Raw genomic sequence first — 288358 nt, forward strand, 5'->3', positions numbered from 1 at the left:
GCTTCTCAAACACAGTGCTGTCCTCCCTCACGATGTCAGTACAACGCGGGCGATTCTGGGTACTCGTGGTAGTTAGGTTCCACAAAGTCTCCATGGACACTGAATTAGAGAACATGGGACCATTCCCAAGGGGAAACGCAGGGTGAGGGTCTTGTGTCTCAGGTCACATTTGTCAACCAATCAATACATCACATTATATAACTATGTTATAAGAAATATACAGATATATATATATATATATATATATATATATATATATATAGTATTAGAGAGAGAGAGAGAGAGAGAGCAGGGAGAGAGAGAGGAAATCTTAAGCAGGCTCCTCTTGGCTCCTTCCCACAACCCTGGGATCGTGACCTGAGCAGAAACCAAGAGTTGGACGCTCGACCAACCGAGCCACCCAGGCGCCCCTTTATGTCTTTCTTAGAGACACTGGATTTGACATTGATTGATTCGCTAAGTTTGGACTCATGGCCAGCTGCTCTGTAACTCATACCTGAACGAAGCTTCCCTAACACAGGCGTTTTCTCCCGAAGGCGCACGGCACCTTGCACATGGAGAACCCCTACGCCCAGCTTCAGCACCTTCTCTCTGAGCCATTTCGTAAACGGCGGCACTACCAAGAATAACACAGAAGCGTTAATAACACAAAAGGCTTCGCACAACACAGACCCCTGGTTGACACAGGAAGGCGGAGGGCGGGTCACCCCAGCGGGAAATGACCACACCGAGCACCTCAAGTGTGTCATTGGGCTACACGCATGTGCGTTCGGAGTGGTCAGGAAAGCGCCAGGAGCGTTGATTTGGGGACTACAGATGGGTTTTAGAAAGTAGGTGGTTTGCACACGTGAGATCAAAGCAGGAAACTGGGACGACACAGAGAAAACTATTCACCCGGAATCCCGCCGCTCGGAATGCTGATGCATGTCCTTCCAGAACGTTCCCTGTATTTGCAAGAGACCACTGTGTGCTGAGCAAGGGGCGCATTTCTGAATCCCACCCATAGTTGAAAGCTTTATAATTCACGACTGACTTGCCCAGGGGAGTAAGTGCTGGATGGGGGTGATTCTAGGCCCTCTGCACACAGCACAGCGGTGAACCTGTGGTCACAACTCCGGAACGTCTTCCATTGTTGCCCGCGGTCCGTGCTGGGTGTCTGTGGACTTTTTTAATTTTTTAATTTTTTGACAATTTGTATGAGGTCAAAGGTGGTAAAGAGAAATGATTCCCTGGACACTTGTTAAACGCAAGAAGATTTTTTTCAAGACTATTGCAACGGGGGAGGGAGACAGAGCTTAGCTCGTAATGCACCAGGACACGTGGGGACTCACAGCCGACAGGGAGGTAGGAAGTAGATGGAACGTTCCTCAGAGCACGTTGGCATGGTGTCCAGGGTGGGGGAAGAAGATATGGAGGGTGGAGCCTTCCTTGATGAGCTGGCTAGCAGGATTCCTCGCTAAACCTGGGCTCAGCAAGCCGAAGTGAGCACGAACGAAGACGCCCACAGAGGCCTGATGAAAGTTCGCGCCAGGAGGGCATCTTAGCAGAGGTGAGTCAGTCTGAGGGTGCCTTTCCATTCCTTGGTGCTCTCTCCACGGTGCTCCCCGCTGCGTGAGCGGCCCAATGGATGTCGTCGGAAGTTTCCAGCTCCCTTCGAGACGGATTGTTAGAACAAACCCTCATCTGTGTTACCATTTGGGGATATATTTTTCACCTTAGTGAACGAGTGGCAGCGACTGCGATATAAAGTAAGGTTCCAAGTTCTAGCAAGAGTGAATGCGAACAAACCACAGCGATCGCCCAAAGTCCCAGCGCACCTTTGCATTTCATAAGCTCAGGGCCAGGGAAGGTTCTGCTCATCATCCAGAATATCGTGGCCAGACTTTCCAATGGCTCTGAGTGCAAAGCCACAAAGCTTCATCTTCCGGTTTATCATTCCCTGGCCCTGCAGGCTTTGAACTTCATTTTTCGTTGGGAGCCGCTGATTATCTCAAATTCTGCACAGAGAATAAAACTTGGTTTTTACCCCGGATCAAAGGAGTTCAGGTTGACATGATTTGAATTCAGCTAAAACTGTATGGATTTGAAGACCTTTCTGCCAGCTTGCTTTCTCACTGAGCAATTATAAGCGCATGCCCCATGTGGATACATGTTTTTCTACCATGTGATTTCTCAGGCTTGTATCGTAGTTCACAGCTTGTCTGTGCTACATTCACAACGCACTTCCACCGTGAACATTTGGGTCGCTCCCATTTTCCCCTGACTTAGGAGAAAGAGTTGGGGCAACCCATTGGCCAACATGGCAGGATTGAGAGCCAAAGGCCTCTGACTCAGGTGTCATTGGCTGCACTACCTGGTGGAAAGTGCCACAGTGGCAAATGTCACCTAAAAAAAAAAAATAGTGACAGTAACAGCACTACCTCAAAGGACTGTTTTTCAACAGTTTATTCATTTTGAGGAGAGAGAGAGAGACAGAGCATGAGCATGGGAGGGGCAGAGAGAGAGGGAGACACAGGATCCGAATCAGGCTCCGGGCTCCGAGCTGTGAGCACAGAGCCCGACGCGGGCCTCAAACTCATGGACCGGTTCATGGAGCTGAAGTCAGACACGTAACCGACTGAGCCGTCCAGGTGCCCCTGTTCATTTCATCGTAAAAGCTCTACTATAATTGGCTCGGCCTCAGGTCGGTGATACATTTTGCAGACATTCTCTTCATTTTTTGTCTGGCCTAATTTTGCTGGTAATTTTCTTCTGACCTATGAGGTTTTCACTTTTTAGGTAATCAAATCTCAGTATCTTTGCCTTTATGATTCGTCCTGGGCGAATGACTACGAAAAACGCCTTGCGAAGTAAATGTTCGGGGCACTTGCACTGCTGAGGGGAGGCACGTGCACAAGCTGGAGACCCAGCACGGGCACCTGGGAAGGATGGGGAAAGATGCTTTGGTTCTCGGAGAATCGGCTGCTCCTTTCCAGTGGGAACGAAATGGCACAGACGGACGGCCAACAGGAGATGCCTCAGGAAAAACAGACACACACACCCTGACTCGCCCCCAAAAGAAATTGTCCCCTTCCACCCATAAGATGAGACCCAGTCGCTATTTTCCAGTCGTTTTGCCACTTACTTGCCAATTGTGTCCCCCTGAGATCTCTCCAGAAGGCTCTTAGTGCAAAGCCACAGAGAATCTTGTGCTCGTTTTGAAGCGGTTTGATATTTCATGTCCCCAAGCCGGGCAAATATTGGCTGGGAGGTGTAGACAATGACAGAGTTTGTGTCTCATGTCTTTCCCGGCCCTCGGAAGCTCTTCCGTGGACATAAGCCGATCACAGGGCTGGCCGGCTGCCTCCGTCCCTGCTGTGCTACGTGCGGACAAACCCGGCCTGTCCCTGAACTTCTGGCTCCCCAGCCCCTGGGTCAGTGCCCAGCTCTGGCCCCACACACTCAGGAAGGTATGAGCCCCCCTACCCCCCCTCATGCCTCCTGCCTGAGCCAGGGGTTGCTTGGTTTTGTGATTTCTCATTCCCCTGACATCCGCTGCTAACTGGGGCTTCTCCACGCACAGTCCTCAGCTGTTGATTTTTTGCTTTCTCAGGACCAATCACTGACCCAGGGCCAGTGACCTGGCCTCAAATGCTTGCTGAGTGAGGAATGAATGAGGGAATACATGAGCAGATGATTGGAAAATCTTCTGGCCCTCTAAACATTTGGGTTTTGAAATATGGTATATGGTACCCTACTCTCTACCTTTAAGACAGCTCTAACCACGAGCCCATGACCACGTATCTGCCACAAGAGACAATTGCTCAGGAACAACGGGCCCCTCCCCCGAGAAACCCTGACCCACCCCCACCTGTGTCCCTAATATCCAGGTCATGCCTAGCCTCTGGCCCTCCAGCCTCAATAACGACTCTATTTCCCCAGACTAGACCCTGAATTTTCGCCTTGGACTTCAGCTTCCCTCTCCTCTGGTCCCAGCGGCCCCCGCAGACCACGGATCAGCCTTGGCCATGGTGGTTTGGCCAGAACCCAAGCCAGGCCCCAGGCGGTGTCTCACAGGTACGGGGTAAGGTGGCAGGGCACCTGTGGGACCGCAGTGATGATGCACTTGAACTGACAGGACCAACCAAGTCCGCAGTTGGGGTGCCGGGGGGCGCTGTCCCTCTGGGAGGGCTGGAGACGGGCTGGGACAAGGTGCTCTGTGTCTGTCCGTGGTCCTACTTGCTGGTGCTCCCAAGCCATGGTCTTTTCAAACCCCGGGGGGCTGGGCACTCAGTCAACCTTTCCTGACCTTCCAGGAAACTTGATACAATGAAGGGTTTAGTTTTTTTTTATACTATTCTAGGGAAAACGAACCATAATTATGATGAAAAACAAAGAAACAAACAAACAAACCCTTCTGCCTCCGGGCCCATGAGGTCTTGTCTCTTTCCCCCCAAGTACATCAGTATCAATGTGGGCACAAAAGTAATTGGGCAGATTTTCCCGAGTCACCTGGTTCCTTGACGAACGTTTTCTCTGTGGGCACAAGAGCATACATCCAGCCAACATGAGGAATGCTTCTAGCCGAGAGCATGAGGAAGTTTCTAGCAATGAGAGCCTTCCAGCAATAAGGGCGACTAGGTCTCAGTTAGCCTTAGAAGAGACCCCGTACGTGCCTCTGTAACTCTTAGGACTCTAGTTAACAAGCCACATGGGAGCTTTACGTCCTTTAAATTAGTGTCTTCTTCAGGGACTATGCAGCAGATGAAGCATCCCAACAAGCCCCCGAGGGGCCCCGAGGTCACCTCTTCTGTCACAGAGATGCCGCGGTATCTCCTTGCCCTTCCCGAGGCTCCCTCTCAGCCCGGCGCAAAGGAGCCGGGTGAAAATGCCCACCTCGGAGCGCCCCTGGGAGATACACGCCCCATACGGAGTTGGCGCTCAGGTAAAACTTTTTATTAAAAAAATAGGGGTTTGGGTGGGGGCTCGCCCGGTTGGCTCAGTCCATGAAGCATCTGCCTCTTGCTTTCGATTTAGGTCACGATCTCGTGGTTCACGGGATCGAGCCCCGCGTCAGGCTCCGTGCTCAGAGCCGCCCTAATTTTGCAGGTGGGAAATGTGAAAGGTCAGGGCTCAGGGGTGTCAGGGCCCTTCCCAGATGTGAAACTAGTGGTGGCAAAGCTCAGGCACAAAGCCGTGTCCTTCCAAGCACTCCATCCTTCACGCCAAAGCACCCTTCCCGGCGGTTCCAGGAATGAAGTCCGGTACTCCCTATTACACACACACACCTCTGTCTTCCACACGTGCAGTTACTTCCATGTAAATTGGGGTGTCCTTGTTGAAAGAGGGACTCGCACTGGTTTAATTGTTTTTAACATTTATTTTTGAGAGAGAGAGAGAGAGAGAGCACAAGCAGGGGAGGGACAGAGCGAGAGGGAGACACAGAATCCGCAGCAGGCTCCAGGCTCCGAGCTGTCAGCACAGAGCCCGACGCGGGGCTCGAACCCACGAACCGTGAGATCGTGACCTGAGCTGAAGTCGGACGCTCAACCAGGTGCCCGGGACTCTCCCTGGTTTAGAGAATGGTCAGCATCTATATTAGCTCACAGGTACCAAGCACCGTGGGAAGCTCTTAGCGTCTATTCTCTTCTTAATCTTCTCAATAACCTCGTTGGGACCATGACTATGCCTGGAGCACATGGCCAGGCCTTGGCACCGAGAGCCAGGGACACAGCTGGGCCCTGCACTCTGACCTGGTCCCTGATGAACGTAGTGGATTCGGACACAGGCTCGGCCCGTCCCCCACAGCCCTGGCCAGAGTAGGGCTTGACAAACCCAGAAACACGTGGGACTAAAATTCAGGAAACCCGTCTCCTCTCTCTGAGCTCCCGGTAAAGATTTCCCAGAGGCCGTAGGGATCAAGGCAGCTCGCACGGGGCCTCCCCGGCTTAGCTGGTGGTCATGACACGACACACACTCGACGCAGCTCTCTGCTGGAGGCTGACCCTCCCCCCGCACCCGCATCTTCAGTTTATTGGATGGCAGTGATCCTGAGAATTCTAAGCAGGCTGCATAATCATTAATCTGGCAAGGGCCCTGAGCTGGTGGGCAGGGGGCTTTCTACCAGGTCAGTGCTGATGCCCAGGAAGCCTCCTCCTCCTATCTGGCCAGCACGGCCCGCCTTAGAGACTTGCCCTGCTACACTGTGCAGAATCGGGTTTTTCAACTTGCAATTCTACGGGGCTGTGCCCTTCCTCCCTAGCAGCCGTGGGCAGGAGAAAGAACGTGCATCTGGGATCAGAGTAGACGGGCTTGAGTCCTGGTTCTGCTGTAAAGAGGCTGCACCACTGACACCAAATTCCTGGTCTCTCTGCACCTGCTCCCTCCCCTGTCAACTGGGCAGGGCCGCGGGACGCTGCGGGCAGTCTCTAAGGCTGTCTGCGTCTGCCATCTGTTGCCACTGATGGTGGGAAATCAGCACGTGAGAAAGGAGTCCCGGCCCGTTCGGAATACCTGGTGGTGACAGAACCCCAGCGCAGCGTGGGAGAAACGGGAGGAAATCCCCACCCGGGACAGATCCAGCTTCGGGGACGGCCTCCCTCTTTGGACGGGAAAGAGGAGGGAACTTTGAGTGGCTTCTCGATCATGCGCTGGCTAAAGAACACCTGTCCAAGTGTTTTCCTGGCCTGCCAGTTCTGTACGGATAGCAGCCATGTGTGCCACGATTTCACTTTTAGTCCCGTGGTCAGACACTGCTGCGTCCACCTACACCTGTGCAAACGTATCGCGACGTAATAAACAGCCAACTGAGAAATCGAATACCCTACGCGACTTCAGAGGGAAAAAACATGTTGGCCACAAACCTGTTGATATTATTACGGTGTCCTGACCTCAGATAATTCGTATAGTTGTCATCAAGGTACGTGTATTATTTGGTCATAATACAAAAAGAAAAAAAAAAGTGCACACTCTCCTCTTAGTAACACCTGCCGGGCAGGGCTCACGGTGTCCCTGAACACCGTCCCACCTCCCACGTGGTCTGTCCCTTGTCTGCGTGAAGGTGGCATTGCCGTGAAAAATGGCATGTCGCTTCCTTTTCCTACTGAATTTGTCCCCCAGAGATGTCAATCCCCGAATGGAAATCAGGAGGTGTAACGCATTCAGTTCTTTTGCACATTGTCCATTTCTTTCCGGAAGACCCAGGATGACACAGAAACGTCACCCACCCGCCATCAGCCTTGGCAAGCACGAACACCCATCTCTGCTAGCTTTTCTCATTTGTTCACGTCTGTTTCTGCTTCCAACTTTTTGTTTTTTTTTTTTAATTTAAATCCAAGTTAGTTAATATATAATGTCATTACATAATGTCATAATGATTTTAGGGGTAGAACCTGGTCATTCATCACTTACATACAACGCCCAGCGCTCATCCCGACAAGTGCCCTCCTTAATGCCCATCCCCCACTTAGCCCATGCCCCCACCTCCCCTCCAGCAGCCCCCCCGCATTTGTTCTTTTTAAGAGTCTCTTATGGTTTGTCTCCTTCTCTCTTTAATCTTATTTTTCCATCCCTTCCCCTGTGTTCATCTGTTGTGCTTCTTAAATCCCACATCTGAGTAAAATCATATGATCTCTGTCTTTTCCCTGACTTATTTCACTTAGCATAATACCCTCTGTGTTTGCTATTAAACGGCTTTATGCAAGAAAGAGCCAGTGAGTCCAACTTTAATTACCTCCCCTCGTTTTCCATTTTATTTCAGTGCAATTCCAGAAGAAACTCTTCCTTAAGGGAAAGCGCCTCTCCTCCCCCTTAAAATTCTCACCCCCTTTTCCTCTTACTCTCTTGCAGCCACATTAGCAGTTCACAAAAGGCCATAGCCATCTGCCCTTTCCATGGACCTGAGACTATTCAGTGCCATTCTAGCTGGTCGCTTCTTTTCATTACAGCGGTCACATCCCGTGGCCACATCACATATTGATTTATCATCTATTCCAAATATATGACACCTGCCACTGTGAGTCGATTCAGTATGTTTTGGTACACTGTTTGGGAAGCCTCCATTCCCCGCCCCCCCCCCCCCCACACACAAATCAGTTCAGTGGTAAATCCTGAGTCCTGAATTCACTGTGAACTCCCCATTACTCCTGGGGGGTGGCCTCTGGCCTGTCCCCGGTGTTGCTAAGAAACCTGTGTTTGAGGTTACCCCGAGTTCAAAGCCCAGAAAATGTTTCCCCTCAGTTGCCACATCCTATGTTCCGAGAAACCAGATGAATCTCTGTTGTCTAAGTTCTGCTCAATTTGTCATATGCCTTATGTCATTTAGCAATGTCGATGATCCTGCCCAGAGTGTTACTGCTGCCATGTGACCAAGGCTCAGGGGGGCTGGTGCCCCTGATCACGGCCATACAACCCATCACGGGAGCAGCGGGTGCTGGCGTTTCTGATGCTGAAGCCAGCCTCCTCCCCTGACCTCTGTGGCCGGGTGGCCATAGGCTCCTGCACGGCCCCCTCCCTGTGCCCACCCAGAGGGGGCTCTGGGCCAGGCTGGAGAGGCAGCGCCTGCCCCCCCCCCCCAGAGTGTGGTCTGGGTGCTCCCCGTTCACCACGTGTGATAGACGGTGTCTGACCTGAGCCCCCAGCTGGGCTCAGCCCAGCTGAGACAGAAACGGGCAGAGGCTGTAACAGATCTGCGGTCCCCCGTGCCCCCGAGCAAATGCTGAGACAGTCACTACACACGGGGCACCGGCGTGAACACTGAAACTCTGTGCTCTCAATCCTCACGATGGCTTTGCAAAGTAGCAAGACTATCCCTGCTCTGGAAAGGAGGAAGAGGGCTCAGGGAAGCCCACACGGCTCACAGGTAGTTTTACTCGTGGGTGTGGGCACTCAGAAGCCCCGACCGGTCCCTCCGACGACCCCCTCGTGGCCCGAGCATCCCCGTCCAGAAATGCGGATGAGCACCTTGAAAATTTCAGGACCTCTCTCCTCAAATATCCACAGAGTCGTGGGGCGCCTGGGGGGCTCAGTCGGTTAAGCGTCTGACTTCAGCTCAGGTCATGATCTCACGGTTTGTGGGTTCAAGCCCTGCGCTGGGCTCCGTGCCCGTGCTGACAGCTCAGAGTCTGCCTGGTTCTCTCTCTCTCTCTCTCTCTCTCTCTCTCTCTCTCTCTCCCCCTCCTTCCCTCTCTGCCCCTCCCCTACTTGTGCTTTCTCTCTCTGAAAATAAATAAATAAACTTAAATAAATAAGATATCCACAGACTCTTAATTTTCCTGGAGTCTTTCCCCAAACTCGCCACCAGATGCAAACGGAGTTTCCAAACGTCATAGGGGAAAACCTTCAGAAGGATCAACACCTTGAAGAGGGGGAAACATAAATAACCACCCCCACCCGTTTATTTGAATTTGTAGGGGGTTGGCAGGATCTTGGTTTTTTGGTTTTTGTGGGGGTTTTTTTTGTAATTATTATCATCAAACTGGCTGCTGCCCAAGGCACACCCACCACGTGCCCAGAAGAGAGGGAGTGGCCACAGTCAAGGACACGATTTTTTCTCGTTCAGAACCGTCCTCCTCAGCTTGCCTCCATGTTAACTGTCCCAGATGTCACCTGTCTTTGCCCGGGGGCCTCACGGGCCACCCTCGGGCAGAAAGAGCCTATGTCTCGCTGGCACCCCGGAAACCCACAGAGACCAGCTTTGATGTCCCCACGGGACCTTAGCCTTCGTTCTCTTCCGGAGGCAAGATCCTGCTGATATGAATGAGAAGCCAAGCACAAGCACCCAGGGCTTGAAGCCTTTAAGAGAGGAATAGGATTTGGGGGGGGGGGACTCATATCCTTTGCTCGGATGTCCCTCGGAAACCGGAGAAAATAATACATCCCAGGCAGGGGCATTCCCACCTGCAGTTGGCGTGCTGATTAATTCTATAGCTCTCATTATTGACCACCTACTGTATTCCCCGGGGGCCGCTGACAAACATCAGAGCCGGTGTTTATAAGCATTTTGAGGGAGGACTGTTAGCGGTCCTTGGCACTGAGGGCAGGAGCCTGGGGGTAGGGAGGACGTGTTTTGCCCGCCATGCAGACGGGGTCCTCCTTCCCCACCCCCCCCCCCCCACCCCAGCCTCCGTGGGCACCACATACACCACGAACCAGCCCGGAAACTCATTTCCACTCACTTTGTTACGGCTCAGAGAACACCGGCTAAAAAAACCATCCGAAGTTTCTGTCTCTTTACCTGACCTGTTGCTCGGAGTAACACGAAAAGGCAGGTGACTTAGGTTGGCACCCATTTCAATAAAAAGTCCCTATGGTGTGCCCCACCGGCCCACCGCCCGATGCCAAGCCGTCCCGGCCAGAGGAAATCAACCAGGCTGGAATGAACAAGCCAAGTCCAGCCCCCTACCCCCACCCCACCCCAGGGTCACAGCCATCCAGGAGCTGGAATTCTCCAGGGGCTCTGGTGACCCCAGGCTATAAGGACAAAGAGCAGTACTCACAGGCAGCCTTCTCTCTCCTCTCCTCCGTGACAGTTAAAAGGCACAGAGGATGCAATCACCATTTATATAGACAGTGTCCGCCTCCCAAAGCCAATCAGAGCGGCTTGCTCTGCCTATTTACCCGGCAGCAACATCTTGCAACCTCTCCCACCCTCCTGCTCTCCACCCCAGACTTGAGGGCTGGGTGGGGGCGGCCCAGGGCCAAAGGACACAGCGGAACCTTGCAGGGGCCAGCGGCAAGAGGCCACAGGGAAAGGGCTCTATGTTCCCAGTGCTCTGTGTTCAATCCGGACTCCTGCACACCCTCAAGGCAACCCCCTGGGAAACTGCAGGCTCCCTGGCTCTTTCTCGGGGCGAGGAAGGACCCAGGGTAGGCAAGATGAGTCAGGAGGATGCCTTCAGGCCAGCCCTGGGCCATCAGTTTAGTCCAGATCAGAGAGAAGCTGGGGAGGTGAGGATTTGTGCCAGGTTCCTGGGATTCAAAACCCTGTTCTCTCTCATTCTCTCTCTGTATTTTTTTTTTAAATTTTTTTAATGTTTATTTACTTTTGAGAGAGACGGAGCGTGAGCCAGGGAGAGGCAGAGAGAGAGGGAGACACAGAATCAGAAGCAGGCTCCAGGCTCCGAGCTGTCAGCACAGAGTCCGACGCAGGGCTCGAACTCACCGACCTTGAGATCATAACCTGAGCCGAAGTCGGACCCTTAACCGACTGAGCCACCCAGACACCCCAAGATATATTTTCTAATGCTTTGTCATGGTGTAGAGTAACGCACTTGGCTTTTTTAAAAAAAAAATTGAGGTATAATTGACATCCCAAAGTATGATCCTTTCAGGTGTACCATGTAGCGATGGGACATTTGCAGCCATTGTGAAATGACCACCAGGGATGAGTCTAGTTACAGGTGTCGCACACCAAGTTGCTACAATGCGACCGACTGTGAGCCCCCATGCGGTGAGTTACATCCCAATGCGCAGCTCAGAGTTTGCATTTCCGGACCCCCTTCGTCCATGCTCCCTCCTCCAGCACCCCCTCCCTTCTGGAAATGCCAGTCTGTTCTCTGTATCTATGAGTCTGTGTTCTGTTTGGCTTGGTTTCCAGATTCCACATATTAATGAGATCATGTGGTTATTTATCTTTCTCTGTGTGGCTTATTTCACTTAGCATAACGCTGCAAGGTCCATCCACGCTGTTACAAGAGGCAAGAGTTCTCGGGCTCCCTTTCTTCTCCGCCCCCTCAGGCAGGCTGGTCAGTGAAACACGAGGGACAGGGTTCGTTTCTCTATCGCGGTGTGCGCAGAGCCCTGGGAACCTTGGAAAGGGGCCTGGCAGAGCTCACTCAGATCAGGAGGGGCAGGCAGGACTGTCTGCTCCTACGACACACGTGTGCATGCACATGCGTCCACCGCACACATATACATGCACATACATGCAGCTCACGGTCAGGGGCAGAGGCCTTGGAGCCTGCGGCAGGAGGGCAGCGGGGCTGTGGGGGGCTGGCGAGGAGCTCCCCACCCTCCTTTGGTGGCTGGGTGAGGACAGGAGGCTGTTCATCCCCCGGCACTGAGATGTGCTCCTGCAGACAAGAGGCAGGCGGGACCAGGTGCTCTGCGGGCAGAGAGAGCGGCAAGCTGGACAAAGCTGGCCGGGCCCACGGCAGGTGGCTTCACACACAGGGGTTCCAGCAAGGGGCCTGGGGTCTGGAGACCCAGCAAGGGGTCTAGAGAGGGCCACTCCCAGTACTCTGCTTGGTAAACCCTGGTTGAAGACAGGAGGCGATGCAGAGAGGATACAGGTATGGTGAGGGGCTGACCCCAGCACGGACCTCTGGTCAAGGGGGTGTGAGAATCGAGTGAAATCTTCCATTCCATAAAGAGTCACCCTCATAACACCTAGCACTTATAAAGGCTTCGTTACAGGGATTTCTACAGAAAATCATTCAGTCCCTCTCAACTACTTTACAAGGTAGACATTCTCATCGCCATTGCATGGATGGAGAAGCTGAGGCCCAGAGAGGTTAGGCCATGAGGCAGGGTCACACAGCAAGCATCTTCCTTGCCAGCGGGCCAGCCTGCCCTCATGCTGGACACGGCAAACCTACTTGCTGGGAGGCAGACAGTGAAAGAATAGACAGAGGGAGAAATCCATAGTTGTCAATGGTGACCAGCGCTGCAAAGCTCGAGAAGAGGGCACAGCCCAGACAGGAGGCTGGAAGCCGGGGACCCAGCCAACGTTTGCAGAGAAAGCAGTCGCCAGAAGGTTTAAGGCAGGGCCCTGGCATGCCTAATCTAAGTGTTTCAAAACATCGTTGCCCACGGGGTACACTGGGCTTGCACCTGTCTCCACCGCCTGTGAGGTATTATCGGCGGCCAGCTTCTTCGCCCATCCACAGTGATCGTGGCGAGACAGGACTTACAGTAGGAACCGGAAGACAGGAGAAAATCTAACAAAACCTAACAAAAGACGTGCAAAACCGGATGAAGAAACTTATAAAAATCGACAGGAGCCATTACAGTAGATCTAAATAGATGGGAACTGATGTCTGTTCACGCATAGAAACATCCACTTTCCTCAAAACGATTCGCAGATTCGATGCCATCAGAATCGAAATCCCAACACAGATATTTGACGACAAAATATAAATGCAAGGGGCGCCTGGGTGGCTCAGTCGGGTAAGCGTCCGACTTCAGCTCAGGTCATGGTCTTGCAGTTCGTGGGTTCGAGCCCCGTGTCGGGCTCTGCGCTGACAGCTCGGAGCCTAGAGCCTGCTTTGGATTCTATGTCTCTCTCTCTCTCTCAATAATAAATAAACATCAGAAAATTTTAAAAAGTATATAAATGCAAAAGCAAAGGTCTAAGAACGGCCAGCATACTGTCGAGAAAGAAGGACATTACAGTCTTGCTCTACACTTATGACTGAGGAAGCTGGAAAAATGTCATGGTTTTGATTGCAAAGGCAGACACCTGACCAATTAAACAGAATAGACAGCCTGGAAAAAAAAATCCCGGAAAGATATGGAGAATTGACAAACGTAGAATTGTAGATTGATAGAGAGAGAACACATTATGAAACGGTGCCGGGCAACTGGTCAACTACTTGGAAGAAATGAAATTAAACCTGCTCCTCAACCCATATACAAAAAATAGGTTTCTGACAGATTAAAGCCTTCACTGTGAACGGCAAAATTTTTAGGACAACAGAAATATATATTTATGGCCTTGGAGGGGAACGATTTCATAAATGATTCACTTAGCCAGCTAACCATAAAAGATCATCAAGTGTCACTACATTACTGTTGAGAAAATCTATTCTGCAAACTGTACAAATTAGAAAGAGGAGGGAGGCATTTAAGATGCAAATTGCTAATTACGGGTTAGGCTTCATAAAATTAAGAAGACATTTCAATAAAAGAAAGACAACTCAATAGAAATACAAGCACATATCTGCAATGGAAAGGAAATGTCTCCTAAATATGTAGAAAGATGATCTTTCTTGTTAGTGAGAAAAGAAGGTAACTGTTTATTGGTATAGAGTTGCAATTGATTTTGTATGTTTCATCCTTTTTCCGGCCACCTAACGACATTCTCTTAAAAGTTGTAATAATATGGGGCGCCTGGGTGGCTCAGTCGGTTAAGCGTCCGACTTCAGCTCAGGTCACGATCTCGCGGTCCGTGAGTTCGAGCCCCACGCCGGGCTCTGGGCTGATGGCTCAGAACCTGGAGCCTGCTTCCCATTCTGTGTCTCCCTCTCTCTCTCTGTCCCTCCCCCATTCATATTCTGTCTCTCTCTGTCTCAAAAATAAATAAACGTTAAAAAAATTTTTAAAAGTTGTAATAATTTGTCTGTTAATTCAAGGTGGATTTCATTGCGAAGGACCATATCACCTGTGAACTGTGATAATGTTCTTTCGAGTCCTTTTTCTTATTTATTTTTCTTGCCTGATTACACTGTCTAGGACTGTGCTCTCCAGTGTCATAGGCACAAGCCGCACCTGCCTAAGGAAGGGCCCCTTGAAACACAGCCAGTGCCACTGAGAAAACGAATGTTTCATTTTATGTAATCATTTACATTCAAATCTCAAAACCGAAGCAGTGTAAAAATGTTCCCTGTTACACGATTTGAATGTAGGACTACATTTCACTTTGTTGTGTTACATAAAATCTTTCATTCTACTGCAGTACATGTAGATTTTTTTTTTAATTTTTTTTTTTTTGGATTTTTAAAAAATTTTAAATGTGACTACTGGAAAACTTAAAATTTCAGGTTCTATATGTGCCTGGCCCTATTTCCTAGATGTCCCTCTGTGACACTGTTGAATAGAAGCAGTTGTGGTGAATGTCCTCACCTTGTTGGCTTTAAAAAGAATGCTTCTAACATTTCACTAAATGACAGGGTTTTATTGGAAATTCATTATTAGGAGGTTTCTTCTATTCCTACTTTTATTATAATTGATGTTCAATTGTATCAAAATAGTTTCTGCATCTAAAGAGAAACTCACATGGTTTTCCTCCTCTAAATTGTTAATATGATAAATGTCATTAACAAGTTTTCTAATTTTCAAACATCCATTTATTCTTGGGATAAAACTACAGCGAGTTAACTGCATGAATTTGTACCTTCTTTCTCACGAATAACACTGTAATTTTTCCTGCTAACGTGGGTTTTCTCTGGTTTTAGGGTCAGATTCTGTGGTCGCACAGATTGGGGATAATCCCTTCTTTTTTTAAATTCTCTGAAGCAGTTTGTATAGTTCTGAAATTCGGCATTATCCAATCACTTACAGTGTGACAAGTCACATGTAAACATTATTTGCCCCTCCTCCTACGTTTGAGGAAATATTTTTAACAAATCAGTTTGTTTATCATTTGGGATCATTCAGTAAGATTTCTATTTCCCCTTCGTGCTATGTCAGCAAATTTTTAAATTTCAGGACAAGGGTTTGTCTGTTTTAATAATACACGCGTTACCATTTTGCTTGGTTGAATCTACAATGATGTCCCCTTTCCTTACAATTTTATTTATTTATTTATTTATTTATTTATTTCCCTCCCTTTTCTTCGTTGGTTAAGGTTGGCAGAGTTGCTTTTAGTTTATTAGTCTTAAAAAAAAAAATTGCGGCTTTGTTGGTCTGTCCTAATCTACCTTTATTTTCTTTTTCGTTGATTTTTCCTCTTAAGCTGAATTATTGCCTGCGTTCAACTTATCTTCATTCTGTTGTGATGTTTCTACCGCCTTTAGCTGAGTGATTGGCTCGATTTCTGTCCTTTTTCAACATCCAATATCAGCATTTAAAACTAGATGCTTTTGGGGCACCGGGCTGGCTTAGTTGGTTAGGTGTCCTACTCTTGGTTTCAGCTCAGGCCACGATTACAGGGTTTGTGGGATCCCTTTCCGTGTCGGACTCGGCACTGACAGCTCAGAGCCTGCTTGGGATTCTCTCTCTCCTTCTCTCTCTGCCCCTCCCCTGCTCCCTTTCTCTCTCTCTCTCTCTCTCCCTCTCTCTCTTCCCGTGGCCTGCTCACGTGTCAGCGCTCTCTCTCTCAAAATAAATAAATAAACGTAAAAGAACTCCAGACATGTATAGCAATTTTTACTTTTTTTTTTTTAATATAAATTGAATTGAATTGAACTGAACTGAATTGACTTGAATTGACATGAATGGAATGGAATTGAACGGAAGAGAACTGAACTGGGGAGAGGACACGCTGGTTTGATAGCGATTCTGTGACAGGCGTTCAGACTTAAGTCTGCTACCGATACATCCTCAATTTTTGTAACGTTTCAGGTGCACTTGAGAAGAAAGCATTTTCTAACTATCCGGCGCGGGGCTCTAGTATGTCCAATAAACCAAGATGGTTACTTGTTGAGATTTTCCAAATCTCTACTAATATTTTTGTTGCCTTGATGAGCCTTTCAGTTTCCTCTCATTACTAATGGTGTGTTAGAATTTTCCATTATGATGGTGAATTTGTTGATCTGTCCTCACACTTGTGCCAAGATTTGCTTATTATACTTCAGGTATACTTGCATTCTTCCATCAGGTTTATATAGTAGCAAACTACATAAATAGGTTACTTGTTGATGACCTGGTTCAGCGTGGACACACGTCGTTCTTTGTCAGTCTCACCTACCGTCGGTGTTTTCGAGCCCGTCCCCTGCCACCAGAGGCCGGGGTGCAGCAAAACTCAGGGATGGCATCCCGTGCAGATGGCGATGTCTCTTCACACGCCATTTAGTGACTTTTAGAAGCCTGGAAGTTATGATTTACATTTTGAGGAGCTCCCACACGTTCCTCGTTTCAAAATCCAGTCGGTGAGGACAGCCAGAGTGAAAGTTCTAGGGTGCCCCCCTGTCCCAGACTTCCGCGCACATGAGCCCTAAGAGCAACTACAAGGTTGACCCCTGGAAGGACCTCCCCCAGCAACAAGAGCACCACCTCTCACCTCCTGGGCCCAACACACTGGATCGCTAGGCTGACCGAGAACAGGGCAGAGCGTCAGCCCGGGTTCAGCCTGCTCTGCTAAGAGACACTCAGGAGTGGGAGCGCCGGGTCCCCCAAGGCCGTGCATGAGGAGACCTGTCTAGACAATGCCTCCTGTGCCCTCACACCACCTTGGAAGCCCAGAGCCTTCCGCCCTGTGCCCAGTCCTGCACTTGCCACTTTCCAGCTGTGCCTTGACACTCCCCATCTCCACCCTTCCCATCCCCCTCTGGCCAACGGTCCTGAATCTCCGGTCCTGTCCCTCCAGACCCCCCCTCCCTGCTCTCCAAGGGCTCCTGTGACTACTCTAGTGCTTGGGACATGGTAAGTGCTTTGAAAATGCGACATTTTCCCAGAATGGCGGGGGGGGCCAGGTGCCGGGCTGTGCCATAACAACATCTAAGTGCTGATTCATGCTCACAGGCTAGGAGGTCTTGCCTGACCGTCCTCACCTCTCCCGACATGGTTTCGCACGTGTCTAACGAGGATACGATTAAAGACGAAGGTTAACCGCAGCACATGCTAAACTCTCAGAAGCATTAACTCAGGCCCGATGGAGAAGAACTATCTTCTCAAGGATGGTATCTTCTTATAATGATTTTTTAGTGTGTATTTTTATTTATTTTTGAGAGAGAGAGAGAGAGAGAGGGCTCGTGTAAGCGGGGGAAGGGGCAAGGAGAGAGACAATCCCAACCAGACTCTCTAATCATAACTGGACTCAGGGCTCGATCCCATGGCCGTGAGATCATGACCTGAGCAGAAATCAAGAACTGGACGCTCGACCGACTGAGCCACCCAGGCGCCCCTATGGGATTTATTTTAAAAAATTTTTAAATATAATTCAATGTCAAATTGGTTTCCATACAACACCCAGTGCATTATGGGATTTAATCATCCCAGTTGCCTAACAAGGCAGGTACTATTAAAATCCCCATTGTAGAGACGAAGAAACAGAGGCTCAACAGAGGCTCAGGGGAACGAGGGGCCCCAAAGCACATGGGAAGCAGGGGGTAAGGACAGGACGTTGCCCACATCTGTCCTGCTTTGGCTCCCGAGTGACAGGCAGGAAATCATCCCCGGCACCTCCCTCGTCACACAGGAGCCGCACAAGTGACCGTGCACGTGTGAGCACCTCCTGTCAGCCCCCGTGTCACCGACAGCCCCACGAGACGCCAGCCTAAAAGCATTGGACCAACAGTGACTTCCAGTCCTCAGGGGAGTTAACCTCAGGCAAGCGGTCAGCACCTGGGGACCAAGAGTCAAGGTACAGATGTCGCCGTTTCCAACAATAATAATCCAGTGAAGTATGAAGCCAGGGACTTACTTGCTGAGAATCCTACTTCCTTCTGGGCTTATTCTTCATGAGACCTGCTGGCTCTGGGACAGATCACTCCGTGTAGCTTGAAATCCACATGGTTCCCTGTCCTTGCTTGTTCAGCCTGCTGTGCTGGTTAAACATTAATTCCTGCTGGTGATAAAGGTCACAGAAGTCTTGAGAAACCTCCAGGGAGGGCTCCCTTCCCCTACAGCCCTGAACAGCTTGGATCCCTCTCACCACCGACTTAGCCCAGTCGCCAGATCCCTCCATTATCCCCAACAGCCCCAGTTTCAAGGTTTCGCCTCATCAGGTCGTCCCGTAAGGTCCAGCCTTGCAGCACGGGAAGCCTTCTCGGATGCCCCCACACGGAGCCTGCAAGCCCTAGCTCTTCCTTCTCCAACCGCTGAAACGATGGTGACGATGCAGAGGAGAATAATGCCGCGGCCGAGATTGTGGCGGACGTACAGAAAAACCCCAGGCAAGAGGATTTTCTTGGGACAGAGAGCAGGGCTGAGAGGAGGCACGGAAAACATGCAGAGAAGGTCCACAAGGAGTGTGGGGGCTGACCCTGGTGGCCACCCCGCAGGTGCTCTGGGCTCAGGGCTCCGGCGGGTACAAAGGGCTGAGGGGGTGTGAGGCCGCGTTTCGGGCCATTCGTCAGAGGACTGGACACACACAGGGAGGACAGGACTGTTGTGGCCCGAGCGCTTGTCACAGGCTGGAGAAGGGAAGAGGTCTCTGTGTCCCATCCCTGGCGGCAGGGTCAGCCTGGGGGGGGGGGGGCGAAGACTCAGCGTTCTGTTCGTGGTCAGCATGGGGCCTGAGGAGGCACAGCAGAGTGACACTGAGAAGATTCCAAACCGGTACAAGAGCCACTGGAGGAAAGGAAGGAGAGGGAGGGGTCACGTGGGTCCTACAGGGACGCCCACTCACTGCTTCACGTGCAGCCTGACATCAGCCGACACCGTAGAAGTAACCGTCCTTGTAGGGGAAGAGTGAGGGAAGGGCTCCCTCTGGGGAACAGCATCTGTGAAGGTGCTGAGGCTAGAAAGAGTATCTCGAGCCCTGAAAGAAGTCCCTCCCCCCGCGACGGAAGGCACTGAAGTGCCTGCGACGGAAGGCACTGAAGTGTTTCTGGAAAGTCTGACCTTAGCTTGTGTACATCTGAGTTAAGATCACTCTGGCCCTCGTGTGCAAAATGGACCAGCGGGACGAGAGTAAAACCTGTCTCTACGCTCCTGATTTGCAGGAAGGAGCAGAAACCCAAGGAACACGGTGGGAGTTCGGGTGGGCTGGGGGAGGGAAGGGAGTTGCGTGTGTGCACACATGTGCGTGTGTGCTTGTGCAAGTGTGTTCTTATGCGTGCGTGTTCACGCGTGCTTGTGCATGCGCATGCTTGTGCACGTGTACTTGTGCAAGTGTATGTGTGTGTGCGTGCGTGCATGCGTGTTCGTCCATGTGCGCGTGGACTTGTCCATGTATTCACGTGCATCTGCACGTGTGCGTGTGCATGTGTCCGTGTTCACTTGTGCATGTGTGCGTGCGTGTTCACGTGCATCTACATGTGTGCGTGCGCATGTGCACACGCACGCGTGGGTGTCAGGAGGCTGCTGGGAAGAGGACGCGTCAGGAATCAGGATGAGTTCACGGACCTGAGGCCACTGGATGGACGGTGATTCTCGTGGACTGGGAAAAAGTGCCCAGTGGGGGGCCAGCTTAGCCGACCAGAGACAGAGTTCCGCTTGGGAATTAAATTCTAGACACCACACACACACACACACACACACACACACAGAGGATTCGGTGGAGATGTCCAGGGAACTTTTCCAGGTAGGGGTCTGATGTCACAGAAGCAGTCCGGACAGGACATGAAGTTACGAGTGGACAGAGTGGTTTAAACGGTACTTGAAGCAACAAGACTGGATAAAAGCACCCAGAGAGAGAGTGCATGCACATGCACACACGTGAGGGAGAAGGGTATGCAAGTTCCCAAGTTACAGGAAGACAGAGATGTGGCAATGTCACTTTCAGCAAGCTTCTCCGCCAGGAGACAAACATAAAAGGGATTTAGGTGACAGGTGAAAAATTCTTGTTGAGCAGGGATCAGCCCAGAATTTTGGTCGGATGACCTCAGGGCACCTCCTTCCCCACCGGTGCCTACCTGCCAACACACGACCCTGGGGTTTATTTTGTGCCTTCCTGCTGGCCGACCTGACCAACCAGCCGGCCATCGTCTCGGACAAATCTGCCATGATGATCACTCTGTGACCTGAAGACTCCTTGGGCACAGACCCCGCCCCATTCTTGATTTTTGTTTAACCACACAAGCAATTTCACTTGGTAGTCCCTGGGGACAGAACGTCTGTGATCTGTTCTGGATACATGGCTATGACTCACCCCTATTCTCCAACATCTCCTCCGGGGGGTCCCCCAGCACCACCCCCCCCACTGCCTCTAGGGCTACAGAAGCCGGCCTTATGGGAGGTGGGCTGCAGAGATCTACTCATCTTGCACCCACCCAGGACACACTTTGGTCTGTAAGCCTCCCTCTTAGACCATTTCTGGTCATACTGGACCGGATGGCCTTTTCCCTCGGTCTCAAGGCTCCTTCGGCTTAAGGAAATCGTTCTGCATATGATTTTCTTTCATGGGACACCGTCCCTTCCCTTGATCACTATCTCTCTTCAGATGTGTGTCTTAGCCAGGTGGCAGAACCTTCTACATCCTAAGGACATTCTACTGATCTCCGTACACAGGGCACATCAGTTCTCCGTACAGAAGTCATCTGACGATGCTCCCCAATGTGGCATACGTCCCTCGAGGAAACGAGAGCAAAAATGAACACTTTCGTCCATAATCCTACTGCAGACAGAGCGCTGATGTCAACATGGGGAGTCGACGTTAGCCTTCGAGTTTTCAGTGTCTGCAAATGTGTTAACCGGACGGCGGCAAAACCGCGTATGCTTTTTGCAACCTGCTTTCCGCCGCTTGACAAGATACCATAACCACGTGAAACCAGTTCTCCCGACATTATTTTTGAAATCATCATCTCCTCTCATCTTGCTGTCTCTTGAGCTTGTTGTTCTGAATCGTCCATTCATTTACATGGTGGTGCCTCACTATGTAAACGTTCTCGCTTAATAAAGAATTGGGATAATTCGAAGGACAAGAGTTCCCTTATCAGTTTTCCATAAAAAAAAAAAATTCCGTGCTTTCACATATTTCTGGTCATGATCTCACGAATCGTGGGTTCTGCAGCAGACTTTGTGCTGACAGAGCAAAGACTACTTGGGATTAGCTTTCTCTCCGTCTGTCTCTGTCTCTCTCTCTCTCTCTCTCTCTCTCTCTCCCTCTCCTGCCTGCTCTCTCTCTCAAAATAAATTTTAAAAACTTACACTAAGAAACATCACGGTGAGATGCGGGTTGGAAGAATACTAACACCTAATGTTGTGGAGAACTGGCCCCCGGGAATGGAAGTCATCCTGTCCAGACTAACTTCGATCCTGTCTCATGTGAGTCTGGAGTCCCTCCAGCACCAGTTTATTTTGTGGGTGACCGTATAGAACCCCGGGAAGGGCAAAGGAGGTCAGTACAGGGCCCGTTTTCACACCGGTCACCAGTGTGCACAGCTCGAGCTGAAATGTGCCTTTGGGACTCCAGAAGCCGGTACAGGACATTCCCCTGGTGGGGGGGGATCGTTCCCCCTGAACACCCCTCACATCTGCAGAGCCAGCACTGGTGACCGGGGACAACCCATGGCAGAGTCACGGGCGTCGGCAGCTGTGTGCTCAGAGGTACTAAGTCGTGGACGGCATCTGGCATCATCCCTCCACGAAGTCTTGTATTTACGTGTCTGCTTTGGAGGTGTGTTCACAGGAGGATGTAAATCTCAGGTAGTTGTCGTTCTGCCACCCAAACTCACGCATTTCAAGAGAACGCGTTTTCAACTTCACGCCGCAGCTTGGAGTTCAGGAGCCCGTTCAGGCGAGGCAGCCCTCTCCCAGCGAGTAGCAAGTCGCGTGTCCACTGTGACGTTCGCTACAGAGTGACAGTGTCCTTGAAGTGAGCGCACAGGTGTGCATTGACATCGAGAAGCACCTTTAACAAGACACCTGACTTGGTAAAAGAAAACACGCATCCGAAGAAAGGTGTCTGTCAAAGGAAAGCTTGCCTGGCAAGGGAGCACAAAGTAACCAGTCAGAATGTGTGTTGGCAGAGGACCCACCTACGGGGGGTGGGGTGGGGAACGGGTGCCCTGACCCTGCAGCTGGAGGGCCTGGACCAGTGGCTCATGAGTCACCATCGTTGTCAAGAGCTGCATATGGCGGGGGTACTGGCTCCAGAGATCATCCCGCCAGGATCGCGGGCTGATTCTATCCCAGTGAGAACCTTGTACTACTCAGTTGAGTTCAGGCACACTTGTCCAAGGCCGCCACGATGCCCACAAGCTTTCAGCTGCTGCTTCCAGACGGAACCGGGCACGCACGTCCACTTGGGCAGCTCTGTGACATTTCTGCGACGCACAGCTTCCTGCCCCTCTAGCGTGAGTGGTTTGAGGCATGACCATCGAATTCTAAGCCCAGAAGTGTCTGAGCTACATGTAGAGAGCAGTTGGCCACTGCCATCTCCTGATGAGATAGGGCAGCAGACCCACGCCAGTCTCCCCAGTGGATGATCTCCTTGGGTGGCAGTTCCACATCGCCAATGTTTGGCCTTTCCAGTTAGGGTTATGGTTGTCTGGGTCCCAGGTGACCCTCTGATAGGAAGAGTTACAATGTCAGAACCAATGTTGAGTTTTCCTGGAAAAGCCACTTAGCTTAGGAGCTGGTGAGAAGATAAGTTTTGTGTTTTTTTGCAGAGCAGAGGGTTTTTTATTTATATTTCTTGAGAGAGGGAGAGAGGGAGGGAGAGAGAGAGAGAGAGAGAGAGAGAGAGAGAGAGATGCAGGGGCAGAGGGAGAGAGAATCCCAAGCAGGCTCCACACTGTGTGGAGCGCAACGCAGGGCTTGATCTCACAACCCTGAGATCATTCCCTGAGCCAAAATCAGGAGTCGGACTCTCAACCAGCTGAGCCACCCAGGCGCTCCAAAAGTGTTTTAAATGTCATTGAAGTCTAGCTTGTCAATTCTTACCTTCACGGATCTCACCTTTGTTGCCATAGCTAGGAAGTCATTACCAAATTCTATATTCATCTGGATTTTCTCCTATGCTACCTTTCAGGGGTTTTATAGTTTTGCATTTTATATTCAGGTCTGTGGTCCCCGTGAGTTAGTGCTTGGGAAGGGTGTGGGGTCTGGGTCTAGATTTGCTGTTTTGCACATGGACGTCTGCTTGTTCCATCAAGAACAGTTGAAGGGACCATCTTTGCTCCACTGTGTTGCTTTTGTTCCTTTGTCAAAGATCAGTTGATTTTATATATATATATATTTTTTTTTTAATTTTTTAAATTTTTAAATTTTTATTTATTTTTGAGAGAGAGAAAGTGTGAGCAGAGGAGGTGCAGAGAGAGAGAAACACAGAATCTGAAGCAGGCTCCAGGCTCTGAGCCGTCAGCACAGAGCCCGACACGGGGCTCGAACCCACGAACCGTGAGATCATGACCTGAGCCGAAGGCGGACGCTTCACTGACTGAGCCCCCCGGGCGCCCCTCTTGCTTCCATTTCCGTATTATTTCCAGCTGGCGAGTGACAAGGCCGTGGCCTGGGAGGGTCACCTGGCACGCCAGCGTGGGGCCCCGCGGCCCAGCGCCCTTCAGCGGCTCCGACGGCTGAGCAGACTATGTGATCCCCTCTTCCGCTTGCAAACCGACGACAGGCGCGCTAATGTGTGACGGTGGCACGCTCCTGTCTGAGCCTCCCCTGGGACGTGGACAGAGTCTGTGTGGGTGGCCCGTCTTCCAGAGGGGACGGATGACAGAGGCTCTCAGCGGGGACAACGCGAGAGTCCCCTGCCTTGCGCTTGTTCCAGCCCAGAGCCTCCTTTTACAGTTGTGTTAAATGATTACCCAAGGTCTGCTGCTACAGCATAGCAGAGGGCACAAGCCTGTTCTCTTGAAAGCCTCCAGAATCCCCCTTCCCAGTGGAAGCTGTTCCCGGTCACGTGGTGCCTGCTACCAGGCACATTCACGGAACCCACTAAACCCGAACCCCCAGGAGGGAGGCCAGGAATACCCCTGTACCCATGCCTGAAGGTACCCATTTGGGAGAGAAGGGTGACGGTAAGTTTGGCGTAGTTTGTGGCGTCTAATATTTTTTTTTTAAGTTTTTGAGAGAGAGAGAGAGAGAGAGAGAGAGAGCCAGCAGGGGAGGAGCAGAGAGAGCGGGGGAGAGAGAATCCCAAGCGGGCTCCGTGTCGTCAGCGCAGAGCCTGAGGCGGGGCTCGAACCCACAAAACCGTGAGATCGTGACCTGAGCCGAAGTCAAGAGTCAGACGCTTAACCAACTGAGCCACCCAGGCGCCCCTCGTGCAGTCTAAGCTTCTAGCAGGACTGAGACTTAAACAGCACTAACGTGGATCACCTAGGTTCAAAGTCACCCCAGGGAAAAGCCTCAGCCAGCTCAGAAATACGGTGCAGTCATATTTTGTATAATACTGAAAGAGTGCAGTAACAAAATACCAATACCACTTTACTTGGTTTGCACAAAATAAAAAACAAGGCAAGCCCCCCTCCCTCTAATGTAAAAATGTGCCAAGAATGGCCTACTTTTGGAACTGCTGGGCTGGGAGAAGCCCCACGGTGCTCCCCTCAGGACGGCCTGCCTTCGCTCACAAACAGGGACTGGTTTTGTCTGGGGAGGGACTCGTTCTGAATTCTGTAATGCCATCAAGAACGATCCCTGTTTGCAACGTGATTGCTCATGCGAAACCATCTCTCGAGAAGTCCTACACGTCCTGTTCTTGACTCCTACGGGGACAGAGGTCACCACCTCTTCAGATGAGTAGCAATGTGGTTTCTGCTTGCACCAAGGGCCCTTGTGTTCAAACACACACTTTATATTTAGGCACTAAAATTACACTCAGTCTGGGGGGATAGTCCCTGATGGAGTAACCTAGGCCATAGCAAATGAAACTCTCCCAGCGCTGGCTCACTCCAGAGTGGTACCAGGTGGTCTGGGTTAATACCAGATTGGGAAGTCCTTTACCTCCGGGGGTGTGCAATGGAGGACGGGCCAAGCAGACACCGCTAAGTTCTATACACGATACACGTGTGTGACGCGAAATTACTCCGAGTTATAACTGGAAAGCAAGGTGGGCCAGAGCCGAATGAAGGCCGTGGACAGCGTCATCCTGGTGTAGCACAAGGGAAGCTCGTGTGTCTTCCACGGGGGATGAGGCACAGGTGTGACTTCGGCGGGGGTGCCCTTAGCCTTGGGTCTGAGGCTGAGTTTTGCCGATTCAGAGCACCAACCAGACACAAGAGACTGACTCGAAAGCGGACCCTCCTTGGTCTCGTCATCCACGGCCACTTCTGTAACGTAAGTGTTTGCTATCAGTCATCCAGACCAGCGCTGCCCGCCAGAACTTTCTGCAATGATGGCGACGTTCTGTGTCCGCACGGATCATCATGGCGGCCCCTAGCCACTTGTGGCTGTTGAGCGCTTAATATGTGGCCAGGGCCACCTGGAATGGAACTTTTCATTTTATTTTTATGAATTAGAATTAAAATTTAAATAGGGGTGCGTACTTAGTGGTAGCATATTGGACTGCACACACTAGAGAACACCACGCTCTCTGTCTACCTGTGGTCACCCCCACGTTCATCCTTCACCCACGGATCTCCCAGCTGGACTCCGGGCCTCCATTTAAAAAAAAAATTTTTTTAATGTTTATTTATTTTTGAAGGAGAGAGACAGAGTGTGAACAGGGGAGGGGCGGAGAGAGAGGGAGACACAGAATCCGAAGCAGGCTCCAGGCTCCGAGCTGTCAGCACAGAGCCCGACGTGGGGCTCGAACCCACGAACCGTGAGATCACGACCTGAGCAGAAGTCGGACGCTTAACCAACTGAGCCACCCAGGTGCCCCTGAACTCTGTGCCTCCTTGAGCACTGTGTGACACAGCTCCCATAGACAATGAGGTGTGTGTGTGTGTGTGTGTGTGTGTGTGTGTGTGTGTGTGTCTGAGTATACAGTTACCATAGAGCTTTTCTTCTCTAAGAGGATTTGTCATCATTCTTATTTCAAATAACCAAATTCCCTAATTCTCCAAAATGACATTGTGGTAATTTGCCGTAGACCAACCAAGGAAAAAAAAATTCTTCTGCAAATTAATGTATCATTTTAGGACATTTCTCTGGAAGGCGTGCGGGCTCAGAGGCAGAGAGAAGAGTTAGTTGGATGATCAACTTCAGCGGCTTGTTGTCATGATCGTGGAATTCACATACGTACTACGTATTCGTTTTTGTCCTCTGGTCTCAAACACAACCCGTGTCTTCTTCCCCACACCAACTTCCTATAAATGGGAGTCCAAGAAGAACTCACCTTACTCCGAGAAGCAGCACCAATGCTCCGTGAAGAGACCCAAAGATAAAGGGAGAAAATGATAGGAAAAACATCAAACAGTAAAGAGCGCTCACTGGAAAAACACTGCCACGGGCTAGATTGAAACTGCAACCGCATATAATATAAATTTAAAAAGAAATCAAGCAATCAGATCACAGAAGCTCAAAGCAGAGATGCACGCATTCAAGGAGTATGTTCAAGGCAAGGGACACGGCTCTAAACACAAGCAGGAGAGAGGCGCCTGGGTGGCTTGGCCGGTTAAGCGTCCAACTCTTGATTTCGGCTTGGGTCTTGATCTCACAGTTTGTGGGTTCGAGCCCCCTATGGGGTCCCCACGCTGACATCGTGGAGCCTGCTTGGGATTCTCTCTCTCCCTCTGTGCTCCCCCCCTGCTCATGCTCTTTCTCTCTCTCAAAATAAACAAACGTTAAGGAGAAGCGGGAGGGCCATACACAGACTTCCTGGCGGTGGAGTCTGCATGGAGGCAGCAAGAGAAGCAACAGAAACATCCTACGTGACCTGGAGGACATGTTGGAGCCACAGTAGATAAGCCAAAGGGAAATGAGTTAAGAGGGTTTGAGAAAAAGCAAAGGTATTGGAATGCAGGTCAAGGGGACCCAACACACACATAATTGCTGTCTTTGAAAAAAGACCTGCCCTGTGCAGTGACAGGACAAAAATATACACAGATGTAATTCAGGAAACATTTCCAGAGATCAAACAAGATTTTGATGTATCTACAGAGGGAAAGCGCACACTCTCTCCTGGGGGTGGCGGATGACACTTACTGATCAATGTCAACCCCGCGCTTATTCTAGGCTTCCCAGAAAGGGTCACTAGGGTTCCCTCTGGTGCCCCATGTGTCTTGGAGTGCCCTCTGCTGGCCATGCTGAGACCTGCAGCCACGGATGTCCGTCTGTGGTCTTTGCCACCCCAGGTGAGCGGCCCCGTCGTCTACTGTGGGATGACAAAGCCTAACCCTGCAAAATGACTGAGGCTTCATGTGTTTCCTGCCCTTCTTGTTAATGTACAGCTTCCGGTATGAGATGGGGGGGGATACTGAGTTTACCATTTGAAAACCCAAAGCTGTAAGACAGTTTACTTTTGACAGTTAACAAGCTCATGTTTTGTTTTGTTTTTCTTTTAATCATTAAAATCCCTTCCTGTGGCTTTAGTCATCACTCAAAATATGTTTTATTTTTTTTTAATTTTTTTTTTTTTTAACATTTTATTTTATTTTTGAGACAGAGACAGAGCATGATCGGGGGCGGGGCAGAGAGAGAGAGGGAGACACAGAATCGGAAGCAGGCTCCAGGCTCTGAGCCATCAGCCCAGAGCCCGATGCGGGGCTCGAACTCACGGACCACAAGATCGTGACCTGAGCTGAAGTCGGCCGCTTAACCGACTGAGCCACCCAGGCGCCCCTCAAAATATGTTTTAAAAGCCAACAACAAACCCGACCCAGATCAAGTCGGCCCTTTGGCCCACCTGTTCATCTCCTGGTGGCTTACATCATCTTCTTTGGAGGGACCATGAAATCTACATCTCAGACCCCGGCCGGGTGGTTCCTCCCCTACCTTGGGCTCTGGGTGGACAGAAACAGGTTCTTCCTTGCCATGGTGCCCCCACACCCCCACTCCAGCACACTCTGGTGTCATGGCACCTAGCAGCCTGGTCCGGCCTCCCTCTCTGCCCCCCTCCACGTGCCCCCTCCCCCCACCCGTCTGATTCTCGTCTCCCGCACTATGGACACGCCCCAGCCCACAACACAGACTCCCCACACCTGATCACGCCCCAGCCCCACCGTGATCATGTCACACACACCCGTCTCGCGAGCACACCAAGATCAAATCCTTCCTACTACTCTTCCTCCCGAGACGGGCCTGCCTCATAGGGGACGAGCAGAAATCAGGGACCCGGATTCTGAAAACAAATGACAGGGGATCAAATGCCACAGCTGTGCCCCTGCTGGTGGACAAGCCTGGCCCGTGACAGTATTCCCTCACTCTCTGCCCGGGGTGGGGCGGGAGGCAGTGAGTTAGGCCTGAGTACGGGTAAGGGGTACACCCACCGGGGTCCCTCAAGTGAGGTCCTGGGGCAGCAGAGACCCGGGGCACTCGTTCCCTTGATCTTTCTACCAACTTCTTATTTGACTAGAAAACCCAGCTCTGTCCCACCGCAGCGGGAACAAAGCCACTGGATTTCTCAGAGGCAAACATCCGTGAGTCTCTTGAGGTGTCTGCAAAACCTGCGTGGAGATCAGACTACCTCCGAAGCACCCCGAGGCGTGCGATTCTGCGGTGTGGGTGCAGGGGGAAGAGGTCGCTGAGAGGATCCTGGCACCAACACGGAGGCACCTGGCCTGTGTCACCGGAGTCCAGAGTCTCTCAACAGGGCCATGCGGGCTCGTGCGTCACACATCAATTCCTTTCCAACTCGTGTTTGACCAGCGCCAAGAAGCACACTGCTGGTAGTCTGTGATTTCCAAAGGTTTTTAGGGGCTTCCCAGCTGGAGGGTTTCAAAACACAGAAACAGACACACGAGCCGTGGAAAATGAAGAACGCTACAGTAATGTTTATTTCTAATTACAAGAAACAGAACGTCAAGTCCCTTATTTGTACAAAAATACCTGAACGTTTACAATTAGGTTCACAAGCCGCAGAGCTATGTACAGAAAGGAGCAAAGCACGTGGAATAAAGGTTTTGTCCCTGAACCCTTTCTGCATTTCCTGAAAATGTTTACAGGTCAGACCACTGCTTGTGCTGTGACATCACCATCCACCTCGAGCAGGTCCCGCCCCGCAAAGGTGAGTCTCTTGGTCAAACCGTCAGGTATTAAGTGCAGAAAAGAGAGGACCAAACAGCTAGACTGAGGCACGTATTTCTTCACGGTTTAGCGAACAAAACAACATTCTAGAACTTAACGACCAAAGGGAACAGAGCTCACCCATGAACCTTGAATCCCCGAGGCATTTGGTATTTCCTTCCCAAGAAAGTCCAGGTTGCTACGTGGGGTTTTCGACTTCGGAGAGGAAAATCACAGGCAGAGAGATTAAAAAGTCAACAGGCTCTAAAATGACCCTGAGCTGTCCCGTTTACATTCATGTCATCTAAATATAAAAATAAAAGTTGAACGTCCTTCAGCCCCTGAGTGGCCGGGCCGGACGCCCACATCCTTGAGGGACCGGCTGCTTTCGGGGGGAACTCCCAGCCACCAGGCCCAGCAGTGAGACAGCTGCAGACTGGGGGGTGGGGGTCCCACCCTCCAGCACTTGACCGCGGCCAAGGAGGTCCAAAAGACTACGTCAAACCAGCGATACACAGACTGTGCATCAGAGGCCAGCTTTTGTCTTCCTTTTAAATAAAAGGCAGGTTTATAAATACAAAATGCTGTGGATGCTGTCTATCGGAGAGGGCCGTGAGAGTCTCGTCTTACTGGTCTATGTAAAGAGAAAAAAAAAAAAGGAAAAAGAAATCATAGAACTTTTTTAAGGTTCGGCTTCCAACCGGTGAAAAGAAAAATGTCGAACGGTGCGAATAAAGAGCCGATCCAAGGTGAAGGGCCCCGGAAGCTCGCCGCCAGGTAGGACTTGAGAATTACCTACTAGTCAATAGTCTGAAAGACAGAAGTGGCTACAGAAAGAATAGAACGCAGCTGAGCGCTTATGGTTCAAAACGTTTTACCACAAAGTCTGTATTTGTGTAAGTAGACGTTTCATGGAAGACGAGTAGAGTGAGACCTGTAAAGTGAAATACAGTGTTTCTAGACCCTAGAGTTCCTTCGAGGGCATCTGTGTCACTGAAGCCGGCCACACGTGTCCCACACCGTGGGCACATTCCTCCAGGGGCATGGTGCTGGGTCAGGGCCAGGCCACCTAGTGGCTGGTACCCATCCAGAGGACCAGTCACGTGTGGTGACTGATCTCAGAAAAGGGGACCATTTTCACCACACTAGTCTGTACGCCTGTCAAGGAAGACCTTTCTGCTCTGCAGAGACCGAAGGAAAGGACACGGCCACTCTCACACCTGGTGACTCTGCTAAGGGGCATGCGGAGGGACACTCCAGCCCCCTGCCCCCTGTGTGACTCAGCCCCCCAGAGGGGTAAACAGGGTGCGTTGATAAGACTCTTCAATGCCTATGACTGCTGTGAGGTACTTCTGAGCGCCAGCCGTCTGAGGGGGAGCCCCCGCGTGCACCGGCTCAAGGGGGTTTTCAGCAGAATGGAGGCTATGGAGCGAAGACCTTTAAATGCCAGGCTGCAGACATGCCCTTTCCAATGTTTCCGTCTTTATCACCATGGAAACCCCCCCGGCCACAGCGGGAAGTCAACCAAGTGCCATTTTCCTTTTAGATCCTTCAACCCCCGGAGGGACAAGAGCCAGGAAGGGACCCAGCCACGGTGGGGGGGTGGGGGGGGGGGGCGGGTGAAGAGTAAGGCAGCGATCGCCCTAGAACAGGCTGAAAGGGGGCCCCCCAGCGGCCGGCCCTGGGTGCCCGGTGTGTCCCAGGGACGCTCCCTGCGTCCAGCTACGGGGCCAGCTGCCGTGTTGTGGAACAGAGCATTTTCCAAAACAAACAAACAAACAAACAAACAACCCAGGTCTCCTGAACTGTGGAGGATAGGACACACAGGTAACAGGTGTGCAGGACATCTGTGCATAGGGGAATGATCGACAGACGTGGTTGCCTGGGTCCACAAAACGTGCCAAATGCCTACCACAGGTGACACCTTTTATTTATTTTTAAAAAAGCTCTTCAAGTATTCTGGGAGGGGCTGGGGGTGGTTTGTGACCTGGGAGCCGAATCCGCCTCCGGCAACTGCACAGGGCCGGCACCACCCTCCGGCAACAACCGGAGGTGGGGGGGCCCCCCCGCAGCCAGTTTCTGGAGCCTGCGCACTGGACGCCACACCCCCTCTGACAGAGGCCGAGTACAATATTGAAAACAAAGAAGGAGTGCAAAAAGTGATCGATACAAAAAAAAGTAAACATATCAGTTTTAATTGTCAAGATTATTCCAGGGCAAGAGTTCACTTCCAATTACTCGTCTCCGGTTCTGGTTCCGACGTGGCCCAGCCGAGACCATCGCTCCGGTTTTCTCTCCCACCTGCACCTGCTCTCCGGCGCCTCCCTGATCTCGCCGGTGCGGAGGGAGACGCTCCTGCCGGCTCCGCAGCAGCAAATCACCGTCCAGTCCAGCGACCGGTCCATCCCGGGCGGCCGGCCCCGACGGACCCACCCCCCCACCCCCCGCCCTCCCCAGGGTGCAGAACAACAGACGTGTGCTCTTCGCGACGTACATCCCCTTCCCTCGTTCCAGTGTCAGCTTCCTCCAGGCTCCGCCGAGAGTCAGTGTGAGGTCATAAGGCCACGCGGATGCAGTGGTGCCTCAGTTTGCAAGGCAGGACTCCTTTGTTGAGCTGGTAGAAGTCCACGAGCTGGATCAGGTCGGAGAACTTGGTGTTCCCGTCGTCAAGGCTGAAGTAGATCTGCCCATCATCCTCGCACTACGGGGACATGAGAACACTCACCACGTTAGCGGCCGCCCCTCGGGGAACGCGGCGGCGCGAGTGTGGGGTCACCGCAAGGCGTCGCTGTTAAGAGCAGCTGCGGAAAGCGCCTCCCCAGCCCCCCGCGTGTTTGGTGGCTATTTTTTATCAAGGTGGGGGGTGGGGGGCACTCCGCGGTCCCTCCCACAGCGAACGACTTTCCTGACGCCAGGTTGAACTCTGCGAAGGTGACATTCAAGGACTGCAGAGCTCTGGGGCGCCTGGTGGGGGGGGGGGGGGCTCGGTGGGTTAGGCTCCCGCTCTTGATTTCAGCTCAGGTCATGATCTCTCAGTTGGGGAGTTCGAGCCCCCAGTCGGGCTCTGTGCTAACCGTGCAGACCCCGCTCGGGATTCTCTCTCTCTCTCTCTCTCTCTCTCTCAATAAATAAACATTTTTTTAAAAAAAGGCTGCAAGCGCTGTCATCCTCATGGAGCAAACTGGCTTGAAATGTCTCAGTGGTAAACCCAGAACCTCTTCTTGACTCCAAAATACTGCTGGATGCACAACACACCCCGTTTTCAAGCACAGGGGCTGCAGTCTTGTTGCTCTAAGTCTCAAGCTACCCTGATAACTTCTAGAATTTGGGGTTCTTTGGGCGAACGGCATTACCCACTCTGCCTACCCGTAAGATACGTTTTCACTCGATTTTCGATCTCAGGCAAAGAGAACAAGAACGTCTGTGTCCACGACAGGAGGCAGTGGTAAACAGAACGAACCATGGACGAAGCACTTCTCCTTGGCTGACGATTCCCAGGTTTGCACAGAATGCTTTATGGACTCAGAGCCAGACCCGGTCCCTTCCTCCCACTGGGGTCCAGGGCGAGCCGCTGGCAGCCCTCGGGCTCTCCTTGTCCTTATTTGTAGAATGAAGGCATCGAAACACAGCCAGAGGCGAGGGCACCACAGGACGTGCCCGGCCGGTGGCTTGCTCAGATCCACAAAAGCTACCCAGACAGCCCAGACCTTCTCCAGCCCACATTTCCTGCCTCTGTGTGACTCCTGGGATGCCAAAATCCTAGGCTCAGGCAAGCTTCGGAAACACCAGGCTCAACAATGTGAAACAGATGCATTCGGTTATGTCGAGCCTTCTGGAACTTTCCGTGGCCGCCAGACTATGAATCCCTGACAGGAAAAGATGTCATCCCCCTCTTTCGGCAGAATATTTCCTGGGTTTGGGCCCCGCAGGAAACATTTCAGGAACGTTACTACCACCTGCAGAATCTATCACTTAATTATGCAAAACACCTAATGTCAGTTTTGCATATAGTATCCCCAACTGAATGGTGGCTTCAAGGAGGTGCAGACAGCCATCTCCCACAGAAGCGCTCAGTCATGAACTAGAATCTGAACTTTGGAACACCAAAGAGAGACAGAACTTACGCTTGAAAAATCTAACAAAAATTTTCTTTAAAAAAATGGTGCTGACTGACGTATTTGGTAATGATGTTTTCACAGCTGTTCAAAGGTAGACTCTTTTTTTGTTTCTTTTTAACGTTTATTTATTTTTGAGAGAGAGAGAGAGAGAGAGAGACGGAGAGTGAGCTGGGAGGAGCAGAAAGGGAGACACAGAATCTGAAGCAGGCTCCAGGCTCTGAACTGTCAGCACAGAGCCCGACGCAGGGCTCGAACTCACCAACCATAAATCGTGACCTGAGCCAAAGTCGGACGCTTAACCAGCTGAGCCACCGAGGTGCTCCTGTTTTCTGATCCAAGGACCGAGTGAAAGTGCAATGCAACTTCTCGTTGGGAGCCATGTGACCACGGGTCAGTGCTTGTACAACTTTCTTGGGTCACCAGGTACACACTAGCATAAATCAGACCAATCCTCAGATTCGAGTGGCGGAGTCAAACCTACCGTGAAAACCCTGTCTTGTGCCATACGTGCCCCGGCGCCAGGCTCCCCGGCTCAAGGCTCTGTCATACATCCACCCGCCACCTGACCTCGCTCTTCCCCATTGGTGCCGAGTCAGCTACAACGTGGGTGGGCCTCAGTGCAACGCCACCATTTTAAATATTATTTCTGCGGAAATGCCGTCCCCAATGTCAGACAACAGCCCTCTCCAGAGACTCTTGCAAGTATCCCTCTTGTGAGCTTGGGCCTGTCTGATGCCTAACGATCTGTAGTTTGGTTCGTTTGGAATTTGAAAATTCAGGAAGCATGGACCCAGAAAACGAACAAAAACAAGGCTTGGTGTGATGTGACCGATACTTACAGGAAGGATCTGGAAATTTTTAATTTTCTGATGATGACACAGCGTGAGCACAAAAGCCTTTGGATTGCTCTGGCTATCTCGGAGGAGAAAAAGCCTGGGAATGGAAAAAGATCAGCTGATGGTAAACTTTTAAAATGCAGACTTTTTAGACGCGTAGGTATATGTGTGCACCTGTGCATACACATATACACACACTCACACATTTCCCTGCTCCTGCTGCTAAGACAGGCTTGCAGCCACGATGCCTTAGTATCCGGGTGGCCTGCGGTGGCTGCAGGGACCTCGCATCCAGCCTGGTTTCTGAATATCACCCTGCACTGAAAGGACCCAGAGCTCCTTGGAGATGCAGTGGACTCTAGGGCCACGGCAGGGAAAGAATATGATGTAGCTGGAACATTTTGTGCCGGAAAGTAATACGTTCAAAGGGTCATGATCCAGGAGGCAGCATCAGAGGTTAAGTATCAGAAGTGACAGGTTATAACCCAGAGGATAAAACAGGAATCCGTGAGTATATACAGATATTACAAATAAACAGACGACGAAATTAACAGCGGAGAGGAGAAAGCGCTTCCTGAGAGCAGAAAGGAAGCTAACTAGGTCGGGAACGATGGGTTAGAAACCGTCTAGCAGGTTACCACCGATCAAGACGATTGTTAATGGGCGTGAACATCAGCAGATGAAAATTGGTGAAAAACAGTCTTTTCAGTCTCAAACCATCATCCCCCTAATACGTATTTATTACAAAGGGAAACACAGTGACCGTCCGTCAGAGAAACCTGGTCAATACCGTCACCACCAAGCATCCGAGGCACCTGCACCGGGAACGAGACAATCCTCCTGACTGTGCACCACCAGTGACTCGATGTCCCTTCCTGCAAAGTGGTGACCGGCTGAACCCCGAGCGACCAGACGCGTTCAAGCCAAGGGGCACTCTGCAATTCCTGGCTTCTTCCCAGACCAAGTGTCGACAAAGGACAGAAAGGCTAAAGAGACACACCGTGTAGGGAGTATTTAGAATTAAGGGTTTTTTTCTTTTCCCACAAAGGATGTAATCAGAACCACTAGGAAAAGTTGGAATAAGTGTGCATATTGGATACCAGAACCACACGGATGTTTACTTCCTAATTTTTTTTAATTTTTAAAAAAATGTTTATTTTTTAGAGAGAGACAGAGCATGAGCAGGGGACGGGGAGAGAGAGAGAGAGGGAGACACAGAATTGGAAGCAGGCTCCAGGCTCCGAGCGGTCAGCGCAGAGCCCGACGTGGGGCTAGAACTCACGAACTGAGAGATCATGACCTGAGCCGACGTCGGACGCTTAACCGACTGAGCCACCCAGACGCCCCTAGTTCCTGGTTTTTCTAACGGTACTCTGGTTATGTAATAAGACAAGTCCTTGTTCTTAGAAATTTCCTACTGGGATAAGTAGGAGACAAGGGACATCATGCTGTAACTTACTCCCAAATGGTTCAGACAAAAAAAGGAGGAGGGAGGGGAGGAGAGAGACTATGATAAACCAAACGGGCCACCGTGTAGACAGCTGGGAAATCTGAGAAAATGCATACAGGAATTCATTACGTTCCTCTGGCAACTTTTCCACGATTTGGAATTTATTTCAAGATAAAAAAAAAAAAAACACATACAAATCAGAAAAGCACAAAGAAGGACTGGTCTTTGCTTTCACATGAGCACATCTGGCAGTGGCTGCAAAGACCGTTAACGCACCTGAGAAAGGAAGAGAAAAATGTCCCAACGCCAGCATCCAAGTGACACAGACCTAAGCCTGCTTTTCAAAGGTATTAAAACCAAACTCTGAGTCACCAGTGAAGCCATCATCAGACTGAAATGTTAAGATGGAAAGCAGCTAACTAGACTGGAAAGTCCTGTATCAAAGAGGCCAAGAAGGGGAGCCTGGGGGCTTAGTCGGTTAAGTGTCTGACTCTTAATTTCGGCTCAAGGTCATGATCCCATGGTCGTGGGATCCAGCCCTGCATCGGGCTCTGTGTTCACAGTGCAGAGCCTGCTTGGGATTCTCTCTCTCTCTCTCTCTCTCTCTCTGCCCCTCTCCTGGTTGTGTTTTCTCTCTCTCAAAAATTAGTATTTTTTTAAAAAAGCAAGTAAATGTTTTATTTTACTACGGGTCTTCTCAGAGCCTTTAAAATGGGAACATTCACTGTGAGCGCCTGGGGGCTCCAGCTCAGTTTTCCAGCCTTACGGGGACCACATACCCCTGTGTTCTAGAATTTCCAGAAGGCATGTTCTTCAGAACACCGTCTGGGAGACGCCAGCCAGAGCTGCGTCCCACGACTCGAGGGGTGGGCAGGGGGGACGGTGCTAAGAATCGCAGGACCCACGTGGGGTGTGGGCGTCACACAGCACCTCGAGGGGGCCAGGGGGCCTACCCCCTCCCCTGGGCAGAACCGCACACCCGGTTCTTTGTCTACGTCAAAGATCTGCCTTCAGGGTGATTTTGTTCCAAAGAATCCATCCTTCCGGGAGAAGCCCAGGAGCTTCTAGGGCTCCAGGCTGTCTGACAGGGAAAGCTCAGTGTCTCTGTCACCTTAGTTAGCTCCCTGTCACTTCGTGGCCCCAGAGTAGCCAGGGGAATGGGCACTGTCCCACTGCCTGTGTTTGGGCTCGACCCGGGGAAATCCTGAGGCGACCCCAAAGGCTTGGGTTTTATAGGTCATGCCCAACAGCCACCTGCCGGCAGTGATTACTAACTCAGAGCCTGTGGGCTGAAAAGTGCGTGGCTTGGGAGTCCGCAAGATTCCCAGACCTGCCACGGATCAGCTCCGTGACGCCCGTCCCACAGCCCCGACGAGGAGACTGGCCGCCGGGAAAATGGACCCGTGCATGACAGCGCACGGCCCGTGGGAGCCCAAGGGGACAGCGATCGCCACCAGCAAACCCCAGACCCTGCGTAAAGACAGGCCGCGGGGAAGACTATGTGTCACGACACACGGCCGGGTCAGGAAGTCTTGAACGCAGCACAGAGAGGAACGTGGTGAGGACGAGGTACAGGGGGGAGGCCCTTAAGATGTGCTCACCAGTGCGCTTGTGGAGACCCAGGAGCTAGCAGGCTATGCCAGGGCCTGACCGTGATCTGGGTCACAGCACGGTCACAGTCACTGCACACATGGACTCATTCAGCCCCAATGGTGACCCTGTCAACGTCCTCATTTCTTTTTTTTCTTTGAGAAAGAGGAGGAGAGAATGTGAGCAGGGGAGGGGAAGAGGGAGAGAGAGAAGCCCCAGCAGGCCCCATACTGTGACGCTGGGCTCATGACCTGAGCTGACACCAAGAGGCGGACGCTCAACCGACTGAGCCACCCGGGCGCCCTGTCCTCATTTCATGATATGGAAAGTGGGACACAGAGAAGTCAGCAGGTTCCCCAGGGTCACACAGCTAGCAGAAGCCACGGACGAACCTTGGCTTCCAGGATTGACAGGGGCACTGGTCAAATCTGAGGAGGTGTATACAGATATTCCTCCGTGGCTGGCGAGCACTGCTAGGGCTCTGAACAGTGCTGCGTGAGCCCCGGGACGGGACCCCTCTCTCTGCCCTGGGGGAAGGGAAAGCTACAAAGAACTCAAATCTGGACAAAGAAGTTTCCTTCCGCCAGTGGAGGAGTGGGGTACAGACAGAGGGAGGTGGAGACAGGGGGCTGCGGAGGGGTAGGGGTGGGGAGGGTCGGGGACAGAGCCAGAGATGCTGCAGGAAATGACATGAGCCACCAGGGGTATTTTAGCAGAGGGGAAGACACAGGTAGATTTGCCCCTGGAAAGATCCTTCTCCAGGTTGTGGGGTGGGCTGCAGGCAGAGGGGAAGGGGGCAGGGAGCTCACCCTCTGCAGGAGTCTGTGGGTTGGTGGGGCATGAGAGTGCGTGCATACACCTGCCCACGCATACATACATGGACACAGGCACGTGCACACACATATACACACGTACACATTTTGTGTATCTGGGTGCACAGGAACACACGTGCATATAGACACATACATACACATGCACACACACGTGCATTCACACACACAGGTACACACACACACACACACACACATACACACACACACGACCGCACCAGGGCATATAGACACACACAAACACGCACACACATGCATTCACACATAGGTACACACACACACATGACCACACAAGGGCATATAGACGCACACAAACATATAGGTACACACACATGTGCATTCACAGACACAGGTACCCACATACACATGGCCATACAAGGGCATATAGACACACACACACATATATGCACATACACATGTGCATTCACACACACAGGTATAAACACACACACACACACACACTACCACACAAGGGCATATAGATACATACACGTACACACACATGCATTCACGTGCTGCTCCATCTACCGCGTGACAGGGAACAAGGGAGACAGAAGAGGGTATTCGAGGAACCACAAGTGCACGGCTAGCAACCCACCCGCTCCTCCCACACACAGACACGCAAGAAAGAGCCACAGTAGAAAAGCAGAGGGAGACGGTGGTATCTGAGGAGACCCGAAAGATCTAGCAACCAAAGGCAATTTGTTGGTCCCGATTTGAACCAGCTCAATGTAGAGGATTTTTTTTTTTTTTTGGCAACAATTAGGGAAGTTTGAACACAGACTGGATTTTAGATGATATTAAGGAATTCTTGTTTATTGCATTAAGGGTAACAATGATTTTGTGGCTGTGTCAAAAGACAGAGGTCTTTATTTTTTAGAGACACACTAACTACGTTTACTGGTAAAAATGTGGAATGTCTGGGATTTTAATTTTAAAATATTCTAGGAGGACCCAGGGAGGAGGAGTGGAGGAGAAACCAACAATGGTGGGAAGGGAAACAGACAAACTGAAATTAGCGAACTGATAAAACCAGCAAGGATTAAGTGGGGGCTCACTATACTCTTCTCCCTTGGGTAACTTTTTAAAATTCCCATAATTAAACTTGTAAAAAAAGAAAGGCAGGGAAACCAGAGCCATGCTGAGCAAGACTGGGGCGGGGGTGGGGGGTGCCGCGGCCGATGGGATATTAGCCCTTAAAAGTACTTGTGCACTGGGGTTTGACCTCTCGTACTCCCGGGACCCGTGACGGCTCCAGTGTGAGTGACCCCAGGATAACCCGTTGGCACACGTGCCCATCTCCCCATCCAGTAGCAACACCCGCCCCCCGCCAGCTGGCCCACGTGAGGACAGGCTCCACCAACTCGAAGCCACCAAAGTCTGTAGCTGTTTGTTCTCGGCACAATCTGGCTGATAAAATGCACACACTGAAAGGGGTGGGCAAAACTATTTTTCTTCCACTGCCACTGCTTTATTAGTGAAAAATAACTGGCTTGTGGGATGCCTGGGTGGCTCAGGCAGTCGAGCGTCTGACTCTTGGTTTCAACTCACGTCACGATCTCATGGTTCCGCGAGATCGAGTCCCGATACCGGGCTTTTGTGCTGATGGCGTAGGTCCTGCTTGGGATTCCCTCTCTCCTCTCTCTCTGCCCTTCCCCTGCTCACATGCTTTCTCTCAAAATACCTACCCCCCGCCCCCCAAAAAAATAGTAACTGGCCGTGTTCTCTGTCTGTATTTCCGCCAAGAGGCAGAACTTGGTAATGGATGGGCGGACAGGATGGGCTGCGATCCTCCCTCTGCCACACTCACTGGCTGTGCCCGGCCCGACACACACTGACCCTGAGCCACACCTCCTCTTTCACAGGAGGCTGTAAGGACTGCCCACCACCCAGATCTCTGAGAAATACGTGCTCGCACAACGAAACCTCAGCAGATGCCTGCTCCCGGACGGCGCCTCCTTACCCGTCCACCAGCCCCTGCTGCTTAATGATCCTGTGTGACTCCTCCCTGGAGATGTGGCCATGAAACCAGTGCTGTGTCCGATGAATCACTGTGGGAGGGAAGACAGAGGAGGGGAGGGTCCTGGCCCGTCCACAGAATGGCTCCCGTGAAGGCACAGCGCACTCGTGATTGGCGGGGGGCCCGATGCCCACGGCTGCACCACTCGTGGTGCCTGCGGGGCCTGGAGGCTTGGAGAAGCTCGGGGGGTGGAGGTGGGGGAATGGGAGCTTTACGAGGAAAAGTCCCAGGCCGGCATGCTGTGCTTACCCGTACTCAGGGTGGACGGCTGGAGGGGGCTTTGGCTGCTGAGGATATTCATCCGTGTACTCCGTTTCTGCAGAAGAAATGCCCGTGTTAGCACTAGGACAGTGGACGGATGCAGCCCGCCAGCCACCGAGGACACATACCTGGGGCGGGGAAGGATGACCACGGAGCAACAGCCACCTGCCACCCTCCGTGTCTGACCACCGTTGTTTTGTTTTTATGTCTTTTATTCATTTTTGAGGGAGAGAGTGGGAGTGTGGGAGGGGCAGAGGATCTGAAGCGGGCTCTGGGCTGCCAGCACAGCCCGACACAGGGCTTGAACCCACAAACTGTGAGATCATGACCTGAGCCGAAGTCGCTCAACCGACGGAGACACCCAAGCAACCCCTGACCACGGTTTTAAAAACAGACGCATCCCGGGGGATTCGGAAGGCACACGCAGTGAAATTCCTGGTAAGTTTTGGGAAAAAAAAGCCTGAGCCACTGAACTCAGGCAGGCCTGGAAACAGGGGCTCCAGAGAGTTCTCCACACGCTCTGAAGCTCAGGTTCACGGAACTTTCTGAGCCAGAGCGGTGGGTTCGTGGTTCACATGTTGTGTGTAAATCTTAGAAAGTCTGCAGTCAGGGTGATGTTCTGATTTCTGGAAGTCAGAACGTGAGCCTTCAAGGGAGGAGACCGTCCGGGCCCACGAAGCTGGTTAGTTGCCGAGCCACGATGTGCAACGTCTGTCGGCCTCATCAGGGTGGGCTCCGTGCTGCCCACACATGGCCACAGACCGCCCACCAGCAAAAGCAGCTCCGAGCGGGACCCAAGAGGTCACAGGGCTCTGCTCCTGTCCCGCGCCTCCTCCGGGAGCCAGGGGGGTGCATGGGCGCTGGGGACGCAGAGGAGACCCCACGCGCCAACTGCTTCCCCCCATCTGAGCCTCAGAGGCCGCCCTCCCCTCCCCTGACGACACCCCCAGAGAGGATCACTCTTTGGGGAGACCAGCAGGGGGTGCCACGCACGAGGGGGCCTGCCCTTACCCTCCAGGCGTGGCCTTCCTCCAGGGCTGCACTCTGGGCTTCGGCCGGGTTCTCGATCACTCTTCCTGTTTGCCCGGAAAAATCCATGGCCACGAGGGAGTTCTCAGAGACGCTGCGCTGGAAGGAAAGGGCAAGTTCCTACGACGTAGGGAAGGAGGCCTCAGCCGCACACGGGAACGCAACACTGTCCTAAAGGTGGCCAGGAAAGGGTGACGGCAATGTCCCGCCTCCCCACTCCAGGGTTTGGAAGTGGGGGGCACTCTGGAGCTAAGGACGGCTTTGGTTTCTCTTGAGGAGAAGGAGAAACGCTCCAGTCCCCTTGTGGCCTCTAATGCCGCTGGTGAGGCTGTGGGTGCCGAAGGGCTTGGACTGCGGGGTCCCTCACAGGTGACCTGCCTGGACCAGGACCATCAAGGGGTGGGAATGCCGTGGGGAGCTCAGCCCTCACCAGACACCAAGTCCTGATTCAGGGCGAGGCGCGGACCCCCCTGTGACCTACGACGTCTCCCAGGCACGGACCTGAAGGAGCTTTAAGATTGGGTTTGGAGAGGACCAAGTCGTTCCTGCACTTTGGGAAGTGGAGTATGTCCCGGGAACAAGGACGTTCACGATGATCTCTAGGTTCCCACCAGGGAAGGTTCTCGCGTAACGGTCTACAGCACCCACAGGCGCCACGGCTGAACAGGGGTGAGAGCCGGACGTTGCCGGTGACAGTCTCTGACCACTTGAACAGAGTCACCTCCCTGAATAGGCTTCAGGGGCATGCAGGATGGTGGAGGGGCGGGGGGTCGGTCCCCAGCAGTCACGCTGCTGAGAAGACAAGATCCGCCTCCCGGGCAGGGGAATGGGTAGTGTAGACCAGCTTCCCTGAGATGCATGAGCTCATTCTGGAGCGTTTCCAAGCAACCTCGCCTGAAACCATCTGGGTACAAAGCACTGTGATGCCTTCCAGAGACTCACCACTGGCGTTGAGAAGGAGGGGAGCAGGGGCTTCCTCTGTGGCGGGATCCTGTAGTTCTGGTACAGGAGCATCCCGTACTGCGGAGGAAAGGCCAGAGTCGGTCACAGGGGCCGCGTGAGCCCCACAAGCCCCGGAACGTGGCAAACCCATGGTGGCGAAGGGCAGTGCTGAGCGGTGCCCCAGCCGCCTCTGTGAGCCGACGGACACATGTGCAATGTGGCACACTGCCTGGGTCCTGCGTGACTGTCACCACCACCCGCCCCCCACCCCCCAGACGCCAGTGGCTGACTGGCTTGCTCATGTTGTTGGGCAAGGGATAAGCACGCAGTGACGATGTAATCAACTGAGAACAATGAACCCTACTGAATGCTGCTATGGGCCAAGTACGGTCCCAAAGGCTTTATGCTGCTGTCTCGTTCGAGACTCTTCTTTTTAGGGAATGTGTCCTCTGTCCCCGTCTGACAACAGATGTGAACAGGGAAGGGAAGCAAGTTGCTCAGGATCCTGGTAAAGTAAGGAAATCTGGATTCGAAGGCACACAACCTGTTCCCAACGGCGTTCTTCCCAAGCACCAGGCTCACTGCCCGACCGGCTCGCTGGGTCACGCTGCCTGTGCCCTGGCGAGAAGCAGGGTCCCCCACGCTTGCGGCCGCCCAGCCTACGCTCCAGTTCCCCGCTCCCACCACACAGACAAGGAAAAGGAGCAGGTGAGGACAAGGCTACCAAGAGGGCTGCACTTCCCTTCTGTCTCCTGCAGGGTGGGTGACGCGTTCCCAGCTCCAACCCTACAGTGTGTCCTTGGTTCCAGAATAAAAGTGCCGGATAGGGGCGCCTGGGTGGCTCAGTCGGTTAAGCCTCCGACTCTCGATTTTGGCTCCGGTCATGACCTCGCAGTGCGTGAGATCGAGCTGCGCATCAGGCTCTGCGCTAACAGTGCAGAACCCGACTGGGATTCTCTCTCCCTCCCTCTCTCTCTGCCCCTCCCCTGCTCGCACTACCTTTCTCTCTCAAAATAAACTTTAAAAAATTAAAAAAATAAAAAAATAAAAAAATAAAAATAATTGAGGAGTCTCCTCTGGCCCCCCCCCCCCAACCAAATTTTTTTTTAAATGGAGAAGACAGGCTGGCAGGACGAAGTGAAAATAGTCAGTGGTGAATTTAAGCACAAATATTAATAATCGAAATGCTATGCTTCCCAACAAACACTCTAATGAGAACATGAAGATTATCAGAGGAGAAAGACAATTACGTTATGTTTGTAACAGAGACAAGCTCTAAGCGTAAGGACCCAGAAAGGCAGCAGAGACGAGGGGAAGAGAAAAGCCGTGTGAACACTAAGCAGAAAACACTGAGGTAGCGAGAATAACGTCATATGGGTCAGATTTTGAGGCAGGAAGTCCTGATGCAGATAATAAAGCATAATAATTCGGAAGGATCAAAGAATCAATATGAAGGCGTAAATTACTCTGACATTGTCTGAGCTAATAACACGCACGCGCGTGTGCACGTGCATATGTGTTTCTCTAAACGGATATGTGTGTGCAGTGTGCATGTACATGTATGTACGTATTAGTTTTGAACCCAGTAATTACACAAACGTGACAAACAGCAACTAAGCTAGAATTTAAGAGGCAGAGTTCTAGTCTGAAACACAGTTGAGAACGTTAAGCCTTAAAATCAATGATCTAAGGATCCCTTTCAAAACAGTATAAAAAGATCATGAAATTAAGGCCAAAGAAAGAAAACGTACGTTCTCTCTCTTCAGGAGGCCCCAATACTGCTCGCGGTTCCAATAATTCGCTGGAACAACTTCTCTTTGACTTCTAGGTCTAACTAGTTTGTCTTTTTCTTATTGTTTTTTAATAATTAAAGAAAAAAAATTTTTTTTAAGAAACACATTTTTAACGTTTATTTAGTTTTGAGAGAAAGAGACAGAGTGTGAGCGGGGAAGAGGCAGAGAGAGAGACACACAGAATCCAAAGCAGGCTCCAGGCTCCAGGCTCTGAGCTGTCAGCACAGAGCCCGACGCGGGGCTCGAACTTGTGGACCGCGAGATCATGACCTGAGCCGAAGTCACCAGTCAGACGCTGAGCTGACTGAGCCACGCAGGCGCCCTGGCTCCAACTTCTCGAATGTGAAGCCTCTGTGAGAAGCTTCGAGACCCTGTCCGGACAGACGTGCGGGTGCGCCGGGCTGCCGAGACACCGGGAGGACTCGCCACGCACCTTGAGGAGCCTGCACGCCGTCATCCAGCAAGTTCTGCCCTGTTCGTCCTCGGCACACAGCAGCCGCAGCTCCTTCGTCTCGCTCCTGACTTTGTTGGGCTGAAGGAGGCAAGTGATGACCCGGTGAGCGATGACGCAGTGAGTGTGGAACGTGCCCGTGTGACGGCAGGGCTGTATGCACACGGTGGGTAGCAGCAGGAGGTGTCACCAGAGAGGGCGCCTCCGCCTAGCCCCCATCGCGCAGCTGAGGGCTCAGCCACCCTCCAACAGGGAGTCTCAGAGAACAGACACAGGACAGCAAATCTCCCAAGACAAGGCGGTGGCCGCAGGGACAAGGGAACATCCTGTTCTGTGGAGGGAAGGCTGGATTTGACAGGAGAGTCCAGATAAAAAGATGTGCGGTGGCCTCCCCGGAACACCGAGGTGGCGGCCGAGGAAGTGCCCCTGCAGGGCTCAGCCAGCGAGGGGAGAAGCCCCCGAGGGCATATCTGAGTGGCCCCACGGGCAGCCCAGAGAGAGTGGTGTCACCCCAGAGAAGGGGACTGGGGTGGACTAGCGGCCTGGGGTCAGCGGGGGGTCACCGTCACAGCTGCCACCGTGCAGGGACGGCAAGTGCACCCACGCAGAGGCAGGGCTTACCTGGCGATGGGGGCAACCGCTACAGGTGCAAGCCGGGGGGAAGGGAGGGGCACCGACCACCTGAGTTCCAATAGCCCCCCCACCCCGCTGCAGCCCTCCCGGTGCCTCCCCCGCACCTCGGGCCCTAGGACTCCTACTACTTGCGACCCCAAGAAGCTTCACCGAGTGAAGCTGCAGCTGGTATTTTAGGGAGCAACGCGCCCCCTGCTCCCTGACCTCTCCTTGGGACGGCGTGGAAATCTGGCTCAGAGGTCAGCCCGGCCGGGGGACTCCAGGCACACTCATGGCAACCGGACGTGAGCACCGGGGCTGGTGCAGGTACTACCTGTGAGCACCTGGGAAGATGCAGTAAGACGGAGGGGGACCCTGAGCACAGCACCCAGTGCACAGCGAGTGTGCGGGAAACAGTGCTACCATGACGATGACCAACATCGCCACCGCCTCACCAGGGGTGTGTGTGCATGTGCACACGTATGCTCATGCCTGCATGTGTACTTGTGTGTGCACAGTATGTGTATATGTGTGCCCATGTATTTGCATGTGCATATTGTGTATGAGTGTGCATGTGTGTTTGTATGTGCATATACAGGTGTATGTATATGCATGTGTCTGTACGTGTATTTGTGCATGCACATGTACACGTGTGTGTGCATATATCTGTATTCACGTAGGTGTGCGTGCGTGTGCATATTGTGTATGTGCATGTGTGTTTCTGTGTGCATATACAGGTGTACGTATATGTATGTGTGTGCACGTCTGTTTGTGTTTGCACATGTACACTTGTGTGTGCGTGTATCTGTATTCACGTAGGTGTGCGTGCGTGTGCATAGTACATGTGTGCACGTGTGTGCCCATGTATTTGTGTGTGCATATTGTGTATGAGTGTGCATGTGTGTTTGTGTGTGCATATGCAGGTGTATGTATATGCATGTGTGTGCACGTGTATTTGTACATGTACACGTGTGTGTGCATGTATCTGTATTCACATAGGTGTGCGTGTGTGTGCATAATGTGTATGAGTGTGCATGTGTGTTTGTGTGCGAATATACAGGTGTACGTATATGTATGTGTGCATGTGTGTTTGTGGGTGCACATGTACACTTGTGTGTGCATGTATCTGTATTCACGTAGGTGTGCATGTGTGTGCATAGTACGTGTGCACGTGTGCCCATGCATTTGTGTGTGTATATTGTGTATGAGTATGCATGTGTTTGTGTGTGCATGTGTGTATACATATATGCATGTGTGTGCATCTGTATCGATGATAGGTGTGCATGTGTGTACGCACATGTATTTGTGCATGCCTATGTACACGTGTGTGCATGTATCTGTATTCATGTAGGTGTGCATGTGTATTTGTGCGTGCATATTGTGTATGAGTGTGCATGTATGTGTGCATATGTATGTGTACATATATACACACGTGTGCATCTCTATATCGATGTAGGTGCGTGTGTGTGTGCATATCTGTGTTCATGTAGGTGTGTGCATATGTGTATGTGCATCTGAGCGTATGTGTGTACCTCTGTGTGTTCCCATAGAGGTGTGTGAGAGGTATATGTGAACATGTCCTCTCATACACAGTGTCCTCTCACACACATGTGCACAGAGGCAGGGCAGGGCTGTGGGCACACATACCATCCTGGTGACTGGAAGCTCATACGGAAAGTGTTGGCTCACTCGGTACCCTGGAGGCCACCCAAGTGATGGGCAGCGGGTCACTAAGCCACTGAGCCCATTGACTCGCATTATCCATCATAGTCCCTGATTTTCTCTGAGCCGCTAGCTACCCAAGGATTGACACACCATAAGCACAGAGGGATGGATAAATTCACTGGGAAACTCTGTTTGTTAGAAAATAAACCAAAAACCCCCACCGCCAAGGAAGGCATTTGTTGGCTAGTTCCCAAGTCTCCAGCGGGATGCCATCAGGGCGTGGCAGCCCCGGGACGGGACAGGGGTGCGGGGTGTGGGGCAGGGGGGGGTGGTGGGAGAGGCGGGCTACCTTTATGCAGAAGCCATAGTCCGTGGGGGCGCAGTACTGCTTCCTGCCGGCGATCAGGGAGAATATGCTGCTGTCCTCCAAGCCCGCCAGCAGCTGCAGGTGTCTGGGCTCCTGGGAAAAAAAGGGTGGTCAGGTTCACAGGGGAGGACGTCTCAGGCACGGCCAAGAGCGAATGTTCTCACGTGCTCCTCAACAGAGGGCAGGCTGTGCACGCTCTCAATGTGGCTCTTTCCCCTCTGCCGCTCTACAGACTGCAACCATCGTGTAAAGTAAGTGCTAAGTTAGGACCAAACCCACCTGGCCCTCGCCAAACAACCCCCCCCCCCAACTTGGGGTCCCATCAGCCCCTCCCCCTCCTGTATTAGCACGTATTGGGTTGGCGGCTGTCCTTATGGCCACCTTGGAGGCTAACTTCCAAACTATGGAAACTGAGGCAGCCTCTTCCGGGGACTCAGGCCGCTAAGGACACTCTGCTCCCAAGCCACAGAGGGGGCCGGGGCTGGCCAGCTGGGGGCGCAGCGAAGGGGCGTTGCTGTCTGTGTTGTCGCCTGGTTTCTGAGGGAGAAGAGCGGGCCAAGAGCTCGGAGTTCGCTTCACAAGTCAATACGAGCTTGGAGGGGCCTTGGGCACATTTTAAAGCGAAGCTGTGTCCACTGCGAACCCTGCTGGCCTGGTGTGACGGAGGTGGTGGTGGCTTTAAACCTCACCTTTGGGGCGCCCAGGTGGCTCAGTCAGTCAAGTGTCTGACACTTGATCTCGGCTCAGGTCACGATCTCATGGTTTGTGAGTTTGGGCCCCGCACCGGGCTCTGCTTGGGATTCTCTCTCTCTCTTTCTCTCTCTCTCTCTCTGCCCCTTGCCCTCCCTCTGTCTCTCAAAAGAAACATTTAAAAGAAACAAAAAAACCAACAACGAACTCACCTTTGACACTCCTTTAGTGGAGCAGTAGAGGCCCGATCTCCGCAAACACACGTACAACTTTCGCCACGACTTCTTCCCCAGATCCTTCACGTGCAAAAACCCCTGAATTTCAGGACAGCTACTGCAGTTGAGAAAGTTCTGTGGAAGAAGTCAGGCAATGCTGCCACAGGAGAATTCGGGCAGATGTGTCCCACTGGCCTCCCTGACATCCCGACATCCTGTCAATCGGCACAACGCTCTTTTCTGGTCCGACCAAGCGTTCTCAAAGGGCAGCTTCCCTTTCAAACACCAAAAAACCCCGCCTGACTGGCTGTGGCGGGAAACATAATTAGTATTGAAACACAATGGGAGCGAGCGGGCCTTTCTTTTCTACTTGGTGCCACCCGGAGAGCGTTGGCTGCCTTTGTGAGTGCTATATTCTCTCACCTAATACGCTGTAGATGGACACATTTTGGGGGCACGGCGGCAATAACATTCGCTTTCCTGACTTCCCCGGAAGGACTGACTGGCCGTCGGTGCAGGGGCCCCGGGGACTCCCTGCACCGGGAAGGGGCCACGGGAAGGCCAAGTTTTCTCGGAACAGACTTCAGGAGGCACAGGGGCAGTGAACAGGGACAAAAGCATGTATAACGAACAACACGCTAGCTTTCAAAGAGTTTTCTGGCAGCCCAGTCCTTTTCCACGGTGACGTGGGCTCAGCAGGTCTGTAGAGATTCCCAGGGCGGTGGCCTGACCCGGGAGCCTCGAGGAGACCGCCAGCCGCAGCTTCTCACTCCTGCCCTCCCGCTCCCACCGCTTCTAATCCGGAGGGAGCTTATCCTGTCTACGAGCGCTTGTTTCGCTTTGAGGGAGCTTGGTGGTGCACACGCTTCCCAGGGCAACATTCACGCTGGTTGCTCTGAGCGCCAGCAGGAGCCACGGCGAGCGGAGGTGACGAGCGCAGCCCCATCAAGGTCCTTAGAGCTGCTGCCACCACAGTGCGAGGGGACCTCCACCCAGACCCGCTCCGGTGAGTCTCTCCTTGCCCAGTACCTGCAACAGCTGGTTGTGACCACCGTTGGGCTGCTGGCACCAAGTAACCATCTGTTCTGGGAAGAAATTCTAAGGAAACAGGAAAACAGTCGTGGTTAGCGGCAAAGTGGGGAGAAGCTTCCTCACAGGTGCGCTAGTTCTGCAAACGTTCCTGAGGGCACGCGGACGTCTGTCTGTAGTTAAAATGATGGTCTTTCGTTAAAAAAAAAAAAAATTAAGAAAGGGGTGCCTGGGTGGCTCAGTCGGTTAAGTATCCCACTTCGGCTCAGGTCACAATCCCCGCCGTCGGGCTCTGTGCCGACAGCTCGGAGCCTGGAGCCCGCTTCAGATTCTGTGTGTCTCTCTCTCTGCCCCTCCCCCACTCACGCTGTCTCTCTCTCTCTCTCTCTCTCTCTCTCTCTCTCAAAAATAAATAAAACATTCCAAAAAATGAAATACCATAAAAAAATTTAAAACTAAAAAAATAAAAGTGAATAATGAAATTAAAATGAAATAAAAACAAAATGAAGTAAAGTAAAATAGAATAAAATAATAAAAATAAAATAAAATAAAATAAAATAAAATAAAATAAAATAAAATAAAACAAAACAAAACAAAACAAAACAAAACAAAACAAAACAAAACAAAACACAGTCCTTATTTCTCCCTTATCCCATGATGGAAGCACCTGCTTTGAAAGGTCGGACTGTTTCCTTAAATGGTGAGTTCGGGATTGTGGAGTATCCGTCATGTTCAACGTGGACTCCTGCCTCACAGCGCACACCATCGCGAAGGGCCACCACACAGTGGAACACAGTGCGCGTCATAAGACAGAGACCTCAGGGCGCCTGGGTGGCGCAGTCGGTTAAGCGTCCGACTTCAGCCAGGTCACGATCTCACGGTCCGTGAGTTCGAGCCCCGCGTCAGGCTCTGGGCTGATGGCTCGGAGCCTGGAGCCTGTTTCCGATTCTGTGTCTCCCTCTCTCTCTGCCCCTCCCCCGTTCATGCTCTGTCTCTCTCTGTCCCAAAAATAAAATAAAAAACGTTGAAAAAAAAATTAAAAAAAAAAAAAAATAAGACAGAGACCTCGGAACTCACAGAGGAACACGGCGACGCGACAAAGTCTCTTCTGGTGCATTATGCAGAATTAGTTACCAAATTTCTAACTTTCAAACAAAAAAAGCATCTAAACCACCTGAGCCAGAAACGGACGGTGGGTCTTCTGCCCGCGTCACGGCTGCTCGGCCTCGTGACTCGGGACGGGAGCACATGCTGTGGCAGGCACGGGTCTCCCGGTGCTGATACCTCACGGGACTAGTGCCCCCCGCCCTGCCCCCAATAAAAAGGAAAGAAAGATGGAGGAGACCAGCCCAGTATGCCTGGAAATGCATTCCTCCACAAACCACACGGCAGTGTTTGCTGTTTGCGGAGAGCATTGAGTTTTTATTATGCTGCGTATTTCACCGATTGGCTCCAATCTAACCATGAACTTTTGCTCTAGCTGAAAAGCGGCGTCTCGTCTCTCCCGACCCAGGGAGACTCACCCCCTTTCCCTCTGTTACCGTGGAGGAAGGCGCCGGTTCCCTCCGGCCAGTACGCAGGCATGTAGCTAGAGCACCAGAGATGAAGCGTAGGGTGTGGATTGCTCCGTGAAATAGCCACTCGGATTCCCAAACCCATCTGCTACCCCTGTAGCAGCGGCTGCTGTCAATCCCAAGCATCAGCCACAAGATTTCACGAGTCCCAGACCCCGGACCCGAAGAGAAGACACTCACCGTAGGATTTTTGAAAAACTCGTATTTTGCGTAATTCTTCCTAAATAAAAATTTGCTGTCACTTGCCAGGGTGCTCTCCACCTGGACCACCAGCTCGTGGTCTTCCAGGTATCTCTCTGCAGAGGAAAAACGTGAGACGAAACAGGCATAAGCTGGGAGCTGGCTTGACCACCAATTACGAAGTCTCATTACCGTCCTGTTCCCCTTCCCGCACTGTGAGCAAGGAAGTCCAGGACTAAATGAAGTTTAGATCTCTCTGTGGGGCACCTGGGGGGCTCAGTCGCTTACGCGTCCCACTTCGGCTCAGGTCATGATCTTGCAGTGTGGGAGTTTGAGCCCCGCATCGGGCTCGCTGCTGTCAGCACAGAGCCCGCTTCGGGTCCTCTGTCTCCCTCACTCTCTGCCCCTCCCCCGCTCGAGCTCTCCCTCTCTCTCAAAAATAAACAAACATTTAAAAAAATACTTAAATCTCTCTCTAATGCACTGCCAGGTGCACAAGAGGTCCTCAGGTAGGTACAGCGTGAGGGGTCAAGTCAGTCCTTTTATATATTTCTTCTCAAATTGGCGTCAGCGAGAGTTGAGAGAGTCAATGAAGACCCTAGTGACAACGCTGCCCTTAAGTCAGGAAATTTCAACCCTCGTAAAGAACGTGGACTATAATAACTGGGAGAAAGAACACCCAGAGACCAGGAATGGCAGGAGGGACTGGAGGAGGGTGGGGTAGGGGAGGCACAAAGCAGAAGGATAGCAATGCTTTCGATGTCATGAAGCTCGGTGGGCAGATACGACGTCGGGTAAGAGCACGCAGGAGGGGACCTACCGCCATCAGACAGTCTGTCCGAACCCACTTCCCTTGAAGGCTGAAGCCCATGCTACTGAACCACATCCCGGAGCTGATCTCAGAGACGAGATTATATTATTAGGCTGGGGAGGAAAACACATCCTACACAGCGTGCGCCCAGGTGCGTAAGCACACGCGCACGCGCACACACACACGCACTTCAGACCGCCTGACGTTGCAGCGTTATCAACCTGGAAAGGTACTTCCCTCGTGGACACTGATTCCACGTGGCGCACAGAGAACCGCACGCGGCACCGTCCTGTCCCGATGGTGGTCACCCCGGCCCCCACGTGTCTCCTAAGACAGGAAACCAACCGTACGAAACTAATGGGACATGTAACAGAGCAAATCCACGGCAGCCTTGAGGCGTGAATCGATGCCACAATGGCAGAGCACGAGATGCTACTAAATGACACCAAAGGGGTACGCGGGTCCTCCAAAGCACCCTCCTCCTTTCCCACGGTCCTGAGAAAAGTCTCCCCTTGCAGGAAGGATGAAGTCTGGAGTCAGAGCGTTTCTGAGTCAAATGTGGAAGAACCCGTCCGTGTACAGGTTCGAGCCCGTGGTAGCTGCCGGAGATGGGCCCACAGGGGCACACTCAGCCTCCACTATGACGTAACAACGCCCGGCTGGAGTGTGCAATCACAACCACTACGTGTACTTTTAAAAAAAAGGGATTGGCTCAGATTGGCATCCACTTAAAATGGATTTTTCTGGTACAAAACAAATTAGTGACTTCTGTTTAGAAGTTTGGGTGGAAAAAACCATTTCTGTAGTGACAGGGACAAAAGAAACAACCACCCCAAATCGGCTGAAGACAGGTTTACAGAATCGGAATGTTTTACCAGGTAAAATAAGGAAAGATAGAAAAGCGGGGCCGTGGCTATCTGAGGGAGGACAAGACCCATGCCGAGATCCAAAGCAAAAGCATTTTGTCTGCAGAGTCGTGAAGACGCCTGGGAGGAGCAGTGGGGAGGCAGCAGCTCTAAGGGGCACACGTGCACACACAGACACGTGGACACACACACACGCACAGGCTCCTGTCCTCCCCGACAACCTCTTTCTGCCTCCCCGCATCCCACCAGGGCAAGATCCCGGGAAAGCTGCACACAGACTGGGCTGCATCCTCGGTGGTGGGGCCCAGGGCAGCCGGGATGAGGGGAGAAGAGACCCCGTGTGCACTGAAGGGGACGTGCCTCTCTGGGTCACTCTGGTGCCACCAGCGGGGCTTGGGCACCCACAGGTGAAAACAAAGGTTTCCCTTCTCCAGCCTGCAGGGCAGGCGCCCAGAGCCCTGGGACCGCGGGGGCTAGGAAGACTGCGTGTGACCCCCTTCCCAGAGACCCAAGAGCCATCTGGCCTCCTCCGTCCGCCGCTGGATGTCCACATGCCGGTGTTCCCAGCTGTCAAAAAGCCACCGCAACAACGTCAGTTCAAACCCCTCTGCTCCAGTTCTGACTTTTACCTTGATTCTAAAAACAGGTGTTTTCAAACCACGTCACGGGATTCTATTAATCACACTGTCATCTATAAACTTCATACAATCATAATGGCCTTAAATAAAATTGGAAAGCCAAGTTTCAACAGAGCGCCCCCACAGGATTTTTTGTTTTTTTTTTTTTAATGTTTGTTTATTTTTGAGAGAGACAGAGAGTGAGTGGAAGAGGGGCAGAGAGAGAGGGAGACCCAGAATCGGAAGCAGGCTCCAGGCTCTGAGCCGTCAACACAGATCCCGACACGGGGCCCGAACCCATGAACCGTGAGAGATCATGACCTGAGCCGAAGTCGGAGGCTTAACCGACTGAGCCACCCAGGCGTCCCCACGTCAGAGGATTTTTTTGTGCAAATGGAAGAGTCCGACATTCCTCAGAGGAGATTCAAGTCTTTTTCGAACAGCTGACACTAAATCCAGCATCCACACCACCCCCCTACTCCACATGAAAAGTATTTAGAGACCAGGCAACTCAAAAAGGCAGATCCTACTACAGAAGTAAGATGTGCCTTAAGATGTGCCATGGACACGTGACTCCTTAGCAGAAGCCTGAGCCTCCCGCCCTGGCTGGTGTCACCATCCTCCTCGCTGCCCCGCTTCTGTGCCCACAGCTGGCATAGCCCACCCACCCCAGACAGCAGAGTTGCCTGGGGCTCTGCAGGACTCGGGGGGTGCAAAGTCACTAGGGAGATAACACAGAAAACAGCCCCCGATGCTGGATACGCCCCATAAGACGCCTTCCTTCTACATACGGATTTCAGTGGGGAAAGTACATCATTGTGGTACCTTCGCGATGTAACCACAAGGAGACAGAGAGGGGAAAGATGGGCCCTCGAAGGCCCTTCTGAGCACCGAGGGCTGAATATGCCTGTGGATTCTCCTTCGATACCTGTCCCCACATCCAGATGTCAGCGCCCCTGTTGCAGCTGATGCCTCCAAAGGGTGACTGCCACACCTTTCCTGCCTGGCCAGGTACAAGCACGAAGCTGTCAACAGCGCAAAGACAGAGCTCGTGCTTTTTCCTGGAGGGCTTTCACCTGACTCGCGCAACAACAGAAACCCCCAAATCCCTGAAATTCACAGAAGCGGTCTTCTCCTCCCTGTGCGTGCGTAAGGTCCAGGCTCTCCTGGTCGTATCTGTCCTGATGTCTGTGGTCACTCAGGGCCTGGGTGCGAGAGTCCCTCCCAGGGATGCGGTTTACCCGAAGTCACGTTCTTAATGCCACAGGGACGCCAAGCTGCCGTTTTGCATGCCCCAGTTCCAGTTTTATAAACTTCCTTTCAAAAATAGTTTGTGGCTCAGTTGGTTAAGCATCCGACTTCAGCTCGGGTCGTGATCTCACAGTTGGAGAGATCAAGCCCCGCATCGGTCTCTCTACTGTCAGCACGGAGCCCGCTTCAGGTCGGCCATCTGCCCCCCTCTCTGCCCCTCCCCTGCTCTAATAAATAAACACATAAAAAAATGAATGAGAAATAGTTTACTCGATAATACAGCTGCAGGCTGGCTGTTAAATCTCCCTGCATCCTTTGCATGTGATATCTGGACACCTGCAGCTCACTGGCTCAGGGCAGACGGCCTGGCGGTGCCTTCCAGAACAACTGCCCGGCACCGGCCCCCTCTAGCTGGACTTGGCCACTGTTGAGTGGCCTTGGTCAGGGACAGTGTTCGCAAGGCTGAGAGTTCTACACAAAATACCGAAGCCACAACACGTCCAACAGGCAGGACTTGCGGGGCGGATGCTAAGACATGAAGAGTTCACATGCAGGGAGGGGCTCGCTGGAGCTGGGAGTCCTGAGACACAGAACGGGCTTCCCCGAGATCACCCATCATGAAGGGCTCTGCCCCTCCACGGTGAGGGCTCCTCCCCAGGTTTTCAAACCGTTACCTTGAGTCCTAAGTGACTTCAGGAACAGACACCGGGGTGTAGGAAAGGCACTGACCTGGCTGTGGTATGAGCGTGGCTCAGAACAGCGAAATCCAGCCAGATCCCTGCTGGGTACCAGCGGGCAGCCACTGCACCTGCTACCCCCACCCCCACCCCCCAGTATGATGCCCCTGCCAACACTGGATGGCTGGCCCCGGCTCAGGGGCCACCAAGGGCCGCAGCCACATACAGGCATTTAGAAAACCACTTTTTCTAGGGGCGCCTGGGAGGCTCAGTGGGTTAAGCAGCCAACTCTCGATTTCAGCTCAGGTCATGATCTCACGGTTTGTGAGTTCGAGACCTGCATCAGGCTCTGTGCGGACGGCCCGGAGCCTGCTTGGGATTCTCTCTCCCTTCCCCCATTCTCTCTCTCAATACATGATAAGAAAAAAAAAGAAAACCACGTTTTCTTTTTAAAAAAATTTTTTTAACATTTATTTATTTTTGAGAGAGCATGAGCAGGGGAGGAGCAGAGAGAGAGGGAGACACGGAATCTGAAACAGGCTCCAGGCTCCGAGCTGTCACCACAGAGCCCGACGCGGGGCTCGAACTCACGAACCATGAAATCATAACCTGAGACAAAGTAGGACGCTCAACCAACTGAGCCACCCAGGCACCCCAGCTGCTTTTTTTAATTTTTAAAAAATATTTATTTTTGAGAGAGAGAGAGAGAGAGAGAGAGAGGGAAACAGTGGGAGAGGGGCAGAGAGAGAGCAAGGGGGACAGAGGATCCTAAGCAGGCTCTGAGCTGTCAGCACAGAGCTTGTTGGGGGGCTCGAACTCACGGACCACAAGACCATGACCTGAGCCAAAGTCGGACGCTTAGCCGACTGAGCCACCCAGGTGCCCCTACAAATCCTTTCAAATTACGAGCATTCAGACTTTGGAATGGGCTTTCAACAGTATTCATATTTGGGTCCGACTACACAGACGTGTTTTTAAAGTTAATTCCATGTGTGTGCGCGTGTGCATGTGGACATACACACTGCAGGGTTCCAAGTACTGTTTACTTTCCACGTTACTTGTGTGTCTACAGATGCTTCTGGCGGCCCTATCAGACCCCTGTGGGATCCTTGCATGGATGTCTCACACTGGAGCCTGATGACGGTGTCACCGGCTGCATCGTGTTACCAGTGAAGGCCCCTGGCGGGAGGAGGCTGCCAGAGATGACAGAGAAAGTTTCAGCTGGTGTCCAAAGTGCACTAAAGATCGGCAGAAACGGGAAAGAAGTCAGAGAGCATCCTTATGAGATGCACATTGGTGGGGCTAAAACATAGTGATGTAAAACAACGCCAACTCAAATTTACTCAGCATCATCTAGGCTTGGATTGTACAGTGTCATTTCAAAGAACACTGTTCATTTACAGGAACATTCCAGACTTAGAAGGTTAAATTTGATTTATTAGAGGTGCCTGGGTGGCTCAGTCGGTTAAGCGCCCGACTCTTGATATCGGCTCAGGTCATGATCTCACGGTTTGTGGGTTTGAGCCCCGCGCCAGGCTCCGCACTGACAGTGCAGAACCTGCTTGTGATTCTGTCTGCCCCGCGTTCTCTGCCCCTCCCCTGCTTGCGCTCTCTCTTTTTTTCTCTCTGTCTCTCTCAAAATAAACTTTAAAAAATAAAACAAGTACATTTGGCTTATTAATCTTCCAGAAAGAAAGTTTAGAGCCACGGGAAGAACTTGACGATCTGTGTCGTTTTTCTCTCCTTCAACACACGGAAGGCATACAGTTGCTGATTTAGACAAAAATTCTGGTCTGACATATGTGCCCATGATTTTTCAAGGACCGCCCTTTATCTAATAAGAGTTTAAATGGAAGTCCGAAAAGCTTCGTTACCTGCAACAGACCATCTGAGCAAGAAGTCCACCACACCCAAAACCTCAGTGAGCTCTGTACAGAGTATGTATTTCGAAATACTCCCGCGCTGTCTCCACACTACACGTGAGCGAGCCTGCCTGCACTCGGTGCAAACATTGCGAACCAGCTCAGAAATGCACTGTAACATTCCAACTTGGATCCGGCTACTTTGTGATGTGCAGAGTCCCCTGGATTCCCCTGGGTCTCCCGCGCCCACCTGTAGGCAGTCACCACCGCGGCCCCCCACTCCCGGGAGCTAGAGGAACTGCTCTCTGCACAGCAATGCCAGGAGCGTGCAGGGGGCAGGCTCCCCCAAGGCCCCCTCCCCCGATGGCTGCACTTCCCAGACCACAGGTGTGCAGCTAAAGCACAGAGAGACCGGTTTTGCTGTGTCTGAGCCCCTGGGAGAGGCTGCTTCCACCATCCCAGAGTAAGGTTCTGAAAGCATCAGGTGGGGGAGGGCTGCAAGGCAGGATGGTGGAATGTCTGGAGAAACAGATAGGCAGTGGTTGGTAAGGGCAGCACACAGACAGCTCGCCAGACCGGCAGGGGCGCAGTGGGGCAGGGGACGGCATGCAGATGGCTCAATGGACTGGCAGGGGTGCTGGGGGGGCAGGGGACCACACGCAGACAGCTCGCCATACCGGCAGGGGACGGCAGTGTGGCAGGGGACGGCACACAGACGGCTTGCAGTGGGACAAAGGACAGCACACCAACGACTTGCTGGACCAGCAGGGGTGCAGTGGGGCAGGGGACCGCACACAGACGGCTCGCTATACTGGCAGGGGTGCAGTGGGACAAGGGACGGCACACAGACGGCTCACCAGACCGGCAGGGGTGCAGTGGGGCAGAGACCGCACACAGACGGCTCGCCATACTGGCAGGGGTGCAGTGGGACAAGGGACGGCACACAGATGGCTCACCAGACCGGCAGGGGTGCAGTGGGGCAGAGACAGCATACAGACAGCTCGCCATACTGGCAGGGGTGCAGCGGGACAAGGGACGGCACACAGACGGCTCACCATACTGCCAGGGGTGCAGTGGGACAAGGAACGGCACATGCAGACGGCTCACCGGACCAGCAGGGGTGCAGTGGGGCAGAGACCACACACAGAGGGCTCGCCATACAGGCAGGGGTGCAGTGGGACAAGGGACGGCACACAGACGGCTCGCCGGACCGGCAGGGGCGCTGGGGGGACAGGAGATGGCAGACAGACAGCTCGCCGGACTGGCAGGGGCGCTGGGGGTGGGGGGGACACAGCTAGCTTCGTCTGACCGCACGGCGGGCACTCCAGGGTGCTCCCTACCTAGTCCCAGATGCGGGTGGTGCTCCACTAGTGTCCAGCTGTTGTCGTCCACACAGTGACTTCTGTAAACCAGCAGCTGGCACAGGTCTCTGGCCGTCATGTCTGCCAGAATCTCCACCACTTTGCTTGTCCCATCTTCGCTAAAGATTTTAACATCCTGCAACAGACAAAGGGGACGCTTACAGAGGAACAGCTCGGCTTTTCAAGGAGGAAAACCTGGACCAAAATAAAACAGGAAAGGTAAGAACAGCAGTGTTCCAACACATGTATAACTGTCCTTCGGAGCAGCGGGTAGCCACCCGCGACAGTGTGCCTGGAGGGCCACCTGTCAAATGCGCCCCCTGCCAAACTGGGAGGGGCAGGGCACGTGTTTGCCCCTCCCCCCAACTTTGCAGGGGGAGGGCACGTGTTCACAACAGCCCCAACTAGGAGGGGCAGGGCATGTAAGGTCACAACAGGAAATTCTTAAAATGCCAGGACACCTCACAGGAGACCCAGCAGGCGGCCAAGCCCGAGTGTTTCTCAAGCACTGGTGTTAGGGAGCATCAGCACTCATTTCAAATACTGCTGATGGTCTCAGGGTGAGACATTCCATGGGTGAACCAACTGCAAATATAAATGCAGCATCCCAAAGCCTAACTTTTGATGACGCCACCTGCTGTCCACCCGCAGCGTCTGGGGCGCAGCGGCCAACCCCCGGTCACACGTCGCCTAAGTCATATTCCTAAGGCTCAGGAAGCGTTGACAGAAATTAACGTGAAAATGCTGCAATTCAAAATCCGAAACAGAAGGGCACACAGTCGGAACCGGTCAGAAAATTCTTTGTCCCCTTCCCCCTACAAAACTGCCAGCCAGGCAGGTACTGTTCGAAGCCGCTACAAATGAATAGCTCCATGGCAAAGGGACAGTCTGGCGGAAATGCCCAGGGTCGTAAATATCCTCTGCCCCAGCTGCAGACCGGCAGGGATAGGGATCCAACCTCTGGGGAAACAGGTGATGCTTCAAAACAAAATCTTACCTCAACGGCATGAAAAAAGCAGTCGGAGGAACAAGATGGCATTTTAAATTGAGATTGTGTCCTGAAAGGGAGTTTGTCCCGGGCCGGCTGGGCCCCTCCAGGGCTGTCCCACCGATGGCTGGCCGTGCAGGGGAGCTGGGGGACTGTCTCTGGGCGGGAGGGCGGGCTCCTGCCAAGCGGCCTCCAGCTCAGTCCTCCAGGTAGTGAATCAAGCCACGCTGGGCACACCAATCAGGTCCCTGTCTGAGCCTGATGCAATCAATCGCCCCCCAACGGGCTCCCCACTTTAGTGCCGGTGAGGAGGACGCAGGACGTTCAGGCCAGTAAGCCAGAGAGAGCCCTGCTCCTGTTTTCCCATGACAGTGAGACGATATGCAGGACGCCCAGAGCCAGAGCGCGCGTGTTCCCTGAATCCCGGTCTGTCTGCCAAGTCTCAGAAATGTGAGTCCCGCCAACTCTGAGGCCCTTGCAACTTTGGAGCAGGAGCCTGCCCCTCCCCCACCCCCACCGTGGTCTCTGAATGTCAGCTCGTCCTGACAAAGTGGCTGCCACTCTCTTGCTCCTTCTCTGTCCTTTTTCCCAAGTGCAAATTCTGTCTGGCAGGACAGGACGCGTGCGTGGGGTCAAGTCCCTGTTACAAGGGGGTAAACGCAGGAGCCAGAACAGGGATTGCAAGGTCTCAAGAGGTCTGTCCCCAGCCCTCCAGAAGCTCACTCACCAGGAGGGGAGGCTGGGTCAGCCGGGAGGCGGGGCTCCCTAGGGACACCACCTTGCTTGCCACCTCTGGGCCACCCCAGAGAAATCCCCAGTGGGGAGCCAATCGGGACTGAGGGACAAGCTAGCAAGGCACACGAAGGAAATCTACTCATCTCCTTTCTGAGGTTCACATTTCACTCAACAGAAGTTACACTTCCACGGGACAAATGAAATATGCAAATACAGCTGACATGACGGAGCCCATAAAAACAACTTTTAATTTAAACAAAGAAAACATGGCTTTGTCTATAGGTCAAATTAAAAAAAAAAACACATTAACATAAACAATTTAGAAAATACAAATGGATCCATTCAATCCCCTATAAATATGCTAATTGCACTGCCCCTAAGTCCTCTAGACAAGCTCTGCAACAGCCACAACCAGCTGGGGCATAGACCTCTTTCCTCAGTGCCAGAGTTTCTCTGCAATTACCATCAACATCAGCTTCTCTAGAAAATCCCAATTATGTTCAAGTCTGTTTATCAATTTTCCTGGCTGAAAACAGGGATGGCCTTAGTTTTTAATTTTTCCAGCCCAAATGCATTTTTCTTTTCTTTTTTTAAATGTTTATTTATTTTTGAGGTGGGGGAGGGGCAGAGAGAGAGGGAGACACAGAATCTGAAGCAGGCGCCAGGCTCTGAGCTGTCAGCACAGAGCCCGACGCGGGGCTCGAACTGATGAACTGTGAGCCAAAGTCGGAGGCTTAACCACCTGAGCCTCCAGGAGCCCCCTGAATGTATTTTTCTTTAAACTCATTTGTCTTCTCTCTACTGCTCCATGGCCAACCTCCCCCTTACCCCCTTCCTCGGAGATTGATATATAGACTCAGTATTAAAAGCTAAGATGTGCTTTGTCACATGGCCAACTCCACTTTCAGAATCCCAGAGAAGGTCTGCTGGCAGGCCTGGGACAGGCAGGCCTGCGGCAGGGACAAAGAGACAGTGGTCCAGTGACAGGATCTCGAATCCCAGGTTGCCCATTCCACCCTGACAGGGCACGCCCCAGCCACCTCTCAAACACACCAGAGCCCGGGGACCACAGACAGAATAAACCCCCGAGACCGAAAGCGCAAGAATGCCACTGGACGTCCCAGCAACCTCCCACTGGGCACATGTTTGGAGCTGGGGGTGAGAGCACTTTCGGCGAATACCAAGGCACAAAGAAAAGCGTGCAACAGCCAGCCGCCTAACACCATGGCTTCTAAAGCCAGCAGCAGTTTGCTGAAGCGGCAAACACTCTCCAGTCACCACCTGGGCCGTGCTGGGGCTGCTTCTAGAAGCAAATAAGCCCTCAGTGCACAGGCCTGGGTCAAGGGCTCTGGGGAGCAGGCTGAGGCTCCCGAGATGGGTTCGAGCATCTCACACGGGGCGGGATACAGAAGTTTCTCGGGTTTCCCGGGCACAGCCTGTCCAGGTGGGCAATGCCAGGATGGGGGTGAACTTGGAGCACAGCCCCACCGTGGCCGCCTGGTTCAGCCACTTCCTGGCTCTGTGACCTCAGACAGGGTATTCACTAGCTGAGACTCACATTCCTCTCTGTGCCATGGCCACTGCTTGGAGAGTCAATCACAAGTGAAAAGCACAGTGCTCAATAAAGGATGTGAAAGCATCATTTACAACCTCCCTTGGCAAAGGGGGGTCGGGGTGCTCTGGAACCACCAGGCTGCAATCCGGCTTCATTGCTAACTAGCTGTGGAACTAACGAGCTGTGCACAGTGACTGCCCCCCCACCCGGCCTCAGTCTCCTCATCTGTGAAATGGGGATTCTCAAGTATCACGGACTTCACAGTGGACGCCTGGCTCAGGCTGACAAGAGCCCCCCTTCCTGGGAAAGGTCTCAGCCCCCTGCACCTGCCCCCCGCCCCGGGGGGGGGGGGCTGCTGACGCTGAAAACAGAGTCGCGATTGAGGCAGGCTCCGTCTAAAGGATGCAGACACCTGGGCCTTGACCCCGGCTTGTGAATCTGGCTGGAAAAGGAAACTTCATGACCAGGTAAACTGCAGGAAAAGCCAACCCCTGAATCCCCAATGTTCTCGTCTCCGCTGCAAAAGAGACTAGGTAGCTCATTGCTTTTAAAAATAAAACACTAACATGAAAGAGGGCATAATGACGTCACCAGCATGAGGCATCTTCTTTGCAGAGATAGTGGGGGCAGGAAAGCTTTGTCAGGCCACACAGCCTCTGACTCTTAGGCGCTGAATCTGGGATCAAAGCCCCGAAGAGGTAATAGAACATTCCGGTGTTCCCGGAGCCCTGCTGTCACCTTCTATATGTTCCCTGCACAGAGCGAGAGGCAAACTAAAAGGAAGGAGTCTGAGCACATGATGACATCTTCGTGGCCCCCATATGCACCCTAGGGAACCTGGCTTCTGGCCCCGGGGACCCAGCAGGTAGGCTGTGGGGGTCACCTCCCTGATGTCAATCTCGCTCACACGTCACGCACGGGGTGCACCTTGCTGGCTGACTTACAGACTCAGAGTCTCCTACTGAGTTCACAAGACCTCTTCGCTTTGGCCCAGACCACCTGGGGAAAATAGAAACTGGGGTACTTTCCGCTTTCTGCCCCCAGAACTGGCCACAGTGTGGGATGTCCCTGGAAGGTCACCCTCTTCGGGATGCATGGGCTGAGCAGAGCGGGGGTAGGGGGATGAGGGGCAAACTCTGGTACAGAAACCAAGAGACTAGAGAGAAAAGGGCTCTGAGCCAGGAGCTCAGGCCAGCTTTGCCTTCCATCAACTGACTTCTCAGCTCAAAGCCCTTCCGGGTCCAGTTTCAATGCATTTTTCAAAATGAGGACGTAAGCTGCGGTTTTCGGAAACTCCTGAAGTGTCTTGTAAATACTGGGAGGTAAACACTCATGAAGAGTCAAGTTGATGATCAGAAATGCAGAACGGCTTCCCTGCATCAAGTGAGCAGAAGCTGCTGGAGTCAGGATCTGAACTCGGGACACCTGCTCTGTTTGCTTTTGCTTGTCTGCCCACAAGATGCTTCCCAGCGCTGGAGACCTCCCTGTCAGGAGGGATCCGTGGCTCCCGAGGCGCTACGTGAAAAGGCTTTTGATTCTGGTGTGCCCGAAGCCCCCAAACTGGGCAGTGGTAGTGACTTCGGGGGGAAATTAAATGTAGTTCAGATGCGGGCAGAACCAGGGTTAGGCTGGACGAATTTTAGTGAAAACTAATGTAAATCTAACGATTTTTTCCTGTTCTGTTCTAAATTAATGGCGCTACTTTGAGATATATAAGGTATGATAACGGAAGTGGCTCTATGTAATTATATGACTCTATTCATGGTAATAATCATCCTGTTGAATTACATGGAGTCAAACTTACTTTTAAAGAAATTTTCCCTGGGGCACCGGGGAGGCTCAGTCAGTTAAGCATCCAACTCTTGGTTTCACCTCACGGTTCCTGAGTTCAAGCCCCACGTCGGGCTCTGCATTGACAGTGTGGAGCATGCTTGGGATTCTCTCCCTCTCTCTCTGCCCTCCCCTGCTCTCTCTCTCTCTCTTGCAAAATAAACAAACTTTTTAAAAAAGGAGAAAAAATTTGCCTTATAGCCTGCTGACTTCAAAGTTTCAATGAAAATATATTAAGTCCTTACCAATCCTTTCTAAAGGAGCTAAAATTCTAAAAATAACTCACAACATAGTTCTTGAAAGTCAACCACAGATTTCAGAGCCTCCCAGTGCCCCTTTCCCCCCCTCACTGGATGGCTGTCACCAGCTTAGGAAGCTGGTGACGAGATTCAAAGCACAGACGGCCTACCCACAGCCTTTAATGCCTGTTTCATACCAGACAGATCCATTTGGAAAAATCAATTTTGACTTGCCCATCTGTATTTTTTTTTTTTTTCTAGAATGGTTAGGTATAGCCTACTACTTTGACAAAGACAGTTTTATAAACTGGTATCATTTTACCCAACATCGAAATAAAAGCTATTCTAAAAAAGAGTGGGGGCGCCCAGGTGGCTCAGTCGGTGGAGTGTCCGACTCTTGGTTTCGGCTCAGATCGTGATCTCGAGGTTCGTGAGTCTGAGCCCTGCGTTGGGCTCTGTGCTGACAGCCCAGAACCTGCTTGGGATTCTGTCTCCCTCTCTCTCTCTGCCCCTCCCCAACTTGCTCTCTTCCTGTCTCAAAAAATAAATAAATACGCATAAAAACAACAACAGCTGAATCTTCCTTCAGTGGACTGAAGACAGCGAAGGAGATCCCAGCTGTATGGAGCCGAGCAAAGATGCCGTGTGGTCTCTGGGCCTCAGTGTCCCCGCACGCATGGCACAGGGTGGTGGCACCACCTAGTCTGACAGGCTATACACAAGGGCTCCTACCGGGTCCCTCCCAATCAGGAGGCCCTGTTGCTGTTGCCATGGGAACATCTGCCCACCTCTCCTCCTCCCCCTCAGGGGCTCCTGGGCCACAGACAAGGCTCTTTCATCAGTCTTGGTTCTGCCCTGCCCACCTGCTCCTCCGCTGGCCGAGGGAGCCATGGGGAAGAGAAGATTTCCGCCCCACCGGCCCTTCTTCCCGGTCAGGAAACGTCCAGCTGTGACCTCCACTCTGCAGCAATGGATTTGCTGGTGACTCTTCAGACCTTCCGTCAGCCCCACGGCAGCCCTCCTTGTCTGCAAGGCTCCCCTCTGGTTTCCAGGACCAGGAATCATGGGTGTAGATGGAATGCAAGTCCCTGCAGCCGTGACTGGTGCCCTGACCACCTGTCCCCACCGCAGCACAGAGCTGCGGGGACACAGCCGTGAGGGCCGGTTCAGTTACAACTTGAAGGGAAGAGGAGTGGAGTCCTCTCTGTCCTGCATGCAAGGACGATGCCGGTGGCTCCCGGGATGTGTGAAGCGGGGAGGGGCAGGGCCACGTAACGTGACACATACACACACGCACGGACAAACACAGACACGTTAGTTTTTTTTTTTATTATAAAAATAAGTTTTCAGGGAGCCTGGGTGGCTCAGTTGGTTAAGCGTCCAACTTACACTCGAGTCATGGTCTCACAGCTCATGAGTTCAAGCCCCGTGTCGGGCTCTGTGCTGACAACTCGGAGCCTGGAGCCTGCTTCGGGTTCTGTGTCTGTCTGTCTCCCTCTGCCCCTTCCCTGCTCGCTCCCTCGTGCTCTATCTCAAAAATAAATGAATATTAAAAAATGGTTTTTAATTAAAAAATAAGTTTTCATTGTAATGCTTGAAAATACACTTAAGGGGCAAAGGAAAAAAACTGACAACCCGTGACAGTTCCCAGATCCATTACAATTCTAGAGTATGCCCTTCTGGTATTCGTTTGCACGCATACTTATAAATAGACACACTGACACATTTAGGATCACAGGACGTAGAGTTTTGCAATCGGGCTTGTGTGGCTTCAGATTACATCATAAGTATCTCCCAGGCACGACGCTTCTTTGATGTTTTAATGCCTGCGAGGTGTTTGACCACGTGGCCGTAAGGAACACGGTGCTGTCCTGACGGCTGTCCACATGGATGGTTTCGAGGCTTGGCACATCTTTCTATGTGGTCTTAGTGTGTGCGCTTATTTTCTCAGGATAAATTGCTAGACGTCAGTCTTTATTAAAATACATCTCGGGGCGCCTGGGTGGCTCAGTCGGTTGGGCGGCTGACTTCGGCTCAGGTCATGATCTCGCGGTCCGTGAGTTCGGGCCCCGTTTTGGGCTCTGTGCTGACAGCTCAGAGCCTGGAGCCTGTTTCAGATTCTGTGTCTCCCTCTCTCTGACCCTCCCCCGTTCATGCTCTGTCTTTCTCTGTCTCAAAAATAAATAAACGTAAAAAAAACTAAAAAAAAATACATCTCTAATAACGGAAACACTTCCAACAGGGAGAGGACGGACCGCGTGTTTGGTAGAATACTAGTCCCTAAAACTGAATTTGTCAGGGAACAGAACGGGACGATGTGCAAATCCGCTTAGCTGCCCCACTTAAGAAACAGTTATCAGTGGGGCGCCTGGGTGGCTCAGTCTGTTAAGCATCTGACTCTGGCTCAGGTCATGATCTCATGGTTCATGGGTTCAAGCCCCACGTTGGGGCTCTCTGCTAACAGTGGAGAGCTTGCTTCAGACCCTCTGTCCTTCTCTCTCTGCCCCTCCCTCCCCCCCCTCCTAAAATAAACAAACACTAAAAAACAAAAAACAGTTATTTGTTATCAAGCACATTGTGCAGACTCCGCTCCCGGGATATCCGCATTTGCCCCATTGCCCACTCTTCACTCCCCAAGCTGTCTGGAAACATCAGTTAGGTACAGACTTTCTGGCTCCCCAGTGAGAACATGAACTTTAGAACCTGCCTGTCCTGGAGTCAGACCCTCTCCCCTCCTTACTGCATGACCCACCCTATCCTGACCATAAACACCCTCACTGCCAAAGCAGGGGGACGGTTGGACCGTCGCACAGGCTTATGCCGAGTAGCCTGCGGGATGATGCATAAAACTCCCCGGCGTGGCATACAACCCTCAGTAAGCCGCCTGGCTTGTCTTCTCCTTCCGGGGGCCACTGCATGCCTAAAAGATCACCCTTCGTGTGAGCCCAGGATCAAGGCCTCTGCAGTGCCGACCCGGAAAGCGTAGGCCCGGAACTTCCGCTCCAAAAACTCGCTCATGTGGTAGCTGAAATTAGTAATTAGGAATTTGTTTTGCAAAGAACCTGAAGCGCACGGGGAGGAAGGCAGGTGCCTGACAAGGGACCCCCTGCACCCAACCGGGTCCACCTGCCATGGGGGGGGTGGGGCTGGGGGTGACCTGTCCCAGGCTCTGCTGGGGCTGTGGCAGCGTGAATGTCAAGCCGGAGCCTGCAGTGTAGCCGGGGCTGGGACCCTCCATCCAGAGCTGAGCCAGGGTGGGAGCACACAGACGGCACCGTCTTTCAGGGACACCGGGACCGTGGTGTGAATGCACTTCTGATCCGATCTGGACTATTTTTAAGGATATTAAGGACTTAGGATTGATTACAGTTCTGGTAAAAAACAAACAAACAAAACCCAAATAAACAAAAAAAACACACTCATCTTTTACAGACCCAGAAGTATTATAGGATATTTACAAATAAGTGATATTTTTACATGAGATTCTTGTCCCAAACAATAGTCAGGGGGCAGTCAAGGGGGCGTGGCTGGAGCCAGATAGGTCGTGGGGGCTGGTGAGGGGCTCAGGGGGTTCATCTCACTATTCTGTCTACTCCTGCTTATGTTCTAAATCCTTCACAGCCAAAGGGCGCCGGGGGCGCTCAGTCGGTTAAGCGTCCAACTCGATTTCAGCTCAGGTCATGATCTCACAGTTCATGAGTTCAACCCCGCATCGGGCTCTGTGTGCTGACCTCGGGGAGCCTGCTTAGGTGCTCTCTTTGCCCCTCCTTCACTCATATGTGCTCACTCTCTCTCTTTAAATAAATACATAAACTTTAAAAGAATAGAATTTGTTTAAAATAATAGTAATAAAAGAATAAATTCTTCATAGACAAAAAAAAGCCTCAACATCCCTTTACCCTTGTGTTGCTAGAGGAAATAAAGCACATTATAAGGCTTTTCCTGCCTAATGTATTGTAAGAATTGACTCTCCAACTGACCATGAAATTCACTAAAGGAAGTGTTACTCCTTGGCTTCCTCAGTGGTTCCCAGTGGGGACTGGGAGGTGTAGATTTTGCACCCCCCCAGGGAACTTCTGGCAGTGTCTGAGACGCTTCGGTTGTCACAACAGGTGTGTGTGTGTATGTGCAGGTGGGCATCTGGTCGGTAGAGCCCAGAGATGCCGCTAAGCATCCCGCAAGGCCCAGGACAGGCTCTCACAACGAAGGACTGTCCAGTCCCAAATATCCATATGATTGCAGACAGAGGACGTCTTATCCTAGGAAGCAAGGAAGTACTCTGATGGGCACACGTCCAAGGAAATAGGAACCAGCCCCCATGGGGCAATGTGAGTCTGAATGAACACCCGTAATAATGACGGTGAGCCGTGGACTAAAATAATACCGCGTCCCTACTGACACACACACACGTATGTAAGAGAAGAGGAAGCACACCATCCCTAACAGCAGAACGCCAACTAATAAATGCAGAATGATGGAAAAACCGGACAAGAATCATCAACACACAACAGAACCAGTCAAGGGAAGACGGATGGAGAAAAGCAAATTAACGCGGTCTCACAATAATTTCCTTTGAAGATTACTTCCTAATTACAGAGAACGGTAACTGTGCGATGGAGAAACGTCGCAGGCGCTATCTTTGCCGAGCGATAGGGATCGACCCCAGTGTCAACTGGACAAACCAACATTGTGAGCTTCACACAACCTTATGGGGTTCCATGGAAGCTCCCCACAAGCCACGGGGGTCCTTCAAGAACTGTCGAGGACACAGAAGACATGCAAGGCAAGGCGTTAAGGTGCGTTCCGGGTGAAATGATAGAGACACAAGCGATCGCAAAGGGTGGTTCCAGACTGGACGTGAACATTCTAAAGCCAAGCGGGAAACGTGAATAGGTCTGCAGATTGGACACGCGCGCCTCGTCGATGTTAAACACGCTGGGCTAAGCTCCCTGTTCCTTGGAAAGAGACACTGAGGTCTAAAGACAGGGCTTGATGTCTACAAATTAGACTCAAATGGTTCAGAGAAGAGAATAAGTTATGTGGGTGTCCAAGTACATACACAGCTAACCCTTGAACAACACGGGTTTGAACTGCATGATTCCACTTACACGTGAATTTCTTTTGTATAAAGACAGCACAATACTGCGTATGCATTTCTCTTCCTTATGGCTTTCCCAATCACGTCTTCTTTCCTCTAGCTTAGTTGAGTGTGAGAATACAGTATATAATACATGTTCATGATAGGTTCATGTTGTCAGTAAGGCTCTGTACAAGGTTAAGTCTGGGGGAGCCAAAAGTTATACTCGGATTTTCGACTGCACGGGCGGTCAGCACCCCTAACCTGATCTGACCTGCACATGTATATGTGATATAAGTAACGTATATGTTTTTATATACGCTATGTATACGGGCAGTGAAAACAATTTAATACGTGGCAAAACATGAACAATTAGGGAATCGGGGAACAGGATCTATGAGAGTTCTTTGTATTGTGACGTACAACTTCTCTAGAGGTTTGAAATCATTTCAAAATAAAATTTAACAATAACTATGGTGTGAAAATAATGAAGGGTGACCTCCTTTTCCCCATAGCTCCCCCAGCGTCTTATCACATGGTCAACTGTCACCGAGAGAACGCAAAGTTATAAAGATGACAGAGAGCCCTTGTTTGGAGCGTCTCTGTTCCTTTTCCACTCAGCCTCTGTCTCGAGGGCTATTTAAGATCCAAAACAGGCAGGCAGTGGGTGGTTCAATCACAGCCAGGGCTGAGCACAATATCCCAAGCACGAAGGGGGCGCTCCGTCACGTCAGCCGGTGGGGACGGGCCCCAGACAGGTGTGTTTCTGCACCTGCCCAGGGAGGTCCACGTAGCAGACCACCACAGGGCCGTGTCCATGCCTGTGCCCTTTACTGGGTGGCTACACGATGCTGAGCTTGGGCATGCAGACAGGGAAGTGACTTGGCCCCTCTGTACCTATCACCTTATCCCTCTTGTATCCCCGGGTCAGAGTCACCCAGCAAAAGTGGCCTCCTGGGGCCCCTTGGGGGCACTCAGCCAGTTAAGCGTCTGACTCTCGACTTCAGCTCAGGTCATGATCTCACAGTTCATGAGATCCAGCCCCACGTCGGGCTCTGTGCTGACGGCACAGAGCCTGCTTGGGATTCTCTCTCCCTCTCTCTCTGCCCCTCCCCTGCTAATGCTCTCTCTCTAACAATAAACATTAAAAAAAGAAAAAGAAAAAGAAAACAGAGACTTTTGAGAAGCCTGGAAGGAGTCCTCAATGGCTATGAGATCATAAAGAACGGCAGCCTTCAGGCCCCCTTCTGGGTCCCAACAACCCAGCAGGCCGGAGCCACCATCCAAATGTCACAGATGGCGTTGCTGCTGAGGGCTACATTTTCAGTCAATTACAACAGCAAAACTCGCCAGCTGAGGACAGCAGACAGATTTCCGGCCTGCTGTACAGTTACGTCCGCCGGGCAAAGCTATGCCTGCTAGTTTTTGCTCACCTTGGACCACGGACCTGCAGGAAAGAAACACAAGCCAGAACGCTGGGCTCAGCCTGCCAACTCCTCTAAACCCAGGAAAACAAAAGGTTCTACAGAACACTGGCTCAGAAGGTCCAACACCAAAGAGAGTAAGCACCCCCACAGTGACCGTGCACACCTTACCCCCGCCCTGCGGTCAAGGTCTCGACTCAGGTTTCTAGGGCGGATGGAAAAGCAAATGTCCCGCGGCAAATCTCCCTAGGTGCTGTCCCTTTGCCCCCAGACATCTTCTAGAGTTTCCTGAAGCCCTAGAAACAGCCAATCAAAATGGTGGATTCCCTGGGAGGCTGCCTTCTTCACTGGGGACGGTGACCTAGCGTTGCTACTCAAGGGCCGGTGGCATGAGACACCCATTTACTCAGCACATGAATCAGGAAAGCAGCCCGGCCCTGGCACCTGAGTATTTTATTATAAGGGACAGGCAGCCCTCGGCCAATGGTTATAAAAATGAATTTTGTACGCACACACGTGCAGTCGTAAACACATCGATCTTTTGATGCGGCAACTACGCTGCTGGGAATCCACTATTTCCCTGCCCGTCTATCAGCTTTCAATCCTGTCATCTATCCGCCTATGTGTCATCTATCCACCCGTTAAGTGACCAAGGATCTATGTACAAGAATGTTCATTTCAGCCATTTATAATAAGAACGATCAAAAGGGGTTTGCTTAAAAAACTTACGGTACAAAATGTGTTGTAAGAGCACTGTGAGGCTGTGAGGGAAGGTGTGACCGTGTGCGTGGGGCCCGAGAGGAGCATACCGCCCAGCTGTGCGATCAAACTTATGATGAAAAATGTAGCCTCTACTACGTAATCTACGATTTTAAGAAATACTTTTAGGGCCTGGCCTAAACCAGCTGAAACCTCTCCAGATGTTTCAGGTTCACCTGCACGGGGCCAGGACAGGGTTCTGTCACGGCCGCTCTTTCAGCAGATACTCCTGGAGCGCCTTCTCCTGGCCGGACACCTTGGTGGTGGGGACACGGTGCCTAGGATAAAATCCCAGCCTCACGGCCCTTCACCCAAGTGGGGAGACAGATGACAAACCAGAAGCAACACCCGGGGTGTTACATGCTGGTAGGAGAGCGAGAGAGCTCAGTGGGGAAGACCAAGACAGGGGCCGCGATCCGGAGGGCGCGGTGCAGGGAAGGGAAGAGCGTCTCTCAGCAGCGGGCAGGCTCTGCTCACAGATGCACCTGTTGATGGGGTGTGAGTGACGTCACTTCTTAGGAAAAGTGCGCTGCTGGAGAACGCGAGGGGCAGAGACAGCCAAGGGCCCTCCCAACACGGTGGTCCCGAGAGAGGGGACAACGGGGCAGAGAGAGGCGGAGATGAAGGCGGGGGTCACGGAAGGCGGAGAAACAAGCAGTTTGGGAAATGAGCTCGTGCTGGTTCCACAGATGTCGTCACAGATGCACCAGCGCCTGACCGCTGGCTGTGACCAGGAGGAGGTCACAAGTGTCCTTGATAAGATTCATTTCAGGGACCCAGCGGAACCAAAAACCTGATGGGGAGGCAGAGGGGACAGAGTAGGGACACTGAGTCCCACAGCTGGCCCTGGACGGAGCAGGGGTGGTCCCCTGTGAGGTGGGCGGAGCTTACCTGGATGCAGATGGGGTGACCCAGGGACAAAGGTGAGTCTGAGGATGCAGGACAGAGAAGCAGTGATGGCAGGCAAGATGGGGTGCTGGCCGGAAATAAGGATGTTAGCCGTGAACATGGGCGCAAGTCCCCTGAGTGGCCATAAATTCAGGCAGGCTGGTGGGTCCAAAAGCAGGTGGACTGGTGAGCTGGTACCCAAGGCAAGGTTACCAGGTGTGAAGTTAGAAGAGGGAAGAAAGGCTGGGAACAGTTGTTTTCCACTTGGGAGGAGTGAGTGAATTAGGAGTGGGGAAAACGCTTGAAAGAAAAGAGGCACAGGGAGACGTGATGCCCCCGTTTCTTATTGATTCATCACAGCTTTTTACTTAGGATGATGCAAATGTAAGGACTGCAAACACTCTTTCCCAGCTTGCCAACGGCTTACTGTTTAACCTGTGATGTCGCTTTCCTTAGAGTCAAACCCATCAATCTGTACCCTGTGACGTCATCTATCGCTTTCCTGGTTAAGACGTCATTCCCTGGCCCAAGGACCAATTCATGATTCAACTATATATCTTTTTCCTACTTCTCTTAAGGCATAATTTTTTTTTTTTAAATTTTATTGACAGCTTCATCCACCTAGAATGTACTTCAGTGTGTGTGTATTAGTTTGCCAAAGCTGCTGTGTGAGAAAACACAGACTGGGCGGCTTCAACAACAGAAACCGTCTCCGAGTCTGGACGCCGGACATCCAGGATCAGGCCGTCCGCAGGACCAGTTTCTCTGAGGACTGTGATGGAGAATCCGCCTCTGTCCCGGTTTGGGGGGGATCTGCTGGCGTCTCTGGCATTTCTCGCCGCATCTCTGCCTTAACTTCACGTGGCGACCCCCCGCCCCGTGTATCTGTGTCCACCTTGGCCCCTTCTAGAAGGATGCCAGTTACCCCGGGTTGGCCGCCTCCTCCAGGAGGACCTCATCTCAAGTAAAGAGTTAAGTGACAACTCTTATTTCTGTATGGTCACATTCCAAGATACTGGGGGCTCTGGGGCTTCCGCATGGAAATGGGGGACGCACGATTCAATCCGTACTGGTGTGCAGTACGGTGGGGGCCCCTAATTCCACTCTGCCCCCAAACAGTGTTGAACTGTCCCAGCACGACGCACCAAGTCACCATGCCGCGTTTATAGTACACTACCCCCCCCCCGTGGGCACCGGGGTCTCCTCTGCGTATGCGTTCCAGAGCACAGAACTGACTGTCCGCTTTTAAATCAGAAGCATGTGGTTTTTATTTATTTTTTTAAGTTTATTTTGAGAGAGAGAGAGAGAAACAGCAGGAGCGGGAAAGGAGCAGAGAGAGAGAGCGAGTGAGCGAGAATCCCCGCAAGCAGGCTCCATGCTGTCAGCACAGACCCCCTGTGCGGGGCTGGAACTCTCAATCCGTGGGATCGTGACCTGAGCCGAAATCAGGGGTCGGACGGTTAACCAACGGAGCCACCCAGGTGCCCCCAAACCACACGGCTTTTATGACGGTAGCTTTGTAACATCAAAACCACCCTGCCGAGGGAGTAACTGGCCACCGCTCCGAGACCAAATCCACAGACGGCCTTCCGTGCTCCTACGAAATCCAACCCCTCGCCAGGGCTGGACCCACTGACACGGCCCTTGCTGCCTGAGACGCCCAGTCCTCTAACCGCTTTGTCCCCGGGTTCCGCGTGCTGTCTCTCCGCGGAAGGCCCACACTCTTCACATCCCAGGTAGTTCGGATGTCAAGTTCTGAAACAGTGAACAAACGGGCAATTCTAGCTGCACATCAGGGTTCTGGCTGACGGGGTGGCTAAGACGCTCTGAGGCTAAATGAAACACGCCACCGTTAAGAGTAAGTAGAAGGGGCGTCTGTGACAGAGGAAGAAACACGAGCTTATGAACGGCAAGTTCCAGAGACATCCTTCCAGCCCGAGGCCTGGCGCGCTGGGCAGCGGCCACCACGTTCCCACCAGAACCCTACTTCCCACGGGGGCCGGGCTGGATCCTTCTAGTCCTTAGGACGTACACAGCCCACCTACTGCAACATCTTTGGTTTGTACAGAAGCCGCTGGCCCTTTATTAGGGGAACGTCGATTACTCCACAGAGGACGGATGCAGAACTGAAAGGATGTCAGGGGACCTGCACCCCAAGACAGCTGTCCGCGACAGAGCAATGTCTCCGGGGCCACCAGAGAATACCCCGCCTCATCCGTGACCAGGAAAACCACAGGATGGGCGCCTTAGAGACCCCACAAGCCCACAGCCGGATGAGCCGGATTCGGAGACTTCTGCTGATTAACAGCCAAAACCCCCCTAAAAAGAACTCAAAATCATCATACCGCCATACTGACCCCAACTGAAACCAGCCCTTGTTCAGACTCTGTGGATTTTCCTCCCGGCATGTTCTTCCTTACCCGCCCCCTTCCCCGTGGGTGTTTCCTATTTTGGCTTCTGTGCTAGGCTTAGTGTAGGACTCAGAGTTGTATCAGCAAGGAAAGCAGCTCTCCCCAATTCTCGAAGGATCCACACGCGTTTTTCTCCCAACGATGCAATCTAGAGCTTTCCATGACCTCACACGTCCACGGCGGCTCACCAGTTATGCTCTCGGTATAGACTGGGGTCTTCGTGGAATGAGATGTTTTTCCCTCTCGTGTCATGGTCTGGATCGGCGGCCCCCCGCTGCAGCCCCCTGGCACCCCAGCCCCGGGACGTGGACAGCAGCGCGCGTTCCCAGGGGAGGTGGTTCGGGGAGAGGTGGCCACAACCGATGTAGAGCACCCACACTCCACCGCCGCCCACGAAGCTCACCCTTGACCTCGCCCCGGGAACGGTGTGCCGGGGCCAGAGGCGCACCAAGAACGCCCCCCTGCCTCCAAACACAGGTGCACTTATACCCACCTCCCGAGCCCTGCCGGGACGGCCAGCAAGCAGTGGGGAGAGAGGTCAGATGCGACATTTTCATTTAATGAGGAAAAACACCCACCCTGCACACAGCCTGGGCTCCACACAATTCCCGGTGTGTTTCCAGCCACAGGGGGGCGCTCCCGGGTCTCCGAAGCCCACAGGCTCCTCCCCAGCCTCCACCACACAGCAGTCCCCACACTTCACAGAGCCTATTACAGGGCCGGGTGACTGCACTCAAAACCTACCCGCACACATGTAAAAGATCACAGGGGGGCCTGGGTGGCTCAGTCAGTTAAACACCTGACTCATGATCTCCCAGTTCGTGAGTTTAAGCCCCGTGTCCGGCTCTGTGCGGACATCAAGGAGCCTGCTTGGGATTCTTCTCTCTGCCCCTCCCCCGCTTGCACGCACGCACTCTCGCTCTCTCTCTCTCTCAAAATAAATAGATAAACGTTAAAAAAAAACACTTAAAAGATCACAAGAGGACATCTACACGTCAGGCTCACAGGGGTACAAGCGTAATTATGGCTAGATCTTCCTCCTGGGGGTTCTGGAACCGTGAGCGGTACAGATCCGAGCGAATGCCAACCCGGCCAGCAGCATAATTACGGAGCTGACGCTGCCTGTGAGGAAACACCATCTATTTGTTCCATCCCATTTATCTGTTTGGGAGCCTCCCACGGTTGGAGGCTCCAAGACCGAAGCCTCGGGAATTTCCTTCCCTCGGATGACGTTTGTACGCATTGAGGCTGAGCACACAAGAGACCACTTGGCACGCCATGCCGACAAAATTATGGACACTCCATTTCTGTTGAAAAGAAAGAAGCAGTGTGGCTCCATCTTGGAAGTGTGGCGATGCCTGGGAAGCCGCATTTTCCCGGGGGGCTCCTGGGGCATGGGGGTCGTATTCCCTTCAAGAGTCCTCCGGGGGGCTCCTTGGTGGCTCAGTTGGTCAAGCATCCAACTCTTGGTTTTGGCTCGGGTCATGATCTCACTGTTTGTGAGTTCGAGCCCTGCGTCAGGCTCTGTGCTGACACTGTGGAGCCTGCTTGGGATTCTCTCTCGCCTTCTCTCTCTGGGTCTCTCCCACTTGCTCTAAAATTAATAAATAAACTTAAAAAAGAAAGTCTGCTTCGATCCCAGAAGCCATCTGGCGTCTACTGCATACCCGTCACAGATCGCTGGCCGGGGGACGGCCGAACCAGGGCGCACCTGCACGTCTTTGCCGGAGCCGTGCATTAAAAGGTGAGGTCGTGTTAACTATGGAGAATTAGCGTGGCATGCTCACCTCTCGTGTTTTCTACGCTGTTTGTCCTGTCGGGGAAAAGCGCACTGAAAAAAATCTGTGCACGTTAAGAGGCGTATTTGGGATTTTAAACAGGATTTCTCAGTCTTCAGCATTTGATCTTGAGAAAACTTATGGCTTACAGAAAATCTACAAAAAATGCTATAACGGTTTTCCTTCTATTCCTCATGTAGGTTCCCCAAAACTCACATTCGCTCCATTAGCTTTATCATATCTTCTTTCCCTCCTCCGTCCACCAGGGTGAGCTGCAGACAGCTGGCCCCTCTACCCCTACCTAGTTCAGCATGTAGCTTCCTAAAAACAACACTCTCGTACGTAATCATAGAACAATGATCAAAATCAGGAAATGCCATCAACATGCTACCTTTAGCTGATTTATTGACATTCAAATTCAGCCAATGTCCAACCGACGTCCTTTTCAGAAAAGGCAACAATGGTATTTCAGGGTCCGGGATCTGACTACGCAGGACCACATGCTACATTTGGTTGGCCTGTCTCTTCCGTCTGTCATCTGGACAATTTGTTTTCTGGAGTCTTCTATGACCTCCACACCTCTGATGAGTCCCGGCCGTTTCTCAGACTGTCCCTCCGCCCCGGTTCACCTCTTTGGCGCACACATGAGATGCTGTGTTCTTCTTGGGGCATCTCCTTAGGAGGCACAGGGCTCCTGGTGACGCTGGCCTGGGCCCCTGGGTTAAGGCAGCACCTGCCACATTTCTCCGCGTCCACGAGTGACCATCCTTCTCTTGCCCTTGGGAGCCTAGGACGTGGCTCCTCTTTCTCTAACTACTTGTCCTGCATCCTTTGGCTGGAGAATGGAATTTAGAAGCCAAGATCTGAGCACTGGGCTGGGTTGGATTTTTTGGGGTTTTTAAAAAAAATTTTTTTTAAGGTTTATTTATTTTTGAGAGAGAGAGAGAGACAGAGACAGAGACAGTGCAGGTGAGGGAGGGGCAGAGAGAGAGAGAGAGAGAGAGAGAGAGAGAGAGAGAGAGACACAGAATCTGAAACAGGTTCCAGGCTCTGAGCTGTCAGCACAGAGCCTAACGTGGGGCTCAAACTCACGAACCGTGAGATCATGATCTGAGCTGAAGCCGGACGCTCAACTGACTGAGCCACCCACCTGCTCCTTGATTGGTTTTTTTCTTATTAAAAATTTTTTTAATGTTTATTTTTGAAAGAGAGATAGAGCATGAGCAGGGGAGGGGCAGAGAGAGAGGGAGACACAGAATCTGAAGCAGGCTCTGGGCTGCCAGCACAGAGCCCAATGCGGGGCTCAAACTCAAACCATGAGCTCATGACCTGAGCCCAAGTCGGATGCTTAACTGACTGAGCCACCCAGGCACTCTGAATTTTATTTATTTAAGAGAGAGAGAAAGAGAGAGAGAATGCACACGAGTGGAGAAGGGGCAGAGAGAGAGGATCCCGATGTGCGGCTCAATCCCATGACTGCGAGATCATGATCTGAGCTGAAATCAAGAGTTGGTCACTCAACCAACTGAGCCCTCCAGGGACCCCAGGTTGGACTTACTTTTAAAGGAGGAAAATCAGGCTGCCAGTTGTCACAGGGACCAGGACAACTAAGGGAGAGCAAGAAATCACGAAACCCTGGCGATTTGGCTCAAACCCAGCCTGTTCTCTCCAGCCTCAGCCCCTTGGCCCCCGTCCCCATGGCCATCAGCTTCCGAGTCTGCTTGCGCACTGGCCGAGCCCACGCCACCCCCAGCATAACCCACAAAGCAGAGGGAACCTCCTGAAAGTGCAAACATGTTCTGTTTCCCTCGATCCCACACCTGCTGGAGTCTCTTTTGCATTTGGGATGAAATTGTTAGCAGATGCTAGGCCCTGACTTCCAGGCCCTTCATGAACAGCCCTCCCTCCCTCTTTCTAGAACATTCTCTGCCCTCCAAGCCAAAGAATGGCTTCTCATCCTTCAGTCCCCCTGATGGTACACTAGCTCGCAGCTTCCCTGCACGGGGAAATGTCCGAGTCACAAAAGTGACCTGCTGGTGATGCCACGCCCCTGCAGATTGGCCAGCGTTGGCTCGCAGGCCACACTGTGGGCTCCTGGGGGCAGGCCCCTGTCAATTTGGCTGCCCCAGGCCCAGCACCCACTGCCCACATACAGAAGCAGCAAAACCATGCCGAGTGGGCACAAGAAAGGAACCGAGACTGGGGGTGGGGATGTGGGACGGGCAGCACTAAGCGTCCGTATGTCTGCAAGTACGGGATTTGGAGAACGCGGTCTCGGGGCCCTGCCAGACACTGTCCCTCGGGCAATCCTCCCCAACAAGAGACCACGCTGGGGAGGCCGGTGGGCTCGGGCTGTGCTGCACAGCTCGGGAAAGCGGACCTGCGCCCCGAGGCCGAGCAGGACAGAGGTGGCCAGGTCGGGCTGGGTAAAACCAGTAAGGCAGGGCAGGACCAAGTCTTACCAGCCAACAGCAGCCAAGCACCTGGCGCGTGGAGGGCCACCCCAGCTGGGGGACAGCCGGTGTCCAGGGCCACCGTGTGCTGCCATGAGAAGCGCCCACGCCCCTCGCTCACCACAGCACAGGTGGCCACCGGGTGTGCCCATGGCTCGTGCAGGGTCAGGGCTCAGACCTTCTGACGCTCACTCTATCCTGAATATAATATTCTGCGTCTCCCTCTCTCTCTGCCCCTCCGCTGCTCATGCTCTGTCAAAAATAAATACACATTTAAAAAAAACTTTCTTTTTAACTTTTAAAAAAAAAAAAAAATAAATAATAAATAGGCCCTTGCAAACGGGTATCCCAACAGGTATACAGAGCTATAATATAAAACACTCACGACCTTAGACTAGGAATCTACCTTCTGGGAACTTCCCTAAGAAAAAGAACTCAAGAGAAAACAAAAACCACATCACCGTCACGCTGGAAAGCATTATCCATAGCACAGACAACTGGAAGAAGCCACGTGAATATCCAGGCACAGCCAAGAAAGTGTGGCCCGGTATTCGTCAGCTTCTAAGAGCGTTCTTTACTACGAGCGGGAAGAAACACGGAAAACACTTGTCGCATGTTCAACAAAAACACGTATAAAATCATATCTACCTTGACTGAAACCAGATAAGACACACACAGAGGGGCAGGCGCTGAACCAAGCTGCAGGCGGAAGGAAATAGTTGGCTTTTAATACGGCTACGATAGGATTTGCGTGGAAGGTCGCTGGTCAGAGCTGAGAGGGATTCTGAGGTTGCTGCTTCTTCCAGCACAGATGCTGATCCCACCTCCGTGGTCACGGCTGTCACTTCGTCTGTGGCCTGTCCCCACCCCTGTGGACAGGGACATCTCCTCCCATCCCCTTCCCAGCTCCTCAGGAGACAGGCTGCATGAACACACTTACCATGAGCCACAAGCAAAGAAAGTCATACGATACCCCCACCTCTACCTGCTCAGGGTGTTCCTGGTATAAACCAACCTGTAGAATCTGGGATTCTAGAAACAGGGCGAGAAACTGACACTTTGATCCGGAGAATCCGCCGCGGGATGACAATGGTGAAGCTATTTTGGGATAAGATGAAAAACCACGTTTGTCAGCAGCATTTGGGTTCCCGCTGGGGACCAGCGGAGGATGGCCCCTACAGCCTTTCCAAAGGGGCCAACATGTGTGTCCTCTTTCCCAGAGTGGCCGGGATGTGCCTTGGCGGCAGAGGGAGCAAGAGGGTGGTTCCCAGATTCTCTCTCCTGAAGGACTCCACGCAAACTTGGTTTCCTCCAGCGACACTTTGCTCGTTTGCATCGCCACCTGTCAAACTGCTTTCCCTTGTGCTCTAAGGAGCTACCCAAGAGAGGAGGAGACCCAAGAGAGGAAGCGGAGTTCTAGAAGGAACGAGAAGGCCAGACTGCAGGAGGCGTGTGCAGGGCAGGACGGTGCGCGAGGTGGCCGCGCCCGGGGTGGGGGCCTGGCTGGGAGCCGGTGGGGTGGCACTGGCTGAAAACCAGCACCCAGCCGCGGGACACAGTTTTGGGACACAGCACGAGAGCCTGGACCTCGTGTTCCAACGGCCACTGCAGAGGTCCGACACGTGCCTTTCACCTTTGTAAAGTCAGAAAACACTTTATCCTGACCTGCAGGTTACGGCCACATTTGGAGAATGCCCAGTGGGACAAGATGCCCTCGGGACTGGTTACGGGCATTCCAGAAGCACCGATGCCCAAGTTCCAAGGGCGTGACAGGCTGGATCCGCTGGACAAACACAAGCAAGGAGGAGGTGGGTGTTTATTCCCAACACGTAGGACGGGACTGTCAGGGGCAAAAGTTCATTTTCCAGCTTTACCTGTTCCCAGCAAGAGTCCCACAAGAGGAAGAATTAACAGATTCGCTGGCCAAGGAGGGTCACCTCTTGCTCTTAGATTTGGGGGAAACTCCAGGGAAAGACAGGGAGTTCACACGCTCACGTTGTGATGTTTTCTCCATCTGCCGATGCCACGGGGTATTCGATGCTATAACACAGGATCAGTTCGGGGGCTCACAGATTTAGGGAATTTATACTTTCCAAGGTACTTATAGCCCACAGAAACCTTAGCTGTGGGGATTTCACCGAGTTTCCTGACAGGACATCCCCAACACCACACGCAGCGAGACAAGTGGCCTGATCGGGTCCCTTGCTTGAATGCAGACGCGGGATGACGGGTCCCGTTAAACACTGGGAGTGATTTCAGGCTGCCTCTCCGGGGGCTCCGAGACACTCGATTCTAGTGCTACGCCCAGAGAACTCCGAAAAATGCCCTCGACAATTGGGCACCCTTTCCCAAAGTGGGTTCCGTGGGCAGCCTGTCGTGCACAAAGCGGGTCTGTGATCGGAAGCATCTGAGTAGCTCTAAGCGGCCTCCTGCCAGTGGGTTTCCTTCCCTACAGGATTTTTCAGATCCTCCCAAACCCAATGTGAAATGTGAACTTCCAGGAAGGTGACAGAATGCAATCCTCCCCCAAACAGACGTACAGGTTCTTTCCCGCAATTCCAGTAACAGGGATTCCAGAAAGCACAGGATGAGCAAAGCAGGTGCGAGGTTCTCCGTCCGCTCCGCACTGCGCAAGGGGAGGCAGAAAGCTGGGAAAGCCAGCCGCCACTCCACGACTCCGGGCTCCGACCCAGAAGGACTGACGGGGGGCCCATCCCCTGGAAGAACACGTCACAGCCTCCTGACGGGCGAGGGACACGGTCGCAGCAGCCACGGAAACTCGCAAACACAACTCAGGGCTGCTCACGGGCCCACGTTCTTCTGGTTCTTGCACAAATTCGCAAGGAAGGCGGAGCCAATCCACGGGGCCGTGACATGCTTGTTGACACGTCTCTGTCTCACTAGATGCCCCGAAGGCTCTCTGCCTCAGAGCCCACTGGAGCAGCACCTCAGCCGGGACCACCGGACAGGTGCCAAACGGGAACATCCCTGCTCCCAGGGCCTCCTGTGGTCATGGTGGCATCGTGTGCCACGGCAGAAGGAATGGGCCGTGACAGGATCTATGTGGCCCGTGGGCTCTCCTTGCTTGGTGTGGCTGAGTTCACACGTGCCCTCGGAAGGAATAAAAGGTGACGTAAACGTCCACTTTGGTTTAGTATTTCCTGTTTGTTCGGAGCGCTGCTGTGGCTCCCTGGGAAAACCATGGACTTGAAGCTCGGGCTCGCTGCTCGGACATGACCCGTCACGGCTTCTCCGTGGGACCATGACAAACACCAGGCTTTCCCAGAGTGTGAGGGGTGGCGCTGGGCTTCAGAGACCTGGGCCCGTCCCTACTGGGGCCTCTCAGCAGAAAGGGAGACGGGGCTCCCTGCGCTGCCCCCCAAGACGCCCCCAAGGGGTATCAACCATCTTTCTGTTGAGTGAAGTGTGTCGGAGAGGTAACTAGCAAAGTTCGTTACCTGGAATTTTAAAAACCAGCAGTTTATGTTCCTATAGGACGACTGGTGGCGGATGGGCAAAGAGGCAGAAATAGGGTGACGTCCCTCCATTCGAGGGAGGGGCAGGGCTCCGGTGGGGGATGGTGGTGGCAGCTATGAGGAAACAGGCAGCGAAGGCAGGAAGCCAGTCTGAGGGACAACGAGTCAACAGGGCTTTGTCTCCGCGAGCGATGGGGAAGACCTGATCCATACAGACAGACCCTCGTGTCGGTAAAGCGACTATCATTGGACAGCAGCGACTGCTCGGCCCCACTGGGGGCCCGAGCACTGTTCTCCCGGGCTCCTGTCCCAAGATGACCCTGTGGCTTCCCCAAATGTCCAAACAGCACTGGGCGGCCACCGGTCACCTGGCTCGCGATGCGTCACTGAGACCCTGGCTCCAATGTGCTCTGATCCCCGAAGGCACCAGAAAGGAGACACGGGCCCGTTTTGGAGGCGCTAAGACAAAGAGGGCTGGCGCGGCGTTGGATGAGGCTGATGAGAAGTTACTAGGCTCCAGGGTGATGCCGGCCCACCTGGGCGAATCGGATGGCGGGGCATCGCCACGCCAGCACATTCCGCGAAGTCAGCTGCACTTGGCCACGGTGGCTGCTTTTTCTGGCCAGAGACGGGCTAATGTAAGCAGCACATTCATTAAATGGTAGTTAAAGCCTTGGGAGACCCGCTTTTGATCATTAGTAATGTGCAAACCCCAATGCGAGGCAATTAATTCAGTTCCAGAAAATTAATTCTTAACAGTAAGCAGAGGGAGGAGAGCAAGTGGGAGCTAAGACAATACTCATGCCCTATCAAAAGCGGGGTTAAGTATGTGATTAATTGTGTTTGAATAACAAATGGAGAAGCCTGCTGTCCCTAAGTCACCGTGCAGCTGCACAGAAACCGTTACTGGCTGAGAGGAAGGCCATCCTAGACAGAGCCGTCCAGATGTTTCCATCGAGCTGTGAAGGCTCGCCTTAAATTCGGAAACCGAGACATTTCTAACAGCATCACTGTTCTTTTCTTAACCTGCGTTCCCGGCGTGGCTCTCCTGCCCTCCCCCCCATCCCCTCCCCCCGCCAATTCTCAGCATCTCAGTACACCTGCCTCAGGCACTCACTCATGGCTCCTGCTTCCTGCCCGTGGATCTTCCTGGTGTCCCCCGCCCCACAGCTCGACTTCACTCTGTCCGGCTGGGAAGCAGCGCGTGCCACACGCTGCCTCAGTTTCTCCCTCTGCCACGTAACAATTCGGGGCCCCTGGCGCACGGACCAGTGCGTGAACAGAGCCTTCTGGGTGCACACACAGCCACGGCTGCAGAGGAGGACACAAGTTCCTGGACACAGGACACAGGGTTGGCCTTGGCAGCTGGCCCCCCACCCCTAGACCTGCTGTTACAACAAAGTAAATGTCCTTGCAACGGCAGCCAATCACGCCCTTTGCTTCTTGAGGCCAAAGGCACCCGACGGGGCACATAAGCATGAAGTCCCTGACTTGCCGGGGCCACAGATGCCAGCGGCTGTAGGGATGCCACGTGGATGGTGTCAGAGCTGCGGGGTCTGGCGGCCTCTCCAGCGGCCTCCTCTGTCCCAGGCACGTGACAGCCCCCACCCCAGGGCCGGCTCACCAGAGGAGGGGTAGCTTCCACGAAGGAACGGAGCCTCCTGCTTGGAGAGGCCGTTCTCTCCGATGGCTGCAGTCGAGCAGAGGCTCCTGCTTACGTGGAATATGAGCTTCCTGTCTTGCTCTAACCGCGGCGCAATGAGGGCTGTTCCGGAACATGCACCGACCTGCCAATACTTCTTATTCAAAACCTTTTTAAGTAGGTTTCTTTTGTATGCTCTTTATTTTTGAGGTGGGGGGGCAGAGGAGGGGCAGAGAGAAAGAAAGAGAGAGAGAGACAGAGGATCCCAAGCAGGCTCTCTGCGTACACGAGGGGTGTGAGAATTAACTGTACGGTAACCACCATGAGACAGGCACCAGAAAACACAGACAAGGTCTTCCCGGTGGAGTCTCTCAGGACCCACATGTGGCAGCCAGTCCAGTGTCCCCCGAGGCACTGGAGGCCTCCCCCTGGTCCATCCCGGAGTGCAGAGAAGCTGTTTCTTAGGCTCTCCCGTGACCCTCTTATGGGCACACCCTTAAAGGAGTTCCATCCCTAAAGGAATCTAACGCGGCCGTCGCCACTTTACGGATTCCCTGCAGGATCTGTGTGCATTCCTGGTTCTCAGATTTTCAGTTGTCAGTTCACACAAAGCACTCATTTCCAGAGCTACTTGCTACCGGCCTCTGAGACCGAGGACCCAAGAGAAGGGCTGGGGTCTGCCCTGGGGCTGGTGGCAGGAGCCACCTCCCTACACAGCCTGGAAGGGGTGAGGGCACCTCCATTCGAGCCAGTGGCCCTGCAGGGGTGCCTGGGCAACGCGCTCTCCCGAGGAGCACGACACCCTGCATGACCTCTGGCCTCTGCGCCCAGAGAGATCGATCAGGAGACACCCACACCCACCAGTGTTGCTCAGGAACAGTCCCGAGAGACCCGCTTTCCCGGGGAAGTCACACTGACCCTGCAACTGGAGCAGGATTTTCACCTACGCAGGCCTTCTCTGCCCCACACCCTATCCTTCTGAGTCTCTCTCCAATTGGATCGGGGGTCATCAATCCAGTAAGGGGCCGGGCCTCTGGACAGCTGGGGTCAGCTGTCCCCGAGTACACAAGGCTTCCCCATGAGGGCTGGGGGATCCTCACCCAGCACCCCAGGAGGACAGCAGTGTCTGCACTAACCTCTCTCCCACGACGTTCTAGTGCAATGGAGACAGGCGGTGGCTGCGGGCTGGGGCTGAGGCTGCGGCAGGGAGCGCGAACACACCTACCAGTGTCCCTTGAAGGGAGGGGTTCACCTCTGATCACCTGGGACCTGGGCCAGGCTCCCCTCCAGCCCCTGCACCTGCAGGCTGGCTCCAGGCACATTGATGGTCACATCCTCAACTCAGATGGCCTGGCCAGGAAGACGAGCCATCTCCCATCAGGCCAAGGGCACTGTGCCTCTCTCTGGCTCCTGGGCTCTGGCTGAAGCTCAAGGAGATGCCCTTGGCCTCTGCGGGGCACAGGGCGGGCACTGCACCCTCTGTTGGACCCTCGTCACTGGCACTGAGCCAGGCACGCAGCAGGCACTCAAGAGTTGCTGTCAGATAAACGCACGCTGCACCAAGCTACGGACAGACACAAAACAGGCATGGCTCGGGGAGAAGACTGCAGTGGGTCTGATGCACTTGACTTATCAAGACACAAAGAAGGACCAATGTTCTCTCGGTCCACAGGGCACCGAGAGCAAAGAGAATGTCGTCAAAGAAGCCTGGAGACACCGTCTAGACCGTAGGATGCGATTCAGGCGTAAGGCTCAGTCTCACGGCTCATGATATTTGCTGTAACGATCACCCTTCTCCACACAACAGCCTGTCTTTTCCAAATGAGTCACCAAGCAGTTAAAAATGCCCTTGTTGATTTTTTACTGCAAAATGTCACTTTCTGGATATTGACCAAGTTTCACGACCCTCTAGGGGACAGAATGTTATCACTCAAAGATTTTCTTCGGCCTCTGCAACTCTGGTAAATGTTGGATGAGACGTTACTAAACAGCTTAATTAAGTCATTCAGATAAATTATTTGTTGTCACCAAAACGACAGAATGATGTCCTTCACAGAAGCCGTACCTTCAAACAAGATTCACTCATCTCTATAATAAACTGGAAAGACTCCACGTAAAACCACAGCCACGGGTACTAGACTCTCATGGAGTAAAGGGTTATTTCTTCCAACACGAACCACACTTCATGATTTCATTTTACCGTCCATGAACAAATACGTCCATGAACAAATACGCCTCCTTACTGGTGAAGCCATAAAGCTAAATGAAAATCACTAGACTCTGGTTTAAGATATTAACAAAGAAACCAAATGTCACTGCTTTAAAATTCACGTAACGCAATCAAACAAGCAGAAAACCTGACAAGCGGGTGTCTTAAGATGATCCCTAGAGCACGCACTAGCCTGGGAGGACCCACACAGGAGGCGCAGACGTCAGTGTCACTGGGGTTCGGAGGTGCACTGGGCTCACGGGCTCCAGATGCAGGAGACATTCCCAGTGACTCCCAACATCGGCCAGGCTGCTGACTCGACGGTGAGCAGCTCACACGGGTCAGGTCTGGGAGCAGGTGGAGGCAGGTGCGGGTATGGAGCCGGGGTGGGGCCGAGGTCACCTGTCCTGTGCTGCTTCTGTGGGCAGTGGTGCACGGCGGGCGGGTGGGCAGCGGTGGGTCCTCCGCCCCTTTATGGTGAAAGCCAGGGGGCCAACATGGGGGTGGCGGACAGCCTGTCAGGACCCCAGATCTAGGCCGGGAAGCAGAGCTGGCAGGAAGGAACAGCGACTGTCAGGGGCTGGTCCCCACACAGTGAAGTCTCATCTACACGGTTTTAAGGCTTCTGGTGGCAGAGGGGGTGGGGGTGCCAGGACGCTCACGAGAAACTCCAGGACTCTCCAGTCTCCACTGGCTCCAGCCGTGGGTTCGCACAGCACAGACTCCTCACAGCTCCCAAGAGTCTGAGACCAGGCAGGGTGGGGTTCTGCTGGGAGCCCTTTCCTGGCCCCTAGACGGCCACCTTCTCCCTACCACCTGCAGCAGACAGAAGTCGTGCACTGCTTGCTTGTCCCATAAGGGCACTGGTCCCACCGTGGGGGCCCCAGTCCACACCCTCATCTAAACCCACCTATCTCCCGAAGGCGCTCCCCTCCCCCCATGCTATCCTGGTGGGGGCAGGGCTGCAACGTGGACTGGGGGGGGGTGCCATAAACACGTAGTCCACAACATCGCCCCGACTGTGCAGACGTGGGCCGGCTCAGGCGAGGACCGGCCACAGGGAAGACACAGACCCTGACAGGGTCAGCGTGGGAGGACCTCCACGGCCTGACCAGGGGCATCTGCACCCCCAGGGATGCTGCTGAGGGTTCCCAATCCTTCCTGGCAGAGTAATGACTTCCTCTGGTTCATCACTGCCACCTACTCCATCACCTTCACCTGATGATATGACACTAAGCTCCCCGAGGGCTTTCCAGCTTCAGGGTCTGGACGCAGCAGGGCTCAAAGGTGACAGCTGAAGTTCGAGCACGGGAGGGGTCAGAAATGCCCCCAGAGTGTTGTGGCTGAAGGCTCCTCTACCCCAGGGACAGCCCCTGGCTGAATTCTCTGTGCCCTCCTCTGAGTGGAGAACCCGGCTGCCTCCCCCACCCCCGCGGGGTAACCAGCCTGCAGCTCGCATGTCTCCGGAGGAACCCCACCGGGCAGGCGACAGAACGACACCCCCAGGAGCCTGCGACCTCATCAGCGTGCCTACCGCCCCCCAGCTGTCTGTCCCGGGGTCCTGCATGCAGCCACAGGGGCTGTCCCGCCAGGCAGGGGTCTTGCGCACCAGGTGGGCGCCCCCCGCACCACGGTGGGCGGGATGCCCGTGCAGCAGACAGCACCCAGCCCACATCACAGCACTCGCTCTCCGGAGCTGGGTGCAGGGACACTGCACCTGACGCTCCTGCCCCCGAGCATCTGGCAAGGGTCGCTGGAAAAGGAAGGTGAAGGCAGGCTGCCGGGATGTTGGAAGAACAGTGTGGAACAGCGTAGCCACAGTACCTCGGGCAGGATGGGTTTCCCTTCCGCACGGCTGTTCAAACCTCTGACTCGGGGACAGGTAGAGGCTGCTTCGGACTGCCTCGCTGTCCCGAAGGGGCAATCGGCTCTCTTCTTTTCCCACGCTGGCCACGCCGTGCTCAGCCAACGAGGCGATGTGATGGGGCCTCCTGTTTATAAGGACTTCGGAAGAGCCCGGCTGGACAGGATCCAGCTGCTCCCTCTGACTTCGTGTGAAAGGAGCTGGATCACCAAGCATCCCTTCCCCTCGAGGCAAGTGGGGAGAAGGGGCCCAAACGCCTTTGACTTTGACCGTAGGCAGCGACGCCCTCACCGTCTGGGACCGAGAGGCTGTGTGTGCGGCATCTCTAGCCTTCGGGGTGACTGTGGTGTCGGTGCCCACGCCACGGGGCTCCGAGAGCGAAGGTCAGAACCTGGGGGGGGGGGGATGGGCTGCGTCCCCCTGGGCCGGTTCCAACATGAGGAGCGTGGACTTCCCACCAGTACAGCAGAGTGTGAAGCATCCTTCCCGTGTCTGCTGGGCCAGCCAGCCGGAGGGAACCGGGCGACAGAGACACAGACACCAGTGCAGACACTCTGATCCCGAGAAAAACAGCAGGCAAAATTTCCGAGTTTCCGGATTCTACTGAGAACTGGACAGCCCGTGGGGGTGGAGGCCTGCTTTCTTGCCAACCGCGGCGGGAGCCAGAAAAAATTTTCCCGGTCTTATTTTAGGACGGGTGACGCTGTAAACAAGCTGGGTGACCAATCCACAGACAGCCTGTCTAGACCCTTATTTGAAGCAGAAGGTCACCGGTGGGGCAGACGTCCCAGATGTCCTGGAGGCATGTGACGAGGAGCCGCAGCCCCGCCAGCCAGCCAGCGCTGACTCTGGGACAAGGACACTTACCTCACCTCCTGAGTGTTGATGGCGGGACCCCGCAGCCCACCCTGGAGGCACAAGGTCAGGACTCAGGAGCTGGCGAGGGAGCCTGAGACCTGAGAGGGCAGGCCTTGCGTGGTGGTGGCACGGGGTGGGTGGGTGTGCAGAGCACGGGGGGTTGGGGGGGGGAGTGGGGTGGCTATCACGCCTGAGGGCAGCAAAGGTAGGACAGTGCAGACAGAATGAAAGAGCGTGATTCTAGGAGGCAAAGAAACTTCTGGAATACACTTGGTGCAAAGAAAGATTATCAAGATCCCAGGAGACACTTGGCGTAATGGCTGAAATCAGAAGTTCTGGATCCTGACGTCAGCTCCAAGCCAGCCTCACTGCTCACACTGGGGGTTCATGCCCAGCCCCACCACACACACTGGGGTCCCGCCCAGCCCCAACAATTACAGCTGGGTTTTAGTTTCCAACTGAAAACGGAGAACATTTGTACCTGACTCTTAGGGGTGTTCTGAGGAGTAAGCGAACAAATAAACATGGAAACTACTTAGAACAACAGCTGGCATACAGGGATCACTCCGTGAACGTTAGAGGTTACTGTCATCATGATATTTACGTCCCCCCCAACACACACACACAGTATAGCCTCACTGGGTCTCCCTCCCAGGCCTGCAACCCATTGCGGCCCAGGCCATGCCAACCTGGACGGGCGGAGCCACCAGCCTGTTTCTCTGACGAGCTGACCACTGACGATGCAACGCTGGGTAAGTTATTGAAGCTTCCTCTCAGAGGACAATGGCTATATGATATCCAGCTCACGGTGCTACTTTTAAGGCAGAAACCTGTTAGTTTAAACAGGTGGCTGTCATCTCCTGGGTCAAAGTTTTTCTGCCTTGCACAGATCATATTCCAGATCAGGAATATAATACGGAAAGCCTTCAACTACGCTCAAGTTCAGGTACCTGAGGAACGCCTCACTTATCCAGAGTTCCTGGCCAGTGAAGATGATGTGGCAGGGGAATTCTTTTCAGGGAACGAAATAAAACTTGTTTTTTAGCACCAAGTTGTTTTCTTAGTCACTTTTATGAGGCTCCTTCCGAAACACGTAGATACATCTCTGACTTAACAAATGGAACTCGGGCCAATGAATCAGAAAGCTTTATAAGGCAAAAATATAGTAGCAAGAGGAAAAGAATGAAAAGATCCCACAATTACCCTACCCTCCCTTCTGAAAACAATGAGCCAGCACATCTGTCCTCATCCCACAGCCCAGTGGCCTGCCACTCGAACCCGGGACCGCACGCTCACCTGTTTTGCAGCCGCCTGGCTGGGAGGTAAGGAGCCCCTCGTCAGCAGCGGGGGGCTTCCGGGGCCGCAGAGCTCGGGGAAAGGGTTAGGGATGGCCGGCAGAGACGAGGTTCTGAACTGTTCACCCTCTTCCTGCAGGCGTCTGGGAGGAGAGACACAACCGCTCATTAAAAGCTGCCATCCCCCGACACAACCCAGCAGTCCCACGTCCGGGGGTGTCCCCAAGGAAACTAAAGATGGACTCACTCCTGTGTTCCCAGCGCGACTGGTCACATCAGTCCCCTGGGGGGTCCACCAATGCGGGAATGGATAAACAAAACATGGTCTATCCACATGAGGGGACACTACTGAGCCCGACCGAGGAAGGGAATTCTGACGCACGGTGACAACCAGGATGAACCCTGAGGACACTGTGCTGGGTGAAATCAGCCAGTCACAAAAGGGTGGATCTTGTACAATCCTACTTCTGTGAGGTACCTAGGGTCTCCAGGCCCCTAGCTAGTACAATGGAAAATGCCAGCGACTGGTGGGAGGGGAACGGGGAGTCACGGTTTCACGGGGACAGAGCGTCGCTTCTGCAGGATGAGCAAGTTCTAGAGATACAACGGAAGCATAGGCACCGTCACGAGATGGCGCACTTAAAAACGGCTGCGTGTTGGGGCGCCTGGGTGGCGCAGTCGGTTAAGCGTCCGACTTCAGCCAGGTCATGATCTCGCGGTCCGTGAGTTCGAGCCCCGCGTCAGGCTCTGGGCTGATGGCTCGGAGCCTGGAGCCTGTTTCCGATTCTGTGTCTCCCTCTCTCTCTGCCCCTCCCCTGTTCATGCTCTGTCTCTCTCTGTCCCAAAAATAGATAAAAAACGTTGAAAAAAAATTTAATAAAAACAAAACAAAAAAAAAAAAAACGGCTGTGTGCATTGTACCACAACCAAGAGTTTTGCTTTCTGTTTTTTTCCCCCATTCTCAGACTCAAAGGGTACAGATTCCCTCACCCATTAAACAGCTGGGGAGGACGTTTAATGCTCCAAGGGGCGCCTGCGGGGCTCAGTTCGCCAAGCATCCAACCTCAGCTCAGGTCATGGTCTCACGGTCTGTGAGTTCGAGCCCCGTGTCGGGATCGCTGTTGTCAGCACAGAACCCGCTTCGGATCCCCTGTCCCTGTCTGTCTGCCCCTCCCCCACTAACACTCTCTTTCTGTCTCTCTTAAAATAAATAAACTTTAAAAAACACAAAACAAAACAAAAACCACGCTCTGTGCATGACACATCCTAGACGTCTTCTCCAAGCAACTCATGGATTCTGTTCCCTGAACACTGAAGTGTGAAGACGTTCTGCGAGTAAGAGCGCTTTCACGAGAACAGCTACGTTCGATGGCCCTGAAGCCAGCACTCGTCCAGACACGTGAAAACGTGAGAAGAGGCTCCCCCGTGTCCTCGTCTGGGCTGTGGGATGAGTGCTTGGTTACACAAAAAAGGCTGTTGGCACCGAATCGGAAATAAAGGCCGCGAGCAGCCATCCTCCCCAGGACACGGAAGCCTGTCTTCCCGTCACAGCCACTGTGGAGCGAGGACCAGGCGGCCTACTTGTTGGCATTTCCTCCTAAGAACGCAAAACCCACTCGTCATACGGCAAAGCCAAACACACACAGGGTGACGAATCAGATGCAGTTATGAAACCAGAAGAATAAAGTTCAAAGTCGAAGGACAAACAGCTGCAAAGTGCCCCCTCTGTTTCCTTTCCCGGGGTCCTGCGGGGGCTTCCTGTCCACACTGCCGAGGCTTCCCCGGGAGCGGAGCCCCTGTCCTCCGGAGGGCAACACTGTCCAGACGCCCACCTGAGCGGTGGCGTGAGCCCTGCTGCCGCTCAGTATCCCTGGTCCTCCATGACATAAGCCTCGAGAAGCCCTTGTAGGCGGAGTCTTCCAAGAATTTTTTGGACTCCTTTTACAGTGCGACGAAATTAACGATCCATTCGCTTTCTTGGGAGTTTTGCCACTAGAGAACTGCAGCGATCACTTTACAGGTTCTCTGTTTACCAAGCGATCCTGATGCGGGAGGGGCCCGCCCAGCCTTTCCACGGGGACCAGGATGCACCCATCTACGGCGTGCACGCTCCTGGGGCGGGAATGGGGTCAGTGCCGGGGGGTGCCGCGGCCCCTCTGAGGCGCCCCCATAACGTCCCAGAAAGCAGATGTGCGTTGTCAGTGAATCCCACTCTTCCCACACCAGCCTCTTTCACGGTCAAGTGCCTGGCTCTCTCGCTGTCCCTTGTCCTACGGAGCAAGAGAGGAGGAGGAGAGCCCCGACGACCACTGACCGGGGACTCTCCTGAAGCACAAGGATAAAAGTCTGTTCCGAGTCATATACAAGATGCCAATGTTCTGATGCTCTAAAGCTCCCAGAAACTTCTCTGAACAGGGTTGTTCTGAAAACCTTTAAAAGCGGTGTGTTCGGGGGGCACGTGGGTGGCTCAGTCGGTTAAGCTCTGACTTCAGCTTAGGTCATGATCTCACGGTTCGTGAGTTCGAGCCCCAGTTCAGGTGAGCCTCTCTTCTCTCTGCCCCTCATGGGATTCTCTCTCTCTCTCTGCCCTTCGCTCACTTTTACCCTCTCTTTCTCTCTCAAAATGAATGAATGAATGAACGAATGAAAGCTGTGCTTTTTAGGGCAGTGTATGGTACTGTACCATTATACATTATACATTTGTCCAAACCATACAATGTCCAACACCAAGAGCGAACCCTCAGGTAAACCACGGACTTTGGCTGACGACGTGTCCACGCAGGCTTACCAACTGTGACAAAGGTACCACCTGGTGGGGAATGTGGGTAATGCAGGAGGCTGTGCATGTGTGGGCAAGGGGATACATGGGAGACATTTAGAAATTTCTCTCAATTTTGCTATGAACGTAAAACTGAGCTTTCAAAAATTCGTCTTTATTAAAAAACAAAACAAAACAAAAACAGACATCATGCTAAGTCAGCAAGGCTGGACACACAAGGGGGTCACACCCTGTAGGATTCCCTTTTGATGCAGCAGCCAGAACAGGTGAATCCGTAGCAACAGAATGCATGCAAACTGGTGGTTGCCAGGGGCTGTGGGAAGGGGTGTGGAGACACTGTTTAACGGGTATGGGTTTCCTCTTGTGCAGGGAGAACATTCCAGAACTAGGTAGAGGTGGTGGCAGCTCAATGCTGGGGAGTCTACTAAATGCGCCTGAATTGTACACTTTAATTTTTTAATGTTTGTTTATTTTTGAGAGAAGAGTACAAGTGGGGGGGGGGGAGGGGGGGGAGAGAGAGAGTGAGACAGAGAGAGAGAGAGAGAGAGAGAGAGAGAGAGAGAATCCCAAGCAGGCTCTTTGCGGTCAGCACAGAGCCCAATGCGGGGCTCGAACTCACGATCTGTGAGATCATGACCTGAGCTGAAATCAAGGGTCGGACGCTTAACCGACTGAGCCACTCAGGTGTCCCTGAATTGGACACTTGAAGTGATTAATTTTATGTGATGTGAATTTCACGTCAATACGTTATTCTTAAAAATTAAAAGGACAAGAAAAGTCCCACGTTGGCTTCCCAGCAGTGCGCAAGCATTGGCCACGGCAAAACGAGGGACACTACACGAGGCCGGAGAACGTCCCCGCTCCAGAGGCTGCGTCCCTGCCCAGTTATGGAGCGAGACGCGGAAAGGGGGCGAAGATGCAGGGATGTTGGGGGTCGGGGACGAGAACGGCCAGGCCTGGGCTCCGCCGCCTGCCTGGGCTAGAACGCGCTCCCTGCTTTCCCTGCTGTCAGCTTCCTCAGGATCAGCCGGCCCAGCTGCAGCCTCTTCCAGGAAGCCCACTTCTTCTTCCCCAGTGTCTGCTCTGCACCTGCCTCTGTCTGTGCCCCACACCCCACTCTGCGGGTCTCAGACACAGTGCCATACCCAGTGGGTTCTGAGCCGGTCAGGACCCCTCCACCTGGGTTTGCATCCGGACTCCCTACTCACCACGTGTGGGCCTGTCACGCCCCCCAGTGCCTCAGTTTCCTCACCTGGGCAATGAGGCCCATGACATCACCCGCCTCGTATGGTTGTGGTGGCCACTATATCAGCTAATAAGTGAGGACTCAAGAGAGACCATACACAGGAAGTGCTCAACATAAAGCCTCACTTACAAAAGAAATCTTTGGGTATCCCATATTGGTCAACCCATTTTTTAAACACATCCAAAAGTAAGATGCCCTGTGGCGCACGCCTGCCCCGTGTACCCCCGTGGGACCTAACACAGGCAACCCCAGGGCGTAGGGCTGAGTTCGGCCTGAACTTTAGCTCAAGGGCCCTGGGCAACGAACAGTCCCAGGTCTGCCTGTGCCATCCTCTGCCCTGACTCAGCTCTGGGCACCGTCACTGTTGGGGCTGCGACCCCGTCTTCCCAGGGGCCTCCCACCCTTCCAGGGATGGGTGACTGAGAGACCCCAGACCCCAGCCACATGGAGAAAAGTCTCCCTCCAGACTGAGCTCCACAGGGCCAAGAGAACAGGACTGATGCTCAAGAAAGCACAGGCAGGTATAAACACTGGGACGACGGAGGGGAGGAAAGGCAGGAAGCCGAGAGGTGGCCGACCGCAGGCCACAGAGCTGCTACACCCCACCCCACAGACAGCTCTGAGCTCCCCAAGACACAACAGGCTACCTTGGCAAGAGGGCTACCCAGGTGCAGAAGACCTGGGATGTCAGACCAGAAAGAGCCTCACAGAAGTTTCTGGAAGCAGAGAGGACCACTTTGCCCTATCCCCATCCCAAGGAAAGGAAGCGAGATCCCCAGGAGATGCAGTGCTGAGGAACCCCCAGCCCGAAGAACCCCAGCCTGACTGAGGCCCAAGATGGAGGGCCCCGCACAGCCTTGCACTAGAAAGTGCAGGGAGGCTGGCCTCGGTCCCTCGCCCGCTCCCATCCCTCCACTGTCACCTGAAAACCTCCAGAGCCAACAGCGACTGGGCGGCGGCCACACCGGTCCACCCACCTCCCGGGCCCCGGAGACGGGGTAGAGACACCCTCAGTGCTCTGCCCCTCCCCCTCCCAAATCCGGGTGTGACAACTCCCATCCATCCCCCTCTTCATCGGGGTCAGGACACCACCGTCTCTAGGCTGGTCCTCGAAACGGCCTCCAAATCAGCCGTGGTCTAGCCCACCACCCCGACACCAGGCTGCCAGAATTATCTGCCAGAACCGCAACCCCATCTCCTCGCTGGCCTGTTCAAATCCTTTCCCTGTCTCTCCCCTTGAAGGGCTCAGAGATGCCTTCAGGATCTGGCCCGCACCTGTCGGGATCATCTTGTGTGCAAAGCACCCCGTGGAGGCGTGACAGACACGCAAAACGCTGTACGTGTTTAACGTGAACGACTGGGTGTGTCGTAAGTACACACGCGATCTGTCGCCAGTCCGGCTTGTCATCACCCACAGCCTGCAACCGCTCCCTCTGCCTTTATCGCTACTGCGGAAGCTCTTCCCTCCTTGCACAGCAGCGCCGTCACGCGTGGGCTCCATGCCGCAAGACGTCCTAGGACTGACTCGTCTTGTAAAACCAACACTCCGGACGTTCAGTCCCGTATCTCCTGATTCCCTCCCCATGGCCCTGGCATCCAGCACTCCTACCCTCTGCGTCTAGAAGTTCGGCCACCTTAGAGGCGACACGTGAGTGCAACCGTGTGGCACCGTCCTTCTGTGACAGGCTCATTCACTTAACGTGCTGTCCACGTTGGCCATCACCGGATGGCTCGGTGAGGAAAACGCAGAACACGCAATGCCGTGTCGTGCGGCCATACAAAAAGGGAGGAAGTTTTGCCCCTCGGGACAACGAGAATCCTCTCTTCTGCTCACGAAATCTCTTCTCCCCGCCCGCCGCCCACCGACTCCCACTCACCCTTCAACACCCAAATCCGAGATCTGCCGCCTCCAAGGAAGCCCAACCCCCCACCCCGCTTCCCACGAGCCCCTCCCCCCAGCCCTGGTATTTCCAGGAATACAAATGGAATGCGTCCACGGGTCTGAGGTGGCACATGTCTGACAGCCCCAGGGGACACCACTGCCCCAGGTCCCCCCACCCCACCCCACTCTGGGCACGGGCTGCACAGAGACAAGGAACGTGTCTACGCAGCAGGGGGCGCTATCGTGTCCGTGCGACGGCCCTCCCTTGCTCTCGGAGACGAGGCCCTCCAGGCCCCGGGGCCCACCTGACAGCGAGGATGTGCACAGGCTGTGAGCGCTGCACCTGCAGTCGCGGGGACGCCTGCGGCTGGAGGGACCTTGTTCCTGAGGGTGGTGGCTGGCTGCGGGCGTGCTGGCCATTCTGGAGCAGGGGCACCGTCTCTGACTGCATGCTACAGGCCGGGTACAGACTCTCCAGGGACGCGCTCACATCGTTCACCAGGGCTTCCAGGTCTACGTCATCCTCTGGGCATTAAAGGCAAAAGCAGGGGAGAAAAAAAAAAAAACAGAACAGAACAAGACAAAACTTTAGCAGCAGTGAGGGGCCACGGCCACACGGGCATCTTAGGGCTCAGGTTCCAAAACTCACAATATTTTAAACTATTAGGTGAAGGCAGAGGAGCATAACTGAGGATATACATCCCGTAAGGAATCGTACGTGTTCCATCTACTGATGTTTGCTGACATTCCAGAAGCTACTTGGTAACTACGGTCCAGCCGCATTCCCAGCGGCTGCACACACCCTTCGGAGCACCTGCCTAGCTCACACCCCCTTTGGGGTGGACGGGCCACACGCAGTCACAGCTGCGCAGCCTCAGGTGGCCAGACCACAGGTGGACATCGAGCTCTACTTAGGCAAGTCAGGCCTTCTCCCTTCCCTGAAATTCTAGCAGTGAAAGAGAGACACAGGAACAGAACAGCACCCAGCACAGACAGCAGCCTGGGCCAGCTAAGAGCTCCAGGAGGGCCCAAGCCACGCAGACGGGCTCACGGGTGGCTGCGGATCAATCATGCACCTGCAGACCTCCAGGTGCCCTCGACTGGCCTGGGAGCCTGAGGAAGCCTGTCCTCACAGAAGGCCTGAGGCAGACGCAGAGAGAGAGAAGCACAGGGAATGCCAGACAGAAGGTCAGAAAATAGCAGAGGCACACACAGAGACTTTGATGGGAAATTCTTCGTGTCAACTTGGCTCGGTCGCCGGTATTTGGTCACACTTGATTCTAGATGTTTCCGTGCAGGTATTTTTTAGATGAGATTACCATTTAAGTCAGTAGCCTCTGAGCAAAGCAGATTGCCCTCCATAATGTGGGTGGGCCTCATCCAATCAGGTGAAGGTCCTGAAGAGAAAAAGACCATAGTCCCCCAAGGAGGGAAGAATTCTGCGTCCGGACTCGAACTGCAACTCCTCTCTGGGCCCCCAGCCTCCCGGCTGACCCCGCAGATTCTGGACGTCCAACTACACAATCGTGGGAGCCAACTCCTTAACCTGCACCCCCCTCCCCATACACGTATAAATGCACATGTTAATGGTTCTGTTTCTCTGAAGAACCCTGACTGCACACGATGAGGGGATAACCCGGCACGCCCAGAGATGTGGGAGCGCCCAGGGCGGGAGGCAGAGACAGAAACCTGGGGACACAGGCCAGGCTCCGAGCAGCCCAGCGTGACTCAGTGCACGTTCCTGATACGGCCCGGCCGTACTCCGGCCGCAAGCTCCATAAAGCATCCTGCATCCCCGGTCATCGCGGGCTGGGGCTACCGAGTTAGCTTCTCCTGTTTGTAACCCGCTGGAAACTGACAGCACAGCCCCCCTTCTCTGCGTTTTCCGCTCGGTCACTTCGAACGTGGCACGTGTGAAGGCGCTCGCCCACTGGGGCACTCCGCGAGTCCCCCTAACTCACAGGCCCACTTGGTCCCATAAGCGACACCTGCTCAGCCTGAGGGGCTGAGGGCCCAAGACAGCAACACCCTCGCCAAGCCGGGACCACAAGCTCCCCCGATAGGAAGGCCCCTGTGAACCCGCCGCCCCAGCCCACCACCTACGGGCCCCCCGCCCGCGGCACCAGGCCCGGCTTTCTGTTTCTCAGCCTCTACAACCCAACCCGGGGTCCGCGGGGGTGGGTGAGGGCAGGAGGCTGGTCATCACCCTGCCCTGCGGCAGAGCCGGGCACAGATCCATCTCATCTATTGCCTGTGCCATCACAGACGCCGTGACTGCCACCCGGTCCCACGGCTGAGGAACAGACCCCGGGGGAAGCAAGGACCTTGCCCAGGGGCACGCCGGTGCCAAGAGGCGGACCTTCGACCTGAAAACACTTCCTGCAGCTACCAGGCTGGCCTCACCAGGTGTGCGCTCATTGCATGAGCTCACGGACCTTTCTGGGATCTGCCCTCCCTGCCTGTCCAGTCCTTGTGTAAACATCTCGGGTCCCTTTGCTTCAGCTTCTCCATCTCATTAGGCAAAAGGGCACAAGAAACGGAGCAAAGCAAGACAGCGAGAAAAAAGGAAGGCACGCGGGCCAAAGGGGCAGAGAACGCGGGAACCCCGTGGTTGCAAGTGGAGGGTGGGGAGGAGAGCACTTTTGGGAAGATTTAGGTAGAAGCAGAAAGAAAGGTCACAGACATCCCCCACCGCGTTCTGTACCTTGCAGGCAATGGTGCCAGGGAGAGGGGTCTGGGGAAGGCCTGGACGGGGTGATTATACACAGCAGGCTTTAGATGGATCACACTGGGCCCTGAGCAGGATGGACACACGGACTGACGGGAGAGCATCGGATGCTTCTGAAACAGCAGGAATGCGGTTTCGCTGCTGGAACTGAGAACACCGAGAGCTGTCTGAGCAGAGAGGACACGGACCGAAATCCCGACCAGAAACTTGGGAGCGGGGCCTCGCGTCCCCAGGGCCCGTGCAGGAAGGCAGGAGACGCTGCCAGCGCTTGGCCTGTGCACGGTCAAATATTAATCCCGCGGCCAGATATCAGAAGGACAACAGGGCTGAATTAGTAATTCATGACTGCCGTGTAATCAATAAGTAATGTATCACAAAGGAGAACGCCAGAGTCAGCAGGCAGAGCTCTTGCTTAGGGTTCAGAGGGCAGGCAGCTACGTGGGAGGAGTGGGAAAATCTAGACCCCGGGAGGGAGAGGTACGCACACAGCCTTGTTCCTTCGTCCCTTGTCCGGAGGCCACATCTGTAAACTGAGGAAGCAGAACTCGGCAAGCACAAAACCAACAGACGGCTGCCTGAAGAGAGCCAGCCACTTGGGTATTTACTGAGACCTCACAGTATCCGCCTTCTCAGAAAAGGTACAAGTCACACTAGGGCTCACGAGTCCGGGGCTTCAGGAAGGTTCTAGAATGCATCCTGCACTCACATTTAGCTTCCATGTAATAGTTGCCCGATTGAGCTCTGGAACACGATTAAGCCTAGGCCGCCCTAACTCATCTTACAAACAACTCAGTATTTCTCTCTTAACGACCATTTAAGAATCAATATGGGGTGAAACACAGAGCTCACAGAAGCTATCCATCCAGCCTTCGGGAATGCCTGGGGGTGGGGGTGGGGGAGGGGAGGGGAGGGAGAGGCTGGATGCCATGGTCAGGCTGGGGGAGGGTCACCATGGGCCGCTGGGGTGTCACCTGGCTGTCAGTCACATGTGCCCCCAACCAGGAGACCCAGCAGAATACAGTGGCCACCACGGTCACTTCCGTCCCCCCTGAGGAGTCAGGCAGAAAGAGAGGCTCACTGTTAGAGTTCTTTTTTTTGTTGTTTTTTAATGTCTATTCACTATGAGAGAAAGAAAGAGAGCGAGAGCAGGCTAACAATTGGGGGAGGGGGAGAGAGAGAGAGAGAGAGAGAGAGAGAGGGAGAGAGAGAGAATGAATCCCAAGCAGGCTCCACGCAGTGAGCACAGAGCCCAACTTGGGGCTCAATCTCACAAACCGTTAAGATCCTGACCTGAGCTAAAATCAAGAGTTGGACGCTTCACTGACTGAGCCACCCCAGCGCCCCAAAACCAAACCTTTTAAAGAATCTAAAATATCCTAGCCCAGGACAAACTTTAAAATTCCTGTTGCTCAATTAGCATTTCACCTGTCCAGACAACAGACTCACTTAGGGTTCTGGGATTTTACCTACACTCTGTTAAATCTAGCGCAGGCTAACAATGGAATCTTCCAAGCAGGGGTCACAAAGTATTGATTTGAAGGAAGACACTCGCCATCATGTTCCCTGAAAACTTACTGAACTACGGTATAGGAATCCACTAAGGCATTACTGACGTGACACTCAGTTCTCGCAAAAACGCTCGGAATGGCTCACATTCTGTGAGCACGTCCCGTGTCGTGCGGGATGGCTACCCGCCTTCCCTGTCCCTGTGGTCCCTACATGAACCCACCACAGAGATCAACCACCCGCCCCGTGAAAGCCCTTCTGCAGAGAAGCAAACACATAGGGCGAGCACAAGACAGATGCTTCTGGAAATGAGTGCTAAGATTAAGTATCTATTTGGTGCAAACTTGATGCCAAAATACTTTCCATGAGACCGCACCGCCCCTGGAAGGCACATGAAGGGGAAGGTAAAACAATTTTACACACTCCATCTCACGTCACGCGGATTCAGGAGGATGTATTTACCGCACAAATACAGGTCAGACAACACGGTTGTAAATCAACTTATTAATAGACGCCTTGCTTCCGCAAATAACCCAGTCCCAAACTGGACACTGACTTTTGTCCCAAATATCTGAACAGCTCATCTGATCTCAAACCCACATGCGTGACTGGCCTCACTGCCATCAATCAGCACCCGGAGGAAGCTTTCCTTCTAAAACAGATACAAAGTCGGTGAACCAAATTTGTGTTTGGCTCACAGATAATTCGGGGCACACGTCCTCCGTAATTCAACCAGGAGGCGGCCAGGCGCTCACCAGCTGACTGTGGGCACAGAGGAGAGCGCCAGCTACAGGCGAGGCTCCGCCTTCTAGCCCCAGGAGCCTCCCTGTACGCCCTGCTGGGTCCACAGCGCCATCTAGTGGCCTCCTTCACTGGCTAGGAAACAGGACATTCATTGAATCCGCTTCACTGCATTCACTGGCACCTTAAAGAAACGCTACGTGCCCGGGGTGTTCAAGATACACGTGTATACTGTCCGTTCTTCCCGGACCCACGTGAGCACCTGTTAACATGCAATGTCTGTCTGTTTCCTCCCATCTTCGTCTAGAAGGTGGGCTGGTAAGTGAGGCAGGGCGGGGCAGGCTTGCTTAAGATGCTAAATCCCTAAAGAGTGATAGGTGATTTTAAGTAAAAGGAAGAAAAAGAAAATCAATGGTACTTGTGAGGCTGTGACAGAAGAGGAAACAGAGATCTTGGGGATCCTGGCACTGGGCTCCTGAGATCCTTATAATTTTCTAAACCATAAAAGCAATGGGGGCATCTTTTGTTCTGATGTCTGGTCTTTGTTGTTATTGTTGTTGTTGTCATCGTAGTGGTTCCTGAGATAGCCCCAGGGCTTTCATAAAGGTGAAAGGATCCTCTTTTATAAAACATCACCTTTTGTTACTCATGATGAGCCCCTTCCAACCACACCTGAGTTTATATTAATGAGGTGCTTTTTGGAAAGCCACCAGGTAACCACGGGCTGGGGGCTGGCTGCCAAGGGAGCCAATCACGATCATCACGGGGCTATAGGTTTGGAAGGGTCCAGTCCCGTTCTGTGCCCTCGGGGGGTGGGGTGGGGGGGGAGGACATAGGGGCTGGACGCTGAGCTCATCACCGGTGGCCAATGATGTAATCAATTGTGCGTATGTGGTGAAGCACCCCTATCAAAACTCCCAACCCCACAGGTTTTGGAGAGCTCCCAGGTTGGTGCACATATGGAGGAGCCTGGGGGGTAGCGTGCCCAGCACGGGAGCCCCGAACCCCTTCCCCATACCTTGCTCTACGCACCTCTTCCAACAGACTGTTCCTGAGCTGTATCCTTTATAACAAACTAGTAACCTAATTAGTAAGCCGTTTGCCTGAGTCCGGTGGACGCTCTAGTAAATGACTGAACCCAGTATGGACACACGTAGCTGGTGTCAGAGAATTGCTTGCCGGGGGGAGGGGGAAACCCACCCTTCTGGAAAGTGCCGAGTCAGAGCAGAGGTAAGGGGAAGATTTCTTCCCAGTGCTGTAGCTGAAAAATCCCGAACACATATGTAAAGGCCAAAGTTCTTACATGCTTCTATCTGGATGGGAACTAAAGGTCCAGCCTGCGAAGGCGTTTTAAACCTAAGCCATGTTCACTGGGCAAGCCGTTTTTGTTGACCTCTGAGCAATTAAAACCTTGTGCAGGTTTTAATTCTACTGAAGTCGGCATTCTACCAAAATGCCTTTGGCACACCAATGAATCTCTATCCTCACAGATTCCACTCACAGGTATTTAATTCTTTTTTGAAACATTTCTTTGAGAGAGAAAGAGCACGAGTGGGGGAGGGGTAGAAAGAGGGAGAGAGAGAATCCCAAGCAGGCTCCTTATTGTCAGCGCAGGGCCGGATGCAGGGATCGATCCCACAAACCGTGAGACCAGGACCTGAGCCGAAATCAAAAGTCAGATGCTTAACTGACTGAGCCTCCCAAATGCCCCACAAGTACTTAATTTTTAATAGGTACAGTTGGACATAAGTAAGAATAAGAAAATCAGGTATTACACTGTTAGAGTATACCTCTGTTCATATTCATGATAGTTACAGATATTCAGAAACCCTAAAAGCAGATCACCTAAACATATCTCCAAATACATACATAAATGTCATTTCTATATCGAGTCGTTTAAAAAAAATTGAATCAATACTTTATTTCGGTGGTTACTACAGGCAGGCGGGATTTGAAGCAGGAAATAAAAACCCTAGAATTACATCCAGCATATACACAGAACTACATATATATAGCTTCAGCCACACTCACGTCTCCTGACCTTTCAGCATGTACAAGAGAAACTTCGCTTTCCAGCCTTTGTGGGAAATGGTACTCTCCTCTCCACCCACCTCCCATAGACGACGACAACCACCACTGTCAGTGCCAATAAATTGAGAAAATACCTATCAACAAGCTGATTAATTCACCAGCAGGAAAAATGTGTGGGGGTGTGTTTCACTTCAACTCCACATGTACACCTCCTACACTTCCTGTTGCTGGGTTCTGGGGCAGCACTCAGCAGATATACATGGCCTCCCAAGCCCACAATGCCACTGCCAGCCCCAGAGCACGTTCAGGGGCATCCAGTGACACGAGACTGGGTCCGATCCGCTCGGACAAGGTTGAAATTGAAACAGTCCTCTCCATGTGCTGAGGCTGAACCAACGTGTTCCTTTTCATTTACAGGTGACACCTTCTCTACTTATCTTGGGGTGCCTTTCTTTCCCCTACTCCAAATGCAGGACTGTTCCCTCAGGGAGGCTGCTGGCTATTTGGTCACCTCTCTCCTTCCGTGAGAAGCTCTGGCGTTCTCTTCTGCTAATTTAGAACTGCATCCTGAGCCCTCCCAGAGCTTCCCAGAGCAAGTCACAGATGCAGGGCCCCAGCAGATAGCTCCACAGACAAGAAAACCCACGTAGATCACCGATTCCCTGCTTTCATGAAACATGTAACCTGTTTTCCTTAAAGCTGTGTGTAGATACACACATTCTGTCTAGAGAAGTGCTTTTCCTGTGCTGCCAGACTGGCAGGGAGCCCCGGTCCCATCTCCACCCTGGTCTGATGCATTCAGGCTCCTTTTGGTCCCAACTCAAGGGGAGACACCATCCAAGGTTCCCAGGATGCTGACCCGCCCAGGGCTGCCCAGATGCCCTCACCCTCCCCTTCCCTGCATGTAGCCAGGTTAACAATGGATGGAGGAAAATCAGTATTTCAGGAAGGAGCTGGTGAAATCCTATGTCCCGCATGGAAAGAGGGAGGATTCCCACAATTCCAAAACCCTGACGCCAGAAACCGCCTTGACAACCAGTCAGCGACTGAGTGACTCCCAGATTTATCAGCCCGTCCTGCCTGCACACACAGCCGGCGAGGAAGTACTCAAAAGACAGTCTAGGAGGCAAACGTGTTCAAGTTCGTGGGCTCTTTCAAAACTTGGAAGGCAGGGGCACCTGGGTGGCTCAGTTGGTTGAGTGTCCAGACTCTTGATTTCAGCTCAGGTCGTGATCTCACAGTTCATGAGTTCGAGCCCCATGTTGGGCTCTGCACTGACAGCACGGAACATTCTTGGGATTCTCTCTCTGCCCCTCCCCTTCTTATGCTCTCTTTCAAAATAAATAAATAGGGGCTCCTGGGTGGCTCAATCAGTTGAGTGACCGACTTCGGCTCAGGTCATGATCTCACAGTCCGTGGGTTCAAGTCCTACGTCGGGCTCTGTGCTGAGAGCTCGGAGCCTGGAGCCTGCTTCGGATTCTGTGTCTCTCTCCCTCTCTCTGCCCCTCCCCCGCTCATGCTCTGTCAAAAATAAGCCAACATTAAAAAAAAATTTTTTTTAACAAAATAAACAAACTTAAAAAAAAAAGCTCGAAGGAAAACACTGGAAATACACGACGCAGGTTGGTATCTGCTATTTGCACGTTCAGCCTGTCTCAGTGCAGACTCGGTTCCCTTTCCTTCCTAGTGTTCGAGGTGTGGCTTCCCGGTGAATCATCCTGCATGGTTCAGCAAAGTGAGACCCAAAGGAGTGGAAATCCAATGTGCCACACGGTGACCTGGTGGCCTCACCGGGAGCCTGACCTCTGACCTGGGTGTCCACACGCAGTGGCGATAACCACCCGTGACTGCAGTTACCAAGTACGTATCATGTGCCCCTACGCTTCACATCGCTGATGACTAATCCTCAAAATAACAACAGGGACAATAATGCCGATTTCACAGTGAGACAAATACCCTCATGTTCAGTGGGGTCAAGGTCCCACGGCTGCTGGCGCAAAAGCTCGCAGGAGAAGTCCAATCTGTTTTCTTTCAGAAAGGTCAGGGTGCTTGTTCGGACAACGGTGCCTTCGGCCAGGCCAGCCTGCCCTGATGGTCACGCTCCCGGAGGTGCTCGGGCCAAAGCCACCCTCCCCCCACGCCGCCATCCCCACTCACAGGCAGCTTTCTCCACTACCAGGGCCGAAAAAAGGATGCACACGTCACCCCTGCTGGCCAGCACAGGGGCGGGCTCCTGGGGGCCAATGTGGAATGTGGCCCACGGTGACCAGCGGGGACAGGGGTTTAGCCGTGCAGAGAAGTCAAGCGTCACGTCCGGAAGAGAGCTATTCCACCTAAGAGATGGGTGTCAGGACCTAGCCACGAGGCAAAACAAGATTCGGGAAATCCCCAGGCCCCAGAGACTCGGGGGAGACGCGGACACCCTGGGGCTGGCTTCTCGGGTGACTCATCAGGCAGCCCCAGGAAGACTGGTTTGGGAAGGTCTGGGACCAGGGTGCTCATCTCAGAAGTTGCACTTGAACACGGATCCCACTTCCTAACAAACATCGGCTTTTGGTACAGATACATATGCTTCGTCCACTCCAGTCCTGGGGACCACGTGGCAGGTAGCTGTCCCGACCCGCCAATATTCATCTTATGGTAAGGTGTCCATCTTATGATGGCTTGGGCGATGCTCAACCCTAAGTGGAGGCTGAATGGACAGAACCTGTAAGAAATAGGGTAAGCCCATGATCACTCACAGCTGTGCCCACTTCCCATGTGTCCCCGGAGTGTGGCCAGGCCTACAAGTGGCCCAGAATGGTGCCAGCAGTGACTTTCAGGGAGGGAGGCTGGGCTCTGTCTCCCCATCCGGACAAATTCCTCCTCCTTTTTTTTTTTTTTAGTTTTAAGTTTTTTTATTTTGAGAGAGAGAGACAAGAGACAGAGACAGCACACAAGCAGGGGAGGGGCAGAGAGAAAATCCCAAGCAGGCTCTGCACTGTCAGCACAGAGCCTGATGCAGAGCTCGAACCCACGAACTGTGCGATCACGACCTGAACAAGAGTGGGACGCTTAACCGACTGCGCCACCCAGGCGTCCCAACAAATTCCTCCTTCTTCCCTCCGGGGCCACGTGACAGCCCAGAGCACTGCAATACTCAGAGGGAAGGGTACGTCACAAAGTCCAGGGCAGATCCTAGAATGAAATGCAGATATTCCGGTGGCTAGACAGCACTACGACCAAAGCAAACGAGCAAAAAAAAAAAAAAAAAAGTGAAGATAATGATTAACCGCTATCACTGGACTTTGATTCCTGTGAGATTCATTTGTTTAATCTATGTGTTTTAGAGAACGGTCAAATAATTCTATCCCCCCACTCCATCTCCCCTAAAAAGGAAAGCCCCTCACTTCCCTCAGGGATTCTGCTCATTGAAATTCAAGAGCTGGAATCTGATGCTGGGTGAACACGACCCAGCTAGAGTGGAAATTTTCCTTCTTTCTTGGACTGTGTCCTGCCGTGCTGTCATGTGTTGTTGCAAGGGAGCATCTAGATGGCACCGAAGCTTCTCTCGGGTCTGCGAAGGCGGTTGTGTTCAGAACCGTGAAGCAAATACGACACAGGAAAAGAATTTTCCTCTCCGGGAAGGACCTCAGCTACACATTAGAGGAAAAAAAAAGAAGTACAGACTCAGGGGTACCGTCTCTATTTGTACTTAATAGAAGACAATTAGTTGGGGGAGAAGGGCAGAAACATGCCCACAAAACATCACTCAAAAAAAAAAAAAAAAAAAGCAAAAATTAACTGCATCTTTCTCCTTAGTGATTGACTGTGTTTCTTCTCCAGACTCTGGCACGGACCCTTACTTCTTCTGTGACATCATAAAGCAGCCACAAGCCGAGCACAAGACCTGTGCAAACAGCTGGTCACTCTGGAAGGTTCTCACTTTCCATCAATCCTAAAAATATGAGTGCAAGCACACTGGAGCTGAAGAGGGAAAATCCAGGCCAAAGTCCATCACTCGCCGAGAGCACTGTCCTCTCGGAAAGGCAAAGTGTTAAAGGCCAATCAGACAGTGGGGAGTCTTTATTATCTCATTCACCACTAACACTCTGTTTCTGTGAATCTAACTCCATAAGCGTAAAATCCATTCGTGTGGCCAATATCTTCCTTCCTCCATCAAGTACTGACTGAACACCTGATACACAAGTGACATCGTTCCAGGCCCTGGGAATACAGATGTTGGCAAAACAGACACGAGTCCCCGCCACCTGAGGATCAAGTCCCTTCCGCCGGCTTCGGCAAAGGGTGACCGCGAGAACCCTAAAGTCGCAAGGACGGAGATGAAACTTTTTCCTGCCTCTGGAAAAATAATTGCGTCCACCGGCTCGAGGGCGGAGACATCGCGAAGGAAGCAAGCCGAGATCCTGGCAGAAAGGGGCTCCCATCAACCGAGGGGAGGGAAGGAAGGAACCCCACCTGAGACGCAGCACCTTGCGAGAGAGGGTCGCGACAGGCAGGGGGCGGTCACAGCAGTACAAGGTGCGGTGTGCGTCCCCAGACAGAGGACCTTGCCTCAGCGGAGGCAGTGGCCAAACCAGGGAAGTGTCCCAGAGGCCACTCTCCTACGACCGTTATGCCCACTCTTGGCGGAAGAGAAGGGTTTTAAAACCAGATCTCTGCGTACAGGCAAGACAGTCAACTAGAGGGCATTCGGCTCTAAGAAGAGCCCGACTTCCAAGGCGTCAGGATGGGGAAAGTCATTCCAGGAGAACGTACCAGGCGATTCCAAGAAATGGCACAACTCCCAGAACTGCAACGCCCAGGAGACAGGAGCTGGCTTTCCAGGATGTGGAAGGAAACAGGGTTTAACCAGAAAGAGGGCCGTTCCAGAGGTGGCAGGCAGGGTCTCATTATCCAGATGTGTCCTCCCAGGAGCACCTGGATGGTTTCTGTTCCAGCTAACAGCTCCCTGGGGCTCACCTGGATGCATCTGAATCCAATTCTTTGGAGTCTGGCAGGGAATGAATGGAGGTCCTGAGGACTTACTATTCTTATGATAATGATTTCTCAATTAAGGGAAATTAAGCGGTGCCTTCTGATTAATGCGCCAGGACAAGGTCCCTCTGGACCCAGGTTTCAGGGCTGAGAACAGTGGAGGAGGGAGGACAGTGGGAGGCTGTGGGCTTGGTTTTTACACTCTCCATACGTATTTATGTTGCTTCATCTAATTTCTTACCTGGCACACAACAGGTGCTCAGTAAATTTTAGCTGAATACCTAAAACACTGGAGTCCCCAGCCTCCATAAATCAAGCTGTAGAATTTTCTAGAAAGTCAGCCAGGCAGCGTTCCCAAACTCCCTGGGGGCTAATGAGCCTCCAACCCTTCCTCTCCTTGGAAAAAGGCCCACCAGGCAGGTTACACACAAGCCGCCAGGTGGATACAGGCCAGATGGGCTGCTTCCAAGGAGGGCTGACGTGTATCCAGAAGGGGGGCTCTGCGGGAAGCTTACCCAACAGGCCAGACCCGGACCCCTGTGGGCCTCCCTGAGGGCGTGGGGCCTAAGGGCTCATCCCTGAGATCACAGGGCCAAGGGAAAGATGCAAATTCTGCCCCCACCCAGGAAGTGCGTGGGGCATCCAGCTCTGAACAATGTCTTTCCCTTTGAAAGCACACTCTTCCTTCACCCCAGAGCCTCAGGCTTCCCCGCTGGACTGTGGGTGCCGCTGAACCTCTCAGGAGAAGATGCTGCTCCGTACATCACACCTTGCTCCCCCCCTCCACCCCCGTTCCCCCGTGGTGTGGCCCACGGAGACACTGGAACATGAGGAGCGAGGCTTGGTGGGAAGCGGGCTCTGCACTAGGAAGGGGCTCCATTTCCAGATGGAACAAGAAGGGTACATTTCTCAAGTCAGGGGCTCTCTGCTCACATCTCCAAGGAGCAGGCACCGGGCCCCGGACAAGGCAGGACGCAGTATTCCCTTGAACAAACACTCCTTGTCTGCTGTGTCCAATGCCCTGTGTGCTGATTAAAGAGTAATTCAGAGAGAGAGTGTGCAGGCAGCGGGGGGCCAGAACGCGAACATTCACTGGGATTACTCATAAACCCTGTACCATACCCACGAGCCACAGACTATCAAGCCCATTGCACAGATGAGAAAACCAAGGCTCAGCTGGGTTACAATACCCACCGCAAAGTCACACAGCTATTCGTGGAGCCTCAGTTCCTACCCCGGTGAGGCTAAAAAATCCAACATCCTCTTTGGGTTTTTCTCCCCCCCCCCCCACCCAAAGATTAAAAAACAAAAACATGACCCCTGGTCTCAAGGAGCCTAGAAATAAATTGGAAAGACAGACACCTACTTGACCAAGTATGAAACGAAACCAGGTACGATCAGTTTTCAGGAGGAAAACACACACACACACACACACACACACACACATGCACAGACACACACACACACACACACACACACACACACACACACACGCGAGAAGATCTGAGGGCAACAACTGATTTAATTGCCCATAGCAACCGAAAGACCCAAGTGTCCGAGGCACAGAATCATCTTCCCAGACTGTTTTAAGATAAAACAAGAACAAAAAAAACAAAAACAAAACAAACAAACCACCACAAAACCAAAACCAAATGAAAGAACCAGTGGCAGCCACACAGAGAATGGGCAGGGGCACAATCAGTGGGACGTGTAAGGGAGCCAGTGTCACCCAGTGTTCCCCATGTGCTCCGAGGTGGGTAAAAACCATTTTGCCCGATGCAGACTCTGGCTGGCTGGCTCGGCGTCAGCAGCTGGGGCTCGTGACACGGAGCCCCTGAGTGGGAAGCACCCCCCGGGGCAACGGTGCCTTTAGCCATCTGACACCCAAGGAGGCCGCAGGCCGATTGGGACTGCTCTTCATGCATTCGAAATACAGCCACAGGATGGAAGGAGCAACGGCCCGTGCCCCCCACCTCCTCCAGTCCCTGCCCCCACCCCCAGGAAAGGTCAGGACTATTATTAAAGTCTCTCTTGGTCCAGAACTAAATGCAGGCCTGGCGGGTGTCAGTTACCGCTCCCTGGCACGTTCTGCGGGGGCCACTGGGCGGGCTCCCGGCTACACCGCCAGCGCCCAACTATTTAACCCACTCAGGCGTCCGTCAGCGCGTGGCAGGACCCCAGAGAGGATTAACCGGATGTTGTGTGGACAGTGCCCGCCCGCAGGGGAGAACTGGGAGTCTGGAGAGCCGACCCAGAGACAGGGGCACCTGGCAGGGGGGCATATAATATTAGCCGTGTCAACGAAAGTGAAACCGGCAACCTTGTTCAATGACTTCTGAAGGCAGCAGTATGTTCTGTCCCGAGGGACAGGTTGGGCTCACTTTTCCTTGCTGGAAATCTCTAGCCTGAGAGCTTCCTTTGGGGATAGCGTTTAAAATTCTCTAAGAAAAATAACTCATTCCAAAAAATGTTCACTTGGAAGGCTGGCTAACTGAGGTTTTAAAAACCAGAAAGTTAATTTAGGGGCCCCTGGGTGGCTCAGTTGGTTGAGCATGTGGCTCTTGATTTCAGCTCAGGTCGTGATCCCAGGGTCATGGGATCGAGCCCCACACTGGGCTCCTCGCTGAGTGTGGCACCTACTTGGAATTCTCTCTCTCTTTCAGGGGCTCCTGGGTGTGGCTCAGTCAGTTAAGCGTCCGACTTTAGCTCAGGTCATGATCTCACAGTTCATGAGTTTGAGCCCCTCATCAGGCTCACTGCTGTCAGCGCAGAGCCGGCCTGGCATCCTCTGTTGCCCTCTGTCCCTGCCCTTACCCGATTTGTGCTCTCTGTCTCTCAAAAACAAACATTAAAGGGGCGCCTGGGTGGCTCAGTCACTTAAGCGTCCAACTACGGCTCAGGCCCTGAGCTCAGGGTTTGGGAGTTTGAGCCCCACATCAGGCTCTGTGCTGACAGCTCAAAGCCTGGAACCTGCTTCGGATTCTGTGTCTCCCTCTCTCTCTCTGTCCCTCCCCACTCACACTCTGTTTCTCTCTCTCAAAAATAAATAAACATTAAAAAAAAAATTTTTAGACATTAAAAAACTAGATTCTCTCCCACTGCCCCTCTCCCTTTAAATTTTTTTTTAAAAAATAGGTTAATTTAAGTAAAGCGTAATATAGCGGAAAAGGGTATGTCAGACTTTAGGAGAGAGTGTATTCTAGTTCTCTACCTAAGGGAGATCTAAAGATACTCTTTCATCACTGATCTTAATAATGAACTATATCTAAGTTGGACCCACCACTTCCAAAAATGGGATTTACGCTTCCTTGGACGAAAAGATCCGTGTGTTCTATGAGCGATAAATTAAAAACTCACTGCTCACCGCTGTGTCCCCTGCGCCTGACGTGGCCTGGACAGGTAACAGATTTTTGTTGAATGAACGTGAGAAACAGGAAAGGTAAGGAGCTCGAGGAAGAAAAGTGAAGGCGAGGAGAACACAAGGACTTCAGGGATGAAGCCCGCTCTCAAGCGGCGAGCACCCTGACAACTAAGGAAACGTGAAACCTGAGCGTGTCGGTTCCACACGGGAACCAGGAAGGGGAGGTCGAGTCTGGGCTCGCCTGCCGCTGGGAAAGGCGGGGCCAGCGGGCGCCTCGGTGCCTCTTTGTTCTGTGCTCCCCGTGAACACCTGGACTGTTCCAAGTGCAAAGGATGAAGTGAGCACAGGTTCAGGACAGGGGAGGCGGCGGCAGGGGTCCAACCGATTTGGCTGCTTCCGAGACCAGGGGGATTCGGTCCCCACCGCTATCATCTCAGGTTGACCCACTGAAAAATCTAAGGGGGTCAGAAGGTCAGGAAGGCATGAGCGGACTGTGAAGGACGGAGGGCGGCCGGGGGGTGGCAGACACCAATGCTGCAGCCCACCTGCGGGGACACACGGGCTCCGCCAGCCATTTGAGGGTGATCTGGGTGGCTTTTCTGGCCTCTGAGCCTCGGTTTCCTCCCCTGTAAATATGGGTTAACAACAGTGCCCACCGCATAGCACAGTTAGGTCGATTCACTGGTTAACAGATTAAGAACCTGTTTTTACAACAGGAAGGTCACCTAAACATGTTAAGACACAGAGGGTAGAGGCAAGAAATCATGACCTTTCTGAAGGACCATAAGCATTACAGTCATTTATTTAGATGGATCCTGCAGAAGCAGCATTAATCACGTGGGCAAACGCAATTATTAGACGTGGCCCGAATATATTCCAAAAGGCAGAAAGATGTCATTTTGTGGGAGAAGGATTAGGGAGGATTTTCCTCCTAGCCTTTTGGCATCTCAGCCCTAATAAAAGGTGATTAGGCATGGAGGGAGAGAAAAAGAAATCAAAATTATAATCACTTTTTGGCTTCAATGTCCAAGCAGAGGCCAATGTTCATTACTATTCAGGAACGGGAATGGGAGAAAGAGAACTTTATCTTTAGGGGGCAGCACTGTTTTCCTGTGAGGAAATGACACTATGAAGAGTTACTTTTATGCGTGCATGCACGTGCGCGCGTGTGTGAAACGGGTAGAACGTCAACGATATTCTCGTGGATAACACAGTAAAAGGAGAAGTAGGGAAGAGGGCATCCAATGAACCACGACTCGAGCTTGGTCCAAAAGCTACGGTCAGCAGGAGCCACACGGTCTTCTCAGCTGACTTTCTGATTTCGTCCTTTGTCATCCCAACCCAAGCTCTCCTGTCACCTCCTAAATGGCACCACACGAAGGGAAGGTCTTCATTAACTTCTTCTCATCTCATGTGCCTGGAATTACCAGGACTTCCCACGTGGAGGGAAGGGGCAGGAACGCAGGACCTTTCTGGAAGCCACACGCATCTATGGCATGTGAGTTCAGGCATTCTTTAAATATTAACTATTAAAGGGGTGCCTGGGTGGCTCAGTCGGTTAAGCGTCCAACTTCGGCTCAGGTCACGATCTCACGGTATGCGAGTTCGAGCCCCGCGTTGGACTCTGTGCTGACCGCTCAGAGCCTGGAGCCTGTTTCAGATTTTTCAGATTCTGTGTCTCCCTCTCTCTCTGCCCCTCCCCCGTTCATGCTCTGTCTCTCTCTGTCTCAAAAATAAATAAATGTTAAAAAAAATTAAATATTAACTATTAAATACAAGGCACTATCGCAGAACCTTCAGGATCAGTCAGACATGGTTCCTACCGTCAAGAAACGCACGATCTCGGGAGAAAGGGGTAAATATGGTACATAAAGTAACGCTTGTAGGACAGCTTATATGTACAGGCACATGCTACATGTTTCCCCTAAGTTACCTCCAACCGTAAAGCTGCACGGACTTGGCTCTGATTCCGATTTTACCAGTGTGTGACTTCTCTGTCACTTCTGGGCAAGTTACCAAACATCTCTGGCTCAGTTTCCCCTATGTGGCTCCGATGACAGTGAAAACTCCGAAGACACGTGGGGACAAGCGTGAGACTCCAAGTTATCACTGTCCTATCAAACGTATTTCACAGTAATGATGTGAGATGGGTATTTGCTATTGAAGAATCTCAACCGCAAAGTGGTTACTAACTCGCCCACGGTCTCAGGGCCCTCCCCTGCCCCCCTGGAATAAACCAGACACAGGGAATAACTGGTCCAAAGCCTGGCCGCCCCCAACATCTGTGACATTTGCCGTGGCTCCCCGCAGGGGAGGAAACAAAACACAACAACAAGCTTTCTCGACCTACTTCACCTTCTCTACTGACAATCTTCTCTAATTCTGGTCTCTTCCACTCGGCAAACCGATTATCCAACGAGATACGGAAGGTCCTGAAATATGCCCACGACACATCTGCTCTCCGTACATACACGGTTATGGGAAAGGAAGCCAGCCCTCCCTCCCCCCCCCCCCCACATAGTTCTGCACGTTGAAACTGCGTGCTAACAACCATCCTTCTGGCTTACGGACAACCAAGAGAAGAAGCTACAGCCAGTAGCTGTGACAGGTTGGACAGGAGTGCAAAAGGCCGGGGTGGAAAGGCACTGCTCCTTTTAAGGAGCCGAGGGCTGGGGTCTGGGGTCTCCACGGGAGGCGCTGGGTCCCTTGATGTAGGACTCCAGGGGCCATGGGCAATGGTTTAAATACATCTTCAGAGGCTTCACCGTGATGCACACATATCCCCGTCTCCAAATGGACCGCGGTCTGGAAACGAACACGCAGGCAACTGTAGCGCCCTCCACAAGCGGAGGCGAAACATCTCCCAGCTCTTTGGGCCACCTTTGCTCAGCTGTGCTCTGGTGAGAGTGGTCGCTCAGTTCAGCGTCTGCAGTGAGCAGTGACAGCTGTCAGAAACAACTTGTTTAAAATGAGAAAAAGCCAGGGCGCCTGGGTGGCTCAGTCAGTTAAGCGTCCGACTTCAGCTCAGGCTATGATCTCACAGTCCGTGGGTTCAAGCCCCGCGTCGGGCTCTGTGCCGACAGCTTGGAGCCTGGAGCCTGCTTCAGATTCTGTGTCTCCCTCTCTCTCTGCCCCTCCCCTGCTGGCGCTCTGTTTCTCTCTCTCTCAAGTATAACAATAAACATTTAAAAAAATTAAAAATAAAATAAAATGAGAAAAAGCCAAACTTCTAAAATCCTCGGACACCTCACGTTATCAAAAGTATTGTCAAGAAAAACTTGACCCAGGGGTGCCTGGGTGGTCAGTCGGTTAAGCGTCTGACTCTTCATTTTGGCTCAGCTCACGATCTCACGGTTTGTGGGATCGAGCCCCACTCCGGGCCCTGCGCTGACAGCACGGAGCCTGCTTGGGATCGTCTCTCTCTTTCTCTCTGCTCCTCCCTCACTTGCGCTGTCTCAGTCTCTCTCAAAATAAAAAAAAAAAAAAAAAAAAAAAGAAAAGAATGAAAAAGCTTGACCACATTATTAATTGTACGCAAAGGAAGGGACAGCAGGACCCCAGCAGGTATTATTTGCTGCAGCTACAGGTGGACGTAACCCAGCACACGTTCACGGTTAGGCCAACAACATAAAGCGTGTGCTCTGTGGAACAGCCTTCAGCCATAAAAGGAATGAAACTGATGCGCCAGGATGAACCCCAAAGACCGTGCTACACGAAATAAGCCAGGCACAAAGAACAAATATCCTGTGATTCCACTTACGTGAGGTAACCAGAAACCGTAGACACACAGAGCGGAACAGAGGTTACCAAGAGCTGGGGAGAATTACTGCCTTGAGGCATGCAGAGTTTCCGCGTGGGGTGACAAAATTTTTGAGACGGACGGTGCTAATAACGGCACAACAGTGTGAAAATAATGAATGCCAGACCTGTGCACTTAAAAACAGTTAAAAGGAACAGTTTTCCTGTCCTATGTATTTGACCGCCATAAAAGGGTTATCTTTAAAAAACCAGCCAAGCACAATTCTAGCTGTTACCAAACCACCAACTTTTTTTTTTTTTAATGTTTATTCATTTTTGAGAGACAGAGAGAGACAGAAGATGAGTGGGGAAGGGGCAGAGAGAGAGGGAGACACAGAATCCGAAGCAGGCTCCAGGCTCCGAGCTGTCGGCACAGAGCCCGACCCGGCGTTCGAACTCACGAACCGTGAGATCATGACCTGAGCCGAAGTCGGACGGACGCTCAACCGACTGAGCCACCCAGGCACCCCAAGCCACCAACTTTTTAAAGGAAAATGCCTCCCTTCCCGGAGTGTGAGGGGTTTGTAGCAACTGTCACCCCAAACTAAGCTGCTTACATGAGGAGCAAGCGAACACAAGAGCGTTAAATCTTTCTGCCAGAGAAAGGGCCGGTCAAGGAAAGTCACAGAATCTTTTGTCTGGCACAGCAGGTCCCTTGCGAACGACCCGCCGAGTCGACATCCAACACATGGCGCAAACCTAAGGCCCATAATCGGAGCATCCGAGGGCGCCCTGCACAGTAAGGAGGCACCAGATGGCTGCCAATTTCTGTCATGTGGTCTCAGGGCATCTTGCTACGGGGAACCGAGCACTGACCCTGGTGTCCGCCGCAGAGGGGGGCCGGGGAGGCTCGGAGATGCCCCGCAGGGTCGGCGGCAGGTTCCCATAGGCCTGCGTCTTGTGACCCCGAGCCCGCTCCCTACAGAGGGCGCTGGACGGCTCCCCACTGTCACACCTGACCGAGAAGCGCGCGCCCTTCCATTCCCATCACAGACCTCGAGCCTCGGCCCCCTCCCTCTCCAGCTCCGTCGCTGCCACGTTCCATGTGACGTGAGTGTCCGCAGTCAGACACAGACACAGTGTGCCCTCCTGCGCACGCTTTTTTGGCCAGTTTTCCCAGTTGACTGTTTCTCCTATTGACAGGGCTTTCGCGATAAGCCGAGGATACTAACACTCCGCGCGTTAAATGCACCGCAATGATTTTTCTCCCCTGCAGGCTGACGTCGGTGAGGGTTTTAAATGCCGCTATGTCCCTACACAGATGCGTGTTTGCAATGCCCTCAAACATCAGTTTTCCTTTACGGTTGCGCTAAGCTGGACAGAGGAAATTCTTTCTCAGCCTGAGGGCATGAAGATTCTCCCTACTCTTAAGTTTTTTAAAACCGCTGTTTTCCACCTTCTGTGATTTAATTGACGGGCAACTGATGACTGAGGATATAGTATGGGGGTAGGGATCCTCCAGTCACCCTCGCCCAGCCCCGCGAGTCCTCGTGATCGGCTGTGACTTCTCTGTGCTACACTGAATGTCCATAAATGGGTAGGTCTCTTTACGGGATTGTCTGTTCTGGTCCTTGGGTCTCTACGTCTACGAATCATTCACACACTTTCCTAATTGTGAGGACTCTTAATGAAGCCTTGTTACCACCCGCCCACATTAAAGTTAGAAGCCCTCTAGGGAGACCGGCTGGCTCAGTCGGGGGAGAGTGTGACTGATAATCTCAGGGCTGTAGGTTCAAGCCCCATGTTGGGCATAGAGGTCACTTAAAAATAAATAAAATCTTCAAAATAAAAAGAAACTTAGAAGCTATCTGTCAAGTCATACCAAAACTCTGCAAAACTTGGTCACATCTGCATTAAATTTAAAGGTAAATTTGATAACGTGACACCTCTGTGAGGTAAGTCTTCTGATTTGTGATCGCGGGATAGGGCTCCAGTTATTTACGTCTTTTTTATGTGCTTCAGCAACATCACACAATGTCAAGGAATCGAGTTTAACTTATTCCTAGATACCTTCTGATTTTAGCTATTATTGTCCGTGGGATTTCTTTTTATATTACGCCTCTTGATTGTTTTCTATAGTTGCACAAGATACTGTGCCACTTTATCTGTTGATCTCACGTTGTATCTCCCCGCTTGAAGAACTCATTCATTTTTTTTTTATGTTTTATTGATTTCTGACAGAGAGAGACAGAATCCAAAGCAGGATCCAGGCTCCGAGCTGTCAGCACAGAGCCTGACACGGGGCTCGAATTCAAGAACCGTGAGATCATGACCTGAGCCGAAGTCAGACGCTTAACCGACTGTGCCACCCAGGCGCCCCAGAACTCATGCATTTTAAAAGTTCGTAAGTCTGTGCGGATTCTCTGTCTGGGTAATCTGCAAATAGGCATGGATTTCATTGCTCCGTTTCAGTGTCATTTCTGTTTGTTTAGTATTCTGTTGCACTGGCTAAGACCCCACTGACAACAGGCACTCGGGTGTGATTCCAGGTTTTCATGGACACGACTCTAATATTATTCCTGCGTGTATGACGGATGCTGTACATTTTTTGACAAATATATTATTAGAAACTGGTTATGGAGGTTTCTGAAAGTACTGGTTCAGTAAGAGTTTTGTTCTCTTATCGTTTCTTTTGCATCGCACGAGTGGAGAATTGTATATGTTCTTGTGGTCACTGGTGAGATGCCCATCTTTTCCCCTTAAATCTCTGAACGTGTTATAAAGTCTTCATCATGTAACGATGGTAAAGCACCCTTGCACAATCATAATAAACCCAACTTGGTCATAACGTTTGTTCGATGTTTACGACCGACCGCTGAATTTGACTAATGTTTTACGTGGACCTTGTGGTTGTACGGTAACGTGAAATATGCCTATATCTGGATTTCTTGGACTGTCTCCTGCAAAGCTACAAAACACTGTAAGATGAGTGGGAGAGGCTCTGGGCACTACCTCTCCAACAGCTCATACAAAGAGGGCAATTATTTGCTCCTTGAAGGTTTTGTGACACTCATCTGCAAAACCCCTGAGCCCTTTCGAGGGGATGGTACTGATTACTGACTCCATTCTTCTGAGTTATTTCTTTATTAAGATTTTGTGTTCTGCCAAGAGTCAAACTGTTTCATTTTGTTTTCCTCTTTCAACTCTTCTTTCTTATTTCTTCTGATGTCTCTACCTAAAACTTCTGAGTGCTGTCTACGCTACTCACAGAGCTATACATTAGGTCACGTCACGGAACATTCCCTGCACGCCGTGCAGGAGAAATACTCTTGATTTTCTTAGGTAACCTCTAGGTTAGTTTTTCTTTCTAATGGTGTCAGTTTGGTGTTTTTTTTTTTTTTTTTTTTTAAAGACTTTGTTTAGAGCAGTTTTAGGTTTACGACAAAATTCAGAGGAGAGTATGGAGATTTCCCATAAACCTACTGCCCCCCCACCCCCCACATGCAGAGCCTCCCCGCTGGTCAGTATCACTCACTGAAATGGTACATTTTTACCACGGACAAACCTATGCTGATACACCATAACCATCCGAAGTCCACGGCTGACCTAGGGTTCGCTCCTGGTAGTGTGCATGCCATATGGGGACCTGCACAGCCATACCCATCCTGGTAACATCATATGTCTTTATAACGTCAGCACTGTCACTGCCCTAAATCTTCTCTGCTCCACCCAGAGAAGATTTTTCCGTCACCGTCCCGGGCAACCACTGGTCTTTTTACCACCTCCGTAGTTTTTCCTTTTCCAGAATATTGCGGAATTGGAATCCTATCAGCATGTCGCCTTTTCAGGCGGGCTCCTTTCACACAGTACCGTGCGGCCCAGCCTCCTCCCTGTCTTCCCATGGCTTGATAGTTAACCTCTTCTTAGTGCTGAGGAATATTCCACTGTCTGGACGCACCAGTTTATTCATCCATCCATCTAACGGAGGACGTCTTGGTTGCTTCTGAGCTTTGGCAATGACGAAGAAGGCAGCTACATGCATCGCTGGGTTGGCTTCTGCGTGGACCTAAATCTTCAGCTGTTCTGGGTAAACACCGAGGTGCACAACTGCTGGGTCGTACGGCAAGAGCAAGCTGAGTTTTGTAAGAAACCGACTGCCCTCCAAAGCGGCTGCGCCATTTTGCATTCCCACCAGCAATGAGAGTTTCTGTTGCTCTACATCGCTGTCAGCACTGGGTGTTGCAATTTTGTCTTTGTTGCTGAGACCCTTTATCCATTTCGCCCCTATTTTCACATTTACAGGCATGAAGTCGTTTGTGGTTTTCTTATCTGAACTCTGACGCGCTCTTCACGTGGTTTTCCTGTGTGCCTTCTCCCTCCTGAGGGACTCTACTAGAGATTCACAGTTTCGCCAGATTTTGCAAAAGACTAACATTTCGCTTGGTCCCTACCCATTGATACTTTCTTCACCATTCTCGTAATTTCTGATCTTAATTTTTGTAACTACTCCTTCTACGTTCCTTAGCGTTATCCATCTTTGATGTTCCTAATTTCCGTTTCTCTTCCAAGATTAGAAATGGAGTCTCAAATACAATTTAGCAGCAACATACAACTTCCTACCTGCAAGTACACTCATTTTACATTCAATTCTAAATGACTAACTGATATTTTCATTGTGAGTTTCTCTGTAACCCAGGAGTCGGGTAACAGTGTGTATTAAAGTTTCCGCGCAGATTACACATTTTGTTTGGAACTTTTTCTGTTGACTTCTGATTTAATCACACTGGGTCAAAGAACGTGGCTTGCATGACATGGATCGCTTAAAATTTAGTGTTTTAGGGGCGCCTAAAAGCATCCAACTTTGGCTCAGGCCACGATCTCATGGTTCGTGAGTTCGAGCCCCCCATCAGGCTCTGTGCCCACAGCTCAGAGCCTAGAGCCTGCTTTGGATTCTGTGTCTCCTTTTCTCTCTGCCCCTCCCCCTCATGGGCACTCTCTCTCTCTCTCTCTCTCTCTCTCAAAAATAAATATTTTTTTAAAAATTTAAAAACTTTAGTGCAGTTTTCCATACGTGGTTAACTTGAAAAAAAATTTTTTAAGTAGGCTTCATGCCCAGTGTGGAGCCCAGCGTGGGACTTGAACTCAGAATCCTGAAGTCAAGACCTGAGCTGAGAATAAGAGTGGGATGCTTAGCCGAATGAGCCACCCAGGTGCCCCTATGTGGTCAACTTTTTAAAAAGTTACACAGATTTTAGAAGACAATCAAGAGGGGGCACCCAGATGGCTCAGGTGGTTAAGCTGCCAACTCTTAAAATTTTTTTCTTTTAGTGTTTATTCATTTTTTGAGGACAGAGAGAGACAGAGAATGAGTGGGGGAGGGAGAGAGAGAGAGGGAGACACAGAATCCGAAACAGGCTCCTGGCTCTGAACTGATAGCACAGAGCCCGACGTGGGGCTTGAACTCACAAACCACGAGGTCATGATCTAAGCTGAAGTCAGACGCTTAACCAACTGAGCCACCCAGGTGCCCCTAAGCTGCCGACTCTTGATTTTGACTCAGGTCATGATCTCACAGTTCATGAATTCAACCCCTGCAATGGGCTCTGCACTCACTGCGTGAAGCCTGCTTCAGATCCTCTGTCTCCCTCTTTCTAGCCCTCTCCCGCTCACACACTCTCTCTCAAAAATAAATAAACATTAAAAAAAATGTTTTAAAAAGAAAAGAATCAAGAGTCTATCTGTTGGATGCAGGGTTCTATGTATTTCTACCAATCGGGGCTTGTTAATACTGTTAACAGATATCCTTGGAATTACTCCTACAATCGTATTTAGTATTTTCTGCCTGACATCCTTTTTATTCTTCACATCCTGTTTTTCCTCCTTTCCTGGTGATGTCGGTTGTTTTTATTAAATACAGATTCCCTTATATCTTCTTCTGCTAGGTTACGAGTACAGATTTTACGCATATTCTTTCATTAGTTACAATCCGTGTTTTAGATGCAGCTAAGATTTTAAAATACGTACATAACTTAGTATACTTTTTCTTAACGTAGCCTCAAATCGTTTTACATTCTACTTCCCCCAACCGGGGTCTTATGATGACAGAATCACTCACGGAACAAACCTCACAAGACACACACACACACACACACACACACACGCACGCACGCGTGTGTGTGCTCCCAGGGTCTAATTATCATCCAACGTTCAGTTTAACCTTACTACTGTTCCCTACACTCCCGGCCTTTTCTTACTGAAGTACAGCTTTCAATCAATCTTTCAGGGAAGATTGCCAGTCACAAATGTGCTCAATGTTTGCCCGAAAAAGCTTTATTTTGCTCTCAGTAGATGTCGCTATCCACTTTCAGGCAGACAGCCATTTCTCCCTCGACCCTCTGAAAACACCCCGTGTTATTTTCCGGCTGTGCCCAGGTTGGTTGTCAGTCCAAACGTCGTTCACGCACTGGGAAGTCTGCATTTCTCCGCAGATCTTCTCTTTGTCCTCCGTTTTCTAGATTCTTGCTAAATGCTTTTAGATGTGGATTAACCTTCCCCTTTCCTTTGAGTTCTCTGAGCACCCTCTGGGGCGCCTGGTGGCTCGGTCGGTTAAGCGTCCGACTTCAGCTCAGGTCACGATCTCACGGTTAGTGAGTTCGAGCCCCGCGTCGGGGTCTGCGTTGACAGCTCAGGGCCTGGATCCTGCTTCGGATTCTGTGTCTCCCTCTTTCTGCCCCTCCCCAGCTCTCACCCTCTCTCTGTCTCCAAAATAAGTAAACAGTAAAATATTAAAATGCCAATAACTGTTGGTGTAACAGCTCACTTCCAACACGTGGGCTCCTCACACCCACCTGTTTCTGTCATTTCTTCCCATCGTAGCGTCACGGTGTCCGGTCCTTCATGACACTCTTCTGTCATTCACCGCCCTGAGTGTGACACACACGCTTCCCTCGAAGCCTTTGATAGACTTCTCTTCGCTGCGTATGGAAACGCGACCTGCTGACTTGGGTGGCTCACTTCTCAGTAGGAGATGGAGAATCACCCGTCCTGCGGTGCAGCCAGGCTGAGTCCTTCTGACTGTCCTGTTTTACAACCTCTGTGTGCAGAATTACTGAGGAGCGGAGGGAAAGGTGTTCAATGTCACAGATGGAGACGCGTTCATTCATTCCCTGAGATCCTGCTTCAGGTGCAGGGACGCATCAGACCCTCAGCTTCAACTATGGGCTGCGGAGCTCCGGAGCAGGAGAGGGGATCTGCTCTGTTCCACGAGGAGCCCACCCTGCCTTCGGTGCGCAGCCCTCCCTGCCACCACCCGAGCAGGCGTGACATCTACAGGATGCTTGAAAGTACACCTTGGATGTCGTCAAACCTTAAAGAAGCTTTAAGCTTCAAAAAGTTCTTTCAAGGGGCACCTGGATGGCTTAGTCGGTTGAGCAGACGCTCACGGTTTCGACTTCGGCTCAGGTCACGGTCTCACATTTTTGTGGGATCGAGCCCCATGTGGCGCTCAGTGCTGACAGCACGGAGCCTCCTTGGGACTCTCTGTCTCCCTCTCTCTCTGTCCCTCCCCCACTCTTGCTCTCTCTCTCAAAATAAACAGAGAAACGTTAAAAAGGAAAAAAAAAAGTTCTGGGGCACCTGGGTGGCTCAGTCAGTTAAGTATCTGACTTCGGCTCAGGTCACGATCTCACGGTTTGTGAGACCGAGTCCCGTGTTGGCTCTGCAAATAACAGTGTGGAGCCTGCTTGGGATTCTCTCTCTCTCTCTCTCTCTGCCCCTCGCCTGCACACGTACACACTCTCTCTCAACATAAATAATTTAAAACTAAATAAATAAGCTCCTTCTGTGTAAATTTCCTATCTAGTCAATTTTCTTGACTAAAGCGTTGACGTAGACTTGTGTATGAACATTAATACCAAAACTTAGATTATTTCACCTTAAATGAGACCACTGCTAAGCAGTGCAATGTAATAAATTAAAATTTTCCAAAGTTTCAAAGCCAACATTAACGATATTCCTCTTTCTTGTTACAAGTTTTTTAAAAGACGACCAGGAAAGTGTGCCTGACACAGAAAAGCCTGACTGTTTTATGAATCTTCTAACACTTGAGGAAACATCTCTTTGACTTCCTATGAAGCTCCCAGCTTTTATTTTTGCAACATTCCATCCTCTTTCTGCTTAAGCAATTTAAAAAACCTGATTATTCTAATTCCTCCCACCTCTAAACCCTACAATTTATTGGACTTAACTTCTGTAGGAATCCACACTGTGAGTCATGTGCCTTTTTCCTGGTCCCTCCCCCCAAACCAGACTGGGTCCCTTCTTGGGCTGCCCGCCCCATATCAAAGCATGTATCCCTAAGACCCAATTTGCTTTTAACCCCTGTCCTTTCTTTTCTACGATGATCCCATCAGAAATTAACACAAGGGGAACAGAAGAAATCACAGAAAGGTAGAGAATTACCAAGAGCACAGACACACAAAACCAGCCTAAGTGCAAATATGAAAATGCCAAAATCAGGGTGCCTGGGTGGCTCAGTCGGTTAAGCCCTCCAACTTCGGCTCAGGTCATGATTTCGCGGCTCGTGGGTTGCAATCCCACTTCGGGCTCTGGGCTAACAGCTCAGATTCTGTGTCTCCCTTGCTCTCTGCCCCTCCCCCACTTGGGCACACACTCTCTCTGAAAAGCAAATAAACATGAAAAAAGAGTGCCAAAATCCACAAGATTTCACCATGGAGGAGCCCTGGATAGGTAACATCAAGTTGCCCTTAAGTTGCATCCTTAGATAAATCTCCGTAGAACTGACTGTGAAGTTTTGCCCACTGAACAGAAAGACAGCTTTCCCCTCGCTACCGTTAATTTATATGACAAATCCTGTGAGTGTTCCAAGCACCAAAAATCACCTCTCTGCCTTCTCCAATAGCTTAAGACACATCTTGCTTCCGGACGGACGACATAAATGGAGGGAAGACACAGAGAGGCTCACAGCTCAAGGCTCTGATGGCCGGATGCTTTAGCGCAGGGTAGAGCTAGGGGACAGGGGCGTGGCGGGGCCACTGTCCCGCGCAATACTGGCTCCTTGCAAAAGGAACACCGAGTCCTTTTTTGTCCAAGTGGAAATCCTCTTTGGAGGATCGCTTTCGGTTAGCAAAGACAAGTACGGAGGTAGGTCTTTGGCAAAAGCGAACTAGCGGAAAACGGACTTTCCAAAAGCAGGGGGCACCTGTATATGAAGATCTCACAGCCACGCATTTTCTCCCCATTTTTGAATTTGTTTTCCTTAAAGGGGAGAAGAGCCAAGGCCAGAATCTTCTCGGATGAGGGGCAGGAACGATTTCTTGGCATACAGAGCCCCAGCACGTGGCAAAGTCACAGTCGGAAGGTAGGGCATCTGGGTCACCATGATTTTGTCGTTTCTTACCCTGGTGATTGGTGAGCCGGTCAGGCTGCACTGGGAAGCCAGGTCCTGCCAGGTCTCGTGGGCTGACGGGGGGTGTCTGCTCCACCTGGTCCTGCAGAAGATAGGAACACATGGGCTTCGGTCAAAAGTTCACACTTATCCACATCCACCATGGCTCGCATTGCCTTCTTCCTGTTTCTTCAATTTCTTTACCTTTCTAGTTCTCAAGGACAGTTGTTTAAAGTACACCGGATGGGGCACCTGGGTAGCTCAGTCGGTTAAGCGTCCGACTTCGGCTCAGGTCATGATCTTGTGGTTCGTGGGTTCAAGCCCTGCGTCGGGCTCTGTGCTGACAGCTTGGAGCCAGGAGCCAGGAGCCTGCTTCGGGTACTGTGTCTCCCTCCCTCCCCAGCTTGCACTCTGTCTCTCCTCTCTCTCTCTCAAAAATAAATAAACATTTTTTTAACGTAACATAACATAACATAAGGAAGTTAATCGTGAGAAGGTACCACTCTGTTTAGCAAGGGAGTCAGGACAGAAGTTACTCTCTGTTTCTGGCTTCAACTGCTTTGCCTGAAGAGCAACTCAAAAAGAATTACTGTCAACCGCTGGATTTAAGCAATGAATATAAATAATTAGCATTCCAGGGAGCACACGCATTTTCTGCAACAATTACTGGTAATCAAGCCCCAGGCGGTCTGTTATCTGGTACGGAAACATCCAGAGTCTGCCTTATAATTGGCCCCCCTCTACCAAGCGGGAGGGCTCGGTGGCATTTTTTAAGATGTCAAGATGAGGACAACAATCTTAGGCAAAAGTTACAACAGCAATATTACGACCAGCTCCACAACTCTAGCAAAATGTCTTCATGAGACTCAGAACCAAGCCAATGAAAGACGCATTAAAATACGGGCAAAGAAAACGGGTCCTTTAAGATTTACACGCTTGTAACAAAATACTAGCAGGAATTAACCTGGGGTGGAAAGAGGTCAAATTTCTCTTCCAGATTTAAGAAATTTTGACCATGCACATGTATTACCTCTGTAATTAGCTTTTAGAACTCTGTCTGCAAAACACATCGGCTCTAAGAGTAATAATATGTTGGCAAAAATAACAGCCAAATTCATCAACCTCATCCCTACCTCTGCAGAGGAACCGCAGACTGCCTCGGGTGGAATGTTCCACGTGCCTGGGCACCTGCACCAGCCACTGTGCACAGAGCCTACACTGCCAGCGGGACTCCCACTTTACAGATGAAAACACTGAGGCTCAGGAAGGTTATGTCCACCTTACTACCCCTGCTGGGAAGGGGCATCCCGGGGATTAGAACCCAGGCAGTGGGGCTTTTAGATCCCAAGTGCCTTCCCACCAAGCTGCCCAAGAAACTCATTCACATTTTGAGGAAGTTGCTTTATCACCCGAATGTTCCCCCAGCAAGTGGCTGCCTGTCCAGAGCCTGGGAGCATAGAAACGGATGGGCGATACTCTACGCCCTCCACCGTGTGCACGCTGACTGACACGTATACACGTGTGGGTGTGGTCAATGCAGCGCTGGGGGCCGCTCTCTAGAGCTGGGGAGGCAGATTCGGGGGCACTGGGGAGATAGTCCAGAAGGTTCAACCCACCGACATCTACCCCTCAGAAGGACGCGGCTCACTCCCTGGGGAGGCCCAGCCACCGTCACCCCTTCCCCCAGAAAATCTGGGCAAAACGGATCAAAGCCCCAAGGTGTGAGAGGATATTCTCACTGCTTCTCTCCCTCCAAAACAAACGGTGTTCTTTTTTTTTTTTTTTTTAAAGATGTAATACCTGCTAACTATGAAAATCTAGATGCTAAAGAAAAGCACAAAGAAAAAAATCCAAATGAGCCTCTCTCCTCTCACCCGGGGATGGATCCTATCAGTTTTCGGTCCATTCTCCCAGAGAGAAGACAAAATGCACAAACATGATACGTCTGTGCACGACGTTTGAATTACTTACGGAGAACGTGTAGGGGACATCTGGACCGCATGGGGTTACAAATGATCCCGCTAAAAAACGGATTCAGAATCAAAGGACACACGTTACTGAATTTGAGCCTATCTTTCTGAAATCTCCCATGGCAACGGAGCATCTCAATCAGCACTTCCAAGCCCTGGACCACTCCCCTAGGCGGGTGTGCAACCTGACTTTAGTCCTTCAAGTGACATTAATCCATTCCATACTGGCGAGCATACGGTTAGTTAAGAACGGGTTTCTGGGGCGCCTGGGTGGCTCAGTGGGTTGGGCGTCTGACTTCGGCTCAGGTCATGATCTCACGGTTCCTGAGTTCGACCCTTGCGTCGGGCTCTGTGCTGACAGCTCGGAGCCTGGAGCCTGCTTCGGATTCTGCGTCTCCCTCTCTCTCTGCCCCTCCCCTGCTCGTGCTCTCTTTCAAAAATAAACGAACATTAAAATAAATAAACGAGAAAGAAAGAAAGAAAGCACAAACGGAAGTTTCTGATTAGAAAAGAAGAGATGGGCTGGTCTGGAGGACACAAAGTCTGGAGACAAGAGGACACCACCAGGAGCCCCACTGAGGTGCTGAGGACGGAACTGGGCTGTTGGGGTTAGTGCACAAGGTGGGACCCCCGACCCCCAAATGCAGCAAAGCCTCCCCTTCCGGGTTCACCCCTCCCCCTCTGCTAGTGTCTGCCATTTCAGCCGGCATTTCCCCATCCAGCCGGCTCTTTGCCATCGGGATACGTATTTTTTCTTTCTTTCCCAAATTGTAAAACAAGCAGGTACGTTTTGGGGAAGCACAGAGCAGATGGAAAATAAAAATGAACCTGAATCCCACGACGGCAGGTGGGGTAAGTGATAGCTCTCCTGTGGACCCCGCACCACTACTGTGCACGGCCAGACACTGGAAATCACACGGGGTCAACGATTTGGGGTTCTGCTGCTTTCCCCTCCCCGGTTAACACTACAAGATGCTTTTTTTTTTAAATTTTCTTTTTGATGTTTATTTACTTTTTCCAGAGACAGAATGTGAGCAGGGGAGGGGCAGAGAGAGAGAAAGACACAGAATCGGAAGCAGGCTCCATAATCTGGGCTGTCAGCACAGAGCCCGACACGGGGCTCGAACCCACAAACTGTGAGATCATGACCTGAGCTGAAGTCAGACATCCAACCAACTGAGCCACCCAGGGGCCCCTATTTTATTTTTTTTAATGTCTATTTTTGAGAGAGAGAGAGAGAGAGAGGATGAGCAGGGGAGAGGCAGAGAGAGAGGGAAACAGAATCTGAAGCAGGCTCCAGGCTCTGAGCCATCAGCACAGAGCCGGACGCAGCACTCGAACCCACAAACAGTGAGATCACGACCTGAGCCAAAGTCGGACACTTAACTAAGCCACCCAGGCACCCGTACAAGATGGTATTTGAAAGCCTTGGTAAATACTGTTTTCAGATTCCAAACTACTCTAGTGAACACCTGCAGCCACTTGCAAATCTCAGCATCAAACAACAATCCAAGAAACACTTCTGTGCATAAAACTGTCCACATTTCTGATTATTTGCATCGGATCCCTGAAAACAGAACCACCGGGCCAAAGGTTTCATGCGCATTCTTGTTTTTGAATCTAGATACATTCTGTGAAACTCTTGTCTGTATCGCTTTTACCCTTCCACCCAAAACAGAGAACCGCCCACTTCATAATATCTGTGGCACGCTGACACTGGTGATTTTTCTGGAATTTTTTTCTGGCCAATGCCGGAGGTAAACCGTGGCCTCGGCCTGTGGTTTTTGGTGCAGGTCTTAAATGCCGAAGCTGACCATTTCTCATAGCTCATTAGGCCTTTCTCTTTCTTCTTCTGGACTACCCTCAGACAGGTCAGCTAGACCGAGGGCACCGGGGCTTTCCGGGCGAGCCACAGCCCACCCACCCCTCGGGAGCTGAGCCCCTTGGGGCCAGTTACCTGGAGTCTGAGTCGACTGGTTCATCTGGAAAATGCGTTAAATGACCCCCCTCCAGAAGGTTTATTGGCAGAAGGTTTGTTTACACCCTGAAGTGCAAAGCCAGGGCCCAAGGCTTGGGAGAGCACCCCCCAGGGTGGCCTGTGGATTCCTCCGTCCACTGGAAACTCTGGTTTATTCCTCAAATCCTTCCAGGATGAGCTCTTCATGTGGTAAGAAACACAGCTGACTGCTATTCGCAGCAAATGCTTTTCCCATCCTGTCTGCCGTTTTAACTATACTTTTGATTCTCACAAGTTCAGTTCAAGGTAGGCAAGTGCCCTGACCTTTTCTTTTCAGTTCACTGCTGCCAGCTTGATAACTGCCCTTGCCCTCTCTCAAGGAATCTGGAGAGCATCCATGTATGTTCTACTTGGTCCCTTTTCTGACTTGATGTACTCTGACTCATCCCTGTCTCGGACGTTTATTTTGGTGGAAAGGACGCAGTGAGACCAGATACTGGCCCCAGTTCGCTCTGCCCTTTTGCCTGAGCTGGAAGGTCACCTTCATCCCACCTTATAATCTCCACACGTGAGAGCCTCAGCCACCCAGATCTGCTGGTTCCTGAGCCCCGGCCACACTCTCTGTATCACATCTTCTGACACATTTCCAGGGACACAGGCTCATCCTCCTCTTCCTTTTACATGAATTCCTCATTTTCTTCTAGAATTGCTTCCAGGGTTTGCTTAAATTATTAAAACATCTCTTCTGGGGGTGCCTGGGTGGCTCAGTTAAGCAGCCAACTTCGGCTCAGGTCATGATTTCATGGTTCATGGGTTCGAGCCCCACATCGGGCTCTGTGCTGACAGCTCAGAGCCTGGAGCCTGCTTTGGATTTGGGGTCTCCCCCTCTCTCTGCCCCTCCCCTGCTCATGCTTTGTCTCTCTCTCTCTCTCTCTCTCTCTCTCTCTGCTCTCTCTCTCTTAAAAGTGAATTAATGTTAAAAAGAAAAAGAAAGAAAGAAAGAAAGAAAGAAAGAAAGAAAGAAAAAGAAAGAAAGAAAGAAAGAAAGAAAGAAAGAAAGAAAGAAAGAAAAGAATGGGGTGCCTGGGTGGCTCAGTAGGTTAAGCATCTGGCTCTTGGTTTTGGTTCAGGTCATGATCTCACAGTTCGTGAGTTCGAGCCCCGCGTCGCGCTCTGTGCTGACAGCTCAGAGCCTGGAGCCTGCTTCTGATGCTGTGTCTCCCTCTCTCTCTGCCCCTCCCCCACTCACACTCTGTGTCTCTCTCTCTCTCTCAAAAATAAATGTTAAATTTTTTTTTAAATTCTCTTCTATAGCATTTACTTACATATAAATGAGTAATTAGTACTCATTAGGAATACACGTGTTGGTGGTGAACCGTCTGGTGGAAATCAGACCACAGGTACGTGGGGAGAGGATAAACCAAGGGTAAGAGGGTCAGCCTTCCTACCACCCCCCTAGGCCCCACCCAGCCCGTCCCTCTGGGACACATAAGCCCCCGGGGCATCCCCTAAACCCATTCAGGCCCTAGACTAACCTGACACCACTGAGATATCTTTCTAGAATACAAGTAACTTTCCAGATTTAGCAAATAAAAATACAGGATGTCCCGTGAAACCGGCATTTCAGATAGACACCCTACCCGCTTTTTGGTGTAAGTATGTCTCAACTTACATGGGACTTCGCCTAGAAAGAAACAAAACAAAACAAAACAAAACAAGCTTTTGTAGTTTGTCTAAATTTAACTGGGCATCCTATACTTTATCTGGCAACTCTACACCTCAAGGACTGTCAAAATCCGACAGGGATGCATGACAAAGTACAGCAGTAAGAGCGAAATTTCGAAGCGTGGCTCATTTGCTCGTATATAAAACTCCCAGGTCAATAAAAACCGTCCTTCTAAAAACTGAACAGATAGACGCTTCAGTCAAGAGTCCTGTTATCCTGGGAAGCGAAAGCAGATGGAACAGTATGAGAGACGGTAGCGTTTGTAAAATACGGACAGCAGGGAGAAGCTAACCGCCCCCACCCCATGGCTCCGGAAGGTCAAGGCGCAAACGTCCCTCCGCTCTTCAAAGGCAAACAGTGGCCCCCGGCCAGGCTCAGGGTGATGAAAACCCAGCCAGGAGTAACAAGCCTGTCACTGTGCGGCTGGGTCTCCCAGGGCTCCGTTTTTCTGTTTGTCCGGGTGGGTTTCCCGTTCCAGATTAGCCAGCCTCCCCGGAGGGTCAGGGGCCGATCCTACAGAGCTTCCTCCTTGGCAGGAGGCCCGGGGCCTGGAGGGAAAGTCCAGGATTCTTCTCCGAAGGTGGCTGCTAGCAGCTACGGCTTCTTCAAACCCGAGCCCTTCGTCACTGGGCCATCTACGCCTCTGGGGAAGGTGGGAACCCGGGACAGTGAACCGAAGCCCCTTCAGTGGCCGAGCAGGTCACTTCACTGTCTGGGGCTGGACTGCCCCCCAGACCCGCGTGGCTGTAGAAACACTTTCTAGAGTTGGAAACGGACGTCCGGTGGAGCGGGGCAGACACACTGCCTCCGTGAATAGGAAGGAGAATGGCCTCCTGCAGCGTAAAGCTGTGCTGAGTGATTTTGTTCCGAGCTGGGAGGGCCGGGGGTATGAGCCTGCAAGGTCAGCCGCAGCCGGCATGCCGGTCCTGGAGCCCCCGTGGGACGTGCCGATGGGGCACGGGGAGGCGGAGGATGGGATGAGGCATGGATCGTCCAGCTGGACTGTGCTGTCTTCTAGAAAGTTCCTTCGTGAGCCATACTTCTGGGAGTTGCAGGAATGCGCCTGCCCCCCCTCCTCGCTCCTCCAGGCCTCTTGCTGGCCCCAGGCTGGCTTCTCCGGACCCCTCCAGGCCCTCCCTGAGATACTCTTCCTCTCTCATTGGGCACATGCCCGCTGCACACAGGCAGGTGCTTAACCTACCTCTCTCTGCCAATGGAGCACTGATGTTTCATTTTATCTATTTATTTTTTTCAACATTTATTCATTTTTGAGAGACAGAGATGGGGGGCGGGGGCCAGAGAGAGGGAGACACACGATCCGAAGCAGGCTCTAGGCTCTAAGTGGTCAGCACAGAGCCCGACGCAGGGCTTAAACTCACGGATGGTGAGCTCATGACCTGAGCCAAAGTCGGTCGCTTAACCGACTGAGCCACCCAGGCACCCCAAGAACCCAAGGTTTTAAAGGTTATATGTAAAGGGTGCCTCGAGCCGGGGTCTGAGCCTGGTAGGCCTGGCTGTCCATGGGGTCAGACCCCACCCCAGAGTAGCGCATGAGCCTCTCCAGGCAGAATGCAAACTCCCAGGCCCGTGGGCCCGCAAGGCCCTCATTTCAAAGGTGGGGCTGAGTCTGAGCTCCTTACCTCAGGTGGTTTGCTTACACAGAATATTCCAGGGGCCACCTTCCTGGCCTGGCTTCCCTCCAGCTCAAAGGCACAGTTCACAGCAGGCATGCCTCCCCATCCTGCTCTGCCTGGGGATTCTTCACTATCTGGAATGTTCTCCGCCTTGTCCTCCACACACACCATCCACTCATCCTCAAGGCCTGAGAAGCTGCTTCCTTCAGGCGCCTTCTCTGACAGCCCAGATGAAAATGGCCCCATACCCCTCGTCCTGCTGCACTCTTTAATTCAAAGTGGGAAGTAGGAGGGCGAGCTGACCAGCGCGTGCCCCTTGTCCCTGACAACCCCAGATCTGGGGCAGGGACGCCTCTGCCCCCCCGGGGAGGCAGTGAGGGTGAAGGCCAGGGTGGAAGGAATATCACGGAGCACTGTCACCAGGGCACGTCCCCACCTGCATGAGCCTGGCAGGACACACTTTCCGTGAGACGCATCACAGCACGGCCTGGGCACACACAGGGCCTGACTCCACACACGTCAGCTGCCCCCGCATCCTGTGACAAGCGGGGCTTCAAATAAATCAGTGCCCACGCTGGCTGCCGAACGCACAAGAGGAACACCGCTCTCGAGACAGAGACTGGGCGGTTTGAGCAGTTCCTTATCTGAATAAAAATACAGGACCAACGCACGCGTGCCTCAGAGAACACGTGAGTGTAACGGTCAGCGCGGTATCTGCCGGGTAACAAATGGGAGCGTACTGCTGAAGGCCAGACTCCGGGGTCAAATCCCAGTCTCCCACCTGTCAGTGTGAGACTTTGTGCAACTGTGTGCTTCCTTGGGTCAGACTGGCGGCTTCAAACGTTGGCTGGGGGGAATAAATTCAGGCGATGTAAACCAAGGACTTGTCCAGCAAGGAAAGGTTCCAGGTGTCCGTGAACAGCAGGCACCGACACAAATACTAAACAGCTGGGACAAGATGTCTGTAAGAGATGTCTCTGTCTCCAGTGGGTGTCAGGGCTGTGTCCTTGGCCCCACACAATGTACAATCTTTTCAAGGACCTGAATGAAGGCACAGAAGGTGCCCTTAATTACTCTAAGATAACCCAACATTAACACCACCTGGTATGGAACGAGGGGATTCGAAATGTCTTCACCCAGTGAGGATGCTCCATCAAAACCCATGAGCTGAAATCCTAATGCAGAAAGATTTCAAATGCTACAGGTACACCAGGGGCACCTGGGGGGCTCAGTCGGTTAAGCATCCCACTCTTGGCTTCTGCTCAGGTCATGATCTCACTGTTCGTGAGTTCAAGTCCTATGTCAGGCTTTTCACTGGCAGCACAGAGCCTGCTTGGGATTCTCCCTCTCTCTTTCTCTCTCTCTCTCAAAAATAAATAAATAAACTTAAAAAATAAAAATAAAAATAAATGTCACAGGGACACCAAACCCGGAAACAAACAACAATGCATGAGAACAGCGTGGGCAAGGGGAAGGGGCTGTCCAGGGAGGCCGGCCTGAAAATGCAGTGAAAGCCAAGCCAGAGGGGCTCTCCCGGCCCTCCCACACCCTGCCCTGCGCTGCCCTGGCAAATGCCACCGCTAGGGCCTTGTCCCACCAGGCGGCCCCCTCCCCACCCACTGCAGCCCACCGGCTGGTGAGGTCATGGGTCCCTGTCACATGCAACAAGCCAGTGCTTCTGAAGCTCGGTATGTGAAACACAGTCACCCTGGGTCTTGTCACTTGATACAAAACACAGGTAAAGGTGTAAGAGAAATCGGAATTCAATTCTAGAAGGGAACGCGCTCACAGTCTACTGTAAATTCCCCGCATCCAATGCCCACGGGGTCAGCTGCACACGTCACTCTATAACTTCCAGACGGACACAGTTAGGGGTGGTCAAGATTTCACACTGGGCCTCCCTCCAGCTACAGACGATCACCAATTTTCATGAAAACGGACTAATTTTTCAGTAATTACTCACCACGCCAGCCCTCCTGTGTAGTGAGAGTAATGCTTCCTATTTATATGGTACTGATGCAAGCTGCTGACTCAACCACACACATACCTGGATCTACACTCATCAGAGAAACAAAACCTCGTCTCCAAAAGAGGACACCAAGCGTGGCAGCGACAAGGCCACTATTTAGAGAACCGTCCGATTTCCATGAGAACTTCATTGCGCCCAAGCACCACAGACCTAAACAGACAGACTGCCCCATAAACACCATATTGAGACACTTCCTTCTACACAATTAGCACTAAGTGTCCTGATCCTTGACGTCATAAAGCGAAAGTAGCGGACGAATTGCCTTTCTTTCCTTTTTTTTAATGTTTATTTATACTTGAGAAAGAGACAGAGAGTGAGCAGAGGAAGGCAGAGAGAGAGAGGGAGACACAGAATCTGCGATGGGCCCCGGGCTCGGAGCTGTCAGCACAAGAGCCCGACGCAGGGCTCGAACTCACAGACTGCGAGATCACGACCTGAGCCCATGTCGGACGCTCAACCGACTGAGCCAGCCAGGCGTCCCTTTTTTATTTACTTTTTTTTAAGCAGCTTTACTGGGATAGAAGTTACACGAACATAAATGTAATCTGCGCATCTGTGTGCCATCCCACGAATGTCAGTGTAATTACAGCACTCGTATGCTTATCATCACCATCTAAATTTAGAACGCTTCCATCACCCTACAAACAAACCTTGTGCCCAGAGCCTGTCGATCCGAACGCATGGCTTCCCCCAAATTCCCTTTGCCGCCTCAATTTTCTTCCCGTCTTTTGATCTGGCATGCCCACATCAGTGAGGCAGCCCGCCTCATTGGCTAAGAACGCTGGCTCTAGGGTTTCTAGAAATCAGTAGTTGAGTAGCCTGGGGAAGACCACTAGAGCTCACCGTGTCAGGGTTTGGAACATTCAGGGTGATCGCGCATGTGAAGCGTCACGGTTAAGTTCCTAGTGGCTGTTTTCACGGACACCACGACTTATCCGGCTGTCACGGCCACCTCCCTCACCTCCATCTCCCCCGACCTCCTCCGTCGCCTCCACCTGCTCTGCCTCCAAGACCCCCGTCTTCACCTCCTTCATCACCACCTGTAGCGTGAGAACCGCGAGAAGGGCCACCTGTGCACAGCTGACGGCACGGCGAACCCGAGGTATGTAGGTGACTAGATGGCGCACGTTCAGGTCACGTGGGTCCGACTCCCTTGGAGTTTTCTCTTCCTGCAGCGGGTCCCACCGACGGCAGAGCGGCTTCTGATACCGTGTCCCCGGCAGGAGACCCCAAGTGCACAGGCAACGGGATCCCCGGGCTGTGGACTCGCTCACTCAGCCGTTTGTGAAGAGAACGGGAATAGCTTCCAGGAAGAAGTGGGCCCCACCAAGTCCCTAAACCCGCAGGGCTCACGGGCTTCTGCCCCCGACTCAGCCCTGATCCAGAACCCCGCCGGCCTCCTCGGCAGCCCCCAAAGGACAAATCCCCTCTTCCCGTGTGCGAGGCCTTCTACCAGCATCTGGGAATTTAATTCTGGACGTGCCGACCGGGGGACGCACGGAGCACAATTGAGAACTAGCTGTAAGTGGCCAGTAAGCAGGCCCAGGCTGTGCGGCAGGAAGGAGATGGGAGGTAGGTGGGCCCAGGGACAGAGGGACAGCTATCACACCGGGGGCGCGGGCCTGGAGGTCAGAGGTTGGGGCCCCCATGATTTCACAAGGGGGGGGGGCTCTGTGTCTCAGGAGCTCTAGTGAAAGGGGGGTGAGTTCCAGCCGATACAGTGACTGTGGCTCAGAGAAGAAGGCAAACGTCTCAGGGGGCATCATTCCAACTGGTAAGAAGCATGATGGCAGAAACACTCCACCGTGGCCACAGCCCCATGTTTCCTGTGCCCCTAATTCTCCCGCCCACTCTTGCTTTCGTGAAGGCTGATGGTTTTCCAAAGTCATTCACTTACCGACTTTAGAACAACAGGGGCCCCTGCCCAAACCACAGCGCTGTTATCAGCTTTTTAATGGCTATTTCAGTCACCCAAGGGGATCTCTGGGACTCTAGAGAAGGTCAGTGGGAGGAAGATGAAGGCCACGCAGGTTTTCCCAGGCTCTCTGGGAAGGGAGCACGCCCCTCCCCGGCGGGAGTCACTGGTTCCCACCCACACACGCCGTCTGCCCAGGCGCCAGGCACCCCTCCTGGTGGGGGAGCCAATGAGTCAGAGTCGATGGGCACTTGCCCAATGACCGGGTCACCCGGTGCTGCGTGGCTGCCCACATATTACTTAACACAGAAGAGCAAACGCAGGTTCTGCGTGTGATACGAAACAGGAAGGACAGGGGCGCCTGGGGGGCTCGGTCGGTTGAGCGTCTGACTTCGGCTCAGGTCATGATCTCACACTCCGTGAGTATGAGCCCCGCGTCGGGCTCTGTGCTGACAGCTCGGAGCCTGGAGCCTGCTTCCGATTCTGTGTCTCCCTCTCTCTCTGCCCCTCCCCCACTCACCCTCTGTCTCTCTCTCTCTCTCAAAAATAATAAACATTAAAAACAACAACAACAACAACAAACAGGAAGTCCTGAAGGCCTCCCTATTCATTAAAGCATCTCTGCACCAGGCCCCCGGCATGCCCTTTTGTCCTCCTCTATCCCCAACCACCCCCAGAAAGGAGGCATTACCTTGGTGGCATTACCACGGAGGCATTACCACAAGATGACTTAATGGAGGCCTGGCTGCTCACCAAGGCAGATCCCCTGAGGATACCCCGCTTTCCGCTACACATGCGGTTTGTCCTCTGGGACCCACCCCCCTCCCTTGTGAAAAGGAAAATGAACAGAGACCAAAACATCCGCACGTACTAAAATAGGGTGAATTTGCTAGGATGGTCGGCTAGGGGCACCTGAACCGTCTTCAAGGTCCACGGTGACTTAGCAGTCTGGGAAGTGAGACGATACGGAAATCACCGAGCTGCTAATTAATAAGGCTGCCAATCTCAGCCCTCACAGTGCTTCCCAGGGATCGGGCAAAACGCAACACGGGGAATGAGAACAATCCGACAGTGAAACCACAGACTTCCCAGTGGAATCAAATAGGTTCTGACTCTGCCCCAGCGAGCCCTGGCCGGCCAGGACTCCAAGTTCTGGAAGAGAGGCATCATTCCAGGTGTCCCACCTGCTGTCCCCGCCCCTCCCCTGCGCATGCACAGACTGACTGTGTGCTGAGGTTCAAGGGACCAGGCCAAGAGGCCACATAAGAGCGGAACCCCTCCTGGAGGCAAAGGGAAGGAAGTCCCCCAGCTGCATACAGACGTCAACCGAAGGACAGAGCACAGGTGCTAACAAAAGGCAGTGTGGTGCCCTAAGCCAGCACAGCTTGGACACGGAGGTGATCTGGTTCAAAGTCCTGGTGACCTGGTCGTGGCAACCATCCCTCAGCGTCTCAAGGCTTGAGATGCCTCGTCTGAAACGTGGATCACGATCCTGAGGCGTCCCTGACGGGGCGCACAAAACCCCTGCGGACAAGCGCCCCGACTTCTTTGTCTCAAAGCTTCCCGCTTGCTCTGGGCCACACCGGCCCCTGCAACATCTACACTCGAACCTCGGGCGGCGAACCCCGTGCCGCGCTGTCGCAACAATCAATGGGGTCGGCGCTATCCCCACATAGCGGGTGCACGGCCCAACCACACCGCGTGCCCCCAGTTAGCAGAAGGAGAAGAGACATCCTCTTCCTCGAACTCTTTAATGCTGAATTTCAAAACTGGAAAGGGCTTTCATTTGTCCTGGTTGACCAGGAAAAAGCCCCAGGGTTTAACATGATGTAATCCTTGGTGGCCCTTCCTCATTTCTACAGCCCTCTGGCCAAGCCTGGGGCAGAGGGCCAGGGGTGAACGGCAGCCCGGGGCCAGGAATCTGGAGGCAGGATGAGGTAAGCTGAGGCTGGCAAAGAGCTCCTGCCTGGGTCCCCACGCCGCACCTCAACCCAGTGTGACACTCTTCAGGGGGCAGATTCGAGAGCAGGGAAGGGCAGAAAGAAGCTTCCAGAAGCATGCTGAAGGGCATGGCTGTCAAGTCGGGGTGCCGCTCCCTTGAGGCATATCTCCCACGGGGCTTTGTGCAAAGCAAGTGGCCAAGAAAGAGCGAATGACCCCCAGGACCCCGGGAGCTGCTGGCGGCCACTACACGAGATGCGGTCAGCCCTTCCCTGAGGCCGGGGAGGACTGCGGGCTCCCAACCCCCGCATGGGTCACAAAAAGCTGTTCATCACATCCTCTGTGAATGAAAACCCTCGCTGTGATGTGAGCCAAATGTTTATAAATCACCCCTGTGACAAACTCTAAGCTTCCGTGCAAATAAACTCACTCTCTGCACCTGTTTCCTCATTTAGAAAGGGAGGTCTTTGGACCCCACGATCTCTATTATTTCTCTTCGGCTCCTAAGCTGGTTCTGCACACTCCCTGACAACGCGGTGAACCTAACCTAGTCCCAGAACCAGGGTTAAAACATGCCACCTGTCAAGACGGGAGTATCAGGACGGAAGGGACCCTCTCTCCTTAAATAACTAAAACACTGAAAAGAGTTTTCATGCACGTTGGACGACAGGCGGCACGGGATCATATCCCTGACAGAGACAGACAAACGAGATCAGCCCGACCAGTGCCCCACTCGCTGCCCGGAGAGCTCCCCATCCACAGCACCAGGAAGGGGGCCCCATACCACACTCGGGGTCCTTCTAGGAGACAGAACGCAGGGTTCAGGGAAGCCACGGGGACCTGCACGGGGCACCGGGCAAGGTGTCAGCTGAGTATTGGCTAGCGCACGCGTGCTAGGAAACTGTCAGGCCGGGGAAAGAACCACCAGAAAGGAGCAGCCAGAAGGGGGCGCCTGGGGGGCTCAGTCGGTTAAAGCCTTTGACTTCGGCTCAGGTCAAGATTTTGCACTTCATGGGTTCAAGCCCCGCATCAGGCTCTGCGCCGACAGCTCGGAGCCTGGAGCCTGTTTCGGATTCTGTGTCTCCCTCTGTCTCTCTGCCCCTGCCCTGCTTGTGCTTTCTCTCTCTCTCAAAAATAAACATTTAAAAAAAAAAAAAAGATATCCCCCCCCCCCCCATATTTAACTCAACACAGGGGCACCTGGGTGGCTCAGTTCAGTTGAGTGACTCTTGATTTCTGCTCAGGTCATGATCCCTGGGGTCGTTGGATCGAGCCCCATGTCAGGCTCTGTGCTGGCGCGGAGCCCGCTTAAGACTCTCTCCCCCACCCTCTGCCCCTCCCCCACTCACATGCATGCTCTCTCTCTAAAAAATAAAATAAAATGAGTAAAGTTTAAAGCAACACAAAAACAAAAAACCCAGCCCTCAGCCACGTACGGTTCACCACGTCTGACACCCAATTCAAAACCAGAAGGTGTGAAGAGAAAGATGGGCCCGTCACCATAGGAGATGTCAACCGAGAGACACAGACCGAGGAGGTCTAAGACGACACCGGACAGGAGGGACATCCAAACAGTCCAGAGAGATATGCTCTGTGTTTCCAGAGGGACAGCAACTGCCATCCTGACAGGGACCAAATCCAACCTCCAGAGCTGAACACCCCCCTCCCCAGCCCAGGATAGGACGTCCTCCTCCCCAGGGATGAGTTCTGAGGGGGGCCCGGGGTGCTCTCTCTCAACTGATGCCCGAGGGCAGTGGTCTGGGAGACCTGGGGCAGGAGAGCCCCCATGAAGACACAAGAACTGTCCAGAATGAAGCACCCGGAGGAAACGCAAGGGCAGAACTCACCCAAATCTAGCCCCATGTGGGCGGCGGGGAGGGGACGCAGGTTTGGGACCAGACAGAGCAAAGCAGGACCCGGACCCTTCCACTTCCAGCCATCTGAGCCGAGCAAGATAAGTCAACGGCAGTCTCTGGGCCTCAGGGTCCCCACAGGCAAACCTGGGTAACAGCACCCACTTCAGAGGGCCTGCTGGGGGAGATCGAGTCAGGCGAGGTACACAAAATCCTAACACAGACCCCAACGAGAAGACACCCCACTCCGTTACAGCTCAGGAGGGGTCGGGGACAGCGTGGGGAGTTGAACTCACCCCTGCATACCTGGAAAGCAGCTGCGAGTAAGAAGCCCCAGTGAGTGACAGCAAGGACGCGGGGCCGGCCAGCCTCTGTCACAGAAGGTGCGGTTCCCAGCCCTATGAGTGAAGGCCTTACGCTCAGGAGAAGACGGGGCCGAGTGTGTACGTGTGTGCGCGCACATGCATGCGTGTGGAAATACAGGCGTCACAAATTCGGAACGAGCGCGGCCACAGATAGTCTACAGATGTTGCGACAGCCCGGCCTTTTCCATAAAACGTTTCTTCCCCCAAAGGCCCCCTGCGAGGTCATGATCCCTGCACGTTATCAGATAGTCTCCAGAGAGACTATCTTCCCGTGTCAGTGGACCCGTGACAGGTTTCACGAAGCTGCTTGTTGGCACGTGTACCCGACATCTCCTTGTCTAAAGCTGGGTTCCTGGCCTGCCAGATAACCAGATCCATGTAAAATCCCAATACACGGGGGGCACCGGGGTGGCTCAGTGGGGTAAGCGTCCGACTCTTGATTTCGGCTCAGGTCATGAGTTCACGGTTCAGGGATTTGGGCCTTGTGTGAATCCAGTGTGGAGCCTGCCTGGGATTCTCTCTCTGCCCCTCCCCTACTTATGTTTTCTCTCGTGCACTCGAAAATTAATAAACATTAAAAAATAAATAAATAAATAACATAAAATAAAATAAAATAACATAAAATAAAATAACATAAAATAAAATAGAACCGATACACAGACTCCATAAGCCTGCCCCTGGCACCAGTCCTGAGGAGAGCCGTGAAAGAAAACACCGAGGTCCCGACAGCGCCATCACATGACCCTGTTCCAAACGGGCTCTAAAAGATGTTTCTGGAAACATAGCAGGTCCAGCCCAGTCCGCCCCAGCACAGACCCCTCCCACTGCCAGGCAGCCTCAGGCCCTAGGGAGCCCAGAGAGACGCAGACGCCCAGGTCACCTGCACAAATGTCACAGCCCAGCAGGCCAAGTGCCAGGCTACCAGACGGGACAGGCTCCTGCAACGGTGTTCGCCAGGTGACCACAGCGTCCGGGAAGAGGGCAGTCTGTGCCCAAAGGCTGGACACCTGGCTGGCCAGGAGGGTGATGGATGGACAGAGGGGAGGAGAGTTTGTGCAATGGGAAGGTACATAATTATATTGAAACTTCTGTATTCTGAAATGCTGGCATGCCACTGGTCCCCAGAAATACTTCAGTGACCGCCGGCCAGCCACCCCTCAGGCAGGTGCCCGAGCCAGACGAAGAGTCAGCCACAAACTCTTCCTGCTTCGCATTCCAGACTGGTTACCACATCCTGATAACTTGGCCTTCTAAATAGACTTCGACTCACTTCTCGTACGGCCACTGCAGTGTCCTAGCCTCGGGTGCCCCCGTCTTACCCCGAAGCCCTCGCTCGGACAGTAGCTCCGAGGTGATCCTGGTGTCCGGATCCCACACCGAGCAGCACAGGCCGAGGGTGGAGCGAATCCCGCGCCACCACAGGGGACAGCGTCTAGCCCAGGGATTCGTGCGTCTGCACCCTCGGATCCTCACCCCACACCTGGCATTTCCGTCTCAGAAGACCAGAGATCTAAGAACAGAGACCTCACTTTACTCCAAACGAATTTGCTCATGAGGAGGATTTCCTGCGGGTGTTAACCCCCAGGTCACTGGGAGCCTAAGACCTACCACACCCGCGCTGGCCATCAGCCAGGGAAGTCGTGAAAGCAGGAATCTCAGTACGAGAAAGCTTTTCAGAACAACGAAACGACGTCTGTGATTACCAATCGACACCTTTATCCTCCTCGAGACTAGAAAATCTTAACCAGCACGGCAGAGTTCTGGCCCTACCTGACCACAAGGCTTCGGAGAATCTGACACCTGACCACTTGGTCACCTAAGGAACAGACAAATACAGCCAATCTGCAGAGAGAGTCACCTGTTCAACAATCGTCTACCGAACACCCATTCTATGGCCAGCACATGAGCCCTTAAAGGACAGATCCTGCCCTCTCTGCCTTATATGTTACCTGGACAATACAGATAGTACACGACTATCATACCAGGCAACATACTAATTTATAATTTAAGAGGACGGCGCCATAGAAGAATACAAGGAACGCACAGAGCACGGTAAGTGGGGGGAGGAAGGTGCGACTGAAACAAAACAGGAGGGGTGGTCTCACTGAAAAGGGAGGGGGAGGAACAAGGCCCCTGCTGGCAACGGCAAGGTCCTCGGTCCAGACAGACGCGGCAGCCTGTGTAAGGCGACTTCAATGTCTTCACCTTGATCGTGACCAATCCGGACAAGTATGCCACAGGCCAGCCAGCTTCCCCGTGAAACAAACATCTGACCCAGCTTCTTCTATTCCTTTTTTTTTTTTCTTTAATCTTTATTTATTTTTGAGAGAGATACAGAGACAGAGTGCGAGCAGGGGAGGAACAGAGACAGAGGGAGACACAGAATCCGAAGCAGGCTCCAGGCTCCGAGCCGTCAGCACAGAGCCCAATGGAGGGCTCGAACTCACAAACCCCAAGTTCATGACCTGAGCCGAAGTCGGACGCTTAACCGACTGAGCCACCCAGGCGCCCCTCAGCTTCTTGCATTTCTGACCCACGTTGGGATTTTCTACCAATAACGAAAAGGTCTTGTTTTTCCTAGAAGTTTATGTTCCCTTTATGGTTTATTTTCTATTTTTTTAAGCCCCACTGCCAAGTGATCAAATTCCAGTCCCCGCATTGTAAGCGGGCTCCCACGCACCTAGAAAGAGCTGGGGGAGACTCCCTCCTGTCCCCCAGCCAGTGCCACGGCGGGGCTGAAAAGTTTCTGCGGAACCACGGCAGCCAGAGCGAGCTGCAGGCACAGGCGGGGAATCCACCTGCAGAAAATGCCACACCAGGTTTCCTAGCACTTTTCCAGAAAACCTAACCAACCCCACGCACAATGACAGCGAGTTCAGTAAGCAGAGAGGCTAAAACATCAGCCAAGTGTTTATCTTTTCCTTAAACATCAATTACAGGAAAAGTCTGCAGAGGCTGAGAATAATGCTAACCTTCAATTAACAGCAACTTTAAACACTTTTTTTTTTGGTGTCTTCCTAATTAGTAAAAAATTAGTAATCATTTTTATTTCTTTTAAGTTCATTCATTTTGAGAGAGAGACAGAGCACACCCGAGGGGGGAAGGGGCAGAGAGAGGAGGACAGAGGATCCACAGCAGGCTCCATGCTGTCAGCGCAGAGCCTGATGCAGGGCTCAATCTCACAAACCCTGGGATCAGGACCTGAGCCGAAACCAAGAGTCTAACGCTTAACCGACTGAGCCGCCCAGGTGCCCCAAAAGTTAAGAATCTTTAAAAGACTCAACCAACAGTCTGTGGCCCCTCTTTGCAGGGGAGCAGGGGAGCGGGCACTGTCTACCCCCACTTGCCAAATGAGGCACAGGGAGCAGAGGACACTTTGCCCGGGGAGGGAAAAATCCCTTGTAACAATAAAGGGATCCACGCACGCTACTAAGTATCATGCAGGAATGATTTAAACCTACCCGAAAGAACAAACACTTAAATAGGAAATTAAACAGGTTTAAAAGCTCATGTTTTCACTATTCCACATGCTGTATTAAAAAGGAAGAATTCTGGGGGCGCCTGGGTGGCTCAGTTGGTTTAAGCGTCCAACTTCCGCTCAGGTCATGATCTCGCGGTTCGTGAGTTTGAGCCCCGCGTCGGGCTCTGTGCTGACAGCTCAGAGCCTGGAGCCTGTTTCAGATTCTGCGTCTCCCTCTCTCTCTGCCCCTCCCCTGCCCACGCTCTTTCTCTCTCTCTCTCAAAAATAAATAAACGTTAAAAAAAAGAAGCTGAGGGGTGTATGGGTCCTGATATAGGACACAGAACTTCAAACACTCAAGGGCAAGATGGGGTGCTTACAAGGGAAGCAGCTGACCCGTGCGCATCACCCAGGTGCACGCCAGGCCCCTTTCCGGCTCCAAGCACCCATGACATTTCTCAAGAAGTCGTGTCCGCTGCCTCCCTGCCCAGCTGGCCCTCAGTTCACACCGCCGACCCAACAGCACACACCAGTGGGCTACACTGTGGCCTTGACGGGTACGTGACAAACACTGAGCCTTTACAGCTCAAGAGGCAGCCAACGCGAGCAAACACGTACCTTCTAAACGTGATTCCATAATGACCCAGAGGCAGAGGCTAACCAGAACGCTGATCTGGGAAGTTCAGTCTCCGCAGGATGGAGAGTCGAAAGAACACGGATTTCTGGGGGGGACTGAATCACCATGGCGAGGAGGAGGAGGAAAACAGAAGCGGGATACTGGGGTCTGGCCCTAGACAGGTGTTTCTTGGAAGGAGGCAAATTCACTGGCCTCTGTTCCACCGTGGCTCTGGACCTTGCTGGACAGGACATGAATTAAGCACCCCTGGCTCTCCATCACTCAATCAGCCTGCAGGCAGGAACCAAAGACAGTGCCCAGGAGCAGGAAGGCAGAGTGGAGAAGGACTTGGGCCCACGGCCCCACCGCGACCGTCGAGGCACACGCTGTGTGACAGGTGCACACGATAAAAACAGCACGTGGAAAGCACTCAATAAATACAGCTGTTTTTTAGAATTATTGTAGAGCTGTCATTTCCCTCAAACTATCCAGAAGAAATCGAAGACGTCAAGCCCACACCTAAGGGGATGACCTTATTTGAAAAGAAGATGCGTAGGCAAAAAATCAGCATTCAGAGTAGAACAAGCCTGTCTCTCTCTCCAATCAAAAAATATATACTTGTAGGGGCGCATGGGGGGCTCAGTCGGTTGAGCGTCCCACTTTGGCTCAGGTCACGATCTCACGGTTGGTGAGTTCAAGCCCTGCATCAGGCTCTGTGCTGTCGACACAGGGCCCACTTGCTTTGGGTCCTCTGTCTCCCTCTCTCTCTGCCCCTTACCCTCTCATTTTCTCTCTCTCTCTCTCTCTCAAAATAAATAAGAAAACTTTAAAAAACTAGGGGCGCCTGGGTGGCTCAGTTGGTTAAGCGTCCGACTCCGGCTCAGGTCATGATCTTGCAGTCGGTGAGTTTGGGCGCATGTCGGGCTCTGCACTGACAGCTCGGAGCCTCGAGCCTGCTTTGGATTCTGTGTCTCCCTCTCTCCCTGCCCCTGCCCCACTCGTGCTCGTCCCAAATATAAACAGTAAAAATTTTTTTTTAATTACAAATATAATTAGAAATTTAAAATATATATATATATATATACTTCAGAAATTTTTATTTATGTTTATTTACTTATTTATAGCATTTCACTGGTTTCCAGACATTCTCTCATTTTGACGTTTTAAAACACACACATCTTCCAGTTGATCCACATTTAAGGATCATACTTGGTCATCTTTCTCTTCATTTTGACTGGAAAGCGGTCATTAAGTTGACCCCTTATCTCAGGGCATTTTAGGATCAAAGACATAAATGCAAAATCCCAGGGTACACACTGAACGTTTCATCACAGAGGCTCCGAGAACTAAACCCAAGTTGCCCTGAAAATACCTTCCCTCGTGGGTCTCGGGCACGAACACACTCCGGTAGCTACAAAACGTTAAGAAAAACAAGCCTCCGTTACTCAGCAGAGAGTAATGGCCTCTTTGCCTTGATGCTACTGTCATCTGGAAAGGGGACGTCGTGACAGGTAACATCCAAGTCAAGTCCCTGGACGAGGGCCAGCACGCTGCCAGCGACTCGGTTTTCCCATCTTTAAAATCGGTGTCACGAAGGTCGTACCTCACAGGGCTGGTGGGCGGTTCAATGGAAGAACCCAAAACAAGTGCACCCAAGTGCTGAGTCTTTTCCCCGCGAACCCCCCCCCCCCCCCGGTATACTGCCATCTGTCAAGTCCCCAGCTCTGGGCTGTAGACCATTCACGTGACCTGTCAGGAAATGACGCGGGTCCCCACTGGTGCCCACGAAGCACACTGTTGACACAGACCCACCCGGCTGGTTTCGCACCTGTCTGTCACCCCACAGCTGGGATCTGCGCAGACAGTGCTGGCCTCCGGGGACCCCAACCCCCAGCCACGCTCCACCTGGGACCAAATTGGTCACAGCTGCTCCCAGCGTTTAAAGGAAAGGGTTTTCAATGGATCCGAAAGTTAGGAAAAGTATAAACACGCGTGCTATTTACCAACATGTCGTTGACTAAGTACAGTTCCAATAAACTAAACCAGCTCAGTGCAGTTTGCCAGATCAGAAAGCAAATGGGTTTCCAAACCAAATGCCGGTCTATTTTTTTTTTTTTTAATTTTTTTTTAACGTTTATTTATTTTTGAGACAGAGAGAGACAGAGCATGAACGGGGGAGGGGCAGAGAGAGGGAGACACAGAATCGGAAGCAAGCTCCAGGCTCTGAGCCATCAGCCCAGAGCCCGACGCGGGGCTCGAACTCACGGACCGCGAGATCGTGATCTGAGCTGAAGTCAGACGCTTAACCGACTGAGCCACCCAGGCGCCCCTATTTTTTAAGTGACTATCCTGCAATCGCTTCAAAGACTTGAAAAGACCATAATCAAATTTACACACATATCGCAAAAGCACTTAAAAATTTCATGTCTAGGGAAGAAACGTACACTCTTTTTTTTAAAGTTTATTTATTTTGAGAGAGAGAGAGAGAGGGAGAACATGAGCGTGCAAATACAAGTGGGGGAAGAGGGGGGAGAGAGAGAGAGAGAGAGTCAGTCCCAAGTGGGTTCCTCGATGTCAGCACAGAGCCCAACTCGGGGCTTCAACTCATGAACCATGAGATCAAGAACTGAGACGAAGTGAAGAGTCAGACACTTAACCAACTGAGCCACCCAGATGCCCCCAGAATCAAAACTTTAAATAATTTGCAAAACCACTTATAGGTAAGCGTCCCACCTGCTGGGACACTATCATGAAATAAAGATAAGGGATGGGACAACTTAAGGGATGTGTAAGAGCCACAGTGAGGAGAAGGTACCAGCCACAAATTTCTTGGAGAACACAGAGTCCAATAAAACGTCCTTTTGTGTAAGGTTAAAACAGAAGAAGGGGCGTCTGGGTGGCTCAGTCAGTTAAGCATCCAACTTTGGCTCGGGTTGCAATCTCAATGTTCATGAGCTCGAGCCCCAGGCGGGCCTCAGCGCTGACTGTGTGAAACCTGCTTGGGCTCAAGTGACTGATGGGATTATTGTGCTTTCTCTGCCCCTCCCCAGTTTGTGCTTTCTCTCTCTCTCTCCCTCTCTCTCTCAAAAATAAATATTTTTTTTTTTAAAAATGAAGAGGCTACAGAATCCCTCTCCGGTTAAAAAAAAAATTAAAAATAAAAAACAAGCGACGGACTTTAGGAATGGAATTCACTTCTAGGGACGGATCCCAAATCGAGACTACAGGGATGAGGTCATCCCCCGGCCCCTCCAGACACTGCCAGCAGATGGAGGGGTCTGGTGTCCCCAGATGTCCGCGGACCCAGCAGAAAATCCACAGCTGGCTGTGCTCGGCAAGCAGCAAAGCGCCATCCACGGGCTCTGAGTCTCGTCCCCGCGGCCCCAACCACGAGCGGACGAGCCAGCGGACACAGGAGGCCCCACGGGGAGCCCCCGTCCGTCCTTCAACAGGAGTTGGCAAACGTCTCCGGTGAAGGGCCAGACGCTACTCAACTCTGCTGGGGAGCCTGAGAGCGGCCACTGACGAGATGTCAACAAATGAGCGTAGCCGTGTTCCCGTAACACTTCATTTATAAAAGCAGGCAGGGGGGCAGGACTGGCCCACGGCCGTCGTCTGCCAGCTCCCGCGCCGGAAGAGAAGGTTCCGGAAGGCTCAGCGCCACGGAACTGAAATGAAGCCAGAGGAGCAACTCGCAGCAACCACCGGGGGCTGGGACAGGATGTAGGAAACGACCCAGCAGGCAGACGGTGGCGGAGAAGGAGCCACCAGCAGGCTCGGGGCTCTGACCTCCACCCCAGCAGGTGTCTCTGCGCGACAGGATCACAAGGACGCTTTCCCAGACGTCTGACTTCGAACACGAGCAACTCAGAAGTCAAGAATGACAATTACAGAAATAAAGCTAAAATACTCAGAATAAATATTTGGAAGTTCAAGCATAAGCCTGATCACCTGTATCACGTTTACACTCAAGCATTTCGGTGCCACAGTACAGCTCAACACTGTTCATGCATTTCACCTGAACCCATCACACTGCCTACTTCCAGCATTCTTCATAAGGATAATAAACGCTGCTTTTGTTTATAGTGAATAGATAAAATGCACCTTGAAATAGGTGCATAATCCCTTCCTCAAAACCCTGGGGGCTAGAAGTAGGTGGGAATTCAGAAATTTTTGGATTCGAGGGGCTCCTGGGTGGCTCAAGTGTCAGACTCTTAATTTAGACTCAGGTCTGTGCTGACAGCTCAGAGCCTGGAGTCTGCTTCAGATTCCGTGTCCCTCTCTCACTGTGCCCCTCCCTTGCTCATGCTCTGTCTCTCTCTCTCTCTCCCTCTCAAGAATAAATCAAAAACATTAAAAAAAAATTAAAAAAAAAGATTCTCCCTCTCATCTCTCTCAGCCCCTCCCCCACTCACAATCGTTCTCTCTCTCTAAAAAACTTTAAAAAAGATTTTAATGGAATGGAGAAAGATAAGGCAGGGTCCAGGGTGGCCTAAGAACGTAACCATTATGCACCTACAGTCCATAGCTCTGAACAAGTCGAATCAAATTCTCCTGTGACGTGAGAAATGACAATACTTCTCAGTTTAGAGCTTTGGGGGTTTCACTTTTTAATTATTTTTTCATGTTTATTTATTTTTTTCATGTGTATTTATTTTTGAGAGAAACAGAGACAGAGAGTGAGCGAGGGAAGGGCAGAGAGAGAGGGAGACACAGAATCTGAAACAGGTTCCAGGCTCTGAGCTGTCAGCACACAGCCCGACACGGGGCTTGAACTCACACACTGTGAGACCACGACCTAAGCCGACGTCGGACGCTTAACCAACTGAGCCACCCAGGCGCCCCGAGCTTTGGGAATTATAAAATTGCAGACCATGGGCTGCAGGCGTCTATTTATAACCCCCTCCCCCCCAGACGCCCTGTTCCTACGTGGCCAAAGTCTAACCTCCCCCACCTCCCCAGGCCAGGATTTTCCTCCCTGCATCCTTCTGCCCAGTCCTGTCTGGGCACCACCCACGGCTCTGGGCGCTTCCTCCAGGGAGGCCTCCTTGACCTCCTTTCTCCCCCACCAGCCTATTTTATCTGCCTCAGAATCATTGTCATCGTTCACAATCATCTTATCTGCCAGCTGTCCCGTGTCCACCTTCCCAACTAAGACTCATAAGCCTATGGAACTTGCCTGCCTCGTGCAAAGCCACCCACCCCCCTAGCTCAGACACTGTGTCTGGCACAGTGACCAAGGAATTAAAGGTAACTATCTTGGGCCGGGTGTCCCAGACGTGGTCACCCCCGTGCTGGGCAATTTCCATGCCCTTGCTCCAATCCCCACACGACCTGGACACCATTAACCCTTTTGGGCCAGTAGGGAAACTGAGGCACAGGAGTGTTACAAGATCCACCCCCCCACAAAGGCCACCGAACAACGACAATATCAGATTTTAAAGGAAAACTCTAAGTCTTAAAAGTGAAGCTGTTTGTTCTCTATTCCACCGGAAAGCATGATAACTGAATGCACACGCTAATTTGGGTGCTTCTGGGTCCGTAAAAAAACTCTACATCTCGGCCACTCACTGACCAAAGCCCGTTATCTAATCCGAGCCCCAGCACATAAGGAACAACTCGAGTCAGAAATCCGATAGTATGCTAAAGATCTTAAGAAATTCTTCTCCACGAAGACTTGGGAGATTCCTCTAAATTGCCATAATTGCAGATTGCTCAAGACTGGAACTCACTGTAAATCATGCCATTTTCTGAGAAATTCTGCAACAGTCATCTGATTTTCCAGGAACAGTGGATGCCAACTGCCAAGTCCAGCTGCCGCATTTTTACGAGCGGAGGACCGTGCCGTCAAATGCCACCGAAAGGCACGACTGAGCATTTCACCGAGGGGTGACAGAGTTTCACTGGGGTTGCCCCCCACACCCCCTCCACGGCTTTCTGGCTTATGCAGAACCGCCTTGGGCATCGGGGGCGGCAATGACAAACAGCTAGTGCGTCTGTGGAGAAACGCATGACCTTTCCTGGGTGCTTCTGCTGTCTCTGTGAGACCCACAGAAGACTGAAAACGGAAGGAGGGGGGCGGAGGGAGGCAAGAGGGTCTTTGTGCCATCACCCTTCCCTCCATCAGGTCCGCTCTGTAACCAGCTAGAGAGGACACCTCTCCACCAACTTTCAGACGGACTCCCTCAGGGACAGTTTTCCACGTAGCGCACTGATCTTTTCCATTTGGAAGCAATGGTGTGAAGTGCAAGGCGGCAGGCCAGATGATGGGTACAATCTGCACCCAGACAACTGGCCACAGCTAAGGGGCCATGGGAGGATTGGACCTATGACCCATGAATGCAGCATGGAGCTTTAACCAACAGGGTGAAGCCTCTTGTTTAAGTTTATTTATTTATTTGGCGGGGGGCGGGGACAGAGAAAGATGGGGGGAGGGGGAGAGAGAGGGGGAGAGAGAGCGAGAGCGAGAGCGAGAGCGAGAGCGAGAGCGAGAGCGAGAGAGAGAGAATCCCAAGTAGGCTCTGCACCGGCAGCACAGAGCCCAGTGTGGGGCTCGAACTCACAAACCGTGAGACCATGACCTCAGCCGAAATCAAGAGTCTGACCTTTAACTGACTGAGCCACCCAGGAGCCCCAAGGCCTCTTTTAGGAATAAGCAAGCAACCATGGCTTAAGCAGAACACCCTTCCCACTTCTACTAGGCGCTGGCCCTCTTTTCCAGCTTGTAACTCGTTCTGGCCTCGTCCCAAATTCAGTGGCTAAAACGAATGGTATTCCTAACATTCAGCCTTTCTTGGAAGGTTCACTTCACTTTGATACCAAAACAACAACAACAACAAAAGATCAGGGGCGCCTGGGTGGCTCAGTCAGTTAAGCGTCTGACTTCGGCTCAGGCCATGATCTCACGGTCCGTGGGTTCAAGCCCCACATCGAGCTCTGTGCTGACAGCTTGGAGCCTGGAGCCTGCTTCAGATTCTGCGTCTCCCTTTCTCCCTGCCCCTCCCCTCCTCCTACTCTGTCTCTCTCTCTCAAAAAGAAATAAACATTAAAAAAAAAATTTTTTTTTTTTTTTTTAATTAAAAAGAAAGCTCTCTGCAGCCGATGAATAAGCAAATTTTCATCACGGTCGCTAAAAAGTGACTCGACAGACCAAGGGAAGGAAACACAAGTTCAGAGAAGTGCAGAACTCTGGTCAAGGGTAGAGCATACGGAAGGGCCTCAAAATCAGGGAGCCATGCTGGAGAGCTGGAGGCCAAGAGACACAGAGAGAGAGAGAGAGAGAGAGAGAGAGAGAGAGAGAGAGAGAGAGAGGCTACAGGTGCTTGACATGCTAAAGGACCGGTAAGGATGAACCAGGCACCATCTGTCAAGTCCCAAGAACCAGGGTTCATTCCTTCAAGGGCAGCCCTCCACCCTGCAAAGTAAAAGCTCAAACAAAACCGTGGTTCAGAAGGTGGGGGCACCCGGGCGGCTCCGTCCCAGGGTTGATCCCAGGGTTGTGGGATCGAGCCTTACGTCGGGCTGACGCTCACGTCACGCTGACGCTCACGTCACTGACGGTGTGGGGCCTGTTTGGGATTCTCTCTATCCCCTCCCCCGCCCCTCCCCTGCTCATGCTCTGTCTCTCCCAAAATAAATACATCAACTTTCAAAAAAAAAAAAAAAAAGAAAGAAAACATGGTTGTGAAGATGAAGGAAATTAACAGGAAATTCACCGAGCAGCCCAGGAAGAGCCCGGGAAACCAGAGGAGCAGAAAGGAACTTGTCCTCCACAAACCCCCACCTGATGCTTCCAGGTGGAGGGAAAAAGGACCCAGTTGGGGGGGGGGGGGAGGGGGAGGCTTCCACCCCCAAAGCACAAGCTGCACCCAGGCCAGGACACCTTCCTCTCCCTGCGTGGTGCCCCAGATGCTCAGGTCTCTCTGGCTGAACATCCCCGCAGCCGCCACTCGAACGGGCCATCTGGAGGTTTGGGGCCCAGCAGACGACCACGTGGCGCCTGCTTTATCCCAAACACCTCTTCCCACACATCAGAGGCAAGACAGCGCCACAGTGACAACCCTTTGGAACCCGGAAGCCGTGGCCGAGGAGGACACGTGGTAAGATGTTCCAGAACACGCCAGTAACCCCAGTGCAGACATCCCCCCTGGTGACCCGTCGTGGTTACTGACCACACGGGTGCCAGCTCCGCCTGCTGGCATGCGACGTCCACGCTCCCCCATACCTGGTGGTACGGATGGTGCAAGAAGGAATCCGGGCAGCCGGCTAAAGCCATGGGCTCCTTCTTCAGCACCTGCAACAGAGACAGACCGTGAGAAGCAGCCAGACAGGACACCACGGTCACTGTTCGCAGCTCGTTCCAGGGCGACACATCCGAGCCGGTGGCCCCTGGACACCCTCGCGCGATCAGGCACTCAGGCGGGAGGTCTGCTCAAGGGGTCCCCGCTTTTCTTCTCACACAGAGACTGGCACCGGCTACGGAACCCTGGGAAGGCCGTCCGCATGGTCACAGGATCCATGGGGCGCGGGGGCCCTCAGAGGGGTGCGGGGGGGCGCCAGCCCCCCACGGAGGCTCCCAAGGACCGCCGGGCTCCTTTGGTCATTACAGATATTAACACCCTGAAGACCTGATCTTCCTTTGGGGAATATGGATTGAGCCTCATTCCAATCAAGCACCGAGGAAGCTGTGTGTGGTCAGGGTCTCCCGGGTACCGCCCGTGTGTATGCTAACTCTCCGGCCGCAGCCGAGATCAAACCACTGTTACGGGCATCTGACGCCCCCACTGGTGTCACACTCTCCCTGGAGGCACGGTTCTGTGACTACAATCTCTGACAATGACATTCACAGAAATGGACTTCTGAACGCACATTAAGCCTCTCCTCGCTTCTGTGTGAGCTGCAAGTAACATGAGCTGTATTCAAAAGCCCATCGTGGGGGCGCCTGGGTGGCTCAGTCAGTTAAGCACCCGACCCTTAATTTCGGCTCAGGTCACGATCTCGCAGTTCGTGGGATCGAGCCCCGCATCAGGCTCCACAGACAGCACAGAGCCTGCTTGGGATTCTCTCTCTCCCTCTCTCTCTGCTCCTCCCCAGCTCGTGTTCTCTCTCTCTCTCTCGAAATACATAAACTTAAAAAAAATTTTTTTTCTTCTTAAAAGCACATTGGCTCCTACAGTGAGATCCCAATAAGCACGAAACACAGACCCTGTCATTTTCGTTTTTAATCTGCTGCGGCACAAACCACATGCCTGATGCATACAAAGCAGACAGTGAATCTCCCTCCCCTGTGACGCAGAGGACGGGCGGGGCGGGGAGGTTAGGGGCAACCAGCAGCTTGGCCGGGACTCGGACGGGTCACCCATTTGCCTCTGAACACAAAAAAACCAAGGCCAAACTTCCATGAAGCGAGCTTCTCCGAGATCCTTCCTTCTAAAGCTCAGCGGTAATCAGAGAGCAGGGGGAGGATTCCGGGAACAGGGAGGAACCAGGGACAATGTCTTCTCATGTGGAAATCATCGGACGCTGAGAACATTTTCAGGAATGGCAGCAATGAACGCTCTCCATCATAATCGGTCCCAGAGGCGCCTGGACCATCGGCCCTTCTTCGGCCCAGCCCTGCTGAACAATTCATAATCCCTGGCCACGAGAGGCTTTTCTCGAGCCTCTGCATTTGTGGCTGTCTTTCCCTGCTCCACCACCAGCTACCTTCCTATGCCCTGTAGGATTGAGCTCAGGGATCACCTCCTCCAGGAAGCCCCCTCAGACTGCCTCTCGCCAATCAGCACTGCTCCAAGATGGCTCGCTCAGTCAGTGTCCACTGGGCTTCTGGCATCTGGATCCAAGCCAGTTTCACAAAGAGGGCACTGGTGGTCATCACTGTCAACCCCTTTAGAGCAGGAAGAAAACACAGCAGCTCTAGGACGGCCACCCCACCATGTCCAGGAGCCGCCTCCAACAGGACTACCCACCTCTCCTACGGTGTCCCCAGACGAGGCCCAGGCACAGGCAGGTGTCCTGCTATTCTAGAACACAGGGTCTCCTCTGAGGCTGCCTTTCGGAGGAGCACGAACAATGAACACTAACAAGAATCCCTACAACGAGGCAGCAAGGACACCGAGCTTAAAAAAACACTTTCTGGGGGCGCCTGGGGGGTTCAGTTGGTTAAGCAACTGACTCGACTTCAGCTCAGGTCATGATCTCACGGCTCATGAGACTGAGCTCCACGTTGGGCTCTGTGCTGACAACGCAGAGTCTGCTAAGGATTCTCTCTCTCCCTCTCTCTCAAAATAAACAAATAAATTTAAAAACTTTTTCTGCTCCTATACTCAGAGCATGGAAGGTCCCACTTCCCTGAAGTCATTTTACTACAAGAAAAATAAAGACTATTTAGTCAATGGCTCATTTCTCTCAATGAAAGAAAAAAGGAGAACGGAAGAAACAGGACAGGCAGGAACTGCCCGGGACAAGATAAACTGGAGGCTGGGGGCAGTCAAATCAGAATCAATGCTGTAGACAGTACAGTCCATGGACGCAAAATCCCAGGAACACGGACAACAGACCCCAGGGAGAACGCATCAGAGTGGCAAAAAGGTTGAACAGTCTGCAGTTCGGCGCAAAACTCGGGGTGCAGAGAACAGAGCCCAGCTGAGAATGGAACACCACCTTCCCCAGCCGATCTCGACCCCGCACCTCTCACGCATCTGGGGCAGAGTGAAGATTCTCTGACCAGACAGTCTGAGTTTTTCAGAATTCAGAAAGGAAGACTCACAAAAGCTTCCCAGGGGAATCCTGAAAGACTCTAGTGGGGCATAAAAGTAAGGACATTCATTCCGTCAACCAAAATAGCAACAAAATCGGGGCGCCTGGGCAGTTCAGTCAGTTGAGCACCCAACTCTTGGTTTTGGCTCAGGTCGTGATCTCGCGGTTTCGTGTGTTCGAGCCCCGTGTGGGGTTCTGCACTGACAGTACGGAGCCTGCTTGGGATTCTCTCTCCCTCTCTCTCTTTGTCCCTCCCCCACTCACGCTGTCTCTACCTCTCTCAAAACAAATAAACCTAAAAAGAAAGATAGCAAAAAATTCGAAGGTAAGACCCAGTCATGGGCTGAAGCATGTCCTCCCCACAATTCAAAAGTTTGAAGCCCTAATGCCCAGGACCCACAACGTGGCTGTATTTGAAGGTGGAGGTCTTTAAAGATGTGATTAGCTTAAAATGAGGTGTTAGTGTGGCCCCCAAGTCAATGTGAGGGGACCTGAGGACACAGACACACGCAGACGGGCGACCGCGGGAAGACACGGGGAGAAGACGGCCGTCTACACGCCAAGGAGAGGGGCCTCACGAGGTCCCAGCCCTGCCCACATCTCGATCTCAGACTTCAGCCTCCAGAGCCAAGAGGAAATAAATTCTGTTATTTGAGCTGCCCAATCTGTACAATTCTGTTAAGGCGGTCGGTCCTGAAAAACTAATACAGACCCAAGATAGGAAAACACTACTAAATTGCTCTTTCAGCTCAAAGGAACAGAAGTGCCCTAAATCTATAACATCCACTACCAGGCAATTATGTTTTCTCTTAAGTGTTTAGGATCCTTTAATCCATCTGCACAGAAACCAGAGAATGACCTGTAAGAGGCTGCTAGGCTGAAGGGAAGAGGGTAGGGGCAATGGAAGCCCTAACAAGATGGCGGGAGGGCCCCACGAGGTAACTTGCCACTCTACTGCATGGGCACAGCTGTGGCTGGTCACCTCCCTCCAGCCTTGGGCAAGGCCAGTAGCCCCCAAGCCTGTAAACCTGCCTGGCCCATAAGTCAACCTGGGCCTATGGTAGCCAAGTCTCATGCGTCCGTGTGTCCAGCATCCAGCCGTTTAATCCCAACACCGACCTAGCTGCTATTCTGGAAGTACTCTGGGGAAGTGGTTGACATCTGCAATCACTGGACTTTTAGGCAAAGGGGATTACCCTCCCTACAAGAGGTGGGCCTCGTGCAATCAGCTGAGGGCCTTAAGAGCAAAGACTGAGATTTCGCAAAGAAGGGATCTGACCTCAAGGCTGCAGCAAACTCCTGAGTTTCCAGACTGCCAGCCTGGCCCAGGGATTTCAGACTTCTCAGTCCCCAACAATCACGTCAGCCAATTCCTTAAAATAGATCTCTTTGTATGTACACACACATGTTCGGTGTCTCAGGAGAACCCTGACGTATACACCCCAGCCAACCACGGCCAGATCCCAGGACCACACGTGGTGTCTCCTGTAGGCCTCCCCAGTGCCCATCTGAGTCTGATGACTCTGCGTGGTCAACCTCCCAGCCCCCGGCCCTTCTCCAAACACACCCTCCACCTTCTTCAGCCCGCAGCCTCCTTTCCCTGAGCAGGCTATTTTTCTCCCCTTCGCCCACATCCCCACGGGCCTTGGGGAGGGGTTAACACCCTTCTGGCCCCTTAAGGACCCTCTCGGCACCTGTGCTAATGGCTGCCCTGTTGCCCCACGCCCCCTTCTGCCACTGCTCCCCACATTCCTTCCAGCTCACTCCGTGCGTGCTGCCCTGCCCAGCCTTGTTTGCCTCCGGAACTCTTGGACATGTTCAACACGTGGAGACACGTAACTTTCCCCCGAAGCTTCAAATTTAATGGGTGTTGGAGTGCCAGAAATATCACATACACATGCCAATGTTATCACCTAAATACGACCTTTGAAAGCATTTACCAAATGAGATTCCTTCTCAGTCAGAATAACAGACATCCCGTAAGTCCTGCTGAGTAGCTCCCTTTGGGATGAGAACACTATAGTTCGATACAGTAAGAATATCAGAGTAATTCGAGTCTCTAATAAAATGTATCAAACCCAGAGCTCTCATCGGATTTAACGGTGAAAGATAGAAAGCTTTTCCCTTAAGATCAGAAACAAGGTGAGGATGTCAGTTTTTGCGTCTTCTACTCAACATAGCATTGGAAGTTCTAGCTAGAGCAATACAGCAAGAAAAAGAAATATAAAGGCATCCAAATTGGAAAGGAACTAATACAATCTCTGTTCACAGACGACACGATCTTATCCATAGAAAACCCTAAAAATTACTAAGACGCACACATAATTAGAGTTAACAAATGCATCAAAGTTACAGAATGTAAGATAACACACTAAAACTAGTTATGTTTCTATACTCCAACAACAAAAAAATCTGAAAAAGAAATGAAGAAAACAAATCCATTTGAAACAGCATCAAGAATAACAACTAGGAATATATTTACCTAATGAGGCAAAACACTTGTGCACTAAATATTACAAACGTCGCTCTAAGACTATAAAGGAAATATAAATATGGAAAACATCCTGTGTTCATAGCTGGGAATACTTAACGGTTTTAAGATGATGACAATACCCAAAGCAATCTACAGAGTCAGTGCCATCCCTCACAAATTCCCCTGGCATTTTTTTGCAGAAATCGATTAAACCTTTCTAAAATTCGTATAGACCCTCAAAGGACCCCAAACAGCCAAAAAAAAAAAAAAAAAAATCTTGAAAAGGATGAACAAGGTTGGAGGACTCACATTTCCCGATCTCAAAACTGACTACAGGGGCGCCTGGGTGGCTCAGTCGGTTAAGCGGCCGACTTCGGCTCAGGTCATGATCTCGCGGCCCGTGAGTTCCAGCCCCGCGTCGGGCTCTGTGCTGACAGCTCAGAGCCTGGAGCCTGTTTCAGATTCTGTGTCTCCCTCTCTCTGACCCTCCCCCGTTCATGCTTTGTCTCTCTCTGTCTCAAAAATAAATAAACGTTAAAAAAAAAAAAAAATTAAAAAAAAAAAAACAAACAAAAAACCCAAAACTGACTACAAAGCTTTGGTGATAAAGACAGTGTGAAATGGCTGAAGGGCAGATGGACAGACCAATGGAATACAACAGAGCCCGCAGAAATAAACCCTCACGTATGATGGCAGGCTGATTTTCAACAAAGGTGTCAGGGCCATTCAATGGGGAAAGGACAGCCTCTTCAACAAGCGGTTTTGGAAAAACTGGATATCCACATGCAAAAGGATGAGGTTGAACTCCTATCTTACACTATCACTGAACATTTATTCAAATGGATCAAAGACCTAAACCTAGAAGTTAAAACTGTAAAACTCTTACAAGAAAGCATAAGAAAAAGTCTTCATGATGTTGGATTTGACAAAGACTTCCAGTTAGGACACCAAATGCATCAGCAACAAGAAAAGACAAATCAGACTTCATCAAAATTAAAAACATTTGTACCAAGGATACGATCAAGAGATGGCAAAAACCCATAAAAAAGGACAAAATAGTTGCAAATCATTTATTTGATAAGGGATTAATATCCAGCATATATAAAGAACACCTACAACTCAACAGTGAGAAAACAGGCCACCAATTTAAAAAATGGCCTTGACTAGACATTTCTCCAGGGAAGATATAAAAATGACCAATGAACACATCAAAAGACACTCAACACCACTAGTCATTAGGGAAATGTAAATCAAACCATGGTGAGATACCACAGAAAACAAGCATTGGCGAGGATGTGGAGAAAGTGAAACCCTTCTCTGTTGCTGGTAAGAATACAAAACGGCACAGCCTCTGTGGAAAACAGTATAACAACTCTTCAAAAAAATCAAATGGAGAATTAATGTTATGTCCAGAAATTCTATTTTTAGGCATAAGCCCCAAAAGAAGCAAAAGCAAGGACTCAAACAAGTACTTGTTCACCCGTGTTCAAAGCAGCATTGTTACAATAGCGAAAGAGTGTAAACAACCCAAGTGTCTATCAACAGATGAATGGATAAGCAAAAGGCAGCATATCCATACAACAGAATATTATTCAGCATTGAAAAGGAATGCAGATTTGACACACGCTACAACAGGACGAGCCTTGAAGAAGTTATGCTAAGTGAACTAAGTCAGTCGGGAAAGGACAAATGTTGTAGGATCTCGCTTCCACGAGGCCGTCTACAAACAAAATGTAGAAATGAGCAGGGGCTTGGGAGAAGGGAGGGTTAATGGATACAGAGTTTCTGTCTGTGATAATGAAAAAGTTCTAGAAATAGACAGCCATGGTGGTTAGACAACGTTGTGAATGTAAGTAATTCCACTGAATTGCACACTTAGAAGGGGCTAAAATAGGAAATTTATGTTTTATATGTTTTATCCTCTTTTTTATTTTTTAAGTTTATTTATTTATTGAGAGAGAGAGAGAGAGCAGAAACAGAATCCTAAGCAGGCTCTAAAACATCAGTGCAGAGCCCAATGTGGGGCTTGATCTCACGAACTGTCATATCATGATCTGAGCCAAGATCAAGAGTTGGATGATTAACTGACTGTGCCACCCAGGTGCCCCTATCTGCTTTTTTGAAACATAGAAAAGATGGCTGTCCAATGAGCTTCCTTTAATAAATTTAAAACTTTTGCTAATTTTTTTTTTAAATGTAAGCATGAGATTCTGCAGAATTTCTTAGGATGTTAAAACTTGAAGATGGATAAAGCAAGGCTTGCAAATATCACTTCTGTACAAACTTTTTAAAAAATCTTTTTTCATGTTTATCTTTGAGAGAGAGAGAGAGAGAGAGAGAGAGAGCGAGCATAAGTGGGGGAGGGGCAGAAAGAGAGGGAGACACAGAATCCAAAGCAGGCTCTAGGCTCTGAGATGTCAGCACAGAGCCCGACGCGGGGCTCAAACTCACAAACGGCGAGATCATGACCTGAGCCGAAGTCGGACGCTTAACCGACTGAGCCAGCCAGGCGCCTCTCTTTTTAATTTCCAACATGCTTCCTGGTCACACCAGTTTTACCACTTGGAATTGGTTAAGACTTGTCCGTTTTGGTCTCTCTTGACCAGCAATGCCCTCTCTGCTCTGTGACTCTACGTCACCCAGCTGTCTGGCAGGTGAAATAAAACCCCCACCGCAAGCCCTTGGTAAAATCCATCTTGCCACCAGTACCTGACAAAGACTGAGACCACGGTCGTGATCTGTGCTCTCGTGGAGACTGAAACCCTCATCCTGCTCCTGAGCAAAAAACTTCACTTCTAAACGTCCTACAACAATACAGGCTCGATGACACACTGTGCCACTTTGTAAAGAGTTCCACATTTATTATTTTTTTACGTTGATTTATTTTTGAGAGAGACAGACCATGAGCAGGGGAGGGGCAGAGAGAGAGGGAGACAAAGAATCCCAAGCAGGCTCCAGGCTGTCAGCACAGAGCCCGACATGGGGCTCGAACCCACGAACGGTGAGATCATGACCTGAGCTGAAGTCGGACACTTAATCCACTGAGCCCCCGAGGAGCCTCCCGAACTGCACATTTAAATCATCAGCTGACTTCTCAAAATGATGTGCTTGGTACAGATACTGAGGAAAAGCCTCCTAGGCTGGTTGCTACTAGAGCTTTCTGTAACAATAAACGGCATTCTCTCTAACCGTTGTAGAATGACGAAGAAATTGTACCCGTGACTGCTGTCCTGTCTTCCTTCAATTAAAGAGGCTTACTGCTATGTTCATCTCGCTGTGTGGATTCCATATGTCCTTTTAATTATGAGTCTGTCCTTTGCCAGAATCCCATTACAAATAATGTATTGGAGTCTATCCATTTTAACGGGGTTTTGAACTTGTGATAAAAGTTTAAATAATCTTCACCATGAAGCCTAAACTTTCTTCCTTATTAGACAACAGTTCAGAAAAATAGTTCAAGCAGAGCCAAAAGTCTGCTGATGCTAGAGTCAACATTTTTCTCAACAACGTCAATATTTACACTTCTGGGTCCAGCAGCTGGACTTGAACATGCCTTTGTTCTTTTTGTTTCATGTTTATTTTTTTTCCTTTTGAGGGCAACTTCTGCTAAATGACGGTGACGAGACCATCCTAAGATTTTAAATGTTGCACCCAAAACCGCTTTTTCTGAGTTTCTCACTGAATCTCTGGAGACCGGCAGGCATACCTATGCCTTTCTCATCACAACCTACTGGGAATTACGCTCGTGGCCGATTTCAAGTGTCTGTCAACCCTTCCCATAGCGGGGACCCCATATGCTACAAATGTCAACTGTGATGCTGGCAGGCGCAGCGAGGGACCCGGCACCTCATGTACACCCAGCTCGTATCACCTGGCAGAGTGCTCAGTGTGGGCTCAGGATCCACGTGATCCGCTCTGATTTCCTCCTCTGCTCTGTTTTCCTTACTGAACACACATGACCTTGATGTCAGCTGCGGCGATGGGATACGACCCACGATGTGAAGACAGGTTCAGGTTCAAGTGTGTACGTGGCGCCTCTTGCCTGAAAGTTCACCGCCTTTTGTGGCACGCACCTGCTGCCCACCGGCCCCCTCCCCCTGCCCGCACCCCTCCCCTGCCTTCCTGGTCCACCCTGGACGTGGCAAACACCTGAGCTCCCGAGCGCGTCTCCTCCTCTGACCTACTCTTACGAGAATGCAACCAGCCACCTCCAAGACCCGTGAAGTCACCTGCAAGGTGGCTTCCCTGCTCCGCCGAGGACAGCACACATTGGGGGACTCTTTCCATCTTCACTTGACCAGAAATCCAACATGTGCATTTCACCCTGATGGGGAAGCCGAGACGTCTCCTTAGGGCACTTACTTTGTTCCCTCCGGCGTGCCTGTTTCCTACTTTCTCCTCACTGCCTCCTCCTCAGGACACTCAGGCGACAGCCTGGTCGCCCTCGGCTCCTGAGGCTCCGCACAGCCCAGTGCCAGCTCGTCGCCCTGCGGCCCTGCCCTGCGGCCACAGCCAGCACCTGACACGAATCCTACAGCACTTGTCAGAGAGCGACTAAATGCCTTCTCAATCAAGAACTTGGTCTTGTTCCTTGCTCCGCCGAGGACAGCACACCCGGGGGGACTCCAACCAGACCAACCAGCGTAACTGCTGACGGGCAGGCTAAACAAGAACATTTGATTTGGAAGTAAAAGCAAGTAAATAAATAAATGAAAATAAAATTGAAAAAGAGAAGCTGCAAGTCTTAAAATAAATCACGGGGGGGGAGGGGGGCGCCTGGGTGGCTCGGTCGGTTAAGCGACCGACTCTTGATTTCGGCTCAGGTCATGATGTCACGGTTCGTGGGTTCGAGCCCCACTCTGGGCTCTGTGCTGGCAAGGAGCCTGCTTGGGATTCTCGCTCTCCCTCCCCCTCTCTCTAACTCCTCACCCGCCTGTGCTGTCGCTCTTAAGAATAAACTCAAATAAATAAATAAATCACTGCGGGACTTTTTAAAAAGAAAGCGATACCTCCCATAAAAGCCGAGGACCCTGCTCTTTACCAGGCCAACATTCAGGATATATTAAGGTCATTGCTTGCAGAGCTGAAAACAGCATATTCACATTCTAACTCATAATAAAGGCATTAGAAGAAACTAAGAATACTTCAAACATCAAAGGGAAAACAGAAACCAGGTGACGAAGGTAGCATTCACAATTTATTCAGAAGATGGGTGTCAACAACCCGATTCCCTTCAAAATAACATCCAAAGTATTCCAATGTAAAAAAAAGAAACATACTCAAGGCACACTGAAACAGAAATGCTCTGAGAAGGGGGCCAGGAAGGGAGGGGCAGAGACACAAGAACAGGACGCAAAGTGACAAGAGAGGGGACAGGGCCAGCAAAGTGCAGAGCGGAGGAAAGACATGCTAATGTACTGCGGACAGCAGACGGCATGTTCGTGACGAACAACAGTGCTCAGCCTTTCTCCTCCAAACAAGAAAACATCCACATATTAGAATCTCAAATGAATGGACATAATACTTCGATAAGAAATTTACATGAAAAACAAGAACTCCACGCACAGAACAAAAGCAAAAGAATACGGTATTTTTTTTAATCATGTGGTAATTTTATAGACATTAATAAAGAAAAAAATTTGGGGGGCGCCTGGGTGGCTCAGTTGGTTAAGCGTCCAACTCTTGATCTCGGCTGGGGTCATGATCTCGTGGTTCGTGAGCTCGAGCCCCAAGAGAGGCTCTGCACTGACAGCACGGAGCCTGCTTGGGATTGTCTCTCTTCCCCTCTCTCTCTCTCTCTGCCTCTGCCCTGCTCTCTTTCTCTCTCCCTCTCAAAATAAACAAACTAAAAAACTTAAAAAAAAAGAAATTTGGATGGGGTGCCTGGGTGGCTCAGCCGACTGAACATCCGACTTCGGCTCAGGTCATGATCTCACGGTTTGTGGGTTCGAACCCCACGTCGGGCTCTGTGCTGACAGCTCGGAGCCTGGAGCCTGCTTCGGATTCTGTGTCTCCCTCTCTGTGCTCCTCCCCTGCTTGTGCTCTCTCTCACTCTCTCAAAAATAAACATTTAAAAATAATTAGAAAAAAGAAATTTGGAGACTTTAATGAAATTAGAACTTTTATTTAAAATGTACGCCAAAAATCAGAACAATCTTAAAAAAAGATCCTTAGGGTAGAAAACTCTGGAGATAAAAAGGACTGAAGCCCGTACTCCTCCCACCTTCACCCCAACATATAAAGAAAGCCATGGACTTAGATGTTCTTACTGTCAATTATTTCCATTTGTCAAGACAAAGAAAAAAAGAAAAAAGAAAAAGACAGGATTTCTCAAGTGCTTGCTGAGACCACGTAGTGGGCTGGGCAGGGATAGTTATGTATGTGTACAAACACACACACACACACACACACACACACACACACACACACACACAAACACTCACCCTAGTATCATTCCCGCGGTTGACAGGCGTGAAACGGAGTGCAGTGGTCAAGGTCCTGGGGCCAGTGATGGGAAGGGACAGAGGAGGTAACAAAGGTCAGTCCAGAAGTACACGCCCACAGTCCCGTGGTTGTTAAACTGTGGTCCCCAGGCACCACCTGGGCACCTGCTCACACACAATACTGCAGCCCAGACGCTGACCCACTGAATCAGAAACTGGGAGTGAGTCCCAGGGGGCTCCGTGTCTCTGGCCAAGCCCCAACCACAGGGCACCTCGGGTGCCTGGGCTGCACCCCAGACCAGCAAAAATAAAATCCTGGGGACGCAGGCATGGTTTTAAGCTCCCCAGTGTTTCCAAAGCTGAGAACCACTACCCTCCTCTCTTTGGTTTACACTGTTAATCCTTTTTTATGACGTGTGCAAGGGGAACAGAATTGGGAAAAGACTGCAATAAAGCCTCGAAGACTCACAGTTCGCTTTCTGGAAGCTGGGGGGTAAACCATATCATCAGTTCCTCAAAATGCTCCACCCGAATCCTAAGGGCCAGATCCCCGGCTGGAAGCTGTAGCTGGTACGTTCTCTGCCTTTTACGAATCTACCCCTTTTTCCCATGGAAACAGAACCCACTCTAGAACACCGATCGAAGGGTGAAAGTGGGAGATGCGGCAGGCCAGGACCCATCTTGACGGCCGGCAGGAGAGATGGCCTCATCACCGCAACGAGGTCTGGACATGACCGTACGTGGGAGAAGGACCTTGGGCTTCATATTCTCAGCCTTTGGTAAGAGACTTGTTTGGAATATTCTATTCAAGAGCCCACAGTGCCTTCCACCCAAGTGCTTTGTTCAGCCTCCTGACCGAACACAAGCTCGAATCCTTGAACAAGCCACGTGGAGATACTACTTCTGTCCCCACTGGACAGGCCAGGAGCCCGAGCAGAAGCAGCTTGCCTCCGGTCACCCGTGCCGGCCAACTGTGTGGTCAGTCCCTGAGATCCTCTCTGCCCCAATCCAGAGACCAGATGCGGAGCGCCCAGGAACGGGATCTGGTCCACGCGAGCCAGGAGAGGCCGATGGTGGACACTGACCCTCTGTTTCCAGCAGCCCCAGCCCGTGGGCACCAGGCCTGAGAGCCGGGCCTCCCTCCGCCATGGTTAACGCACAGGCGTGCAATCATGTGCTAAGTCCGGGATGGGGCTCCTAATCCAGTTCCTGAAGGCTCCCGTAATGACAGACGCATCACTAGAAAAGCCAAGAAACAAACGAGCCACAGAGAACAGCTGAGACGATGCACAGGCCCAGCGGCCTCCCGACCTCCGTCAGAAATGCATTACCACGGAAAACAACAGATTCTCCAGATCGTGAAATGAGTGGGTCGGTGAGAATGCCATGCACCACCTTCCCAGAAGTGGTGGGACACTCCCTGAGCAGATGGCGAGAGGGAAGCCACATTTGCACAGAGCCCCAGACAACCCTGACACCCGTGAGGGGGCCGTCCGCACTTCACAGATGGGGACGCGTGCTCAGATATGAGGGACAACCTGGATGGACCTCACGGTCAAGGGAAGCTCGTGGGACCGGGCACGGGCGGCAGGCCTGGGAGCCGGAGCAAAGGAAGGATCTCCTGCAGAGGAGGGCATCCGACCTTGTGTGACCAGGGAGACACCAGGGGGAGAGGAGAAACCATCGTTGGTTTTAAATTTAAAATGGGGGTTATTTACACATAAACCTAAACTTGGGGTCCTTTTAAAAGAACTTGCTTTCCAGGGCGCCTGGGGGGGCTCAGACGGTTGAGCGTCCGACTTCGGCTCAGGTCACAATCTCGCAGTTCGTGAGTTTGAGCCCCACGTTGGGCTCTGTGCTGACAGCTCAGAGCCTGGAGGCTGTTTCGGATTCTGTGTCTCCCTCCCTCTGACCCTCCCCCATTCACGCTGTCTCTCTCTGTCTCAAAAATAAATAAACATTAAAAAAAAATTAAAAAAAAAAAAAAAAAAAAGAACTTGCTTTCCAGGGCGCCTGGGGGGTCCAGTCGGTTAAGCATCTGACTTCGGCTCAGGTCATGATCTCACGGTTCCTGAGTTCGAGCCCCGCGTCGGGCTCTGTGCTGATGGCGCAGAGCCTGCTTGGGATTCATTCTCTCTCTCTCTCTCTCTCTCTCTCTCTGCTCCTTCCCTGCTCATGCTCTCTCTCAAAATAAATAAGTAAAAATAAACTTTAAAAAAAAAAGGAAACATAAAGACCCTCCCAATGAATAATCGCAACATTCTGTCCTCTGGCACGACCTGAGTAACTCACCACCAACGGAAAGACACCAGATCCCTCTGGGGAGGCGAAAAGTCACATAGTGAAGTCAACGTCTTTTCTCATATTCCGAGGACTGCGGGCCCTCCCCACCAGCTTCCCTGGGCCCAGGCCCCTGTCACCCTGCGATCCCTGCACCCCAGCTCGTCTACCTTGGTGTCCCCAGGGGCTCCGTCCTCCCTACCATGACTATTTCTTGCACTAGGAAGAACAGGGGGCGGGGAAGGTTTCTGTCCATCGCTCCTCCTGCAGCTTTGCTGTCTGTCTGCAAACCTCGATGAGACAGATTCCAAACCCACTGCCCCGAGCTCCGTCTGCAAACCCCACGGCCCAGAGACACCCCCGCCACACAGGTCCCAATGCGCCCAAACCTGAGTGCCCGTCCCACAACATCCGCCCCCGACACCGGGCTTAACAGGATGAGTCTCCCGCCCCACAGCCACTCAGTCCGCCTGCACAACGTCTGTCCCTTCCCTCCTCTTGTCCCACCGCCACACGGTCCCTGCCTCTCTGCTGCCTACCAAGCACCCCACATGCCCACTGAACCCACCTGCCAGCAAGAGCTTGTCCCGGGCCCTGCCCTCTGCCTCCCCCGCCCATCCTCAGTACCCCTCGGCCATCCCAACAGAAGTGTGGTTCTCAACGCTGCTCTCATGTCACAAGTCATTCTTTCAAACTCCTGGCCCCAGCCCCCCCCACCGCAGCCCACCTAACTAGCACCCATACCTTAAAGAACCATCCAGGTGACAGGCAATATCCGGGCAGAGGGCAAGGCGGGGAAATAAGGCACAAGTTACCCCCAGCCCCAAGGATCTCCGCCCTCCAACCTTCTTACTGATCCGAACCTACGTTAGCTGGACACAAGGGTACGTCTTTTTTCCAGTGAAGCCGGAAACGATCTGAACGCTCTACGTGTCCTTCCATCACAAGAATGCCAATGTGCGTAAGTCCATGAACACCACGTCCGTGTGCGTGTGTCACGTGAGGTGCGTGGGTTTCTAATTCGATTCCACTCCAACGCGGCTATGAAATTATACGGGAAAATACTCACAACGCATCACGTCTTCTACGACTACCTGTTCTCTCCGCTCCCCAAATCCACCCGGCCGGCCCTGTCCCCGCACTCCTGAACCCGCATTCATCCAGGATCCAGGCTGCAGGCCTCCGGCACCCGGAGTGGCCACCCGTTGGACTCAGGGCCCATGAACACCTCCCAGGATGCCAGGACACCACCTCGCTCGCGTGCTCCTGCTTGGTCTCCACAGCAGTGACCCCCTGACACTGAGACCTCTAAATACTGGAGGCCGTCACCCAGTTCTCAGACCCCCTCCCTCCGGCGTGATGCTCCTTTCTCTCTGTCCCTGTAACTATCACCTTGTGTCTTTTCCAGGACCCGGCCCCTGACTCCCACCAAGCACACACCCGACTCCTGCCCGCTGCCGCTTGGCTGTCTGGCCCCCACCCCCCCTGGCCTCTCTGACCTAAGTGTCCACCCTCAAAGGCCCCCACTGCTTCTCCCAATCAGCACACGCAAACGCCCTCCGCCCACTGGCTCGGGCAGAGACACTGCATCATCTGTGAGCCCAGCCTGCTCTCTCTTCCACACGCCTGCCGCCCCCCGGAGGCAGACCCTAACTGCCACCCCCGACCAAGTGTGGTCCGAGCGCTCGGCCCCGTACCTAGCTGCTCGATTGCAGACCTCCCGGCAGAGAAGCCGGGGTGGTCCTCTTAAAATCAAGCCCCGCCTGCACTGCTCTGCCCTCGGATCCCACGCTGCCAGGGACCCTGGTCCTCAAAACAGCTGCTGGATCCCCTCCAGACTCTGACAGGCAGAGACACAGGGGAGGGAGGAGGGCACCGGGGGGCAGACGGGGAGGAGAGAGGGGCGAGAAGAATGGGCCACAGAGCAGGTCAAACCACGTCTGGAAGGTGCTTCATCTGGCTACACGCTGCGTCACTACGGGAAGCCGCAAAGTTGAACTGGAGGAAAAGAAAACTATTTGGCGGCACGTAAATCCCGCCTATTTTACCAGGAGGTCCTTCCCGCTCCTGTGAACATGAAAGGAAGGTCAGAACAGGCTCCGGCCGTCGGTTCTGATTGTTGCGTCCTCGTCAGGATTAAGAGCCAGGCCGGAGCGGAGCCAAGGCCGGGTTCAGGCCCTGCGTCCACTATCCCGTGGCCCACAGACGGTCGCAGGGTCCCTCCTCACCCGCCAGGTGGGAGTGAGATGCGGCTGCCTGACATGGGCGGAGGTCGTGACCACTGCTGGCTCAAGTGCTCCTGACCCCTCTTCCCTCGCGGTTCTTCTGTCCACGCCACCAATCCGTTATCCGCTGCCCTCCTACACAGCTTCTCGCTCCTCTAAGGGAAAGCTTGTATTTACCCCAGTTAAAAATCCCCCCAGTGTAGATACAGTCGAGCCCTGAGGATCATACCATAAAATCTTGGATTGCGAGGAACTTGTCCTGCGAGGGTTCTGCAAGACGAGCAAACGTTTCTAGCAAATTTTAACTTGATAAACGAGCGATGTCTTGCGATACGAGTCGTACGGGACGCCGAACGTCACGTGATCACAACTGAGCTACAGGTCCTTGAAGTGCGCTTTGAGATACGAGCGCTTTGGATGACAAGCGTGTTTCCGGAATGAATTATGCTCTCAAAAACCAAGGTTTTACTGTAAGATAATGTATCTTCTTAAGGGTTTGGCCTGGACGAGATGCGCTAAATGCAGGAACACACCTCGCAGGAGGATGGGTGTCTCCTATCTCTGCAGGTGGACACGTGTTACCCACGGGGCGAGGAGGGGGGCGCCGGACAAACCCACACGGCCCCCCTGGACACCCGCTGCCCCTCAGCAGGGCCCTGACGGCAAGTGGGGACACGCCTGCCTCCGGGGCCAGGCGGGAGGGCAGGCACCTCGCTACTGTAAATCACTGCTTGGGGGCCATGTGTGGTACAGACTGACATTAACGAGGCCACACCAGAAAGGGGAGGCTCCATGGCAGGGGCCAGTTTGGGCCAGTGGTGGGAACTGGGGAGCTGTGGAGCAAGGAGGTGGGAGGAAGCCCAGATGTAGGGGACACGAGATACTTCAACGCAGGATGGAGCCCCAAAGCCAGGCCGGGAGAAGCAGCAGAAAACACTCAGGGTGGGACCACGGGAAGGAGCCCATTGCTGGACACTTGCTGGGGGTCGACTTGCATTTTCCTCTTCCTCCCCCTCCTTCCGGCCAGCACGTGAGGCCGTATGCAAATGAGGAGCCCACAGCCCAAGGTTTAGGCAACAGGTGCACTGAGGTTGTGGCCGGGACTGGGGCCTCGGGACCAGAGCCCTCTGGGGATGGAGGCTGGTCCCGGTAAAAACATAACCTTATCTGTTCTGGCCACATAGACTTTGAGGGAAAACAGCTCTGGTCTCATGGACAGGGCGAGACCCACCCCCCAAAAAGGGAAAAGCTACTGAGGCCATTTCTTTCGCAACCATCATGGGAAGTCCTGACTCCTACTTTAGGAAGATGTGCTAAATGAAAATACGTATTTTTTAGAAACTCTGCTTTTCTCACCTAAATAAAGGGTCAAAATGGGTCTCTAAAACCTAGAGGACACTAAAACTTCTTCAAACGGCACAATTCTAGAGGTTTACAAATGCATTAATCTCTTTCCCACGTGACTTCGATTTTTATTAGAAAATTCCTTAACGTCTAATAGTAAAATGGAATTTTAAAATTGTTCTGTTTAAGGGGCGCCTGGGTGGCTCAGTCAGTTGAGCGTCTGACTTCGGCTCAGGTCATGATCTCACGGTTTGTGAGTTCGAGCCCCGCGTCGGGCTCTGTGCCGACAGCTCGGAGCCTGGAGCCTGCTTCGGATGCTGTGTCTCCCTCTCTCCCTGCCCCTCCCCCACTCATGCTCTGGCTATCTCAGAAAGAAACATTAAAAAAAATTTTTTTAATTGTTCTGTTTTCAAAAAAAATAGATTTGTATCTATTCTGGCCACACTAGTCCTACACTATGGGAGTCACAATAACGAACCACGAAGGGGCACCTGGGTGGCTTGGTTGAACTTCCGGCTCTTGATTTTGTCTCAAAGTCATGCCCTCAGGGTTTCATGAGTTTGAGCCCTGCTTCAGGCTCTATGCTGTCAACATGCTTGGGACTCTCTCTCTCTCTCCCTCTCGCTCTGCCCCTCCCTCTCCCCCCCACCCCCACTCAAAATAAATAAATACACTGAACAAAAAATAACAAACCACCAAGAGTTTTTCTTCCGAAGTTTGCAATTGGCAGGATCTGTTTTGTTTTGTTTTTTTTTTAAAGTTTATTTATTTTTGAGACAGAGAGAGACACAGCATGAACGGGGGAGGGGCAGAGAGAGAGGGGAACACAGAATCGGAAGCAGGCTCCAGGCTCTGAGCCATCAGCCCAGAGCCCAACGCGGGGCTCGAACTCACGGACTGCGAGATCGTGACCTGAGCCGAAGTCGGACGCTTAACCGACTGAGCCACCCAGGCGCCCCAGGATCTGTTACTTTTGAAACAACATGTTCCCACATTGGCCCTGACGATAACTAATAATAACTAATAACATTGGTCACAACAACTAAGAAAGCGATAATCTCTGGGTGGAGCCCCCACATCCATCACACTCCCTCCGGACCCTCAGATATCAACTCGCTTGTCTACAAAGCGATTTGTCAAAAGAAGCCCTGACAGGACAAAGAGGGGCATGTCCAGAATGCCACCCTCCTCTCTCCATCCCCCAGCCCAGCTTCAGGACCCAGGTCTGCTGCTTCTGAAGGCAGGGGATGTTTAGATCGAGCATTCGACCAGCGGGTACTTGTTATCATAAATCCCATCGCGCGTTACTGCATCCTTCCATCTTCCTTTCATTGAGACTGTGAACTCAGAAAAAATGAACCCCCCTTCGACCCAGAACATTCTGCAGCAGCCTGCTGGCCCAGCCACTCCGTCAGCAATAGCATCCCCAGGCTGCCCCTACTCCCAGAAAGAAACAGGGAACGTGTATTTCTTGACAGTTAGAATGTCTGAGCCACAGATCACACATAGGAGCTGCCACAGGGATCCCCACGGGGAAGCAGCCTAAATGGGGCTCCCTCTGCTACCTCAGGAACCGAGTCCCCCTGGCACACGCCAAGGCACAGAGTCCTCTGCACAACTTCTAAGATGGCCACAGGCAGCGGCGTGATCCGTGCTGCTCTTAGCGTTCCCGTGTGAAGCCACTTGGAAAGCTGATGAGCTACCACCTCTGGACAAGGACTGAAGAGCAAGAAAGATATTTCCTCATTGCTTCTTTTCTCTTTTCTACTGTAGCAGGTGCACACATGAAGGTCCCCCTTTTCTCTTTCTCTACAGCAGGTGCGCACAGGAAGGTCTCCATTTTCTCTTTTCTACCGCAGCAGGTGCACACGTGAAGGTCTCCCTTTTCTCTTTCTAGTACAGCAGGTGCACACGTGAAAGTCTCGGTTTCCTCTTTTCTACCGCAGCAGGTGCACACAGGCAGATCTCCGTTTTCTCTTTTCCACCTCAGCAGGTGCACACGTGAAGGTCTCCATTTTTTCTCTTAACCACAGCAGGTGCACACAGGAAGTCTCCTTGTCATTGTCCATCCATGCGTCCATCTCGGGGCAATCCCGTTCAATAGAAGCTTCCATGACTGCAAACATGTGGAGCCTGGTAAGAGTCACCCTTGGGCTGACACATTTAGAAGTGCCAAAGTATACAAGCCATGATTCTAAATACCCAAGAGCGGCAGAAACCTACAGTAATTATAAAACCTAGCTTCCTACCACTAGTCCCCAGTGTCCGCGAAGTTCAGCCACGTCCAATGCCAATTCCAGAAGAGTTATGTTTTTATGTCACAAAGATACACGAGTTCCAGGCTAATGACGCTGACCACTTTAACAGGACAGGAAAGACATTAGCTACCTTAGACGATGAGTCACCCAGGCCCTATCTTCAGCCTAGGCTGACCCCCATATCCCAAGATAACTCACTGGTGACCGACAGGATAGGCCCTTCCAGACCAGTCTGGGCTGTCTGAGAAGAAAGTTAAGTCCAGGAATCATCTTTCACCATTGTAAACATGAGTAAAATAAATAAGATAAAGATAGGCTGACAGCATCCCCCCCAATGGTTTGCCCCTGACGCTACAGACCAAGCAAGAATTAACTAGGTGCCACCCATGTGCCTGGGGCTCCCAATCTTAAGACAGAGACAGCGCCCTTGGCACTTTATCCACATCGACTTGCCTTGGACACTGTCCTCCCGACCAGTCGTACACCTGCTCTCTCCCAGCCCAAGACGCACGCGACCGGTAGACCCACGGCAACGTCCCAAGACAGACGCCTGAGCCCTTGGCTGGAGGAGATCACATCCAGAGAGGGGGATGGAAGGAGGAACACACTTTCCCACAAGCCTAGAAGGAAGTGCACGTGCAGTAAAGCAAGCATTCTACGCCTGCCGTAGTGGAACAGCAAAAGCCTGGTTGAGGTCCCTGAGGCTTACCTTCAACACTGCGTTAAACACTCTTCCCCTGCAATTGTCCAAATTGATTTTGATGCTGTCACTGCTCAAAAAACACTGAGCTTCCAGAAATAATGCCTGTTACCTTTGGGGCGCCTGTGTGGCTCAGTGAAGCATCGACTATTGATTTTGGCTCAGGTCATGATCTCACGGATCCTGAGATTGAGCCCTGCATCAGGCTCTGTGCTGGCAGCTTGGGACTCTGTCTCTCTCTCTCTCTCTCTCTCTCTCTCAATAAATAAACATTAAAAAAATTTTTTTGCGGGGGGCGGGGGGAGAATGCCTGAGTGGTTCAGTTGGTTAACCGTTTGACTTCAGCTCAGGCGATGATCTCACGATTTCTGAGTTCGAGCCCCACATTGGGCTCTGTGCTGACAGCTCAGAGCCTGGAGCCTGCTTCGGATTGTGCCTCCTCTCTCTCTGCCCCTCCCCTGTGCGCACTCGGTCTCTCTCTCTCTCTCTCTCTCTCTCTCTCTCTCTCTCTCTCAAAAGTAAATAAACATTAAAAAAATTTGTTTTTAATTTTTTAAATGCCTATTAGCTTACACTTAAGTACTCAAATACCCAAAGTTCTCAGAAACTTGTCGATACTGCACATTTTAACATGATGCAAAGGCCTCCAATCCCTCTTGGCATCGTGAAGGTAACAAGGGAGAGGTGGGCTTAGCTGGCGTTTCTTCTCCTCACCATCACCTTCCGTGTCAGCAGCGTCCAGTGGGAGCTGAGTGAGCCCCGACAGGTGATGAGGCCGTGCATGTGCACCCTCCACACCCCCAAGGGGGTGCAGGGGAGCCGAGTCTCCCCTGCACGTGGCCACAAGGAGCCTGTGCTCCGGGAAGGTGTGAGTTTCCAGGCTGTGACAAGGAGCCGAGCTCGGGCGGTGCTGCCCGGACCCAGCTGGCATGAGTTCCCCGGCCCCACGCAGTCCTGCGGCGACGCCCCACCAGGGAAACCACCTGCTAAGGAGATTACAACGGGACCCCCGACTCTCACAGCATAAACCCGAGATGTCCAGAGCACAACTGAAAATCACCTGTCACTCCCAGAACAAGGTCAATGGTGCCCTGGAACGAGATGACCACAGATGCCAGCACAGTGAGGACTCCGGCTGGAATGGGCAAGAGTGTCCGTGTGACCGTCCTACAAATGCCTCCGTGACAATTGCACACATTCTTGAAACAAACGAGAGCTAGAGACCTGCATCTCTAAGGGACTTACAAGCCGGGTGCAAACAGATTATTTTGCTTCCTTCAATGTTAGTGAGTTTTAGATTCCTTCCACCCTCTGGGAATAACATGCCAAGACCCCAACGTATCTGGACCCAACAGTGCAAACAGCTCAATCAGATATTTATCAGATGCACCAGCTGACGGCGGGGGGGGGAGGGGGGGGGACGGGGGACGCACCACAGGATCCTGGCTTCTCAGCACAAGGAGGAGAGAAGGTTCGTGCAACCCCAGCATCAGGGCACGCTGGGTCAAGCGCCCCAAACGAGGCAGAAATAAAACAATATGGGCACCCCACGGGAGGACACAGAAGTCTGCCAAGAGGCTGTGAGGATGCTTTCAGTGGGGAGCACATGGCAGAAACAATGGTCAACGGGAGACCAACGGGAGAGCGGAAAAAGAGAAGCAGGCACCATTAGAAAACTCAGGAGGTGACAGGAGTCCGGAGAGGAGGACACACGCCGAGGTGCACGCCAGTTCCTTCCAGGTCTGTCTTTGTGGGGGTGCCTGGAGGCTCAGTTGGTTAAGCATCCGACTCTTGGTTTCGGCTCAGGTCATGATCTCATGGTTCGTGAGTTCGAGCCCCGTGTCAAGACTCTTCGCTGACAACACGGACCCTGCTTGGGATTCTGTCTCCCCCTCTCTCTCTCTGCCCCCCACCCCTCTCTCAAAATAAACAAAAAACAAAAAACAAACAAAAAAAACTCCCTTCCTGGCTGGCTGGCCTCAAGCTGTGGCACAACTGGGACTCTGCTCTTGAAAAGAGGAAAACAGAAGTCACTCCATTTACAGTTAGATTCTTAGAAGGTGTGGGTTTAAATTATACTGTAAACGAGGAGATGCGACTGGCCAGCACAGCCGGGCAGAGAAATGGCTTCCACCTCCTGTCCTGCTACACAGGTTACACCCAACGAAGCAGTAACTACCACTATACCCCTCCCATCCCAAGGCTCCAAGGCCCAGAGGGGCGCCCTCCTGCTGTATGTTGAGGGGCTGGGGGCCCGCACCGCTGGGCACAGGCCCACCTCTGCTGTCGGGAGAGAGCACGCTCTGGAGGCGAGGCCCCACAGAGGGTGCGATGCAGCCGACACGGGGTCTGGGGGTGCAACGCTCTGACCCAAGTCGACTGCGAGAACAAAACAAGCAACTAAAACCTGGGGTCAGAGGATGGCTAAGCTCAGAGGCCTCCGTGGGATCAAGACTAGGACAAAAAGGGGCACCTGGGGGCCTCAGTCAGTTAAGCGTCCGACTCTTGATTTCGGCTCAGGCCATGATCTTGCGGTTCGTGGGATCGAGCCCCAAGTCGGGCTCCAGGCTGACAGCGCAGAGCCTGATTAGGATTCTCTCTCTCTCTCTGTCTAGGCCCCTCCCCAGCTCATGTGTTCTGTTTTTCTCTCTCTCAAAATAAATAAATAAACTTTAAAAACAATTAAAACAACAAAAAAGAAGTCGGACAGGTAAGACCATCTGTATCTTTCCCTCCCTCCCCCTAAGACCCCAAAATAAACAGGGCTCTTGGGATGCATCGACGGTGAAGGTGGGAGGGAGGGCGGCCCTAATGCCCAAATCATCCCCCCCCACCCTCACTGACAGCCTTCGACCCTGCCCCTCCAGGATCAGGATTCCCATGCTGGATCCACCCAAATCCAGAGCCCCGGTCAGAGCCACCCTGCAAACCAAAGCCTATGATTTATTAATTTCCCTGTTAGCCACTAACTGGGTCCCTCTCAGACCCTCTTATTTCATGTTACGGCATCTTCCCGAACCCCCAGGGGACGGGGCTCCGACTCACAGATCAAAGAGAAGTGAGCTCATTTTATTCTTAATATTTGTTTTTGAGAGAGAGCGAGAGACAGAGTGTAAGCAGGGGGAGGGGTAGAGAGAGGGGGAGACACAGAATCTGAAGCAGGCTCCAAGCTCTGAGCTGTCGGCACAGAGCCCAACGCAAGGCTCGAACTCATGAACCGCGCACGAGATCATGACCTGAGCCGATGTCGGACGCTTAACCGACTGAGCCACCCAGGTGCCCCTGAGAAATGAGTTCTAAAGGGAACCTCTTGCTACCAGAATGTTCCATGTGTGCAGGGTCGTGGCCAGCCTGCAGACCCCAGTGCCCCACCTGGGACAGTTAGCTAGTCCAAACTGTGCTCTCTGGAACTAATCAATGACTAGAAAAAGGTCAGGAAAATGAGAACCAATGTAATGCTTTATCTAATATGTCATAGGTCGTGTTCAAGTTAGTGGAGCCTAACGTGGGGCCAAATTAGTTCTCTTTAACGCAGGGGATCATGGAGGATGGAAGGAGCCGCACCCCGTCCCCGGTGGGGTCACCACCGCCTTGGAGAAGATGCACACACTAGACCACCCAGCGGAATGGCCTGTGCCTGCAGCCCACACACCTGCACGCCCCCCGGCTCCCTCCGTGTCCCGTGAAAGTGCATTTTAGACTCGTCTGGCCAGGACTAAGGGTGCAGTGTGAGGCCACAGAGAATACAAACTGGTTTTTAAAAAATCTAAGACCTTCAGGGCACACAGGTGGTTTAGTCGGTTAAACGTCCAACTCTTGATTTCGGCTCAGGTCATGATCTCACCGTTCGTGAGTTTGAGCCCCTCATCTGGTTCTACGCTGACAGGGCGGAGCCTGCTTGGGATTCTCTCTCTCTCTCTGCCCCTCCCCCACTTGCACCCGCGCTCTTCTCCCCCCCAAATAAATAAATAAGCATTTAAAAAAAATACAAAAAACAAAATCTAAGACTTTCTACCTTGGACTCATCCCTGGACAAGCCCATCGCGAGAACTGTCAGTGACCACAAAGGCACCCGTGTCCACTGCCCAGCCATCCCCCAGACCCAGTGGGCTCCAGGCCCCCCAAGCACCCAATGGGTCCCACACATGCCACACGAGAAGTCACCACATCAGCGTTCGGGTCAAGAAAGGGTTTTGTGGCTACAGTGTTTTTGGACATGCTGTCCCTGGACCAAACTTCGGGGACCCACCATTTAGTCCCTACACCTAGTGACCTCGCTGGGCATGCAAACTCATCCAAACAGGGGACGGACAGCCCCAGACCCAGCTGCCCAGTCCCGGAGGGTAGACGTGACACGCCCCACACGGTGCCTTCCACATCAGCAGACCCCCACGCTTAAGCTGCCACGGATAACTAGATTTCAGGCCCCAGACAGGAGGATGAACTGTGAAACGAGGCTTCGTTTCATTGCATGCCCACGCCAAGACGTCCCTGATGGGGCTGTCGGAATCTGGAGGCTGGCGGCTTTGATGGTAACAGGTAAGACCGGGACGCGGGGTGGAAGCTGAGCAGACAATCAAAGAAGTGGGACAAGCGTGATCAGGGATGCCTCGGGCCTTTTTCCAGGTGTGTTCCTTCCACGCTGCAATCAGCTTGCCAGGGACAAAACCAGTCCCAACCATCAAGGAGTCTCGGCACGAAGCATAACAACCCTGAGGCACAGATGAAGGAGCCGGTCAGCGGGAGGGAGCACAGGGGCCACGAAGGATGCCCACGGCCACGTGGGAGCATCAGCCCGACCCACGACACCAGGTACCTTCCTTCCGTACCACGCCTGCCGGAGCTTCCGGCACGAAGTGCTCGCCGAGGAAGGCGAAAACAGAGGCAAGACAAAGCACCTGTGCCCTGGGTGTGGGACACGGATGGGATGGGGGCCACGATGAGGTTACTTCTCCCATCATTTCGTTCCCCACGCTGATTTCTGCAGCCTCCGGGAAGAGCCGGATAGGACGCTTCTGCCCCTTTTCTTCGTCTCCCTCTGGTTTACAGAAACCAATCTGTACCAGTGGTGGTGTTCCTCCAGGACTGGGGTAAAAGTCTGATGTCGCGGTTCATGGGAAGCAAGCCTTGCTCGGTGGGATGGGGGCAGGAGCAGGGAGGCCAGAGCTAAGCCCGACTCCGTGTGGGGAACATGGTCTCCATGAGGGCTCACTGCCTGGCGGAGGGCAGGGAGGGATCACACCCCAGAAAAAAAAAAATCAACTTTCGTGTTCACTATCCAGAGAGAAAGAAACACGAAATGTCCACGCGTGCACCTTTTGAACCTGAACAGGATTCTAAAATGTTACTCAGCATCTAACGTGAGGCTGATGCTCGGGAAGGATCTGCTGAATAAACCTGATTAATGAAGGGATTAGAACCCTCCTGTTCTGCACTATAGACAGGCAAGGAAAACCCAAGGGAGTCCAGGGTCATGACAGGCGGTAACACGGAACAGGAGAAGGGACGTGAGTGTAGGAAATGGGGAGAGAAAGGCCAGCACCTCTGTCCCTGAGAAATCTGGACCCGACTTCCTCAGCCCAGGGTCCTGTCTGTTAGGGGCTGACCTCAAACATTCCCACGCTGAAACGCTGACCCCAGAATGTGCTGCTGGAACACTGACCCCAGAATGTGCCATATCTGGAGATAGGGTTCTTTAAAGAGGTGCTTAAGGGGGCACCGGGGTGACTCAGTCGGTTAAGCATCTGACTTCAGCTCACTTCATGATCTCAGGGCTCATGGGTTCGAGCTCCGTGTTGGGCTCTGTGCTGACAGCTCGGAGCCTGGAGCCTGCTTCTGATTCTGTGTCTCCCTCTCTCTCTCTGCCCCTCCCCCACCACTCACACTGTCTCTCAAAACTGAATGAATGTTATAAAAAAAATTTTAAGAGGTGATTAAGATAATTCGGGGTCTTGGGTAGGCCTCAATCCAAGAGGACTCATGTCCTTAGAAGAAAAAGAAAGCAGAACACAGAGGCACACGGGAGGAAGACCATGCTGGCACCGAGGAGAAGACGTTCATCTACACGCCAGAGACGGAGGCTTCCTAAGACTCTCAGACTTCTGGCCTCCAGAGCTGTGACCAAACGCACATGTGCTGTTCAAGCCGTCCTACCCGGGGTATTTGTTATGGCAGCCTGAGCTGACTGATACACTCTCCAGCACCCACCATCCTCCCTGAGACCAAAGGCTGTAGCAGGCCTGTTTGCTGGAAGACTGTTCCGGCCTCAGTTCTCCAACTAGCGTCGCAGCCCCATGGACAGCATGGTAAGAACCCCACACCCCAGCCGACCGGGACAGAAGGGAAGGTCCAGGTGTAGCACCTGCCCCAGAGGCTCATTATTTACGGCCACCCCACTACCAGCGCTAAGGTGGGACGCACCCCACACAAGCTCCAAGCTCTATCGGAAAAACAAAGCCTGAGGCAGGAGCCGCCCCCCATTCTGTCCTGGCCCGTCACCAAACACAACAGCTTCTTGGCGGAACACCAAAGGGGGGCAGGCGAGGCAGAGGCACAGCAGACGTGGAGGGTGGTCTGCAGAGCCCAGGGAGGCCCGGCGAGATCTCTCAAGTCACCCAGCTCAGCGCAGGGAGCAGAGGGGAGGCAAGGGGACACAGAGAGACAGGTGCAGAAACACCGGAAGAAAGCATCCGTCGTCAGGCCCCTGCCTACAGCGACCCTCACTTACTGATCTCAGCTCAATCAATGTTTACCAGACGCTTCTCCCAAGAGAGAATCCCACCTCTGGGTAAAGACCGAACAGACCTTACCTGTCAGGGGCTCGCTCCGGCTCCGCTGGTTTGGCAGCCACCTCGGCTCGACCACGAGGACCCAGGTGAGAACCAGGTGCCGGTCACGGTCGCGGGGCTCCCGCTCCCCACAGCTCCCTGCTCCGGTTCAGCCTCATGCCCGGCTCCAAAGCTGAAAAGTCAAAGAGGCCGTCACTGAACACCTTGAACTTGGCCAAACACAAATCTTCTGCTCTGCACCCAAGACTCCAGTCTCCTTGAAACAGACACATGGAATATTTTTCTTTTCAGGGAGATTTAACTTAAAAGATTCTACAAGGAGCAGAGAAAGGAAGAGGTCCACAAGGACCAGGCTTTTTCTAGTCGGCATGTCAACCGACTGCAGGGGCAGATCCTGCCGGCGGAGACCGGAGGACACGGGGAGGCCGCCCCGTGTCCCGGGTCACCGTCTTCCCTCGGCAGTAGAAGCCAAGTGCCCCCGAGGCAGGCTGGGAATGGAACGCACAGACCTCTGCCCTCTCGCAAGGCCAAGTGTACCTAGCATTCGTGCCGGGAGCCCAGATCCGAGCCAACGTCGTCGTTCCTGGGGTCCTCGCAGGCTGCAACCCTCACCCCACCCCACAGAGACCCCCTTCCGTCTCAGCCCGGGTACCCGCCCCCTGGTGCCGGCAGGGAGCACGGACTGATGTTCTCCATGAGGCGCATGCGCGTTCAGCGGGAAGGGGCAGAAGCGGGCAGACCCACGGTCTGACCCCTGGCCACTTCCTTTTTCGCCACCTTATGCAACTCATCTACTGAGGGACGGGCAGGAGGGCTGTTCTAGGCTTGAAGAGGAGTGTCAGCACCAAGGGAGAAGCTGGAGGGGAGTTTCCAGTCACCAGGGTGCTCCCTGAGCCGGGCTCCTCTGCAGGCCGGTGGGGAGAGAGCCCACCTCCCGGAGGACAGTAACATATGCTGCTGAATCGTCACGTGCCAAGTGACACACACGCCCCCAACGACTCAGCGGGGAGAAGAGCACGGAGCGTTCATCACCGCTGCCGCCTCTGTGTGTCCGAGCCAGTCCCCTGCCCATGGTGTGGGTGCCCCTGCAAGGAGAGGAGATGCCTAGACTAACCTTTCCTGATCACTCGACAGTGGAAATAAAACGTGCCCTGCTGCTGACCCGCGATGGAAGAAGTCAGGGACCTAGAATTTACTAGAAAACCACCGCAGGCGGTCCCACCGGGCACACTGGCTGGAGATCACGCACGAGAGCCAGAGAGCCCTGGTGCCTCTGCAGGTGACACCCGGGCGAGTCGGGAGAGTCACTGAATTCACTGAGCCCGAGTCCCCAGCTCCAAAATCGACATGGAAATACCATCTCCCCCCGAGGGCTTTTACGAGGAGGAAACGAGCTGACACATGTCAAGCTGTAGGACCCAACACACAGTAAACGCTGAACGAATGCTAGATTTTCACGAATGTGACTCGGCCGGCAGCGCGCCCGTTGTCAGACGCGGAACACGCCAGCCACCTACAGGCTGTGAAGCCTACTGATGCTCGGACAGGACGCTGGCCTTAGGATCGAGAGGGGCATGCAGGTCACAAAAGTACGTGGGGGCATCACACTGAACGCCACCTGCACACGCAAAGGCGTTTTACTAAGGGCACCTGCTGTCATCCTCGCAAAGAATTTGTAACTCCGTCGGGGCGCCTGGGTGGCGCAGTCGGTTAAGCGTCCGACTTCAGCCAGGTCACGATCTCACGGTCCGTGAGTTCGAGCCCCGAGTCAGGCTCTGGGCTGATGACTCAGAGCCTGGAGCCTGTTTCCGATTCTGTGTCTCCCTCTCTCTCTGTCCCTCCCCCGTTCATGCTCTGTCTCTCTCTGTCCCAAAAATAAATAAACGTTGGGGAAAAAAAAAAAAAGAATTTGTAACTCCGAAAAGGATTACAGCAAGTGTGTCAGGTGGGACGTCTCTAATTCTAGCAGGTAGGTTGTCCACAAATTAAAAAAAAAAAAAAAAAAAAAAGGTGAACGGTCAGACAAGCATGAGGGTCTCTGAAATGACAATGGGCCGGGACCGGGGAAACGGACTTGGGTCACGTAACACATCCACTCCTCACACTCTGAGAGGTTTCCCATCTTTTCCAGAAAAACTAATCTTTTTCTGGAGTCTGATCCGAATGCCCCATGGCTACTTCCAGATGTAGCTCTCACACGTATGCTTTTAAATTTGCAACACACACTCGGGATGTTTGCTCCTGACAGCGGGCACCAGGGCATCTGGCTGGCTGAGGGGGTTCAGGGGTCAGGCTCCTGGTTTCCGCTGAGGTCACGATCTCACGGTTCATGGGATCGAGCCCCACATCGGGCTCCGTACCGACAGTGTGGAGCCTGCTTGGGATTCGCTCTCTCTCTGCCTTTCCCCACCCGTGAGCTCTCTCTCTCTCTCTCAAAACAAAGAAATAAACCTTTTTGAAGAACTATGGGCAACATAAATTAATCTATAATTAAAGAAAAATGACATCCAGTTGTTTGTCCCACCATCGTTGTCCATTCTAGGAACGTGGATATCGAACTTCCCAGCAGAGAGAACAAAGCAGGACGGTTTCCGAACACGGTGAGCTGTAAGAGCTCCTGAGAGGTTGAGCTCCTGAGGTTGAGCGTCCTCACCAAGGGCAGGACCACCCGCCAGGCACAGAGAACTGCTTTAAAGAAGCCTCCAGCGCCGTGTGCGCTGGCCCGTCCACACCCACGGCCGTTGTCGCCAACACCAGCAGAGCACAGCCCGACGTGCTGCCCGAGCCGGCCGCGTGCCTCACACGTACCGGAGCCCCGGGGACTCTGTGCCATCCGCGCATCAGTCCAGACAGCGCGCTGCTGCAGGTTCACGGTCAGACATGACGCGAACTTGAAATCCCACATGCGTGAACGTGGGCAAAAAACAAACATCTGGACTCACTTCCAGAGTGTTTCGGAAACAAAGGACCCCTTGATTTCTCTGTAGCATCTGTGATATCTTCCAAAAATTCCAGAGTGAGTATTAATCCTTCCATCCGTCTAGCTTCCCCGCGCTAAATATTTAGAGTAATAACAGTGACTATTTAGACATTCAACAAACCCCCACGTTCATGAGAAGGCTATTGGGCGGGTTCAGCCACACGGCTCTGGAATGAAGTCTAGGCCTTTATAAAAGGGGACAGAATAGCCTTAATTCAAAAAACTGAACTCAGCACTGTGCTGATGTCAGAGCCCGCTTGTGACAGCAAACTGAGAAAGACAGCTGGAGAAACAGATCAACGAAATGGAAGTGAAGAAAGGCAAGTTTTTTAAAAAAAAGTCATTATACTGGGGCGCCTGGGTGGCTCGGTCGGTTGAGCGTCCGACTTCGGCTCAGGTCATGATCTCACGGTCTGTGAGTTCGAGCCCCGCATCAGGCTCTGTGCTGACAGCTCGGAGCCTGGAGCCTGCTTCAGATTCTGTGTCTCCCTCTCTCTGACCCTCCCCCGTTCATGCTCTGTCTCTCTCTGTCTCAAAAATAAATAAACGTTAAAAAAAAAAAAATTAAAAAAAATAATAAAAAAAGTCATTATACAATTTCAGAGTGCTACTGCCCGACCCTGAGGACAGCGGAAGAGAGAAGCGAGGATTAAAGCAGAAACACCGCACCTCGCGTCACTTTCAGCGGGATGTGCTATTCCAGCAAGGCCACGGTTGCCCCCACCCGGCGGGCGGGATGGGCCATGAGGAAAAAGGAAACTGGGAGCAGAGGGAAGTTAAAACACAACGAGACTCCCCCCCCCCACCAAATGCCAACATCATACTTTCGAACCGGCGAACACGCAGGACACGTTCAGCAACGACAACCGAACGGTGACTCAGCTCCCACGTGGCCCGTCCACCAGCGGACACTCAGCGGGGGCTCCACAGAGATGTCTAGTGGGCCCAGGACAGAGCGGCCACATCCCAAACTGGCCGCCATCACAGAAACCGACACAACTTAATCAAAACGGATGAATGGGCCACGAACAGGGTCCTCAATTCCAGGGTCAAGTGGAACAGCGATCCCAGAACCAGTCTTCACCGTGTGGCTTCCAGGAGCCACCAAGCAAGCTCAAAGATGGGTTACCCCATGGACCCGTGTCTGCGGCCGCCCAGACTGGAAAGGCAGTTAAGACAAAGGAGCGCCTACTTGAGAGAGGGAGGACGCTTCTCTCTACAAGTGATCTAAGGTCAGTGCCACAGTGAGGGTCAGGACAAACCCATGCACTCACAGACACAGTAACTGACCAGAGAATGGGGGAAAACGCCCTTCTCCGCAGCTGATACACACACGCGCATATTTCAGTCCAGTGCTAGCAAGAGCCCTAGGTACACCAAAAGGTATCACCACGCACTTGACGTGCTTAAGAGACCCGGGCAAATGGAAACATGCTACGTTCCTAGAGGGGAAGATTAAACACCACACAAAGACTTTGATCCTCTTAAGAGTAATTAGTTTCAAACCTAAAATTAATGTTGTAAATGAAATTCAGGCATCGATCTAAATGCATCAAAACTACCAAAGTACCGTGAGATTGTCGATTGTAGCGCATTAGGGGAGAACTGCACTCACCCTATAGTAAATTATAAAGCAAAAGTAGTTAAAATAGTGTGGTACCGGCATATAGATACATGTGAGCATTCATCAGAAAGAGAAGGACTTAGGGGAGCAGGGTGGCTCCGTCAGGGGAGGGTCGACTCTTGACTTTGGCTCTGGTCACGATCTCATGGTTCATGGGATCCAGCTCCGAGTCAGGCTCTGTACTGACAGCACAGAGCCTGCATGGGATTCTGTCTCTACCCCCCTCCCACATGCACACGTGTTTTCTCTCTCTTTCTCTTCTCTCTCAAAAATAAATAGGGGCGCCTGGGTGGCTCAGTCAGTAAAGCGTCCCACTTCGGCTCAGGTCATGATCTCACAGTTCGTGGGTTCGAGCCCCACATCTGGCTCTCTACTCTCAGTGTAGGGCCTGCTTTTGATTCTGTGTCTCCCTCTCTCTCTCTGCACCCCCCCCCGCCCTTGCTCACACTCTGTCTCTGTCTCTCTCTCTCTCTCTCTCTCTCTCAAAAATGAATAAATGTTAAAAAAAAATTTTAATAAATAAACAAAAAGAAATTAGGGCCAGCAAGCCCAGATGACAGCAGGAATCACCACGGTTCGAGGCCCTTGGTGATACAGCGAGGTACGAAACAGAAACATGGTGTGAAAGCTGTCCAGGAAAAAAGAAAAGCCAGCGTTGTTTCCAGAGGACATTCAGGACCAGCTAAAAACCGATGTCAGCATCAAATGAGGTCACGATCCCAGAGCAACCCACACAATGGCAGCAAGGCACTTACGAAGCAAGGATAAAGTGGTTTCATTCACAGAAGCAACACAAATAATGTACTTAAGAAGCATATACAAGAGGCTCTGAAGAAAACACAGAAACTTCTTGTGAGGAACCTAAAAGAAATCTGGAAGACACCAAGGCGCAAACAGAGAACTTTCTGGAAAGGCAAGCCCTTGCAGCGCGGCTCCTGCCCAAGGTAATGGGTGCAGGTGCGTGTGGGGCAGTCCCGGCCAATACCCCAGTCCGCCAGGGGCACGGGGACAAGAATGGGGACAGACACAGAAGGGTACAGAGCCCGGAACACGATCTGGGTGGAGCTGAGCATCCAGGTATGCGCAGAAAATAAGATCCAGGACAAGTGGTTACTGATGTTCAGTAAGATACGTGCAGGAGCCTCTCTGCACACCGTTCCCGATAGATGGGACGATTTAAACCTTACAAATGACTAAGAGAAAATACGGAAGAATAACGGTACAAAATCTGGGCGAGGAAGATCTTCCAAAGCAAGATTTTCAATCTGGAAGCCACGAAGGAAAAACCACCTCCTCTATGGCAACAAGCCCTCTCTACAAAATCAAAGGACAAGCAAAAACTTTGGGAGAAGATACTAGCAACGTGATGCGGCTGTCTGCATTTAGCAAATGTCTTGTTAATTAAAAAATAAGACAAACAGGGGCACCTAGGCGACTCAGGCAGTTAAGTGTCCGACTCTTGGTCTCAGCTCAAGTCACAATCACACAGTCTGTGGGTTTGAGCCCTGCGTCCAGCTCTCTACTGACAGCTTGGAGCCTGCTTGGGATTCTCTCTCTCTCTCTCTCTCTCTCTCTCTCCCTCCCTCCCTCAAAATAAATAAACATTAAAAAAAAAAAAAGTTAAGCAGCCCAAAATAAAATGGGGAGGGGACAGAAGCCAACGATTCTCAAAATGCACGTGCAAAACACACTCAACTTGAGTGGTAACCAGGGAAATAGAAACACTGGCAACAAGGGGGCTGTAATTTGGATCCATCGTATTACTGGAAGTTGAACACCCAGAGCCCACGGAGGGTGGGGATATTGTAGGGGGGCGGAGCGGGGGAGGTCAGCGGGGCTCCCCTAAGCTGCAGGCAGGCACATGCAGGCTCAACAGGCTTCGGGCAGCATCTCATGGCCTCCTCGCTCACCCTCACACGCACCTGCACACGTACACACACACACACACACACACACACACACACACACACACACAGGCTCATACACACACGTGCATACACACACATCACTGACAGGCATACTCCCTAACATGGAAAAGCTGGAAGCAACCCATGCGCCTGTCCCTGTCCCCCCCACCTTGCTTCAGGCCACTGTGGTGGCCACCAAGTGCATGTGGCACAACCCACGAGTCCCCCATTCTCCCCTCCCCTCACACCTCGCTCTCGCTCCTGCAAGCCAGCAGCCCAGGCGCTCTCCCACTGCCTTCCACCAGGATGCCACTCCCACCTGACCCTGAAGCAGCCTCGGCACCTGCCGCCACCCCCCCCCACGCCCTCCCCACCCCTGGCTCAAGCTGGTGATGGGTTTCACACCCCCTCTGGAAGAATGACCCCCACCTTCCTTCCCCCTCCCCACCCAGACCCTGCTGGGGGCCCTGCCCCTCGGCCCAGGATCCTCTGGTCCTGCGGCTGAATCCCCCTGACCTCTCCCTCCATGTCTGTGTCCCCCATCGACAGCAGGAGCCCAAAGGTGCAGAACTGTGCTGAGCACGTGAAAAACCACCCGGGGGGCAGCCTGGGAACCGCTTCGTGGCTCGGCCGGCCCACGTGGAACCGGGTTTCTGGCTCAGCTCTGCAGAGCAGCCTGCCTCCAGTGCCTCAGTTTCCTCGGCTATAAAATGGGAATAAGACAGCCCCACCTCTGTGCAGGGATTAAATGATGTAAATCCCAAAACGTGCTTCTCACTGAACTGGCCAAAGCTGGCCTTGACCGAGGTCCAGGCAAAGACCAAGGAGGAAAAGAGCCGAGGAGGGGGAGGGAGGTGATACTCGAGTGGAAGGGAAAGGGACACACAACCCATGTCATGTGGGTCCACGAATTCACCAGAGAAAAGAGCCCAGGAGAACACAGACCATCACTGACCCAGAGGGAGGCCACCCAATGGCCCAGAGGGCACAGGTGCGACCCTCACTCTGTTCCACAGACTTCTGGGTTTGGATTTCTGTAAGAAGGCACATGAATCACCTACGTAACTGCAGAATTGATCTTTCTGGTAAAAAGTGCTTCTGTCAAGTTTCCGACCGGTGGTCTTGCTGCTTCTCCCCTCTCCGTGCCTCCCCGCAAAGCCTCACTTGAGCCCCCTGTGATGTCCAAGCGTGGTTTCCCTCCCTCAGCCCTAGAGGCTGGCTCTCCCCTCTCCACAGTCTAGGAATTCCAGAGAAATCACTGCTCTGCACCAAAAACAATGAAGCCATTAAGTGCTTCAGGCCAGTCACATGAACAGGAACGGCGCAGAAGCTTCTAGAAATGCGGAAAGACTCTGCCCCTCTTCTTTTCTTTTCTTTTCCTACCTTCCTTTCTTCTGCATTCTCTTTCTTCCCTTAGGAAGTTAGGGGAAAAAAAACAACAAGGAAAGTAGGGGCGCCTGGGTGGCTCAGTCACTTAAGCGTCCAACCTCGGCTCAGGTCATGATCTCACGGTTCACAAGTTCAAGCTCCGAGTCAGGCTCTGCTGTCAGCTCAGAGCCTGGAGCCTGCTTCGGATTCTGTGTCTCCCTCTCTCTCTGTCCCTCCCCTCATGTTCTGTCTCCCTCTCTCCCTCCCTCTCTCTCTCTCTCTCAAAAATAAACCTTAAAAAATTAAAACAAAAAAAAAAAGAAGAAAGTAAAAGTTGCTATTAGTTGTGGAGAAAACACGCTATGGAACCGCTCCTACAGCAATAATTTTGAGGGAGGGACCAGTGATGGCACGTTAGGACTCCACTTCTCCTGGGGCACCTGGGTGGCTCAGTAGGTTAAGCAACTGACTCTTGGTTTCAGCTCAGGTCATGATCTCACGGTTCATGAGTTCAAACCCTCGTCAGGCTTTGCAAAGACAGCGTGGAACCTGCTTGGGATTCTTTCTCTCCCTCTCTGCATCTCCCACATCCCACTCTCCCTCTCTCTCTCAAAATAAACTTAAAAAAAAAAAAAAAAAAGATTCCACCCCTCTTCACAGGAGAAATCTGTAGGAAACAGAGTCAGTCTTGTTCGAAGCTTATCACTACTCCAGAACAGCCCAATCATGGGGCACGCCCCAAAGTCCAATATTCCCCCACCTTCAGCACATAGTAGGTGAAAGACAATCACGTCTCCTTCTCTGTATCGCTCAACAGATGCAGTATGTAATGACCGTGGGTTCTAGGTGGGGGGTATTACAAATATACGTAAGGAAAAGTGGTCCTTCAGGGCAGGAATTCAAGACCTAACAGTGTCACGCCCCTCCCTGAACAGGACCTCCTCTGGCCACATGGTCACCAGCTCAGGACTCACGGGCTCAGGGACTCTCCCCGGAAGGCAGAATGTTCCGGTCAGGCACGCGGAGCCGGCTGCACACACTGGTCTGACCCGGGAGTCACAGGTGGCAGCCCCCATGAGCCGACCCCTCTCGCGGACCCTGCGGCCAAGCTCAGCATCACTTAGGGCCTGAAGAATGGTTCCTACATGATCCTTTCAAGGCGCATCTCTTAGATTCCACCTCCCAGTGAGCCCATTTTGACGGTCGTCTCCTGTTCATGGATGTGACCCATGGGAGGGGGTGACCAGCACAGAGCTGACCTTCTGATATGCACTGCATCTTTCTGTCCTTCCCCGTCCACTCCCTTGTCACGTGCCAGGAGCCCGAGTATGCCTCCCAGTGACCCTGTTCCACCCCGGGACAGCAGCCGAGCAAGCGGGAGCAAGCCGGGCAGGGACCCCGCGATGCTCCCTGAACCTCAGGCTGCCAACCCGTGCAAGGAGGCCTCAGGCACCCACCGGCTCCTTATGTCCGGGTCGGGAGTCAGAGCTATTTAGGTGGAGAGGCGCTCTGCTTTCCAGACATCAGACAAAGCACCTGCATCAGAGATGCTGTCGGACGGGCCACCTTCCCATCACCCGGCCCACTTACAGGTGGCTGCATGGTGACAGACAGAACACGGAACAACGCTTAGCCATTTTCCTCGGGACACTGTGCTAAGGCTCTCATAAGCCCAGCAGCTCACGGCAGGCCCTGGACGGCTCGTGTGACCTTCTTTAACAACACGTTACATGTTTACCTTCGTCCCAAAAGTCATGACTTTCTCATTAGTTCACTCCACAAACATCCACCGAGTGCTCGCTGTGTCCTCTGTCCTAGTTAGCACCGTCAACTGCAGAGCCATCTGGAATATGGTCCCCAGCCTCGTTTCTTCGGGCAAGAGGTTCGAGACGCAGGAGCGTGACGTGACGCACCTTGGTTGAGACCCCATAAGGAAACCCACGGGAAGAAAACCAGCGTGTGACATGCGTGGCCAATCGCCGCTATTATGAGTTCCACAAACCCTGCACACGCATGTTGAAACACGTCCCAAAAGAACTTGTTCTCAGGTGCCTGGCGGGGGACGCCCAGCTGTTGATAATCCCCGTGGGGACAGCCCTAAACAACTGCTAGCTTCTCTAAGGAATCCCAGCTATTCACACATCATTGACCAACACCACGTACTCCCGCTGGGAAAGTTTGCCTCCTGGACCAGAGGCAAAGGGAAACGGAGAGCCCCACACACATTCAGATGAGCAGGGACCCTGGGGGACCTGGTATCCCCAGCAAAAATGCTACACCAAGCCCACTTCTGAGCTCAGGTGAGTGTACCCCAAAGTCCCCAGTGTTCGTCACAGGAACAGAGTGTTGGTGACAAGGCGGGGTCTTCCGTTGCAAAGCTAATCCAGACCTCAGCTCCACCCTGAAACCCACACCAACATTCCCTTATTCCTCCTCCTGGTGATCTGAGCTATTAAAACAGTCACAACAGGCTGACTTCAAATGGTCTCCCGTCAAAATTCCTGAAGTTAATCTAAATCATTTTATGATTCCATTTCCTTCCACAATTGTGATGCCAAATGCACAGAAAAAGGTGGGAGCCACCACACCACATAGGAGTCCTCCCGGGAAGAAAGCGGACCTAGAGACCCAAGGAGGAATTGGTCCTTCATCTTGACCAAAGCCACCCGCGTCAATGACTGGAACACTTTCTCTTCGCCAACAGAGACCACGTATTCCTCACGTCCCTTGACTCTCCTTCACTCTTCCCAAGCTGGTTCCCAACCCCTTGGATACGCTCTATGGCTCACCATGCGCCACCTGCGTGATGTAACAAATAAATATTTGGCCTTTGTCTAGTTCCTGGCACACGGCTCCTGAAACCTCCAGAGTGATGGGTGTCTCGTACGCTAATGGAGCAGGTGGCTGGGATCCCGTGATACCTCTGAGGGTGGGAGCTGGTCACCTGAAAGACCAGGCGTGGTTAGAACATGAAACTTTCAGTGGCCCCCACATTCATGAGCTCTGGGGAAGGGAGAGGAGCTAGAGACAGAACTAATCACAAATGGCCAATGAGTTGATCAACCATGTGACCTAATGGAACGTCCACACACAGCCGTAAAGGACAGGGTTCAGAGAACTTCCAGGTGGGTGGGCCCTCTGGGGTGCTGGGAGGGTGGCGCGCCCACGGAGGGCATGGAAGCCCCATGGGAGGGAAACGGAGAGCCCCACACACATTCAGATGAGCAGTGGCCCCTATCTTCATGAGCTCTGGGGAAGGGAGAGGAGCTAGAGACAGAACTAATCACAAATGGCCAATGAGTTGATCAACCGTGTGACCTAATGGAACGTCAACACACAGCCGTAAAGGACAGGGTTCAGAGAACTTCCAGGTGGGTGAGCCCTCTGGGGTGCTGGGAGGGTGGCGCGCCCACGGAGGGCAAGGAAGCCCCATGGGATCCCTCCCCTGTACCCTGCTCTGTGCGTCTCTTCCATCTGGCTGTTCCTGAGTTGTAGCCTTTATAATAAACCTACAAGTGTTAAGTAAAGGGCCTTCCCAAATTCTGTGAACCGTTCTAGCAAACCGTCAAACCTAGAAGAGAATCACACCCCCGATTCAGACCTATAGGGTCAGACGTACGGGGGTCCTGGGCATCTTCAGCTGGCCTCTGAAGCAGGGGGCCTCTTTCTTGTGCAGCCCTTTAACCCGCAGGGTCTGACATAACTCCAGGGGGATGGTGTCAGAACTGCACCGTCTGCACCTGAGGAACTGCAGGACACCCAGTCTGGGGAGCTGGGGCACTGGGGTCAGGAAGGGCAAACCACACATTTGGCATCAGAAGTGCTGTGAATAAAAAGTGTAACCTGACAGAGAAAAACGGGTCACACGGCCAAGACCGCCTCACTGTCGGCTTATCGTCTGTCCCACCGCACAGTCAGCCCCTGGCTGCCTTCGCCCGCCCCGACTCCAAGGCTCTGGGGTCTGAGTGTTGGCTGAGGCTGTGCTGGTCCACAGCACAGAAGAGAAATACCACTCTGCTCCTTGCCCCTCTCAGCTCACCTTCGGAGCCTCAGCCACAAAGTGCTGGTCTCGGGGCGCCTGGGCGGCTCAGTCGGTTAAGCTTCTGACTCTTGATTTCCGCTCAGGTCATGATCTCACGGTTTCGGGAGTTCGAGCCCTGTGTTGGACTCTGTGCTGACAGTGCAGAGCCTGCCTGGGGTTCATTCATTCTCTCTCTTTCTCTCTCTCTCTCTCTCTCTGTCCTTCCCAAACTTGCACTGTCTCTGTCTCTCTCAAAATAAACTTAAAAAAAACAAAACAAAACACAACAGGGGTGCCTGGGTGGTTCAGTCAGTTGAGTGTCCGACTTCCGCCCAGGTCATGATCTCATGGTTCATGAGTTTGAGCCCCGCATTGGGCTCTATGCTGACAGCTCGGGAGCCTGGAGCCTGCTTGGTATTCTGTGTCTCCCTCTCTCTCTGCCCCTCCTCTATTCGTGCTGTCTCTCTCTCTCTCTCTCTCTCAAAAACAAATAAACATTTAAAAAATTTAAAAGTAAATTAAAATTAATTCTTTTTTTTAAAGTGCTGGTCTCACTCTTGTTCCCAAGTGCTCTGGGGGGGGCAGGGGGAGTGACACCGGTCTCCGATTCCTCTGTAGACACTTGAGTTCCCCGTGGGGAAACAGGACTGTGGCCAGAACCTCCGCCCTGCATATCTGGGTACCCAGTGGCAGCAGGTGCACGGTACAGGCTCCACAAAAAAAAGGGAGGGGGGCACAGTCACCAAACCGCCCCACACGGTTCGGTGACTCAGGCTGGGCTGAGCCACCATGCACTTCTGAGGGCACACCGGGGTCCCCTGGAGGCCGCACTGACACAGGGCTGGCTGCAGACACAGGGTCGAAAACCCAGCAGCCTTCGACTAAGCCAGATCTTCACGGGATTTACAAAATGTAAAACGAAGTCACTCTCCTCCACACACGGCTATTTTTTTTCTTAAGAGGTAGTCCTTCTGTGCACATAGAACAGGTTGATTCTCCTTTCCACGGAGGAATAAATAGTTTGTCAATCTGTCTTCATTTCTAAAGCGGCAAGTATCACAAAACACGCACTCTTGGAGGTCGCTGGTCACTTCTAAGGCTGTCCAGCGGGTCCTGGGAGCAAATGTGTGAGAACCAGAGCCCCTAAGCTCCACCAGCCCTGGGGTCGTCCCTCCCGGGGACAGCGGCTTCACTGGGCACCCAGGACTTGAATGTGCACCGGGGACGGTCCGCATGGGGACCTCCTGCTGTCTCTGATGCTCTGCATGGAAAGCCTCAGCTCCTGGGGAACCAGACTCCTTAGAGACTTCATCATTCAGGAAAGATTTTCTGAGTTTCAGACTGTTAACCTGAAGCCGTGTAAATAAAGGAGGGTATCCCCTTCCAGGGGGCAGATCTGAGGGGGGAGCCCCGGGGGGTCGTCACCTTTGAAAAGTATCTGCTCAACCGTGCTCCCTGTGAAAAGTATCTGCTCAACCGTGCTCCCTGCAGGATTCTGGCAAGATGCCCGGCTGGAAGTCATTCCGAAGGTTCTTCCCTGCCTCCTGGATGAGCCGGGAAAGAGTCAGAGGGGGAATGTCACACGTCCTGTATTTCCAGTTTTCTACCTGTCTGCAGGGAGCTGCTGGACAGACAGCCTCCCTGGGGCTCCTGGCCCTGCAGATGCCTGAACCCCACCATCTCCCGTGAGAAGCCGGGGCCTGACCTCCACTGTGCCCTCAGCGCCCAGGGACTGATCTCCCCCGACACATTCTCAGTGACGTCGGTCCTGGCTGCTTGTCTAAACTATCCAACGTGAGACTCCCTCTCTCTCTGCTCTTCCCCTGTTCACACTCTGTCTTTCTCTCTCTCAAAAATAAAGATTTTTTAAAAAAATTTAAAAAGGGGGGGGGCACCTGGGTAGCTCAGTTGGTTGAGCCTCTGACTTCATGATCTCACAGTTCGTGAGTTCAAGCCCCGTGTCGGGCCCTCTGCTGACAGCTCAGAGGAGCCTGGAGCCTGCTTCAGATTCTGTGTCTCCCTCTCTCTCTGCCCTTCCCATATTCACACCCTGTCTCTCTCTGTCTCTCTCTGTCTCTCTCTCTCTCTCTCTCAAAAACAAATAAAGGTTTAAAAAAAATTTTTTTAACTGTCCAACGTGGGAGGCCAGAGCCCGTGGCCCGAGGTGGGGACACGCTGTAGAGGACAAGGAAGGGACTGTCTCCCAGGCTCCAGAGCTTCCAGACAGTGCCCCCCGGCTCACCCGCTGCAGGATTACCCAGGACTGAGCACACGCTTAAGGGGAAAGAGGATCTATCTCTGACCTGAGAACATGAGATTGACTCTTCTAAATGGGGCAAGGACCTTCATAAGGCCTGTTATTTCTATCCGGAAGGACCCGTGACGGCACGCAGCTAAAGGAAAGAAGCCGGTGCAGGAAACTTTCTGTCCTCACCTCTGCAAGCCAAAATGGACCCTGAGAGGCATTTAAAAACTCAAAGGAATTCACGTGGCCCGTGGGTACCCTGAAACTTGGTACTAGAGATAACAGAGCCTCAGTGAGATGGTGTGATGGACAGAGTTAACCATCCAATGACCTCGGACATTCTGAGAAATAAAAAAGGAGTATGATTGTGAGAGGCGTGGTAGAAACTCCGTTGCCCGCCTCCGGAAGGCCACTCAAAACCCAAGGCCTCGGCTGCAACACTCAAAACCACAAGGTGGCCCCCACACCTGGGAACAAAGGTGAACGGATACCCCAGGGCAAAGTAGCATTACCCGTGTTCCCAAACTTCGCAGCCTCTCGACCATTCTGAATCCAAGAGCCTCTGGACTGCTAAGAACCCAGGATCTTTCCTGAAAAACTCCTCCAGAGAAAAGAAATGTCTGTTGAAGACCTACTATGTGCCAGGCACTGTGAAATTAATTCACTCATTTTCTTTTAATATTTAAAATGCGGAGGGGCGCCCGAGTGGCTCAGTCGGTTAAGTGTCTGACTCTTGATTTCGGCTCAGGTCATGACTTCACGGTTTGGGAGATAGAGCCCAGCATCACACTCCGCACAGACAGAGCAGAGCCTGTTTGGGATTCTCTCTTCTCTCTCTCTCTCTGCCCCTCCCCTGTTAGCGCTCTTTCTCAAACTAAACAAATCAACTTTAAGAAAAGAAAAGGAAAGAGAAAAGAAAAGAAAAGAGAAAAGAAAAGAAAAGAAAAGAAAAGAAAAGAAAAGAAAAGAAAAGAAAAAAGAAAATGCAGACAGCAAAGAATCAACATGCTTGGATGGGGTCCTGCCTCTTATCACATATATCCCCATTCGTTCAAGCTGGCGGGTCTTTGGTGGGAACACGTCCCTTCTCCCCAGCCCTGAGCGGAACAAAGGAAGATCCGTGAGTGAGTACAGGTGTAAATAACCCTCCCTCTTGTGCCCACTTGACCCTGAACGAGGCCTGTGACCTGGAGGGTTCCCAGTTCCCATCTACAGAAGGGAGACTCTCTCCCTCGCTTGCGAGATCGTCCTGACGGTCAAAGGCAACCCCAGTAAGCTCAGCGCTAGGCAGGACGCTGTCGCTGTCTTGTCCAAGCAGTTTCTGGAGTCGTGCAAGAAAAGGCACACACCTCTCCACTCCTTCGGCATAGCAACCGCGAGACTACGCCATCAAGAGCACCGTCACAACCAATTCAAGTTTCAGCGTTTTGTAAAAGGTTCTTCTAAATATAACTTACTCCACAAACGTTCACACCTAAGCAGTGTTCTCTAAAGCATTAGTAATGGAAACAAAGGGCATTCTAGAGAAACGCAGGACAAAAAGCTGCAAGACGTATACACCCCCCTCCCAAAAAACACACACAGAGCCTGGCAAAATGGCCAGTCTCGGTAACTAAATGCAAATAAATTAAACTCTCAAAAAGGCAGAGGCTGACAAGACGCAGAAAAATAAAGACACATCAGCCAACAATATGCTGTGTCCGAGGGACTCCCTTTGGAGCAAAAGACACAATCGGGTTCAAAGTGAAAAGATAGAAAACGATTATTTCCCATTAACAGTGACAAAGAGACGAGTTGGGATGGCTATACCACCACCAGCCAAAATGTACTTGAAGTGCAAAGTGTTAGACAAAGGAGGATACTCTATATTGAGAATAGGATCGATTCACTGAAAAGATGTAACGATTAAAAACCTATGTACACAGGGCGCCTGGGTGGCTCAGTCGGGTAAGCCTCCATCTTCAGCTCAGGTCATGATCTCATGGTCTGTGAGTTTGAGCCCCGAGTTGGGCTCTATGCTGACAGCTCACAGCCTGGAGCCTGCTTCGGATTCTGTGTCTCCCTTTCTCTCTCTGCCCCTCCCCTGCGCGCGTGTGCGCTCACGCTCTCTCTCTCTCTCTCAAAAACAAACATTAAAAAAATTCTTTTTAAATAAATTAAAAAAAAAAAAATCAGAGCTCTAAAGTGTACCAAGTTAACCAGGGCAGCAATGAAGGGAGAGAGAAAGTTCTACAATAACAGGTGGAGACTTTAATAGTCCACTTTCAGTAAGGACGGAACCAGATCAAGAACAGGGCACAGCCAACACTGTCGACCCACTGGACGTCACAGACCTCCACATGACGCTCCACTCAAGCACAGCAGGACACATGTGGTTCTCCAGTGCACACGGCACATCCTCCAGAATAAACCTAACGTGTCGGGCCACAAAATGAGCCCGACCAAGACTGAAGTCATAAAAGTATATCTGTCGTAATCACAACAGAATGAAAACAGAAATCCACAGAAGTGGAAACTCGAAACTTCAAAAATACGTGGGAACTAACGCATCCTTTAAAAACCAGCGGGGCTGGGGCGCCTGGGTGGCTCAGTTGGTTGGGCATCGGACGTCGGCTCAGGTCACGATCTCACAGTTCGTGGGTTCGAGCCCCGCGTCGGGCTCTGTGCTGACCAGTTCAGGGCCTGGAGCCTGCTTCGGATTCTGTTGTCTCCCTCTCTCTCTGCCCGTCCCCTGTTCATGCTCTGTCTCTGTCTCAAAAATAAATAAACGTTAAAAAAAAAGAAAATTTAAACAAAACCCTTCTCAAACTGTTCCAGAAGACTGAAGGAGGGAACATGTCCCCACCCACTCTAGCCAGCATCACCCTAACGCCGAGGACAAACACATTCCAAGGAATCTGTACAGCAACATCGCTGATGAACGTTGACCCAAAATTCCTCCACAAAATACGAACAAACTGAATTCAGCAGCATATTAGAAGGATAACACACCTGACCAAGTGGGATTTATTCCAGAAATGCAAAGGTAGGCCAATGCACAAAAATTAATCAACAGAATCCACCACTTTAATAGAATAAAGGAGAAGAAAACAAGAATTGTCTCACTCGATGAAGAAAAAGCACTTGACAAAATTCAATACCCTGTCATGATAAAGACACTCAACAGACTAGGAAACAGAAGGGGTCTTGGTCTGTTCGAGCTACGGTGACAAAGTATCACAGCCTGGACAGTTTATATACAACAGAAATGCACCGCTCAGAGTTCTGGGAGCTGGGAGTCCAAGAGCAGGGAACCAGCCACATCAAGTGAGGGCTCCATTCCCGGTCATGGTCACAATCACGGTCACAGACTTCTCGTTGTGTCTTCACAGGCCAGAAGGACCTAGAGAGCTCTGTGGGATCTCTTTCACAAAAGCACTAATCCCGTTCGTGAGGGCTCCACCCTATGGTATCCAAACTGGAAAGGAAAAACTCAAGTTACCTGTATTCCCAGATGATGTGATTTTATATGCAGAAAACTCTAAAGATTGCAGACACACACACACACACACACACACACACACAACTATTAGAATGAATAAATAAATTCATCGAGGTTATAAAATATAAAATCAACATGCGGAAATCAGTTGTTTTTCCATACACAGAGAACAACCCAAAAATGAAATTAAAATAATTCCAGGGGCGCGTGGGTGGCTCAGTCGGTTAAGTGTCTGGCTTCAGCTCAGGTCATGGTATCACGGTCCGTGAGTTTGAGCCCTGCATCGGGTTCTGTGCTGACAGCTCAGAGCCTGGAGCCTGCTTCGGATTCTGGGTCTCCCTCTCTCTCTGCTCCTCCCCCACTCATGCTCTGTCTCTCTCTCTCAAAAATAAAACACTTAAAGAAAAAAACAAAAACAAAATAATGCAGGCCGCGTTAAAACCCCACCAACATTTTTTGCAGAAATATAAAAAGGTGCCTAAAATTCATATGGATTCTCTTCTCAAGGTACCCCAAAAAGCCAAAACAATACTGAAAAAGATCAAAGTTGGAGCACTCATACTTCCTGATCTCAATCTTACCACAAAGCTACAGGAATCAAAACAGTGTGATCCGGCGTAAGGACAGACACACAGACCAATGGAATAAGACAGAGCGCCTAAAAACCAATGCTTGCATATATGGTGATTGATTTTTAACAAGGGTGCTAAGACCATTCAGTGGGGAAGAACAGTGTTTTTAACAAATCACTCTGGGAAAGCTGGATATGCACATACAAAAGAAAGAAATAAACTTGTACCTCATAAACAAAAGTTAATTCAAAGTGGATCATAGTCCTAAATGTAAGATCTAAAACTATGCAACTCTTGGAGAAAACAGGGAACATCCTCACAACACTGGATGTGGATAGGAACAATGTCTTGGACAAGACACTGAAAGAAAAGGAAACAAAAGAATAAAATAGATACACTGAACTTCACCAAAATTAAAAACTGTGCATCCAAGGACAAAGGAGCAAAATGATAACCCACAGAAAGGGACAAAATAGTTGCAAATCATATACCTGATAATGGATTAATAACGAAAATATATAAAGAGCTCCTACAACTCAACAACAAAATGCAAACAGAAACCACAACGAGATACCACTTCACACCTATTAGGACAGTTATTATTTTTTTACAGAATCAGAAAATATCGAGTATTAATGACAATGTGGAGGAAATGGAACACTTTGTCCTCTGCTGATGGGAGTGCCAAATGGTGCAGCCATGATGGAAAAGTCTGACAGTTCCTCAGAAACACTAAAAACGGGATTACCGTAAAATCCCGCAATTCTACATCCAGGTATATACGAAACAAATTTGAAAGCAGGGACTCAAACAGGTACTTGTACACCAATGTTTGGAAAAGCACTACTCACAACAGTCAAAATGTAAAAAGAACCAAATACCCATCAACAGTTGAATGGATAAACCAAAATGGTGTGTACATGCAACAGAACATTGTTCAGCCATAAACAGGAAGAACTCCGCCACAATACAGGCGAGTCTTAAAAACTTCATACTAAATGAAAGAAGCCAGGCACAAAAACCCCATAGCATATGAACCCATTGAGAGAAATAGATATAGACGGGAAAAAAATTAGCGGTTGTCTACAGGTGGGTGGGGGCGACGGAGTGAGCGTAATAACCAGAGGGCACAGGGCTTCCTTGTGAACTCCCGAGTTGTTCTCAAGTATACTGGTGGTGGTTGTGCACACAAGTGAATACAGTAACTGAGTATGATATATATGTGTCTACACACGTACAGACGCACGTATCTGTGAACCTACTAATTATAACTGATGTGTACCCTTCGAATTCAATTGGGTAAATCGTATGGCATTGTGAATTATATCTATATAAAGCTGGTTTTTTTTCAAAAAAGGGAGGACTCGGGGCACCTGGGTGGCTCAGTCGGTTAAGCATCCTACCCTCGGTATCGGTTCAAGTCGCGATCTCACGATTTGTGGGTTCGAGCCCAGCATCAGACTCCACGCGGACAGTGCGGAGCCCGCTTGGGATTCTCCGTCTCCCTCTCCATCTGCCTCTCTCTCTCCAAATAAGTAAATAAACAACAAAAAAATATGCATGTTAAATAATAAAAAAGATTGTCAAAAATAAAAAATTAAAATTAAAAAAATATTTTTACAAAGGGAGGAGAAGACTCTCTGACAGACCAGCCCTGTGACAAAGTCAGCCCTAAAATTTGGAACCACCATAATTTATCCTCCTCTTGGGGTGCTGCACTCAATCTCCTGCAAGTTCTGCCACAAGAAACAAGGTTTATCTACCCCGACATTTCCCAGCCCATCTGGCTGAGGAATATTAGCTCTGTGGCATCTGCGGGCCCTTGGGAAAGCACTAAGCCATCCAACATCCCCTTGAGTGTGGGACACGCTTGATAAAGGCCAACAAAGGAATGGCACCCAAAGCCCCATGGGCTCCGTCACTGTCCGTCCATCAGTGCTGGGCAATGAGGGTAGGCGAGAATACAAGAATTCCAAAGGGGCCATTATCCCAGGAAAGCTCTTGCTGGTGAAAGTTTTCAAAAGGTAGAACAGAGAAGAGCTGGTCACACCGTGCGGCCTCACAGAACAGAGACTCCCAGAGGAGTAAGACCTGAGTGGCTTTCACATCACCTCCGCTAACGGGGAACGAGAGCCCAGCCCACCTCCCAGGGGATGGCAGAGCTCAGGCTGGCAGAGGACAGGTGGCCTCCTGGGGACTTCAGCAGCGTCTCTCTGTGCTGCTTGGGGTCCTGGGGTTTCCAAGCTCAATGGGACACGGATCGTGCCGCTATGATGTAGACAGGTAGGGCATCTGGACCATGCGAGATTCAAAAGGGTTCCACCTTTTCAGTTTTCTCTCATCGTAAACAAAAGAAAAACCACCGAGTAAAAGCCACGGGGACCCAAGTAAATGTCAAAGTAGGACTCTGTGCCAATATGAAAAAATGGAATAAAGTAGGGGCACGTTTAAGAATGCCACTTACAAGTGGGCTCCCTGGGAGGCACAGTCAGTGAAGCGTCCCAACTCTTGATCTCGGCTCAGGTCATTATCTCACTGGGGGTGAGTTCAAGCCCCACATGGGACTCTGCATGGATGGCTAGGAGCCTACTTGGGATTCTCTCTTTCCTTCTCTCTGCCCCTCCCCAACTTGTTCTCTCTCTCTCTCTCTCTCTCTCCCTCTCTCCCTCAAAATAAATAAACTTAAAAAAGAAGAAAAGAAAAGAAAGAACGCCATGTACAACAATGCAGGGCACGTCACTGAAAAAGTTCTGGCAAAATTCCTAGATTAAGTAACAGCATTAGTAATAATAGCCCTTACAGCGTTAATTTTAGAGAAGAAACCAAAGACAAGACGGCACAAACATATTAGGAGCTAAGCACACAAAGTGTGGCTCTGAGCGGTAGCACGAGGACCGCCTGGGAGCTGCACCCCAGACTTTCCGAGGTACAATCCGCATTTTAACAAGATCCCTGGGCAACTCATGGGTACATCTAAGTCTAAGTACTGTTTGCAGACACTGTTAATACTGAACTTGTGTCAATACAAACACTTGCCAGCTCCCTCCGGGAAGGTAAGTGAAAAATACGCTGGTGTCACTTCTTTGTTGCCAAGCCATGCATCCCTCGCTGCTCACTGTCCCTTCCTCCACAGATGTCAATGATCTTGAACGTGAGCGGGACAGCCGTGGACTGAGGAGTCACGCCAGCTCCTCAAACACCTGCTGAACCGTCCAGAACACCCCTGGAGAGACCCTTCTCCTGCTTAAGTGCTGCCCAAGCGCTGAGAGCTTCCAGCCCTCCTCGGGGAAAGCAAATCGTGGGAGCCCAGGCCCCAGTATCGCTTCTGCACAGAAGTTAACTGAGAGGAGAAACAAGCTCATCGTCGATGACCTAAAGGTCCCATCCATGCACTTAGGGTCGTCCTCCCTCCCTGACATCAGACTTGAGCCGGGAGCATTTGGAGCTCGGCTCTGACCCTCTTCCACGTGCCTGCAGGCAATGCCGCACAGACCAGGAAGGTTCTGGAGAGCCTGGACTCCCTGCCCAAGGAGACAGAGAAAGAAAGGGGAGGAGGAAGCAAGCGGATACAGCACACACCCGCTGGCCCCCTAGGCCCCCTACTCAGCAATTTCCTGTCCCTCTAATTCAGCCTCCACCAAAGCCCACACCCCACGGGAGGAGGGAAGGAGAATGTTCTCCCTGAATTGATCAGAATAAGCCTTCGTGGAAAGGGTTCAGGGACTTGTAAGGTTTGGGATGGGTGGGATGGGTTAGGACACCAACCCCAGTGAATTCTATGAAACATGAGTAAATATGGGCACATCACACCGATTTTGGATCTGATGTGAGGCCGTGTTAACTGCGGGCGCTGGGCGGGGCTGGAGGAGCCCTGGAGCCTACACAGAAACAAGAACGGCCACACAACAGCCCCTTCTCACATCCTCTCCCAGGCCCCCCCCAACCCCGGGGCCCACAGGGCTCAGACTACCCCAACGCCAGCCCTCGCTGTGCCCTTGACCTTCTGATCAGGCAAGAATTCTGGCAGGTGGGAGCTGCCAAGTTCCTGACCCAACTGGGGGTCCCAAGCCCGGAACACAGATCCTGAATGGCGGGGACTTCTGCACCACGCATCACTTCTCCAGCTGTGTCCCCGTATGAGTCACCTGGCTGCTTCCCAAAGGTGGGAGGCTCCAGACCGCAGCTCTGCAAGCCGGGTCTCGGAGCAAGGCCTGGGGGCATGCACAGAGGGGCGGGGACCCTGAAACAGGAGGTGCAGAGGTCACCGCCTGAGAACCCCTGGTTTCTCCTAACATCAGTCCTCCACCCGGGCATCTCAGGGCATCGCCTGCCATCTGAAAGGAGGTACACCTGTTCCAGTCCGCGCGGATTTCCTAAGACACTCTGACCACGGCCCAAGTCCACACCCTAAGAGGCTGCCCGGCTTCTGCGGGACCATCAGGGTCAAGCATCAGTGAATCTGGACGGTGGCAAAAAACGTCACCAAACGCCAAAATCCAAAAGATGTGATGTTCTCTGAAAAGTTCGGACACGCAGCCCTGGGTGGAACTTAAGTGACGTCAGTGGGTGCCAGGAAGCCTTCGAGAATGCCGAGGCGTCATGCACGCTTATATTCCCTCCTCCTGGGGTCCCTCCCACCCCTGTCAAAGCAACAGTGAAATCACTGTGCCTCCCTGGGCCGTGCCCTGCAGCGGTTAGCACACACCCCACCCCACCCCGCCTCCACCCTCCAAGGCCCTGAGTTCCATCCATTTCGGGGGCTCCAGGCACGGGGCGCGCAGCGAGGGCCCCCAAGCCAGCAGTGCACTAACACCCCCTACGGTGAAACCGTGCTTCCCCGTGTGGCCGCCTTGCACCCCAAACCTGAACTAAGCGTTCCTCCATGGGTCTTCACCCCCCTTGTGCCCCAGAGTGCCGGAGGAGAGGAAAAACCAAGTCCTTCTCCCAAGGCCCACCCCCTAGCCCCACCCAACACTCCTGGGTGACACCTGGGCAGGGACCACCCAGCAAATGACACAGGACGTAAAGGAGCAGAGACACGCTGTGGGACTGAAGGCAGTGTCTGATCCCTCGGTTACTTGTAACCAGACTCAGGGTCAGCACAGGCCAGACCCCACGGTCGCCGGCCACCTCTCGCGCTTACGGGGAACTGTGAGGGCAGGCGCGCCCACTTTGTCCTCGCTAGGCGGGGAATGAGGGGTCCGGCCGCACACACGGCAGCCTCCCCAGACAATAGCTGCTGTGTGTGGGCGTCTCTTGTCGACACCCCGGCAGGGACTCCTGCCACCCCCCCACCCCCCCCCACCCCCGCCAGCAGATGGCAGGTGATCAGAGGAGCAATCAACGTGGGGGACAGGTGACCTGACTGTGCTTCTCAGAGAGAGGGCCAGGAAGCCCCACCTGCGTTTGCAGCCATGTGCTGAACTAATTCAAGCTGTGCCGTCGCCCCAGCGTCTCACGCTCTCCCCTCGTCGGTGGAGGAGGTGGGTTTGGACAGAAGGACACAACGTCACAACATGTGTTGACCTGCGGCTTTGCTACCAGACCATACGTGTCGGCAGGGTTTAAGCAGAGTCCAGGCAGGCCTCGGTATCTGTCCTTAGCAGAGAAAAAGGGCCAGTTTTCCCGGGCAAACCCTTATCTGTCCACTTCTCCAGCTGGCGCCCACGCCCCCTGCCTACCGCTTGGCCAAGAGATAGCGGACAGCTTATCTGGGGTACGGTTATTACTTGTTACATATTAAACAATTTAAGTTAGAAACGGTTACATAACATCACCCGCCAGCTGAGACCCAGGGGCTGTGGGTTCCCGGATTCCCACTGGGCAGCAGGAGACCGGGCTGGCTGGGGACGGCGCTTCTAAGACCACACAGCCACTCGGCACCCCCAGGCCACCAAAGCGCACAGCGAGAACAGAGAGCTGACCACTGGCATCTTTTCTGATCACCCGGGGCCGGGCCCTGCCTGGCCAACGTGCAGGTGAAGACCACAGGGTCACTGCAGCACTGGGCCCCAGTGAATCCACATCCATAGTGGCATAGGGTGGGAGACGGAACTCGGGGCAGGCCGCACAGTGCGCAGCGTGGGAGACAGAACTCAGGGCAGGCCGCACAGTGCACAGAGCGGGAGACCAGCTGGGGTGCAGGCCACACAGTTATGCCCCCACCATGGAACTTGGGTGCAGAACACCAGATCCTGGGATCGTGGGCACCCCACGACACAGCCTGACATAGTCTGACACGGAGAAAGTGGGGGAGCCATCCTGGCAAGGGGAGGACATTGCCCTGCCTCCAAAATATGTACAATGAGACCCACCCCTGTCACTCCACATGTGCCCCGAGGACCTGACCCCACACTCCTCAGTTTCAAGAGGACGGCACTTTGGAGGAAAGGGGGGCGCACAGCCAGACCAAACCCCAGGGACCAGGTCACATCCCAAGGCTTCAGCAAGCACCTCTGTTACCCAAGCCCACCCTCCAACCCCTGGTTCTCGTGGCAATCGAAAAGAAGCCCCTGTCCCTTCCACTGTGCCCGGGCCTCCCCCACAGGCCACCTGCGCTCTGATGGCCCAGGACACACACTGGCTACTCGTGGAAACAAAGTTCTCCCCATCCACCTGGGAAACCAGGCAGAGCACTGGGCTGGGGGAACCCCGGGCCCATGAGCCGGACACGTGATGGGCGTCCACTCTTTCCATCTCTGGGGGCCTGCGTGAACACCAGGGACAGCCACTTCTGGGTTTCCAGGGTCATGCACACCCGTCCCCAAAATGTCAGAGCAAGAACCACCAGGAAGGAAAAGAAGCCACCTCTTGAAGCCAGAGGCTAACAAGTGCTCCGGAGGGAGCATCAGTCACCATAGACATGATGCACACGCACAGCCCCGAAACAAACAAAGGGGAAACAACGTGGCCCGGAGATAAGTGACTCTGTGGCACGAGGCCACAGAGCCGGTGAGCACGTCACACATGACCTCGCTCCCGGCAGTTAAGAACGGTCAACCTCGAAGCGAACTCTGACGCTCAGACACTACCATGCTTACATGTGTATAGAAGGGAGCAGGGAGCCGGGAGCCCAGCGAGGCGCTGTGTTCAGACACGCAGAGAATGACAAAGTGCTCCCCAGAACGAGTGAGGGGTCACGGGTCCTCCAACCTGGAGGACGCAGTGGGGACACAGATGTTCACCCAGCGCGGAGAGGCTCTAAAGTGACCAGGACCACATGCTTCTGACATTTCGACCCCAAAGGGGCGCCTGGGGGGCTCAGTCGGTTGAGCGTCCGACTTTGGCTCAGGTCACCATCTCCCGTTCATGGGTTCGAGCCCCGCATCGGGCTCCATGCTGACAGCGTGGAGCCTGGTTGGGATTCTCTCTCTCTCCCCCCCTCTCAAAAATAAATACATATTTTTAAAAACTGTTTTTAATAAAAACAAAAGAGTAAAGTCGACCCCATGAAAGCAGACCAAAAGCAGAGTGTTCGACCCAAAATGAACTGCCGTGAGTCCCTGTCACCGTCCTGGCAGATCCTGAACCGCCTAGCCTGTGTGCCGAGGGGAAGCACACTCCAGCCGAGTGTGAACGCCAATACCGGGCGTCCCTATGGTGGAGATGCTACGGGATAAACCGAGGCACAGAGGTCAACCTCAAAATTCCAGAAGTCAAGGTGCAGGCAGAGGGACTTCCCCAAGGTGACAGAGCGAGTCACTGGCCCCCCTTGCCTCCCAGACCTGACAACGCCCGGCTGCTCTCTGCGGTGACTCCAACCCACCTCCGCAGTCCGCCTCCCGAAGGAGGCTCAGGGGTCCAGTCCACCCTGACCTCTGCCCTCGGCCCTGACCGTGAACGCCTCGGCTTGGATCACACCCGCCCTGCAGCCTCCGGGGAAAGAACAGCGATTCCCAGGACCAAAGGGCCTTCCCCTGCCACGCCCCCCCCATAAAAAAGCCCAGTGCTCCCAGCTACAGGCGTGTGTGGGAGAGCAAGAGGGAAACCAGCGCAGTGGCAGGCAAAGAATCCAGAAAAGCCAGGCCTGCGCCAAATGACCCACGGAGCCCACACTCGGCTGTGCTGCGACAACAGGAAGGGGATCTTTTAAGAGGCATAAAAGCCGGAAAGCCGGTGGACCAGGGGAAGTTGACTCAAAGATGCAAAGGAGCCAGACGCCAGGCCAGAGAGTGGAGACAAAGGCTGACATCTCGCCAGCCCAGCAAGTGTCAGGAAGGAGAGCCACCATTTACCCCTGGCAGCGTAGGAGAGGCGGGGTTGAAACAAGAGAATTCACTCAAGTCGAAGGACCCGCGTCCTCCCCCAAAGCCATCAGCACCGCAAGAGCAGGCTGCTTTCTGAAGCAGCTGAGGGGGGTGGGGGTGGGGCGTCGTCTCTGGGACCAGGCTGAGCACAGGTGGGCCAGGTGCAGGTGACGCAGGGCTGTCCCCAGGGCCCGCGATCAAGAGGTGTCTGCACACAGTCCAGCCAGCCAAGGAGAAGAGACCTAGGACACAGCACCAGGGGCTCCCGGACATCGGGGCAGCCAGACAGCCATCCTCGAAGGGCCCGGAAGTCTAAGCAAAGCCTTGAACCTGAAAGATGGGGGCCACGTGGAGTGAGTCAGACACCACCCCAGCCTCACCCGTCTCGGCCTCTGTCCGGCCACTGCTGGGGTGACCGCCTGGGCACAGGCCCATGGGTGGTCGAGGAGGGCCTGCCCACGTGGTCTACACCCAGCACCCACAAGCCTGCACGCACGGCCCAGCAGGTGGACACAGAAGGGAAAAGGAGTCCCCCACCTCCCCTCCCCCGCCCCAAGACTGTCTGGGGACAGTCACAATCTGGAGCCATCCATCAGTATCTCTCAATTACTACAGAGGCCAGTCCCCTGGTTCCTGCCTCCCTCCCTGCTTCACCCCTGCTTCCCCAGGCTTAGACACCCAAATAAAACATCCCTGTAAGCCCTTCCCTGCCACGGACTCTGCTGTCTGCCTAAGTTAGGCCCAAAGGTGTAGAAAACTTTTAAATAATATAAAAATTGGAGGAAATAAACAATATTGGAAAAAGAGGAAAAAAAACAGAAATGAATATACCCCCCACAAAAATTTAACAAATAGAGCCATCTATGAATTAAGGATATTATGCCATTAAAATAAAAGTAATCGTTTTCAGCGATGACAGAGTGTTGCTACAGGTTCAATGACATAACAAATGCCCCGCATCTAAAACTGCTCTAAAAAACTCAGTTTAATTGAGGGGCGCCTGGGGGGGGGGGAGGGGGGGCTCAGTCAGTTAAGCATCCGACTTCGGCTCAGGTCCTGATATCGAGGTTCGTAACTTCAAGCCCCCCATTGGGCTGTCAGTGCAGAGCCCCCTTAGGATCCTCTGTATCCCCCCCCCCCGCCTTTCCTGTGCTCACGCTCTCTCTCAAAAATAAATAGGGGCACCTGGGTGGCTCAGTCAGTTGAGGGTCCGACTTCAGCTCAGGTCATGATCTCACACTCCGTGAGTTCGAGCCCCACGTCGGGCTCTGTGTTGACAGCTCAGAGCCTGGAGCCTGCTTCGGATTCTGTGTCTCCCTCTCTCTCTGTCTGTCCCCCGTTTGCTGTCTCCCTCTTAAAAATAAATAATAAATATTAAAAACCAATTTTTTTCATATAAATAAATATTTTTTTAAAAGTTTATTGAAAGAAAAGAATCAGAAAAGAGGTCCTCGGGGATTAAAAAATGAAGACAGAAATTTACAACCCAACAGAAAGGGTTAAAAAGGCTAACACCCTGCACAACCCGGAACAGAACAGACAGAAAACAGGAGCTAAAAACTAAACGGAGAACCCATCCCGTAGGCTAAGAAGCAAGTAAGACGGAAGAAGACAAACTAAAGAATTCCTTCAAAAACTTTCAGCCTGTAGAGACCCTCAATGAACCCCGCACGACGGATGCAGGGTCAGGGCACTTCTTCAAGGGATTTCCAAACAAAGATTCAAAGAGAATATCCTACAAGCTTCTAGACTTGAGAAAAAGAAAAAGAAAAAGAAAAAGAAAGAAGAATACGGAGCAGGTTTCAGACGAAGCATCAAGAACCAGACCAGCTTCATTCTCAACTGCGTTCTGTCTACACACAGCAGCAGCCTTCACACACGTGAGGGAAAACCACCACTGTAGGAGTCTATGCTGGACACACGGACCTGCGAGAGTAGAATAAGGATGTGTGCAGACCCACCAGGTCTCAAGAAATTTGCAAGCAACTACGTCTCCGAAGCGAAGACAGAATGTTCTCCGTCCTGCTGTGGGAAGAGACGAGGAAAAGGAGAGACAAGGGATCCAAGAGAAGGGCAAGCCCCCCCCCACCCCCGCCCAATGCTGACAGAGAAGATCAGGGTGGGGGGCGCGAAATACATAAACCACCAAGCAGACGCAGAAGCTCGCCCAGAGAAAGCGCCACGTCCCGGCAGTGGAAGGGACCGCAATGCGCTACAGGGTCAGGCACCAGGAGCATTGAGGGGCTAACCCAATAGCATCAGCAGTGCGTGACGGTCGGGCCGATCTCGCCAGCAGAGGCAACGGGGGGGACAAGAAGTACAGGGGCAGGACAGGGATGGGACAGAAAGCCAGCTTCTCACCTTCCTAGCAGGGAAATCAAAGAATCATATGAGAAATGGGGGACATGGGGCACCTGGGGGGGCTCAGTCGGTTAAGCCTCTGACTAAGCTCAGGTCGTGATCTCACGGTTCGTGAGTTCCAGCCTCGTGTAGGGCTCTGTGCTGACAGCTTGGAGCCTGGAGCCCGCTTCGGATTCTGTGTCTCCCCCTCTCTGCCCCTCCCCTGCAAGCTCACGTGCTCTCTCTCAAAAACAAAACAAACATTAAAAATAGAAAAAGGAAGAAAGAAAGAAAGAAAAGAAAGAAAAGAAAGAAAGAGAAAGAAAGAAAGAAAGAAAAAGAAAGAAAGAAAGAAAAAAAGAAGGAAAGAAGGAAAGAAAAGGAAGGAAGAAAAGGAAGCAAGGAAACCCAGGCAGGACTCTGGGAGAGGCAGGGCTGGCCACCAGCACAGCCCTTGGACAGTGTGCAGACCTGCTTCCCAGGCTCACGGTCAGCCCATCAGGACCTACAGTGCACACGCACTTGTCTCAGCCGGACTAAGTCTCTGTGGACTCCAGACACCCAGCCCCCTCAAGGATCTGAAAACAGACGCCACCTGGCTCCACGTGCCCGAGACCAGGGGTCTCCCCGCACACAGCACCGCAGCCCGCCGAGGCCTCCGCGGCTCCGCGGTCTTCCCTGCAGGGAACCAGTACGTCGATGCCTGCTGGTCACCGTCGTCGGAGTCGAATGCTCTGCCACCAGAAACCGTCTACGTCGCACCACCCGCTTTCCTCTTCGAACCCCACCTGTGGTGGCTACAGCCAGGCAAGAACAGGATTCTCACAGGGTCTGTGCTCAACGCGGGTCACGGTCAACTTGCCAAGGTCTGGTGCGGCAAAAACGCGAGAAGCGCGGGCAGGCGCCTCTCTGAGCGGCAGAGCCCTCTCTCTAGCAGACGCCGCGGATTAATAGAAAGCAGGATAATCAAGCACACGAGCGGCTCAAAGCCAAGGCTGAGCGTGCACGGAAGCAGGGTGTCTGGACTCTCGCTAAGTGTCACGCGCTACACGGGGGGTCACACAATGCCACCAGCCTCCTCCCTTCCACCAGCCCTATGCAGGTGAACACATCTTTGAGTCTCATTTCACCGATGAGCTTAGTGGTGACCCACTCAGGCTCGCCACGTTAGGAAGAGGCAGACCCAGCGGGCAAACTGAGGCAGCCGGCCTCGTGCAAACATCGGTACGGGCCACTACTCTGCACAGAGCAAGAAGGGAGCAGAACACCTCCCCGGCACCCTGTCCCACAGGGGATGCCAAAACACACCGGCCACTCTGGTGGGTCCAGCCCAAGTCAATGCTCAAATCAAGGATCTCAAACATCGAGGGAAACCCGCAACCCCCAAACCCACATATAAATTTAATGGTTGAAAAATGGGAATGATATTCCAGCGTCCCCGGTGGCATCCAGTCGCAATGCACCAACTTCATGCCCAGCATTCTGGGCGGGCATCCTATTTCCACCTTGACATGCTGCCTTCACAAACGGGCAAAACCACACACAGGACCAGTGAGGAAGCTTCCCTCTGCGTCCGGGCCATCTCTGCCACGGCAGAGGCAAAAAGGGGAGATCCTCTCAGAGTCGGTGAACCCCAAAGGCAGAAAGTCAGGACCGCTCCTCTCTGCCTGTCCGAGGACATTCCACAACCCTGGGCCACGGCTTTCTCAGTTACCATCTCAAAGGACCATCCTGCCATTTTTCTTCCTATCATTACAGAAGAGCCTTTCTAGAAAGGTTTTACGTTTCCCCACTTTCGTGTCCTTCCAGGTATCAGGCTCCGTGATCCCCAGGAGCAGGGACAAAGCCTGTTCCGTGGAGAGGAGTTCAGAAGTTCCTCAAAGCCTGAGAGGACAGTGGAGACGAGGTGTCCCTGCCAGAGGCAGAAAGAGGGGGAGCACAGACAGCTCCCCAGAAGCGTGCAGCTATGACTCTAATACCAATCCAATGCCAGCGGGTGCCTGAACGGATGAGATCTGTTATACACCCATTAGCATGCAGACCTTCTAGAAGGTTGCCAGATCCCCCAAGTGCCCGTCTGCCAGCCTCGCCCACCTAGGAGCTTAACTGTCTCAATTCCTTCCTTGATTTCCCATGGTTCTACCATTAAGCAAAAAACAAGGACAGGTTAAAGAAGAAAACCTTCACTAGGCAGCAAAAGTCCTATTTCAATTCTGAACATGGTGGTGACCTAAATGAAAGGCACGGCAAATACTCTCTCCCCAGGAGCCCTTGCTTAACACACTGCCCCCCTGAACCAAGCAGACGCCCCCTCAGCTCCCAGTGCTGACAGGAACCCAGCTCGCCCCAGACACCGGCTCAAGAACACCCTGTCACCCTCCTACCGGTTTGAGAAAGGGACAGAATTCCAAGTGAATCGGTTCCTGAAACAATGCCACCTTCAAAGCATTACGCTTTACCAGCTACACCAACCCAGAAAGTCCACAGCTCTAATGGGGCTGGTCTCTGTTCAGGCAGGACTGTGGTTTCCGTGCGTTATAAAGTCTCAGACCCACCACCCGGTCAAAATCAAAGTTTCATGTTAGCTCCTAGATTCGGACTCCAGCTCTCTCCCGCTGGAGGCTGACTGGCCTCCCAGACTGGCCCTGGGTTCCGATCCCAACGGCCACCACCAATAACTCTCTAGACAAATAGCTGGCGAGAAGCCTCCCGGCTCTGGGTTCCTGATTCACAAAGGAAAGGCATTCTGCCCAGCCCAGCACCGCCCCCAGAGTGGTAAAGACCACAGGCGAGAGTCAACAGATGACTTCAGGGATACAAGGCTTTTATTAGAACGCTGTTTTAATGACACGAACACAACGGCCGTGTCAAACTCACGACATCCAAGTTTCCTCCCCCAAATAAGTGCATTTGGAGGATAAAAAGAAGTGCACAAAATGACAATGGCCTGGCGATCGGACAGAAATCTGGAAGGTTGGAAGCGACCAAAATGGTCACAGAGCCTCCTCTCCCTTCTCCAGGTGCGTGAGGCGGGCAGCAGGAGCCTCCCCCCGGGGCCGTTTCACTTTCAGGAACAATGGACTTGGGCAGCAGAACAAGACACACAGGGCTAAAAAAAAAAAAAAAATCCAAAGCTTAGGCTCTGGTGACAGCTCTGTCATTTGCCGGTCATGTGACCGCAGGCCTGCCAATTAACCTCCTGAGCCTCAGTTTCCCCACCAGTAAAACGGGGATCATGGGGCTGGAGGGGATTAAAGCAATAAGGTTCTTTGCGAGTCTCTTGCACCGTGAACTGCTCAGGGAGTATCAGTGGCGACACCTCTCAGTTACAGGAGCCACTTGCTCGGTGTGTAAGCCCGTCTGTCCTCAAATTCCCTCCCTGTAATCTGGGGATTGGCCTGCGTGGCCCTTCTCTTTTAAGTGTTCCCAATAAAACTCAACTATTATGTGCAGTAATCCTACAGTTCAGATTTTTAACAGGAAGGGGAAAAAAACGGTCATCCAGAATCATTCCTGGAAACACATATTTGGTTTTGGGGCTTTCCCTTAATAAAATCCTCCCCTAAAAGACACCTCGCCATCCCCTGTGTAGGGGAAAACTTCCTCCTCTGCAGAAACCTCGATTTTACCTATTTTTCCTCTGGGAAAGAAAGAGAGGGAGACACTAGGTCAACCCCGGTGAGAAACGAGCAGCTTTGTGCTGTAAACTCTAGCCAACGCCTGTTGCTGCGCTCACCAACATGTGTTCTGAGTAAAACTGAGCGAAACGTTAAAGAGAGCACCATTTCTGAAAAGTCGGGGGCTCCAAACGGCTGAATCAGCATTTTCGGAAACAAAGTGTTCCGGGCCTGGCCTCGTAAACAGCAGCACAGAGAAAGTTGTGCAATAACGCGTATTTACTCACGAGCGCTACTTGTTTTGGGGCCTTTTTTCTTTGCATCTCTTCAATGAAAGTGGATACAACGTTTGCAGGCACGCGATCTTTCCCGACGCGTCGCCAAGCTCCGGGAGCGGGTCCACGTCCCCCGCGGCTCCCCTACCGTGCCCACCGTTCCGGTCAGGGGTGAATGGCACAAAGTTGGCGCTCCTTCCACCGCCCGGAAAAGACGAACCCCATCAAAAGTCGAGAATACCCTCATTTCCATAACGCACAGGCTGCAGGGCAGTCGCAAGGCAGGCGTTTGGAGAGGCGACCAGCGAAGGCGGAGAGTTGCATCAGAAATTTCCTTCTGCGAACCGTCTGGCTCTTATCGCGTTTCCACGGCTGGCGGACGGCTGATCCGCGAGCCCACAACTTGGTGTTAGGCCCCAGCGGCGGGTAACGGGGCCACTAACAGAACCAAAAAAAAAAAAAAAAGCCAGGATCCCGCGGCCGGGCGGCGCTCCGGCTGGAGAGGGCAGGGCCCCACGGCCGCGGGCGCACGGGGGACTGCAAGGGCGGCCGGCGCCCACCCTCGGGTCGGCTCGGGAGCGCGGCCTCGGCGCTCAGGGCCCGGCCCCGGCCCGCGGGCGCCCGGCGTCGGGCAGTAGGGCTCGGGAAGGCGCCGCCCGGCCCCTCGACTCCCGGGCCGGGATCGCCGTGCGCGGACCCCCGCGCCCCGCCGCTCCCGCTCCCCGCCCCCCGGCTCCCGGCTCCCCGCCGCGCGCCGCAGCCCCCGGCCCCGAGGCGACGCCCTTCCGCCCGCCCGCCGCGCCCCCGCGGCGCCCGGCGTCCCCGGCCGGCCGGCCGGAGCGCAGACAATGACGGCGCGGGGAGCGCCCGCCCGCCGGGCCCGGCCGCGCCGACCACAAAGTAACTTGCCGCCGCGCTCCCCGCCCAACTCCGTACCTGCCGCGGCGCCGCTCCCGGCCGCCTCCGCGTGGCCGCCGGCGACCCTCGGCGCGGCCGGGGCGAGGGCGGCGCGCAGGGCGGTCCCGGCCCCCCGCGCGCCGCCGCCCGGAAAGGGGGGGTGGGGGGGCGCTGCGCGCAAACTTTGGGCTCCGCGCGGGTCTCCGCGGCCTCCGAGCCGAGCCCGCCGCCGGCGCGCCGTTCGCGTCCCTTCCTGCCTCCTCCCGGCCTCCCCACCCCCTCGCTGGGCTTTAAACCCGCCCGGCCCCGCCCGCCGCCGCCCGCCTCCGCCCGCCTCCGCCGCCTCCGCCTCCTCCCCCTGCCGCTTTTCCTGCTCCTCCTCCTCCTCGTCCTCCTCCTCCTCCTCCCGCCGCCGCCGCCGCCGCCGCCGCCGCCGCCGCAGCCCGGACCGCTCGGCGGCCGCCAGCGCGGGCGGAGCCGCGGCCTGGGCGCAGGGCGGGGCGCGCGGGGGCGCGGGGGCGCGGGGGGCCGCACCCGGGGAGGCCTCTGCCCGGGCAGGCGCGGAAAGGCACAGCTGTGCAGGGGCGAGGGGATTCCGCGTCCTGCCCCCCCACCCCCACCCCAGGGCCCCCAGAGTGCGGGATCCGGGCAGCCCAAGCTCTGGCGCCAGCGAAGGACACCGTCGGACCTGTCCCGAAAGGCAATTTGGGAGCGAATCCTTTGAAACTCAAAAGTATTAACCGTGCAGTCCAAATCCTTGATCCCGGGTGCAGCGGGAGGACCAGAGGGACCAGAGGGACCAGCTGCGGATGCCCGGACTCTGTCGTGGGCTGGCGGTCCCTGTCCGGGAAAGGAGAACCTGGGTTTGCGGTGTCTGCCCACAGCCAGCCAGGTCTGAGGCCTCGCCTCTCTGAGCCTCGGTTTCCCCATCTGCGGGTGGAGTGGGGAGGCCCTACGTACTTCAATGCAGTCAAGCCTCAATGTCCTGGTCTTTGAAATGGGCTAATGAGCATGCCTGAGAGTGATGTCCCAGGGGTTAAATGAGGTCATAGGTATAACAAACTGACTAGCACGAGGGAACCCCGAATTCATGGAAACCATTGCCATCAATGTGGTTATGAATGTCTCCCCCCAATCAAAATTATGATACAAATAGGATATTAACTATAATTACATCTTCTTCTGGGTCTTTAGGCGGAAACAGCCACCACAATAACTTACCTTTATTCAGCACACATTTTGTACCAAACATCACTAACCTTAATTAAGCCCCACTCTGAACCTCTGGGAGATGCTCACTGTACAGACTGGGAAACCAAATCTTCTGGAGGTTGAATAACTTGTTGAAGGTCAGGTAGCTGATAAGTGCAGAGTAAGGATGATGCCAAAACACTTTGTGGCATTTTTTTATAGCTCCTGCTTTTCCCACCTTTGGACGGAATGTATCAATGAAGGGTCATCCTTTCCTGTAACTAAAATAGGCCTCCTGAAAGGCTCTACTGTTTGCTCCAAGCTGAGAAAACCATGAGATGAACATCTAGAGAAAATGGTACGAAGGAGCTTAGATTCCTGGAAGAAGAAAACCCAAGGATTCCTGTTGTAGACAAAGGGTGGAGAGAAAATTCAGGAGAAAACTCAATTTGGGCGTCTTCTCAAAAGTATATAAGGTTTGAATCTTACAGCTTTGCCAAAGGCCCCCATTAGCAACGAATGCCTGCACCAGGCAGAAAGCCTGATAGGCAGGGAGCTTCGATAGATGTTTGAAAAGCATCTATATACATATGCATATATTTTTTGCATCACTTGTAGTAAGCTCCCTGCACTGTAGTCTCTCACTCCTGTATAGTTTGATTATGTCTCTCCTGAAGCACTGACATTATCTTACATAACCATAGCACAGTTACCAGATTCATAAATTTACACTGTAAAACACTTGCATATAATCTAGGTCCATATCCCAATTTTGCCTGATGATCTGAGAATCTTTCTCTTTTTTACAGTGTTTTTTACAGTGTTTCTTTCTCTTTTTTTTTTAATTTTTTTTAAATTTTTTAATGTTTATTTATTTTTGAGAGAGAGCAAGAGAGGGGCGGAGAGAGAGGGCGACACAGAATCCAAAGCAGGCTCCAGGTTCCAAGCTGTCGGCACAGAGCCCTACACAGGGCTCAAACCCACAGACCGCGAGATCATGACCTGAGCCGACGTCGGACGCTTAACCCACTGAGCCGCCCAGGCGCCCCGTGTTTCTTTCTTTCCATCTCAAGATTCTGTCGAGGGTCAGGTGTCATATTTAGCTGCCTCACGATGGCTGGGCTTTCCAACATTACTGTTCACTGAGAAAGGATCAAAATAAATGTCCTCAAGTGTTGGCATGCTGACATTGGTCCCCAGGATTCCTAGGACAGGCCCTCATTCCCTACATTTTCCAGCTCCTCGCAGACATCCACACATGCCTCTCCCTCTGGGCAGGGCCCATTCAGTACCACTTGATGATCCAAGTTCATGAACTTGTCACTCTTGTTGTGGCCCTCGAAACTGCAGCTGTCCCCCGGGGCCGAGCCAATTCTGTGGACACATTGCACCTCAGTGCCTTCTCCTGCTGCAAATTCCAAACGCTCACAGGCCACATGCTTCCTCTCAGAGGGATGCAAGCCGGATGGCCTACAGCCATGCAGTGTAGACATTACCCTCGAGAACCCAGCCTGCCAGGGGCCAGGCGTTGTGGCTTTGTGTTCAAGGGCTTTACCAAGGGGAAACGTACGGTTGCGATCAGGTGTCAGGACAAGAAACAGGATTTCGTGACACTGAGGAATTCAATTGTACAAACGCGTGCCAGAAGCCTCCTTCAGCTGAAAGTAGAGAATCTGCTAGCCTCTAATTATACTTGGCAATGAATTGGTTAATATCTGTCTCCTCCGTTGGCTGTACGCGTGTGACTAGGGTAACCCAGTGCTGTTCACCAGTGTCACCCCAGCAGGGGGAGTGCCGGGCACTCAGTGAAATAAGTCCTCACTGCAAACTAGCGTCTCGCGAATGAATTTACCAATACAGCCAATGCATGGAGTAAATGAATGATAGGACCTGGGACCCGGGCACCGTCTCATACCTTGCCAGCCGCCTTGGCAAAGGAAAAGGGAATAAGGTGAACGGCCCCTTGGCAGTGAAATGCCCTGGCCAGAGGTGGCCCTCACTTCTTCCATGGGTGAGGCCAGTCCTGGGGTCTGCCTGTGTGCAGGCACGTACCTGGCAGTCAGCTGGAACCAGTGGTCAACAGCGCTTTGGACGACCTGCTCTCCCCCCTCACCGTGGGTGGGGAATTGATCTGGAATCATAATACAATCACAGCGCCTGCCACAGGCAGGTACCTGTTTGCACCGCTGACCCCTGGGCCAGTCCCACCGTGTAGAGTTCACCTTCCTTCCCCCCCCACCCCCACCCCCGGGGGTCACTCTGCACCGTGAACAGCCTCTGTCATGACCCAACTTGCACACCAGTATTTCAAACACAGCGGTTCCTTGACTCCCGTAAACAGGAGGAATCCAGGCTGCCCCTCCCCCTGCATACAGAGGCGGGGAGCCTGGTGAGGTTCAGAGAAGGCTTCTCCGTGGTGGAACGCTGCAGCGATATCCTGGAGGATCCAACATGGTAAGTTCTGTAAGGCAGGAACCAAGGGGAGGGAGAGGCATTCGCCTCACCAAGGTAATCACATTTGATTATACCATGTGGGCGGTGGGGCTGGCAGGCACGGGGCGTCAGGAGATGTGACAAGAGACCAGACTGGAAGGCGAAGAAGGGACTCTTTGTCATGCTCCGGAGTTTCTTCTTTATTCCAAAGGCAATGAGAGGGAAGGAGATCTTTTTGTCCTGGGTGCGGCTAACTGGATTTCCCCCAAAGTGGAATTGTCCATAGTCCCCCCCCCCCAACAGCCCCACTTCCCTTGGTCCCTAGCAGCAATTGATTGGAGGATGGCGGGGAGGGGAGACATTTGGCCCAAGGATTCCTGATTGTAGGTTGGCTTACCAGTGGGTGGAAGGACACCTGCCCCTGGGAGTCTGAGCCGGGAGTGCCTTGAGGCCCTGAACGGTCAGACCGGGTGAGGAACAGCTGGGCCAGGCTGAGTTTGTGAGGGGACATTCTGGGTCACAAGCCCCAAATACATGCCCTCTGTCTCCCATCTCCCCAGGTCTGGGTGACGGGAGGCTCTTGTTTCAGATTCCCATGGTAATCCATTTTTCTTACGAACTCTTCTCGAATCAAAATGACTTGATATCCCAGAATAGGTTCACTGAAGGATGTTAGGATGTTTCTTTTATTTTTCCTTAATGTTTATTGATTTTGAAGAGAGGCTCTGTGCAAGTGGGGGAGGGGCAGACAGAGAGGGAGAGAGAGCATCCCAAGCAGGTTCCATACTGTCAAGCCCAGCGTGGGGCTTGAACTCAGGAACCATGAGGTCGTGATCTGAGCCGAAACCAAGAATCTGACACTGAACCGACGGAGCCACCCCAGGGCCCCTGAAGGATGTTTCTTAAGTCTGGTTTATTGAGATTTACTTTACCTTCAGAAAAAAATCACATTTTATGGGGTTTGGGCAAGGTATACAATTGTGTCACCACGACGTCAGTGAAGATACAGACCGGTGTCGTTGCCCAAAAGCTTCCCTCTTGGCCCTGCGGCCCCCGCCCCAGTCCTGGCAACCTCTCTCTTCTACTTTCTTGCTCCCAGTTTTGCCTTTTTGAGATTGTCATATGGATGAAATCACATGGTAGGTGGCCTTTTCTGCCTGGCTTTTCTCACCTAGCGTAATGCATTTGGGATTCACCTATGTCAGGGCATGCGTCAACAGCTGTTCCTTTTTAAATGCTGCATACGACGCATGGATGCCTGTGCCTCAATGTGTTCATCCACTCACTGGCTGATGAAAATTTGGGCAAGTCCCAGTTTGGGGCAATTATGAATAAAACGGCCACCCGGGTTTTTCTGGGGACGTCAGTTTTCATTTCTTTTGGGTAAATAATAGAAGCGAGATTGCTGGGTCGTATGATATGTATTTGACTTTATAAAAGCCCACCAAGGGGTGCCTGGGTGTCTCAGTCGGTTCAGTATCCGGCTCCTGATTATGGCTCAGGTCGTGATCTCACGGTTTGTGAGATCGAGCCCCGTGTCTGGCTCTGCACTGAGCCTGCTTGGGATTCTCTCTCCCCCACCCTGCACCTCCCCCTCCCTCATAATAAATGAATAAACATGAAATAATAGTAATAATAAAGAACCCACCACACTGCTTTCAAAGTGATCAAAGCCATTTGAACCTGCACCAAAATGTCTGAGCATTCCAGTTCCTCCCTATCTTGATCGATATGTGGTATCGTCAGGCTTTTGACTTTCAGGCATTTCACTTGGTGCGTGATGGTATGTCATTCTGATTTTAATTTGCGTTCTCCTCATGGCAAATAGTGTGAGCCTTTGCAAGCACCTCCTGGGGCTCTTTCTGAGGTATCTCCATTGTAACTGAAAGAATGTTGTGCTCCTTAGGGTGATTTGGGCTGCGGGGAACAGAGCAGGGCTCACCACCCCCCTCCCTCCCTGCCATCATCCAGGACCTCCGCACCTCCCACCCTGCCCTCGGCCACTCCCACTGCCGGCTCTGCCCTATAACTGTTCTCCGTGCTGTAGAGGTCACAGTGCACATGTAGCCCCAGGTATCACTTCCCCTTATAGCTGCATCCGAAGGCAGAAAGGAAACATTCCTCCTTTCTATAAGGTTCCTCATTCTAGAAGGCTCCAGATTTCTTCTCACATCTCAGTGGTCAAAATATGGTCTCGGGCCCAAGCCCTGGCAGCACCTGGCGCCTTTAACCTCTCTCTTGCGGGGTACAATGTCAGTCAGCAAGAGAGGAGGCTCGAGAGAAGGGTGGTTGGTAAATGAATGACCAGCAGCCTCTGGCCAAAAGCATGTAGCCTTTATGGCAGTGAAAAGCCAAGACCCCCACCTCCTTTAAAAGTGGCTTCCTGGGGCTCCTGGGTGGCTCAGTCGGTTGAACATCCGACTTTGGCTCAGATCATGATCTCACGGTTCGTGGGTTCCAGCACCACATCGGGCTCTGTGCTGACAGCTCAGAGACTGGAGCCTGCTTTGGATTCTGTGTCTCCCTCTCTCTGCCCGTCCCCTGCTCATGCTCTCTCCTCTCTCTCTCTCTCTCTCAAAAATAAATAAACATTAAAAAGACAGTGGCTTCCTGTGGCACCTGGATGGCTCAGTCGGTTGAACATCCGACTTTGGCTCAGCTCATGATCTTTCAGCTTGTGAGTTCGAGCCCTGCATCGGGCTTGCTGCTATCAGCACAGAGCTGGCTTCATATCCTCTGTCTCCGTCTCTCTCTGCCCCTCCCCTGTTTGTGCTCTCCATCAAAAAATAAGCAAACATTATATATATATATATATACATGTATATATATTTGCATATATATATATTTGCATATATATATATACATATATATGTATATATATTCCGAGTGCATGCAATTCTGAATCCCAAGGTATGCAAACCCAGTTATGCCTCTAAACCGTGGGCTCCTTTTCAGCCACTTAAAAAATAGTCAAGCCAGCCCTTAAACTCAATTAGAAGTTAATCACCCACTCATAGCATACCAACTCTACTTAATGAAATATATTTCCAAGCCCAACACGCTTGATGGTTTTAATAACCAACATTCCAGAGCTAAAAGGGGAATCCAAAATAAGAACAAAACTATTTAATGGGCGAAACGTATCAAGAGCGACTGAAGATTTAGTATGAGCACAACTTCCACGGTGCACGCGAAAGCTAGCGAAGGCTTGTTTTCAAGGCAGCATGGCAAAGTTAACGTTTGAATCGCTACACTGAGAAGCTGCTGCAGTTAGCATACGTTCTTTAAGAGGATTAATCTGCCTGCACGTCGTCCTGTGAGGCTACACAGAAAAAGAACAGCTAATCCCGGGGACGCACTGGAGGGATCCCACAGCCAGCGCTCGAGGTGGCAAGAAACCCCGTGCACGGGGAGGCCAGGGGAGCGAGTGCCCCATCCATCCTGGGGCCCCCAGTGCTCCTGCTCCACAAGTCTGTTTCACCATAATGTGCAGAGTTTATAACCCAGAGAAGTTGTTATTTAGCACACACAGCAACTGATGGGGTGACGATCTGGGACAGGTTTCTCCAGGAGAGAGTTTTTTCCTTTGTTCTCCTTACGTTTAGTTTTCTCTCTTCTCCCTCTTTCTTTCACTCCCTCACCCTCCAAACGAGCCCTAGTTCTTTTTATTTTATTTTTTATATTTATTGTTTTGGGGGGGAGAGGAGGGGCAGGAGGAGGGGCAGGGGGACAGAGGGAGGGGAGGCAGTGGATGTGAAGCAGGCTCTGAGCTGAAGGGCTGTCAGCACAGAGCCCGACGCGGGGCTCGAACTCATGCATCGTGAGATCATGACCTGAGCCGAAGTCGGACGCTCAACGGACTGAGCCACCCAGGCGCCCCAACAGGTCCCATTTCTTCAGAACGTGCCTCACTGTCGGCAGGTGATAGCCGTACGTCCCGTCATACACGGTACCAGGCATTCTGTGTACATGTCACAGTTAATCCTATCAACCCGTTTTGAGGCGAACGTGATGGTCTCAATCTCATACTCAAGGAGGCTGGCTCAGAAACGCCCCGTGACTTCCCAAGGTCACTTAACCACGGGACCTGGGATTCGAAGCCACGTTTCTCTGACCCGAGTCCCACCATCTCCCACTCTCGGCTCCACTGTGGTTTCTCGTCAGTGTGTTATTTTCTGTGTAACCGGCTATTTAAGGGTGTGACTGAATAGGATTTCTTTTGTGCAAGATCCCGCGATTAGATTTCAAGACTGCGGACTTCTGCGTCTTTACGCAAAGGGTTTTCCTTTGTTTTAGGATCAGAAGATGTGATGTCGGGGCGCCTGGGTGGCTCAGTCGGTTGAGCGTCCGACTTCAGCTCAGGTCACGATCTCGCGGTCCGTGAGTTCGAGCCCCGCGTCGGGCTCTGGGCTGACGGCTCAGAGCCTGGAGCCTGCTTCCAATTCTGTGTCTCCCTCTCTCTCTGCCCCTCCCCCGTTCATGCTCTGTCTCTCTCTGTCTCAAAAATAAATAAACGTTAAAAAAAAAAAAAAAAAGAAGATGTGATGTCATTTCTGGTTGGGCACGTGTCCCTGAATCCAGTGTGGAAGAAGACATTAAGTGCTCTATTTTAGTTAGAGATTTTAAGCCCCCCCCCTCAAGTCCCCCTGCTTTGAAGGGGTTTCGGGGAGGTGGCTGGGAGGCTAGCTTGTGAATTCTGACGCATCTGGAGACTGGACACACCCACAGGATGGGCAGACCCAGAAATAGGCAAAGGACGGGTGGCTCAATCACTTACACGTCTGGCTCTTGGTTTCTGCTCAGGTCACAACCTCACGGATTCATGAGTTCAAAGGCTGTGCTGTCTTGTGCTCTGTGCCGGCGGGGTGGAGCCTGCTCGCAATTCTCTTTCTCTCCTTCTCTCTCTGCCCCTCCCCACTCGCGCTGTCTCTGTCTCTCTCAAATAAAGAACAAAAAAAAAGGAAGAAAGAAGGAAGAGAAATATGCAAGGGAGGAGCCACCCCTGGAGAGGGGGGTCCGGGTCAGAGCAAACGCCATATATCCGAAAAGTCCACAAGAGGTCGGAGCCTTGCAAGCCGGTGACCCTCCTGGAGATGGAGCGTCAGGTGACAGCCGAGCGTCTGTCACAGGGCAAGTGGATGGAGGTGGCTGCCAGGCACAGCCAGGGAGGGACGCCCAGAGCAGGCACCCAGTGCTCGGGCGAGGATGAGACAGTGCTTCGGTCCAGAAGGAAGTGGGTCAGGAGGTCAAGGTCTGTGCGCCATCAAGGCGGACACCCACCCCGTGGCTCGAACTGGGACGCGAGTCTACACAGACCGTCCATCCGGGGCACCTCCGTGAGACCTCTCCCGCCCAGGTTTCCCTTAGGACAAGACCCCACAAGGCCCAGCTTCTGCGGGGAGGAATAAGGGCAGGAAATCACGCAGCTCTGAGAGCACTAAGAGTTCCAGTGGCTTCCGCGTCTGCTCTGGGTTCGCAGACACCACATCCGCTTAACAAACACTGATGAGATGCTGACCACCTGTGAGCACAGGACAAGTCCAGGTGATGGCGGTGGCCCTCTTACAAAGGCTTCCTTAAGGGGACTCGGGGGGGTCACGACAGACCCCTAGAAGGAACCGTCGATGACCGGAGCAGAGGCACCCCCAGGAACTCCCTGCTAGGCAGGGACCCGAGAGTTCAGGAGCGCAGTCAGCAAGGGCTGCGGCTGGGAGCTGCTCCCCGAGAGCAACTCTGCCAGTCACGTGTTTATGACAATCAGGAGACGGGATTGTCACCCACTGAGACAGCTGTCCTACTGCCTCGGGGGACATGCAAAGGGAGAACTGGGGGCTCTGTCTCCTGTTCAGGCCAAGAACGTGTGCTTGGGAATCAGACAGGCCAGCCCCAATTCTAACATTGCTTCTCATTGTGTGGTTTGGGACTAAAAAAAATGACTCAGTCTCCTTAACCCCAATGTCCTTGGCTATAAAGTCAAGATAATAATTCTGGGGCGCCTGGAGGCTCAGTTGGTTAAGTGTCTGACTCTTAGTTTGGGCTCAGGTCATGATCTCATGGTCCATGGGATTGAGCTCCGTCTCGGGCTCTATGCCGACAGCTCAGAGCCCGCTTCAGATCCTCTGTCTTCCCGTCTCTCTCTGCCCCTCCCATGCTTGTGCACGCTTTCTCTCCCTCTCTCTCTCTCAAAAATAAATAAACTTAAACGTATTTTTTAAAATTCTTACCTTATATGATGGTTTTAGTAAATTTTTATATCTTAATGCTGTCATTAGTGTTTCAATTTCTATTTTTTATTTTTTTTTTGAGAGAGAGAAAGAAAGCACGAGTGGGGGGAGGGGCAGAGAAAGAGGGAGAATCCCAAGCAGGCTCTGCACTGTCAGCACAGAGCCTGATGCAGGGTTCGAACTCACTCATGAACTGTGAGATCATGACCTGAGTCGAAATCAAGAGTCAGATTTCTAACCAACTGAGCCATCCAGTTGCTCCAATATTCCTTTTTTTTTTTTTAACTTTATTTATTTATTTTGAGAGAGAGAGAGAGAGAGAGAGAGAGAGCAGGAGCAGAGGAGGGGCAGAGAGAGAGGAGGAGGAGAAAGAGAATCCCAAGCAGGCTCTGCACCGTCAGCCCAGAGCCTGATGCAGGGTTCGAACTGACAAACCATGAGATCATGACCCAAGCCGAAACCAAGAGTCAGACACTTAACTGACTGAGCCACCCAGGCGCCCTGTACTGTTTCAGTGTTCCATTGCAACATCATAAACCACCCCAAACTCAGCGATGTAACGCAAACACCATTTTATTACGTGTTATTATCTTTGCAGCCTGCGTGGGTCAGTAACGCAGACATGGCACGTAACCAGAGTTATCCCAGCGTCTTGTCATCAGAGCCATCCTGGCCCCTGTCTGAGTGATGCTTTAGCAGCGGGCATGGGAACCAATATGGAAGAAAGGTGAGTGAAGGAAGGAAAGAAGCTCCCTGGGGGTCTATGTATGGAGTCTCCTTCATTTCAGGGACACAGGCTATGAAAGAGAGTGTGGCACCCCCTGCCTGGGCAGCCTTACCTGGCTTCCCGGGGTGGCCAGCCCAGGAGGCAGCTGCCTCGTGGGCTCCAGGTAGAGCAGCAGAGCGAACGCGGGCCTGTGGCGTCTTCAGTCCCAAGAGCTGCTACGTGTCATCAGTGTTTACTCTGTTACACTCTTGTTTGTCCTTGCGGCTTGTCACACCACAAGTGATGTAGTTGTCCACTCGGGTACTTCATGGAAAGCACCCAGAAACAGGAACAGCATCACGGGGCCAGCCTCCCGCACAGAAGCCCGTGGCCGACCCCAGATATCCATGAGCGAGGGAGAGCTGTGTCATCGCGTGCTTTACCGTTTCCGGAGGAGTAGCCTTCCCGAGCGGGGAAGGCGCAGGAGGAAGCCTTCAAACGCTGGGTGAGACTAGAACAGGGGCATCAGGTCTCAAGCGAGACCTTGAGCCATCACCCTCCCCGGTGGGGACGCTGGCCTGCAACAGAGCTTGGGCGTTTTGGGCGATGCGTGTGACATCCTGTTATGCTGTTTGTCCTGCGTTTGAAAAAGACCTGTGTGTGCATACGATAATAGCAACACTTTGCTTTGGGGAACATTTTCAGGAATCTGGTCACCCACATCCATGGCTGGCACGTTCATCGAATGTCCCGAAGAATCTCTCCAACACTCGAGCCAACATGCCCGCACCAGCTGCGAAAGACACCTATTCGGGGCCCCCGCTCAAGCCCCCAAGAGTTGGGGCTGGCACCGAACTCCCAAGTTAGGTTCCTCCAGGACTGATGCGTCCGTTCCGGTCACACGGAGGGCAATTATTCTTCCAGAAGAATCACCGAGAGAGGATATCTATCATGGTGAAGCTCACAGATTTTGGGGTTCCATCTGGCACAATATTCCCTTGCCTCGGGCCTTGGGCAAGTCATCCAACTACACTGAGCCTCGGGGTCCTGAAGCATAAGGCGGGGGCCACCTACCGCACATGACATTGATTACATGATGTGTCTAAAGCGTCCAGGGTGTGTGTTTGTTATGACCGCTGCCCACGGACGTCTCGGGGATGTGTAGACCAGCCATGCCTGCGGCGAGCGCCATCTTGCTCTGGTACCATACTCACGGTGCCCCTCGCCTGCATCCGGAACATGGGGAAGCAATGGCACCATGGCCACAGGGTGGTGTCGGGGGACTATCACCAGTAAACGTTGGGGACAACGCCTCCAAGTGAGGTACAGTGTATGGTGGGGATCCTCACAGCACCACCCCCATCCGCGGGACCATTATTCTCCGTGCTTCTCCTGCCACAAGGATGGTCCGACCTGTTATGGCCCCTGCTGCTCTCCTCCTAGCGGAAGATGACACTCAGAACAATAGCCCAGGAAGGCAGCTGACAGTGTCCAAGGAATGTACTTCTCCACATCTTGTGTGGGACAGAGCAGACTGTCCCCACCCCCACCCCGTTAGGTCAATCGGTCGTTTGAAAGGCCATGGGGGGCTGCCTGCAAGAGTGAGCTTGGAGCTGGGCCCTTCCTCCCCAGCTCAGAGACAGATGGAGAAGGAAGGGACTTCGCTTTGGTGGACAAACAGTCGTCCATCCCCTCCTCCAGGGTTTCAGTTACTCATGGCCAACCGCAGTCCGGGAGTAGATAATCCCCCCCCACCCCCCGATGAATCCTCAGCTTAACACTGCGTCACATCGCCTACGCCACTCACCTCCCTCCGTCTCATCACGGGGGCCTTTCATCATCCCACGTCATCCCAAGAGGGGTGAGCGCGGGACAGCAAGATATTTAGACAGAGCGAGACCGCATTCACCTTACTTTTATGACAGTGTGTTATAATTGTTGTCCTTTATCATTACTGTTAAGCTCTTACTGTGCCTGCTTTATAAATTAAAAAAGCTTTATCCCGGGTGGGTATGTACGGGAAAGAAACCATAGCACGTGTAGGGGTGGGTACTCTCTGTGGTTTCAGGCATCCGCTGGGGGCCTCGGGACACGTCCCCCGTGGATAAAACCAAAGAAAGAACACCAAAGAAAGAAAGAGGGAGCGGTGCCCCGTGACATTGAGCATCTCTCCTCATGGGAAAACAGCTCCCGTGTCCTTCACGTGACGTTTACTTTTATTCCCAAGCTTTTACAAGAAGACTTAGAAATACTTAGAACGTTGACTACTTATGCAGCCCTCTGCTCTCCCCCCTACTTGCGACGTGCGTGTGTGTCCATTTCCACGTGCTAGCAGAGTTCAAGTTCAGTATCCATCAGGGGCTGGCAGGCACCCTATGAATCGCCCCTCCACGGGCACATCTGGTTGGGCAGTTGAGGCCGTTCCAATTTTTTGGCTGCTATGAACAGGACCACAAGAAACACCCTCGGGCACGCTGCTTAAAAAAAAAAAAATTCCTTCACATATCTCGTTAGAACGTAGCGGGTTGCCTCCCCCTGTCGTGTTGGGGTCAGGGAAGAGATGAGTCACTTGGGTCACCATGAACAAAGCCGTCCAGTCGGAATATGCCTGGTAGCGGACGCAGAGGCAGCTGGCTGGTCCCAGAGAGCGCAGGCCTGCTCTTGAACGCCCCCCCCCACCCGCTTCTTCTTGGCCCTCCTTCCTGCCTGCTGGCACCTGCCCCCTCGTGTCTGCCTCTCATCACTGGCATTCTCCAGGATTCTGTGGCTCCTTCGGCTCTGACCAGCCAATTACCCAACGGTTTCCATTTGCACTGCCAGCAGGGCTCAGTCTGACTCTGCATGGTTCCTATTCCTCAGAGGGCGTATTCCTTCGTCCAATGCGAATTCACAAAGGTGGGGGGGGGGCATAAGTAGGGTGTATCATGGGGGCAGGGATTCAGGAAGGGAGCCAAATTCAGTTTAACTTCGTCTCCCAAGGGAGCGTCGCAAGACCCACTCCCACAACGTAGGGACTAGTGAGCACCACCATCTAATTGGCTCACGACTTGCCCGGCCACTGATTAGGACTGGCCCTAGGACCTTTTCCTGCCAGCCTCGCCTGGGGTCCCTGCTGTAGCAGCAGTCAGAGGAAGGGTGGGTGGGGCCATGGGGCCTGCGAGGTTTAGGGGGACAGGCTGCCTGTGCTGCCTTGCGGGCTCCCCAGACTTCCTTTCCTGTCTTGGGGGGCAGGGACAGGTCCCTGCACACAGGTCTTCTCAACATCCTATTGGCCGAAGCCAGTCACGTCCCAGGCCCTGTGTCACCTTGGGAGAGCGATACCCAAGGACACGTGCGTCGACATGGAAGTCCATACATGACCTGGGAAACTCCACAGAAAATACCTTTCCTTCTCCTTTGGAAGCGTGCCTCCTTTCTGGATCCAGCCACTGTGAGTTAGTCTCTTTTTGGTAAACTTTATCATTATCTCACAAATGGCATAATCTTCTTGCCCTTTTTTTTTTTTTTTTTTTTGCTACCTTTGTTAAAAGTATTGTTAAGTGGAAACGTTGAAAATGCACCCGGAGGAGCGCCTGGGTGGCTCAGTCGGTTAAGCGTCGGACTTCGGCTCAGGTCACGATCTCGCAGTCTGTGAGTTGGAGCCCCCCGTGGGGCTCTGTGCTGACTGCTCAGAGCCTGGAGCTCGTTCCAGATTCTGTGTCTCCCTCTCTCTCTGACCCTCCCCTGTTCATGCTCTGTCTCTCTCTGTCTCAAAAATAAATAAACGTTAAAAAAATTAAAAAAAAAAAATGCACCCGGAATGTGGCAATTCTGCCTGGGCACTTACGCTTTCATTTGTATATACCAGGAGGTGGTTCCCAAACCTGGGATCCTCGGCCAGCCTGGGGGAGGGGTGGGGATCAGCTCAGCTGGGGCTCAGGGTACAGGAGGGGCAGCACCATGAGGCATCACACAGCCACCCCGCAGCTGGCCGCCCGGCCTCAGGCGGCTCCCCTAGAGACAGTGCGGCCCTGCCAGGCAGCCAGGCTCAGCGGGTCCAGCCCAGTGCGGTGCTGGTGAGGTCAATCCAGACACGCCTGCGCCCCCCCCCCCCCCTCACGTGGACATTGGACCAGGCGTTGGTCCCAGGGCTTACATGCTGCTCCTGGACCTCTTGTAGCTGATCCAGGAGGGGGTGGGGGTGGGGGCCGCCTGTTTCCATGATTCATAACCACCCTCCCTGGCCCAGGCCTCGGGTTTCCGTCACTCACAGGCTTTACAAAAGCCTCAAGGTTTGCAACAAATGGTGATTCTCACACAGGTACACCTCTCACACAGGTGAAGGTGGTCTTCAGGGACAGCATCCAGAGTCTCCCCCCTGTCCCCCCACCTGCCTGCTGTCCTCCTACCTGTCCTCTATCTCCCTCACCTGCCCACTGTCTTCCCCCCACCTGCCCTCTAGAGAGCATGCCAGGGCTGGCACAGGACCTACAGGACCTTCAGGAGGGCCCCCCCGCGGGGCCAGACTAGGCCATGAGCTCACAGAGCGCGAGAACTTGCAAAACGTAGGTGCCTGACAGATGCGGGCCCAAGTGCCGTCAAAGTTCAGGTGAACACTATTAAGGCCGAGCAGTGAGGCCAGATGGCAGGTGTGAGTCTGCGAAGGAGGGAGAGAGCCGGGAGGGAGAAAGAGACGGGTGCTACTCGCGTTCTCTCCACCCGTCTCTTTCTCTCCATCACAGACACACACCTCTCGGGATTCTGTCCTTTTCTCAACTGACCTTTCTTCGAGAATCTTCCACACACTGCTGCTCGGCTGTTCCCCAGATTGGCCGATGGCCCCAGCCCGCACGGCGTCCCAGCTCACCCACTTACCAGACATATCTGCTTGTGGTCTGTGCTCTGCACACACTTCAGGCTCAGCATGGCCAGCCCGGAACTCCTGGGGAGTTGGGGGACCCTAGCTACCACCCTCTTTCTTCTTGTGGTCAGTCCCCAAGGCTGCGCTACCCAGAGCACTGCTTCTCAGGGCACCGTCCCCGGACAAGCAGCATCCACAACTCCTGCCAATGTGGTAGAAATGCAGCCTCTGGGTCCCATGCAGGCCGACTGAATCAGACCCGCGGGGTGGTTGAGCCGTCCCCGTTCTAACCACTTGTGGCGCGCTGGCCCCGGAGAACCGCTGGCTTAGGGCCGGGAACAGGCAGGACTCCTCCCGACCGCTGTGCGTGCATTTCCTGGTACCGATCCTGGGTATTTATTCAAACCGCGTTGACACCCATTGAGACATGTCAGGTGCAGTGTGCATGGGAGGAAATGGCCCATGTGGCCGCAGCACTCTCAGTCCGGGGTCATGCCTGTGACACTGGTCCCTCACTCTGCACCCGGGGAGGGCCCCAGAGCCTGCAGCACGCCAGGCTCTGCAGAAACGCACACGGCGCATCAGCAACTAGAAAGTGGCTGAGGGGAACCGGGAGTGAACTAGCTGAAATATGCTGGAAATCTCTCAACATTTCTTTAATTGCAACGTCATGCTGATTCATTTAACGGACGAGCTCCGGGCACACCGACTCGGAAGCTGATTTGTTTGAGGAGATTACGCGATTTCCCGGGACCCATGGGAAGTCACGTGACGCACGGCAGCCAACCGAGGGGGCGGGGGGGGGGGGCTAGGGCGCGAGCGCTGATGTAATCGAATTGTGGGCATGAGCGGTGATGTAAGCCTGGCATGACTCAGCGCCCCATCCCTCCAGCACCTGTTCTGGAAATGTGTGGAGACTGAGCTGGCTTGCAGTGCGGCAGTGAAACAATGTCCCCAGGTCATAGGTGAGTCAGCAGCAGTGGAACCCAAATGAGAGAAGATAAGATACCTGCCCCAAGGCAGAGGGAGCCGAACCCCGAGGGAGAGAGGGAAGGAGGAGGGGCAGGCTTTCTGGCACCTTCCCAGGCCAGGCCCACAGCTTTGCCGCTGGTCAGAAGGGGAGCCAGGGTGAGCCTCTGTTCTCTGCAGCTAAAGGAGGTTGGGCTAATCCAGCCTCTGAAACTTACACTTTATCTCGCAAGTCCTTTGAGTAACATACTTTTTTTTTTTTTTTTTAATCTTATTTACTTTGGAGAGAACAAACCAGGGAGGGGCAGAGCCGGGGAGACAGTCCCAAGCAGGCCTGGTGCTGTCAGCGCAGAGCCCCATGCGGGCTCGAACTCAGGAACTGTGAGATCATGACCTGAGTGGAAACCAAGGGGCGGACACTTAACCGACACTTAACCAGCTGAGCCACCCAGGCGCCCCTTGAGTAACATACATTTTATTGCCATTTATAGGGAAGGCAGCGTGGCTACCTTGGTTCAAATGTTATTTCTTCTTTGTCTCTAGCTGGCCAGTGTCGGACAAGGTACTTAACCTCTCTGACACCATAGTGCCAGGATCAAAGACTTACTCGGTAAACAGTAGCGGGTCTAAGCTATTCCCGCTCTATCCCAGTATTCCCGGTGGTGTGCGCAGACCTCCAGAAATCCAACCCAAGTTAATTTAACCATTCATTCCGTAGTGGCCTGGATCCGATGAGATAGAGTGCATGGCCAGGCTTTATAAACTCTATAAAGTGCTGCGTAAATCAGTTGCTTTCAAAGTGAGGTTCCCAAAGCAGCATCAGCATGATTGGGGAACTCAGGGCGGAGCCCGGACCTCCCAGTGGGGAAAGGTTGTGGGGGGAAGGGGACACAGCGTGGATTCTGTTGGAAGCTCTCCTGTGACAGGAAAAGGAACTGTGTGCCTCGTTTTGTGGGAACTGATTTTCCACATCCCATGTCATCAATTTGCTTGATAGTAAAAATCACTGGGGGCAATTTTTACAAATAGATTCTTGATCCCCAGCCCAAATTGCGGGAACCTGGCTTCCCACGGGAGGGGCAGAGGAATCTTAGCCAAGGGCTGAAAAGATAGCATCTCGAATAGAACCGCAGCCCTGGGGGCGCCCGGCTGGCTCAGTCGGCCAAGTGTCTGACTCTTAGCTTCGGCTCAGGTCTTGATCTCACAGTTTGAGTCCCTCATCAGGCTCTTCGCTGATGGTGGGGAGCCTGCTTGGGGCTTCTCTCTCTTTCTCTCTGCCCCTCCCCCTGCTCACTCTTTTTGTCTCTCTCTCTCTCTCTCTCTCTCTCCCTCAAAATAAATAAATAAACTTAAAAAAAAATTTTAAGAGCAAAAATGCAGCCCTAAAGAGCCAATTTCCAGCTAGCTGCTGGAGCCAGGTGACCTGACCGTGCATTGCAGATGATGCCCTCTCACCTACAAGGCCTGTTAGCAAAGTCTAAAAACTGCTCTGATGTCATCGGCTAGTCTCGAAATCATGCTGGCCATGACTGCAAAGTGCTCGCCAAGGGAACCGGGCTCCGGCAGCAGGAACACTGTGTCGGTGTGTAGAAAGCATCTGCTTCTGAACTCTGTCAGCGAGAATTGCCAGACTGGCATCCAGTCTTCATCATGTCTGAGTCACGTGAGAAGCTTGCTAAAGTGAAAATTCTGATGTGGTATGGTTTGTGGACCCGCGTAGAGTAGCAGTGTCAAAAAAAATGCTATCCCCAAATCGCAGGAGGAAAAAAAAAAAACAGGTTCATAAATATTAGTTGACCTTCCCACAGACTTTCAAAGGTCCACAGGAAACCGGTATTTCAAACTAATTCCTCAAGTCCAAGTGCAGAGTCTTCTCCCGACTGGAAGATGTGGGTATGAGGTAACACTAGACCACTTCATGTTTTCTAGAATCTTCCTGAGGTGGGCTCCGTTGTCCGACCTTTAACTTCTATGTATGTGATAAACCCCGTAAGAAATTACATTTGTTTTGATTTCGTCAATTATCTTCTAAAGGGTTTTTAAAAACCAGAAAAAAAAAATCTGTTCTATTTACCCACGTATGGATTTCTGATGCTCTCCACACCTTTATGTAGACACTCATTTTCATTTGGTGTCATTTTTCTTCTACCTGAAGGAAAGACATTTTGTTTGGACTGTGAATCTGCTGGGATGAGTGCTTTGAAAACCTTGCCACGTCTGGAAGTTTCTATTTGCCTTCATTTTTGAAAGATGTTTTCACTAGTTGTGGGTTTCTACATGAAGTTTTTGTTTTGTTTTTCTTTTTTTAGTATTTCAAAGATGTTCTAATGGTTCCAGGGTGTTTCATTTCTTTTCTTTCGTTTCTTTTCTTTCTTTTCTTTCTCATTTCTTTCTTTCTTTTCTTTCTTCTTTCTTTCTTTCTTTCTTTCTTTCTTTCTTTCTTTCTTTCTTTCTGTTTTAAAAGATATACAGTAAAACCTTGGTTTGTGAGCATAATAAGTTCGGAAACATGCTTCTCATCCAAAGCACTCGTATATCAGAGCGAATTTCAAGAACCATTGGCTCAGTTGTGATCATGTGACATTTGGTGTCACGAATGACTTATATTGCAAGACATTGCTCATTTATCAAGTTAAAATTTATTGGAGATGTTTGCTCATCTTGTGGAACACTCGCAGAACAAGTGACTCACAATCCAATGTATTTGATATACATCACTGTGTACGGGCGTGTGGGTGGCTCAGTCAGTTGAGCATCCAACTCTTGGTTTCAGCTTAAGTCATGATCTCACAGTTCATGAGTTTGAGCCCAAGTGGGGCTTTGTGCTGAGTTTGGAGTCTGCTTAGGATTCTCTCCTTCTCTTTCTGCCTCTCTGTCTCCTGTCTCTCACTCTCTCCCTCTTTCCCTCCCTCCCTTTCTCTCTCTCTCAAAAATAAATAAAACTAAAAAAGTAACATTGTGTAGATTTAAGGTGTACAACATATTGATTTGATGCATTTATATACTGTAATATGATTGTCATTGTAGCGATATTTAGCACTTTTGTCACATCACGTAATTATTTCTTTTTTATGCAAGAATAATTAAGATCTGGTCTTTGCAAGTTTTGCTTGTCTGTGCAGGATGTGTCCTTTCTTCTTCTGCTTTTTAGATTTTTCTTTTTCTTTTTTTTTTAAGTTTATTTATTTATTTTGAGAGAGACAGAGACAGTGCAGGTGGGAGTGGGGCAGAGAGAGAGGGAGAGGGAAAGATGGAGGGCTCAAACTCACAAACTGCAAGATCATGACCTGAGCTGAAACCAAGAGTCAGACAGACTGAGCCACCCAGGTGCCCCTAGATTTTTCTTTATTGCTGACTTTACACAGTTTGATTATGATGTGCCTTCATGTAATTGTCTTCATGTTTCTCATGCTTGGGACTCTTTGAGAAATTTTTAGTCTTTTTCAGCAGGTTTGAAACATTTTTCAGCCATTTTTTCTTCAAATATTTTTTCCCTCCCCGCCCCTCTCCTCCCTTTCCCTGACCCCAGTTGCTCGTATGTTAGACTCATTGTGTCTTCTTACAATTCACCTTTACCTGCTCTTTTCCCTTGGTCTCAGTCTCTGTCTTTCATTTTGGGCAGGTTCTCTTGCCATGTTTTCAAATGTATTCATTTTCTCATTTGCAAAAGTATCTGCTCTGCTGTTGTCCTATCCAGAGTTCTGTCATGTCTACAGTTTGATTTGGGTCTTTTAAAATATTGTCTATGTTCCTCCTTAGAATGCATGATCTTTTTTTACTTCTTTGAACATATGGGATATAGGTTTAATAACTGTTAACTTGTTTAATGTTTTTTTTCCTACTGATTCTATCGTCTGTGTTATTATGGGTCTCTTTCTACTGCTTGATTTTTACCATTATAGAATCTACTTTTCAGATTTTTTGCATGAGTGATCATTTTGGATTGGGTGCAGACTTTGTAAAGTGTAGTTGGTTTTGCATGCTAGACATTTTGTTTATTCTCCTAACTGGGTTTGATCTGTGCTTTGTGATCCCATTAAATTACTTGGAAGCAGCTTGATACTTTTGAGGCTTGCTGCCCACAAAGCTTTCTTAGGTCCAAAGCAACTTTTTATCTAAAGCTATAACTGCACCCCCCCTTTTTTTAAACGTGTATTCATTTTTGAGAGATGGAGAGAGACAGAGGGTGAGTAGGGGAGGGGCAGCGAGAGAGGGAGACACAAAATCCAAAGCAGGCTCCAGGCTCTGAGCTGTCACACAGAATCTGACACAGGGCTCGAATTCACAAACTGTGAGATCATGACCTGAGCTGAAGTCAGACGCCTAACCGACTGAGCCACCCAGGTGCCCCCCACCTTTTTTTTTTTTTTTTTTTTTTTTTTTTTTTTTTTTTTTTTAAGGCAACAGCCCTTTTGGAGTACTCTGCCCATGAACATGTTCCACTCTGGCCTGGGGGAGCATGGACCATTCCTGCGTCTGTATCCACCACAGGTTTTGTTTCCTCTGTACTTTTTGGGTGGGTTCTCTTACTGGCTTTGGTTCGTTTCCTATACTCATGTGTGTTCTGGTCAGTTTTTGGCTGAATTCAAGGGAAGCCCTCTGTGAGTCTTCAAGCTACACCTCCGCCCCCCCCCCCCCCCCCCCCCCCCCCCCCCCCCCCCGTCTGCAGCACTGTGCCTTCAGGCTCTGCCTTCTGTGCCCTGGAGCCAGTGAGGTGCCCCAGACCCAGCTCTGCTCCTTCTCTCGGGGAGACGCTGGGCTCAGCCTGAGAGTTCCCTCTCTGCAATGACATCTGGAAGCTCTCCAAGAGGTATCCCATGTCACGTGTGGAGCTCACCTCATTTCTTCCTCTTCTCAGTGATTCCTGTCCTATGTTGTCTGGTGTCCAACATCGGAAAATGCTTCTTTCGTGTATCTTGTCCAGTTTCTTAGCTCTTTGTGGGGGGGCGGGCAGATCTGGGGCCTGTTCTTACATCTTGGCCAGAAGCTCAGAGCCTCTCCTCAGTTTTGATTTCCTGTCAGCAGTGGCGTTTTGGTTATATGACCCCAGAGTCCTGTCAGCCTATTGATGTGTCAGCATTGTGTCCCTCCCTCGGGTACGCAAGAACTTTTGAGCTGTTTGTGTGACCAGGAGAAAGGCCATGGACTCACATATCCGTATACCTCCCACAGTTGTGGTTGTGCCGGTCACAGGCAGGGCTTCCTCCAGAGACACCTGCCCTCCCTGGACATCCTCTCCCACTGGCACACTCACTGAGGCACACCAGTGGCACCAATGTTTTGGGTTCAAGGATGCCTATTTGGATGATTATGATGGCTGCCCTGTCACCTCTGAGGTTCAGTCTGAAGGGAGCCACGGAAAGGAGCCCTGGGGGCTGACCTATCCCAGATAGCCCTCTGTCCTCCCATCAGATGATAAGTAAAGGGTTTCTGCTGTACTGCTTCTCTAGCCTGTCTGTCCTCAGGCTGTCAGTCATCACAGCCAGAGGTGGACTTCTCCACGGGAAGGAGCTCTGTGACCAGTCAGCCAGCGTTGGCTCTTGCTGTGGTAGACATTTGGAAAATGCTCTTTGTTAACTCCCCGCCTCCTCCCCGCTTCTTCTGCTAGACCAATGTATACACTCTTACTAATTTCCACTTATTTTGAAACAAACCCAGACTTACCTTAAAGTTGCCAAAATCAGGTAAAGAATTCCCACACTCTTTTCCCTCAGCTTCCCTAAATCCTGCGTGACCAAAAACTGTTAATCAAAATCATGAAATTAACATCGATGCAACACTAACTCATCTACAGCCTTATTTATATTTCAGACCATTTCCGGGGCACCTGAGTGGCTCAGTGGGTTGAGTGTCCCGACTCTTGATTCGGGCTCAGATCATGATCTCACAGTTCGTGAGTTCGAGCCCTGTGTTGGGCTGTGCTCTGACAATGCATAGCCCGCTTGGGATTCTCTTTCCCCCTCTCTCTCAAAAATAAATAAATAGACATTTAAAAAATATCCCACTAATATCCTTTCTCTGGTCCAGGATACAATCCCAGGATCACATATTTCATTTACTTGCCATGATCTTCAGTGCTTATGTGTTGTTTGGTTTTTCATGATCTTTGATCCTTCTGCATAGACAGTGCTGGTCAGTATGTCCTAGAAAGTCCTTCATTTTGGGTGTGTCTGATGTTTCCTCCTGATGGTTTAACTTACACAATTTTGGCAAGAACCACAGAGATGACATCTGTTCTCTGTGCCTCCTACCTGGAGGCACATGATGTCACTGTGTCTCATCATAGTGACGATTCCTTGGACCACTTGATTAAGAGAACTGCAACCATGTTTCTCCACCACAATCTTATTATTTGTCCCTCTGTAATCATTAAGTGGGTTGTGGGAAGATTCTTTGAGAGTATATCATGTTCTATTTCCCACCATAACTGTTTTTCTTTCCTCCTTGCACACGCTTATGCTCCCACTCTGGATCCTGTGAGTCTTTTTTTTTTTTTTTTTTTTAATGTTTATCTATTTTGAGAGAGAGAGAGGGAGGGAGAGAGAGAGACAATGCACACGTACAAGCAGGGGAGGGACAGGGACAGAAGGAGAGAGCATCCCAAGCAGGCTCTGTGCTGTCAGTGCAGAGCCTGATGCAGGGCTTGATCCCACGAACCATGAAATCATGACCTGAGCTGAGATCAACAGTCAGACACTTAATTGAATGAGCCACCCAGCTGCCCCTTCAAGTGACAGTCTATTCACAGAAGGAATACAGTGGGGGTGGACTTCATCAATGCTGGGTTCCGGCCCAGTCCTGGTGAGGGGTCTTTTGCCACCACACTCCCACCCTCTGGACACCAAGGCCCCTGTGCTCTGTTTGCCCCTGGCCCACCCTGTCCACACGGCTGTCCACGTGGTCCCTCAAGGGCCAGTTTCCTCTTGATGACCTACAGTTCCCTCTCCCTGGTGCCCCAGGATCAGTCATTCATCCTCTGCCCCCAACTTTTTCAAAGTCCATGCTCCACCCTCCTCCTCCTTGAATTTTCCCAGGAGTAGAAGCCTGTTCCCAAACAAGGGAAGGAGTCTTTCTCTCTATTCCATCTCCTCCTTTCTTATTTCGGTGTGGTAGATGCCAGCCTTGTGCCCAGCCCCCCTGTCCACCTGTCCTACATGTGGGTGACTCCCCATGTTGAGTGCCACCTCCAGGATGGAAGCTGGGACTCACTCTCCCAGGCTCCCTTACAACTCCAGTGCAGACCCATAAGTTCAGGCAGACCTGGGATCTGCCAATCATGTGCATTTGCAGGAGACTGTAATGTGTAGGAGAGCAAGAAAGGGCATCAAATCCTCTGTAGACCCCAAGATGTGGTCGTTCCTAGCAGCAGCGGGCAGAGGTCCTGCCATTGGAGGCTGACGTCAGTGTGGCAGTGGGGGGTCCATGCCCACAGAGGACCGGGAATGGCTGCTGTCCCTGCGGCCACGGAGGTTCCAGACCTGGCTCTCCTGCCTCCCAGAGAATCCATCAACCACCTAATATGCTTCAGAGATGGCATGAGTGGGCTCTTTTGGTCGTGTATTCCCTCTACCCGACTTCCTTTAAGCCTTCCCTTGGAGTCTCGATCCTTGTTAGCAAGGTAACACACACAGAAAAATATTAAGATTTCTCTCTCTTTATCCTTCCCTCCCTCTCTTCCTCTAACCCCTTTCTCAGCTGCTCTGGAATGATTCTATTGGTCCTTGAAACACTATGGATGTTTCTGAGTAGAAGGAGGTCATGTACAAGGCGGGGGGAAAGAGCACAGAGATAAATATTTCAAAGTATTGTCTCCACCATTGATGGAAATTCAGATTTTTAGCCTGTCACAACAACTTTGATGACTTAACGGGAAGGACAGAAGGAGGGATGCCATTTTAACGTCCGATATTTCCAGAAGGGACCATCCATTCCTCAAAAGCTAGGATGACAGACGAAACCAAAACAACAGCAGCAAAACCCCACATGCACAAAATGGCAACCACGGGAGGTGGTGGGTGATGACAACCTCGTTGCGGCAATTATTGCGCCGTACGTGCTTATGTTCTATCGTAGTCCACCCAAAACTTGACAACAATGTTAATTGTCGATCATATCTCAGTAAATTTTGGCGGGGGGGGGGGAATCAAGAAAGAGAGGAAAATAATGTCTCCGTGAATCAGGCTCCTTTAGGTCCTGGTAATGTTCTGGTAAAGTGCAGGCATCCCGTGGCAAGTAGCACGCCACGTGTGTGCTCTAGGGAGGAGGAGGTGCGGGTGGTCAGCGTAGAACAGAAATATCAGTGCACGCACTTACGGACTGTGCTGTGTATTCCACACGAGGCACACAGTGGCGGGGAGGAGGTTGCCTGGAGAACCATGGTGGGGAAAGGTCCTTTTATGTTTATTTTATTTTATTTTTTTATTTAAAAACATTTTTTTAATGTTTAGTTTTGAGAGAGAGGGGGAGACAGAGCGTGAGCAGGGGAGGGGCAGAGAGAGAAGGAGACACAAAATCCGAAGCAGGTTCCAAGCTCTGAGCTATCAGCACAGAGCCCGACGTGGGGCTCGAACCCACAAACCGCGAGATCATGACCTGAGCGAAGTCGGACACTTAACCGACTGAGCCCCCCAGGCAGCCCAGGAAAGGTCCTTTTAGACTGTATAGGGCGAGCCCTTTAGGGACATGGCCATCATGTCTCTTTCATGTAGGACACAAAAACTCTCTTGGGTTACTCACAGGGCACGCTGTAATATAAGATGGTGACAAAGCATCTGGCCAATAAACACCAAAAAAAAAAAAAAAAAAGATTTTGAGCTTTGGGGAAGTTAAAATTTTAAAAAGAAAGGGAAGATAATGTGCTTTGTGACAGTCACACAAGTGACCAGTGTCACCTCTTGCCGTTTCCTGCAGACAAGCTCATCCTCCAGTCTGCTGGGGCTAGTGTCTGACGTCAGCATTTGGGACCAGCTTTAGGAACAGCTGGACAGAGAAGATTCTTTTTTTTTTTTTAATTCTGTTTTATGTTTATTTATTTTTGAGAGAGACAGACAGAGCACCAGTGGGGGAGGGGCAGAGAGAGAGGGAGGCACAGAATGTAAAGCAGGCTCCAGGATCTGAGCTGTCAGCACAGAGCCCGACGTGGGGCTCAAACCCATGAACCGTGAGATCATGACCTGAGCCGAAGTTGGATACTTAACCGACTGAGCCACCCAGGCTCCCAGAGGAGAAGATTCTTTGGTCAAAACTATTGAGAAGAAGACAAAAAGATTCGGACTCTATATTTCTACCCGCATGAAGTTATTTGGATGAAGTTCTGTCATAAGTGGATCGAAGTGCCCCTGAGTTTGACCACCAGTTTGTTCAGGAAAAATCAGGGTTATTTGGGGGCCTCTGCAGAGCACAGCCCAGGATCAGAAGCTGTTGGCCTTTGTGGAAATTTATTGCAGGACATTTATTGACTTGTGAGATAAATATTGACCAAGTCGAAGTCAAGGTTATTACTTATCTTCGGGAACATAAATCTTGGTATTCTCAGTGACACAAAGTCAATATGTGCTTTGCTGCATAAATTCCAAAGGCAGAGTTTCCCTGGAACATTGGTAAATCTCTCCATCATGACCATGAGCGTAGCTTTTTAAAAATCACTACTGAGGGAAGATGGACATCCAGGTCTGGTGAGAACACCTGTTCACCTCTGTGGAACTCACCGGGCAGCCCAATTTCAATTGTGACGGAATCCCTGATTCTCTCATTGGAAACATAGTCCAGAGGACTGTGTGTCGGCCTCTATTATCACTGATTCCATGGAAGAAGAATCAAGATTTTCCCATCCCAAGCAAGAAGCAAAATGAGCCCATGTATTCCTGACAACTACTGCCTTTGGGGACAAAAGATAGTTGCATTTTTATATATGCACTAGAAGAATTCATGCAACGTTGAAGGAGAAGGAAGGAAGGAAGGAAAAGAAAGGAAGAGAAAGAAAGAAAAAAGAAAGAAGGAGGAAAGAGAAAGAAAAAAGAAAAGAGAAAGAAAAGAAAAAGAAAAGAAAGAGAAAAGGATCAGAGGGTCCTAGTGGCACGTGGCAGGGAAGTAGCAAGGGCCCGGCATTGTAGGATTGGTCCTCCTCTCCCTTTTGAATTGCAATCCATGAACAAGCTTTCATCAGTCATTTACTAGCATGTGCAGAAGGGATAGAGTCTGCACGAGTGACTAGTAACCAAAGTACACACTCGCCGTCTCTACAGTCCAGTAGCGATGCAGAGAAATGGAAAACCATGCCACCTGCTCCCGAGAAGCTCTTGTCCAGGGAGCCCCGGGAGTGGGCAGGCTGAAAGGATCTCCCTCATGCCCATTGCCATATCCTCCCTTAATCTGGGTCCTATCATTTTCAGTCCCCACGGGGGACAAATCTGTAAGGGCCGTTTGATTGCCTCTGCCCAGCAGCCACTCCACGTTCCCACCAGGGCATCCACGGCACCTTTTATAGTTCAAGGCAGACCATGCGGGACCATGAGGCAGACTCTTTGAGGAGTGTGCATCAGGGGTTTTGTATGGTGTCCACCACGTGGAGTGTGTCTGCTGTTTCTTACGATTAGGTTGGGCGCTGTCTGTTTGGAACAAATTGCACCGAGGTGCACTGTCCTATTGCGCCCTATCTGGGGGTCTGTGACATCAGCATGACTTGTCGCTGCTGGGGTTGACCTTGACCCCAGGGGTTAGGATGGCGTCTGCTAAGCGCGTCCCCTGTAGAATTACTGTGTTTCCCTTACTGTGCTCTATCACAGTGGGTGCGTAGCCATCCTCCACGATGGCTACCATGTCCCTTTGACATGTTTCCATCCTTTTCTTTTTCAAGCGTGTTTGCTTTTGGTACTGTAAGATGATGCTCCAGGGTAACCTTGAATTTTCCCTAATGTCAGTTATGAATAGTGTGTAGGATTGCTAGGAGGGTACATGACATAAAGGACTTTTATTGTCTTGGCTTGCCTGGCACCCCTGTACCATTGAGGACCGGGCTCCCCCCATTCCTTACTGCCCTGACGCATCAATCCGCATCCTGCCTCCTCCGGGCTCAGGAAGAGAAGTCACAGGGGAGGAGTGTGTGGCCCAGGATCAGGGGGTCTCTCTTTAAATCTCTCTATTGATGTGGGGACAACACTTGTCTCTTTCCCTGTGTTGCTACGGTGGGAGCCTGCTGGTGACCATCTTCCCACCACGTGGGAGAACTTGCTGCAGAAGAAGCCAATACAATGGGAGGGAGAAGTGACTTTGGGAGACACAGCACCAGTCTGCACAACCTGAGTCTTCTGTTCTGCCTGATACTCTTTTAAATGTCCCCCCCCCACCCCTTCTTGAGCTAGGACACCCCCTCTGCATTTTCAGCTGGTCACGTGTTGGACTTTATGAAATGCTCCCTCTGCCAATTCCTCTCCTCATAGAATTTATACCCCATCTGCTTTGATCCGTGTCAAAATGCAATTCTCCTACTTCCCCTGGACACAATCTTTGTGCTTATAGAGTCAAATCAAACTTTAAATGTGCTAGAGGAGGGGTGTCTGAGTGGCTCAGTCAGTTAAGTGTTGTCCACCTTCAGCTCAGGTCATGATCTCATGGTTCGTGGGTTTGAGCCCCGTGTCGGGCTTTGTGCTGATAGCTCAGATTCTGTGTCTCCCTCTCTCTCTCTGCCCCTCCCCTGCTCATGCTCTGTCTGTCTCTCTCTCAAAAATAAACATTTAATAAATAAATAAATGCACTAGAGAAGAAAGTTTCTAGTAATTTCCCTTGACTTGTTCTTTATGCAAATATACATTTAGGGTATCAGGTTTATGTAAAAGGAGAAAGATTTTTAATGGATCTTTGCATGAATTTAAGTACCATACATCTCTTTAATAATTTAAAAACAATATATTTTTTAATGTTTATTTATTTTTTGAAAGAAAGATAAGAGTGTGAGCAGGGGAGGGGCAGAGAGAGAGGGAGACACAGAATCTGAAGCAGGTTCCAGGCTCTGAGCCGTCAGCACGGAGCCCGATGCGGGGCTCGAACTCATGAACTGTGAGATCATGACCTGAGCCAAAGTCGCGCGCTTAACCAACTGAGCCACCCAGGTGCCCCTAATTTAAAAATATTAAATATATTACTATTTATTTATTATTATTATTTATAATTTATTATTTGTTATTAATAATTTATTTATTAAATATATTAATATTTAACATTTATAAAATATTAAATATATTAAAAATATTACTTATGCTTGTAAAGATATATTGCAGGCAATGGGGTGAAAGGTTATATAAATCAACATCAATAAAATTATGGATGTTTTGGTCCAGTAATATCACTTGGGGGTATAACCCAAGGAAATAACACAAAGCATACAGACGAAACTGTAAGCATCAAAATGCTTATTGCAGTGTGATTATTTAATAGGGAAAGTTGGGAAACAATCCAAATGTTCCACAAAAGAGTCTTGTTAAAAAAAATAGTATAATTTTAACTCTTTGAAATATTATGTGATTTTTTAAAAAATGTTTATTTATTTTGAGAGGGAGAGAAAGAGAGAGTGCATGCGAGCAGGGAAGGGGCAGAGAGAGGGGGGGAGAGAGAGAATCCCAAGCAGGCTCCACACTGTCGACCCAGAGCCCTATGCAGAGCTTGAACTCACAAACCGTTGAGATCATGACCTGAGCCAAAATGAAGCTGGATGCTCAACCGACTGACCCGCACACTGCCCCTCTTTTGTGATTTTTTTTTTTAAACATACTAAATATGAAGTCACTCAAGGAAGATAAAACATACTTGTTCCAGAGGCTCCATTAGTCAGGATAGGTTAAGTTACTATGCGGTAACAAACAATTCCTGAGCTTGATGGCTTAACACACTGAAAGTTAACTTCTTGCTCATACCATGTGCCTAACATGGCAGGGGGCTTAGACATCCAGGGACCCAGGCAGACCTAGGCTTCATCTCCCCACATGCTTCCTGTCCCTATAGCTGTGAAAAGGCTGTGGCCAATCATGTGCTACCTTTTAAAGCTCCCAGAAGAAAGTGGCACGTGCCAACTCTGCTCTTAATCCATTCACCAAAGCGAGTCCTAGGGCCACTTCTAATTTCAAGGGGACAGAGAGGTAGAATCCCAGCATTGTCTTAGGAGTGAGAAATGCTGGAAGCAATTGGTGAATAGGACTGATGGCAACCAGGGAGGATGAAATAAAACCCACAAAGAAATAATAACAGAAAACACGCCTCATATAAGAATCTTGCAATAGCCTGCTTCTATTTCTCTCTTTCTGGCTTTCATGCCCTTCTTTTCTTTTTTAATTTCATTTTATCAAGATAGAACTCCCAGACCATGAAATCCCCCACTTTAGAACATGTAACTCAGCAGGGCGGGGAGGGGGGGTTTGTGTAGTCACAAAGATGTGCAACCCCCACCACTAATTCCATAACATTTTCAACACCCTGAAAAGAGACCCTGTAACCATTAGCAATCACTCCCCATGTCCCTCTTCACGGATACTACTTGCTATGTCTCTGCCTTTGCCTGTTCTGGAAATTTCATATAAATAGAATCGCACAATGTGTGGCCTTTTGTGTCTGGCTTCTTTCATCTAACATGATGCTTTCAAGGTTCATCTCTGTGGCAGCCTGCGTCAATCCTTCATTCCTTTGGTGGCCAAATAATTTCCACTTGTATGGGCATACCACAGGTTCCTTACCTGCTCATGAGTCAATGGCCAGTTTCCCACCACCTTTTGGCCGTTGTGAACAGTGCGGCCATGAACATTTGGGTGCAGGCTTTTGTGTGAATATGTGGTTTCATTTCTCTTGGGTTTATACTTAGGAGTGGAATTACTGAATCATTTGGAACCTCTATGTTTACATTTTTGAGGAAGAGCCAAACTGTTGTGCAAGGCAGTTGTCCCATTTTACATTCCCGCCAGCAATGTATGACGGTTCCAGTTTCTCCGCATCTTTGCCAACACTGGTTGTTTTCCATTTTTTTGATGAAGGTCATCCTACGGGTATGAAGTAGGTTTTGACTTGCTTTTCCCTAATGAATAATGGTGAGCATTATAATGGAATAATACTGAGCATCTTTTCACGTGCTTATTGGCCATTTGGGTAGCTTCTTTGGAGAAATGTCTGTTCATGCCCTTTTCCCATTTTTATTATTTTGTTTTATTTTATTTTATTTTATTTTGTTTTATTTTATTTTTTTTTTGTTTATTTGTTTATTCATTTTAACTAGGCTTCATGCCCATTGTGGTGCCCAATTGAGGGCTTGAATTCAAGATTCAACACCTGAGCTGAGGTCGAGTTGGACACTTAACTGACCTCTCCTTTTCCCATTTTTAATTTGGCTTTGCTGTTGTTGTTTTAAAGAGCTCTTTGCATATTCTGAGGTGTCTTTTTCTAGTTTTGGTTTCAGGGTAATCTTTGTCTCATGGAATGGCTTGGGAAATGTTGCCTCTTCTGCTATACTTTTATAAGGGCATGTGAAATATTAGTGTTAATTCTTTTTTTTTTTTTAAGTTTATTTATTTATTTTGAGAGAGAGAGAAGCAGAGAAAGAGAGGGAGAATCCCAAGCAGGCTCCGCTTTGTCAGCATGGAGCCCTACAAGGGGCTAGAACTGAGAAACCACGAGATCATGACCTGAGCCAAAATCAGGAGTCAGATGCTTAAATGACTGAGCCACCCAGGCGCCCATCTTCTCTTAATGTTTGGTAGCATTCACTAGCAAAGCCATCTGGACTTTGCTTTGTGGGAAGTTTTCCAACTATTAATTCAGTCTGTTTGTTTGTTATAGACTTACTGGATTTTCTGCTTTTGGAGTCAGCCTTGATAATTTGTGTCTTCCTAGGAATTTGTCCATTTCGTCTAGAATGTCTAATTTGTTGGCATACAATTATTCACAGAATTTCCTTAAAACCATTTTTAGTTCTTGAGGTCAATCGCCGTGTTCTCTCTTTCATTCCTGATTGTAGAAATCCCAGTCTGCTTTCTTTTTCCTTGGTCAGTCTAGCTAGAAGTTTGTCCATTTTGCTGATCTATTCAAGGAAGAAAATTTTAGTTGTATTGATTTCTCGATTGCTTTCCTGTCTTCCTTCAGTTATTTCTGCTCCAGTCTTCATTCTTTTCGTCCTTCCACTTGCTTTGGGTTTAGACTGTTCCTCATTTTTCCATGTATTAAGGTGAAAGTTGTACTTACCTCCTTCTAAGCGCTGCTTTGCTGCCTCACATCGTTTTGATGTGTTGGATTTCCATTTTCTTTCTTCTCAAAGTATTTCCTAATTTCCCTTGTGACTTCTCCTTTGACCCATTAATTATTTAGGGATGTGTTGCTTATTTTCCCCAGATTTGTGAATTTCTCAAATTTCCATCTGTTATTCATTTCTAATTGTGTTCTATTTTGGTCAGAGGACACACTCCACATGATTTCAGTCCTTTAAATTGCATTTAGATTTATTTTATGGCCTAATATATGGTCTACCCTAGAGAATGTTCGATGGGCACTTGAGTGGAATGTGTATGCTGTGGTCGTTGGGTGGGGCTCTCAGCAGATGGCTGTTAGGTCTGGTTGCTCTAGAGTTTTCTGTGTTCTTGTTTATCTGTCAGGTATTTGAACTATTATTGAGAGCGGGGTAGTAACATCCCCAGTTATTATGGAGCTGTCATTTCTTCCTTCGATTCTTTCCATCTTTGTTGCATGGGGTTTTTTTGTTAGGCTTATATGTGTGTTTATATTTGTTACATTTTCTTTTTTTTAATGTTTATTTATTTTTGAAAGAGATGGAGAAAGGGAGAGCAAGCTGGGGAGGGGAGAGAGAGAGGGAGACACAGAATCTGAAGCAGGCTCCAGGCTCTGAGCTATCAGTACAGAGCCCAACGCGGGGCTCAAGCCCATGGACTGTGAGATCATGACCTGAGCCGAAGTCGGACACTCAACCGACTGAGCCACCCAGGCACCCCTATATGTTACCTCTTCTTGATGGCCAAGTCTTTTGTTATAAAATACCCTTTTTGTCTCCAGCGACAACTTTTGTCTCTAGTGACAATTTTTGTCTTCAATTCTATTTTTCTGATATTACTGTTACTGTTATTAGCCCTCCACGCTGTCCTTGCCATACAAATTACTTCTACATATGTCATCACCCTCTGACACATCGCTATTATTTTAGCATATGTAGTCAGTTATCTTTTAGAGATATTTAAAAATTAAGAAAAATGTCGTGTTTTACTTTGCCTACATATTTATTACTTCTGGCGATGTTTATTATGATGTACAGATATATACTTCTGTTCAGTATCATTTTTCCCTTGCAGGTCTTTATAACTGAAACATTATTTGTTTCTCTTCTGTAATTATCTTTTGGGGGAATAGAAGTCTCGATTGGCAGGGCTGCCCTCCCCCATACTTTGAAAATGTCACTCCATTGTCTGGCCACTTCATATTTTTCTGACAAAAATTCTGCTATCATCCTTATCTTTGTTCCTCTTTGTGTAATGTTCTTTTCTCCCCTGCCAGATTTTAAGCTTTTCAAAAAAATGTTTGTTTATTTACTTATTTTGAGAGAGAGAGAGGCAGAAAGAGAGGTAGAGGGGATCCCCAGCACGCTCTGTGCTGTCAGCACGGAGTCCAACACGGGGCTCGATCTCGGGACCCACGCGATCATGACATGAGCCGAAATCAAGAGTTGGGTGCTTAACTGACTGAGCCACCCAGCACCCCTAAGATATATTTTGTATCGTTGGTTTTGAGCAATCTCTATATGATACACATTGGCTTAGTTATTTTTCATGTTTCTTGTCCTCGGAGTTCATCGAGCTTCTTGGATCTGTGGCTTCAGGGATGGATACATCAAATTGGGAAATTTTCAGCCACTCTGTGCCCTCCCTTTGGAAGACTTCAAGGGCACCTATGTTGGCTGATTGTAATTGTCTCACCGTGTGCTGATACTTCAGCCAACTTTATTATTATTAATCTTCTTGTTCCTCTATGTGTTTTATTTTGGAAATTTCCTATTCACTAATATTTTCTTCATTACTACCTCACTTGCCATTAACTCCATCAGTGTTTCATTTATCTCAGATATTATAGTTCCATTGGGTCTTTAAAAATCTCTCCCGTGTCTATGTTCAAATTTTGAATATATGGAATACAATCGTAACAAATTTAAAAAAAAATTTTTTTAATGTTTATTTATTTTTGACAGAGAGAGAGACAGAGCATGAGCGGGGGAGGGTCAGAGAGAGAGGGAGACACAGAATCCGAAGCAGGCTCCAGGCTCTGAGCCATCAGCACAGAGCCTGATGCGGGGCTCAAACCCACGAACTGCAAGATCATGACCTGAGCCGAAGTTGGATGCTTAACCGACTGAGCCACTCAGGTGCCCCCAATTGTAACAACTTTTAATGCCTTGGTCTGCTGATGCTTACATGAGTGTGTGTTCCCACCCAGTTGCTTTTGGTTGAATTTCCTCCTCATTATGAGTTGTGTTTTCGGATATCTTTGCCTACCCGGACATCTTGTTTAGAATGTAGACATGGTGAATTTAACCTTGTGGAGGGCTGGATATTCTTGTATTGTCATAACTATTCTTAAACTTTATCCTGGGGAGAAATTAAGCTACTGAAAACTAAAATTATTGAAAACATTTCGTTCTTTTAGTTCTTGTTCTTAAGATTTTTCTTAGGTAGGACCAGGGCCATCTTTAACTGGGAGCTCATTTTTTCCCTACTATTGAGGGAAGATCCTTCTGAATGCTTTACCCAATGCCCCATGAGTCTTGAGGTTTCCAGTCTGGCTGGGGGGAGCAGCCACTGTTCTTTTCCCAATGAGTACCAGGTAGTGTTCCCTGTAAGTATCTAAGGGTTCTTACCCTGGCCTCAGGTAATCTCTTCCCTGCATTCACTCATCAGTGCTTGTGAGTTCCCTCTCCCTCTCCCTCTCCCTCTCCCTCTCCCTCTCCCTCTCCCTCTCCCTCTCCCTCTCCCTCTCCCTCTCCCTCTCCCTCTCCCTCTCCCTCTGCCTCTGCCTCTGCCTCTGCCTCTGCCTCTGCCTCCTTCTCCTTCTCCTTCTCCTTCTCCTTCTCCTTCTCCTTCTCCTTCTCCTTCTCCTTCTCCTTCTCCTGAGCTCTGTCATGCGAACTCTGACCTCGCAGCTCTGTCTCCTCAAACTAGGGAGTGTTCTGGCACCTGGGTCCCTCCCCATGTGCTGCAATTTTAGGGCTCATCTGGTTTGTTTCCTGTCTCTCCGTGATCACTATCCTTTGTTAAATGTTAATCTGGCATCTCGGAAACTGTTACTTCTTACATTTTATTATTGTTGTTACTGTTTTTTTTTTTTTCATCAGGAGGATAAATATCGTTATCTGTTACTCCGTGTTGACCAGAAGTGGAACCCCCAGCATTGCTTGTTAATATATTTTGATATTATGCTCTCACTCAAGATTTTGTTTGAATGGTGTATTCTGGAAAACAAAGTTTTAACACTTCGTATTTAGATCAGTGATCGCAGGAAAGGAGTGGGCTGAGATAAGAGGCCTGAATTTTATTATACGCATTTCATGCCAGAAAATTCAGGTGTACCTTATCTGCCTGTCAAATTCCAATTCATCTTCAACCATTTCTCGTTTAGGGATGCTTCGTACACAGTCTTCCGGCAGATGCCTGCACTGCCCTCAACTTACTCATTCACCTTTGTGTCATCATTGCGTCCTACTTTAACGCACGTATATTTGTTATTGCCTGTAATAAAATTCTTTGAACCCTTAGCTCTCTCTACTTGACTGCATGCTCCATGAAGCCAAGAGGATGTGTGAAATACGTCTTTGGACTACAGACTTATGATGCCTCGTTCCTATTCGTTGTACTAAACTGCTTGTCTATATCTTTTTTAGTTTTGAAGTCCAGTATTATGTAAGGAAGCTGGTCTTCTCCTCTTTAGTAGGGAGGAGGAGGAAACAAAAAAGATAAGATATTCTTGCCTAAGGTGAATGGTCAGGAGATTGGAGAGATGGAGTTGGAAACCCGGTCATGATTTCAATTTCGTATCCTTCTGCTTCATCATTTGCACCCATGACGATGTTCCGTATCTGCGCTCTGCGATAAGGTGGCCTCTCACCACATGTAGCTACTGAGCATTTGACCCGTGTGACTGAGGAATCACTGTGTAATTTTAGAACTGGAATTTCGGCAGCCACCTGTGGCCATTGGCTACCCTACTGAACATTACAGCCCTAGGGCATTGCAGACAGACCCCTTTCTGTTTCAGCCCAAACTGCACCTGCTGAGTAGACAGGAAGTCCTGACCCTGGATTTTTTAGTTGTTTGGGAGACAAAGAAGGAATTCCGTGAAAGGTTCCAACCAATACTTTTGCCAGGAGAGAAAGAAAAATGTCTAAAGTGCAAAAGCAAGACTGAGCCTACGAGGAAAAGTGGGCAAAGAACAACAGCGAAAATGGTCAAATGAAACTATTCCCTCAAAACAAAAAGCTGTCTTTGAAAACCTTGAAGTCCTCTATTGCTAAGTGACTTCTATGGTAAATATATATATATTTATATTCATATTTTATTATAATATGTTCATATTATGTGTATGATATATATTATATAAATATAAGTATATAATATGTTATATAACATTTTATATATATTATATAAGTAAATATATTATATAATATATGTATATATACATATATAAGTCTAATATACATATATTATATAAGTATTATGTAAGTATAACATACTTATATATAATATACATATATTATATATATGTATTAGTCTGTTGGGTCTGCTATAAAAAAGTACCATGCACTGGGTAGCATAAATAAAAAAACCCATATTTATTACAGTTCTGGAGGTTGGAACTTCAAGATCAAGTCTCCTGCAGACTTGATTTCTGACGAGAACCTGCTTCCTGGTTCACAGACGGCCATCTTCTTCTGCGTCCTCATGTGGCGGAAGGAGAGAGCTCACTCTGTAGGGTCCCTCCTGTAAGGGTACTAATCCCACCATGAGAGCTCTACCCTCATGACCTAATCACTTCCCAAAGCCCCCCATCTTCAAATATCATCACATTGGAGGTTGGGATTTCAATATATGAATTTTAGGAGAACACCAACATAGCGTCTATCTGTATACTATTGTATTCTTAAACTCAACTATCTTGTCCCGCCAGGAGGCAAGACTCTCCCTCCAATTCAGGGACCATCCCTGATAAAGGTACATTATGGCCTCATCGGGGTGGCCGAGTCATTCTTTCTCCTTCTGTGGTAAGCGCTTGCCTGGCTCCTTCTTCTGGAAGGGCAGTATGTTAGTTTCTTAGGGCCAGCATAACAAAATGCCACGGATTGTGTGGGCTTAAGCTACAGGAATTTACTGTCTCACCGTCCTCGAGTCTGGTATCAAGGTGTTGGTAGGGTTGGTTCCTTCTGAGGGCTGAGGAAGAACCTGTTTCACGCCTCGCCCTTAGCTTCTCTCGGTGTTCTGGCAACGCTTGGCGTTCCTTGGCTGCCTGCCTTCATGTTCACAAGGTAGTCTCCCTGTGCTGGTTGCTTCACGTCCACATTTCCCCATTTTTATAAGGATTCCAGTCATATTGGATTAAATCCCAACTGGATGACCTTATATTAACTTGGCCACATCTGCAGACACCTCCTTTTCAAATGAGATACTGGGGGTTAGGATTCCAACATCTTTAAGGGGGACACAGTTCACTCTATTCCGGACAACCATGGCTGAGTGTGGAGAGCAGGTGGGAAAAAGCATTGCTCTCCTCTGTTGACCCTGCCCATTTTTTTGCTCCAGAAGGTTTAGTGAAAGGCGAGGATAGGAGGGGCTAGCCGTCATTGTTTGGGGTGTCTGCGCAGCCCACATCCTTTTCCCCTATGGAGGGGACAGGCTCTTTGTATATCACATGCACCTGTCTCCTGGACCAAAGTAGATTCCTGAGAGAAACTGCTAGAACACGTTTGTGTTGGGGAATCAGAAATAGGATGTAGAGATTCTATTCAGTCTCCGAGTGGAGGTCTGTGAACTAATGACCTCAGGGATGGTCTTATTGGCCAAAGCAGGTGCTGAGGCGGGGGGGGGCGGGGGGGGGAGAGAAAGGCCACCTGCATTCCATTTCCTGCTGGCCATCTCCAACTTCCAGCTGTACCCGAAGCCCACCTAGGTGCCTTTCTTCGGGTTTGCCGAGATAACCCAATATTCTACCAAGTGTTCCATTTTTCTTAGCAAAAGTCATGGGCAGTGAGTTTATCTTTTGCAACTGGAAGTCCTGACATCAGTGGATGATGTGTCCTGAGCAGCGGGCACCTACTCAAGAGGCAGGGAGCCTGTTTCAGTGGAGAAAATTGTTCCTGTTCCCTTCAACGCCCCAAGCAAGTGGTGGGTGCCTGTCTAGAGAAGAGGTATTGCTCTATGGTTTCCACAGATCAGTTCCAGTGAGTCAGATAAAGCTTTGTTTACTGTCACGTCCCCACCCCTGCCGTGCTCAAATAAGCGGTGAAAACCCCTGGACCTTCGTCATCAGTTGAGGCAAATTATAAACTTCTGAGCGTGTGGCTTCTCAGAGATGCCACATTTCCCTCATGTAATGAGCCTGCAGTTTGTGGCAAAGAATGACTTAAGAACAAGTGAACTCACTGTCTAAAAGGAGAATTTCTATCACTATCAATTGCTCGCTGACTGACAGGGCTGTTATTTTTTTCAGTAGGAGAAACAGCTAAAGTACAGAGAGCAAATCTAGAAATAAACACAGCCTGCCTAATGGCAAGGTTCTGTGTCGCCAAAGTCAAAGAGCAAGCTCCTGGGTAAGAAACCTCATTCACTCCTTCCCCTTCCACATTGAGTTTTATCATCCAGGTCAAGGGGAAGGACAGCCACGGCGCCATGGCGGCTGGGTGGGCGGGGCTGAGGGGCAGCCATGATGCAAGGCTCTCCGGCAACAGAGGAGCTCAGACTTGTGTGGAAGATGCCCGTTACAGAGCATCAGGGTTCCACATGATGAGCCCTCCCGTAGAGGTGACAACTGTCGCCTCCTGCACACAAATGACCAATTGTTTCTGTGGCCAGGCATCACAGAAGAGGTGATGTTTGAGGTCAACATTGCAGGATGCATGAGAGCGGCCATGGCCACACAGGAGGGAAAACCACGGCCTTCGGAGAGACAACATGGAGTGGGGAGACGTATTCTGAGTTCAGTCAGTAACCAGTGACCTAGCCTGGTTAGAATGAGGGCATGGGGGTGGGTGTTGTGACGATAGCCTAGAGCAGGGGGGCTGAGTCACGGAGCCTACCTGCTGGCAGTGATGAGGCGAAATGCCACATAAGGTGTTCAAGTAGCAGCTGATAGAACCAGGCCTACGATGCAGACAATAATTCCAGCAGCAGTGTTGAAGATGTATTTGGAAGACACAGAAGGGAAAGGGACCCGGGAGCAGGCTGTTGTAGGAATCCAGGCGAGGGATGCGGACCTGACTTTGAGGGGCGGTCTGTACTTCTTGGTGGGTTTCTAATGGTAGGAGGAAGTTCACCAAGTTTTCAATTTTAAATGTCGGCCCTCCTGTGAATCTCCGATTGTTACCGGCTACATTCACAGAGGCAGCAGCCGAAGGCACGTTGCCGATGGCGGAGATCTGTTTCACAGCTTTTATGGTGGATAACAATATACTTGACACTTTCCTCATTAGATGTGAGCTTCGCTGTAATGCTTAAACACGCCAGGCATCTGCGGTCTAAAATTACAAATGTGGAAGGCAAAAGCTCAAATGTTTCCGTCAAAAAATATACAAGAGACCGTCAACATGAAACAGCTCCTTCGCATGCTGTCTTCAAGGAAGACGTGAGTTGACATCAACAACATATTTGGCAATGGCTTTGCCTTCCCACTAAGGCAAGTCCCAGACTGCTAATTACCCCTGGGATTCCAACAGAAGTGAGTGGTTTCCATTAGGAAATCTCAAGGCTGAGGGCTGGCCAAGCAGGGGAGGGAATGGAGGTTTTACTCCAGCAATTAGGGAATTTCCAAAGGGAGGCAGAGAGGGGTAGAATTTCACTTGGCAGTCCAGACATAATGGAGACATGAGTAAGGTTGAGTGGACGCGTCCAGTGACAGCAGGCAGCCAGGATGCTTGTCTTCTTGCTGGAGGCCAGGCTCGTCGGCATGCTTATGTGTGCGCGCATGAGCATAATCTGCGCTGAAGATCCGTGGGTCCCGACTCTCGCCTCACGTACTGACCACGCAAGATGGAGACCTGTTCCCTTTCCTCAGCTGCTCTGCCCCATGGACAGGGGAGGACAGATCAGTCAGTGATGTCTGCCACTGGGGGCGGAACGCGGGAGCGTCAGGACCGCCGTCTCTCGGCCACATCGCCACCTGTATGCAAACAGCAACTGTGCGGGATCTGACGGATCCAAGGGGGTCCAAACATGAGTCGTGAGGAAGAGTAAGCATAAGTCTCAACTGAAGAGGCTCTGCTGAAGTCCTGGTATAAAGACGAGGCTTTTTATCACGCCGGCTGGGTCCACGTGCCGCAGAGAAGGTGTAACGTGGCGTGTTGGGTGTGCGATGCCCAGAGGCTGTGGGGAGTCCAGGTAGAGTCTGGATGGTGGAGGGAGGAGGGACGTGGCCATGCAGGGGGAGCAGGTTCCGGGCTGATGGAATTCAGCTGGAGACAGCGTGGCTGCAAGACCAGGCTTCAGCAAGGATGTTCACAACGCTGTGCACAAACACGGCCCTATTTCTGAGGCATGTTGATGTGAGATTTCATCTCTTTGGGGGGCACGAGGGCCCTAAGGCTGCTTAGAAACCCAAATGACCCAGGGGCGCTGGGTGGCTCAGTCAGTTAAGCACCCGACTCTTGATTTCAGCTCAGGTCAGGATCTCACGTGAGATCGAGTCCCAAGGCGGGCTCTGCGCTGACAGCACGGAGCCTGCTTGGGATTTTCTGGCTCTCTCTCTCTCTCTCTCTCTCTCTCTCTCTCTCGGCCCTCCCCTGCTCGTGTGCACACACTCTCTCTCTCTCAAAATAAATAAATAAGTACCAAAACAAAACCCAAATTACCCAGTAGCGTTGTCAGTTACCCCGCTGTGTTAGTCTGCTGAGGCTGCCGTAACAGAGTTCCGCAGACTAGGTGGCTTAAAAAACATCTTGTCTCCCATTCTGGAAGCTAGAAGTCTGAGATCCAGCAGTCGGCACAGGTCATTCCTCCCAAGGCCTCTCTCCTGGGCACGTACACGGCTGTCTTCTCCCCATGTCCTCTCACGGTCGCCCCTCTGTGCGTGTCTGTGTCCTGATCGCCTCTTCTTATAAGGGCGCCAGTCATTGGAGTAGAGCTCACCCTAAACGGCCTCATTTTAACTACGTCTTTAAAGATGCTCTTTCCAAAGACAGTCACATTCCGAGGTGCTGGGGTTAGCACTTCAACACATGCATGGCCGGGGTGGCGGGGAGGGGACACAATGTAGCCCCCTAGCAGTGACCTCAGACCCTCATGGGAAGCCTGATGTTTAATCTCCCAGAGCTCACTCAGCACGTCCATGTCACCGTAAGCCTAGTTATTCTCCCCCGTCTGGGAGTTCAGATTCTGGTCTCTGGTAGCGTCCTCATCGCTGGAAGAACGCACCTGCCTGCCCTTGGCGCTCACGACCTCTGGCAATCAGCCAGCACCTGAAATACACATCCTGACCAGGGTGGGAGGTGGCGATGGTAGAGCCCCTCTTCTCCTCTGCACATTCACATGAAGATTTGGGCCTCTCAGAGAGAAAGGGTGGGGTCTCCCAGCCGGGGTGAGCGTTGAACGCAGCATAGGCGTGTCCCTCCAGCCCTGACCTCACTCACATGCGTCTCTCCTCCCCATCTGGCCCCGAGTAGTCCAGCAGGAGGGAAGTCTAGCTCCTCCTCCTTGCCCGTGCTCCTTCCTGCTCAGGAGGAGAATAATAGTGGTGAGATCGCGACAGCCTTTACAGCGCAAGTTTAATGCCTTAGGGTTTCTGCTTCTGAGTGGCCCCACTATTATCTTGTGGTTGGCTCCCTGACGCAGAGCTTAATTTAGCCTGTGACCAAACTGGCAATCTTGGGTTCGTCAGCCCTGAGGTCTCAAGACTGAGAAGTCGGTCCCCTAATCTACCTCTCAAGGGAGCCCCACACGTTTCATAATCAAGTTGATAGATTACTACGCTTCTTCTCAGATCGGGGAGGCCCCACGAGGGTGAGAAAGGAAAGGGGGGCGATTTGCTCACCAAAGTCCACATCGGATCTCCCGCCATTCTGTATTTTATAAGTTGTTGGGAGGATTAAATTCAGCAACACATGTCAAGGGCCTACACTTGCCGAAGCTGGTGGAAGGTTGATGTTCTGTCAGTCCTCCCGCTGTCCCATCCAAGGAAACCTCTTTAGCGCTCTCCGGGTCCTGCTAACAGCTTTGTTCAGGCACTTCCCAGCGTGAGGACGGGCCGGCTCAGAGAAAGAAAAAAGACTTGGCCTTGAACCCTCCATGGGATTGACTGGAGACCACGTGTGGCGGGACTCCGGTAGGGGTACCATGCCCAAGATGGCGTGTCACAGAAAACACGGAGGGTGGAGACGACAGGTTGGGTAGGAATGAGCGCTCCTTCAGTTCCACCCATGCTCACGTGCCATGTGTTCTCCCTAAAACAGCGGGCGGTCCCATTGCATTGTCGGCTACCACGTGTCTTTTCCCACTAAAGACTCTCCAGTGGCATCCCTTCATGTTGAAGTGAGCCCATGTCTTTACGGCGGCCCATAAATCCCCTCCCAACCTCACACCCCTTGGCTTCCCTAACCTTCCTGCTCACGTTGCGATTCCTTGCGTGTGCCGGCAAGCTCCAGGGCTTACTTTCCACGCTTGCTCTTCCCTCACCCTCTGATCCCCACCCCTACCCCCCGTAAATAATGGCACACTTACTCACTCACGGCCTCTGGGCCTCTACTCAAATGCCATCTTGTCAGTAACCTCCCCTGTCACTGTTTCCTGTTTTATTTTTCACCACAACACTTATCACCAGCTAACATACCCTGTGTTGTATTTCTGTACCTTTTCCATTTTGTTTTTGTAATTCTTCCACCATGAAAATAAATTCCTTGAGAGTGGGGATTTTTTAACCCTTGAATCCATTTTTATTGCTGTAACCCCAGTATTCCTGGCATATAATCAGCAAGCGAAATATTAGAATTCGTTGATGGATCCATGTTATGAGAGGGAAGAAGCTGTCAGGCCTGACCTGCACTAGTCCAGGCCTTCAATCTAATTTTGCCTGGGTGGTTTTGTCGGTTAAGCGTCCGACTCTTGGTTTCAGCTTGGGTCGTGATCTCACAGTTCGTGGGTTTGAGCCCCATGTCAGGCTCTGTGCTGGCAGCTCGGAGCCTGGAGCCTGCTTCGGATTCTGTGTCTCCCTCTCTCTCTGCGTCTCTCCTACTCACACTCTGTCTCTCTCTCAAAAATGAACATTTTAAAAAAGTTAATTGCAGCCGAGCTAATTAAGGTCAAGTTTATGAAGGTTATCTGAGTCTGACACTTGTGTTAAATTGTCTCTATTATAACAAGAAGTGGTCTCCAGGCAAGAATAATATAAGTCATCTACTAGGAAACTATAATGGTAATCATTACATTAATAAGGTGTCAGGAAACTAACAATTCAATGTGTACTCATGGCCAGGGTTGGGAATAAATGGAAGGGATATAAGGGCTGTCAAGAGATCCTTGGGTACCCATTTATGGAAAAGAAAACTTGCAAAATGAAAAATGGTGACGTCACAGGAGCAAGACCCAGAAAGGAAAGCCATAACCTTGCCGCTGGACAAAACATTCTTGGGCATCGTTAAAAAGAACCATATTTGCAAAAGGCAGTCAACTGATACAGAACAAAATATACAAGGAACTCTTAGAAGTCAACGATAAGAAAACAAACAATCCCATTTAAACAGTCGGCCAAAGACCTCAACAGACACCTCACCAGAGAAGATAGACAAGTGGTGAAAAAGAACATGACAAGCTGTTCCATATCACATGTCATCAGAGAAAGGCAAATGAAAACAACAATGAGATTCCATCACACACCTGTTAGAATGGCCCAGATCCAGAATACTGACAACACCAAGCACCAGGGTGCGAAGCAACAGGAACTCTCCTCCATTGCTGGTGGGGATTCACGATGGTGCAGCCACTTGGGAAGACGGTGCGGCCGTTTCTCACAAAACTAAACGTATCATATCCCCAAGTGACTCGGACATATCATATGACCAAAAACATTAAAAATGTATGTCTGCGCATGGATGTTTATAGCAGCTTTATTCATAATTACCCTAGCTTGGGAGCTACTGAGATGTCCTTCAGCAGGTGAAGGAATAAATAAAAATGTGGAACATCCAGACGATGAAATGCTATCCATCTCTGAAAAGAAACAAGCTGTCAAGCCATGAAGAGACACAAAGGAACTTTAAATGAATACCAATAAGTGAAAGAAGCCAATCTGAAAGGGCTACGTGTTGTATGGTTCCAACCATATTCTGGAAAAGGCAAAACTATGGAGACAGCGAAAAGATTGGAGGTTGCGGAGGTTCGGTAGTGGGGAGGGCTGAAGAGAAGGTGCACAGCGGACTTTGAGGGCAGCGGAGCTCTCTGTCAGATACCATCATGATGGACACATGCCATCGGACCTTTGCCCCAAACCGTGAGATGCCCAACACCCAAAAGCGAACCATATTGTAAACCAGAGACTTTGCTCAATGGAGTGTCCATTCTTATTGTGCCCTTTGAAGAAGATGAAGGACAGGTGTATCCTTCATTTCCTCCTTTCAAGCAAGACAGAGAGGAAAGAGGTGGGCTTCTTCTTGCCAGGTGGACGTTGGGAGGGGGTCAGACTTTGATTTCTTCTGGAAGCAGGAAGTGGGGCTGGAGCTCCTTCCAAGGCTACTCAGCACTAAAGAAATGAGCCAAGGGGCCCCTGGGTGGCTCAGTTGGTTAAGTGTCCAACTCTTGGTTTTGGCTCAGGTCATGATCTCATGGTTTGTGAGTTCGAGCCCCGCACCGGGCTCTGCACTGACAGCTCGGAGCCTGCCTGGGATTCTCTCTCTCCCTCTCTCTCTCTCTCTTTCTCTCTGTGCCTCCCCCCTTAAAATAAATAAATAAACAAACTTGAAAAAGAAAAGAAAAGAAATGAGCCAAGATGGAGCTGCTGGAGAGAGCCAGGTTCAAAATATGGGTGGGCTGGATCAGGTTCATGCTCAAGGCCAGGCCAAGGGGCCAGACACACGTTCAAGTCTAGTGAGGAGCTTAGAGCCGATGTAGAAAGAGAGGCACAGAGAATCCAGCTTAGGAACAGAACAGACACGGGTGGGCTAGCCGGTCCTGGTCACGTTACCTGGAATGCCATCTCCTCCTGGCTCCTCACTGGTTCGGGCACAGGTCACACTCACTCAACAACACGGATGAGTGTTGAGTGAAATAAGCCTGTCACAGAAGAAGAAATGTCACCTGAGTCCACTTATATGAGGAATCTGAAAGAGTCAAACTCCTAGACGGGGCAACTGGGTGACTCAGTTGGTTGAGTGTCTGACTTCAGCTCAGGTCATGATCTCACAGTTTGTGAGTTCGAGCCCCGCGTCGGGCTCTCTCTCTGCTGACAGCACAGAGCCTGCTTTGGATCCTCTGTTCCCCCAACCCCCCCACTGCCCCTTCCCTGCTTGCGCTCTCTTAAAAACAAATAAACACTTAAAACAATAAGTAAAATAGTTAAACTCCTAGAAACAGAGAGTAGAAAGGTGGTTGCCAGGGGCTGGGGAAAGGGCACTGGGGAGATGCTGTTTGAAGTCTCCGTTATGCAAGATGAAGAGATGTCACGTTAAGTGTTCTTAGCACGATTTTAAAAAAAAGAATCACTTAAAAGGTCAGGGACGGGGCTCGCAAGTAAAGAAAATGGCAAGGCAGCCCAAGGAATGCTAGTGAGCTCAGATTTAAATAGCACATGAATAAAAGATAGGAAAATGGCATCATGTTCCACTGGGAATAAGAGAGAAGAGTGAGTTTAGAAGACTAGCATCCGGAAGATTCCGAAAGGCAACACAAGAGCTCAGGTGGAAGAATGAGGAGGCAGTGGGCCTGGAGCCCGGGGCCTGGGGACCCTGTTACGATGGGTGACAAAGACAGATGGACCAAAGAGTGACACCAGTGAAAGAACCCTTTGGCCCTACCTCCAGAAGGACATACTGGCACTAACCTGAAGCTGGATGGGAGTGAGAAAGGGTCGGGGGTAACTGCCGCCCCCGAGGCTGCCATCAGGAATATTCCATCCATGGTTATGTTTGACCTGCATGGAGCCTCCGATGAAAAGCGGGAACCAGCGGAGGCGCCTGGGGGGCTTGGTTGGTTGCGCGTCCGACTTCAGCTCAGGTCATGTTCTCACGGTTTGTGAGTTCGCACCCTGCATCTGGCTCGCTGCTGTCAGCGCAGAGCCTGCTTCAGATCTGTTCCCTTCTCTCTGCCCTTCCCCCGCTCATGCGCGCGCTCGCGCGCGCGCATTCTCTCTCTCTCTCTCAAGAATGAATAAACATTTAAAAAAAAGTGGGAATCAAAAATTTTAAAATCTGCATATTTTTCCTTAAAAAGAACAAACCCTCGCAATTCTGGTGTGTCTGCTGTTAGAAAACGTGGCCGCAGAGGACCTTATTTTGGGCTGGCAGGTTCTGAGCAGGCTGCCGACTTCAGCTGGGCACCTCCCTCTCTCCACCACCCTGCCTGGCTTCCCTGACCTTTGAATCTGTGACCCCTAACAGAAGGGCACCAGGTAAGTGCACGCGTCCTCGCCCGCATCCAGGAGGCGAGGACCTTGTAAATGACAACGGTGAACTTCTGTGGGGGATCTTGAAGGAATGCTAGGACACTCTATCGGTGCTCCGAGCCTGAAAATAAGCTATATTCTTGCAATTCTGAAGAAAGGGAGGGGTGGGGAAAGAAGGGAGAGAGAGAGAGAGAGACAGCAAGAGAGAGAGAAAGAGGAGGGAGAGAGAGAGAGAGAGGCAGAGACAGAGAGGCACTGGGCAGTAATACAATTTAACAGATTCTTCTCAGCTTCTCAGGATAATTCTGGACTATGGCAGGGACTTTATCCCCAAACCTGACCTTCATCTCATCTTTCCTCCCAATGATTTGGATAAAGACAAGTAAGTTAAAAAAAAAAAAAAAAATGCCTGTAACACAAAGCTGGGCAGTGCGGTCAAGCCACACACAAAGTGAAATCCTTTTACGGGGTTGAAACCCAAGCCCTTCACCCCTGTGTAGACGGGGACCGGCAGAGTTACGGAACAGCATGAGGGGCGAGAAAGAAAACGAAGGTTTAGATCAGATAGGTCAGCAAGACATAAATACAAGTCTGCTCTTTAGCTGCTAGGTGAAAACTACAGTATCTAGAATGAAGAAGAAATGTCTCGGTCCCCTGGGGACCTATTCCAGCCCCAGCACAGGCTTTCACTTCAGACAGCTTTATTCTGCTTTTTACCCCAACTCTTAATTATGGAAAAGTTCAAGCGCACAGCAAAAGTTGAACTTACGATAATGAACGCCCGTGCATTCACCGCTCGGATTCCACAGTTTATGACGATTTGGCCCATTTGCTTTTCGCATTTCTGTATGTGTGTGAGAATACATACGTGTGTGTGTGTGTGCACATTTTTTCTGACCCATTTGAAAGTAGATTTGCAGACATCGAAATATTTCATCCCTAAACACTTCAGCCTGTATCTTTTTATTATTATTTTTTAGTATTTATTTATTTTGAGAGTAAGACCAAGCACGATCGGGGGAGGGGCAGAGAGAGAGGGAGAGGGACAAATCCCAAGCAGGCTCCACCCTATCAGCCCAGAGCCCAGTGTAAGGCTCGATCCCACAAACTGTGAGATCATGACTGGAGCCAAGATCAAGAGTCAGTCACGTAAACGAATGAGCCCCCGAGGCGCCCCCAGCCTGCATCTTCCAGGGACGAGGACAGCCTCCTGTATGACCACTCTACTACAACCAGCATATACGAGACAATTGACAATAATTCCTACATATAATCTAGCACCTCGTCCGCAGGAAAATTCCCCCAGTTGCCCCTAAACCGTCTTTTGTGCCTATTTCGACCAGTTCTTCAATGAGTGAACTAAATCTGCTTCCTATTTGTCGTTTGGTTTGTCTTGTTGTTTTGTTTTGTTTTGGTTTCCTTATCCTGTTTTGTTTCGCTTTCCTTGCTCCCCGACCTGGCCACGAACTGGGTGGACTTTGGTACAATTCACGTGAATGGCAAGGTGGGACGAGGAACAATTTTGAGGAGGAAAGTGATGAGCGCTGTTTTATAAACGTTGCTACCGGCCCGGAGCACAGAGGAGACGTCAGCACAAAAGATACACACTTGGGAGCCATCAGACCATGGGTAGGAGCTGCAATGTTGAGGGTGCATGAGATCATTTAGGGACATTAGGGTCATTATTACCGTCACCACTGTTTCCTGAGACACCACATTGTGCACTAAGCCTTTTTTTTTTTTTTTTTTTTTAACCATTACTTCATTTGCTTACCGTAATCTGGTGCAATGGGTATTATTATCTCCGTTTTCCTGAGACGGGAGCAGTCTCAGAGTGGCTCCCTCACCGCTCAGACGGGTGGGGGCTGCGGTTGGAGCTCTGACTCTACGGTGCCCGTCGGGACCGCTGTTCCCTGCACCGAGGGGTAGGAGGCCTTGAACGGCAGGATCCGGTCAGGGAGCCTGAGAAGAAAGGAGCAGAGACAGTCCAGAAGAAATGACTTTGGGGAAACCAAGGATGGGGGGGGGGGAACAAGTTCAAGAAGGAGGCCAGGGCACATTCCTATGTCTCCCTGTCTCGACCTCTCAACAGCTCCTTCAGGACCTCCGCTTCTCAGCCCCTCTGAGCGGCCCCCAGATAGGCTGGTGGACAAGATGGGCATATATCCTCGGTGATAATGAGGAGTGAGCTCCAGTTAAAATCCAGACTGCATCCGAGCAGGGCACGTTCCAAGCTGCCTGCGTGAGGGGAGACCCCTAGGTGGCTTCTGACTGAGCGGTTCTAGAGCAGCGCTGGGGCCATGGGCACAAGAGGAGGTGCGGACGGTCCTCCTGGAGGGTTGGTGGAAGACGGGAAGAGAGAAACGGGGCGGGTACCACAGGTACCTTTGCTTGTTAACAAAGGGGAGAGACATCAGAGCACTTCTAGTCGGATAAGGAAGACAGTAGACAAGAGGAGCTTAGATATTAAGGCTAATAAGAGAGAAAAGTGTCCCTGGGAAAGCAGGGGTCCTGGCTGAGACTTTTGCTCCGAAACGGGAGCCGGGGTAGACAGAGGGAGAGCCCAGGGTCTGCCATCCTGTGCGATGGCCTTTGTTGTCTTGTCCAGTAGCAGGGGAGCGGTGCCTGGGTGGCTCAGTCGGTTAAGCATCCCACTCTTGATTTTTAGCTCAGGTCATGATCTCGTGGTTCGTGGGCTTGAGCCCACTTTGGGCTCTGTGCTGACAGCATGGAGCCTGCTTGGGATAATGGGGACAGTGGAGGTTGGTAGGCTTCGAAAACATGGCCAAGTCTGGTAGTGGCTGCTGCGGAGACGTGGGAGGGAGCTGGTCCCCAACAGGGACAGGAAATGGGACCAGGGCTCTGACGGAAGAGCTACCAGGGACAGGGGCCGAGGCCCCCGGAGTGCCATCTGTGGGCCGTGCGTACGCCAGGTTCTGTTGCTTGGGGCCGGGAGTGGGGACAGTGGGGGACACAGACGGTACCCTTGTCCAGATGTGAGCACACACCAGGGGGGTATGGCCCAGGGAGTTCAGGATTCAGGGGAGGGAGGGTGTTGAGGCACCAATCAGTGGGAGATGACAACATGGGGGGAGGCAAAGGCAGAGAGGACTGAGAATATGGGGGGGAAGGGTAGGGGGGGCAGAAGAACTGAAGACCCCCCCTAAGCGGGGACAGGAACCTAGGAGGAGAGCACAAAGGGACTTCATACCATTGGTACAAATCTGATGGTTTCAGGTTTCCAAGGTCCAGTAGTAGAGGTCATGACAAGGTCCAAGGGGTGCCGATGGCTGTGGGTCGCTAAGCTGGGGGGAAATGCAGGTCTGTGAGTGGACAAGGTCAAGCTCCGGGATGCTCCTTCCTCCCTCCTTCCCTACAGGATGTCACCTCTGAGAAATATATGTGGGGAGCCAGGCGGGCCGTTACCTTTAGTACTGGCCGGCTGGATGGCGGGGGCGGGGGGCCAGGAGTGAACCTTAACCTTGGGATCGGTGCAGCTCTGACCTGCCCACCCAGGTTTTGGGCAGGTCGGCTGGTCGGCAGGACAGAGATACGGACGCGTGGGCTACACTCCAGGAAGCAGGCTGAGCCCAGCAGCCCAGGTGCGGGTGGCTCTAGAGGGAAAGTGAAAGGGCTCTGCTGTCCTCAGGCGAGGAGAGACAGCTCGCAGGCTGCTTGTCAGCTGGGAGGGGTGCCGCGTGGGTGTGTCTGACAGTGTCTGACAGAGGGCAGGCTTCCCAGTGGGGCCAGGGCTGGCCCGGCGGAGGCTCTGGACGATGCACAGGGATGAAGGCTTCAGTGCGGTGGTGGTGGGGGGGGGCACCTGCTTGACAGGGGTCTGCAGCCCCTGGGAGGGGTCCCGGGACCAACTCAGGTGCCGGACTCTTCCGAGCAGAGCTGTGCGTGGTCACCACAGAGACAGAGTCCAGGATGAGGACAGGAGCCCGAGGTGTGTGAAGGTGGGCCAGAGCCCCAGGTGGGCCTGCTGATTTCCTGTATCAATTCCTCTATGGTAGAAATGTTCTTCCTGCATCTATGTGGCCTCCGTTATTTTACCTTTTTTAAAAAGTAATTTTTTAATGTTTGTTTTTATTTTTGAGAGAGAGAAACAGAGCACCAGCGGGGGAGGGGCAGAGAGAGAGGGAGACCCAGAATCCGAAGCAGGCTCCAGGCTCCGAGCTGTCAGCACGGAGCCTGACGCGGGGCTTGAACCCACGAACCGCGAGATTATGACCCGAGGTGAATTCGGATGCCCAACCGACTGAGCCACCCAAGAGACCCCATGATTTTGCTTTTGAAATATTACATTTGGGGGCATGCCTGGTTGTCAGTAAATTAAGCTCCTGACTCTTGATTTCATCTCAGGTCATGATCTCACAGTCATAGGATTGAGCCCCATGTCGGGCTCTGTGCTGACAGCATAGAGCCTGCGTGGGATTCTCTCTCTCATTTTCTCTCCCAAAATAAATAAATAAACTTTAAAATAAAATAAACTATTACAGTAAACACCATGTTTTTAATTTGAGGGGAAAATAAGAAATTGACCATAAAATAATCACACAATCTTGATTTATTTCAGTGTATTTACTCTCAAGTTGTCACTTTAAAAAAAAATATTTTTTATTGTTTATTTTTAAGAGAGAGAGAGAGACAGAGCATGAGCAGGGGAGGGGCAGAGAGAGAGGGAGACACAAAATCCAAAGGAGGCTCCAGGCTCCGAGTTTTCAGCACAGAGCCTGACGCGGGGCTTGAACCCACAGAAGGTGAGATCGTGACTTGAGCAGAAATCAAGTCAAGATGGCACCCAGGTGCCCCATCAAGTTGTCACTTTTTAAATGCCTGAGCTTAATTCTGTGTCACTTAAGAAGGATGCTTTCAATTTCCACAGCCAAAGAACTGATGAAAATTCTTGCGTGTTTTCGGTTACAGAGAAGTTTCCGGCAATGCACCCTTGGGCCGTGTTGCCCTCTGCTCCTCCATCCCACCCGCTTCCCTTCCTGGATGGGCGTCAACTGACACGGGGAGGATGGACGGGCCACACAGCTCCCGCGTTCTGATGAGGCAGGTGGAGCAGGGTCCACACTGTCAGCTCGAAGCTTCACTACATCCGCCTAGAAGCCGCGTTAGCAGAGAAGGGGTGGGCGCAAAGTTACCTAACCTTTGGCTTTGCCCCCAACAGCTCCTGTATTGCTCTCTCTGGGCCCTTATGAGCTAGACTGTAACACCAGTGCTAGGAACTTTCTAAGGAAGGCGTCCCACGGGATGTCAGGACTTGGAAGATGACTCTCTCCAATGGACCATCCCAGGATCCTCACTGAGGCTTCACGTGGCCACACGGAAACATCTAGAGGGAGAGAAAGGCAAGACTGAGTGTGGTGAGGGCGGCGATGATGTGATCATGAGACTAATAACAAGCCGAACCATTTGCTGCCCGATGACATCAGCTCTAGAAAATGCTGATTCAATAGCCTTCAGTCTAAAAGCTCAACAAATACTTATGGAGGTCTTGCTATGGGCCAAATAACAGGCTAAGGACTTTATAAAATATCCCACTTACGAGCTCCTTGAAACACCAATGGCGAGAAGTCGGTGTTTCCTTCTGTTTTCCAGATGAGGAGGCCCGCTTACGAGAGCTGAGTCATTCACTTCATGTGACACAGCCAGGGCCCCACTGCTCTGCAGAAGCCTCCCAGCATTGTGAGTACTGCGTATGGTCATCCCAATATTTGTGCGTCGTGCTGTGAGAAGGGGCTCATCCAAATCAGAGCATTCAGCTCTCATTCTGTGAACTTATGTTACAGGGAGAGAAAGAAAGGAAGAAAGAAGGAAGGAAGGGAAGGAGGGAGGGAGGGAGAAAGAAAGTAAGTAAGGAAGAGGGAAAGAAAGAAAGGAGGGAGGGAGAAAGAAAGAGGGAGGGAGGGATGGAGGGAGAAAGAAAGAAAGAAAGGAAGGAAGAAGGGAGGAAAAGAGGGAAGGAGGGAGGGAGGGAGAAAGGAAGAAAGAAAGAGGGAAAGAAAGAGAGGGAGGGATGGAGGGAGAAAGAAAGAAATAAGAAAGAAAAAGAAAGAAAGAAAGAAAGAAAGAAAGAAAGAAAGAAAGAAAGGAGGGAGGGAGGAAGAAAGAAAGAAAGAGGGAAGGAGGGAGGGAGGGAGAAAGAAAGAAAGAAAGGAAGGAAGAAAGAAAAAGAAGGAGGGAGGGAGAAAGAAAGAAAGAGAAAGGAAGGAGGGAGGGAGGGAGAATGAAAGAATAGAAAGAGAGAAAGAAAAAAAAGAAAGAAAAAGAAAGAAAAAAGGAAAGGGAAGGAGGAAGGAAAAAAGGAAGGAAGACACAAGTTTTATCCTTTCTCCTCGGACAACTTTTGTAAAGAAAGCAAGACAAACCAGTTTGAAGAACTTCAGCATGACACGGGCTGAGATAACACAGGGAAGCAGAGCCATAAAATACGGGCCAAAACAAAAACCATGAACGAGATTGCACTTTCTGTCCTGGCGATCGGTGCTGCAGGGAACGGACCTCAGCAATGACCCGAAACCCATCTGCACAGGCGTGTTTATGGGATACGATTTACAAGCTGGAAGGGACCCAAACGCCCAGCCATGAGTCACGAGCTTTGGGCTCCGTATCTCCTAAGTTTACAAAACGCCTTCACACTGAGCGCCTTGACTTTTCGGGCCCTGCTCCCATGAAACACCACAGACTGAGTGGCTTATGCAACAAACATCTACTCCTCTCAGTCCCAGAGGCCGGGAAGTCCAAGGTCAGGGTGCTGGCGGACGTCTGATGGGGGCCCGCTTCCTGATGGCAGCCTTCAGACTGTGTTCTCACCTGGCAGAGAGAGAGAGAGAGAGAGAGAGAGGACGCCAGTCTGCAGGCTCTGATAAGGGCACTGATTCTGTCAGGTCTCCACCCTGGAGACCTCACCTAACCCTAATCACCTCCCACGGGCGCCACCTCCAGGGACAACACACTGAGGGTTTCGAACGTCAGGGGGACACAGACACTCGGTCCATAGCGACAGCGCTGTGTGCTTTGATCCTCTCCAAGCCCCTTGTCAAGTGAAGGCCAAGGCTGAGCAACGTCCCCTCTTGGCCTCAGACCTGAGGTGATACCACAGGTGAGGAAACAGAGGAGAGAGAAGCCAGGTGAATGGTGCGCTCATCTTGTTCCTGCCTGTGTTAGGGGCTCTCTGATCCCTGTTTTATTAGGTGACCGCTGCCCGCTCAGCACCCTGGACCCGCCTCTCAACATACTGCTCTGGTGACATCCGGTGATCGTGGTCCCCTGCCCCCTTGGCGTGTCAGGAATTGTGTCCTTAACACATTCTTCCCTTTGCCTGTGACACTGGGCGCCTGGTGAATATCTCCTGCTGCTCCAAGCCGCTGCCCAGACAACACGTTATCCCGAGAGCCTTCGCTGTAGGACATCTTCCCTTGGAAGGAAGCCCTGAGCACCTTAGCACAGGGACCTGCAGGAAAGCACAGCCACCAGGGACCCCAGACCATCCAGAATCGGTGCTTTTTTTCCCCCTCCCTCCCGGAAGGGATGGTCAAGATAAATCCTAGAATGTTCCCTGTCCCTGCTGGCCTGGCCACCTGCAGAAACACAGGCCAGCCTCAGCAACCAGCACACCCGAACCCTCATCCCCACTGCGCCAGGGCCCTGTCCTCTGTGCCCTTCTCTGTCTTCCCGTATGCCTTCAGGGAGCTCACACAGAATCTTCATTTTATGTATAATCCACACCAGCAGCTCCAGCCCAGAAATCTCCACGAGAGCCCGGGATTCATCGAATCCTAGCATCTAGTCAATTTCTGCACTCAAGCTCAAAACCACACTCATGTGTCCGCTCCTCTCCCCTCCCCCACCCCCCCACTCTGGTTTTCTACACTCACTCCCTGGTCACGGTAAGTGGCCGGCTGATTATGGTGATTGCTCTAGCCAGAGAGGCAGTGTGGGAGGCGGGGAAGCCCACAGGTGGCCTGGGTTCGAATCCCGGCTCTCCCATAAACTGGCTGGGAGACCTTGGGCAGCTTCCTCAACAGCGGGAGCCTTGGGAAGAGGGTACTGCTGGAGCCTTCCTCATGGAGTTGTCATGAGGATGTAACTGATTAATACACGGGCCGCTCAGGGATGTGTCTGGCACCTTGGGAACATCTAAATAAATTCATGATTATTATTTATTTATTTATTTTAAATGTTTTTTCATTTGTTTTTGAGACAGAGAGAGACAGAGCATGAGCAGGGGAGGGGCAGAGAGAGAGGGAGACACAGAATCCCAAGCAGGCTCCAGGCTCTGAGCTGTCAGCACAGAGCCTGACACGGGGTTCGAACTCATGGACCGTGAGATCGTGACCTGAGCTGAAGTCGGACGCTTAACCAACTGAGCCACCCAGGCGCCCCAATTCACGATTATTTTTACTGTGACATCTCTCAGGCCCCGCTCTATTAGTTTCCAGGGGCCGCTGCAAGGAATCAGCACAAATCTGGTGGCTTAAAACAGCAGACACTTATTCCGTCACCATTTTAAATGCCAGAAATCTGAAGCAGGTTCCAGGCTCTGAGCTGTCAGCCCAGAGCCCGACGCGGGGCTCGAATTCACAAACCGCGAGATCATAACCTGAACCGAAGTTGTACGCTCAACCTACTGAGCCACCCAGGCGCCCCAGGGATTTCCAAATTCTGAGCCTGGACATTTTCCTGAGACTGTGGTCACGACATACAGGGCAGGGCCCGAAGAACTGCCCCGTGTCCTCAGGCAGACACCCCCGTCCTGGCCTGGACGTGTGTGACTCTCCAGGTCACACAAGGCTGGCGAGGGAGACTTAGTTACGAGATGATCCGTAAGCACCGTGGAAATAGGAGATTCTGAGCAGCGTTCTGAATAGTGGTGTCTGAGGGAGAGGAAGAGCAGCGACTGATAGAGCCCGGGCGGGGGGCTCCCTGGGTTCACCGGGGCAGGGACAAGGGGTGAGCATCCAGCGGGATTGCAGAGCGGACCTTCCCGGGGTGTCAGGGCTGATGGGTCTTCTTTTCCTTCCCTGCTGTTGCCTCTCTGATGTCCCGGGCCGCCCTCTGCAGAGCAACTCCTTCCTTCCTCCTGAGAGCTCCCAACACAAGTCACAGGATGTGTCCAGCCCCTCAAGCATCAGAGACAAGACCCAGGCCTCCCTGTTCCTCCATTCAAATGTTCCCTGGAAAAGGCTGGTGTTCCTTGAGAGAGGCTAGCGCGGAGGTCCGGGCAGGGCCAGGAAACCTGCGTTCCAGAAGACACAGTGGGTTGGGCTCCAGACCCGAGCCTATGGCGGGGACTAGGGACGACGTGTGGGGAGCTCCTAAAATCAGGGACAGTTACTCACTGCACAGCCCCCGGAGGGCCAGGCGGACCATCTCAGGTTTGCTCTTGGAGGCTGGAGCTAGGACCTCTTGCTCACCTCCTTTCAAAACGTTGGGCTTTGGGGCCCCTGGGTGGCTCGGTTGGCTGAGCATCCGACTTCGGCTCAGGCCATGATCTCGAGGTTCGTGAGTTCAGGGCCCACGTCGGGCTCACTGCCGTCAGCCTATTGGTGCAGATCCCACTTCGGATCCTGGGTCCCTCTCTCTCCGCCCCTCCCCCACTTGTGCCCAGTCTCTCTCAAAAAATAAATAAAATATTAAAAATATGTATACATTGGGCTTCTTCTTACATTTAAGTATCCTTTCCTGTGCTGTGCCGTCTTGTGGCGTGCATCCCACGGACGGACACCAGACGGGTCGGGGCCAGCGCTCGGTGCCCAGCCTGATGAACGGCACGAAGGCCCCTTGCTGTGACCCACACCACGGGGTTTGGTTGGGCCATGAAAGCCAGTGCATCTCATTAGCCAATGACGTGAGATTCCCCTCTCTGCAACAAAGTAGATCTTTTATTTATTTTTTTAAAGTTTACGTATTTAGAGCGCACGAGCAGGGCAGGGGCAGAGAGAGAGGGGCGATCAAGAAAATCCCAAGCAGGCTCTGCAGTACACGCAGAACAGCAAGATCATGACCTGAGCCCAAACCAAGAGTCAGTCGCTTAACCGACGGAGCCATCCAGGCGCCTCAAGATAGGTCTTCTGGAAGCCCTGCCTCTCTTCTTCGGGGTATCTTGGGGCTGCTTACCTGTGGCCACAGGTGGATCCCAGCTCTGGCCAGGACTGGACCACAGCCTCGAGACCGGGCAGACCCTGCTTAGCTGACTGAATTAGAGCTCAGCTGCCCTCCCTTGTCCCGCCGTCCCTTCCCCTCAGCGGTGCTGACAAACTTGGATGCATGGAGGCCTTGGCCCCTGGACTCCTGCCCCCCACCCCGCGCAGGCCAGCCTGGTGTCTTCCCTGGGGAGAGGCGGGACCCGCGCCTCCACGGTGACCCTCCACCCCAGAGCACCGGCTCCTGCTCTGGGGGCCTCTTGTGTGTCATTTGCTTGTAGCCAGCCGCTGCCCCGGGGTCGATGGAAAGCAGGGTGACTTCCCAGTCCAGGTGCTTTACACCCTGAGTTCGTTTTGGCTGCCCACACTCGCCTCGAGGTGGCAGAAACAGCAGGAAGGGATTCCAAGAGGCCTGACTCTGTGTCACCCAACCACTTTGTTATGCCCAGGAACTCAGGAGCCAGGATTTCATAAAGGGCATCGGGTGGGGAGCAGGCTGTCCTCTGCTTCTTGATGACTGAAGCCTCATCTGGGAAATCTGGAATGACAGGGACGACCCAGGCAGCTGGCCTGACGACGCCTTCCCAGGCGGCTCCCCTCACCTCTCTGCTTCCTGCTCTGGGATCACTGAAGGTGGGCTCCTCGGGGACCAGCGCACCCACCCTCGATCTCCCCCCCAGGCAGCCGGTCCCGAGAGGTACGTCCGGAGAGGACACTGGAGAGAAGATTCGAGAGAGCTGCGTGGACTTTTCCGGCCCGGCCCGGGAAGCGACTGCTGACACTCCTGCCTCATTCTGCTGGTTGAAGCAGCAACGAGGATTCTCAGATGCAAGGGGAGGGGGCCCAGGCTCCACTTGCCGTGAGAGGAATGCCCAGGACAGCGGATGAGATAACACATGTGGTGGCGGCCATCTTGGGAAAGCAGAATCTACCAGCCCCTGGACATAACGCTTCCCCCCGAGCTGTCGGCTCTTGTGTTCGACCCGGGAAGGACCATGACCCAGGGAAGGCTCCTCCCCAGCTGCTGGGGAGAAGGGACACAAATACAGAGCTGTGTCCACCAGCACCTAAGATGGGTTGGCTGCTTTTCCTGATGTCCCCTTTCTAACGCCCCCACCCCCCCCAAATACAAGGTTCTGCAAATCTTCTATAGCATCCTCCTGCTAGGGAGACACAGAAGGGACCAGAGCTTTAAAGGGTAAGGTTTTGGGGGTGCACGAGTGGCTCAGTCGGTTACGCATCTGACTTCAGCTCAGGTCAAGATCTCATGGTTTCTGAGTTTGAGCCCAGGTCAGGCTCTGTGCCAACAGTTCAGAGCCTGGAGCTGCTTCGGATTCTGTGTCTCCCTCTTTCTCTGCCCCTCCCCTGCTCGCATTCTGTCTCTCCTTATCTCTCAAATACAAAAAAGCATTAAAATTTTTTATGGGTAGAGTTTTTGTTGGGGGTGTCGACTCATTTCAAGTTTTCAGAGTCTATTTCCCTCAGGAGTCAGGCCAGAGCCCCTTCCGTCTCTATGCCCCCAGTGTGGCCAGATGTGCGAGGTGATCATGGAATGAGCCTCAGTCTTGAGATCAACGTGGCCGAATGTACCTTCTTCCCCTCTGCCAGCAATCGCTGTCGGAGGTCTGACACTTGTCACCTTGGGCGCCTGGGGTGTCTTGTGTGTCTCCCGGGAGAGGCTCTGGGGAGCCATGACCGGCCGTATGTGTTTGGACTCATCAGCTCTGGAAAAGACAACAAGCCATCGTGTGTGGACCGAGAATTGGATGCTCCCCTTCCGGAAATGTCCATTTCCTGGGAAGTAGGCGTGTTGACTCTTCGTGCTGGATTCCTTCCATCGGCCCCTCCGGATCCACTCGCCTCCTGTCCTCACTGCTCTGTGCTCCCGGAGACTGCAGAGGACGGGCCACATCAGTACACCTTTTTTGCCACCAGGATTCCTGTCGGGCTCACACCTGCGCGAGATCAGAAGAGGAAGGAGCGTGTCGTCAGACATTTCTCCCCGGTGCCGTCCAAAACTGGCTCACTTTGGAGGTGGTTTAGTGCCGTATGCTGCTGGTAGATGAAAATAGACTACCGCGGTCCGGCAGCCCCACCTGGGCAGGACCTAAGATCGGAGAGAAGGAACATTCTCCTCAAGGGCAGAGCTGTGGGCAGAACGTGGCTGTTCACTTCGTACGGGGAGATACGAGGTCCGGATCTCACCATGTACAGATGTACACGGACCCCAGCACCTTGGCAAATGGATGAGCCAGTTGGCCACGGCCTGAGAAGGGGCACGACTGGAATACTAAGCAAGGAAAGCTGGGCAGAGCTTTTACAGCACAGGCATATCTTCACGCCTCCCGCCGACGCCCACCAGCGATCATGTATCCCCAAGGAAGTGCCCCACAACAGTTGCACAGGATGGTTCACACTGGGCTTGTCAGCCGGCCTCCATCCTTGACCGTCCCTTGCTGCACTGTGGCTCCCCTTGAACGGGGTGGCCGCGAGAACAGAGTTAGAAGCTCTGAATGAGCTCACAAGCATCAGCTCTCTCCTCAAGTCTCACAAAGTCTTAACCAGCCACACCGCTCGAGTGGCATGCCCAGACGGTCAGCGGCAATGCTGGATGCTGGCTCCCAACGACGCCATTCCTTTGAGGACACGAGGTTGTCAGGTAGTGAACGGTCGGTAACATGGATGCCGTCTACCCTGGAGAGAAAATCAATGTGTCTTCACCAGAAGCCTCACTGTGATGGATGTGGGTCTGCCTTCCCTTCCTTCGGTGTCTCCGCCAGCGCCACCAACTGGAGACTGACCCACAGGGTTTCTGATCGTTTGACATGATATCCTGTACCGAGGGCTGTGGGTTGAATTGTGGCCCCCTGAGAGAGAGGTTGTTAATCCCCACCTTCCGAACGTGACCTCATTTGGAAATAGGGTCTTTGCTCATCAAGTCAAGAGGAGCTCATCCTTGGGGCACCCAGGGGGGCCGAGTCAGTTAAGCGTCCGACTCTTGGTTTTAGTTCAGATCGTGATCTCACAGTTTGTGAGTTCGAGACCTACATCTGGTTTTCCAGTGACAGTGCGGAACCTGCTTGGGGTTCTCACTCTCTGTCCCTCTCTCTTGCCCTTCCCATGTTTCTATCTCTCTCAAAATAAATTTTAAAAAAAGAGAGAGAGACAGAGAGAAGCTCCAGGGCACCTGGGTGGCTCAGTGGGTTGAGCGGCCAACTTCAGCTCAGGTCATGATCTCACAGCTCAAAGGCTCATGAGTTCAAGCCCCACATCGGGCTCTATGCTGACAGCTCAGAGCCTGGAGCCTGCTTCGGATTCTGTGTCTCCCTCGCTCTCTGCCCTTCCCCTGCTCATGCTCTATCTCTCTCTCTCAAAAATAAACATTACAAAAATTTTTTTTAAAAAGAGGAGCTCATACTTGACTAGGGTGGGCCTTAATCCAAAATGGCAGGTGTCCTTATGAGGAGAGAAGATGCCCAGCCACACACATGGGCGGCAGCCCTTGTGAAGACAACGGCAGAGACTGGAGTTATGTGTCTCCATGCCAAGGAACACCAGGAACTGTTGACAACCAACCATTGTTGGCTGGGAGAGAGGCTTGGAACAGGTTCTCCCTCAGAACCCCCAAAAGGAGCCACCCCTGTTGACCTCTGGGTTTCGGACTGTAAGGGAAATCTTCTATCGTTTCAAACCATCTGGTTTACTTTGTTACAGCAGCTCTCAGAGACGAACATCGCAGGGAACCCATTTAACAGCAAAATAAATGCAACAGGAAGCACGTGGCCACGGGATCCACTGATCTTACCGCATACCCTCTCCCCGGAAGCAACTGCCTGATGGCACAGAGCAGTGACCTGTGGAAGATCCAGCCAAGGGACAAAGCCCTGCGTGAATGGTTCACCTTTCTCCAAGACTGATCCATGTGCTATCAATGGCCGGTATGCGGGGCGATGTTTGTGATAGTGAGGAGGTGTGCATCGGGAGAGTGAGGGGCAGAGGTGGGACTGACCCCTTCACCACCTCTTCAGGTCACCTTTTTGGAGTCTGTGCTTCCTGCCCCTGTAAACTGAAGCGCTTGCTGGGTTAGAGATCCTGTTCTAAGTGTGGCCATGCTCCCGCAAGGAAAGAGGACACAGTGAGGAGTCCCTGGGACCGGAGAGAGCAACCATCCTCTGGCCACTTTGGGCTCCAGTGGACTCACAAGGAAAGCCAGACCTTATGACCCATGTGGGGTGATTTTCCAGGACTGCCTGCCCTACCACGGGGCAGGCAGGGTTGTGTCTGGAATAGCGACTCCCATGATGATAACCTTTGACCCAGGCGACGGGGGCTGGCAGGTGAATGCTTCTCCTTCCCTCTCCCCAGACGGACTCTCCTGACACTGGTGATACTTAGAGCCTCACTGAAGGCTGGAGACTGAGGGAGCAGTTGCCCTTGATACGGAGTCATGGCCAGTTGGGGAATGCCTGTCCTCTCGCGACCCCCCCACCCCCCGCCCCCAGCCAGCCTCACTCCTGCATCCCGCGCTGGCCGTCTCTAATCGTATGCGTTAGTTTACTAAAACTCATGTGCATTACCTTTCTTGGGGACCAGACCATGACACTATAAAATGGTGAATGAGACATGCCAGCTTGGGGAGAGAAGAAGGCATAGGAATTGAACGTTCTGCGTAATGACGTAAAGTCAACCTTTCTTCTCCTCCCTATTGAACTAAAATTCAGGAGTAGGGAGGACGCCACATTATTGGCTTCTTCCCGTGTACCTTGGCCACTTTTCTCTCCCTTGCCCCCACCCAGGCTGCCAGGATACTGTCTCCAGCCCAAACATTGGTGATGCCAAGATTCTCCTTGTCTGGAAGTTGATATAATCCTCCCCTCCCAATGCAGGAGGCAGGGCTGCTGGTGGGAAAAGACACCCTCAGGGCCACTGCGGAGGGAAGGGTCTCTCCGGCAGCCTGTCTGGGACCCACACGGGGCAGCCAGAAGCCAAAACTCCAGGAAAAGCCGTGGGGAGTGCCATAAGCTCAGGCAACCAGGGTTTCCTTCCATCAAAGCCAGTGAATGATCTGGTCCACGGAGAGAAGTGGCTTTCTCGCCTAGCCCTCCTGGGTTGGGATCCAGCATCTGACCCTTCTGAGCCCTGCGACCCCAGACAAGCTTCCCAGCCACTCTGGACAGCCTTCATGGGGCTGACATCCAGGAGATGATGTGCGTAAAGTACTCCTAAATAACTTCATAAATGTTAGGGTCCCTCCCCAAGCGGGAGTGGGGCTGAAATGTCGAAGAGCGATCTTTGTCTGTAGGCGGAGTGTGACCGGGAACGGTGTGAATCCTCACGTTTTCAACCGGATGGTGTCTGCCTTCCGGTGCCACCGTGAGGACAAGCACAGTACGTTAGGGTGCGTGAGCCCTGTGGCTGGCTGAGCTGGCCGAGGTCCCAGTGGGACAGATTTCAGTTCTCCTCTGCCATTGGGCCACAAGGCATCACAAGAAGCCGTCGGAAAAAAGGATTGGGGGAAGTCACCTCAGCCTCTAGACCAGACAGCGGTGAGTGGCTGGGCGGGACGAAGTTTAGAGCCGGACAGCGAGGGACCCATCCTGGATCCACAGACTGCCCCCTGTGTGACCCTTGGGGGAAAGTTAGATAACCCTTTTACCCTAATGTCCTCATCGGCGAATAAACATAATAATTTCTACCTGAGGAGGGGCGGTGATGATGAAACACCGGAAGAGACCCACTTTCTGGGGTGTGGAGGGTGTATGTAGACCTTCACAAAGAAGGTAGTGCAATGCTGTTAGTGGGGAGGGAAAACGAGTCGGGCGGGCATGAAGTTTCGTAAAATCAAGTACAAGGAAATGAAGATCCCTCCCAGGTCCCTTGGAAAATTTCAGAATGGTCGGGGGCTCTGCACTTCCAAATTTACTCTTTAGGTCCTGCAGAGCTTAGCTGAAGGAACACGGTCTCCTATTTAGTTCCTCCAAGTATTATCGGAGTTTCACGACACTGTGCACGCGTGCATCCTCCCAGATGGCAAAAGATGGCAAAAAGTTTTGTGATTCACAGGTTTCCTTTGGCGTCCGGGGCCTCGCTGACCCTGGAGGCGCACCACCCCTCGAGGTTGCAAATGACTTGTCTGCGAACTCACCTTCCCTGTGGGAAATGTCTCCAGCCACCTTCTTTTTTTTTTAATTTTATTTATGTGTTTTAGGAGAGGGGGGAAGGGCAGAGAGAGACGAGGAGAGTGAGGGGATCCCAAGCCGGCTCTGTGCTGTCCGTGCAGAGCCCCGTTCGGGGCTCGATCTCACGGACTGCGAGATCATGACCTGAGCCAGAATCAAGAGTTGGACACTTAACCAACTGAGTCACCGAGGCGCCCCTCCAGCCACCTTCTTTTTTTTTTTTTTTTATTTTTTTTTTTTAATGTTTATTTTTGAGAGAGAGAGAGAGAGAGAGCACAAGTTGGGGAGGGGCGAGAGAGAGAGGAAACACAGAAGCAGGCTCCAGGCTCTGAGCTGTCAGCATGGAGCCTGACGTGGGGCTGGAACTCACAAACTGTGAGATCATGACCTGAGCCAAAGTCGAGGCTTAACCGACTGAGCCACCCAGGCAACCCCTCCAGCCGCCTTCTTTATCGGGCTCTTACACTCCGGGCCATGACCCCCCCTGACCGCTGTAATCAGCCCCGATCTACGTGCCAGACAACGCGACAGCCCCTGTGCCCCGGGGCCCACTGAAATTATTCAAAGCAGCCAATTCTGAAGCTGCCCATTCCCACCCATGGAAACCCACAGCAGAGGTTCTCGTCAGCATTTTCCTGGGCTCCCCTGCCTCTTGGCTGAAGCCGGTGCTTCCCTCGTGGCCCCACATGCCATGTTTCCTGCTTCCAGGGAACCCTGAGTATATAGGTCTTCCTTACTGAAGGTCATTTCCATGTCTGCCCGTCTTACCATACCTGATTAAAACAAATCCCAGAGATCCCTCAAATACCTTAATTAGGTTCTCTGCCCTTTCGAGACAGAAGGGCACACGCGTAATTACACTGAAACTAAGAAAACCGTCCTGTGGCCAGACGTTTCAATCACATCCTGCTCCTGAGTGCCAAATATCACAGCTGCGCTTGTGGGCTGCAGAGACCCCCCCCCACGTCCTTGTCACCGTCCGTTATCACTTCTACGTGGACACGGATTGATGTCTTCCTTGGCCGGCTCTCCCCCTGGCTGTGGGCTTCTTGAGGACAGAGGTGCTAAGAACGGATGGCTTGTTCGGAGCCCAACACTCAGCACAACCGGAATACGTGCTTGCGAATCGAATGCTTGAACGACCATGGCTCCATGGCCTGAGACATGGGTCACTGTGGTTCTAGACAAGGGAGGAGGAGACAGCCTTTAACCCCAGAGCTGTTCCACGCCGATGGGTTGTACTCACGTGTCGGGTGTGTCAAAGAGTGTTATTCGCAAAGTAGCGAAGTTTGCAGACGATTTACTGAAAACCACACTGGTTTTACGGTTCACCCTTTCGTGAGCTCCTATCGTCCTCCCTTGAGTTATGGCTGCCGCTTCTGGAATGTGCATAGCTTGTCTCGCTGAGGGGAGTGCGTCCCGTAAGCGAATGCCGTCAGGCACATTGCCGTGCTGGTGAAAGACAGAGAACCACTGGTTTAGGGGCCACGACTTCCATGTTCTTCATGACCGAGACAGCTGTGGACCCAACGCGGCGGACGGGCACAGGAATCAGTGTCTGTCGCCTTCATGCCAAGCAGGGTACTTGGACGCTGTCGCTTTCTCACATCGTGCTAAGTGTCACCGTTCTTGTCGATGTTTTTTTGGCCACAAGAACGAGGAGAATCCTGAAATTGAGCATGAGATCGGCATCAGTGCTGTGCACTTTGGCAGGTGCATACATGGGGCTTTCTGTCCATGTTTACTTGCCCCATCAGCCCTTTGAGTACGATGTATCCTGAGGACACGTGTCTGAGATCCTCCGGGAGTGGCCCCGGTGGATTCTGGTCCATGACAACTAGCAGCTACCCTTTAGAACGGTTGTTTTTAATTACAAACGGCCAGCAACAAAATATGAATACCTTTGATCTCTCTGTATTCCTGTTATTTTATGTGGGCAAACAGAATTCAAATCTTACTTGTCTTATAAAGAAGTTACTGCGATTTATTGATATTCCGTGCTGGCCAAATTGCTTTTTGTTTAGGTTTTACGGTGACTGAGTTTTGAGCTCTTGAGCACACAGCTCTTAGGGCAGAGAAAACTTGTCATATGGTTTATGTCCCTGCTGGGAAACTTGCGACAGGAATCTTACCCTCCCAAGATCATGCTGACCTCGTGTGTATTGAATAAATAATGACGTATTTCTCACTCAATTCATGTTTCTTTTATTTATTTATTCAAGGGATCTTTATCGCATTTATTGACAACCCACCGTGGCTCACTGTCTTTGCCACTACTCATTGCTGAAGGGAAATGGGGCGGTGATTCTCGATTCTCGGTAGGGAAGGGTTCATTATCATTTTTGATCCATTGCAGGCCAGTATTTTTAAAAAGTATAATAGAGGGGCTCCTGGGTGTCTCAGTCGGTTAAGCATACGGCTTTGGCTCAGGTCATGACCTTGTGGTGCATGAGTTCGAGCCCTGCATCGGGCTCTGTGCTGACAGCTGGGAGCCTGGAGCCTGTTTCTGATTCTGTGTCTCCCTCTCTCTCTGCACCAACCCCCCCATACACTCTGCCTCTTTCTGCCTCAAAAATAAATAAATATTTTAAAGAATCAAAACAAAAAATAAAAAGCCTAATAGAAATGAATTCCTGAATAAATAAAAAGAGACATACAAACAATATACCCTGACTTTTTACTAGATGTAACAGAAGTAAAATGACATTTCAATAGCTATCATTAGAAGAAACAGAACATAATTGCTCTAAATGTTTCTGACCACTGTCAGTATGCCTTTTTTTTTAAGTTTACTTATTTATTTTGAGAGAGAGAGAGTAGGGGAGGGGCAGAAAGAGAGAGAGAGAGAGAGAGAGAGAGAGAGAATCCCCAGCAGGCTCTGCACTGACAGCACAGAGCCTGATGTGGGCTCGAACTCGGCAACCATGAGATCATGACCTGAGCTGAAATTCAGAGTTGGACGCTTCACTGACTGAGCCACCCAGGCGCCCCTCTGGCTATTTCTCTCTGCAGCGTGGTTACAGACTGTTCCTGGGCCAGCACAGGTGCCTGTGTTCTGGGGAGCCCAGAACAGAGGTCCCTTCTACTGACTTCCTGTCACAGCAAATGGCAAGTCTATGCTCCACGCCAGACCCGTGGAGCCGTCTTTGGATTATTTGACTTTCTCTGATTGGGCCTCAGTTGCAGTGGAACAAACATTAGAGAGGCTATCAGGCATGACCAAGGCCTGGCCACCGGGGGCTCATTGTCACAGGGGGTTTTGTTGGGCGTCCTGGGCTGGTTGGGGCAGGTGGGGGTCAGGGTTCTGTTTTCATATATGTTCCACCATCGTCTACTTGTATATTCAGTCTCAGGAGATTGGGGGAGGGGAGATTCTGGCTTAAGCACCCCCCCTCCAGCAAGTTTTTTGTTCCTTTTTTATTTTAGTTTTTAATTTAAAAAAATTTAATGTTTATTTATTTTTGAGAGAGAGAGAGAGTGTGTGTGTGAGTAGGGGAGCGGCAGAGAGAGAGAAAGAGGGAGATACAGATTCTGAAGCAGGCTCCAGGCTCCGAGCTGTTAGCACAGAGCCCGATGCGGGACCTGAACCCACAAACTGAGATCATGACCTGAGCCGAAGTCGGACGCTTAAGCAACTGAGCCACCCGGACGCCCCTAGTTTTTAATTTTTTAAATGTTTATTATTTTTTGAGAGAGACAGAGTGTGAGTGGGGGAGAGAGAGAGAGAGAAAGAGAGAGAGAGAGAGAGAGAATCCCAAGCAGGCTCCACACTGTCAGCACAGGGCCGGACGCAGGGTTCGAACCCATGCACCACAAAGTGCACCACAGGTGACCTGAGCCAAAGTCGTAGGCTTAACCGACTGAGCACCCCCCCCACAATTACCTTGATTACAATGCTTTTAGAAATACTTGAAGCCCCAAACTACAGTTTCTTGTACTTCTGCTCCCTTATTTAGAAGAAACCAATAAAGCTCAGTATAGAGGCAGCGCAAACGAGAGGTGACACAGATCTGGGGACAGAGAGGCTGGCCCAGCTTCGACAACCCCGTTGGCAAGCTGAGGCTCTAAGAAGATGAGTGTTTGTTGCTGTGTCTGTGATACAGAAGCTGGGGCATTCTGGGGCAAGACCTCTGTCTGTCCAGCGCTCGGTGCGTTATCCAGAAGACAGAGGGTCTAAATTCCCTGCCTCCTCTGATGTGGGGGAAAAATACCCGGCCTTGCCCTGTGGACCCACATCATTTAGAAATCAACAATAAATATGTTATGGAGTCACTGTGGGTACTCGGGACCTCTCAGCCACTCGCCATCAGTGGACAGTACATTTTTGCCAGAATCTTCTGGATCTACCATTTCTCCGGCACCTGAGGAAGGAACAAGAGGTGAAGGAAAGGCAGGGCGGATAGCAAAGGCCCAAAGGCGCGAATAGTGTGACTTCCAGGAACGTAAGTTTAGTGTATTATTCCAGATTATTCCAGGAAGGGATCATGCTTTTGGATGTCCCTGGAGTATTAACTTCACCGCCAGTTCCTAGGAGCGTTGACGGTATTTGCCAAGTGTCTGTTCTCCTATGTTCCGGCACCCTGGAGGATTTTAAGCCCCTGCCAGCACCCTGGTGTTAATTGTTTCACACCCCTGTGAGGATGGTCGGGAAGGGCACTGTGTGGCAGGAAGGGCATGAGTGGAAAGCGTGATTTCCCACAGGGAAGCAGATAGGGCCAACGACCAGCTTTATATAAAATCACTCTGGTCCTTGAAACAAAAAAAGGGGAATTAATCACTAAGTCCTGCTGGCTGGAGACAGCCCTGGTGCAGAGTACGGGACCCATTAAAGAAAAAAAAGCCCTTGTAAACACCCTTAAAGACCAGAGTTATGTTTCATTGAGATCAGTTCTCTGTATCTACTCCACGGGGCATTTTTTAAAACTTCAAGACTGTACTCTAAAAATCTCAGATGCTCATCCTATCTGTGGAGAAATGCAAGGGGACTTCACTGACAGACCACTGTTTCTATATTTTAGCCTTTAACTCAGTCGTGCTTCATCGGAATCAACAGCAGAAGGAAGGGGACTTTGGAGTCCCATGTAACCTGGCCTTCGTCCCCATGCCTCCCTTTGGTAGCTGGTCAGATCAACCAGCCTCTTTGAGCCACCAGTGTCCCCTTGTGTCAAACGAGGACAATAGGGGACTCATCCGTAGGGATCCTGCGAGGGTCATGTGAGGTAATGGGCTCTGCGTGCCTAATGTCCCAATACGTTTCAACTATTCTTGTTAAGTCAGGCTCACTTTGTTTTTTAAGGTTCTCTGCTGGCTTCCCAGTTCTGAGGTCCAGGCGTTCATTTCTATGCTAATATTCTTTTTACCACTTATAAAAGGGGTGTGTCTCAATCCTGCTACATCATTATGAAAACATGGCTCACAAGTGGAGTCATGTGGGCGGGAGCCAGACACTGTGTCTTTGTTTGGTCATTTAGTGATGTAACCCTTGAAAAATCCTCTCTCAGATCATTCTGTTGGGAACAGTTTCCAAGCCGTTAAAATGTTATTCTTCCGAGTCTTCCTGCGTTGATAGCCAGGGAAGGGGGACAAAATGCAATGTCACCGTGCAATCCATCCGGAAGGTCGAGGCCAGGGGCGGAGATGGACCGAGCGGAACCCTGAGCGACAGGGAGCAGAAAGCAGGTGTGGGAGCGCGGGAGCTCCCACCGCCCAGACACGGCATCTCCTCCTCCTTCTTTAGAGAGAGTCTTGTCACGCGAGGCAGCACATGCTCCTCCAGTTAGACTGTGGTGAGCGTGGGAAGGGGTTTCACCGCCTGTCACACGGAGCACCGCCACCCGGGAACCCGGGGAGGGAGAGCTGCATCAGGTCTCTGCTGTGACAGAGAAAGGGGACCTGGATTTTTCCAGAATAATTGAACTTGTTAGGTCCATCAGGGTCCTACTGGAGAAAGAAAACTGATAGGATAAATGATAGATGATAGACAGATACATAGATACATAGATACATAGGTAGATAGATACATAGATAGATAGATATAAAGATAAATATAGATAGATAAATAGATAGATGATAGATAGATATAAAGATAAGTGATATAGATAGACACAAAGAAAGATACGTAGATACATAGACATATAGATACATAGATATGTACAAAGATAGATACATAGATAGATATAAAGATAAGTGGTATAGATACAAAGATACACAGATACATAGATAGATACATAGGTAGATAGACAGATAGATATAAAGATAGATAGATATAAAGATAGATACCTATAAAGATAGATATAAAGATAGATAGATACATATAAAGATAGATAGATAGATAGATAGATATAAAGATAAGTGATATAGATAGACACAAAGAAAGATACATAGATATATAGATACATAGATAGATACAAAGATAGATAGATATAAAGATAGGTATATAGATAGATAGATAGATATAAAGATAAGTGATATAGACACAAAGAAAGATACATAATATATAGATACATAGATAGATACGAAGATAGATAGATAGATATAAAGATAGGTATATAGATAGGTAGATACAAAGATAAATGACATAACTAGATACATAGATAGATACATAGAGGCCCAGATAAATACAAAGTGATATAGAAAGATACAAAGACGAGTGATATAGATACAAAGACAGATACACAGATGATAGAGATAGATGAATAAATACATAGATTGATGACGGGGATGGATAGATAACAGATACGGATGGCTACCCAGATATACAGATACGTAGACAGAGATAGATTCAGATAGACTATAGGTACCTGACTGATAGGTAGATAGGTAACAGAGATAAAGATAAATAGATATAAATAGATGCAAATGGAGATAGATAGGAAACCGTCTTTTTCCGAGTATAATTGACATACAACAGCCTATCTGTTTCGGGTATGTCACAATGGCTGCATGTTTTTTTTGTGTGTTACCAAATGATCCCCACCGAAAAGGCCTCTGGTCACCACGCAAAGCTACTACAACATTCTGGACGGCACTTCCTCTGCCGTTACATCCCCGTAACTTATTTCTGGAATAACTGGAAGTGTGTACGCCTTGACCCCTTAACTTACTTCCCCCATCCCCCCCCCCCCCCCCGCAACCCCTCCCCACTCTGGTAACCACCAGTTTGTTGTCTGTTTCTAGGAGTCTGCTTGTGTTCTGATGTTTGTTTTTTAATGTTTATTTATTTATTTTGAGAGATAGAGTGTTTGTGTGCAAGCAGGGGAGGGACACAGAGAGAGGAAGACAGAGAATCCCAACCAGGCTCCACACTGTCAGCACAGAGCCCGACCCGGGGCTTGAACTCACAAACCATGAGATCATGCCCTGAGCTGAAACCAAGAGTCGGATACTTAACTGCCTGAGCCACCCCGGCGCCCTGTGGTTTGTGTTTTAGATTCCACGTAGAAGTAGACCAATAGAAAAGTGACCTTCACACTGAGTTGAGCAAGAAAGTTCCTGCAATCTTGTAAAACTAACTTTCCTACCCCAATCAAGCCGCCCATTGACGTCAGTGGCACCACCAGAGTTCTGGCTTTTAGCTGTTATTTTTTTTTCTCCTCCTGGCTCCTCAGTTATAATTTTCAAGTAGCCAACAATTCCTGCGGATTGTTCTGAGAATTATCACTTGTGTCTCCCCTTTTCTCCAATCCCGCACTCCAGCCTCACGCAGAGCCCGGAACCCCAGCCCTGGGGCTCTCTCACGTCCCTCTACCTGGTGTCAGCTCCGCTCTGGTTAACTTTGCGCCACAATGTAATGAAACACTTTTCCTCGAACACTTTTCCTCCTACGAAGTCCGAGTTCCTGACCCCAGCATGTCCGACCCTCTCTCCATCATCACTGACCTGGCTCCCCCTGGCCCGTGGTCCTCAGAGATCCCCTTCCCTGGTCCCCCAGGGGTGCATGCCTGTCATTCCAGCCCTTCGTCTGCGTTCCTGGTGGTTCTGGAGATCGCTTCCTGTGAATCCCTGAGCTGGCGTCGGACCCCACTCTTTTTCTGTCTTACGCTGGGTGCTGAGAAGTCACCCGCCCAGGGAACCCCTCACAGCAAATCACAAGTGTTAGCATCAATCAGACTCACTGACGACCCAACAAAGAATGTCTGGCTGGAAGTGGGGAAGGAATGATGGAGAGTTTTCTATCAGGTGGAACCTCATGAAATTGCCGTTGTTCTGGGTAAAAACAAACAAGCAAAAAACCCAAAACAGTTGATCATCAGCGATTTCATGGGGCACAGGTGAGTCTAGAGGCGGTCCATGGAGGAAGTCGGGGTGCGGGGGGCTGGGTGGAGGGGATGGGGAAGGAAGAAGGATACTGTCCCCCTCGCTCCCTTCCCTGCTGCTGGAGCAGAGGCCACCTCCCCTGAGACAGTGGGCGTGAATGCAGGGACATCCGTGGCGGAGTCACGGGCAGGTAGAAATCTCTAAGCAGTGGTGCAGGTGTGGGGTGCAGGGATGGAGGGAGACCGCCCATGTCCTTGGAGGAACTGAGCAGGCAGCATGCCGGGGGTGGAGGTTGGGGGGGGGGCGGTTGGGAAGGAGACCAAACCAACAACACACTCAGTGTGCATGAAAATTTGTTTTCCCTTCTGGGAGTGGTGGGGGTTTTAGATGTTTTTTATTGACTCGCTCACTTACATCATTTCTTGCTATCAATAACACTAAGCAATGAATATCCTAGTACCTAATCTCTGTTCATATTCATGATTATTTAATGGGTTTTTTTGTTCCATTTATTATTTATTTATTTATTTGAGAGAGAGAGAGAGAGAGAGAGCAGGGGAGGGGCAGAGAGAGAGGGAGACACAGAATCCGAAGCAGGCTCCAGGCTCTGAGCTGTTAGTACAGAGCCTGACACGGGGCTCGAACTCACGAACCGTGAGATCATGACCTGAGCCGAAGTCAGATGCTTAACCAACTGAGCCCCCCAGGCGCCCCGGTGATTATTTCTTTAAAATGAGAGCCTGGAGGGGTGCCTGGGTGGCTCGCTCGGTTAAGTATCTGACTCTTGATTTCGGCTCAGGTCATGATCTCAAGGTTCCTGAGTCTCTGTCTCTGTCTCTGCCCCTCCCCCACTCACGTGTGTGTGTGTGTGTGTGTGTGTGTGTGTGCGCGCGCTCATGCTCTGTCTCTCTCTCTCTCTCTCCCCCCAAATAAATAAACATTAAAAAAAATAAAAAAATAAAATGAGATCCTGGAAACGGAATTGCTTATTGCAACCATGTAAGACGTCTGAGGCTATTGGGTACACATCACCAGTCATCCACCAGGAGGTCCTGGGACATCAGCTTCCCCAGGAGCCCCTGGTGAAACACCTGTTTCTTTTTGTTGGCAGTGTATTAGCACTTGTCAATGAGGAACAGATACTAGTTTCTTTTTAAATTATTTTGTAAAGCATCAAGGTTGGCTAAACATTTATTTTGGACACCTGCATTTCCATTGTAATTCGATTTTTTTACAATAAAGGTGATTTACTTAACAGCAAACATGATTCCACCTCGATGCTTTTGTTTTGAACCCCAAAGTGATTAGACTCAGCAAATAAGATTGTCGTCCTAGATGCTGCCACAGAAAACAAGATTGCTGAGATTGAATTCGTATTTATGTTGAGACAGCTGACCTGTCAATTCCAAAAATGCCTCCCTCTCTTTGCATTTGGTATTTATTGGGCAGAAAGCTCATCAGGAAGTTAGGGCTCACCAGCTAATGTCTGAAACATGCTTTACAATCCTTGACAAAACCCCCTGCGTCACACCATTTTATTAGATCATTTGGTCTATGTTCAAATGGTATATATTAAAATACACAGAGGGTGAGGCTATGAGAGAGACAGAGAGACAAAGAAAAGACACAGAGAGACAGAGAAACAGAGATACAGACAGAGAGCAATTCTAAGAAACAGAGCATTTCTTTAGAAAATCAAATCCCTGAGCTGGCCCATGTGACAGGAGGTGCTTATAGAACAGTATCCTTCCTGCCTAGATTCCCAGTTTGCTGCGGCGATGAATATTCATCATCCGTGAGCTTTATCCGTCAGCACTGGCTTTTAAAGTACATCAGTGGGGCTGTAATGGCCCGGAGAGGAAAGCGAAAGTACAAGCGAGGGAATTGAGCACAATTGACTTAAAGGGATTCCCCACCCCCCTTTAGGGATCTGCTTATGTGAACTCCAACTTTCAGAGAGAATATTCTGTCTGTTGATCCGAAGTTCCAAACACAGAATATTTACTCTGCAAACGGCAGCAAAGGATGAGTAGAATGGAAGGGATCCTGGTAAATCTTTTGCAAAATTATAAAAATATTTGCATAAAAGCGTCCAATGTCAACACTTTCCTCTAAAGAAATAATGGATTTAGTGTGTGGTGTTAGGTTATAGGTTATGAAAAGCCTTGGGGATTTCCCTGGGACTCAAGAGGGGTCCCAACCCTGGAGTGGGGGGGTGGGTTCTGACCCGGGAGTAGGGGGGGGGGGCTGACCCTGGAATGGGGGGGGTCCCGACCCTGAAGTGGAGGGGTCCTGACCCTGGAATTAGGGGGTGCTGGTCCTGGAGTGGGGGGTGCTGACCCTGGAATGGGGGGGTCCTGACCCTGGAGTGGGGGAGGTCCCGACCCGGGAATGGGGGGGTGCCAACCCTGGAGTGGGGGGGTGCAGACCCTGGAGTGGTCCCCACCCTGGAATGGGGGGTCCCGACCCTGGAGTGGAGGCGTGCGGATCCTGGAGTGGGGGGGGTGCCGACGCTGGAGTGGAGGGGTGCCGACCCTGGAGTGGGGGGTTCCCGACGCTGAAGTGGAGAGGTGCCGACCCTGGAATGCCTGAAACAAGTGTCCAGAGCTTACCCTGGGGACAAAGGTCATCTGGATTTGGAAGCAATCAGTGGACATGAGGTCATGACCTGAGCCAAGTCGGATGCTTTATTGACTAAGCCAGGTGCCCTGAGCATTTCAGGAAAAGAATAGAAGGAAAAGATACCATCACATCAGAAATAGCTACTAAATTCAAGTTCCTAAAGAGGAGAGATTCAAGTGAAAATTACCTAAGGACAAAGAAGAGAAACAGGGAGAGAGCGCGAAGGAGACAAAGCAGGTGGAAAGGGGGTCAGAAAGTCATTGACAAGGAAGGTGTAAGGAACCTGCCCTTATATAGGCAACTTAAGCCCCGAGAAGGAAAAGCAAACAATGGGGAAGAATTTCTATTTAAATCTGTAACAAAACTGTTGAGAAAAGAAGAAAACCTGAATTTTCATGCTAAAAAGACCCAACAGCTACTCGTGAAAACTGATCCCCAACCGTGGCTCTGACACATATTCCAATGAAATTACTGACTTAAAACATAAAGAAGAAAGCCCAAGGCCTCCGGGCCAAGAGATCAAGTTAACTTCAAGGACAATAGAATTAGAGTAGTACCATGCAGCTTAAAGGGAAAATCCAAACAAGGCAATAATGGAGCTGTATTTTTAAGAAGTCAAGGAAGGACCATGCAAACCCTGTATTTTATATTCACCCCAGCTATGTTTCTAATAGCAGAATTGTAGAAAAAGATTGAAGCACTCAGAAATCAGGGAACACTATTCCCATGAAGACTTCTTGGCTCATTTGCTAGCATGTAAACTTCATTCAACCAAGAGATAACCAAGGCAGACTTTGCAAGCTGTCAGGGGGTGAGCATTTAATACTTTAAAAACATTTTTTTTAATGTTTATTTATTTTTGGGAGAGAGAGAGAGAAACAAAGGATGAGCGGGGGAGGAGCAGAGAGAGAGGGAGACACAGAATCCGAAACAGGCTCCAGGCTCCGAGCTGTCAGCACAGAGCCCGATGCGGGGCTCGAGCTCAAGAACCGTGAGATCATGACCAGAGCTGAAGTTGGACACTTAACTGACTGAGCTCCCCAGGCGCCCCGCTTTTAATACATTTTAATTGTAAATCTAGACCTAAATCAAAGGTGCTGAGAAGGGAGAAGGAAAGAAGAGAGTCCAATAATCCCTTTGATTGTTAAATAGCTGGGGTCAAGTGAGGAGATTATAGTCAAACTGTATCCAAATAAAAGTATAAAGACAAAATATCATGCAAAGAAACAACAAACGTAATACAGGATGCAATTATAACCAAAATAATATGACAAGAGTTGAGACCAAACATAACTGTCCTATTAATACATGTGAATGGGCTTAATTGACTCATTAAAAAATATTTTAAACTTGGCTCACGAAACAAGATACAAGTCTGGTACATAAGAACCCCTCCCTTACCACCAATACAGGGAGTGACTCAGAAAGACTAAAAATAAGGGGATTTTGTTTTTATCCTCCCAGGAAAATGGAAACAAGAGTGTGGAGATTGTAATCATGATGTCAGCAAAGTATAATTCAGGTCCAAAAGCATGAAACTTGACTAAGTTCACTGTTCACAACATCTATGTGCCAAGGAACATAGCAACACGGCAGACAGCTTTCTACAGTGGAAACTATAGGAGGGCCAAGGTGGCAGGAACATTCGAATGTGGGAGAACCCAACTCTTGTTCTTTTTCTTTATTTAAAAATTTTATTTGAGAGAGAGAGAGAGAGAGAGAGAGAATCCCAAGCAGGCTCCACACTCAGCACAGACCCCAACGCGGGACTCAATCCCAAGACCCTGAGGTGGTGACCTAAGCTGAAATCAAGAATCTGATGTTCCACCAACTGAGCTACCCAGGTGCCCCCAAACAGTGGACGAAAAATAAATGAGGATACCCAAGAACTGAATGACAGAATCAATACGTCTCCGTGTTTACATCCCTAAACCAGAGAGTAAGCCTTGCAACACACAACACTGACCAAAATAATCACACATTAGGTTATAAAGAAAACACGATAAAGGTCCATAAGATGGAAATATTACAACGCTCTCTGATCTCAAGGTAGTTAGGTCAACTAACTATTGGGTGAAAAGGGGAATCCCAACAGAAAGTACACCA

At 51.6% G+C, this 288358-nt stretch overlaps 1 protein-coding gene and 1 long non-coding RNA gene across 7 annotated transcripts; both read right to left on the reverse strand.

Annotated features, from left to right (window-relative positions):
- Positions 1-32029: 32029 nt before the first annotated feature.
- GRB10 (growth factor receptor bound protein 10) lies at positions 32030-212955 on the reverse strand. 6 transcript variants are annotated; one of them, XM_042963423.1, is made up of 19 exons: positions 212206-212401; positions 211977-212108; positions 179310-179460; positions 152244-152312; positions 124566-124656; positions 96371-96590; positions 90160-90301; positions 58657-58813; positions 51233-51348; positions 49479-49547; positions 48447-48584; positions 47527-47637; positions 44883-44981; positions 42657-42734; positions 41697-41813; positions 40674-40740; positions 40368-40455; positions 34538-34631; positions 32030-32281 (listed from the first exon to the last, which is right to left on the reverse strand). In XM_042963423.1, the coding sequence occupies exons 4-19, from the start codon at positions 152292-152294 to the stop codon at positions 32135-32137; spliced, it is 1785 nt and encodes a 594-aa protein (XP_042819357.1). In that variant the 5' UTR covers positions 152295-152312; positions 179310-179460; positions 211977-212108; positions 212206-212401; the 3' UTR covers positions 32030-32134. The 6 variants fall into 6 exon arrangements, with proteins under 6 accessions (XP_042819357.1, XP_042819346.1, XP_042819376.1 ...); XM_042963412.1 differs by lacking the exons at positions 211977-212108; positions 212206-212401 and adding an exon at positions 212901-212955; XM_042963435.1 differs by lacking the exon at positions 34538-34631 and having other exon boundaries at positions 32131-32281; positions 211977-212402.
- A 12359-nt stretch (positions 212956-225314) lies between these two features.
- Positions 225315-228853, reverse strand: LOC122236421. The gene is made up of 2 exons (XR_006214475.1): positions 228270-228853; positions 225315-225889 (listed from the first exon to the last, which is right to left on the reverse strand). It is a non-coding gene; the product is annotated as an uncharacterized LOC122236421 (long non-coding RNA).
- Between the last annotated feature and the right edge of the window lie 59505 nt (positions 228854-288358).

The sequence above is a fragment of the Panthera tigris genome, chromosome A2 (assembly GCF_018350195.1).
Source record: "Panthera tigris isolate Pti1 chromosome A2, P.tigris_Pti1_mat1.1, whole genome shotgun sequence".
Classification (NCBI taxonomy): Eukaryota; Metazoa; Chordata; class Mammalia; order Carnivora; family Felidae; genus Panthera; species Panthera tigris.

Coding starts and splice junctions, on each gene's coding strand:
- GRB10 (XM_042963412.1), bottom strand. CDS start 152,294: ATGGCTTTAGCCGGCTGCCCGGATTCCTTCTTGCACCATCCGTACCAC. Junction 48,585..49,478: donor GTCACAACCAGCTGTTGCAG/GTACTGGGCAAG, acceptor CTTCTTCCACAG/AACTTTCTCAACTGCAGTAG. Junction 32,282..34,537: donor AAAATTTCCAGATCCTTCCT/GTAAGTATCGGT, acceptor ATGTCCCCGTAG/TGCGAGGATGATGGGCAGAT.